The following is a 250,896-nucleotide window of genomic DNA, read 5'->3' as shown; positions in this document are numbered from 1 at the left end:
TTTTCAGTTAGGAAGTTATGATGTTTCCAAGGCTTCGCTCCTCTTACAATAAAATTGAGATTATTGTTATCAATCCCACATAATAACGCGTCTCATGTCCGCCAGCGTGAGTGAGGCGCGTGTAGTGGGGTGTGAGTGCTCGTTCAAACTGCGTGTGGTGAGCGTCGTACTCGAAGCTCAGATGAAACAGAGGCAAACATCATTAACGTGCTTAATATATATAAGCATATTTACGGTGTCATCCGCGAATGGCCCGCCAGAACATAAATTGGCAGTGCCTTAGCTCGGCTATGCCAGGATATACGTAGCGAAAGCGAGCGCAACGACGAGGTGCGTGGTGTGACGTCATACCAAACGGCGCCGGCTGCTCCGTGGCGAGGCGCGCGGTGTGACGTCATGCCAGATGGCGCGGCGAGCGCGCGGCGTCCGCCAGCTGCGGCGGTTGCTAGGCAACGGCTCAGGGCCGGTCTCTGTGCCTCCTCGGAGCACCGCCACAGCGAAATCGCAAGTTCGTGGCCAATCTAGCTTTCGCTACAAGACGTCTGTCGGTCCCAAAGACAGGCCTCTGGCGCCTTGCATTGTTTCTACACTACACCGACTGCAATACACCTGTTTCACGGCGGGCTGTTGTTAGCAACACAGAGCTGAAAATCTATCAAGGCTTGCTGCTCGACAGACACAGCACTGAAGATGCGGAAGCGTACATTGTCTCACCTTATTTTGCGGGCAGAGACTTAGTAAAAAGCTGCGGAAACTCCGCTGTATGCTGTTGTAGGAGTCGGGACTTGGTTCCTACAGGCTACAAGGCGTGCGCCTAGCGTTTGGTTACAAGTGCTTCTTAGTCTCAGCGAATTTAGCTCTGGAAAAAGGCACCATTGCGTGCCGCGAGCCACATCGCGAATGGTGTAGATGTGGCGCCACTGCAGTGTGACAATGGGGAATACTTGACAAGCACGTGAGCTGCCAAGCACAGATCTGAGGAAAGTGATGGATATCACTAGGCCATAGTATAGCCCACACGGCAACGCCCAGGCCAGCACGAATGGTTAAGGTCGCGTTATAGAACTAACTGGGATGAAATGAGATGATCTTAACTGGAGAGAAACGATCCACTTAGAAGCATGGCTCTGATCAATACCAGTCTCGACCACGTCACCTTCGTCATAATTGGTCGGCTTTCGCTGACGTGAAAGAAATGTCTGGGGCTAAGGTCTTCTTTTCTGTGTCAAATTATTGTCATTTCACTCTTCTGTCATTAGGTGTGCTATACCGTTTTACATCGCTCACGAGCAATTCCTGTTAGTTAATCAAGGATGCTTACGGTACCTCTTTAATTGGCTTGCCTTACATGCTTAGCGTCATGTCTACTTGTGAATGTCAATGTCTCTGGAAAACCTTCGCATGCGGATATACGTGAATAAATTTTTTTAGAAACAAAAATGAATTCTTTGTGGTCTCACTCAGTTGACTGCGCTACACTCAGTCTGAATGCAGGGGAACTGCTGAGTATGGATGCCGCTACTTTTGCACTGGGTATCATTAGGGCATCCTGGGGGCTACGTATGCCGCGATACATGACCTAGATAAGAGAGATGACCAAGGGTCTTCTTCTATATAAGGAATGACGAGACAGTGCAACAGCCTTATCGCACTTAAACACCTAGTACGACGCCCTACACTTTCGTGTGCAACGTTGTAGTTGGGATCTTCAGTGAACTCTCAAACGGGGGCCGCGGAATATCAGTCGAAAAAAATTCACCGACGATTACGATATTCTCTAATGTTAGATTTGAGCGCAGCTGTTGAGATACATTTGAACCCCAGACGGCTTGGCGCCGCCGCCACTGAGCCTTCTCGGGCAGCCCAGAGCTTTTTTCCCGTGCAAACGAGGTTATATCAAGCTAAGCTATATCAAGAAGCCGCAGGAAGTGAAATCATGGCGAGAACTGTCTTCTTTCTAGGATATCGGCCTAGAGAGAGGTCAGTTGTAACGCTACAAATTATCACAGATAAAGGCATTCGTGAGAGCTTGTAGCGTGCTACTTTCCAGAGTACTACCACGGGTAGGTTCCGATCTAGGCTTCGAAAAACCTATTCGCTCGCACAGCAAAGAAACAAGCCGCATTGAACAAGCTGAAGAAGCCGCTAACTTCCGGGCCCGCGCCTAGGGCTCCGTACCTCAAGAAGCAATTCGGGCACGAAGAAGGATGCTCTCAACATCATCATAGGCGCAGTCCTACTGCAGGAGCAGAATGGTGTTCTTCACCCTGTGTCATACGTCAATAAATAGGTTCTACCTTGCAAACCGCTACACTAAGGCATTAAGCACGAGCACAGTGCTCGAGTATGGCAGAAGGAACTTCCATACTTTCTCTTACGGACTGTCCTTCGTGGTTCAAACAAACCACAAGCCTTTGCAATACATAACAGAAGACAAACACCTTCAGAGTGTAGTGCAGCGCTGGATCTTCGCCTTCCAATAACGCCGTTTTAGGTTCCGGGGCTCGGATGTTCGGAAAGTGCAGGTGTAGGTTATATGACGCACTTATATATGCTGAGTGTTCTGCTGCTCACAGTGTGTGACGAATTCTTTGGAGCCGTTCGGTGTTTTTGGTTTGGAAAGCGTGAGCCTTGCATTTTCTTTAGCTTTCATTGCACTTCCTTAGTTTTGATTGTGGCTTTGATTTTGACACGCTGGGAGTGTTAACTATGAGAGCAAGATTACTGGCACCTATCACTTATCTTATGTTCATTATTTCGAGGGGTTTCTTCAAATTAAGGGCCTTGTGTGAATGTTGGTGGCCCGTAGTTCCTTATCGTTTGTTGTCGTTCAAATGCATTGCTGTTATTGTTCAGTTTGCTGTTATTCCAGCAAGTCGAGCATACCTCCATCTATTTCTCCGATCACAAAGCTTCCTTCATGACAATTAAGAACTGTATTGGAGTGTATCTTGAAGAAGGAATACGTGTGAACAATAACAAGTTGCCTGTAATTGTACATACATGTCTTGCTCGAATTTTTTGCCTCAGTCCATAGAAAAGCTGAAACAGCTGGTGAGCTGCGCTCAAATTTCGCATGAGGAAGCACCGCAATCGTCGGCAATTTTTTCACAAGCAGAAGCAATGAAGCAAGGATATGATAGGACAGCACGAAGAGGTAACAACGCGGCCAGTCTAGAGCCGCCGAAGAATAAATAAAAGAAATCAAGCTATCGATCTTTTCACTGTTTACGCCTTGTTTGAGCGCATGTGACCATTGGACTGTAGTGCGCATGCGCAGTAGATGCCTATATAAAATCCACAAGTCAGAACGCTGCTGGCATAGCTCAGAGGAAATATGACTGCGCTCAAGAAGGCAAATCTTTAAAAGGCTTTTACTGTCTCGCCGTTTGAATGCATTATGCACAACTGTCTCCTATTGTCGCTGAAGGTGCTTCGTTCACTGTGCCGAAATTATAACTCATTAGTTTATTTAGTTAAGGAGAAAGAATGCGAAAATTCGCCCTATCCTTTGAGTCCGTTTGTTTAAAGTGCAGGTGATAAGAGGAACACGGAAAACGCTGCTCATGCAGTATAGCACGCGAATGCACGGTGAAATTTGCGCGACTAAGGCAGTCCTGACATCACTTCATCTATACGAAACTAAAACAAAAATAAAAATATATCTCCGCAAGAAACCTGGTGACGCGCAGTCTGCCCATGAAAGCAGCGGCGCGACGAAGTGCACATGCCACTGTTCCCTGCATCAGCACGCAGGGGAAATTTTTTTAGCTGATAAGTGCGACAATGCAGATCGCCAAATCACCTTTTAAGAGTCCCGTACAGGCGGTAACGCGCATGCGCAAGCAGCTTACTTGCGGGTGAATATTGCGACCGTCAGACCGGTGTTCTTTCTTCGCTGGTGCTAACCACGGCACTTATTTTCGCCGCTGTATAAGCGGCAGTGCTCCTTGACATGGTTTTGTGCCCGTTGCCGTTGGATTGCTGTCGTCTTCACCTTCCATTGGAGACTCGTGGAAGCCGTTACACTACAGGAATACACCTCCGAGCCAGGCCTTCGGCATCGAAGGTGAGTGCGAGGCAAAGCCTCGCGGCGACGGTGATGAGTCCTTGAAACCTGCTCTGGGCTGTTAGAGTAAATTTATGGTAGTACACTCGCAATGTTTCCGCGAGCACTGGATAATAAGCAGCAAGCAGCTCGGAGCATATAAAAGGAAGGTTTCATGGGCCATCGCCACCGGGTTTCTGGTCAGTGACGGAAGCGCGGTGAGCTAGGATTCGCGATGCAAACAGCTTTAGGCTTAGCTCATTATAGGCAGGTCAGCTGTAGGTATTGAGCCAGCGAGGAAACTTTTTATATGCCCCGCTTTGCTCGCTGCCTCAAAGGGGTTTAGATATGCGAGCTCTCTGCCGTTTGCGTCACTGAACAAAAACCCGTTCCGAACGGCGTTGCGACCCAGCCACCATGTCGTGGCCATCGAACGCCCGGGGGCGGACAGGCTCTTGAGCGACATGAGGTTTGTGGCCGTACACGGCGCTCGGAAATTCTCGCCAGCCTCGTCCAGCAACTCCGAAGAACGGACGCTGCCTACGGTCTGCGGCACATCTTGTTTCCGCTGCAGCCAAGGTCGGTAGTTCGCTATTCCTACTTGTTTCAGCTCCACGGCGTAAGGCTTCAGTCGCGCCCACTTTGCTCCCACGGTGAGTATGTGCAACTGCGGCATGATTGCGTGTCTCACTCTTTTTTGTTCTTTGCAGATGTGCTAACGCCAGCATTCTCATACTTGATCCAACGGCACTGGTGCATTCGGCCTGCGATGACATCTGGCCCGATATGGCAGAGTCGGGTCGTGCAAGTCCCTTTCGTGCAACCGCTGCCCACCACCGAAGAAACTGTACTGTCGGAAGCTTCGGCCACTGCATCGCAGCGTCCAGTTTTCTGCGTTTGCGATAAGCTGGACAGTGACTTATCGAAACGAGAAAACTGACATGGCTGCAGACGACAGCGGTACTTCGTATTGACACCAGGCTCCGCAGAAGGGGGCGGAAGATGCAGCTCAGGCGAAGATCGTGTGGTATAAGTCACGGTTGTTCCCGACAGTACAGCCAGTGTACAGCTTACCTTCGGACGCCTTCGGGAAGAGATAAAATCCCCCTGTCTTGTTTTTAGAAGGTGGTAAGCGCAATTGAATCGGAGCTCACGTGACATGCGCCGCTTCTGCTCCCTTCAGTACAAGACTTGTGCAGCGTGTCATGCGCACTGAAGAGAAGTTTATTTGGACCCAGGAGCATAAAAGGGAGAGCCGTCCCTCTACAAAACAGAAAAACACATTACGGCGACAGATGTCGCCCGATGCGCGCACACACAATCACAAGCAACGTAAGTGTCCAAAACTCAGTGTCCAAAGTACAAGAGTTCAAGAGGGTCCATACGCACGGGGAAGCACGCGGGAGGAAGACCGCGCACCAATTCCGCGCACCAATTCCGCGCACCAATTTCGCGCACCAATTTCGCGCACCAATTTCGCGCACCAATTTCGCGCACAAACATCGCGCACAAACATCGCGCACAAACATCGCGCACAAACATCGCGCACAAACATCGCGCACAAACATCGCGCACAAACATCGCGCACTACACTGACGCGCGACACTCGAAAGGACAGGAGCCGCACCGTCACACGGCCCCTGCTTGCGACGATGAAGCGGGTGCTCCACCGTAGCAGGAACTCTTCTTCCGGTAGGGTCACCCTGTCTAAGCACGCCTGCTGAAACAGGCATGCTCGCACTCGCTGCAACATCGGAAACATGGCCCGCTGGGGTCGGCACTTTAAGGAAGCGGCGCCTCTCTGGCGCCACTAAACAAAGGCGCCTACACACAGTAATAGCCGCACAAGCGTATCGCGCGGTCCGGTGCGGGCGTCGAGAAAACAAAAAACATACGCGACATAAGTCGCCAAAACGTTCTTGCCACTACACACTCAAACATGGCGTGCTCGAGTGTCTCGGTCTCGCCGCACTGCGGACACCGCGAAGAGGGTGCGATGCCCCACGCTGCGACGCGGACTCCCGTAGGCAAGACTCTACAGCCTCGCAGCCCGCATGCGCACGACATCCATTCTTTCCGCTTGTCTTTGCAGATACGCCGGCTTGGGTTCTCAAAGCCACCTCAGCAAGTGCGAGCTCGCATCCCTCGCCGGGTCCGGCATCCACGCACCATGCAAGGTATTCCATTCCTGCCGCACGTATGACGCCTCCTCCCTCTACAAGAGCTTTACTACTGACAGCACAAGTTGGTGTTATGAGTCTGCAACAGTTGATGGCCCACATAACACACGGTCTATTTAGCCTGCATTCAGTATAAATTCGTCTTTCCACGCTCAGTCGGGTTGCTACCACTCACCCTCGTTGCACTAATTTCGCCCAGTCCAGCTGCAGCTAGTGTGCTCCAAAGTATACACTTCGCCCATTCGTACTTGCCTTACACGTAATGCACCTACAGGAATTATATAAGTTATGGACAGATAACTCAGACAGCAAGCTTTATATTTGTGTGCGTAATATCTGTGATATCAGTACACACTTTTTCTGCCAGCAAATCTTTCGGTAACGCCATTACGGGTTAAAGGTGTTTTCATTTTTTATTTTCATAGATTTCGCCTTTCATCGTTATTCTTGCAAGTGTCGTCGAATTCCCAGACGTTTGGGATTACACTGCAAACTGCCCACAGTTTCATCCAAATCGCTCATTCTGCCATTTCTTGGAAATTGTAATTTATTCGTGCCTGTGCAATTCAAAATGAATCAAGCCTTCTTATCAGCGCAGTCATTCCTGATAATCTGCATGTTCTAATTAGCTGCCTTTGCATACTTTCAAGGGGGCCTCTTGACCAGGTGAGGTGGACATCAGTGCGGCTCTTTTGCGGGTGGAAGGCTGCTTTCTTCTTTGAAATACTGTCCGCTGTATTTGTCTACATGTCTTCGTTTCCTTACGTATTTGATCTGCATGTTTGTATCTGCGCCTTCCAGCTTTTCCATTTGAGTGTAGTAAAGATGTTCAGTGTGCTTCATTCTGTCATGAGTTAGTGCACAAGATTGGATAAAAGACTAGAAAGAGAAACCAAGGAGGCTTGTGCGACGTGCTCAGAAGGGGACTGCGAAGCAAAGATTGTAAAAGTAAAAACCCGACGTAGCATAGCGACGCGCCGCACATGTTCTTATTATGCAGAGAATTATGTTCTAATCGCCGGCTGTGCAACGCAGCAAGCGGGCTTCGTCGTCTCTTTCCCGAGGTCTACCGACTGGGCGCGGACACCGACGCTGTCCACGCTGCTGCTTCCTGTCAACGCAACGAGGGCCTCGACGCGGTGACCTGCTGCTCCCAGACTGTTGTCACCGCCTCGAGGGCCCCAGTGTGCCAGCTCGGAGCTGCTGCCGACGGGGCGTATCGAGCTGGCTCGGTGCTCTGTCCTTGATCCTCGGCTACCAACAACTCGAAGCGACGCGTCGAGGCCTTGAGCGTCTACCTCAGGTGAGCAAACGCCTTTCGGACTTTGTATTCTGTGTTAAGCTAAGCTGACTGGCTATTGATAGGACTCAGCCTATTTTGTTTGCCATACATGTGCACTAAAAACACGAATACGCTTATACGGGAGTAAAAAGAGGGTTAAGCTGTCCTCCAGAGCACCCCCTTTTAAAAATAAAGCCACAAAACCCCACACCCACACAATCCCCCCCACTCGTACCTGTTGACTGCTTACTACACCACTCACATTACATACTACTACACTCCTGAGCGATCATGCGTCACGCATGCTTACTGTATCTCCACGAAACAGCCCTACCCACTGCCACAGGGTAAGCGTCCGGTCACTCGTCGACCACACATGCCAGCTATACATTAAATTCGCCTTGCCACAAGGGCAAACGTCAGGGGACTTCAAAATTTTTTGCTGCAGAATAAACCTGCTGGTCCAAGCAGCGTTTGTTGGATGCTGTCAGTGCGCGCGCGAATTTCCTGTTCGAGCCATTTTGTTCACATCGCCTTTTGTTCGTACAGGTGCTCTGGCTTTCCTGTGTACTACCCACACCAACTGGACGCTCTTTCGTGTATCGCGCTTGGTGTCTTCTGACTTCGCAGCTCAGTGACAGCCGCGCTTCGCTTCTCCCTTTTCCCCACGTGCACTGTGTGACATGCCAGAAGCATCTCGCCTTACTGCTCAATTTAAAGCGTGCATCGTTACTGCATCAGCGCCCTCTTGCCATGAACGGCATTTACGCATAGTCTTCGCTGCGGCGTTCAGCGCGTTCGTCGAGCAATGTGCTCCATCGTCCATCTACCATCACGGTACCTGACTCTGTAAACAAACGAAAAAATCTCGTCTGCCTTCTAGAGCGACCTCTTTCGCAGGAACAGGTAATAAATCCCGTGCACAGCATCGTCATATACAAGCTTCTTATCGCAACTTGAGTGCTCGCCGGTGCCAGCCGATTTCGGCGCATTGTGGTTGACGCGCTGATGGCGTTTCTCAGTACTTCCTGGCGCTGCAGCAAAACTAGTAAGGTGCCCTCTTCGTAGAAAATCTACTCCACAATCCAGGCTTCTTTGAGATGTATGTCCAAAAAAGATTTTTTCTAAAGTGGATTCTGCGGCTTTCGATTTCGCATTGTTCCCCCCCCCCTTAAAAAAAAGTTAAAATGGATTAGTAATTTTATTTCATCATCTTTCAGTTGTTCTTTGTCGCTACGTTTGGCTTGTCGTACAGTCAATATGCATACCTCAGGAACGTATCTTTAGCAGTTCAAAAGGAAAATCTGGGAAGAAGAAGACCTGGAAAAATAACCGAAACGATTCGCATCGCGTACGGTTTAGTAACTTCTTCAAATAATCGCATCGTGGTATCCGAAACCTGCAATAGGCTTGTTCTATTCCATCCTATGCATCATGCGAAACTTACTGTTTAGGAAAGAAGGCACTTGGGCGTTATTAATTGGAGCTTGACGATGAGCGCCGAGCACTTATAAAATAATTCTCTATTAAATTTTTTTCAATTTGTAATGACTTTAATACTTCCTGTTGATACGTGATGAATAACAAAGTAGTCGTGTATACTAGTAAACACCTTACACCGTTCCTGCTAGTTGATATTTTTTACCTCCCATGTTGCTACTGGTGTTGGTAGTGGTTGATCAGAATACGTAACTAAAGGCAAGGCAAATGTGTTTGTCGGCTGCAGAAACTAGGGATTCGGGTGGTTATTTTTGTACCAAGTTTACATATTAATGATCGCTGAACGCTTTACTTAGGCGGTATGTTTGTGACCGAAGATGTTCCCGCTGAACCAAGTGGCGCCAGCACAGGCACATGAACGCGCACTCACGCACACATTCACACACGCACGCGCACACACGCACATGGCAAGATAGGGTATGTATAGGATGCAACTTTCCTATCCTCCGTTTCCCCGTGTTCAGTACACTGGCAAGTTTCAATGCACTATTACAACGCGTTTAATTCATCATTTCAAGGAAAATTCTACCAGACTATTTCGGTGAATCCAAGAAAAAAATTACGTAATAACCAACACCTGAAAGGAGATCGGTTAGTCCGGCTAACCACGAAAATTAAACAAGGAATGCCTTTCGTGGTTAATGCATTCTGTTTACGGCAGCTTTGCTAGAAGTTTACCGCTGCCCGTACTGGCGCCAGGAGAAAGATTGAAGATGCATACCGTTATGCTGCCAACGTGAGGGTTCTTGTGACTCATCGGGTTTCTATCTGAAAGGTTTTTTCTATCCACCGACGAAGGGCTTGTCTGCTTCACCGAGCTAAGCACTTCGATTGCGGCGACCACTGATTGTGGGATGGCAACGTGTCCACATGCTTTCACTTTCACGTGATTTCAAGACAGTCCTCGTGAAATTACGATAGGCGTTGCAACGGCAGAAAGAGATCGAGAATGAAAGTGTTTGTGGGCAAAGCAGAAGGAGATCGACATAGAATGTGCCAAAACTTTTCTGTGATTGAGTGAAGTAAAAGTTGGAAAGAAGTCAGAGCAAACAAAAAAAAAATATTGCCTTTGTCTTGCAGTGCTTCCAACGTTTAATTTGCCTATGATACCTTGAGCATAGATGTGCTGGAGTTATCATAAGCATTCACCGCGGTTGACATAAAACAGGGCCAAGGTAGATTGGTCATCAAGAAAAATGTTGAATGCATCACTTCAATCTTGGCTTTTACATCAGAGCAGTACTCACGTGTGGTTGCATTCTGGAATTTTTGATATTTTTTTCTGTAATGCTTTTTACTTGAACTCTGCAGGTATTACCGCGCCATCATTGAACTGCCCATTCTTCTAGCTTCTCTATATTCCACCCTTTATTCCTTAATTATCGTGCTATTTCCTGTGTTTCCTGTCTATTAGGTAGTGAGCACTGGATCAGTTTAGAGTATAAATTTCTCCTGGCATGATCAAGGCACCCAAATACAAACATTGTCATACACTCCTGGAATGATAAGGGCTCCAAAGTAACATTAGCCCCGAAATTGCGCCTGTGCCATCTGGAAGAAAGTTACTTGAATCAGAACCAAGATGAAAACGCGCTGCAAGAACAAAAACACTGACGCAAATATAGACACGCGTATTGACTAGACAAGAGAATGAGTGCTAGTGAGCAGGTGCCTCTTAACTCCGCCATCCTGTTGCTAAGGCTGTACCAACCCCCCCAACAAGACGTTAGAGCGTTGCATAACTTTTGGCGCTGAGTCTCCCCGCTGTATGAGTCATCCTGCTCGAGAGCAATATCGATAAGATATATCTGCGTCGTTGCAACGCCAGCGAAACGAAGTCTTTTTTCTATTTTTTTTTTAGTCGTGAGATGCCTATCGGACAAAGTATAGAAAGCAACGTAGTGAGGACTGACGTTTTGATTCGACGCTTTGAAATTGTTAACTAGTCACTCTTTTTCGGCCCCAGTGCTCCTGTTTCAAAAACCAATGCACAAAATTTCAAGAAACCCATATATTTTTTCAAGAATGGCGGCCTGGCAATCTGTAGGGAGTGTACACAGGTCAGAGATAAGGAAAGCATGAATGAGAAGCTACAATAATATGTGCAAGAGCTCTAGTTGACGTGGCCGTCTTGGGAGGGGGATTGATAATCTCTACGGCAACCATATCTTCTTGCCCACTCTCCCCTGACGTTTGTCGGGCATTCAACAGATACAGGTCTCTTTCTTTCGTAGCCGCTGGCTTAGTTTGTCTGCGCTCGTCGATGAGCAAGAATCGCTGGAAATTGCCGAAGGAGAGAGGATCGCAAAATGTACTCTGGCGTAACTGTCAGCCTTGTTCTCGCCTGCCAGTATCTCGCCGTGAGCGGTAAGTACAGGCTTTTGTTAAGTTAGGTTAGGATAGTCTGGTTCACTTGTTGCTGTCTCCAGCAAGCAATGTCGAAGAAGTGTGTTGCCATCTCTTGCCGATTTGTCATGGTTTCTGAACGAACTATGAACGCCGGGTACCGGTGGAATTGCCAAGCCTGCCGCGGTGGCACAGTGACTGTGACTTTCGTGTGTAAAGCATAAAGTCGCAGGAACTATCCCAGCCGCGGCGGCCGCTACGCGACGGAGTATGAATGCTAAGAAGTCAGTGCACTGAGATTTTGTACATGCTGAATTAGTGCAGCACCTTTTGACATTAATCGGGATACCCCCGCTCTCGTGATGTCCCATAGCCCGCGGCATTGCTTGGGCACGTAAAATTCCATACCTGGCGCTCTTCGAAGCGTGTTTCCAGCGCTATTGAATGAACAGTATTCGCGTTTGCGATGGTTTGGAGATTAACAACGAAAGCGCACCGAAAAGAGCTTGTGGTTTGACTGGTTCGCTCATATTTAAGGGACCAACACTGCAGTGACATGAGCAGATGCGCTCATTAAACAGTACAGAAGGCAAGAGCCTTCGTGCTGATTGTGTTCGTCTCCTATGCTGTCTGTACTGTATCGCTCAGAAACTATGCTTATTTTCTTACGCACCTGGAAGTAACTGCAGTGCACAACACTCCGAACATCAGTGCAGTTTGGAGTAGTTCGAGTACGGCCATAGTTCTACACTCGAAACCAACGTTGAAGCAGTCCAAGCGCATTGGGTAAGCGAAGTTGCCTCACCGCAGCTGTGAGTCTGGGCGAGAAGAATGCCGCGCAACGACCTGAGTCGCTTTGGGACGTTAAATCCTATAAACCAAATTAAACCAAATCAAGCTCGTGCGCGTTTTCAAATCGCGGATAGCACGTTCTACGTGTGACACAGAAGTTTGATATATACGGAAGTCTGTCATAGCCGGATGCGCATTCATTCTCTCGGTAAACACGGAGGCGAACTGCCTTTTTTCGATTGAAATCTCGAAATTAATAAGAGGGGACACCGTTGCATAGAAGAAAAAAAATTAGTAGTGAGTGCCCAATTCATTCATCAATGAGGCTATATGCGCACAACACAAAAGTTGGACCCACCAGTGTTCCCCTGTCAGCAATCATCGTCTTTTATCGATTTGAGCAAGTGAACAAGGTGCAGCTGAAATCTTGAACCACGGGTTGAGAAATATATTTCCTGTGAGGGTGATGCGTTATTGCCTTTGCCCTCAAAGCGCAGGCAAAGAAATTTTTTATTACTTGCTACTATCCGAAATGAACTATAACCAACTACATGACGAAAAGTTTAACGAACAAAAGTGGGCGGCGTTGATATGCAGTGGTGTGCCTTAAAAAAAAAAAAAGCTCACGATATAGGAAATTGTTGTTGCGACGCGCGTGTGCTCTTTTAACTCTATCTGCACGTGGCAGCGGTTGTGGCTCAGCTCGAGCCAGTCGGCAGGCCCGTGCAGTTTCCTTTTCATCCTTCTTTCAGCTAGTCACAACAACATTCACAGATTAGGGGGTGAGGATTGGGGTATGTTCTTAAAACCGGCATGTAGCTTAGCTGTCACGTCGTCTGACATTACATCGTTGTCACGGGACTAGAATGACGTCATATTACATGGTTGTCACGTGCCTGGTGCGACGTTTACTCATGACGTCAGATGATGCCGTTTTTTGCAAACACGTTTGGTGGACAAATGGCCTTGAACTAAGCCATATAACGATGTCGCATTAATAAATTTTACGCTACTCCGTGCAAATGACAATCACCGGCGGAAGTGTCGAAAAAGCGGGTATTTCCCACACCGTAAGTACCATACCAATACGCTTATCGTATCGGCAATTCCCATTTGTTGGCACAACTTTCTCACTGTTGTCGTGAGTGCATTGTGTGTTTCCATTGTTCCCCGTATTGCGGCGCATTTCTGCTGCTCCCATGCCGTTTATTTTTGGTACATTTATAGAGGGCGTGGGAACAAAAAAAATAGACTGAGAACTAATCGTAAAAGAAGACAAACGTCTGCTTTTTATTTTTGTTTTATTTATTTCAGAGGTGCTGCCAGCCTTCGCAGAAGGCCTTCGGCACGAGTGAGCATACATTGTGAAGAAAAAAAAAGCGCGACAAGACATGATAATGACAACAGTGGTGTCATCCGCCTGCTTGAGCAGATTAACACCGAGAAGAAAAGAAAAAAAGAAAAAAAGAAAGAAAAATGCTTTGTACAAGCTCGCTCTGTTCAGGCATATAGAAGCAACACTGGCACATAACACAAGAACACTGGCATCAATAGCACGCTTTAGGAGGTAAACACTAACGGTAGACATACGCTGATCCATCAGCAATCACAAGCATGCCAACCACAAATTAATATCAATAGCTGGAACCAAAAACGCTTAGATTGAGTTAACTTATGCTCTTCAATTTTGATAAGAAAGATTCGACAGTCGGGCATTCCACAGCGTCAGAAGGCAAAGCGTTCCACTGACGGACGGTTCTCGGAAAAAAGGAATTGTTGCTTAACGCACAACAACAATTTTGCTTAACGCACAACAACGGCAACCGGAATAGCATTCCAGGAGCCAGCATATTGTTCAGTTGTTGAATTTGTAGACTATTAAGGCGAAAGCCTTTAATTTTCCCTGGTGGGGTCGGAGTGAGGGGGGATAACAGGGTTGGAGGGGCAGGCCCGCACCATGTGGTAGATGTCCGAGGACTTCTCCGCACAGTGCGGACAGCTGCCCGAGAAAGAAGGGTCGAACTGTTTGAGAGCTGCCGGGCTCAGAAAAGTATTATGAAACGTGCAGTTCAAAGCACCAGTTGAAAAAGCGGCCTGGCTCTGTTTCCAAAGACGTTCATGCTTTTTGCTCAGAACGCCCCACAGTGGTACTGTCTGCCTCACGTGATGCATGCCACTCTATGCCCTTGATTATCGGATTTGTTCACATAACGAATTAAACGCTGAAGCGTACAGCAGCGCTGAAACATGGCAATGTAAAACCTTAACGAATTTTCCTGCTGCCCCTTCCCCTTTCTTTCAAATCCTCGCATGCTTACTTCAACTTTTGTTATCGTATCCCCTACAGCGCAAGACGTGATTACCATGCGCTTCGTATATGAGGCATCTTGATCTTTCCCACTACTCCGCTTCTCCACATCTGCTACCAGAACCCGCAGAAGGCGGTTCACATGATCAACGCTTGGCTAGCACATGCTTGTTTTTCGCTTCCGCCTTACCAGTACTTGTACACCTTCGCAGCTGCTTGAATGAAAGCTCCATGGTTGCCAGGTTAGACCACAGACAAAACTTAGAATAGTATTTAAACGCGGCCCTAACCAACTAACCCTGGCACAAAGCTTGCTGGCAGTAAAAAGCAGCGCGTAGGTATTTCATGGGGATGTGGCATCGTTCCTTTCGAGCGTTACGACTGCAGTGTTGCTATTCTTCCAAACAAACGAAAAATTTATGGCGCTTTAAGACTGGCTTGCTCACTAAATGTCGCATAGCAGCCGAGTGTGAATAGCTTCTTTAGTTGCGTGTTAGAGCAGTACGTTCAATGATAAGCACACTGTCGTTTTCCGAATTAATTACCACATGATGATGAGCTGAAGGAAAGGATAATGAGTTAGTGCCACTATAAATAATCTGTAGGGTGAATTATATTCCATAGCCCTTCAAATTACCTCTACTACCCTATTTATCAATACGTCTCAATTCAAATACTGTAAAAAAAAAACTGAAAACGGAAAGCCCCTCCTTCTTTTCGGAACAACGACTTCTTTGCAGGCATCGTATACTGCTGTGAGAAGCCCACGTCTTCGATATTCTCTGGCACTTTTCACAACCTCAATGCGTGCGCTCTGGTCCGTGAGCCGAGTTACTAAGGTGTGCACAAAAACTGCGAGCAGCCCTGGAGGTTGCGCCCACAGCTGAAAAGGTATACTTTGTTTCTGAGACAGAATCGGTCAATTAGCCCCAAGGACTTATTAAAAGCAAGATTCATGAGTTTCACAATAGCCATACAACAGCCAACAGCCCCTTGACTTCATTATCTTCAGAAGCAGCAAATTCAGCTGTACCCTCAGTGACATGACGTGTATCTTTTGCGCAGGTCTGGTTGCACCGACTACGCCGTCTCTGAGTTCCTACTTCAGGATGAATGTGATGTACAAGCCGTGGTTTGACGAGGGTCTTAGCTCATGCACGGTGGCGTACGCCAGCGAGGGACATGGTCCGGGCAACCACCTGTACGTGTCCTGTCGGTTGCATGGCGTCAACACCACAAAACTGTACGACTTTGGCAGAGACGTCCTTCACGTGTCACAAGGTGAGCTATGAACCGACCGGTTAACCGACCAGTTTTATAGACGCGGAGCTCATGGCAAAGGCGGAGCTGTGGAAAAACATAGTCAAACGGCACACCCTTGAATAGGCAAAGAAGAGCAAGCGACTGCCCCCCGTTACTGCATATGGCATACTCTTCGGAGCGCTCATTTTCTTTCCGCTGTGGTTACTCCTAGTATCTTCCTGTGCGGTCCTCTGTGCCGTGTATGGACTATCTGGATGCCATCGTCCCACTAGGGAGATCTGATTAGAAGAACTTAGATGAATTAGGAGCATTCGTGTGAAGTTTGCTGCAGAAAAAAACTGGTGCTGTATTTGAGATAACATATTTTCCTTGTTCTCTGAAATTCACTAGCATTCACCTGCATTAGTGGATGCAGTTTTGTCTGCTCACTCATCAGCGAGAATTTGCAAGAGTATTCAATATGTTTGTTTATGGTTTATCGAGGTTTGACGTCCCAAAGCGACTCAGGCCATGAGGGTCGCCGTAGTGAAGGGCTCCGGAAATTTTGACCACCTGGGTTCGTGCATTGACATCGCACAGCGCACGGGCTTCTAGAATTTCTCCTCCAATGAAATTAGACCGCCGCTGCAGGAATCGAACTCGCATCTTTCGGGTCAGGAGCCGGGCGCCATAATCACTGAGCCACCGCGGCGGCCCTGTACTCAATATGTGGCGGTGCACCAAATAGAATTAAAGAAATAAGGGCCCCTATACAGGGTTCAATTCGAACTTTAGCTTCTCATTCACTCTTGTTTCTCCAACAAAAGACGAATTGAGCAGTGGTGGGCACTTTGTTGTATGCTTCTCAACAAATGATTCCAGCGCCTAGGCAGTAATCGTATCATGTTACTTCTATATTTTATCGCAATGATGCAAGTTCGGGGCTCTCTTGGCTGTTCACAGGAGGGACCGTGCGGACGGAAGTTACCGGTGGAATACCGGACACTGAGAAGGACGACCCATATTTCCCGGTGACGTTTCGCACAGCTGGCGGGCGCAAGGTGTTCGACCAGCCTGATTCGCTGATCCGATTCGCTGGAGACAATAAGGTGCACTTAACTTTCTTTGCCTTGCCCTGCGTTCCGTGATGCTTAGATAGAACATTCATGGTAGCCTCCTGAAGTCCTCCCCTAGAATTGTTCTCGCCGAGAAACTAAATTTGCTGATTTTATGAAGAAAATGATAAATTGTATACAAATCCCCTTCTGCATTACTTGAATGCAGAACAAAAGACGTGTAGACGGAAGAGGGAAGAAATAGGGCCCTGGAGCCATTCAAGTTCTACTAAACAGGGCTGGGCAATATACTTCAGAATAGTATCTTCGATACGATACTCGATACCTTTGAAAATTGTATCTCCGATACCGATACAAGATACAGAACCGAAATCGATTTTCGATACAGATACTCGATACTGTATCGTCTCTTGAAATGTTGTTGTTTTGGTTGTTGTTTTTTTAACCTTCTTTGTACACTTCGAAACTTTGCAGCTCCAGGGGATGTACACGCTGAAATGAAACGATACCTCTTATTACTTGCTTGCTCGCAAAGGGGCATCTATCTGCCTCTAGATAGAAAGCAGATATGAGATAATGGTGGTTGGTCAGCAGGGACGTATAAGATATTGGAGCAGTACCCCAAAACTCACAGTTGTGCCTTATCCAACAGACACCGTCGTATTATGCCCTGGGCGTCCTTGCTTAGTTAATCTGGAACTTTGATCCCGCGCCAAGCTTATTTACGTGATACATGTAGTTAGTTTTGACTAGAGTGCGACTGGTACTTAACTGCCAGAAAGTTGTAACTGCATGAAAAGAATAGCGACCTCATCAGGCTAAAACAAAATTTCAAACAACGTAATTCGACGTAATTTTATCCTTTCTTTTTTTCGCTTAGCCGAAATGTGCAGCGCCTAGTTTCATCCCGTAAGTGACAGTTAAAATCTAAAATATTAAGGCGTTAAAAACAGTAAACCTATGAAAGTTTACGTACAGTCTTTGCCAAAAGTAACCCGGCACAGGTGGTTTGTTTCTTAGCCGCGCAGCGAAGCACTGATGGCAGCCCTTAAGCCCTGATTCTGTGCAAAGTATGATGAGCCCTTGCCCTCATGTTCTGACACCTTTCAGTCTTTAGGGGTGCCTTGAAGGCTCCGTTATGCGGTTGAGAAGCGAAAGCCTGTTGCTCGGTAACTTTTGTCAAAGACTGTACCTTAAGGTGTTAAAGGGAAGCTGAAACGGTTTTTTGAGAATTCGAGGTTATTCAAGAATTCGAATCTATGAAGCCTCTAGATAAAGCATGCAAAGTATTTTTGCACTGGCATTCGAAATGGTGTCATAATCGTCGATTAAAACCACGACGATGTTCAGGCTTCTCCTCACTACGTTGGAGGAGTGCGAGGAAACTCGGCGGTGAGGTCATTATCGCCGAAACTTCAGATGTCCACTGCTTACGCCTACATGCTACTGTGCGTCGTCAGATGGCGCCAAACAATGCATTGTGAGCTTCACCTTCGATGGCGTCGGTTTTCTTCCATGGAATAACCCTTTCTTCGCTGGAAACGTAGTGCCGTCATATGTGACGTCATTATCGGGGCCTCTGCGCGTCGCTGTACACTTCAGAGAAGCCTGAACGCCGATGACGACTTTATTCGGCGATTACGCCATCATTTCAAATGCTAGAGCAAAACGATTTCGCAGGCTTTACCAGCACATTTCGCACATTCGGCAACCTTAAACTCATGGAATTCTAAAACCGCTTCAGTTGCCCTTTAAGGTGAAGCTTGAAATTCGAAGTCGAAGAGTAGGCACCACTGATTGTTGTTTTACAAAATAAGCACATGGCCTTGACTTTGTCCTCATCAGACGACGTGACACGTGACAGTGAAATATTTTCCATCCAAGATGCCACACCGAAGTTCGTCAGCCATAGCTGCTGCTTATCCGCGCGTAGGCAAGGGCTGCTGGCGTACACCGCAAACTAGGAACACGTGCGAGCAGTCGCACTGAAATGGGACGGCGGACAGTCGGACGGCGCAGAAACGCCGATCCAGATATGGTAGCTTGGGAGTTGGCTAAAAAGCAGCGAAGGTGCTGCCGCCCGTCTTGTACTACCGCCTGAGCGAGGGCTTTTACAGTTTTTTTTTTTTTATCGAGTATCGTAAGATACACGATACACCAAAAATGTATTTTCGATACCGATACTCCGATACTCTAGTTTTCAGCACGCGATACCTAATACCGATACACAAAATGTATCGAAAGATAGTATCGAAGATACATGTATCTTCGATACTGCCCATGACTGCTACTAAATAAGACAGACGACGGCAAAAGAAAAAGTTCTTCGAAACCTTTTTTTTTTCGTCTTTTGCCTTGTTTAGGTGGAAATAAAATTCAGTTGCACGCTATGCCTACACCAACCCCACTATGGTATGTTGCGGAGTTGATGAGCATGGCTGTCACGTAGCTGCAAGCAGATGGGGCTCGTGGCAAAATCGTTCACAACTATACAGCTTTGGGGCAGTAGGGAATCACCGCTTGTTACCATGAGAAAAAAAATACACTGCGAAAAGGCGGGAAGCTTCGGAGAGAAGGGCATTCTGTGCACTGTCTAGTCAGTCGTTGCTATGCGGAAAGAGTTTGCGTATGCATTGCTTGCACTTTTTTCGTAACGTTCATATATTTTCTTTAAAGATGTGGTGATGAGTAAATTAGCCAAAAGCAGGAAAATAAGTCTGGCTCTTTTAAGTGACGCAATGTTACATAACTACCTGACGCACGAATAACTGAAGGACCATATCCGGCTAGTGTATTCCTCACAGATTTGAGATCCTCAATGCTTTTTTTTTTTCGAATAGAGGCTGACACAGAGAACCGGCAACGGAGAGGAATGGGAGACAGACGTAACCGTCGTAGCCAACGGAGAGACTTACCAGTGCACCAACAGCATCACCTGGAGCAGTGAGTACAAACGCGGCAAGTTCTTTGACGTCGGAATTGTCGGCCATCAAAATTGTTCTCCCTTTTTCTGCAGACTGGCAGGGCTAGTTAGGTAGCGAGAATTAGAATAAAATGTAAAACACACCTTCTTCTGTCTCCATATGTACTTCATGTGAGAACTGATTTACCTATCCGGTAGCATGCGTGGTAGTACGTTAGGAACGTTAAGAAAAAGAGTGACGTCGATACTGAATAATGTTAAGAGGTTGCGTTCATACTGATGCTGTTGTGTGTCGGTTTGGGCCTTTGTTATATTGCACAGAACTATTTAAAAGTAAGCAAACGTGAAGTTTTGCTTTGTGGCTTTATTCTCTCCATAAAACAAGTGGCTTTCCAATTTCATTTTTCATAAAACCCTGCGTTTTAACACGTGGTATCGTACTTGGCCTGCAGGTTGGAAATAGTTTTTTCGCTGTGGTAATCTGGAAAGTAACTGTACTGAAAAATGCTGTTTTCTGTTCTTTGTTATGCACAATGAACATTAATGTACTCTGTGGAGTATTCAGTACTTCAGTGATTAATAGCTCGTGAATTTACCGGTTACTCTGGATGCATTCAAGCACTGAAGCTTTTAAGCAGCCCAAGCGCATGCGTACTAAAAGTGCTTTGATAAACAGATACAACAACCTGATAGAGATACGGCCGTGCAGGAAACAGTGCCGTCTCTCCGTACTGTGACGACCAGCCTGCAAGCCGCATTCCTTGTCCGCTCGTCCCTCTAGTCGGCCTGGTGTCGTGTGGGGAAGAAAAGTTAATTCGCTACTCAGTTATCGACTACGTGGAGGAGTACGACCCCGCCATCTTCGAGGTATGTGTTAGGTACCCGTTGCTGTCAACTAGGACGTAAAGACCGTGGATAGGCAGACGTAGAAATTCGCACGAATATTTTCATATAAGTTGATGTGGTGTGCCTGATCTTTTAATTTATTCTTGTTCTAGTATGGGCAACCAAGCGACACGCAGAACGCAACCGGAGGTGTCTCAGCAAGGTAAGAGATTTTGAATACCTGCAGGTTGGCTAAAAAATGAAATTAATATATAGATATGTGCTCGGTGTGTGCCTACTCCAATGATCCTTATTATGGTCTTTACATTTGCGGCTTATCTTTAAGAAAAGACCATGCGGAGAACTCGAGCTCTTTCCTTTCAATTTCTGGGCTTAGCCTAGGCATACATAGAAATGTACGCCACGCACATTCCTTTTGGAAAACATATCTTTTAATCACAGCGGTGGTCTAGCGGTTTCAGCATCCGACTCGCATGCAGTAGGTGCGGAGTTCAATCCCCACTGCCGCCGGATAGCCACCGGTGATACAATGGATACAAGCTTTCTCTCTGTCTAATGATTTGCTTCTCTTCGGTAAAATGCTAAGAAATTGGGTCTACGACCTCGTCTTACGCAGTCAAAAAAATACGCTCGGTCATGATGCTGTTTTGCCAAAGCTGCCCTTAAGCAGAAAAAAAAAATCATAGCATCAAACTTACCTTGCAGCCTTTATAGGCGGGTATTTGATATGTCACTAATTGGTTTGTTTCATCTTTCACAGAAACCTCTCATGAAGCGTCACACCTGTGGCACTCTACACGTGAGTAAGACAGCTGCAATATTCTAAAACTACAATGAAAAGGTATTCCATGCAAGTAAGACAGATATCTCTTCGAGCACACTTCCCGGATTTCTTTTGTACGAAAAGATGACTTCGTTGCTAAAAATTTGAAAAGAAACTTGGGCACTTTTCCTCGATTTATAGCGTCAAGAAACAACGCAACGTTTCCGTGATTTTTATGAAGTTATCCCCTTGGTAGACCGCACGGAACTGCGGAAGTCTCGACCAAGCAAAGAAGCTAAATGAAAACAATGCCAATCTTCCCGCCTCCCATTCGGTCGTTTGTTATATTATCAACCAGTGCATGGCGCCAGCACGCCAGCATACGATCAACCATCAAGCGTAGTTTCTAAGCTTTAGTGCTCACTGCGAGTTCCCAGTCCTCAAAAGAGCACAAACTGCTCTGAGAGCCTGCACTTTCTGAATTTACTGGACATGGCAGATTCCGCATGCAGGCGCAGTTACGGGAATTCCAATTGTGTCGCAACACTTCCTAGCTTTTGCGTAACTTTCTGGCTTATCTAATTTTGATTGTCGATGAAAAGGACATATTTACAATCTCGGAACACTGCTCTCAAAATAGCGGGCATCGTAGCCAAGTTCAGCATTCCTTTATCCTACTAACCAGCAAACAGAATACCCCGTGCGAATGTCTGAGCATTGTAGCAGTAAAAAGAAGAAAAAAACGATATTGTCCTTCTAGACAGACCAAAGCGGTGCCGAGGGCAGGTAAGAATTAGCAGTTTAACTTAATTTGTTCCACCTGCCAGACACTTTCATGTCAGTGACAATATTTTAATTATTTGAACAGAAAATGTTTCCCTCACTCCGTCAACGCTAGGGAATTTTTTAACCAATGACAGCCCAAAGCTTGTGAGTTGTTGTCAACACGAGACTTCATGTTTTATACGAACGTTATTGATATAAAAGAAGAGTGAAAGTCGTTTAATTGTTTACCAGAACCACAAAACTCCTGCCGGAGTAAGAATTAAAGGGAAACTGCGTAGGTTTTAGAAATTAACGAGCTTAAGAGGGTCGAATGTGCGAAACTTGCAGGTAAAGCGTTCGAAGTCTTTTTGGGCTAGCACTTGAAATAGTGAAGTAATCGCCGATTAAAATCCGAACGCCCTTCAAGCTTCTCCGCAGCGCACAACGCCAAGTGGGGGGCGCATGATGACGTCATCGAAGGTATCGGTGCATTTCAAAGGCACAAATGCCTGCTTTGAAGGAAAAAAAAACCAATGCCACCAAAGGCAAACCCTGCCGAGAGTTGTTTGGCAGCGTCTAACGAGTCAGGACAGGGTGTGGCTGACGACAGCGATGATTTGAAATCATACCTTCCGTGACGTCACGCTGAGTTTCCTTGCACTCCTCTGGTGCATTGAGGAGAAGCGCAAAATTCAATCGTCGATTATGTAACTATTTTAAATGCTAGCGCAAAAACACTTGGCATGCTTTACCTACAGCCAATATGGATTTGAATCCTTGAATATCGTGCAATTCTCAAAAAAGTGCTGCAGTTGCCCTTTAGGACAAAGTGTCCCTCCTCTCACCGGGAGCTTTATAGCATTCATGAAATGCTTTTGCTCTAAATACCACTGTTCACTGTTGCGAGCACTTTCCACATTGCACCATGCTGTTCCTTATCATAGATGTCCTCGGGTGACGAGTAAGTTGCCAAGAACTCCTGTGAACCTCCGCTACATGGTGGGCTCTGCACGTGCAGGCATGGTGACAGCGTTGGTGTACCGTGCTGGTGCCTCGGACTCTCATCCTAATGCTGGGCCGGGCCTTCGTACAAAAGTGGCGCTGCAAGCGGAGCACGATTCAAGCTTTATTTCGGGTTGGGGCGAAGACGTCGGCGGCTACGAGCTCCACCGAACCAGATTTTATGTTCGACGCCCCTACTAGTAATACGAATGCCATGCGCATCAGACAAAAAGGAAGGCATGCAGGCCTCGTCTCTTTATTCTTGCTGTATCGCTGCGCATTTATCACAAATACTCTTTCTTAGTTCATTTCTTGCAGTTTCAGGCTCAAGATATTTTGTATAGTTTCTATTCACTTCATATTTTGTCGCGCGTTATTTTGTCTCGGATATTTTGTCACATTCCAGAAATGCAAACCCGCAGCCATATCTCGCCGGCAGCAATTTGTAAACAACATTTTCCCGATTTACTGTATTGCATTTTTGTTATTGGTGAATGCTGTATTTCATACTGCATTGTGCCACACGGCGCCGTTGCTTACGAGGTATGCAGAATAAATTTGTTGAAATTATGCGTTTCTTTTTGTATCCTCGCTGTACCTCATGTAAATAAGTGTTTCGTGTTCGGTTAGGTATCGAATTTACAGACTACGTTTCGTAGTTTCGCCCGAAAAAAAAAAAAGAAAGCCACATTTCGGCAGTCGGGTACATGTTTCACAGCGGTAGCCGCAATTGTCGAGAAAACCCAGCTGTTCACACTTTTGTTCTCTTGATTCACAGTCGAAACTTGGAAAGCCAAAATGTGTGAACGCGCACAGAGAAGGAGGAAAGGGAACTCGGACCGAAGAGAAAAAACGTAATAAACCAGCGAAAACACAGTTTTAGTGGGGAAGGCATTGAGTAGAGTTCATGATGAAGAGAAAGAGAGAGCAAATTATGAGCACAAAAGAGTGCCACAGAAACAGCAAGGGAGCAGATACAAGTGCTGAAGCGGAGTTAAGTTTAGCCTGTGAACTTCCATGTTTCTGTGACCAGCTTTAAGAGACAAGCTTTATTTTTGTGTCAAACGTCATGCGTAACTATTTCGAAATCAAACGACCTAACTGCGGCTTCCATGGCCGCTGATATCAAGGAACAAAAACTGGCAGTCGTCCGGCGTGTGCCGTAGAGTGTCGTATTAATTTTTGCGCTATTTTATTAACATGCGGTTTCAGTGGTAAGGAAGCTGACAATACAAATTCGACCTGCGGTAAAAAGCTTGAACCAAGAAATTGGGAATATGCCACTTTCTTGGCACAGTTCAAGTTTTCCTGCTAACGAAGTGAAAGAAACAGTCATTAAAAACAGCGGCGAGCGATGAAAATAATGCAAATCCTCCGAAGAGTGCTCTAACTTCGCGGAGGCATGCATTTGATTTCAACTGACCGATGTTGCTCTTTGATGTTCCCGGTGGTTCCTCTGACTGATCGACACTGACTAGCGGAGAGAAAAGGCTTTCTGCAGCCTGTTGGTGTTTATTTTAGAATTATTTACAGTTTTTTATTAAGGGGTGATCAGTGAAACATACACTCATACCCACTAAGAGTTTACAGATAAAACCGCGTAATCTGCGGTATCTCTAATTACCGCTCTTAAATAGTCCGGAGTCCGCACCAGCCGGGATCTCTGTCAGCCTCAGCTCCCGAACCGAATGTCTCGTCCATCTGCCACCGAACCAATTTCCCGAGCTCTATCTCGGACTCGCATGACATCATTAAACCGAGAAATTGGCTCGCTTTCCTCCATTTCTTTTTTATTTATTTATTTCAAAATACTGTTGGCCGTGGGGCCGTTACAGTGGTGGGGCGTGAGACTTGAAAAGCAAAAAGGTTTCGTCGATTATACAAAAATACAAAGTGAATCTTCATCTATACACTCATTTCTTACCGCGTAATGTTTCACTTTTTATACAGAAGCAGTGTTAGTAAATATTCACTTGAAAAACAGTTATTTCACACAGAAAAGGAAAAATTAACAAAAAAAATTCCACATTCCCGGCCTTCACGTTAGGCGAGTTGATTAGGCGTATGACACAAAAAAAAACTTTTTTAGTGCGAAATGGATATAGCTTTTTCGAAAGTTGTTAATGTACTGGACTGTAAGAGAGATGCTGGTAAATTATTCCATTCTGCTATCGTCCTCGCAAAATAAGAATTAGCATACGCATTAATGCGTGGGTTCGGGGTTTGGTAACAGTATTCATTGCTTGCTCTGAGATGTGTAAGTTGTTTTCGGACCAAGTAATGGGAGCTATTGATATTGAAAGAATTTCTTGAGAGCTGAAATAAAAATTTTAGTCTGGTTACTCGGCGACGTTCGGCTAGAGGTGGCAAATTGAGAGCCAATTTATCGGTTTTATCCAACCAGTGGTCTTCCCGCTTATTTTTTTTCCCAACACAGATCAAGTATTGCAAGAACAATACACAGGGAATCAATAGCAAACCAAACACATGCTCCACTTTCAACGTTCGTGGCTCAAAGTACAGACGCCATAGCACGAGGGCAGCCCAAGATTCGCCGGTCCGAAACGGATGATAGTTCAATAACAGCCTTCGAGCCCAATATTAACACTGGCTCGTGCTCCCAGCGGACGATCCGCGAAGTAGGATTCCATGAGAGCTTCGCTGCACAGGCATTCACAATGCGCTGATAAGGTTCACACCCCTGACCTCACACCGTGGCGTGCGACGGTCACGAACTGTACACGGATCAGGACCTATTCGGGCTCCTTTCACTGTCTTGACAAGTTTTACTTCACCGGCAGGCACTTGGCAGTGTGGCACAGGCTTCTCAACCTAGTCTTACTTACCAGCTGGCACCAACGTTTCCGTCTCGACTGCAGAACTAAACTGTGCCGTTTACAGGGCCAATTGAAAGTGAGCGTTAGCCCGAGAGGAACTCAGCAACTCAGTCACAGAGTCTAACAAGAAGTGCGTGCACTCATGCACCTTTATTGCTTGAAAGCAGAAGTAGCCGTACAGGAACATTGCTACAAAAGTGCAGGTATAGTCTGTTTGCGAAAGCATAACAATACGAGCTGCGTTCAGCTCGATGGCCCAAACACGTAGTTTCGATGCTCACAAAAGTTTTCAGAGCACGGAAATTACAAAAAAAGGCTTGATTTCCGCTTTTACAGGAGATGTGACCTTAATTTCAGGTGCGCACCGTTAGAGTAGCTCTGGGCTTACAGCCTTCACACTTTCTTTTGTCAATCCATGATTAGGCTGCTTTGATGAGATGTTTTTTGTGTTTACTGCTCTGGAAACTACTGTGGGCACCAGTATAAGCTTAACAATAAAGTGACGTATGTAATCTGATGCACATAAAAAGAAGTAAAATTATGCGCATCACAGAACTCAATGCAGAAAAGAAGTGACTGCAAAAGGAAACATAAAACAGTACAAATGTACGATGAGAAAATGAAACAATAATTTTCAAAACAATCTCGGTTCCTTGAAATAACAACCCTTTTAGATTTGGCATGACACACAGGCAGAACTTTTTTACGTACTTAAATGAGTACACAGTCCTTCGGTGCTTTAGAAAACCGAAAACAGAATTTTTCTTAGACCTCACCTTTCTTCAGACGCTGCAGTGCACAAAATGGACAGCGAAAAGCTGTTCTAAAGTTTCTAGCAGTCACAGCAGTATCATCGAGATTCTACAGTACATTCGCGCGGTGATTATCCCTTTCACGGCTGGCCCACGCGAATAATTTGGAGATTTTTCTTCCAGTATAAATGAGAACAGAAGTAAAATATGCAAGGGAAATTTTTGCGCGGCAAAGTTTTCGTTTTAACCGGCGTATTAATAGTCGCGGTCAATATTTTTTCCTTAGATTTTCTTTTCTTTGCGGCCAGAATTACATGTGGATAATTTCAGATGAGTTTCTAAGCGGCACACACTTCCGCTCTCCAAATTAAATGCTAACATTCCCCATGAAGAATAAAGATTTCGCTTTTGTCCCTGTTTAGTCCTTCACCTTACTGCCGTATTTTCCAAATTGATTGGTTCCGCGTGCATATCGCGTGCCTGCGGGCGACAAAATGGCCCGTCTTGCAAGCTCTGAGGCTTTGCAGACACCGCTACGAAGAACGTGACATGAAATTACTAATCGCCTCCGGACCATAGCAAAGGACGTTCATAAAGATTATGAAATTAGCAAAGATCAATAAATGTGAAGTGGCTTTGGTACGTCAGAACGGAAAGCACTTTAATACTGCTCAGTGCTAAATATTAGAGAATAGGGCTAACTTCACATGACATGGAAGTACGGCAGGTAAGTACATGACTATGGGGGATTATTTTGAATCACGCAAACTTGTCTTCCGCATGGCCGACATGATCGTTATGTTCCTGCTGCCAAGCAGAGGTTAAATGCGTGATCCATTGTCCTCAATGTCTGTGCCCGGCGTTGAGGAATTATCGTATTCATATCGAAAAAAAATCTCCCTGGTGAAAGTATCACAAACTCTGTTGGGACTGCACATGCTTTCGGAACTCAGGTTGCAGCCCTCAGAGGAAATTGAAAAGAGCGGTGTAGAAACCAGTTTGACCGACATACTGTCGTCCACGATGCGGACGACAGTATGTCGGTCAAACTGGTCGCTGCCTGAATGACCGCCTCCGTGAGCATAATCGCAATGTAAATAATAAAAATGAAAACAATGGAGAACTCGTGAAATATTGCAACGAATGTGTAAAGTGCAAACCGTTACTTGACAAATGTTTTTTAATTGGGAAAAGTAATGACAAGCGCACTCGTGAAATTATCGAAGCAGAAAAGATAGGCAGGTTAGGAAGTGCCTGTGTAAGCACCCCTTCTGTCAGACTCTCAAAAAAAGAAGTAGATTACCTACGCTCACCGTGAATTTGCGCCTGCTTTCGGATGATACAGTAAAAATGCATGTATAAATTCTTGTGCTTTGGTTTCTGTTAAAGTTGTTGGAAGTTAGCGCTGTGTGTTTCTACTCGTTCTTTTGTCCCGTGCCCTTTTTGCGCTATTGCTCCGAAGTATGAACCAACAAGCCCGAATTTCAACGTTGTCAACTACTTGAATTACCGCGTTGTGCTCGCGCCTTCAGCCACCTGCTTGCATCGAAAACACTAACAGGTTCTAGTTCCACTGGTTGGTAACGTTTAGTGAGTACTGAAACCAACAATAAAATTTATTATGCTCTAGCAGCAGCTAATTAGGCGAGCGCGACCATTATGACGTGAAGGATGACAGCCGTAACGTTGTTGAGCAAAGTCATATGTGCACAACGATGTGCATACACGGCATGTGGACAAGGTACATAAAAACGAAGGCAACATACAGTAAAACCAAGGAAAACATACAGGAGCCAACGCAGGTAAAAAACAGTTCCCACATCGCACTGAAGAGTGAAGGAAACCAAACCTAGGGACAACGTTAACAGGAAATTTAATAAGTTAACTCTGCAGTTAATGAAAAAGCAGCACAGGTGTCAGAAGACTTACTGCCGGGTTTAGGTCTGCGATCACAGCGTCAAAAAAGTACCGCATGACCAAATTATTAAAACAAAATTCTGGTACGTAGTCTCCTCCTGCCCCGTATTTAGGTGTAAAGCGACAAACAATAACATCCCACTACTTCCTCAGCAAACGATGTGAAAAGTACTCGCGTTTGAACGGGTGATTCAAAACTGGACGCAACACAGACATATTTTCGCAAAAGATTTTAAAGATGAGAAAGCCTCATTGCGATGAGAAAGAATGACTGCGAGCATCATTCTTTTGCTAAGGAGCCGTGGTTGAACATTGTGCTTTCTTGACACTTCTTATAGAGCTTTCATTAAAGTGTCCGAGATGACATAAACAACAAGGCATAGCTTTTATGGCGGTTCATAAAGGCTGGCTTTTTTAACAGTTGGCAGATTGTCTCTCGAGCACCGACGCTGGCTCGCACTTTTACCGTAAGCCGTATTAAAAACACCGGAGGTTAAATGCAATGCTTCTAAAAAATGCAGACAAAAAATTGATGCTTTTGTATAGGATGAATAACGGGCCGGTCAGTAACTTTGAAAACGGTGCTTCACTGTCGCGGTATGTTCTTTCATTCCACCTTTACTTCATTCTGAAGTGTTTGGACTGGAAACATATTAAGTTCAATGCGAGCTGCCCTTCACGAATGTCAAGAGCAGTACTCAGTCGTACAAAATGTAAAATTCTTCTATTGCCGTATTTCCGACTTCTCTTATGCTGTAAGCAGAAAAAAAGTGTTTATGCATCCTCTGGCCTCCTTTCTCTTTTAACGACCATCAGGTTTCGCCCCTATGCCTGTATAATATTGAAGGGGACCTGCGATTACATTTAGCAATGTATGTTACTAGTTCAGTCAGTGCACCGTGAACTAATAGTCACGTCCGTGCTGCCCTTGTGTCAGATAATGCTGCCTTAGTTTTGTCCGGCACATTTCTACAGAGCGGTCGCGTCGGTTAAATAGAAAAATGCACCTATTGAAACACAGCCTGTTCGAGCCGCACATTCCAAGTTTCTCCGTCTAGGTGCAAGAGCGCTCAGTATCAAACCGGGGTACTGGACAGGCGTGGTAAAAACCGTCAAGTCGATAAAAAGTTGCTGGCTTTATGTTTTTCTTTCCAAATTCGATCTCATTTCAGTAGCAAAGCACGAAATATGACCCACAGGAAGCACTGTAAAGCATACAGTCCTCTTCAGGCAAAATGGCCAACAACATGAGATACAAAGATTGCGATGCTCGCAATCGAAATACGATTTATGGTTGGAAAAACTTTTTTTTTCATCAAATATTTGAAGCCTCATTCTCTTGAGACGCAATCTCTCTTAAGCCATCGTTGCATTTTTAATCTTAATACTGCAATGCGTCGCAGTTTGCAACAAGTGTTTAGCCAAACCACTGCGCTTTGAACCGAGCAGAATTGAATTTAATCACTCACACAAAGCATATGCCCACAGATGAAATGAAAGAATTCGTTTGCCGTTATTCAAATATCTGAAAATATCATACCCAGCAATCCTGGGTATACCCAGCAATTGCACTGAATAGTGTGTGATGTTCCTCGATTAAAAGGAATAAAACTACTGAAGTTTTTAAAGTAAGCAGTGGTTTGTAAAACAGGGCACAGCAGCCAAGAAATAATTTTGTAGCGCCACAAGCAAACAGAACTTCCGGCGATTTTTACGGAACAAAAATACCTGGCACTTTTGAGCAATTTGAAGACTACTGATGTTCAGGTAAAATTTCATTTAGGCGAAAATTCTTCAAAGAAAAAGCTACTCAAAATGGGGAGACGGACAATGAATTTTATGCGATTATATTTCTGGGACCAGACAGTACCCCGAGGGCCAGTGGAACAGAATTTGCCATAGTTCAGTGCAACTTAAGAAGGTCGTTAGAGAACCGACAAAAAATATTTTACTCAAGCAGCGTAAGCAATACTGTTCAAGATGGCGTTTCGTGAAGTGCGAACAGCACGCCCCATGTCGGAACAGAGGTGCTGAGTTGTGACTCCGGTGTGCTGAGCCGCTGTCGATGTTAGTGGCCTCGGTCCAGGAGGCTCTGCTGAGAGGGCGCTAGGTGGCGGTTTCGTTCCTTTGCCGCCGCAAGGTGGCGTCGCTGCTTGAAGAAGCAGACCACAGCAAGACCGATGGCTAAGACGAAGAGGAGGCCCATGCCGATGGAGAGCCCTATCACAGTACCTGCACACAGGAAGTTCATTAATTGAACGAGAGTAGAGACAACCTAGCCATCCACAGAGTAGTCGCGGTAGTTTTGTTAACCTCCATGGAGGGGGAAAAACTTGATGAAGCCCAAGAAGACTATTTCGAAATGTATACATAAAAATAGACACTAAGCCCCACATGATAGGCCGCGGTTCGTCTTATTGGCCAAAGCTAGGTCTCGGTTTTCACGTGGGGCCGACAGTAGCACTCCAGGAGAAAGAACAGCTTCATGAGAGGTTAGCTTGGGGAGTGGCGCCATCTGGCGTAACACTTAGGATGCAAAAAAAAAAAAAAAACACGCTGCAGGGCTCAGGAGGAAAACCCTTGGACTGCATGCCTTTTTGGCAAAGAGCATGAGGCTATATTAGTACCCTAGGAAACCTGCAGTACCTAGGCGGCTCTGAAATTGTTCTACCGGGCCCCTAAAAACTGCTGCCGCCAGCCGCTTGGGTCGCTGCAAACGCGAGACTACAGTCTGAACCATTACATGCACGTGTTGGGCTGAGGACATTCCTTACCTAGCTACGTGGCCCTTATGGCTCACGCACGCCTTATGATGCTTCGACAGAATGCGGAAGCTCATACCGACAAGCGCAGACAGGTGACATATGAGAACACTATAGATGAGCCAAGAACTGCTTGCTGCTCTCACTGTTTTGTGTTAAGGCGCTGCAGTCGACACAACAAACTACAGCCCAGGTTGTCTATAGCTATATAGCTTCATGGCACTAGACCCGACGACTTTATTTTGTTTGTGATCCGCTGCCTTGTTCGGTCACTTCATACTGTGCGCTAAACTCACCTTTAGGATTACGCGGGACTTGCCCGACTAGCACTCAAATTGGAAGTTAATGTTTATCATCTGCTGCCGCATCTGGCACCAGGTGGCACCACTTATTCATACATGTCACATTATTTAACTTTTTCCAGAGCGCTATCTAGAAATCGTATTTATGAAAACAGATATTCTTTGTGAGATTATCTCTGTTTCGCCATGAACCAGTTGCTATAAAATTACCTACTGAATGAAAGAAAAATTAAAAATTTAAATAAAATACTCCTCATCCTACATGCATATTTGAAGGGTTCGCAGGGAGATCCGTACAAATTTCTTCGAATAACAGCGAGAAACGTCATTGCTTCTTCCTGCCTTTGAAGCTGTAGCCGCAGCCGCATACGTTCGCAGGAATCTAGAACTTACAAATCTCTGGTTAATTTTGAGAATTTCCACCAGCGTGCGGTGCACTGAGCATTCATGCGTACGATGCATGAGCTGTGAACTTACTTTCGCTGTAGCAGGTGGCTCGGAAATCCTGGGCAGGTTCTGTAAGAGAGAGAAACACACCCTAATGAAATTGCAACGAACTTATCACGAAAGTACCGGAAGTGGAAACTGCATGAACGAGTCATTAAATGAGGCCTAATGAGACACTTCTATTAGCGGGGTTTTAACAAAAAGAACACAAAAAAATTGATCCAGGGTGTGGGCAACATCATATGAGAGCGCTTCATTCACAGCATATGATTGAAACAGCGCAATGCCGAAGGCCAAGAAAGAGAGCAGAGGAAAGGAGGAAAAGGACAACACAGCGCTGAACTAGCAACTGACATTTATTTGGCACGCTGCGCGTATAAATACATTCAGGCACCAAAATAGAAAACAACGCATAGAGCAATTCATGCACCAGGATCCCTGCAAGCAAACACAAACTAAGAAGTGCGATTCAGGAAGCGAAGTTCTTTTTGTGATAAAGACACTGATGCAGCACTTACACATGTATCACCATACTTCTTGATATTCGAAGCCTCGATAATTTCCCGGCAAAGCTGGTCTTTGTTCCTAGCAACAACTCGGCAAAAATTAAACTGTGGGGTGCAATCACATTCACGGCAATGCATGCTAAGGTTACGAGACTTTTTGTTATCTACATTGTTGCGGTGCTGCCTGAGCCTATCATTTAAGCACTGTCCAGTCTGGCCAATATAAAACCTATTACAAGTGAGAGGAATGGAATACACGACATTTTTTTGACACTTCACAAATTTGCATTCATGGTTTTTGGGGCAATCGGGGGAAGTTTTCCCTGGGTTGTTGACACGCGTACACAAGCTAGATAACTTAACGGGGGCCGAAAAAACATCCACTCCGACTCTTTTACCAACACTTTTCAAATTATGTGATATCTTGTGGATATAGGGAATGGCTGCTACTCGCTTACTTGTTTGACGTTCAGAACTGGCGGAGCATTTCAGTTTCTTCAACAAAACTTCGGCCACAGAAGAAAGCACGTGAAGCGGATAGCCACTAGCAGTAAGCCTCTCTACCTGGTTACTAAAGCTGCGTTCGGTTAGATGTAGACAGGATTTTGTAAGTGCACTCCTGAAGCTTGACATGACAATTCCTCTTTTAACAAGCTTCGAGTGCGCGGAACTGTAAGGTAGCAACGGTTTATTGGCCCTAGGCTCGAAGGACCAGCACACACTGCAAGGTGAAAACTTCAGGCTCAAGTCTAGAAATCTAATTGTGTGCTCTACAGGAACTTCATGAGTTACGTCCAAAGGGGCAAGAACAGCGGAAAATACACCACAAACTTTGGACACTTCCCTACTAAAAGCTTCGCGGTCACAAGTCAGTAAAACAAGATAGTCATCCACAAATCGACGAACTGCCGCAACAGCTGTGCCATTTAAGCGGTTACTTAATTCTCTGTCATGCATTGCTAAAAAGAAATCACTCAAAATTGGAGCAATGCAGGAACCTATGCAAATGCCCTTCTTCTGGATAAAAATTCGACCTTCCCACTCTGTAAACGTGGATTCAAGGTAGGCTAATAACATTTCTATAAAGCTCTCGACCGACATGCCGGCGGCGTTTTGAAAGCGAATGGCACCATAATTTTCAATTACGTCCCTAATGCACAGAAGGAGACTGTCATGCGACTTCGGCCTTGCGCTGTTTCAATCATATCATGTACAACCAACTCGCCCATCAGCTCGTGCTTTCATTCACAGCGTTCGCCAGACGCAAACGTGTATTTTGGGGAAATCGTACCCCCTATAAACTACCACACTTCCACACGTGGCAGGCTATCGTAAGATATTTCAGGGCGCCTGCGCCCACATTCACGACACTCACGAAAAAATTTTTATGTTACGTGAAGCTTAGTGACTCTGTTAAGAATGCCTCTTAGGTTTTTATTACAGTTAAACAATAAATGATGATCTAGATTAATGCTTTGGCTGGTTTACAGGCGTAATAAAACACCTTTCAGGGAATGGGCAGCCGTTTGTCTTAAGTGGTACCCTACTCTAAAGGGTTTCATATATTATTGTGTTTTATATTTTATTGGGGTTAATACGCGTGAGTGTACATGTGTGCGTGCGACTACTAACAGGGCCACATGGAACATAATATATTTTACGATGCACTGGACCTCAGAAGTCTTGGAGCTGAGTTGAAGATTAGAACCCTGGAACCCTAGAGAGAGGTTATAACTGGACCTTGAGGCTACAGAGTGGCAAGCCAGACTGGCAGGACTGAGGTCACCTAAATCACAGCTTTCGTATCAAACCAACTACACCCACGCCAAAGGTTCCTTACTGCAATGAGAACGCTCACTCATTCGGCCTTCACAAAAAATCTTCCGAATTATGACATGACCCGCCACTGAACGAAGACCTGAAGGCAGAAAGAATTTCATGTAGTGAAAGATTTAGGTCATCCGAGTTTCTCTTACGGAAATAGAATTGCGAAATCTTCCGTGTGATGCCATGTCGACTACTCAAAAAAGCACCGCAGATGCTCGGTATTGCCGCTGCAGGAAATCGAGGTGATCATAAAACAGTACACAAGAACAAATGCGCAGTACTAAAGCGCTGTCAGCCCTTTGCGCCATGGGCCACGAAATGACACCCATGGGACGCGGACGATGAAAAAAAAAAAAAAAAACTCGCGATAACATGTGACTGTGACACTTCAGTTAATCGGAGGATCGAACCTCAAACTGGGGAAGGGAAAATCGTCAAATTTCGAAGGATATCTTTACTTCTGTTTCATTTAGCAGTATTAGAAATAAACGCTGCAGGGCGCCGCATCTGACTCACTGCTGGGCTGATTGGAAACACCTCAATCTGCAAACTCTGCGAAAAAATTCAGGGGGGCACTTTGTTGATCTAAAGTGCGGTGAGGCGAAAGCCTTAAGCGCGTTGCTGTTTGTGTCACTGATGCGTTGTTAAGATGTTAGGCTTCGCCTCTAAGAGTGAAACGTGACAGCGTCTTGCAACGCTGCCAGGGAGTCCACAGAACGCCATCGCCCGTTCGGTTCTACGCCTTGCTAGTCTTTGGTTTTTGAGAAAAGGAAATGTATCTGTCTCTCATATCTCGGTGGACACCTAAACCTCGCCGTAGCGGGAAGGGAGGCAGATGGGAGTGAACGAAGACACCGTATTCACTAGACGTGCCTTTGTTCATTCCAAACCATCGAGCTGGCATGGCGGAGTGATTAGCATGCTCGTCTCGAACCCGGGAGACCGGGATTCGATTCCCGAACTCGACCAATTTCCTACTAGGTTTTACTGGCCTGACTAGAAAGGTTTATTAGGCTAATTGTTTAATTAGGCAATTAACTAAACTAATTCCCACTTACTTGGAGCATCACTATACGAGCCCTTTAAGGTTGCATGGTTACTAGCCAAAGTACAATTGGTCCCGTTTGAAATTCGCGCACTGTGGCGTCACGACCGTTTCGACCAATTGAAAAGCGTGACAATTCTGTCGACAGCTCCTGCTTACAACGATGAGGCATTAAAGGCTTTCGCCTTAAAAACTGGCAGCGACTGTAATGCTGACTATGATCTGTTCATTTATAAAAAAATAAAGCCCACACATGATTTTCTCCTCAGATTAGTTTTAGTGTACGAATGTGAGGAGAAATTTAATAATAATTTATTCCGTACAGAAGCTAGATATGCACTCTATTTATAACTAGTCTAATATAAAACACAATAAACTCTGTACCAGATTTAGGGCCAAATAGCCCATCACTACGTATAAGTGTACTTTCTCCATATCCAGCTAATAACCCTTGAGTGGCAGAAAGGATTGGATTAGAGGGAACATTTCTAATGCAGTATGGCATAGTCTATGATGAATGGACGAAAAATGAATAGTAAGGATGTAATAACTGTCCCTTCACAAAGTGAGTATGAAATGGTTAGAAGAACTTACTTTGGATTTCTTGTGGGTCCGTAGTGGTGGCGTCTTCACGTTTCTGCGGGAGCTGAAGCGTCGGAAAGGGAAAGAGTACATTTGAAGAGGGTGTAAAAGGCTCGTAACTGAATCGTGTGAGCTGTCATCAAATTCAATGCCGGTAATTTGAGCACTCTCCCAGGAAAGAAGACTGGAAGTAGGGGCACTTAAAGTTGCGCTCGGTATATCTGGCATTGCCCTTTTTGGACTGTTGCTCATAATCCGCATAGATGAAAAATAGCCTCTTCTTGAGATGCTTACCTTCCGTTCTCTCGCTACGGACTCTAACAAGTGACAGAAGCTGTGCCGATTTCCATTAATATTCCTTTTATCGCCATTTCCTGGGTGCTGGCTACTAAATCAGATCTAAACAATGTTAACCGCTGCATTTTAGTTCGTGGCTTCTCACTTTCTCACGGGACTGGACTTCACCTTGTAGAGGGGACCGCGGGATGTGGTCAAGCTGTCTTGCAGATTCTACCGATGGTTACTTCCATCGTATTGATAGCAAAATAAAAGCTTATTATTACTACTACTACTACTAATAAAATACACCCGTTGCGTTTTGTGCCTCATAAAGGCGCAAAATAGTGATGCGGAAGACGCTACTATGCATGAATCGCCATGTTGTATTCGCCTATGACCGCTAAATAATTTATAATCAAACTTTTATGTCATGCAGTTTCGGTTTCAACAGCCGAACGGTGACTGTGACGTCGAATAGAGGTTAAAGGTCACGTGAGGCATAGAAAAACTGCAATAAAATCATTGCTTCATCGTTTTAATTCACTACAGTGCTGAAGCCAGCCTTCCTGAAGAGACGTAATGACAACGTATGTAGAAGCACCGATTATAATGCAGTTTTTCATGCCTCACGTGACCTATAGCCTCTCTTTGACGTTACAGCCATCGTTCTGCTGTTGAAACCGAAACCGAAGCAGCACGAGAAAGAAATTCGATTATAGATTCTTTAGCGGTCGTAGGAGGATACCACGTGTTGATCCGTGCATAATAATGCCTTACGCCTCATTACAAAAAAGAAAACGCGCACCTAAAAGTTAGATGTCTATACTGCTTTAAATTTCGGGGCACTAGAGGGATATGAGTGCTTTCTAAAGAATATACAGAAACCATGTTACATGAAGCCGCGTTTTCATTTAGTCTTTGGATAAGAGCTTTAGTCCACTCTACTTAAGAGAGTTTTTCATGGGCGTTTCATTAGCCACTGTTTAAGACCTCACATCACGCGTACCTGGAAGGCGCTCTGGTTGAACTTCTTTGTGTAATTTCCGAAGGAGTATCGGATGAATCTGCTTCCACACATTATCCAGGCCGTGTGGGGAACGGGCGGGCAGTCCAGCCTCTGAGTGTCGTCCTCACAGTACGGAGACAAGGTGGTCCTTCCTGCGTGGTTTTTGTGGGCATTGAAAGCGTCGTCGAAAAACTACAGAACACAATGACCAAGCCTGCTGAAACTTAAAGGGCAACTGCACCGCTTTCAGGTTTTCGCGATATTCAAGGATTCAAATCTATGTAGGCTGTAGGTAAAGCATGCCAAGTGTTTTTGCACTAGCATTTGAAATGGTGACGTAATCGACGGTTGAATTTTGCGCTTCTCCTCAATGCACCGGAGGAGTGCATGGAAGGTATACATCATGGATGGTATGATTTCAATTTACCGCTGTCGTCAGCCACACCCTGCCGCGCCTCGTTGGACGCTTCCAAACAACACTCGGCGGGAACGGCCTACTGTGGCGTTACTGTGGCGTTGGTTTTTTTTCTTCAGAGTAGGCGTTTATGCGTTGGAATGTACCGATGCAGTCGATGACGTCATCATGCGCCTCCCATTTCGCGTTGTGCGCTGCGGAGAAGCTTAAAGCGCGTCGCAATTTTATTTGGCGATTACGTCACTATTTCAAATGCTTGCGTAAGAGGACTTCGCATGCTTTACCTGCAAGTTTCACACATTCGATCCTTTTAAGCTTGTTGATTTTTAAAAGCTATGCAGTTTTCCTTTAAAGCACGCATTGTGAATGGAAACATCCCATGCTCTCCCACTGTAGTTGCTTAGATCGATATTTGCTCTAAAGCTTCTTCACAAAACTTGTTTTCAAACTGCGTGCTTCCAGTCGCTTTTCTTTTCTTAACCAGCGGAACAATTCATTCTGACGCAGTTCTGGGGGTTTCTAAATAATTTAAAGGGTGATTTCCAACTCAGTAACATTTATTCATTTGATTTCAAACATAATTCAAGGATTTGTCAATATTTGACCTCCCATTGTTCTTTTTAACACTTTCGAAAACTTTGAATTTGGTCAGCATCATCGCCGACCGGATAGCTGAGGTGTATGGTTCGCTGCACAGGCCTTTAAAAAGCCTCTATTGTTGTGTTCATCTTGTGAAGTTTTAGCTTTAAAACGCCAATATTTTCGAGCATTCCACTTCACCAGATTATTATCCTGATAAGAGAGATGTCTACTTCAGCATATGGATAATGTTGATGACCTTTGCACAACGTGACTGCTGGCACATTCATGGAACGTCTGAATGGTATACGTGCTCGAGACGATATTAGCTTGCGGTGGGCATTAGTTTGCTCTGCATTTCCTGTCTCTATTGAAAGGACAGTGAAGCTAAAACTCCTCAATAAATTTTTTCGGTAAAAGTTTATTCTTCTGCGCTTGACACACATGGTGACGTTTGTCACACTGCAAAACACAAATGTATAGTGGTGAAAATCAGATTTAAAATTCTTCCCTTCCCTTGATTAAAACATGTGACGTTGCCAAAAGGTTAAGACCTTTTTGTGAAGGCTGTCGCACACTTAGCGCTGCTCGGAGAACTCTGCCTCGTTCAGACCTTGTTAAACTAAACCGCTTTACGTAAGCGTAAAGAATTTGGGAAAGCTATCGTACCTACGCTAGCCAAGACCAGGATAGAAGCTGCTGGGGTTTGCAGAGAAGCTGCCATGAGACTCGGTTGACGGCGCGGGAACTAATTTTTGAGATGCTGGTGCCTTTTTGAGGGTTGTAAAGGTGGGGTAGTCTTCTGTTGTTCACATCGGTTAATGTTCAATACTCGTCCGGTATTTTGACAGTTATGTGCTCGTCCTGAGGGCTCCATTCGAACACCTGCTTTGGGAACCACCCAATAACCTCCCTGCTTTGGGAAGATGTGAAGAGAATGCATGTGCCTAGCAAAACACAGAGACTCCAGAAAGAAATTAAAACGGGGAGGTTACCTGAGCTTAATGCTCTTTTGGCTACTCAACGCTGACAGGGGACAGAAGGTAAATAAATTAAGAAAGTACTGAGAGAGGAAGTGCTTAGCCGCTTGTGTCACGTCGTCACCTATAAGCTATAAGGTAACTCTCACATAAGTAACTCTATATGAGCGGTAACTGCTCCCTACTTGATTTGAAATATCGCGGTAGCGATCTGGTGCCTTCGCTCGACTGCGAACTCATGAATGCGAAATACTTTAGCCCGAAGCGTACCCAGTGGTTAAAACAAGTCGACATAATAGTTCGCATCGCATTGTAATGCGTATTCTGTACATAACTCTATTCAGGGACGTTTATTTGTGTCCAAAACACTGGAGCAATTGAAAGAGAAGCGCAATCCACTGAAGCCACTTACTGGTCAATGTTGTGGTCATGGTGCACCGGTAATCGTGTCCTTCCAGGGAGACAGTGACGTCTGTGTGCCATTCTTTTCCTTCAACGTTTAGGACCTGCAGTGTTCGCAAATGACGCACGATGTGAATATAGCTATAGATCAGACTGTGTACTGTCACACATGCTCAGTGTAGCACTTCATGCGTATGAAGAGAGCCTGGTACGCGCACTTTTACGCCCCTTGTTTTATTTGAGTCGAGCGCGGAATATCCGTATACATTTTAATGCGTATTCGATATTTTAACCGGAGGCTGAGAGAAAACGTACACAAAACAAGACAAAGAAAGTTCCTGCATGATACACTGCACACTGCGCTACGTTTTTAAGGTGAAAGCCTTGTTAGGCTCATGACTTGTCAGCGTGTCCGTCCGTGTGCGCGAGCTTGTCAATCAAACCTAGTTCCCCTATACATATGTATATACTCCAGTGTATATATACTGTAGTGGGACTAATGGGTGGTATCCTTTTTACACAGATTGTGCACCACCTAATTGGCGTAGAGTTTTCGGAGTGTATCAAACGATTCGGCGCATTGCGGAGCGTAAGATTACAAGTCGAATCAAAGAGTAGCGTATCACAGGGGTTCGCACCGACGACCTTTGGTTGCCCAAACAGTGACATTTTGAAACTTCAATCGTCCATTATGGTCAAACTAATTGGCGTAGGACATTCGAAGTGGTGTCAAACGATTTCTCTTCTTGCGCTGTATACGTTGGCAAACAAGGTGTAGTATGTCCTAACTCGAATCAGTTATAACGAACACACTGGGTATAACGTAGGTGTAGTATGTCGTAGCTCTAAATCAGTTATAACGAGCATAACACCAAAAAATGCGCACAATGAAGAATCAGAAGCGTTCCAGAGAGGTCAGCAGTATGGCATAAAGGCTTTCGCCATGCTGCACGTAAGGTGACAAGTGTTCCCCCTAATTTTTTTATGTGTGCTCGATATTTTAACCGGAGGCTGAGAGAAAACGTACACGTAACAAGACGAAGACAGTTCCTGCATCATGCACTGCAAAGTGCGCCTACGTTTTTGCATTTCGGCTCCATCTGCATGTGGCCGCCGTGGCCAACATTCTATGCCGCGACCACGGATTCCGCAGCCAAACTCAGTAGCCACTGAATTTGCAGGGCGGGCGCTACAAAATCAAGAACTAGTTGATTACGGACCTTCGTGTGAGGAGTGAATTGGAGCGTTCTGCCCATCTTCGTGAATGTGTGCTCCATTGCGATGAGTACATCCTCAGCAGTGTATCGACACTGTTCCTGGCTCCACGTATGAAGCAGCCACTCCTGTCGTGTGTTCTTCTCTGTCAGCGGCTGTACAATTATGGTGAGGCATGATTACTCTGAAAGGGTTTTAATTTTGTAGCGAGAGCTACACTACACTACCCAGTCGAGCATTTCGACGTGAGCCTGGGAGGCCGATAGTGCGCGTGCGTGGAGCCAGAGGGGAGCAGCAGGTGCGCGGCGCGTGACGTCAGAGTTCGCCGCCGCGCGAGGAGCCGCGCCGGCCCGACTACACCCGCCGACGCCGCGCGTGAATGAGCGGCGGAGACGGTTAAGCTAAAAGAACGTCTTGCCAAGCAGAGACGCCCAAGGTAGCTCTCGCTACGTATAGCCTGGCATAGTTAAGCTAAGCCACTGCCAATTTTTATTTTACTACCTCGTCTTTGAAGAGGTAAAATTGACTGATATGGGCTAGCTAATGATAATTTTCTCTGTCCGATGTCTGCTCAGACAGAGCTCAGACGCAGGGTCATGGAAAGAAAATTTGCACATATATCCATGTGTTCATTACCTTGTTTGCTTCCAAAGAGGAGATCCAAGACTCGAGCTCGGAGATCTTGTGGTCCCCTTCCACGCAGAATGCAGCTAAGAAGACAGGTTCGCCCTTTTGGGCCTTTGGAATTGGCTTCTTGACATTCCACATGCCTTTATCGCCTGCACGAAGCCCCCAGGCATCGGTATGAAAACGGCTGAACGCGACTGTAACAAAACAGCCTATATAAAAATAACTGGTATAACGAAGTTCAGGTGTTAAAACTAAAAGGTGATTTCGCCGAGCGTGATATCAAGCCGCTTTTAGGCGGATAAGATTTCGCAACAAATAATTATGAAAACTATAATACCAAAAAAAAAACCACTGTGCACCCATTTTGGAGCTCTGCGTTTTCACGCAAATATTCGACAACTCAAGCTCTCATTTTATAAAGTTCTGCAGCAAACCGGACATTGCACATTAACTTGAGAACGCGTGCTGCACAACGCTAGACAACTGAATCAGTACTTTGAGGGATATAAATCAGCGGAAGAGGTTTTAAAAGCCAGCCGCTGCTGAAAGGGGAATGCTGCCGTTCAGAAATAATTAGCAAACATCTTATCAGCACTTTCAAAGCTAGAATGCAATGAATGGCCCACGCGTAACAAATTCATTGGATCGAAGGGCTAGCATTATCTCTCTTTTGCAATGCCATAAGCGCTGATACTCTTTTGAGAATATGAAGGGTTCTAGCCTTGAGGGAGTGGGAGGAGAGTTCATCATTGTACGCTCCCTTCGTCGAGTGTAGGGAAATGCTCCCCTGCCCGCTCCATTTTTGTCGTATTTTGCGCAGCTACCCTGACAGACATATCGGTGAAAATAATCTCTGTTAATTTCTCTAAATTATATGTTGAAATCTCACATGCTTGTCAGGTATGTTAGAAATAACAATTCATACAGGAATAATGTTAGGTAAATGATTAGAGCAAGAACAAATAGAAGATAAGGGCAAAATGACTTCTTTAACAATACTAAAACAGAATTAATTGCATCCGTGTTACCACAAACTAATTTTCGAGATTTTTTTCCGGGCTGGGCAAAGAAAGGCGAAGTGACGAAGTACAAACAAAACAAACCAGTTAAAGAAGAAATTACAAGTACATAGCGCTGGTAAGTAAATATTTGCTTATGCACACAACTGCTCGGAGTTTTAATGGCCCAAGCTTGGGGGGAAACTAAATAAGTGGAAAGGTTGAAGAGAAAGGGACGCACAACAAAAGCAATATACTAATATCCTACTTTCAAAAGAAAAACAGTTCCATTCTCCTATAGTGCACAGAAAATGAACATTATAAAAAATGTATTTGCCCAAAGCAAGGTGTCAGAGTGGTGGTACTGAGTGTGACCCGTAAGAGATTGAGGTAGGCTAGTTGTGAAATATTCATATTCGTTGTGGGTATTCGCGGTACGAAGTCTAGACGTGAGCGGGATCTGGAGATTTCGTCACTTTAGTGGTACAAATTCATTACCTTTCATCACTTCAGTGGGAAATCAGATAACGAGTATTTCGTAGAAATAGCTGTTGCTTTCTTCCTGTATAGTTAACAGTGGTGAATAATTGTTCTCAATGCAGGTTTCAGGCAACACAGGGATAATCCAGCTCTGGCTGTAGTATTATAAGTTAAGCCTGTTGTCTAGTACTGATCGGTTGTTTCTAGAGTTCAGGCTTGAGAAATCTTAGGTTATGAAAACCGAAGGAACATATTTATTATCAATTCCCCTAATGCCCCAGGAATGTGGTATTATATGAGGGATGGGCTGAATGTTCCAGTAATGAGAGATTGGATGACAGCCTTGAAGTGCAGTGGATCGGAGTGGTGCACGGAGTCGATTGGCAGGCTGTTCCAGTCTCGAGCAGTTTGCACGAAGAATGAGCGAAGTTGAGCTGTAGTCTGTGCTGGGGGAGGGTAGACTACATTGGAATGGTTGGTACGGCTTGATAAGCGATGAGCTGGCAAGATAGTTGAAACATCAAGTGGGCTGTGATAAAATTTATGAAAATTTTGTTTTAATATGAAGCTCCAGCTTCTATTACAAGTGTTATTGCTAAATATTAGCAGTCTTAGACTTTTGCCAAGTGTAACAGCTCGCAGTGATATCTGGAAAAGTACACTTTTGGACGTGTATTTCAAGGAAAGTTAAGCTCTTCGAAGTTAATAACCATTACTCAGTTCCTGATCTTACAAAAATCTATAGACTTCTTATAGACTCTATTGTCTTCTTGTAGATATTTATTTTTTATCTATTCATATTCTATAAAAGTCTACTAAAATGTATGGCCATAAATCTATAGATTGTCTACAGACTGTCTATAGCATTTGTATTGCCTATAGACTTCTCTAGGATTTGTGTATAGAGAGTCTATAGATTTTATAGACAGCACTCTATGGGTAGTCTATAGATTGCCTAAAAAGTTTTGACAAGGATGGATCATCCGTCTATGTTTTTCTTCAATTTGTTTGAGGTCACACTGATTTTGAGGACGGTAATTCTTGAACAAATATTTTTCTTTGCTAATAGCCTCGTTTGTACACCCTCACAGACCTCGTAAGTGTAAGGAAGAAACCTAACGAAACAAGAAAGTCCTCCTGCGGCAGGAAGCGACAGGAAGGCAGTCCTGCGGCTGATGATCTAGGGCAACAAACTACTTTTGATTAGTTTATTACCTCTACAAGTAGCACATCTGGACTCCCGCTCAATTTCATTACAAATATTTTGAGGTTTCTTTCTCCCGATTTCGCGAAATGGCAGAAAAAATATTGTCACAATCTGAAGTATTGGACACAGTATAAAGGCATGCCACGTTACTATGTGGTAGGGAGAGTTCTTGAAACGGCAGAATAAATGCACATTGGAGTGTTTCCCGCGTGTTACGGTGCAGTCTGATGACTCATTTGGTGCTGTGTTTAATCACAGTAACTTACAATGAAAGGTTAGAACATTCTAGAGAAAACCACCACATCACCGTGGTGCCAACTATATCTCCTCAGCACGAATGAAAAGAATTGTTCTTTTCCAGTGAAATAAAACGATTTGATTTCTCAAAGAGCCTAATCACCGTCTAATACCTGTTCAATGTGAACTCAAAATTGAAAACGAACATTCCATTAATGCGAGGACATTATACAGGGTGTTCCGTATTTATCTGTCTGGGTTGAAAAAAATTATCCTGCCCAAACCACACGTCTATTTCCGCTCAAACACAGCTGATGATAGTCTGCGTTTTTCGATGAATAATTTAACATCGGAACTTGCCTGGACTGCCCGGAATCAGTGAAAAACTGGAGTCGTCTGCCCATAAAGTTTTCATCAAGGCAAGCGGGATAGACCGGCCCTGCTCAGAGCTGGGGTAGGTCTCACAGTAACCCAGATGGCGCAGACTGTCAAAGCTGCTGCTCCGCTCGCCGTGACGAAAATTCTCCGCGCAGACGACTGAAGTTTTTTGCCGATTCCGGACAATTTAGGCATGTTCCGATGTTAAAATTCTTATCTGAAACGCAGACTATCATAAGGTGCCCTGTGGGTTGTGCTTGAGCCGAAATAGACCAGTAGTTTGCGCAAGATAATTTTTTACAACCCGGACAGATGAATACGGAACACCCTGTAGTATGGCTCTCTCGAGAGTCAAAAAGTGTCCGCAAATGTGTCCGCAAATTTTGTCGACACGATTACGTCGTTCTCTTAAGATAAATGTGTGAAAGGGTGATTGCGACAGATAGTGTGCGATAAAATGTTGTGGAAAAAATTTGGTTGATGAAGTGTAACTAGTCAATTAATTAAACGCGAAAAAACGCGAAAAAATAGACTAAGACGCCAAAATAGCCATGGACGACGATAAAGTACGAGGACATTAGAACTGCCGCAGACATCAATATAGTTTGTTGGCGTTTTGCTTTCGCATTGCTGCAATGCGGGTCGCCGCCGTGATCTCAAAGTTTTTCATTTCGAACTAAGAAGTGGTCTGTTTTATACTCTTCGCACTTGTCCATTGTTCTGGGGTAAACTGGACGTGCCATTTTCTTATATCTTCTAGCTTTCTACGGGGACAGAACCCAGCGAAAGCCGGCCATCTAAAAGTATACCAAACGAAGCTGCCTAGCTCACCGTTGAGCATGTAAACGGTGTTGCTGTCGAAGTCGTAGATGATGGTGGTCACCGCGTCACGTGATCGACAGGACGTGTAGAGCCGGTGGCCAAGCTCGTGGCCCCTGCCAGTGCAAGCTCGAGTGCAGGAGACGTAGTTCATGTCAAGCCACGACTTGTATTTTATGTCCATTGACGAGGCCGCTGAGAAGAACTGCTCGCCTGCACACACACAACAGGAAACGAAGCATGCAGACAACTTCAAAGCGATGATGACCACATTTACACCAACGAGCAGTGGAGATCCCTATGCCTCCTTTTTCGCTTGTAACTGCCTTTTAAGCCTCAAATCACAGATTTGTTGAACCACTCATCGAATATCTATGGAAGAAGTTATCCCGTGTCTGATTCACACTGTTAAAATGTCAACAGTATTTTGATACAGTCACTTTAAGAACAAAATACTTCACTTTATTTCACACTCACCTGCCATATGAACCTTTGGGCCATACCTATCCGACATATTTAGAACCACTTTTCAAAATAAAAAAAAAGACCAAGTAGATTCATATCGTCTGCTAGTTACCATGCTCATACGTCGACTCTATTCAAATCCTTAGATATACTTTTCCCTCATCTAATAATTCAACATAAAACTGCGATAATGGTGCACCGTTCGATCACCAGCAACCATCCTTTAGCCTCATCACACTTTGTCTCCTCACAATATAGATCCCGAAGATTGCGTAAATAACTTTCTCACTGCAGTTAGCAAAAATGTGTACGGCGAAAGAACTCTTCTGTTTGTGGGGACTAGAATCTGGAATGAAATCCCAATAGAGATAAAGCAAAATACTCACTTCTCTGCACGGCTAAAGTCGTACTATTGCAACATGTTGTGACTTTTTTTTTTTGCTCATTTGGAAGTGTGTCCCGTGTCTATGCTGTCTGTTGATTTAGTTTTATGAGCATTATATGCATCGATCCCAACTAGCCTCTGAAATAGAGGTCCAGATGCTTGTAGCAATGCTGCTTGTGTTGATTTTGGTTGTGATTGAATAACGAATGAAATGAAAATGAAAAAAATCAGTTGCCTGTGCTGCAAGACATCGCAGAGATACCCTACTTTTCGGGAAGGCTGCAGCCGGATAAGCGCCTTTCGCGATTATCTAGCAACGCGCGCCACTCAAGGACACCTCACCCTGGAGCTGGGTGCGCGCGCAAGTTTTCTGGCTTTCCATGGAAACCTTGACCAACGATCCGCAGGAGTAATCAAGGGGTCTCTCGCTATACACACTCGCTGACGAGCGAGAATAAAGCGGTGAAATAGCCATTACAAGGTGGTCGCGCAACAAAGAAGGCCTTTCACGCCGTAGTGAAGTGGCGTACATATCCGCTACCAAATTACCATCCGGCTTCATCAATATGTACAAACCACAAGGAATACTTCAGCGCCGCTGTGCAAACACATCGTGCGCCAAACCCTGGATGTAATGACACCCAACTAGCGCCTAGTGCTGCGGCTAGGTTTTGTGGAACATACGATACCTTTGGCTACTGCGTCAAGTGCAATCAGTTAGCAGCTGTGCTTAAATGGAACGGCGACACGTCCAATACACCCATAATGATGATGTCGCCAGAATAACCTTACTACTCCTATTTTCTTCGTGTGAGTGCTTGTACTAAATACCTGTGTAACGGTCCGCAGCGATGCAGTTCAATATGGTGCAATGAGATGATGGTGTAACTTTGCGTGGAGCGATAGAATGTACGAAGGGGTACCCAAAAGAAACCGGACTTATTTTTGTTTGAACTTATTTGTTCACATTTTAAGCACAGACCTTCAATATCCTTCAAAGTATTCCCCACTGGCAATGATACGCTTGTCGAATCTTTCATTCCATTTTTCAAAACAGTGTTTAAATTCATCTTTTGTGATGCTTGACAGTGCCTCCGTCGTTTTTTTCTTCACCTCAGCAACATCAGCGAAACGCTTTCCATTCACCTATTTTTTCATTCTAGGAAACAAAGAAAGTAGCACGGGGCAAGGCCGGGAGAGTATGAGGGTTGAGGAATAGGGGTCATGCCATTTCTGGCCCAAAATTGTCGTAGAGACAGGGCTGTGTGAGCAGGGGCATTGCCATGATGGAAAAACCAGTCACCCGACCGCCACAAATCAGGCCGCTTCCACCGCACACTGTTGCCCAATCTTTACAAAACATCCAAGTAGAAAGCCTGGCTAACTGTCTGACCCTGCGTAACAAATTCTCAATAGACAACTTCTCTCACGTCGAAAAAACAAATCAGCATTGTTTCGAGGTTTGGTTTCACTTGACGAGCTTTCTTGAGGCGAGGTGAATTTGAAGTTTTCCATTGGCATGATTGTTGCTTTGATTCAGGATTCGATTCAGGAACACTTGAGTTGTCCCCATAGCACCGTCCTTGTACGTCTTTCTTAATATTTCAAGAGTTTCCATTCAACTTTTTCCGAGAAAAAATCAGAATTTCACCGGCGCACGCTGTTCACGAAAATCAGCCATTGCAAAAACGACATTCACACAAAATAGTCGTCACTCAAAAACTCTGCCTAAACTAGTCTGACCTCCTTCAACGACGGCACTGGGCTTACTGACTCTGGAATGTTCGTTCTATGCGCTCCTAGTGCCAAAATGCGGTACCACAGAAGCTTTGCCGACCAAAAAATTTAGTCCGGTTTCTTTTGCTCGTATTGTGGCATGCGCGCGAGACGATCGCGCTCCTAGAAGTTTTTCAGTGACGGCGTTGTCGACAGCGGAGTATCCCGGGGCTTAGCAGCATTTCGATGCGACGCGTAGAAACCTGTATGTCTCTCGGTACTATGTTCTTCGAAACGGTACAAAGCATCTGAATACACGCTTTGGTAAGCACTAGCGGGTACTATTTATTCACCCATCGATCCACATTTTTTTTTCAGAACGCTGCGAAGACAAAAACATACAAAACAGGTTCCCAGTTATAAAAACATTTCTTGCTTTTATACTATTTACTGTTTTGTAGACCATTCTTGTGTCGTCATGTGACTGTTTGTAAATATGCGTTCTTTCAGACATTAGTTGTGCTCATTAATTTGTTAGGTTTTGCGATGTTTTTAGCTTGCTAGAGCAGTTATCGTTGAAAAGTGTTCGATTAGCTTGGCTAAGCCATTTTTTTACTTCTGACTCTCACGTTTGCGAGGAGGCTCACTCGAAGTCAGACCTCTGCCACTTAGTCCGCCTCCGGGGCAAAAGTTGTTGTCCGGATAAAAACGAATTCATCAGTGCATGGGCCGGTTCAAAAATCTCTTGCACTTGCTTCAATCGGTTTCTGTGGCGCGCTTGGTTCGTTGTAAAAGCACATTCGGCTCTTATGATATACTACGTTAGGCATATGCTCACTGTGAAAAAAATTCGCAATATTTGCGCGCTTTGAAAAGTTGTCCGTACTTACATGCTGCAACTTCGAGGCACCCGGAGAAGATAAGCAGCCAGACGAAGGCGATCCAGACCTGCGCTCTAGCTTTCATCTTGCAGAATTTAATTGAATTAATCCTCAAGCTGTGAGGAGTCCGGGAGTCAAGGAGCAACGGTGACGACACTAGGCGCACTTTTTTGTACGGCACAGGAGGCTTCATCCGCTAGCTGGACCGTGGAGAGACAACTGCGTAGTTGGCCCTTGCGGCCGCTCCTTATAAGGGCTTCTGCGAGGACTGAGCGACGGCAGTACAGGTACTCCGATATGGAGCAGGTGTCGCCACCGGCGACGCATGGCACTGGTGAGCTTATCTTCCTCCGCGGTGCCGCCAACACGAAGCTAGATTCAAACTGAAATTGTTTGTTTATATTTCAAATCACAGAAAGATGTGTCCAATACTCTCTGGACCCGAAGCCATGGGCTAGTCGCGGGTCCAAAAAATTAAACGCAATCAACAGACACTCCAATACAATACAATTTGAACTTGTAACAGCGGGGAGAGATACACACCGTATTGTGCGTTTTTATTGTAAAGACTTTCAAAATTTTTCTTACCTAAACCGCTGGCTCGTTCGCGGTGAAACTGCACACAGAGCTTGCGTATTATGGTAACTTTTGTATCGTAGCAAGTTTTACAACGGTACTTACTTAGTTCAGCCGTGCATGATGCAAAAGCGCAATCGTGTGCGTCGAGATCGGCGTACCGAAGCTCAAAACACCGTTTTTTTGCTGAAGGGCGGCAGTAGCGCCATCTGTCGTCTGCAGTGAAAAGCGTCACAAGGCGAGCGTTGCAAGGAGCGCGGGGGCCTTTTCGTCTGCTTCAACTGAAGCGCTTCGAACATTTTCGGCCAACTGAGCGGAAAAAATGCCAGAATCAACTATTTTAACGGTGCTTTGCCATTAAAAGAATATTGTTTGACGTCTTTTTTTCGTCCAATGATTTTATTCAATTCAGCTTATATCGTCTGCTTTCGTGGCTCTCCTAAAGCGTCGGAGGACGACGTCGCGTAGTCCTGAGCTGCGTTCTCCTTGTTTAATTTCGTTGTGGAAGACAGATGGCGCTACTGCCGCCCTTCAACAAAAACTCGGTGTTTTGGGCTTCGGTACGCCGATCTCGACGCACACGATTGCGCTTTTGCATCATGCTCGGCTCAACTAAGTTGTAAAACTTCCTACGATACAAAAGTTACCATAATACGCAAGCTCTGTGTGCAGTTTCACCGCAAAGGAGCCAGCGGTTGAGGTAAGAAAAAGTTTGAAAGTCTTTACGATAAAAACGCACAATACGGTATACATGAATACAAGCGCAGAAATGGAAATAAGGCATCACAAAGGACAGCTGCATAATACGAAAAAAACATCGTAGATGTCCAAAAAAAGAAATAACAAAAAATTGAATGCGCACAGCAGGCTTAGTAAGAGTTAACTTACACTATGTATATGCCGAAAGAATTTCTTTCGCTGTAGGAGTGAAATTTTGAGCGCATTTTACTGCGCATTCTGGAGCATTCTGGAGCATTAAGAGCATTCTGGACCAAGAAAAGCGAACTGTCGTTCTCCGTATACGTTGTGAGTGAGTGGTAGATTAAAGTTTTCTAGCGTTGCATTCCTGGTGGGACGTGATGACTGTAATAAATAAATCTGTATTGGCCTATTTATTTGAATCTAGGCTGATAGCTTTTAAAATATACGAGGTGCGAAACTTTTAGGTCGGCTTAAATCCGAGGACTATGTCGTTGTATTCATAAATTACGACAAGAAAGTATTAAAACGAGAAAAAAAAAAGCAGCACGTAGGTGGCGACCCCATGAAGCGCCAATTAAAGGAAGCACTGTAGCCGTTACTATCCGTATCCGATGCCGATAAAAGCACACTCGAGCTTTGGCTTTCTTTTTGACCTCGTTTTCTCTTCGTGTGGTGGCGTGGGATCGTTTCACAATAGTGCAAGTTTTTCACTCGTGGTTTTTCACCGACATCATGGCACCGAGAAGACGATGTCATTGTAGTGCCGCCTTCAAGCGAAAAGTTTGCGCTTGCTACAGAACAGCCTTTAAATCTGCAAGCCGGCCGGGTCTTCGGCGTGGACGAAAAGAATGTTCGCCGTTGGAGGGATGCACGTGTGTTTGTACTGTGCTACAAGTCCTTCACGCGCGCGTGACCTTATGTTAATTGTTTAATATTATGTTAATATGTAAATAGTTTTAATACCAGTGTACCTATCTCCCTGTCCTTTCTACTATCCCCTCACCTCTTTCATTTCACTTCTACGCAGACGATAATCCAGACGCCGCGTTAATTCCGTGAGAGGCGCTGCGCTCGCTTTCGCAACCTACCAGGCTTAACCAAAGCGATGCCCCCGCCAATTTTTCCTTCCATTTAACATGTATAATTAAAAAACACTTACTTACTACTAATTGGAGGGGGCAACGTGAAATTTTGGCTTACGCCGCAACGAGAAGGGCCTTCACGTGTCTGAAAAAAGGAAACCGTCCCGAAGTAGAATCATAACTGGCAGAGTTCATGAACTCGCGGAGGGGAGCGGCACTTCCAGTGACCGCAGAAGTGCTACAGGCCAAAGCGAGAGAGCTGGCAAGACAGCGAGGCATTCCATGGGACCAGTGAAACGCGCGATCTGACTCCGCAGGCTGCATCGAGTTCGCGTCGCTAGGAGCTGTGGCTAGGTGTATCGCTGCATACTGGGCCGGCATCCCGGAAAGCTGGGTTGTGCGCTCGTTCTGAAAGTGCCGCATTTACAATGCAATTGATGGCACAGAAGATTGTGAATTGTACGAAGAGGACAGCGATCAGGGGGTCACCGGTGACAAGGATTAGCGAGCGGGAGCAGGTTCGTGGAAATAAATGCCTTTTGCATGCTCTCCCTGCTGTCGTTATCGTCTTTTCGCGACTTACATTCTAGGTAAGTTTTTTTTTATTTGCCGTTCAAATTTCGGGTGTCGGCTTAGAATGGAGAGCACCCTAGATTCGAGTAAATGCGGTACTAGCGCGGTCGTTTTGAAAGTTATTGGTGTCGCATTTGAACTTTGAATAAATAAATTTAGGCGGTGGTGTTCTTCGAAGCAGTTGCAGGGAACTAGGTAGACAGTGCAGCCGTGCAGTGGCCGCGGCTTCCCGCATGACCCCAGCTGCGTCTCCTGTAGTTGCCCGCTTTACAAACCTTTCGTTCGCAGAGCAGCCTGGAACAGGTGCTTGTGAGATTGAAAACTGGTTTTTGTGTAAAGGAAATGGCGCAGTAAATGTTTTACATCTTCACGTGGCTATAATGACTAAATATATCTTTCTAGTAGCCGAATTAGCATAACATGTTAATGTGAATTCTCGCGAACATCAGTCGGTCTTCCAGTGGGGGAGGGGGGGGGGGGGGGCAGAATTGAGCGCTACAGCAAAATATAGATTTTTCTTGTTCAAGGAAGCATTGAATTTATTTCTAGTCTTGTGACTGCTTCTTATGCTGTGTACTCAGCAACCTTATCAAACTGGAACGGAGTGCTCCGTTTTAGTGCACATTCAACTGATTGTTGCCTTCCTTGTTTTGTTGCGAAAGAAGTGACTATAAGTTTGTACCTTGAATCGTTTTCTTATGCAGTTCTGTTGCTGCTGTATTTCGCCGCATTAAGCAGGAGGCTCCCTGTTGATGCCGGTGATACCTGCGGCTACTGGTGATGCAGACAAAGAGGCTACCTACAAGTAGTTACAGGATGGTGCACCAAATAGCGCGCCAACCAGGTCACTTTAGTATCCGTGTACTAATGAATGTTTATTTAAATCAGCTGAAACCTTGATATCTACATCGTTCTGGACTTATACGTTTAGCAACCTGGAAGCCTTTTAATTTGCTAGTCTTTGTACCCTTTATAGTTGGTCTTAAGACATTTAGCGTAAACATTGTTTCACTGTCAGAGATATTTCGGTCATTCTAGAGCCAAACAATGGCGTCATTAGAAGCGTTGAGTCTCAGTATGCATCTTATAGTGCTGTCACATGCTACCAAAAAGCATGCAGTTTGATGCCTGTCAAAGGCGAAAGTCCACGTCAAGGTACCTTGAGCATATCACATATCGGAGCTTCTTAGCTGCTACTCTTCAAGCTTGTTTCAAGGTGCTTCACATCTTTCATTCCATCATTGAGTTATTTGGCTGCTTGGACTGTTCTAGATTAACTGTCATGGTGTGTGCGTGTGTATATGTGTGTATGCGTGTGTATATATGTGTGTGTACATACGTAGTTTATTTCAGAGGTTTTGTATGTGACTCATGGAACCTTCATGTTACAACAGACATTATTTCAGTTGTGTGTTGCACAGGAAGATGAGCAGATTTAATATTCGTACGAAAAAAGCCAATTATGTCGTAATGCCTACTGACAATGACATTTAGCCTTAACATTCAGTCTTAGCCATAGGTATCATAAGAAGGTTCTCGCACAGCTTCCGCCCTCACGGTTACGATCCCGTTCCTACGTGGCACTCGCGGTAATACAGGACGCACCACTTCCGCCGCTGTGGACGAGGGTGGCGCTGGTGAACACTCTCAATCTGCGATTACACTACACATAAATACCCCCGAAAGCAGCAGATTGGACAACCGTCGCCGTAGCTCAGTTAGTAGAGCATGGGACGCGAAATTCGGGGATCGTGGGTTCAGATATCACCGGCAGCATGTGGTTGTTTTTATTCAGCTTTTATTAACATCTCGTTGATGAAAAGCTACAAATTTAAAAAAAAGACATCCTCTATTCTCCTTGGTTTTGGTGGCTGTTGGCTTCCGTCATGTATGCCATAACGAGCAACTCTTTTCCCTTCACGTGTATGCTATTTAGTCTTGAAGGTACATGAGGGCTTTTAATAAGCGATATAAAATCGCTGGAAAATAAGTGCGTAACCAAATATTATTTTCTTCCAGGGTGCACAATTATAAATTTTGGAGTGCTTTACACTTCAAAAACACCTTGTCATCACTGGTAGCAAGAGGGAACTGAGGGAGCTTGGACTTCTGGGCCGAAGACAATATTCTTTTCCTCTGTTCTTCACCGTCAAGTATTTTGATATGAGTGGCTTGCACGTCCTGCAGCGCTTCTGTACCTTAGTGTTTGTGAGCAATAAATTATGTATTAACTCGCATTTTGCTATCATTATTTAAACACTCTACGATACAGTGTTCACAAAGTGATTTTGAAGTAATAAAACAATGTTGATGAAATGTCATACAGTGTTGTTACACATCCTTTTGCAAATGTTCATAAGTTGGTGTAGAATTACAAAAAAGTTTTTTCGTACTTGATTGTTTAGAATATTGATGGCCAATTGTCGGAACACCATTGATAGGTTGTTGATAGACTGTTAGTAAGTCGTTGATAGGAAGTACATAGAAAGTGTCGATAAGGTGATGATAACAAGTGCAGAGACTTTTTGCGTACTTGAGCCTTTTTAATAGAAAGATTTAATATACCAATGACCTACTAGCGGAAACGTATAACGGTTTTATGTACGAGGGCTGCGCATACGCCGTGGCAAGCATGCAGCCAGGTAGGGTCAGTGCGTGTGCAACGGGCGCACTTAAAACCGTTGTATGCCCATCAGTTCGGGCTTTCAAACTTAAAACCGGTATACGTCTCCACCAGTATGTCGTCGCTATGCTAAATCGCTCTAATATCGGTGGCCAATTTACGGAAGACGGTTTGTAGGTTGTTGATAGACACTGTTGATAGTCGTTGATAGGAAGTATAGAGAAACTGGCGATAAGTTAATCATAAGGAGCATTGAGGCTTTCCGAACTTGAGTCTTTTGGATAACGGTGGTCAGTTGTCGGAAGACGATTTATAGGTTGTTACTAAAAAGTATAAAGACAATGAAGAGGCTTTCAATTCAGCTTTAATAGGTTCTATTAAGTTTCGTTTAAATGTTTTCTAAAGAATGTTACTAAAACTTTTTGTGTAGGTGTGCAGTCCTACGATGTTTCAGAAAACAAAAGCCAGCATTTTTCTTTAGCTCTCACATCTTGAGATGCTGTAGTGCATAAAACAGACTGCGGAAGGGTGTTCTGAGATTTCTATCAATCACAGTCGTATAACTGAGATTCTACGTCACGGTCATATCCCCTTTCCTCCACAGAAAAAGCTATCGCGCTTACTAGAAAGGTTATCACGGCTGGCCTGCACAAAAATTTAGATATTTTCTTCTGGGATAAATGAGAACCCAAGCCAAATATGCCAAACATTTTTAGGGGGCAATGTCCTCACCTTGACCTTGTGGGAATCCTGGCTTTCCGCCGTTGCCGTTGCGCGGCTGTGCCGGCTTCCCGCGTTGTTTCTCCTCTTTCCCTTGCTCCCGCCTCAGGCGGTGGAGAGGCGGCTGGGTGACTAATCGCTGTCATTTAGCCACAGCTCCGCCCCGGCTCCTCAAGGGCCTTTGCCATTGGCGCCTTTTGGCGGGAATTCGGGACCCGCTTTTGGCGGCCGCGGACCGCGCGACCGTCCGAGCGGGGCCGGGAGAGAGATCCCTCCGAGACAGCGTAAGGTGCGTACGTTACTGTTTGTCCGTGCTGGCCTTTGCCGTTCGGACCAGTGCTTACTCGAGCTCGCCCGCACGTGTCCTCTGACCTGCAGCGGGTCGAGCCTGTCCAGCGGGGTCCAGCGACCTCCGACAGGCGTACCTTGCGTTGATTGCCCACTCTCTCTCGCAACCGGCCCAACGGTCGACACGAGAGAGATCACAGCACTGCCGCGGGGACATTCTCCTGCAGCGGCGTGTTAGCGGCGCGCATTGCTCTAGTCGCTTCGTGCGCGCAGCGGAGCCTTGCTCCTCGCGCGCCCCCGGGACGGGGTGACTATTGAGTGTTTGTGTATCTGCTAGAGGACGACGTGAATAAACGTCTCCTTTGTGAACTTGGGGGCCTATTTCTTTGCGGCGAATCGCTCTCCTCCCAGCGGAGGTTGAGTGCGCCGCATCGGTGTCCCAGTGGTGTGTGGTGACGGCTGATCGGGGCCCTTGGCTCGCGCGAAGCTCGAACCCGCGGTGGTTGGTGGCCTGTGTCCACTTAGAAACCCACAACCTGCACATTACTTCTCGCTGTGATTATTTTTTCGTCGGTTTTTTCTATTGTGGCCAGAACCATATGCTACTGATTTCGGTATCTTTCCTTAGCAGCCATTACGACATGCAGCTTATTTCGGAAGAAGCTGTAACGCTGCGTACATTTTCGTACTCTTGAGTAACAGCTTAACATACCCTAGGTGAATATATATTTCTCTTGTATCGCCCCTTCAATTACACACCTCACTACAGTATTTTCCAAATTGATTGTTTTCGTGAACATACTGGGTGCCTGTGGGCGATGGAATAGCCCATTTTGTTGCTTATAATGCGTTCCCGACAGCGCTAGGAGGTACTAGACGTGGATTTAGTAGTTATATCTACAAAATATGCAACAGCCCTTTATAAAAATTGACCAAATTAATATCGATCAGTAAATGTGACGGATTTTCGATACCGAACAAGAGAAAGCACACTGTAAAAAATAAAACACCTCTAAAGGAGTTTCCAGGTGTCTATAACTCGCACCCTTGCACCCGGCCCAGAAGGGTGTTTTGTGATTTCAATACACCTTTAACGTGGGGTGTTTCATGAAAGAACCAACCCGAAAATGATACAACTTGACTCAAAGGTGTTGAGGTGTATCACACGCTATTACCACCGAGCCACAGGAGTTTTATGCTTCTTACACCCCTACACCCTTGAGGAAAAAGCATGCAATGGGTTCATAATTTGTTCCCACTTTAATTACTTTTCTTAAGCGTTCTTTAAATTTACCATTATAATGCCTACGTATTGCAATATACCTGTATTACTGGAGCTCTTCATAGCAGTAAACAGGCTGTATGCACCTAAGAAAAACGTTTATTGACAAAACTCACAAAACTGCAGAAATGTTGAATGTTTTTTATTAGAACAAAACACAACCATAAAACAATGCACAAGAAGCTTCTCCAATGAATTCCTCACTGCCATCCAAAGAACTTAAAATTTTAAGGTACAACAGCACCATACCTGCTGTTATTGCGTTTATGGTGCTGCAAGAATAAGGTTCCATTGCACTTACTCTAGCTCCTAATTTTTCAGAGCAAACAGAATGAAAAATTAATGCCTGTGCAGCCTTCTATACCAGCCTGAAGAAGGCTTGGACTGTGACGCTAACTCCCAGGAAAAAGCAAAAAAGCAAACTTAAGGCAGCTTATGCTGAACACCCATATTCCTGACATTATGGCAGTTGTGGAGTGAGCCGCAGTGGTAAGCCTGCTGAGTAGTCATCCTCCCTCGACGAACAGGTTCTCAGCCACCTCAGGATTGTCTTCGGTGAACAGCATACATGGTGTGAGTCTGCATTTCAGACAAAAACAGTAAAATATTTCATATCAGTTTACACTGCTCAACGGTCTTATAAATGCCAACATATTGCTCATTAACAATGTGTTTTATAATGCATGCTAACGCTAACAGAAAGAAGAAAATCTGTCCAAGTTGCAAGCAGGCGCCAGTTGTTATTTTTTTAACCATTCCAAAGAGGTCACTGCGGTTTAGAAAAAATAGCTCTAAACGGCATTATATAAACAATATTTTAGCTAAAAAGCTAGATGTTATGAAATGGAATGAAGGTGGTCAGGCCATGCAATTAATTCTGCACGAACTGCTACAAGCTAGTGCAAACCACTGGCCTGCCTGGCGGGTAAACTGATTATAAAAGGCAGAAAACACCATGACAACAAAGGCGAAAATAGAGCACTTCAAAATGCTTTACAATAAACTGAACAAGTAATGTGCAACATTCACTGTAACAGAAAGCACAGTATCTGATCAAAGTCAGCAATACGACCCCTTCTATGAGAGTGGTCGGCTGCAACTAACGCAAAGCATGCATTCATTATTACACCAAGCAAGTGACATCTTGAAAGGCAGGCAACAGTGCTAAGTTAACATATCTCCCATGTCCGCAGCCAGTAAACTCAAAAATCCATTAAGAAAAATTTGCACAAGGCCACTAAACTACTACAAGAAAAGGAGCTCGGCCAGTTGGTGCATGAATCTTTGCAAAACCACGCAGGATAACAGGACACAGACAAGACAGGTGCAGCGATAACAACTTCGGAATTCCTTGTTTAGTTTGCAATGAATACAGGAAGCATCATCCAAAACACAAAGAAGGAAAGTCATGGAATCGTCATTTTCTCAAATCTGTCGTGATTATTTATCCAGGTAGTTGATTTCTTTTTCGTTAGAGTTAGTGATGATGTGCTTAAACAGGTTGAACAATTCTTATGTACTATGCACGTCTCTTACATTTCCTCAGAATTTTACATTGTCGAAAGTGTGATATACACTCACAGTCCGATACGTGTCTTGGTAGCTTGCTACCATATTCTTTCTCAGTATTCCGACATGTTGCATTAGATAAATGTTAACACGCTGGCCTTATTTCCCAACACAGGACGCTCCGCGTGACGGAGGGATCTTGTAAACTAAGCCACTGTCGCATGCCATGAATTTGTCTCTGTGCTTCGTCTTATGCTGGGCTGTTTTTGAAGCACCTTTGCTAGGAGCATTGCATACTACGTTCAGCTACTTTCTGTGAAAAAGCAAATGAAGCCACTGCAAAGAACTTCCACAAGCTGCAAACAAACGTCAAGCCAACAACTTGACCAAACTAGGGCTGGTTGTGAAAAAGAGTTAGGGCCTATGCCTGAATGCCTTCTTTATGGCAACAACGCAATGATAACTGGCCTTTCAGAGTAATTGTCTCTGAACAAGGATCGTGGCAGCAACCCTTAGGGCAGTATCTGCAAGAATTGCTCTCCTTGCTCACCGTGGAAGACCTTTTCCTGGTAAAGAAGCCAGAAGTGTCCGCATTCCTCTTGAACAGCCGTCTAGAAGGAGTGTCTTCTCATTGTCATCAAGGACTAACATTACACGCTGCCACATACAACCTTGTTTGAGACGGTAAGAGAAGGCATTGATTCAATGGGAGCAGCACGATTCCAGAACCAATGCAGAATTAATGCTGATAGATTCCTCGAGCTGCTAACCATCTATTATTTTAGTTTAATGACCTGCACACACAGTGGCAAGGAGTATGCACCAGTTCCTGTGTTGCACTAATTCTCATTGTCCTGCTAGCCTGTCAAGATAGCCAACTATTAAAAAGCTTTGCATGACACCAATTTGATAATGACCTTCGAATTCTTGGACGACTTCCAAGCAATCCACAAGCTTCATAAACAAGGGCAACACAACGGCATTGTTCACATATTCAAGACCTCCTCCGAAGTCCTTGCTGGAGGTACAGCTTCTCGATCTATGGCTGCACATCAGAGAGGCCCATATGTGCTGGTGTTATGTTCCACAGTCGAAAAAAAGACTGTTGCTACTGGCACACTAAAAAATGTCTCAAACAGATTGTGTATTGACTGTCGGCAGGAAAGCGTTGAGGCCCAACTAACATAGTTACCTGAAGCTAGTTTCCCGGATGACCTCGTCTGCAGCCTTCGCTTGAAGATAATGAAAGAAATTTGCTGATCCACCCCAACGAGGCTTCAGAAAGAAGAATGGAAGTTAGCTGTGACAGCATATGTGCATGGTATCAGCCACGCCCATGAGAAAGTGGTCAGGCGAGCTGGTGTGAACTTACTAAACAAGGTGCCTAAGTCACTGTCGCATGCTGCGGATTTGACAGCCTTCTTTTATACCAGGCTGTCTTTGAAGCACCCTAGCTGGGCGTGTTGCATACTAAGTTCACATCAGCCTGCCTGACCACTTTCTTTAGTGCGTGGCTGATACCATGCACCTATGACCTTAATCACCGTGTTGCCCACTACCCTACTGGTTTCCACGTACTCCTCTGGCTCCCTGCACACCATGTGGGCCTGGGTGAGAAGCTGCTGCCTCGTTGCGTGGTTCCTTACCGCGTCTTCTCTTCAGGCAACTGAGCAACGTGACCTATGAAATCACGTCCCTGCACTGTTCTCCCGGCCCCCTCCACAAACTCGTGCACGTCACCTGTCTTAAGCCCTACCATTCACACCACCTTAGGGTGCCCAGGGGCTGTGCTTCCTTCCGCGAGGCGGAGGGGGTAGTGCTACAGTGCAAGTTGCAAGGCGAAGAGGACGTTGTTTTGACACTGGGCAGTTGACGACAACAGAGACGCTGCAGCTAGCGCTCGGGGTGACTTGGCTTGGGGTGCCTTCTGAGTGCAACCTGTCGCGCCTGCTGCTGAGCTAAACCCCATAATAATATGCTATGGCAGCTATGTTCCATTCTTTCTGAAGCCTTTTAGAGGTAGATAGGCAAATTTCTTTAAACTGAAGCCAAGGCTGCAGATGAGGTCATCTGGGAAATCAGCTTCAGGTAGCCATGTCAGGTGGGCCTCAAGGCATTCTTGCTGACGGTCAATACACGAGCTATTTAGGATATTTTTCAGTGCGCCAGTAGCAACAGCCTTTTTTTCGACCCTGGGAAGTAACGCCAGCACATATGGGTCTCTACAAAGTACAGCCATAGATCGGGAAGCTGTACCTCCAGTGGCATTTCTTTGGTCAGCTCAAAGTTAGCAAGAACTTTGGAGAAGGTCTTGAAGATGTCAACAATGACTTTGTGTTACCCTTGGTAATGAAGCTTGTGGATTACTAAGAAGTCGTCCACAAATCGGAAGGTCGTTATCAAACTGGTGCCATGCACAGCTTTTTAATAGTTGGCTATTTTGACAGGCTAGCAGCACAATGAGAATTAGTGCAACGCTGGAACTGGTGCATACTCCCTGCTACTGTATGCACACATCATTAAGCTTTACATAGGTAGAACGGAAGTAAATGGTTAGCAACTCGAGGAATCTATCCGCATTAATTCTGCACAGGCTCTGGAATTGTACTGCTCCCATTGAATTAATGCCTTCTCTTATCGTCTCAAACAAGGCAGCATTTAGCAGCGTGCAATGTAAGCCCTTGATCAGAATGAGATGACAATTCTTCTGTACAGCTGTTCGAGAGGAATGGGGACACTTCTGGCTTCTTTACCAGGAAGAGGTCTCCCACGGTGAACAAGGAGAGCAATTCTTACTGCCCTAAGGGTTGCTGCCTTGATCCTTGTTCAGCGACAATTACTCCGAAAGGTCGGTTATTGTTGCGTGTTTTTGCAATAGCGAAGGCATTCAGGCATAGGCCATCACTTTTCTTCATAGCCAGCACTAATTTGGACAAGTTGTTGGCTTGACACAAGTTTTTAGGTTTCGTTCTTCACTGTTTGGCGCTTGACCTTCTTTTGCAGCTTGCGGAAGTTCTTTGCGATGGATTCATTTGCTTTTTTGCAGAAAGTAGCTGAACGTAGTATGCAACGCGCCCAGCAAAGGTGCTTCAAAAACAGCCCAACACAAGATGAAGCACCGAAACAAATTCACAGCATGCGACTGTGGCTTAGTTTACGAGATCCCTCTCTCATGCGGAGCGTCGTATGTTGGGAAATAAGGTCAGCGTGTCAACATTTGCCTAATAGAACAAGTCGGCAATACTGAGACAGGATATAGTAGCAAACTAGCAAGACATGTGCCAAACTGTGAGTGCACTCCACACTTTCGATGATGTAAAATTCTTAGGAAATATAATTAACAGCTCATGCCGAGATATAAGAGACGTGCATGACACATAAGAATTGTTTAACCTATGGAAGCACATCATCACTAACACCAACGAAAAAAGAAATTGACTATCTGGATAAATAATCCCGACAGATGTGACCAAATCATGATTCCATGACTTTTCTTCTTTTGTATTTTGGATAATATTTCCTGTATTTATAGTGAGCAAAGCAATAAATTCCTCAATTGTTAGTCAGCGCAGTACCTGTGTCTTCCTGTTAGTGCCCTGTTACCCTGCACGCTGCTTTGCCTAGACTAATATACTATCACACATTAAGAGATGAAGTCTACATCTGGAAAAAGACCACAAGGGGTTCCAAGCTGTTTCCTTTCTGGTTCGCGTTCCCTTTCTTGGAGGCATACATGCACTACGTAGTGAACAAAAGTACAAAGTAGATAAATAGAATTGATCATCTTGCAAATATCACTACTGTAAAATGGTGTTAACAAATGGCCACCTTCATCCTTAGGACAGATCTGCATTTCATCTGTCATTACATATGAAACTACCAAGCAGCCAGGTGAATGAATACATTTTTCCCAGAAATTTACCAAAGGTACACACAGTGATACCATTCCAGTGGATCAGTTGAGTATGCTGCTCAGGAGCAGCAATATTCATATGGGGTGAACGCTAGCAGCATAAAATATTGGCAACGCAATACAAGTTTGCATACAAGATGCGAAATAAATGGCATGATATGGAACCATTCCAATTATGCAAGCAGAAAAAATTGCATTCAACCTACACTGCAATATTAATCGAGCTACAAAAATAATATAAAGGCTCCTTTAAATCAGCGCACAGTTGGCATTTATATGCCATTGGGTCATTCCATGCCAACTGTTCCAGGCTTAGCACTGAATCTTCGATTTCTTTAAAAAAATTCATGGCTTATTGCATTACTTAGGCAAGCATTATCCCAGCTTGTTTTAGGCGGAGTAATTTTTTCCCGTCGTGGCCGCCATCTCATGTTTGAAAGTGATAGCCGAACGTAACCTTGCAAAAAAATTTGTAAAAAGAAACATTCTTACGCAGGACTATGAAGTTTCTGTTATATAAATTAAAGGTATTACATATCCAATGCAGTAAATTGAACTTATTTTGTTTTAAATAAAACATGTAATAAGTACAAAATATAAAAATTTGAAATCTTTTATCAAATTTTATGTTCTCACAGTAGTTATTCTATTTTCTAAGCTGTCGAGAAGGCAAAGGCGATAAAAATGTTTGAGAGAGCAAAACACGTAAGGCAAGCCAGCGAAAGCATTCTAAAGTCGAGAAAATTTGCTTTTTGTGACATATTCAGTAGTCTACTACATAATGAGGTGATCTTAATTAAATTATGAAAGATAGAAAGTTAAACAGTACTATTTAATGGCATTTATTTTTAGTTTATTTGGAGCTCTTTTTTTGTTTTAAGCGAGAAAACAATCTTAAAAGTTGAGTCCCTGCGTTCAACATCGACACTGCTCAGTGCTTCCTTTTCACTCCAGCACACTTTGCCACCAGCTGTAAATTACACAAAACCAGCACTCCGCTGCCCGAATACAATGGTGTGCTGGTCTTCGATGCCACCAGCTTCAGCAATAAAGAAACCTACTGAAGGATAGATTTACAAAAAGTAAAAATGATGTGACCACACGGCAGGACGGCTCTCGTTCTTCGACACAAAGAGTACTCAGCCGGGAAGCACTTTAACGGCATTGGTGGAAGTGTGAGGCCCCCTGCAGCAACAGAAAGCATTCAGAGGCCATAGAAAGCTCCAATACTGATCCTCTATAAGCTGTTTACATGGGCGGAGAAAACCATTAAGAGTGTCGTAGCCCTCTGGGTGTTCCAACAAATGATTCAAGAAAATAAAGGTGAACTGACTAGGCGGTTTACAAAAATGCTACCATTAAAAGGAATACGCATTTTTCACCACATCAAGCCTTTATCTTTCTCTCAATGGTGCATGCTGGACCTAAGTCATGCTCGAGTTTAAACTCACAAAATTTGAGCGAATATGCCAGCAGACTTCTCAAAACCAAAATATGAGGAGCATCCACATGGAGCACCGTGCAGCAAAGCTTTGTGTCTTCTTGATGCCGGCTCTAGCATGCACCGCAGTGTCGAGCAAGCAGCCAGCAATGCTGGGGTTGAAGGTAGAGACTCAAATTGCGAAATTATTTTCTCGCCTAAAACGAAAATTGCTCCAATTAAAATTTTAGAAATGTCACAGCCATTAGAAAGTAAATGAGGCCAACCTCACTGTGCAACTGGTGGCTGAATATGCCTCAAAAATAGAATTTTTTTTAGCTGACTGACATGCCTCGCGTTTTTTTCATCTCTGAAACACTTTTATTCCATCCTTTGCCTTTTGGATAACCCAGAAAAATGGTTTAAATGACTGTTATGAGAACATAAATTGGATAAAAAATATCAATTTCCAATATTTTTGTACCTTCTTTCATGTTTTATACATGAGTCCAATTTATTGGATATGAAAGCACATCCTTTATTTACATGAAAAAGTTTCAGTCATGCGTAAAGCGTTTATTTTTAACATGTTTTTTTGCAAGACTTAGCTTTGCTATTGCTTGTAAACATAGGACGGTGGCCACGACATGAAACTTCTTTTTCTCCGCCAAGAACATGCTGGAAAAATCTTCGTCATGGTAATAAAATAAGCCATGATTTTTTTGTTTCTTTAAGAAATCAAGTGCAGTCGAGTGCAAAAGTCTGGATAAGGTGGCGTGGAATCACCTTATTAAGTATTGCACAGCAGCAAAATACACAGCCTACTTATCACCAGGCATATAGCAGCTTCCATATAGGTCAATATATTGGCTGGACTTTAAGAGGCTTCTGTAACACTAGAAAAATTACAATTGCAAGTTACAAAGAGGACACCAATCTGAACAGATGTATAACCCTGACACTGAGAACTCCCACTCCCCTACTTGGATGGTGGCATTGTTCCTGCCAGTCTACCTAATATAGTCCCCGCAATATCATAATGAGTCGAGCATTTTGCCTTCTGTAGACGTGAGCAGCAAAGGAGACTTAATGCTGCTAATAACAAACATAAGCATCCTAAGAGTTTGGTAAGCTTGCAAAATTTAAGCTTGTTCGGTTCCAAAAAGATGCAATAGCAATCTGAATGGTCATTCATTCAAACCATGCGAATGCAATTGGTAAAATGGCTTCACAATGTAAAAAGTTACTTTCTTGAACTAGTCGGTACATGTTCGTCAGCATGAAGGGCACAGAATGACAGTAATGGGATGAAAGAACTAGACAGACTCGGCGCTGACTGACGATCTAAAGATCGCCACAAAATAAACAAGTGAAAAAAGGGCACAACCAACATTTTTTTGCAACAGTTTGCCTGCTTGCAAAACATGTGGCACTGCATTAAAGATTGTCTGCAAAGGGCAAAAATGCTGGCGAATAAAAACAAATAAAAAGTGTTTAAAAATGTAGAAAAACCATTACTCTGCCGTCTAAACTGCTGAGGTAGCCTAGTTCTTTGCATGTGAGCACAACAGTAGGTTTCCTGATGCATTTGTCTTGCTCCTGACGGATCAAACGCATCAACAACAATCTCCCGCGTGTGCTGGTCCTTATGTAAGTGTACAGTATGGTTGGCTGAAAGCAGAGGCGCAGTTTTCACACGACAGCCAATATATGACCATATTGCTTTCGGGAGGTGGTTTTAAGGAGCTCTTGTGTTCGCTCAGACAGTCGTTTAGGCATCTCCTGTTTGACTGATACAACCCGTTCCGCGGGATAGCTCACTTCTGTGCGCCACATTTTTGGGGCACTTGTACATAAGAGAATTCTTGGTTCTTTTCGCATTCTGCAGGTGACATCCCTTCACAGTTGACACTCTTGCAGAGACGTTGCAATTTGCTTGGAGCTGAGAATACTACTCGCACACCGGCCCTAGCTCCTATTCTTTTCAAGTTGTGAGACGAGATTGTTGTTGATGCCTTTGATCCATCAGGAGCAAGACAAGTGTGTCAGCAAACATTCTGTTGTGCTCACACGAAAAGAACAATACTTGGGGACAGCTTTCTGTGGCTATGCAGTGGAAGCTATGAGGGCAAGGCTTTTACAAGCGTGCCTCTTACCACATCGTCACGAGGGACAGAGATAGGTGTTTAAGCTGGCGGTGCGTGCTCGTACCTTCCACTGCATAGCCACAGAAAGCTGTCCCAGACTATAGGCTACCTTAGCAGCTTAGAAGGCAGAATAGTGATTTTTTCAACATTTTTTATTCTTTTGTTTTTATTCGCCAATGTTTGTTTTGCTTTATGTAGTCAATCTTTGATGCAGTGCCACGTGTCGGTAGTGCTCGTTTTTCATCTATTTATTGCCCATGCTCTGCGCAGTTGAAATAATTGTGATGCCAGCTACTGCTACCTCAAAAAAAAAAAGAACAGTGGGGTTATGAGCCACACAGTTAGCTATTCTGCTTTAACATAGACCGGACTGACATAAGTGACTGTACAGGAAATAGAAGATGTATTAAATCCAAAAAGCCATTCAGCTTGCTCTTGCCTATATCTGTAAGTGTGCTCTTGGTGCGAGATGTCCCACAAACTAACCCTCTAGGCTTTCTAGCCACCGTTATCAATGGCTTTTAGTTGATTCTAGCTGCAGCTAACTAACTTGAATGCTGATGGTACAGTAAGGGTCTAGGCTTTTTTTTTAATTATCACTCTTGATTGTCTAAGTATTCATACCTGCTTCTGCATTGGGCTTCTGACTGGCTTATTTAAATGAGTGTACCTGCATTATATTTGTCATACTGAGACCCTTACATATGCCCACATATATTTAGTTACAAAAGCAGGTCTTAAAGTGAGCACCCAGTGAGTAGGGGTTATGTTTTAGCACAGGATTTTATTTTGCAGCACTTTTTGTAACAACCCATTTTCCATTATCAACAACTGATAACGACAATGTTTAGAAATTCCCAACTTCATGACACACAAATAAAGATGCACCAAGAAGCTCTAGTTTTTGTCCTAATCCCATTCACATCATACAAAACAAACCCATCCACACATTTGGCACTTCATTTGCCGTCTCTTGGAATCCACTCCGTTGGTCCTCAAGTGTAACGGAGAGGATTCCAAGAGAAGGCAAACGTAGCAGTGGGCGGCAGGAAGTTAGGTGGGTGGATGAGGTGAAGACATTATGCGGTAGCACACTTTTTATCACCAAATGCTAGTACCAAGTTCGCAGGGATATGGTAGCCGCAGCTGGCAAAGGCAGTCCTTTGCCCTGCAGTGGGTGTAATCAGGATGATGATGATGACGAGAAAACTACGTTCAACAACACTCAAACTGGTTTGCAATAACCCTATGCTGACAACGAACTAGCAAGGATGTACAAGTAAATGAGGGCATGGTTAGGCTATGTACCCTGTTTCATGAAGCAGCTTGATGAAGGAAAGAAGGGAAAATGGCCCAAAAGAGAACCAAGCATACAACATAAAAAGAAGCTTGCAGCAAGAACTAAAACGCACCTTTGCTTCCATACTGCTCATGAATATTGCCCAGTGGCAACAAGGTGCAAGCTGTGGCTGTGGACTCCCATGTGGATGTAGATGTTTCCCCCTGCAGACATCCATTTAATACCATCACGATTACAGACCGCCAAAATTCAGAAATTAGGTCACTATGGCCAAACAATGAAGCTTTTAAAAACTTGAAAACGCAAGCTAAATATACCTAGCTGGCACAGCACAGGATTCTTTTATCTGGATGACGTTGTAAAAACAATTGAAAACCAAAATAGATAGCAGCATCAACAAATTTATGCAAAAACCTGGCCTGATGCAAAAACGACCAGTGGTCAGCGCCTGCAGCACACAAAATTGAAAGCTTATCTCAGACGTCCCGTTGACGCAACGCATTTTACGCAGAGATACAGAATAGACCTTACGCACCGGCGGAAAAATTACGACGTGCAGATAAACCGTAGGACAATGAATTTGACGAAATAGCGTTAAACGGCTTTAAATTTGACAGAACACACATACTAGAGCTCTTAAGTAGCATGAGGCAGTACTCTGCAACATTCGTTTCGTCAAAACAAAAACAGCTCTGAGTAGAATGATTCTCGGCGAACTCTGTTCAGTGCTGCTTCTCTCCCTGGATACACGGAAAGAGCTGCCTGTCTGCAGATCTCGGCACTTTGGTAATAGAAGCGGCAAGCCTTGAGGCCGCTCTTCCGTAAAATATGCTTTGAATAATGCAAACCAGCATGCATGAAGACATAGGATTGCTTACCATTCGAGGCAGGTGCGTAGCCGTGCCGAGCTGAAGTAAGTACAGCCTTTGTCAAAAGTTTGGAGCCCAGGGGGTTTGCTTCTGAGCCTCACTGTGTGGTTCGTGATGCATCTCCAGCGCTACAAATTACCTCTGGGTAAGAAGATTTCTGGTTCTGCCTTCTTCAATGGGTAGGACTTTCCAGAATGTTTCAGGAGTCCCACTGCAAGGCTAAGAAGTAAACCCCCTGGGCTCTAAACTTTTGACAAAGACTGTACGTCTCCAAACCACCGCAACGCTCGTGTTTTTCATTAACGCCGACTTCAGGACAACGTTTCTACATTACAAATGCATTGCGGTGCATAAACAGGCTCACATTATAACTTCGCCCTTGCTTCCTGATATCAAACCTTTACAACGTGAGCGAGCGTCGGCCTTTCTGCCAATCTACAACAAAGAAACGCATTCGGCAGAGCCTCCAAAGGCTGCTTCTGTTCCGATACGTGAGATACGAGTACATGGACAGCAGTGAACGAACCTACGCACTACTCCAGTTATATATGCACAATAAACACTTCAGTTCAATGCGGTACCTCGGAAAATGCGGTCGAAAACGCAGTTCACGTCAACCACTGAAGCCCGCGCACCACGACGCCGCGGCCACACCACGTGACACACAACAGGCGAGAACATGGAGGAAGGAAAGAAGGGCGGGAATAAATCAACAAAGGCCCGAAGGTACCGATGGCCGCCTAGCGGCGGAAATGCAGTTTCAGTTTCAGTTTTGAATTCAGTTTATTGGGCTTTTTACAGTGCGTACGTAAGCTAGAATGTATTTGCAGCACCGGAACAGCGTACGCAACGATTGCCAACAGTTACCAGCTACGGAAAATGCGAAGTGATTAAATTAGATATATTTCTTCGGATTCAAAAGTTACCATGAATTGGCCCCCTCGCCGTTTTTTTTTCTTTTACGTTCACTCCAGCGGCTGCAATTCGGTGGTGGAAAAATATATATTAAAAAAAGTGTAGCCTATATCGTCGTCGAAAGTGGAGGGAGCATGAAATGTATGGCAGGCAGGTCGTAGCACATTTTAGGACGGCGGCCTCACCGTCAAGCGACACCTTCGAAGCGCCGCACAGGGACGGTGCCAGGGCATTCGTGGTGAGGTAGCTCAGAGAGGTAGAAGATGGGCGGGAGGGCGCTAGGTTATGATGGATAGGCATAATGCCCCTAGGCCTGTGGCATTGCTCTTCATAAAATTAAATTAATCAACAAAACGCAGCGGTGATTGAGAGGAACACAGAAGTCCGAATGCGTACTGCAAGGTCTGATCGCGACAGATGTTTCTGCGGTCAAGTAGACCTTCGTCTCCCTTGGCGCTCTCATGGGCCCGCACAGCGTGCTTCCACTCGCGGCGCGCCTGTTACAAGATCAGCGGGAGGATGGAAATGTTCGCTTAAGGTTCTAAATGTTCTAGCTCATGTTCTATGTCCTGTGCGCTGCTGTGCGTAGACGATGTTCGCTAGTTTGTACAGAACGGAAACCGGAAGCACTAAATGCCTAAATTGTCCGTGTGTTGTGCGAATGTCAGTGCTCGTTAAAGGACCCACGATTGCCGAAAATAGTATGTAGTCCTCCACTACGGTGTCTCCGATAGCTCAGGTTTAGCTTTAAGACATTAAACGCCGTATACCACAGCATTTTTTTGTAATGGGTTTGCACAGGTACCTTCTGCTACTCGTTCAGTTTTTGTTCTCCTTTCTTTGATCTTTGAGCTTCTCAAGCTCTTCTGGGAACCTAATTAACTTCAGATCTCCATAGTTACCTTTCTTCCAGTTGACACAGAGGTTGCTTCAAGAAATTGCTAATCTGGGTCTTGTTGTTTGTGCGTAGTTTCGTGTGTAAAGTAGAATGATTTCGCGTAGACAGTACTCCGTTTGAAACATATACAGGGTGTTTCACGTAACTTGAACCAAGGATTTTAAAAAAGCGGTACACCGCAGCCAGCTGAAACCAACGATGCACTGTTCGCCATTATGTGGCGCTCCTCAGAATATTTTTTTATTGCGCTTAATTTGTTAATTAACTAAGATGAATTATGCAAATTTTCAAATATTCACTTTAGTGCCAAGACCGTTACGTTAGGTTGTAGAGCAGATTGATAAACAACCAATCCAGTTCATTGTAGCATCGTATCTCATACGGGGTCCTTTTTTCCGGCATCTAAAAAAGGCCCGCGCGTCAGCACTTTCTGCAGCGGCGCGGCGGCCGTTCACTTCGCCACGGTCAGCGGGCACGCTGCGTTTGCTCGAAACGCCGTTGAGAGCGCTGCAATTTGGTAGCGCACGAGCGTAGTCACATGGTATTTTTTCATATTTCGCGGGCTTTCTTTAGATGCCGGAAAAAAGGACCCCGTATGAGATACCATGCTACAATAAACTGGATTGGTTTTTTATAGACCTGCTCTACAACCTAACGTAACGGTCTTGGCACTAAAATGAATATTTCAAAATTTGCATAATTAATCTTAGTTAATTAACTAATTAAGCGCAATAAAAAATATTTCGAGGAGTGCCACATGATGGCGAACAATGTATCGTTGGTTTTAGCGGGCTGCAGTTAACCACTTTTTTTAAATACTTCATTCAAGTTACGTGGAACACCCTGTATTATCGCAAGACATTAACGTAATGATTTTTCTATTCACTGCGATGCAGTCGTAACAGCTTCACCTTGATATGGATTCAGTACAGGAGCACGTTATTATCAAAACAAGCAATGAGCACCCACATTCGTGGCATAGATATTATTCCAGCAATTTTTATTGGCATTTGTAATAAAATCAATAACTTTTTTTTTCAGCTGCGAGTGAACCAATATTTTTCTCGCCACTGCATGCATGTTGCGAGTATGTTTTTGCAGGCTAGTTGGTGCCTAAGCATTCTGGGTTTTTTTGCGCAAAAGACACGACACAAAAGAAACGAGGTAGACAGGACAAGCGCTTACTAACAACGAGTTGTTAGTAAGCGCTTGTCCTGTCTACCTCGTTTCTTTTCTGTCGTGTCTTTTGCGCAAGAAAACCCAGAATGCATGTATGTTCTCGCCTGCGAAAGATGTAAACCATGCCTCAAACTGCAATCCTCAAAAGCGCATACTATCGCCCCCGTCAGAGTGTTTGTACTCCCTTCATAATTAGTTAAGTTGGGATCGCCATGTGGAATGTTGCCTTAAGAATCGCGTCGATGCATCAGTGAAACGTGGATAAAATGCCGAAAACGCATGTTACTGCTTCACACGTGCACGTGTTGTTGTCACAGGAACCACGCCAACATATTTTGTCCCATAAAACACACGAGCTACAGCTATATTTTGTTTTTTACATTTCCCTTCCCCAATTAGTCCGGCATGCATAACTGAGGTGAAGCCAGCTTTACATTTTTTAAAGGAACACCCTTGCTTGCACTGGGGGGTTTTTTGGCCATATGCACCCGCCCCTAAAATGCTAGGTTGCAGGACGGGTGCAGGACGGGTGCACGAGTAACAGAAACTCCTATTTTTTCGGGTGCGAGGGTGTGTTAGTCAGTTTGTTCCCTTTAAAGGTGTGAAATTTTTTACAGTGCAGTAATACTTCCTTTCGGTCCAAACTGTTGTTCGGTCCAAAACTTTCGGTCCAAAACGCCGCGTCGGCTTGCCACTTTTTTCACATGATGGGCAACTTTTTGAAAATACGGTACCACTACTGGTTTAACCGAGTTCCTTTCCAATACTTTCGCTTTGGCGAACATGACCTGCTTGGTTTTTCGAAGTAGGGCCTCGGCCAATGACAATGACCGCGGCTGAAGGAAATAAAGATACTTGGCAGAGGCGGTGATAAGACGGCACGTGAACTATTAGAAGCCTTTCACATCAGGAAGAGGGGGCATGACTGTATGAGTGACACGTCGGTTAATCTTTTGCAGGAAGAGTTACAGGTATTTGAGCACGTATTGTGAACTGACGATATGTTTCTTTTACTGCGCATGTCTTTTTGCTCTCTTACCTGCGAATAAATCAGATGAAGTTAGCGCCTGTCCTGTGTGTTTCCTTTTCTTGTGTGCGTGTTCTTGAGTGATTAAATTCATTTCAGAATAAGCTATGCACCATCTAGCCCAAACAGAAGTTTTGTTAAAGTGAAACGAGAGTATCTAAAATTTCTTACATGGCTGGAAAAGAACGTACAATGTCATCGGTAGTATTGCAATAAGAACAACCACAAACATGACTTCGCGCATGTTTAGCTGTGTTCATCGCTCAACTACAATGGTGCCCCTTGAAGCGCTCTTTGACTGGCATGCAAATTCCTTTCTTGCGCTCTTCAATTTCTTCCTATTTCCTATCGCACACATAGTACCAGAATATTACATATGTACGATGCCTTTATCCGATAAATAAACTGTGCTCCTGCCTTCATGCGCCTATTCACCTCGAAAAGGCTCGCAGGTTCAAGTTCCACAGTTTTGTGAGGTGTAGTAAGTACTAAAATCTAGAGCCAAACAAATGAATAAAAAAGAATTTTATTGAATACATGCAGGATATGTATATACAAGTAAGTATGCTGGTGAGGTTACGGAGCCAGGAGACAGGACTGTAGCGGGTCCCTCGATGGATAAATACTGAGGTCAATTAGAAACAAACAAGTGGCAACACTATACACCAGTAACTATGCTAACATATACAGAGAAATGTTACACGCGATTCTGACGAAAACCGTAGCTGAATAACAAAATAACCATCGTTATACATTGTACAAAATACACAAACATGAAATAAATTGCACAATGCAAACAATTATATATTCATTAATTACAGGCATAGAGAAACGCACAACTGAAGCAAAAATCCAAGGGTAGCGCTGTTAAAGCATCCATTCCAGGAAATATTCCAGTTTCCAGGAAAAATTCAAGATTTGGAAGTTCAGACAGAATTGGAAAAAAAAGCTGTTGTCCTCTAGTTTTTTTTCCAAAGAAAAATTTTCAAACTTGACATTAACATAGACAAATACATGAGTGATGATAAACTCCGGTGTCGTTTGTTCTACCGGGAAATGCAAGTAAAGTGAAAACTATGTTTTTCATAATTAGTTAAAAGGCCCATGCTGAAATACTGCAGTTAATGCATATATGACTAAATGCAAACTAATAAGGCGACAACAGTGGCGGTGAAGAACGGAAGAACGAGCTTTAATTAGTGCAAAGATCCAAAGATAGTTTTTCGTTAAGTCATGAATATGATGATGACATTTTAGGTGAAAACCAGTTTGAATACCAAGGAACCTTACTGTACTAGTTTAAATATAAGACCAATCAATTACAAAGGCATACTTTTTATGGGCTTATGACTTGACCAAAAAATCGTAAACTATATTTTTGCGAGGTTGATTATTAGGTGGTAGTTACGACGCTATGTCATAACGTTACGTGGTGTCGCTTTTATTTTAGCAGTTAGAGATTATACACTTATCACGGGAAGAAACTGTAGTGTCATATGCATATTATATACATTCATTACGTCATTAGAATTGCAAAAATGAAAGGGCTGAGAATCGATGCCTGGGGGACAGCTATGTTAGGGATTTTAAATTCAGAAAAATGTACCCGCCACGCACAGATTTCTGCCTGTCAAGCAAATAACTTGAAAAAGGTTAGTGGGGTTGCAGTTATGCAATTGTTAAGTAAATTGCATTAGTAAATTTCATCATGTTCAAAGACAAGATACTCATGTGAAAGGGAACATTATGACGTAAACGATGACTGGCATGACATTGACGAACAGATTCGGGTGTTCATAACGACGTGTATACCCGGCACGTAGACAATATAAATAACTACGATGGCAACTAAAAAAAAAACAGGATTCAACACCGGTGCAAAATAGTTCTCGCATCACTCTGGACAGTTCTCACATCATGTCATGGTTAATTTTGCTTTCTGGACACTTAAAGAGTCTTCATTAGATCATCCAAGCTGACAGAACAGCGAGGCATTAGTAGCATACAATAACAGACTCTGCAAAGGTTTTGCATAATTAGCCTTTATGAAGTGCGGCCGCACTATTTAATCAGCCAGAAATCACAGATCTCTGAGTATCATGCAAATGGGAATGGCCTGAGTAGGGTACGCCCTATCGCCACCAGCTGCGTCTCTTCCTATCACAGTGGGCTGCCATATTCTGCATTAATGAGCTAAAATGTACACATTAGTAGCTATTATGCCAAAACTGGTGGTTCCGTTGCTGTCATTATTTAAAGGACTGACGATGCGGATAGTTTGTTCCTTGTGCGAAATCACAATAACAAGTTCACGGACTGCGAGAGAATGATCATTGAGGGCATAATGTAAACGCGAATAATGAGACAACTAATGAAGCTTGATAGCATTCGATTGCTTTTTGTGCATTAAGGAAAGACGCACCGTCCACAGTCCCACTAGTCGAATCACAAATCGAGTTGGTCATCATCTGGTTTACAACCTTGTTCTGGTGTGTCAGCTAGAAACCGTGTATTTAATCTGTATGCTTTCCCCGAAGTCTGGTCGATTCCCAAAGGTTCCAAGCGCTGCCGTAAACGATGCTTCGTCTTCAAATCTCCTAAAGGACCTAAGGCCTTGCTACCGCACTTCCGGCCACTTGCGAAGATGTAGAATTCGATTGTGACTTCCGTTTATTCCGTGCCAAACGTCCTCAACGCGACGAGCGACCACTCAAACGGCCAGATGCATCTTGAACGTAAACGCGTGGAGTTTGAGGGCCACATCAATTAATCAAACATCCACTTATGAGTATTGAACACCTCTTCATCAGATCTTTCCTTAAGTTCGGAATGCTTATTCGGTTAAACAACGTTCGGAGAGATAAGATGGCAACCGGCGTCAACGTAGACATTTGCGAGTGCGTAAAAATGCGATAGGAGTTTGTCTTGTCTCCATACAGATGCTGAAGTCAAGCTTTTTTGACACTTGCTTCATGCTCTCTCAAACACCAACGTTCGTGTTTTTCCTGTGAGCCGTAGCAAGAACACTACAGTTGAAGTGCGATGTTTCTCGTAAAAGAGACGCAAATATTATTTTAGTTTTGTCGAATGTTTATAAGGGGCCAATCAGCAACAAACGATACGGTGCTTCATTGTGGAGAATTCTCATTTGCAATCGGACTTCACTGAAAAGCATTTGGACGACGAATGTATTAAGGTAAATATTAGCGACCGTAAGGAATACGAGGAACGTACTCTAACCTACAGAACATAAAATTTTTGTCTTGTCACATTTCAGACTCCAGTAATCCTCTAAGCCAAAAATGTGTTTATTCAGCCTTTGTCCTATTTTCGCATTGAAAGGACATCAGGTTCAGCTTGCACGCTTGTTTGATTACGGAAGGGTAGCTGAGATTTCATTTTGCAGGGCATGTAACGAGTGCTGTTTATTAACTCTTATTTACATTAGCCACGTTCAGGTTGCCCTCATTACTGAAAATGCAGATCAAATCAAATACAGCCTATTTCTGGGCACGATGTGACGCCTGTTTTATAGAAATATGCAGCACAAAGAATAAAAAGTGTTGACATGACGGTGCAAGTCCACTCGGTTTTTAAACGGAGTATCGGACACGCGTGGTCGCAACTACCAATGGCATGGACAGTTTTTTGGTTAATTCGTATTTCGTTCCAGATACACTTTTATTTTAGTGCGGAACAGTGCCGCATTAAAATCCTTCGAATAAAATCGGCGATGATCCCCATCGAAAAAGGTGTTCTCGTTGGAAATGAAAAACAGTTTCATCAAATATATGAAAGCTCAACCTCTTGAGAGACAGTCTTTTGAGCCATCGGCTGTATTTTAGTCGCAACAGAAGAATATGCAGTTAGCTACCATTGTTCAGTCAATCCACTGTGTTTTGCAGCCTAGTGGATTTATTGTTAATCAGTAATGCATGCCAAACACCTACAGATCAAAGGAAGAGATTCGCTTGCAATTTTTCAGTTATCAGTACGAATGAATAAACTGAATTTTGGATGCGTCACATTCTATGCACAGCTGCTCAGTTAAAAACAGTATAACAAGTGATATTCAGTAAGTAAGGAATGGTTCGTAGGAGACAGCAAAAAAGCGGTAAAATGGTTTCCTAGTGCGGACTAGCAACCAACAGCTTGACCGTTTTTTAAGCAACAAAAATGCCTCCAGCCTTTCGGCAATTAAAAATAAATATCGGTGTTTTGGTACAATTTGCTTAGTCATAAATATTTTCCGAAAAACTAATATGTCAAAAACTGAGAATGGCGTTAGGTTTAGAATTATCCATCAGCTAGCGCGACTTGAGTACGTCATATTAGAAACTAAATAAAAAAATATACGGAGGCGGTTCAGTCACGTTGACAGTGGAATGCGTTAGTATTAAAGTACACATTTGTCGCAGCTTTTATTGTAACTTCTGTATGATGTGGTTTGTGCACCTGATTTTCAAAGTGCTGTTGAAATGATAATCTGCTGTATTTCTTCCAGGTCTCGTGCGTTTACCAGCGCTGTGCCGAGGTGTTATCACTCATACTACTTGTAAACTCATTTAGTCTTCTTTTAGTGTGTTGTGTTATCCTTGCTGACATATTTACCAATATTTTCTTTGCATGTGTTATTGCATGTAGTAATATCCCCTCTACAATAATCCCCCATGGGCGCTGTAGGCACTTTCAATAAATAAAAAAAATAAATAGATGTGTTTGCGTACGGTTCTTTGATATTTCCTATCGATCAAGCATCCCACATTCAAACTGCTGCCTGCAGTAACAGGCACCAGATTGCTCACAACTTGGTGGGCAGGTTGGGAGGACATCACAAGTCCACGTAACCTCTGTCGACCAATCAGCGAACTGCGTCTCGAACATCGGCGACATTTTGTTGCCCCGACAACTGTAATGCTGTCGCATTACACAGTACTTCACTCAAGTCTAGGCAACAACAGTGTTTGAGGCGGCGTTCGCTGAAGTGTGGACCTCACATCGGGGGCCGGGACAAATGTGCTGTGTTGCGGCACTGCTGTGCACAGTCGCTGTCGATGTCACTGGCCTCACGGCAGGAGTCTTTGCAGCTGGGCCGCTGGGCGGCGCTCCTGTTCCTTTACGGCCGCAAGATGGCGCCACTGCTTGTAGCAGACCACAGCTAACGCCATGACTACGATGAAGAGTAGCGCACACACGATGGAGAGGCCGAGAACAGTACCTGCGTATGCGAAATTCAGTAGCTCAGTGTGATCAGGGATAACCGAGCATCCGCAAAGCAGTCAATGAATTTGTTAACCTCCATGGATGAGGAAAAACTCAAGAGGAAGCGTCACACGACTATACCGAAATGCAGTTAAAAAAATAGACAGTCAGCCACACGTGAGAGCCTGTGGAGTGTCTTATTGGGCCGGGCTAGGTAACAATTTTCACATGGGGATGATTTTTACGGGCACACGAAAAGGGAAGTATTGCAGGTTGAGCAGAGATTTGCCTGTGGCGGGTAGCCATACGACGTAACCCTTACTCCTAAGTTTTCTTTCCTGTATATGGACATCTACGATTTGCTCTGCTTGAGAAAGAAAACTTGGCATGGTCCGCTGGAATAATACAGTAGAGTGAGGCTATTCTATTTAGAGTAAGGTCATGAGTTCAAGTCCTGGCCGCCACCAGTGCACAACTAATCCCGCATTTAATAGAAGTGGCTACGCGCCAATTTTAATGCTTTGTACTCAACTAGAACGTGCAAATACTGCTATTACTTGGAACACAAATTGATTGTCACCCACTCCTTTCGATGTCTTCGGCTGTGAAGTGCCATTACAATAGCGAAAAGCTAGATACCGGTTAAGCAGAAAGTTGAACATTTAAGCAAATTTGTGGAGAAACTGTTGACTCTCCTTGCGAGCATTATTCATGACTACACTCCTCAAAATAAACATGTTAAATTTTAGCAGTTTATATACCATACCTGCGTAGTCTTGCTGTGGTTATACAACAGTTTGAAAATGTGGAGCTTGCAAGCTTGAGCTGAGTAATACCCCTGTCACACTAGCAAATTTAATGTAATTCGAATCGAATGACATTAGCACCTAATGTCATTAATCGACTGCTACACGGGAACATGTAATGTCATTAGGTTCGAATGACATTCGCCATCGAATGAGTTAGGGGAACCGCGGTGGCTCAGTGGTTACGGTGCTCGGCTGCCGACCCGAAAGACGCGGGTTCGATCCCGGCCGCGGCGGTTGAATTTCTTTGGAGGAGAAATTCGAGGCCCGTGTACTGTGCGATGTCAATGCACGTTAAAGAACCCCAGGTGGTCGAAATTTCCGGAACCCTCCACTACGGCGTCTCTCATAGCCTTAGTCGCTTTGGGACGTTAAACCCCATAAACCAACCAATCATTCGCATTCGATCTCGAACCGAATGCCTACTCTGGACACCAGATACGCAGCAGGAACAAGCGACGCGAAAAAATAATGTGCACACTGCCAAACTTAGCAAGTGCATTTATTTAGTTCTGATAAAAAAAAAGATAATGTTGGTGTGAATCTGTTCACACTAGAGGCTGTCGTGGATAGCTATTACTCTCGGTCTCAGCAGCCTACAGCAGCGGCCGAGCGTGAAGCAGCGTCTTTCCGCGACCGTCGGTCATTTTGGGATGCGTGATTCTTGCTGGTTGGCGTGCCATGTTCGTTAAAGGGAGACTGAAGCACTTTTTTTGAAAATCCGGCTGGCAGCGGCGTCCTATAGTTTTTCATGCTGTATGCTCGAATATCGCATCCAAATAAGGCAAAAAAAAACGCGAATTGCCTTTTTTAGCAGAAATATGCGGCCTGTGCCGCGGGGCACGCCGCGCGGCGCGCCGCCGCCTGTGATTGGTCAAGAGAGGTCGTGACGTCACTTTGAGGACTGGAGAAGCTGCCGATGCGGATCCGGCGCTGCGCTGAGTGCAGATCGCAGCTTTCCGTGGCGTTGTAAAAGCGAATATGGCGACTATTTTTTTACTGACCTCCAAAGAAAAGGATACTACAGTTTGTTCATTCCACGTATCACCTGAAAGCAAAAAAGACACGAGCAAAAAATTCTACGCCTAGCACAAGCATACGCTAGCGTGAAAGACACGTATGCAGACCATGCGTAAAAGGTGCCAGCACAACCTCGGCTGGTATTCTTGGAAAGGAAGGGGTGCGAACAATACTCAAGTCAATTACCACCACCGGACGCCTCCTGACTCGCCCGAAAGAGCGTCATCCTAAAGAAAGGCCCAAAGCGCTGTGTACAAAAAATCCTATTCTCACTACCCGGCGTAAGTTGGGGCAAGAAAGTATTTCAAGGAAACGATGAAGCAGCACAAAGCTGATGTCAAAATTAGCGAAGCGCAGTGGCCAAGCACTGCGAGGCATGTGACCACAGGATATTGAAGGAATCATTGTGCGCTGGAAACCAAGCTAAATACGCACACAAGGCTGCTGCTTCACTCGTGGCGCGTTCAGCAGATGCCAGAAAATATTAATCGCTGCCTCGGAAACGTTCGCCCTTCCTAGATTTGCAGTTTAGGTTCAGTGAGTAGTGACCAACTATATGTGTGTTTAAAAGCCAAGCTAGCTGCAACTCGTTCGCTGCCACAAATTGATGAAGAAACCGACTAAGGTTGCGAGCCATGGTGTTTTCTTGCAAAAACTTGGTTGGCATTCATTTCTCTGTTAAATTTGCATCCGAAATCAGAACGTCGAACGCTTTCATTTTAATCGCTTAGATACTATTAAACGAGATGCCACATATGAAGAGCTTCAATGCTTGCTTGCACTGCTTTATTGTGTTTTGCTTTGCTTGCTTGCTTGGACACGTCGAACCGAGTATAAAATCACTAACCGAGCCTTGCTGAGCACACCTCAGGTGGTCTGGCCGCACCTAAGCTGAGAAGAGCAACACATGCTTGAGCCTCTATTGGGTTTCTGCAGGGGCATGTTTCTAGTGAGCATGTTTCTGCTTTTAGAAGAGGCGCTTCTTCAAAATGGTGACACACCTCTCATGCGCGAGGAAATGAAAGGAACTGCGTCATGGTTAAGCCGCGACAGAAATCTCCAGAGATCACCTTAGGGACGAGCTCTGCATGTAGCCGGTCTCACGAAAGTGCTTCGAGCAGAGTACGATTGCTATGGTAGGCTTGAATTCTTCGTCAAAGCAGCGAACGCTTGCTCTGCGAGCGTATGATCTTGCGGAAAACAGTGGAAGACGACACAGCCGCGGGCGTAGTTGTTCGTGGACACGAAAGCAGAGTAGTACCTCGCGTTGAATCCGATTCTCAAGGTCGGCTGACACGCTTTGTACATCACAACGCACGCAGTACGAGGAACAACGCATGCAGCACGAGAAACAACGCGCGCTGAAAGCTCTCTCGGGTGCGCCGAAGTATCCCCGGCTCCTCAACGTGACGTCACGTTGGCCGACACGGACGAGGTTTCCCTCTCCGCTGTTCTCCTCTCCTGCGGTCGTGCGGGGCGCGGGAGATTTAAACATCGCTTTTTTAATTGGTGATTGCGCCACTGTTTTGGCCAAAATCGAAAAAATAATTTTGCAGACGTGATCAGCAATGACACTACTTCAAAACCCTAAAAAATTAGCTGATTAGAAAACCGCCTCAGTATCCCTTTAAGCTCGAAGTTACTTAAAGACGTAACTGAGCAGTTCACCTTTTGGAAGTCATTTCCAAGCTCCGCGCGTGTCCGCGGGCCGCCATGTCAGTCATTTTGTTTGTTTACATTGATCGGATTTGTGGTTGACTTTGTACTTGGCTTGGCTTTTGATGGCTAAAGTGGTGCAGAATGGCCGCAAATAATATTTTAAGCCTATAATACGGCACACAAATGTTCTCACCCGCTTTTGAAACACTGCACAACAATTTCAAACATCTTTTATGCGCGCTGATGTCGTTCAGTTGGCCTGTTTTTTTTTTACTGTTCGTCGACGCCATCATTTTCGAATTACATCATTTTTTTCCGTGTAGCACCGAAAGAGACCAAATGACATTCGATGCATCGAATGCCATTAGGTTCGAATGACATTAAATTTGCTAGTGTGTCAGGGGTATAACTCGAATGACTTGCTCTTAGCCTTAGTATGTAATGAGAAAAAAAAGCTTTTTTTGAATTAACTTCGTTTTGTAAAACTTCAATTAGTGAACGTCCCCATCTCCTCAGAACAAAATGAATGGCATTCGCTTTTGAATCAGACCTACTATTGATAGATATCAATAGATGTGAGGCCCGGCAAGCGGTGTATCATTTACTGCTTTTTCCTCACCATCCCCAGTTTGCATGTACAAACTCAAATAAAGATTGATTGATTGATTGATTGATTGATTAGGGTTAAAACCATCGGTGAGAACACACGACACTACCAACATTATGTTAATCCGTGAAAGCTTTGCATGCGCAGTTCACTTATTTACACACCGAAGTAGCTGTCCAAAGAAATTTTTAGCGTAATGCTTAATGCAATCAAAGTGACTGCTTAATTTTGATTCTGCACAAGCGATGCACCCTGGACTCCCACTTGTGACGTCGCCACAGCAGTGAAGAGGCCTAAAAGATCAAGGCGGCATTGTTGGGCTTCAAAAGCCGAAAGTTTTGTATCACTGCCATCTGAGCAATGTGCCGTAGGCGCCTCGTAAGAGTGCCGAACTCCCTCTCTAAGTCTGTAAATGTTATGACTGGTAAATACCCTTAGGACATTATAATAGATAACCGAGCGCAAATAGCGACGCAATGCCCGGCTTGATCACTGCAGTCTGTGCGCTGAACTCTACCATTGCTTCACGAGGTACGTACATTCACTGCTAGTATGAAGGTAAAACATTATTCTAGTTCTACCACTACAACCTGTTGCCAGCGTGGCTTCGTTGTTTTTTTACCTACTGTTAATATGTAGTTTAACTTCTGCCATATAACGACTTCTTCGAAATCTTCCCTTACAAAAAAATTTTAAACAGTCTACGGAGTGTTTGTAGACTTCTGTCTATAAAATCTATAGACTGTCTATAGACAAATCCTAGAGAACAGTCTATAGGCAATGCAAATGCCATAGACAGTCTATAGACAATGTATAGATTTATGGCCATACATTTTTAGTAGACTTTTGTCTATAGACAGTCTACAGACTACGAATAAACAAAAACAATATCTATAGGAAGTCAATAGAGTCAATAAGAAGCCTATAGACTGTCTATACACCATTTTTATAAGCGTTATTCTTAAAAATATCTTCCTTATATTATCCTCTTGTTATCATGGCTTCACATTTGAAATTATTTTGCTGTAACGGCATAATTTTTATTAACTCCATCCTCCTCACCTTTTTTTTCATGCAGAGTGCATTACTTGAAGGCCTAGAGTGTCATCTATGCCACCCTCAAGCAGCGACAGTGAATGACGGGTATTTCCCTTTGTGAACTTTAAGCCGTAGCTCATGCAGTATATTGTGCACACGATTAGCTAGCGTTTAGTGACCCACCTTGAGTGAGCTTCTTCTACAGCTATATCCTAGGCTTCCAAGCGTCCGTGGAAAGCGGCCCGGCCACTGGTTGGTTGGCCACCGGACCATACCATTGGCTGAAAATGGATGCAATATACACCCAATGGTGAGGTGCATCGCAGCGCTCTGCCAACAGCAGGCGAGCGGACCTGAACACTGGCTCCCATTGGTTGCGATATTCAGCCAATAGTGAGGCGTGGTCGCCAATCACCAAATGGCCGGGCCGCTTGCCACAGACGCTTGAAGGCCGCGGGTATATCTGAGTGACTAATGACACAGCATCAAGTGGCCGCGAAATGGACAACGGAACATGGACAGCTGATGCAATACGGTCTCAGAGCATTTCGAGAGCTGTAAATTCACCTTCAGAGTAGCTGGGAGGCAGCACGTCTTCGACAGGCTCTGCAAAAACAAAAGAAAATTGTTTGTAAAATGTACGAATGCGAAGCAGTCTCAAAGAGAGTGCAAAGTTAGCTTAACAGGGCATTTTCATGAGGCCAGTCTTGGCGAGGACAAGAATAAAAAAATTGGCTTAGAATGTGAAAACATGAATTAACAGGGGTTCATTCACAGTATCTGGCAGAAATAAACTGTAATGTCTAGAATCGCAAGCGAATGAATAACAGGGCCTACAACAACATAACTATATTCTACAAGAGGACTATATATGCTTTCATGCGATAAAACCAACTGCGCATCGTTCCCTACGTGGAGCGTTATTGCAATGACGCTTGAATAAACACAGAAATTGCATTGTCTTGATGTCACTCGCACTTTGATGGAGTCCCTAGTTTTAGATCACTGTTTAAATGTATAATTTTAACAATGGTGTCCCATAAAAGCACCGAGCATTCAAATTCTAGCTCATATGTCGACCATGAAGCCAACGGAATTATTTTCTGCGGATGTTACAAGACTAACACGTGTTCCGCGGGGTCACTGCAGCTCTTGTGACGTAAGGTTGGTGTTCGGCTGGCCAGCTCTGATCTGGAAGTACAAATCCGGGCCACAGCAAGAGGTTGCCTTCAGCACTGACTGCGGGCCCATTACAGAACCCATTACTCCCAGTATTGTTAATAAAGTTTTATGACGAACTGACTCTTTGCAGCATTAACCGCGTTGAACTTAAATATCCTTCAGTAGCTTCGAATGAGCGCGCACAAAGCAAGCTTGGCCCGGGTCATTTTAGAAAATTTGGGATACCCTCAAAATTTGGCCCGGGCTATTGCCAGAATTTGACCTTGGCGATCTGGGAATGATTTCGCTTTGTAATAATGCTAACGCCACTGAACGGCCGCGGTGGATGACACCTTTAAATGCATTATCATAAAAAGGCCTCATGCCTCGTTAATTGGACGGGAACAAGAACAGGGAAGACGCAGCTACCATGTCTATACGAAAAGAGTACAACTCACCTTGTGCTTCATTTGGGTCCGTAGCTGTCGCGTTGCCAAGATTCTTGGGGTCCTGATGGTGAAAAAAAATAATGACTGCATTTCGATTACCTCACAAATTGCCTATAAAGTGAGCCGTTGAGTCCCTATATAACGTACCGCTGCCTGTTTAAGCACTAGCACATCAAGACACTATTATGGGTCTCCACATGGAGCCCCCATAGAACTTTCTCTCTTACACAGTTCTCTCTCAGGGCCAGTCATCAGAGTTCGCCAGCGTGAGCAGCTTTGGCTAGTAACTAAGTGCAGCATTTGGGCTCGCACTTTCAACTGTATTAAAATGGTCACCAGCTCTCCCACATGCGTCATTTTGCTTCCCAATTTTCACGGGGTTGGTAAACAAACAAGACAGAACTATTTCTAACACATGTCATTACGTTTGTTACTTCCCTATTTCCGTCAATACAAAGCGCCTCTTGAGTGAAAGCTCCGGAATATATGTTTGTATTTTTATGAAAGAGGCACTTTTGTATTTAAATACAAAGGCAATAATACTTGTAATAAGGAAGTAGAGCGGTAGAGCGGGAGTAGTAAGGTAGAGCGACTGCTCCGGTGAAGCGGTGGTCCCGGGTTCGAACCCAAGACCAGGACGAATTTTTTTTTAACTGTCGTAGCCGTATGGCTGCGCTTGGGTGGTTGTCAATGAGTAATTATTCCTTATTACAAATCTACTCCATCTTGGGGGATTTCCCTAAATATTTGACCAGACATACTACTTGAGTAAAACTGGCACTACTATTTAGTAATGTTGTGTCACCCTTGCTTTCTGCGCTGGTGAAGTAAAGTAGAGTTTCAATAAAACATGGTGCTGGGCTAGTTGGTAATTCATACTTGGTGGGAAGACACCGCAAAAAACGACAACCACAGGGGAGGACAAGAGTGTCTTGTCCTCCCCTGTGGTTGTCGTTTTTTGGCGCTGTCTTCCCACCAAGTATAAAGTAGAGTGATTCGACGCTGCGCCTAATACATCACCAGGCTCCTCAAACTTACTTACGATGGCTCTATTGTTTCAAAATAAAATCATGGGCAAGCTGCATACAGTACACTGGTAAAGCAAGAAAATTCAAGACACTATACCAGAAGTCTTCGCCAAGATTACAAGCTTAAAAACCAGGCACACTGTAGATGGATGATATCCCCTAGAATGAGGTACACTCTTTCGTTTTTTTTTGTTTGCTCATCTCTTGAATCGTATAGCACGGATCAATACTTTCTTGATTCAATATACGAAAGAAAGCTTCAGACACGTCTAAACCTCTAGATAGGTTTGATATGACCGCGTCGTAAATATTTCGTAGCCGGTGCATGGCACGTACCTGGAACACACTTTGGTTAACATCCCCTGTGTAGTTGTCGAAGAAGGCGTTCACGAGCGTGGCATTTCCGCACGACAGCCGCGCCGTCAGGGGCACCCATAGGCAGTAAGCACACTTTGAAGCCGGGTCATCGCAGTGCACCGACGCGCCACTCATTCCTGCAGAATTGTGTGTCTATTTACTTTTCCTCCACGGGGGAAAAAAAAACAGAATAGTATTACCGAATAGTATCACAGAATAGTATCTACCGAAAAGGGTTCAGCTTAAGTTAAGGACAACGCAGAGAGGTGTGGAAAGGAAAATAATGGGTGTAACGCTAAGAGACCGGAAGCGGGCGGATTGGGTGAGGGACCAAACGTGGGTTAATGACATCTCAGTCGAAATCAAGAGGAAGAAATGGATTTGAGCAGGCCATGTAATGCGAAGGCACGATAACCGCTGGTCCTTAAGGGTAACGGAGTGGATTCCAAGAGAGGCAAACGTAGCAGGGGGCGGCAGAAAATTAGGTGGGCGGATGAGATTAAGAAGTTTGCTGCGATACGTTGGCCGCAGCTAGCAAAGTACAGGCTTAATTGGAGAGACAGGGGAGAGGCCTTCGCCCTGCAGTGGGCGTAGTCAGGTTGATTATTATTACTATTATCATTAGTGTCAAAAGCAACTTCAGTTGGTGAATGTTAATGTCAGTTAGTGTTGAGCTCTACAGTTGGACAGGTTTTTACCGCCTGATCTTGTCTTGTTCTGCTCTTGAACGTAACACCGTTTATTCTGATGTTGAGAATGAATTTGTTTATGGCGCAAGGATGCTGGTCAATGAGCGTCATGGGACGAGGTATTTGAGTCTACACAATATTGGGTCAAAGACTCAATTCTCAAGCATTTCACTCCTGATAAGCCTAACATCGGGGCAGGCTAAAGCTTGTAGCCATTTTATAGGCTGTCGGTACGTGGCGGCACTGGGGATCGAACCCTAAACCTCCCGCATGCGACGCAGATGCTCAGGCTGCTAAACCACCACTGCTGTCAAAACCGCGCTGCTGGGTGAATATATGGTTCACGTGGGCGAAAAGCCTTCTAACCAAATATGGACAGTGAAAAAAGGAAGAAAAGACAACGAGGTAAATAAGGATAATGCTTGATTGACTACCCAACATATCTGGGGGGTGCAAAACATAAAAAGAGCCTCAGAAGAAACGCTGAGTAGTTCTTGTCCATGGGTCTCGAAAGGAAAAGTATGCGCTGCTCCCAAATTCAGTGATTTTGAAATGAAGTAGTTGCGTATGTGTAGCGTTCCGAACAATTAGAGCATCCGCTGACATTCTGGGTATAGCGCAAGATACCTGTCTGCTGGGAACACTTCAACCCAGTAATCAAAGCAGCAAGGCAACAACTTTGAAAATCATTTGAATGCCTATCATGTACATCACAGCGACTTTCCTTGTTGTTGTGCAAGCGGGAAATAGTTTAGAAAAGTGAATGGCTGTGTGCTGAAGCCACTTACTGGTCACTGTTGTTGTCTTGACGCAGGAGTGGATTCGTTCTTCCAGAGAGATGTTGACGCGAGTTTCCAGTTCTTTCCCGTGCGCGTCTAAGACCTGTGGTCAACAGAGATGACAAGAGAGGCCACCACAGAGTTTAACGTTGAATATAACACTTTCCGTGCAGAACTTCATGGATTTGAAATAAAAGCAGGTGCGCATTGTTTCGCAATAATTACTGAGCTTTAGCTACATTTCAGATGCACCGAGAGAAAGCGCGATTGCATTAATACAAAGAAGTTGATACTGATGATATGGTTTTAAATGGGCTAAAGAGTGGCTTGACACAAAGTATATTGGTCTACACAAGGCTGGGTCAGAGACCCGGTTTCCAAGCATTTCACCCCTTGTGTCAAACCTCCACGATTGAAAGTAGCAACAAAAATAAAGGTGGGAGAAAGCCCGCGCCTAACACAGGATTATAGCAGGCCTAAACCAATTTAAAGCAAGAGAATAAGAGAGACACGCCTAAAAAAATTTCTATATAAAAGCTAAATAAAAAGCAATGCTGGTGGTGTAGCAATACAAACCAGGAAATATTGTGTGAAAGCAGGATTTCGCAGGTGGACACCAACACCATGCACCTAAAAGCGCGATTGAAAGCGCATTTCCTTTTCTTTCGTGACTTGCGCACAGATGGAAGTTCATGAGAATGACGACGTGCAATGCACAGGGCGAGAGTGTGTTGCAGTTTAAGGCGAGGCGTGATGGGCAAGAGAATGCTCTTGCGAAGGAAATATTGGAAATTCAGTATGGTGATTGCACCTACAGCGATGCGCCTGGTATTCTTGCTGTTTTCTTTGACTATTATCGGAAGTTGTTTGGCAGTTGCGAAGATCCAAATCAGGGTTTCGATTACAGTTCCTTACTCGGAAACTTCCCTCGACTTGACGATGAGAAGTGTGCTATAGTGAAGGGACCTATCACTTTGGATGAAATTCAATCAGCCATTTCTGCCCTGCAGAGCCAGAAATCTCCTGGGCCAGATGGTATTACTAGCGAATTATATAAAACATTTTCGCCTTGCGTAGTGCCTGTTTTGATGGAAGTTTTCCAAGCATCTTATGATGCGGGTGTCCTGCCTCCCACTTTCTATTCTGGGCACACAATATTAATTCCCAAAAGCAAAGATACTAATCGGTTGAAAACTGTTGAGTGATATCGTCCAATTTCCCTCTGCAATGTTGATTACAAAATTTTTTCCAAGGTTCTTTGCAGTCGTCTGCAGCTCGACATTATGGACTTGATAGGTTCGCATCAGGTCTGGGGTATTAGAGGCCGCAGTATTCAAACACATATCCATATTGCACGTTCAGTATTAGAGACAGTATCAGATGAGACGGGCCAAGTAGCTCTGATTCAAATTGACTTGGCGAAGGCGTTTCATAAAGTTCGGCACGATTTCTTGTTCGCGGTCTTGGAGTATGCAAATATTGGTGATGTCTTGCTCAAAGGCATAAGGCTGAGCTATAAGAACTCCTATACAAGGGTAATTGTTAATCAGGAGCTAACGAAACCAATACCACTAGAAGCATCTGTTCGTCAAGGATGTCCACTGTCTCCATTGTTGTTTGCCCTATATCTGGAACCCCTCTGTCTCAGTATAATTAACAGCGCAGCTATCCGCGGTTTCTCTCTGGCTCAATGTGAAGTTAAAGTTTTAGCCTACGCTGATGATGTCGCCCTCTTTTGTTCTGACAAAAAGAGTGTACTTGAGGCTTTACACTTGACTAAACAGTTCTGCGATGTATCAGGCGCGGCTCTTAATTTAGAGAAATCCAAAGGCTTTTGGTTGGGTCATTGGGGAACTAGGCCAAGCCAGTTCGGTGGCATATGCTGGGACTGTAGCCCTCTTGAGTACCTAGGCGTTCCGCTGCACCAAGTTCGCAACAGTACAGCCTACTGGGATTCACAAATTGTAACTCTACGGCGGCAAACACAGGTTTGGATGGGTAGGGAACTCTCAGTGTTTGCGAGGGCACAGGTCTGTAACATATTTTTGTTTGCAAAGCTCGCGTATCTCCTTCAAGTCCTGCATTGTGCGAGGAGGACGGTGCAAGCAATACAAAGAATATTTGCAACATTCGTGTGGCGCTCTCACTGGGAGCCCATGAGGCGTGACAACTTGTTCCTTCTCTTAGAGGGTGGTGGAGTGGGCCTTGTTCACCTGTTCGTGCATCAACTTGCATCAACCTGTTCGTGCATCAAATCGGCAAACCACCCGTTTCTGGTAGCTATGCTCATTAGGCGGCTTAGTTTTCATTTGCCTTACTTATTCGCACCGACTGTGCAGGCTCGTGAGGGGACTTTATGGGGATTCCTTAAGGAGGTTGCTGACACTTTCAGTTTCCTCACTGTGCGCTTCTCTTTAGATCACCTCTATAGCCTCTCGAGAAAACAGATGACCCAGGGTCTCACTGAGTCTTTGTTCCCTACACCATTGTATCGGCAGCCTTATCTGGGGTCTTTGGACAACAGTGTTCTAAAGCGTGTTAGGCGGATGTGCATTCAGGCAGCCGCTAAAACGCTCTTTTTCAAACTACACACAACGACGCTGCCTGTCAAGACATTTCATAATGAGAAGGAGATGTTTGTACCGTGGAATGTGAATTGCCGTCTGTGTAACGCGCCTGAGACAACTGATCATTGCTTCATCCTGTGCCGTGATGCCATGTTCTTTTGGGACATACTACAACAAACTCTTAAGAAGGACATTGAAATTACACTATACACTATTAGATTTCTGCCTGTTGGCAAAAACTCTGTTGTGCCTTATGATCTGTTTGTGTTGATGGGACTATTCAATCTTTGGAAAAGCCGTATGATGGACAGACACGCCAAGCCACCAAGATCGTCCAAATCTGTGTTTCGTGAACAATGTGCTTTGGTGAGGAGTGCATATGCTGCACGCGAAGAACCTCCAAGCTGGCTGCCGTGCCTAGATGCATGTGTGTGCCTCCCTGAATGTTGATGTTTTGATGGGGATGCAGTGTTGAGTTAGGGCTATGGCGGGCTCGTATTAAGCAGCCCGGTAACTTGAGACGCGAACCAGTTTGATTGAAGTTCCCCCCCCCCCCCCCCCCTTTTACGGAAGTTCTTCCATGGATAAAGAAAGAACTGCGGCGATAGCCTAGTGTTCTTGCGCAGTGGCCGGTGAAGCTGATTTGGTCGCGCCGCCGGGGGTTCGAAACCCAGTCACGATGAAACATATTTTATTTCTCCTGGTTTTCCAAGGTCGCCCTAACTAAAAATGTCGTTTATTTCTCGCATCACGTAACTAACTTCAGACGCTTGACCACACACCACAATTTTCTAGGTTACGTGGGCAATACTGGTTCGGTTCTAAAACTAGCAATTAGATTTAGCCAATTCGATTTAGTCTCCTTACACACTATATAAAAATATTCAAGGTAAAATGTTTTCAGAAATGGTCGTTATTGTAATCAGATTCTTTCCTTATTTCAACGATGCTCGACGAATAAGCTGATACACGATTCTTCAAAACGCTGGTTTTTCTCATTTACTCGCACAACGCCCAGCCTTCTGTACTATATACTACGTACTAAACATAAGGTTGTACCCGCGATCGTGAAATAAAGATTAACTGATTATTTTGCTCTATGTCGTGGTGCTTTTAAATAGAGTTTTTGGAGTGGGGTCATTCGCTGTGGGAGGCAAATAACTAAAATTAAAATGCCCTAACGCATGCAACTAAATAATGTATCGTTTCATACATCGCGAGCTACGCCTAAATATGAGCGAAGAGAAGGCAGTTTTCCACTTTTGACCAGTGAACCATCATAATTACATTTATGTTCGCTATAGTCAGTGAACTATAAAGGAAGAATTAGGAAGTAAAGCAACATGCTAAACACATCTTCATCATTCAAAATTGGGGATGGATTTCCTGGCGGCCGCGATTAGATGGAGGAAAAATGCAAAAGGCGCCTGTATGTTGTGCGATGTCAGTGCACGTTAAAGATCCCAAGGTGGCCAGAATTATTCTGGAGCCCCCCACTACGACACCTCTTTCTCTGCTTTCACTCCCACTTTCTTTCCTTCCCTTACGGCGCGGTTCAGGTGTCCTCCGTGTTGTGAGACAGACTCGGCGTCATTTCCTTTCTCCAAAAACAAATTTTCAATTTCCTTTAAATTTTTGGATTGCTTTATTGCAACATCCCCGGGACAAATAATGGTGTGTACTTTAGCTTACTGCGCAAAAGCCCCTGTTTCGTCAGTCGGTCGTAGCGCCTAGGAACGCAGGGTCTCAACTATTTTTTTGTTTGATAGTGCCGGCTGAAAGCCAGTTGAAAAAGTAATAGCTGCTTTCGCTTCTTTTATTCCGCCCGAGGCTGTAAAAATATGTTGTGTTAAGATCATGGCATAAGGTGTAATGGTTTCCTGCTAAACAAGTACTGTTTTCTTTTTCAACCTTCTCCTTGAAAAAGCAAAAATAGACTGATGCGCCAGAAAATACGCAATGGTTATCCCTTACCGAATCCAATTCATAGCTTAAATGCATGTTTTATGTAGGAAACGGCTTACATGGCCGTCCACGTGTATGTTACCTGTGTTTCTTCCAAAGACTGCATCCGCAGCTCGAGCTCAGAAATCTCGCTCTTGCCATCCACGCAGAAAGCCATCAAGAAGAGTTGGTTGTTCTTCTCTGAAAGTGGAATGGGCGTCGTCTTCTTCCACCTTCCGGTGTCGCCTGTAAGATACCGCCGGAGCGCCGCACCGATGTGAAAAAATTGGCAGTGGTTTAGATCTCGTTAAACCTCGGGGATTGCGAAAGCAACGAGGAGAGAAAGAGAGAGGCGATGGAGAGCGCGCGGCAGCGGCGGCGGCCCCGGCACGCTAGCTATGGGCCGCTACTGCGCATGCGCAACTGGCGAGCGCGGCGGCGGCACCTCTGAGCCACCCGCGCAGTGACGGCGGCGGCGGCGCGCCAGCTGTGCTCCGTGTGACGTCACTGCTCCTCGCGCATGCGCAGTATGGCCTTTCTTCAGCTCCGCGAAATGGCTCGGCGACTCGCGTAGTGTTGCTTTCGCAACAAAAAAAAAACAACAAAAAGGCGCTGAACATCGCAAAAATTACGGAGGGCACCTAAGACTGCTTACGTTCTTTCAATGGAAAAACATTGTCTTATCGTGAGCTCCGTTGCGAGGTTCATTAAAGATTTCTTTGTTTCTAATGAAACACCTACTCATACAGTCGTAAGGAAACGCATACACTAGGTCCACCCTTAATCACCAAGAAGTAACGCCTCTTGATTCGTTTTCTTTTCTGATTAGTCTACACAGCTTATGGAAAACTAGAATGGTGGCCCGGCACTGTGAATCTGTTGTATCGACGAAATCTCATTTCTGATAAATGATTGTTCACCTAAGGGTAGTGTATGAACAGACAGACTGAACAGGAGTGGAACTCTCTCTTGGTGAAGTGGCCAGCCTAACACCCTCCCCCCTCCGTCTTCCGTTCAATTTCCTAAAACCTTTGTAAAATTGTTTAGTTGCGAAAAAGCGCTCGTGTTGTGTCTTCTCTCCTACTTTAGTCCTCGTTTTTGGCGCTAACTTCATCATGAACAAGATTCAACTCGCCCAACTTTCCACCTTACTACTTTGTAAATAGTTCATGTAGATATAACACATTATCAGAGCGATACATACCTCGTTTAAAAAAAACAGTTTTATTTCTTATGGGTTCTATGGCCTCGCGAACTGAAGGTCCTTGGTTAAATTCTCCGCACCTTTTCTTTTTTGCTGTAGACGTCACTATCTCATGGTCTACTGCTGACGTCATGCGAGAGTATGTTGACGCCACTGGAATTTTGTGCAATGGACGGAGACGCCGGCTTTTGTGCTAACGGGGCATATAATGTTTTCGCATTAACAGGAATTGGGTCATTCAAAACTGTTCGGTATAAAAAATAAACGCATATCATTCTGAAAGCAATTTTTGGGTACATGCTTGCTGGCGGCTTTCAGGAAAATAAAATTGGGCAGGGCCTCAGTATCCCTTTAAGCTCGAAGTTACTTAAAGACGTAACTGAGCAGTTCACCTTTTGGAAGTCATTTCCAAGCTCCGCGCGTGTCCGCGGGCCGCCATGTCAGTCATTTTGTTTGTTTACATTGATCGGATTTGTGGTTGACTTTGTACTTGGCTTGGCTTTTGATGGCTAAAGTGGTGCAGAATGGCCGCAAATAATATTTTAAGCCTATAATACGGCACACAAATGTTCTCACCCGCTTTTGAAACACTGCACAACAATTTCAAACATCTTTTATGCGCGCTGATGTCGTTCAGTTGGCCTGTTTTTTTTTTACTGTTCGTCGACGCCATCATTTTCGAATTACATCATTTTTTTCCGTGTAGCACCGAAAGAGACCAAATGACATTCGATGCATCGAATGCCATTAGGTTCGAATGACATTAAATTTGCTAGTGTGTCAGGGGTATAACTCGAATGACTTGCTCTTAGCCTTAGTATGTAATGAGAAAAAAAAGCTTTTTTTGAATTAACTTCGTTTTGTAAAACTTCAATTAGTGAACGTCCCCATCTCCTCAGAACAAAATGAATGGCATTCGCTTTTGAATCAGACCTACTATTGATAGATATCAATAGATGTGAGGCCCGGCAAGCGGTGTATCATTTACTGCTTTTTCCTCACCATCCCCAGTTTGCATGTACAAACTCAAATAAAGATTGATTGATTGATTGATTGATTAGGGTTAAAACCATCGGTGAGAACACACGACACTACCAACATTATGTTAATCCGTGAAAGCTTTGCATGCGCAGTTCACTTATTTACACACCGAAGTAGCTGTCCAAAGAAATTTTTAGCGTAATGCTTAATGCAATCAAAGTGACTGCTTAATTTTGATTCTGCACAAGCGATGCACCCTGGACTCCCACTTGTGACGTCGCCACAGCAGTGAAGAGGCCTAAAAGATCAAGGCGGCATTGTTGGGCTTCAAAAGCCGAAAGTTTTGTATCACTGCCATCTGAGCAATGTGCCGTAGGCGCCTCGTAAGAGTGCCGAACTCCCTCTCTAAGTCTGTAAATGTTATGACTGGTAAATACCCTTAGGACATTATAATAGATAACCGAGCGCAAATAGCGACGCAATGCCCGGCTTGATCACTGCAGTCTGTGCGCTGAACTCTACCATTGCTTCACGAGGTACGTACATTCACTGCTAGTATGAAGGTAAAACATTATTCTAGTTCTACCACTACAACCTGTTGCCAGCGTGGCTTCGTTGTTTTTTTACCTACTGTTAATATGTAGTTTAACTTCTGCCATATAACGACTTCTTCGAAATCTTCCCTTACAAAAAAATTTTAAACAGTCTACGGAGTGTTTGTAGACTTCTGTCTATAAAATCTATAGACTGTCTATAGACAAATCCTAGAGAACAGTCTATAGGCAATGCAAATGCCATAGACAGTCTATAGACAATGTATAGATTTATGGCCATACATTTTTAGTAGACTTTTGTCTATAGACAGTCTACAGACTACGAATAAACAAAAACAATATCTATAGGAAGTCAATAGAGTCAATAAGAAGCCTATAGACTGTCTATACACCATTTTTATAAGCGTTATTCTTAAAAATATCTTCCTTATATTATCCTCTTGTTATCATGGCTTCACATTTGAAATTATTTTGCTGTAACGGCATAATTTTTATTAACTCCATCCTCCTCACCTTTTTTTTCATGCAGAGTGCATTACTTGAAGGCCTAGAGTGTCATCTATGCCACCCTCAAGCAGCGACAGTGAATGACGGGTATTTCCCTTTGTGAACTTTAAGCCGTAGCTCATGCAGTATATTGTGCACACGATTAGCTAGCGTTTAGTGACCCACCTTGAGTGAGCTTCTTCTACAGCTATATCCTAGGCTTCCAAGCGTCCGTGGAAAGCGGCCCGGCCACTGGTTGGTTGGCCACCGGACCATACCATTGGCTGAAAATGGATGCAATATACACCCAATGGTGAGGTGCATCGCAGCGCTCTGCCAACAGCAGGCGAGCGGACCTGAACACTGGCTCCCATTGGTTGCGATATTCAGCCAATAGTGAGGCGTGGTCGCCAATCACCAAATGGCCGGGCCGCTTGCCACAGACGCTTGAAGGCCGCGGGTATATCTGAGTGACTAATGACACAGCATCAAGTGGCCGCGAAATGGACAACGGAACATGGACAGCTGATGCAATACGGTCTCAGAGCATTTCGAGAGCTGTAAATTCACCTTCAGAGTAGCTGGGAGGCAGCACGTCTTCGACAGGCTCTGCAAAAACAAAAGAAAATTGTTTGTAAAATGTACGAATGCGAAGCAGTCTCAAAGAGAGTGCAAAGTTAGCTTAACAGGGCATTTTCATGAGGCCAGTCTTGGCGAGGACAAGAATAAAAAAATTGGCTTAGAATGTGAAAACATGAATTAACAGGGGTTCATTCACAGTATCTGGCAGAAATAAACTGTAATGTCTAGAATCGCAAGCGAATGAATAACAGGGCCTACAACAACATAACTATATTCTACAAGAGGACTATATATGCTTTCATGCGATAAAACCAACTGCGCATCGTTCCCTACGTGGAGCGTTATTGCAATGACGCTTGAATAAACACAGAAATTGCATTGTCTTGATGTCACTCGCACTTTGATGGAGTCCCTAGTTTTAGATCACTGTTTAAATGTATAATTTTAACAATGGTGTCCCATAAAAGCACCGAGCATTCAAATTCTAGCTCATATGTCGACCATGAAGCCAACGGAATTATTTTCTGCGGATGTTACAAGACTAACACGTGTTCCGCGGGGTCACTGCAGCTCTTGTGACGTAAGGTTGGTGTTCGGCTGGCCAGCTCTGATCTGGAAGTACAAATCCGGGCCACAGCAAGAGGTTGCCTTCAGCACTGACTGCGGGCCCATTACAGAACCCATTACTCCCAGTATTGTTAATAAAGTTTTATGACGAACTGACTCTTTGCAGCATTAACCGCGTTGAACTTAAATATCCTTCAGTAGCTTCGAATGAGCGCGCACAAAGCAAGCTTGGCCCGGGTCATTTTAGAAAATTTGGGATACCCTCAAAATTTGGCCCGGGCTATTGCCAGAATTTGACCTTGGCGATCTGGGAATGATTTCGCACTGTAATCATGCTAAAGCCACTGAACGGCCGCGGTGGATGACACCTTTCAATGCATTATCATAAAAAGGCCTCATCCCTCGTTAATTGGACGGGAACAAGAACAGGGAAGACGCAGCTAGCATGTCTATACGAAAAGAGTACAACTCACCTTGTGCTTCATTTGGGTCCGTAGCTGTCGCGTTGCCAAGATTCTTGGGGTTCTGATGGTGAAAAAAAAATAATGACTGCATTTCGATTACGTCACATATTGCCTATAAAGTGAGCCGTTGAGTCCCTATATAATATACTGCTGCCTGTTTAAGCGCAAGCACGTCAACACAGTTTTATGGGTCGCCACATGGAGCCCCCATAGAACTTTCTCTCTTACACACTTCTCTTTCAGGGCCAGTCATCAGAGTTTGCCAGCGTGAGCAGCTTTGGCTAGTAAGTGCAGCATTTGGGCTCACACTGTCAACGGTATTAAAATGGTCACCAGCTCTCCCACATGCGTCCTTTTGCTCCCCAATTTTCACGGGGTTGGTAAACAAACAAGACAGAACTATTTCTAACACATGTCATTACGTTTGTTACTTCGTTATTTCCGTCAATACAAAGCGCCTCTTGAGTGAAAGCTCCGGAATATATGTTTGTATTTTTATGAAAGAGGCACTTTTGTATTTAAATACAAAGGCAATAATACTTGTAATAAGGAAGTAGAGCGGTAGAGCGGGAGTAGTAAGGTAGAGCGACTGCTCCGGTGAAGCGGTGGTCCCGGGTTCGAACCCAAGACCAGGACGAATTTTTTTTTAACTGTCGTAGCCGTATGGCTGCGCTTGGGTGGTTGTCAATGAGTAATTATTCCTTATTACAAATCTACTCCATCTTGGGGGATTTCCCTAAATATTTGACCAGGCATACTACTTGAGTAAAACTGGCACTACTATTTAGTAATGTTGTGTCACCCTTGCTTTCTGCGCTGGTGAAGTAAAGTAGAGTTTCAATAAAACATGGTGCTGGGCTAGTTGGTAATTCATACTTGGTGGGAAGACACCGCAAAAAACGACAACCACAGGGGAGGACAAGAGTGTCTTGTCCTCCCCTGTGGTTGTCGTTTTTTGGCGCTGTCTTCCCACCAAGTATAAAGTAGAGTGATTCGACGCTGCGCCTAATACATCACCAGGCTCCTCAAACTTACTTACGATGGCTCTATTGTTTCAAAATAAAATCATGGGCAAGCTGCATACAGTACACTGGTAAAGCAAGAAAATTCAAGACACTATACCAGAAGTCTTCGCCAAGATTACAAGCTTAAAAACCAGGCACACTGTAGATGGATGATATCCCCTAGAATGAGGTACACTCTTTCGTTTTTTTTTGTTTGCTCATCTCTTGAATCGTATAGCACGGATCAATACTTTCTTGATTCAATATACGAAAGAAAGCTTCAGACACGTCTAAACCTCTAGATAGGTTTGATATGACCGCGTCGTAAATATTTCGTAGCCGGTGCATGGCACGTACCTGGAACACACTTTGGTTAACATCCCCTGTGTAGTTGTCGAAGAAGGCGTTCACGAGCGTGGCATTTCCGCACGACAGCCGCGCCGTCAGGGGCACCCATAGGCAGTAAGCACACTTTGAAGCCGGGTCATCGCAGTGCACCGACGCGCCACTCATTCCTGCAGAATTGTGTGTCTATTTACTTTTCCTCCACGGGGGAAAAAAAAACAGAATAGTATTACCGAATAGTATCACAGAATAGTATCTACCGAAAAGGGTTCAGCTTAAGTTAAGGACAACGCAGAGAGGTGTGGAAAGGAAAATAATGGGTGTAACGCTAAGAGACCGGAAGCGGGCGGATTGGGTGAGGGACCAAACGTGGGTTAATGACATCTCAGTCGAAATCAAGAGGAAGAAATGGATTTGAGCAGGCCATGTAATGCGAAGGCACGATAACCGCTGGTCCTTAAGGGTAACGGAGTGGATTCCAAGAGAGGCAAACGTAGCAGGGGGCGGCAGAAAATTAGGTGGGCGGATGAGATTAAGAAGTTTGCTGCGATACGTTGGCCGCAGCTAGCAAAGTACAGGCTTAATTGGAGAGACAGGGGAGAGGCCTTCGCCCTGCAGTGGGCGTAGTCAGGTTGATTATTATTACTATTATCATTAGTGTCAAAAGCAACTTCAGTTGGTGAATGTTAATGTCAGTTAGTGTTGAGCTCTACAGTTGGACAGGTTTTTACCGCCTGATCTTGTCTTGTTCTGCTCTTGAACGTAACACCGTTTATTCTGATGTTGAGAATGAATTTGTTTATGGCGCAAGGATGCTGGTCAATGAGCGTCATGGGACGAGGTATTTGAGTCTACACAATATTGGGTCAAAGACTCAATTCTCAAGCATTTCACTCCTGATAAGCCTAACATCGGGGCAGGCTAAAGCTTGTAGCCATTTTATAGGCTGTCGGTACGTGGCGGCACTGGGGATCGAACCCTAAACCTCCCGCATGCGACGCAGATGCTCAGGCTGCTAAACCACCACTGCTGTCAAAACCGCGCTGCTGGGTGAATATATGGTTCACGTGGGCGAAAAGCCTTCTAACCAAATATGAACAGTGAAAAAAGGAAGAAAAGACAACGAGGTAAATAAGGATAATGCTTGATTGACTACCCAACATATCTGGGGGGTGCAAAACATAAAAAGAGCCTCAGAAGAAACGCTGAGTAGTTCTTGTCCATGGGTCTCGAAAGGAAAAGTATGCGCTGCTCCCAAATTCAGTGATTTTGAAATGAAGTAGTTGCGTATGTGTAGCGTTCCGAACAATTAGAGCATCCGCTGACATTCTGGGTATAGCGCAAGATACCTGTCTGCTGGGAACACTTCAACCCAGTAATCAAAGCAGCAAGGCAACAACTTTGAAAATCATTTGAATGCCTATCATGTACATCACAGCGACTTTCCTTGTTGTTGTGCAAGCGGGAAATAGTTTAGAAAAGTGAATGGCTGTGTGCTGAAGCCACTTACTGGTCACTGTTGTTGTCTTGACGCAGGAGTGGATTCGTTCTTCCAGAGAGATGTTGACGCGAGTTTCCAGTTCTTTCCCGTGCGCGTCTAAGACCTGTGGTCAACAGAGATGACAAGAGAGGCCACCACAGAGTTTAACGTTGAATATAACACTTTCCGTGCAGAACTTCATGGATTTGAAATAAAAGCAGGTGCGCATTGTTTCGCAATAATTACTGAGCTTTAGCTACATTTCAGATGCACCGAGAGAAAGCGCGATTGCATTAATACAAAGAAGTTGATACTGATGATATGGTTTTAAATGGGCTAAAGAGTGGCTTGACACAAAGTATATTGGTCTACACAAGGCTGGGTCAGAGACCCGGTTTCCAAGCATTTCACCCCTTGTGTCAAACCTCCACGATTGAAAGTAGCAACAAAAATAAAGGTGGGAGAAAGCCCGCGCCTAACACAGGATTATAGCAGGCCTAAACAAATTTAAAGCAAGAGAATAAGAGAGACACGCCTAAAAAAATTTCTATATAAAAGACAAATAGAAAAAATTGGTGGTGGTTTATCAATGATAACCAGGAAATATTGTGTGAAAGCAAGATTTCGCAGGTGTACACCAACGTCATGCACCTGAAAGCGTGATTGAAAGAGCGTTTCTTTTCGTGACTTGCGCACAGATGGAAGTTGAGGAAAATGGCGACGTGCAATGCACAGCGTGAGCATGTGTTGACTACGCACCATAATTTTCCAGGTTACGTCGCAGTAAAAACTAGCAAGACGATTTGGCCAATTCAATTTAGTCAATCTCCGTGTTCCACAACTCCTCGTTTCTCCTTACACGGAAGATATAAAAATATTCAAGGCAAAACATTTTTCAAGAATGGTGGTTATTGTAATCAGATTATTTGCCTTATTTCATCGGTACTCGACGAATAACATTATTCGCAATTCTCCAAAACGCAGGTATGTCTCATTTACTCGTACAACGCCCAGCCTTGTGTACTGTACTACGTACTAAAACATAAGGTTGTTCCCGCGATCGTGAAATAAAGATTAACTGATTATTTTGCTCTGTATAGTGATGTTTTTAAATGGAGTTTTCCGAGTAGGGTCATTCGCTATCGTGAGGCGAACTAAAATGAAAATATCCTATCGTACACAACTAAGCAATGTATTGTTTAAGATATTGCGAGCTACGCGCAATGAGCGACGAGAAGGCAGTTTGCTACTTTTGACCAGTGTGGACCATCATAGTCACATTTATGGGCGCTATACTCACTGGACGATAAAGTAAGAATTAGGATGTAAAGCAACATGCTAGACCCATCATCATCGTTCAAAATTGGGGATGGATTTCCTGGCGGCCACGTTTCGACAGAGGCGAAACGCAAAAGGCGCCCGTGTGCTGTGCGATTTCAGTGCACGTTAAAGATCCCCAGGCGGTCGAAATTATTCCGGACACCTCCACTACGGCACCTCTTTCTCTCTTCCTTCACTCCTATACCTTCCTCCCTTCCCTTACGGCGCGGTTCAGGTGTCCTACGAGTTGTGATAGATACTGCGCATTTCCTTTCTCCAAAAACCAATTTTCAATTGTCTTTAAATTTTTGGATTGCTTTTTGCAACATATATACCGCATGACAAATCACGGTGTGTACATTAGTTTACTATACACAGGCCCCTGTTTCGTCAGTCGGTCGTAGCGCCCAAGGAAGCAGGGTCTTAACTATTTTTTTTGTTTGATAGTGCCGGCTGAAAGACAGTTGAAAAAGTAATAGCTGCTTTCGCTTTTTTTATACCGCCCGTGGCTGTAAAAATATGTTGTGGTATGATCATGGCAAAAGGTGTAATGGTTTCCTTCAAAACAAGTACTGTTTTCTTTTGCAACCTTATCCTTGCAAAAGCAAAAATAGACTGATGCGCCAGAAAATACGCAATGATTATCTCTTACTGAAGCCAATTCATAGCTTAAATGCATGTTTTACGAAGGAAACGGCTCACATGCCTGTCCACGTGTGTGTTACCTGTGTTTGGCCTTCCAAAGACCGCATCCACAGCTCGAGCTCAGAAATCTCGCTCTTGCCATCCACGCAGAAAGCCATCAAGAAGAGCGGGTTGTTCTTCTCTGAAAGTGGAATGGGCGTCGTCTTCTTCCACCTTCCGGTGTCGCCTGTAAGATACCACCGGAGCGCCGCACCGATGTGAAAAAATTGGCAGTGGTTTAGCTCTGGTTAAACCTCGGGGATTGCGAAAGCAACAAGGAGAGAAAGAGAGAGGCGATGGAGAGCGCGCGGCAGCGGCGGAAGCCCCGGCACGCTAGCTATGCGCCGCTACTGCGCATGCGCAAATGGCGAGCGTGGCGGCGGCACCTCTGAGTCACCCGCGCAGCGTCGGCAGTGGCGCCCCAGCTGTGCACCGTGTGACGTCACTGCTCCTCACGCATGCGCAGTATGGCCTTGGCTCAGCTCCGCGAAATGGCTCGGCGACACGCGTAGTGTTGCTTTCGCAACAAAATTGCGATGTCTCTCAACATCGCAAAAATTGCGTAGGGCATTTAAGACTGCTTACGTGCTTTGAACGCAAAAAACATTGCCTTATCGTGAGCTTTGTTCGAGGTTCATTACGATTTCTTAGTTCTTAATAACACATCTACTCATACAGTCCTAAGGAAACGCATACACTAGGTTCAGCCTTATTCATCAAGAAGTAATGCCTCTTTACTTGTTTTCTTTTTTTGATTAGACTACACAGCTTATGGAAAACTAGAATGATGGACCGGCACTGTGAATTTGTTGTTTAGACGAAATCTCATTTCTGATAAATGATTGTTCAACTAAGGCAAGTGTATGAGCAGACCGAACTTGAACAGGAGTGATACTCTCTCTTGGTGAAGTGCCCAGCTTTGTCCCCCGTCTTTCGTTGAATTTTCTAAAAGCTTTGTAAATAGTTCATGTAAATGTAAGGCATTTTCCGAGCAATAAATACCTCGTTTAAAATAACAGTTTTATTTCCTATGGGTTTTATGTCCTGGCAAACTGAAGGACCTTTATAAAATTCCCCGCACCTCCGCAAGAAACTTTTTTCTTCTTTGCTATAGACGTCACTATCTCACGTTATCATGACGTCATGCGGGAGCATGTTGACGTCTCTGGAATTTCGTGCAATGGATGGGGACAGACGCCGGCTTTTGTGCCAACGGGGCATATAATGTTTTCGCATTAACAGGAATTGGCTCATTCAAAACTATTCGGTATAAAAATAAACGCATATCATTCTGAAAGCAATTTTTGAGTGCATGCTAGCTGGCGGCTTTCAGAAAAATAAAATTAGGCCGTTTTCGAGTTTTCAAACCGCGCGCTCTCGCCTCAGTGCTTTTCGGTGTTCAAACGTAGAAAACCCGTTCTTTGCAAACGTGATAGAGAAAAAAAGCTAGTGTACCATGGCTGTTCAAAGTCCTTCAGAGCGCAAGAGAACTATTGCAGCACTTAGACTCGCACAAAGCGCTAAGATCGTTCTTTAGAGAGCTGCTAGCTACCACTGTCCATTGCAGCACTGGCCTGATTAGTGATAGGTGAGTTTTATTTTGACACTGCTGGATGTTTTTGTTGTTCATGATCGGGAAAGCGTAGTTTACGAAAAGCGGGTGACACAGGCTTTCAATGCGAGGATTCCAACTGAAGTTATTTCTGAGTGTTGCTCCTTATTAAAGCCGAACTGAGAGACATGGTGTTAAAGTCTTTATTGAGAGAAATGCGTAGGAAGTTAACCTGTCCCTAAGTTTCTGGATTACTCCAATGTGATATTTACCATTAGTTTTGGGTTACATTTATTATTAGGGTGTTTAATTTGTCCAAAGATGGATAAGCGCCGGCCATTAGCAAAAATTCTTAGAGCGTAAAACATCGCCAAGCAACGAAAAAAAAGGCAGAACACTCGCTTGTAATTCACCGGCAGTGACAAGAAGACAAACGAATTCTAGATGAACATCAGAAAGACCTGCTTTTACATAGCTAATTACCAAAATACGGATTAAATTTGGCACCCAAAATATTTTATTATAACAACATTGACGTTTGTTCTCCCCGATGTCGTTAAGTCCTACGAAATGTGATTTTGCACCTCCCGTAAAACGTACCATATAGACATTTAACGCTAAATAAGTAGTCAGCACTACCGCATTGCTCCGCCATCTCTAGTAAAAGCTGAATCAATGTCCACTGAAATGCTTCCCACATGTGCAGCCGCATTATTAGAACTGATTTTCTCCTATGTTCCCCATAAATGCTGACACTCAAAGGTTAACCCAATATAAAAGAGAATGTTACATAACCTTCCCTTACAACAAAAGTTTTAGACAGTCTATAGACTTCTGTCTATAAAGTCTGTAGACTGTCTATAGACAAAAGTCTATAGGCAATACAAATGCCATAGACAGTCTATAGACTATCTATAGATTTATGGCCATACACTTTTAGTAGACTTTTGTCTATAGAGAGTCTATAGACTATGAACAGACAAAAAGCAATATCTATAGGAAGTCAATAGAGTCAATAAGAAGTGTACAGACTGTCTATAGACCATTTTTATAAGGGTTGATAAGAAAAATCTCTTCCAGCATGAATAAAAAGACGCTTTGGAGTCTATTAGCTGCAGGTGCTTTCCCTCCAATAGCACGGTAACACGCTGAAGCGAAAATTAGTCTGGTTATTCAGTGGTACGTAACCACAAGCCTTTGTCGAGTTTCTTATTGTTGGTACCTGTTTGCGGCCTTGGACCACATCGTATGTCATTTTTATTTCTTTCAGGTCCTTTCACACGCCATAGAGTGCAAGTATCGTCTCTACAAGTTTGCGAAACCAGGATGCAAAGCTCACCGCTGTACTCGTAGAGGACGTCGTTGTCAAAGCCGAAGAGCTTGTTGCTCTCTACATCACGTGACCTGCAAACCATGTGCAGCCGATGGCCAAGCTTGTGACCCCTACCGGTACAGGACCGAGTGCAGGAGGTGTAGTCCTTGTCAAGCCACGTCTTGTACTTCATGTCCATCGTAGAGGCCTCATTAAAGAACGGCGCACCTGACTGAGGAGAGCCTGCGCAGAAAGATTCAGCACGGCTCAGCTCGGGGCCAGTCGGTGCGACATGTTCAAGGGTCAAAAGAGCCGCGACAGGAACAGGACGTAAGAAAAGAAGAGGACAGGACCAGAGCCACTGGGGTTTATTGGAAACAAAGTGCCCCAGCAAAAGTGATCGCCTGAGGAAACCGAGCCACAATAGAGTAAGATGAACATCAGCGGCAGGATTAAGGCAAAATGACTTTGAAAACAAGCGAAAAACAAAGGCAAAAGGCACAAAGAAGAAAGCGGGCCCAAGATTGCCAAGCCAGTGATTTAGTTCTAGAAAGGTACCGAGAAAACATGTGTATTTCGCAGGCTGCCGGCACCGCAGACAAGCACAACAGTGCTTAAGCGGTGCGGGAATATACGCTTTGTAAACAGTTGGACAAAATAAAACATTATTATTATTATTATTATTATTATTATTATTATTATTATTATTATTATTATTATTATTATTATTATTATTGGTTTGGTTTGGTTTATGGGGTTTAACGTCCCAAAGCGACTAAGGCTATGAGAGACGCCGTAGTGGAGGGCTCCGGAAATTTCGACCACCTGGGGTTCTTTAACGTGCACTGACATCGCACAGTACACGGGCCTCTAGAATTTCTCCTCCAAAGAAATTCCAGCCGCCGCGGCCGGGATCGAACCCGCGTCTTTCGGGCCAGCAGCCGAGCACCATAGCCACTGAGCCACCGCGGCGGCTATTATTATTATTATTATTATTATTATTATTATTATTATTATTATTATTATTATTATTATTATTATTATTATTATTATTATTATTATTATTATTAGTATTATTATTATTATTATTATTATTATTATTATTATTATTATTATTATTATTATTATTATCTCATCCTGAACCGAGCCTCCTTATTTAGAAGAGCCACAGAAAGTTCGCTAACACATGTGTCTAGACCAAGTTTGCGCATGCACGCCGCTTCTAAAAAATTTTCCTTTCTAGCCTAGACCTTCCCCTCAAGATGAGAGTAGCTCATTTTTGCTCGGAGTAGCGTCCTTGGTATTCTCTTGCAATGTTTTGGAAGATTGGTGTCATTGTGTGGTTTTAAATAAAGCGAAAGAAAGGGAATCGAATGATAATCTTTTAGTCTTGTAGTGGCGTGTTATTGTTTACTCTTGCTTCCACTCGCCGATAGAGGTGAGGCATTTCGCGCACCATACACGTACACACGGGAAGAGACATCAGAGACAGCGCGAAGAACCCTTTCAGTCTATACGGCTGCTCATTTGAATGACCTGTCAGACACAGGCGTAGCCAGGAAAGTTTTCGAACGAATAATAATTAGCACACTTAACATTTTTTTTTCTCTTGCATTCGATTTTCTTAGTGCCCAAGCTGCACCCGGGCACACTACTCTGTATGCTCAGGTTCAGTGAATCAAAATTAGCAATGAGGCACAAAAAATGCCATTTTACAACTTCTAAAAGTGGCGCTCATAAGACGACAAAATTTATCGCGCTCGCAGCCAACGACAGGCACCTCGACAAGAGTGTAAGTACTTCGCTCTGCGCCCGAACGGCGAGAGATAGCTCTAACACGTGAACGCGAGCTGCCCCGTAGGAACCTTTATCAGCGGAGGGCTCACATAGGTGTGCCTCCCATGATAACAGCACAACGGTCACATGCTTGAAAACGACATGTTGGCGGAGTCCTGCCACTCATCACTGTTCTGTCGGCTCTGTTCCTCGTCGTACTTCGCTGAAGGTAAGTCATGTTTCCATTATTAGTTAATAATTTCACCTTAAGCCACTTTATCAGTCAGACAATGCCTTTAACCTGGTGCGGACCTTCTTAGATACTACTCAGTTGAGGCGAGATTGCTGAATTTTACGGTAACTATCTAGAGAAGAGCATATATAAACGACGGACGGTAGAATAAGTTACTATTAATGCGTCACTCTGATGCAAAGTGTTGCGCGTGCCCAGTATTTTTACGCTGCTTTAGGAGTCGCAGCTGTTCCCAAGGGCAAGCAGAGGATACAAAGGAATGTGGGAGAGGTGGCAGTTAGACAGTTTTAAAGCGGGGGGACCCTGGTGTGCTGGTGGATTTCTTGAAATCAGCGCTACGATTTTTTAAAACAATTTATATCCAGTCATTCATTTTGACCTTCCCGTCTCCAAAAACTCATGTTGGAATCGACGTCCAGAAAACCAGCGGTATACTGAGAACGTGTAAGATTTGAGCGGGCATCTACCGTACTTCGTTAGAAACACCTCTCGGTGAGCATTCGCCATTTGCAGACGGAGTGATATGCGTAGACGCAAAGTTTCGGTAGCTGTGCTCTGCTGGCTCCAAGAATAGGAGAGCTATAGGCAACGGCGGTCTTGCTCGCGATAACGAGATAACCTGCTTGTCCTCTACATGACGCCATTGTTGCGCGTGAAAGCCCGCTTTTTTTCCCCGCCAAGGCAATGGCAGCCGCCCTGACTGCCTGTGAAAGCTTCGTCGGTCGCCTGAATTTTGGAAGTTTTCGTTCCCTAGTGGTTGTGTAGTATAGTTATAGGTTAGATGCTCGGATGCTTGTGACCCTGCAGTGGCCAGCTCTGACGTCACCTGGCTTACCGCGTGCATCTGCGTGCCTGCTCTGGTGGCTGCATGTGGCGCCCCCTGCGTTTCGCAGGAAGCGCGAAAGCTGCCTGCACGCAACGACAGATGTCGCTAGAGTCATGTCGCGCGCATATAACTTCCGGTTGGACAGCACGAGTTCGCGCGCATAGCTTCACAATTTTTGAGTTCGAGCTAACTTCATTAAAGGGAAACTGTATAGCTTTTAGAAATCGGCAAGCTTAATGGGGTCGGATGTGTGAAACTTGCAGGTAAAGCTGCGAACTCCTTTTGGGCTCGCATTAGAAATGGTGACGTCATAGTCCACTGAAATGGAGACGACCTTCAAGCTTCTCCGCAGCGCACTGTACCAAGTGGGGGGGGGGGGGGGGGGGGGGGGGGTGCATGATGATGGCGTCGACAGTTCCGGTATATTTCCAATGCATAAGCGTTTGCTTTGAAGAATATTTAAGGTTATTGCGTACAAAGAATGTATGCATGATAACAAGTGTATATACGAGGGGGTACCCAAAAGAAACCGGACTTATTTTTGTTTGAACTTATTTGTTCACATTTTAATCACAGACCTTGAATCTCCTTCAAAGTATTCCCCACTTGCAATGATACGCTTGTCGAATCTTTCATTCCATTTTTCAAAACATTGTTTAAATTCATCTTTTGTGATGCTTGGCAGTGCCTCCGTCGTTTTTTCTTCACCTCAGCAACATCAGCGAAACGCTTTCCATTCGCCTATTTTTTCATTCTAGGAAACAAAGAAAGTAGCACGGGGCAAGGTCGGGAGAGTATGAGGGTTGAGGAATAGGGGTCATGCCATTTTTGGTCCAAAATTGTCGTAGAGACAGGGCTGTGTGAGCAGGGGCATTGCCATGATGGAAAAGCCATTCACCCGACCGCCACAAATCTGGCCGCTTCCACCGCACACTGTTGCCCAATCTTTTCAAAACATCCAAGTAGAAAGCCTGGCTAACTGTCTGACCCTGCGGAACAAATTCTCAATGGACGACTCCTCTCACGTCGAAGAAAAACAAATCAGCATTGTTTTGAGGTTTGGTTTCACCTGACGAGCTTTCTTGAGGCGAGGTGAATTTGAAGTTTTCCACTGGCATGATTGCTGCTTTGATTCAGGATTCGATTCAGGAACACTTCAGTTGTCCCCATAGCATCGTCCTTGTACGTCTTTCTTAATATTTCAAAAGTTTCCATTCAACTTTTTCCGAGCAAAAATCAAAATTTCACCGGCGCACGCTGTTCACGAAAATCAGCCATTGCAAAAACGACATTCACACAAAACAGTCGTCACTCTAAAACTCTGCCTAAACTAGTCTGACCTCCTTCAACGACGGTACTCGGCTTACTGACTCTGTAATGTTCGTTCTATGCGCTCCTAGTGGCAAAACGCGGTACCACAGAAGCTTTGCCGACCAAAAAATTTAGTCCGGTTTCTTTTGGGTACCCCCTCGTATTAGCTATGTATGTTGTGATTTTAATATTTTGAAATTATTTATGTGAGAAGTATTCTCTCCACCTGCTGCATTTTGCAATTTATCATTGTGTTGGACTCGACACTAGCCTTGGCTATGGGTCCAGTACCATTGTACATAGTTTGCTTGTATTCATTTCTGTTTTCAAAAAAAAAAAAAAAATCTACGCCACCGAAGGGAAAGTCCATCGATTTCTGTTTGGCAGCATCCAACCAGGCTACCACAGGGTGTGGTTGACGGCAACGACAATTTGGAATATTACTTTCCGCGACGTAACACCGAGCTCCTCCGTATTCCTCCGCTGCTCTGAGAAGCCTAAAATTTAAGTTTCGATTATGCCACTTTTTATACGGTAGTGCAAAAACACTTGGCATACATTACCTGCAGCCTGTATAGATCTGAATCCTTGAATATCGCGGAATTCTCAGAAAGTGATGCAGTTTCCTTTTAAAAGGGAACGCCGTTGCGTTGAGTGAGCATCTTTTATTATTACAGCATTATTACAGGCAAAGTTTTGATCTGTAGTACTATTCCATTTAGGTTGCAGTACCGACAGGAAAATTAAGTTGGCTATGAGAGTGGCCATGCGGACGCGATGGTATGACACTTTGAGGCCCGGCGCCTATTGCCGACAATTGATGCTTCGCACATATGCCTTCATCTTTTGTTCGCAGCCTCTCGCAGCGCCTTTTGAGTCACATAAGGCCGGCGGTATACGAGTAGTCGATGTCGCGAGTTTAGACCTTAGTGTTGATCCCTATCCGTTTATTGTTTTGACAATGCTTTTTTTATGGAACAATTTCCAATTGAGCGCTCTCGTCAATAGATAGGCACAAATGACCCAAAATGACTCGGATATCGCGCTTAAGCGATACAGCCAACACGGAACATGTATAGAACGGCTGAGAGACGAAGAGTGCATTTTCAACTAATTTTATCGCATATCTTGGCCGTTCTGACTGAGGGCTTAAAGTCTGGCTCCATCGCAGGGGGGTCTGTAGTGATTTGAGCACAGATGGAGAGGGTAATATAGGGAGAGAGAGAGAGAGAAAGAAAGCAGCTGGCAGCCTGTTTTACGCGCAGTTTTATAAAAAGGTGAGAAATAAATTGAAGGCTTTTTTTTTTGCTCAGCTTATAACAATTTTATACAAAGTGCATAGGGAAATCATCAGTTTATGGCACAAACCTTAAACAAGCGATCTCCACGCTCTGCGAGTGTGCTCGATAATATCTGAAGTAAAACATTTTGCAAAAACGCTTGCAAAAAAAAACAAGATCGCTGTGTGCAGATCGATTTGCCAATACCCAAAGGCAATGGCAATGAGTACCTTCGATGTTGTCTAAGCGCGATAAGTTCGGCGCGATATCCGAACCATGAAGCACTAAATAGCCCCCGCTTCAGCCTTGATCCAAAATGCTGATTGGTGTTTGGTTAATGAGCGTCAAAGAAGAAAAAAATTAGATTAAAAAATACTGGCCGTCGTTATGGAAATCTGCATTCCCTTGATAAAATAGTCAAATGAATACCTTAAGGACTAAAAAATGCCATCAGACTTGGACCGTTTCTATAGCGGCGCCTAAAGAACTGTGATAATCGAAATCAAGCGCCACAGCATGTTTCTATCAAGCGAATCACGGTCTCTGACCAAGTCTGATGATGGATCTACGTTTCGGACCCGAGTACGGTTTTTTTTTTCACTCAACAAGGAATGCGTGAATAAGTGAGCAGAGTGAAGAATGAATCAGTGCCAGGTTCCGAAACGTAGATCCATCACCAGCCTTGGGCAATGTCTATGAGTGACCTCCTCCCATTCCTGACAAGACGGACTATCTTCGAAGCCTACATTGTTTTAAAATGCACCTACGTGCGCCTAAGCGTAAAAAAAAAGCAGCAAGAAACAGCGAATCCCGAAAGCCTAGAAGCGGGACAGGTATTTCTGGAAACACCGTGAAAAATCAAACTCCAGCTGTGGGCCCCACGGCCAATGTTTCGACGGCGGTATGCGTTCCGACTACGGCATGCAGTAAAACGTTCGAGCTGGGAAACAGCGGCCTTAAAATCGCGGATAATAGAAGGGTGCAGTCGACCGGCACTTATTCGGCAGTAGCACCAGCGGCAGTAGCGGCAGTGCGGCAGTAGCACCAGCAAGGGAACACTTACTTGTTTCGACCTTCAGGAGCGATATTACAAGTTCGACGATCACGATGCCACGGTCCATCGTGCGAAAGCGCTGCATTGTCTAGAGGCCAACAGGAAAGGTTGCCGTCGAACAACACTCTGCGTCTCTTATTTGTACCGCCACTTTTAAGCATGCCGATTCAAGCGCACGTTGAGTGGGCGGAGCAATCGACCTGGGAGGCGACCGCAGTTGCACCTCCCACTTTGCCTGTTACCCCCGCCCTCTTACCGCCTCCGCTCGCTCGTTGTCCCTCCCCCATTCTTCTTGTTATGCAACGCTCCAACGGAAGCGTGCACTTGTGTTGCCTCGGGAGGCAGTGAAGCTCCGCCCGCATTCAGCCTCCGCGCGTAGAATTCCTCCACGACTAAAAAGTAGTTCGCTGCTCAAATGTTTCTTGTTAAGTAAACAAGAAGCTTATCAGAAGAAAAAAATCATAAGCTCTAGGATTTTGACACGTGGATTGTTTCATATAGTCAAGCATTAAAAAGTTGATTTCGTTAACAGTTCCGATTGGTCAGCGGAGCAATACAGGACGCCGCTGACCACGGCCCAGTGTTAGCAACTGCTGTTTTTTTAGTTTGGTTTATTGGGGTTTAACGTCCCGAAGCGACTCAGGCTATGAGAGACGCCGTAGTGAAAGGCTCCGGAAATTTCGACCACCTGGGGTTCTTTAACGTGCACTGACATCGCACAGTACACGGGCCTCTAGGGCTGTTTTTTTTTTTTCAAGTTATATCCTACTATAGTGCCTCACAACACTCTAAAACCATGCTGTGTCGGAAGCAAAGTGTTTCGCGGTTATTGTGACGTGACTGTCAATTTCTGCGTGAACAAGCACTGAGCTAGGCCTTAACATCAACATGAAAAAGACAAAAGTAATGTTCAACAGTCTCGCAAGATGTTGTTGATGATGATGATGGATTTTTATGGCGTAAAGGCATCTCTGGTCAAAGAGTGCCATGGCACAAGTATATTTTGGTCTTCTCAAGGGGGGCTCGAAGACCCATTTCCCAGGAATTTCCCCCTAAAGAAGCCGAGCCCCAGGCAGGGGAGCGCTCGCACTCATTGTATCACCGCTGGGTGCCCGGCGGCACTGGGGAACTCTCTCGCAAGAGGACAGCAGTTCACAATTGGTAGCGAGGTTCTGGAAGTGGTAAGAGAATATGTGTACGTAGGGCATGTAGTGGCTGCCGATCCGGATCATGAGAGGGAAATAACTAGAAGAATAAGAATGGGGTGGAGCGCATATGGCAGGCTCTCTCAGATCATGAATGGCAGTTTACCAATATCCCTCAAGAGAAAAGTATATAACAGATGTATCCTACCGGTACTCACCTACCGAGCAGAAAAGTGGAGGCTAACGAAAAGGGTTCAGCTTAAAGGACAACTCAGCGAGCTATGGAAAGAAAAATGGTAGCTGTACCATTAAGCGACCGGAATCGGGCAAAGTAGGCGAGAGAAAAAACGCGGATTAATGACATCCTAGTTGAAATCAAGAGGAAGAAATGGGCTTGTGCAGGGCGCGTAATGCGAAGGCAAGATAACCGCTGGTCCTTAAAGGGACTCTGAAAGGGGTTCTCATTAATATTGCGGTATGGCTGGGGTGTTAAAGGACGCCGCTTCACAACTATCTTCGAGCAAGAATTTTTTTATGCGTTTTGTGGAAGCTGAGTTATCTGTAGTGAAATTTTGAATTTCCGCGTTTTCGCGCCATTCTCTCAACTCTCGTCAGTTTTGCATACTTAAAGGTGCACTGAAGAGGAATCTGAACTCGTCTTTTTGCCGCGGGAACTCAATCTGCACGTTCCGAGCATTCTTAGAAACTTCGATTTATTGCCCTGTGTGGCTGATTTTCCTACTTAAATCGAATTAACGTCCGGCTCCCGCCTTTTTTTTTGAATTCTCCCTCGTACGGTGGGCGGAGTCGACCAACGCGTGGAGTGCCTTTCAGCCAGTTCCGCGGCGGCTTGCCGCTCTGCCATCGGCGGAGTAATACGTAGTAGTCCGTAGAAGCACATAGTGCGCGCGTATTTTTATTTCTGCGGGCTTATTTTGCGGATATATTATCTGCGAATGAAACTATTTATTCACGGAAACCTAAAAAACAAAATAAAGCGAAAGCAAAGCCTCCACGGAGCTGACTGCAAGGCACTCCACGCGTTGGTCGACTCCGCCCACCGTACGACGGAGAATTCAAAAAGAAAGGCGGGAGCCGGACGTTAATTCGATTTAATTAGGAAAATCAGCCACAGAGGGCAATAAATCGAAGTTTCTAAGAATGCTCAGAGCGTGTAGATCGAGTTCCCGCGGCAAAAAGACGAGTTGAGATTCCTCTTCAGTGCACCTTTAAATCTCGGCGCTCCTCCGCCGGCCCCACCCACGCGGCCCCTGAGCCCACTGCCGACGCGAGCGGGAGTTCCCCGTGGGGGCGGAGCTTCCGGCCGCGGCCATGGCAGCTGCGTGGCGTCGGAAAGAGTTGCCGTGGCGAACCAATGATATCCCCTCCGCTGCTGACGTAACGTGCGCTGCATGACGCGTTGCGCGCGGATTTGGGTGAAAGCCCGACACCGCTGGGTCCCCCGAGGCGTAGAAGAGCGAATTTTTAAAAATGGCATTGTAAATGATCGGCTCGCCATTGAGGTCTTGTACGCGGTATGAACGCTCGATGGCCTGCACTCTACAAAATGCAAGCGTGTTATAGCCAACCCCAAACTCCCTTTTCAGGTACCCTTTGAGGGCAGCGAAGTGTATTCGAAGAGATAGAAGACAAGCGTAGCAGGGGGCGCCAGAAGGCTAGGTGGGCGAATGAGATTAACAAGTTTGCGGGGATACGGTGGCTGCAGCTATCAAAGGACTGGGTTAATTGGAGAGTCATGGGAGAGGCCTTTGCCCTATCCCGTTCCCATCTGCTGAGCTACGCGGTAGCCCGATGCCTCAACATTAAGGAATAAGTGTAGGTTCACTCCTTGTGGGAAGTCGTCTGCGCAACCTTTCGCTTATGCTTGCAGAGGAGTTGAATCTGTGCTAAACTGAGCAACATGCACCCACAAATGAAAGCTGAAGCTTAATTGGCGACTGCGCCCGTGGCAACGCACATGATCAGTCTTGTGTGTTTGCTATTGCCGCATTCGCTTTCAATGCGGCTGCCACGCATGAGTGTGCGGCGGTTGTAACCCTGTTGCCGCAGGCTTGCAACGAGCGCTTATATAGTGCGAGAATAGTGTTGGCGGGCACCTGAGCATCTGATCGTGCTGTGTTTAAATCATTTCGCTCCGCCGCAGCTGCATCCACGACTACAACCATACGCCACCGGTAGGATTACAATCTGTGACCTCGGAATTTCGTGTATGGTGCTCGTCGCTGCTTTGGTCGGCGGCAGCGCAAACATGGGACCCCAGCCTGAAGTATGTTGCGCAGTATGTCCAGTTCAAGATCACCATGTGTGCATCGAAAAGCTTTTCAGTGGTCACTCGATCTAACGTACACCCCACAAGCTAAACTGAAATTGATCCAAATCTTTGCAGATTTATCTCAGAAATAACGTGGTGCAAGCTCGAGTTGAGGGATGGCAGTAAGAAAAAGAGAATGGTAGAGTAGTGATGGTGTTACAAACGTAATTTGTCATGTACAGGTTGATAAATCAGTTAACAAAGAATACTAATATCTTCTAAGAGCAATAACGCCTGTATTAGCAGAAAAGATGCATTACTGCTGGTAGATGAGAGTTTGCACGAGTGATCATTACCAACCTTCATATGTGTTACTTCGCAGTTAACACGCAGCTTTATTAGGAAACGCGTACGTATGGGGTTAGAATTCAAGATCGTGCTCCATTCACTTCTTACTCTATAACTTTACTATCTTTGGACTCCCAAGGTAATTATAATCTAAGATCCTGAAGAAGATTTCATTTTTGCTTGGGCTCATTTTTATTTTCTTTTATTTAGAAATATTGCCAATACAGATAAAGACCATTACAGGAAGGGCCCAACTTTTTCAGAGCTCATCAAAGAAAGTATATAACATATAGCAGTGCAGAAAAACGTGGACAGAGGTAGCGCAGTTAATATAAATAATAATAACGGGTTACTAATAATGCGGGGGTGGATCCAAGAAATGTATAAAAACAAAGCGTGATGAATGATACACTTGAAAGCAACACTTGTAATGGTTTAAGAGAGGGCACTGGATGAGTCCAAACAGTGTTTGTAATTCACAGTGTAGAGCACGTATGGGAGCTTTCTATGACTAACAAAGGTTCCGAAGATGAGCTATTTACAACGTATGGTAGGATATGCAATTCCTAATTGCTAAGTGAAAAACTGAATGTCTAAAACAATCTGTTTTGAATCGATATACTTCCAGTGATTGTTAATGTTTATGTCGCGTTACTCTTGTTTCTGATTTTTAAATATATATGGAACTATCTATGTTTACTATGTTATGCATTATGTGACAAAGTATTTTGCTGTCATGCGAGCCTGGCGCTGTTTCGTAACGTGCGCATTCCAGTTTTGTTTATTAGCTTTGTGAGAAGGTGTGTTAGATTCTATGTACTTTTACAGGTAATTGCTAAAATTTTCTGCGAAATGCCTCTTGTTTTTCTATTAGTTCATGTGTAAACGGGAACCAGCCATTACTGGCCCATTCGATTGAGGGTTCGACAAAAGTATTATGGCAAAGCAATTTAATGTCTGGTGGCACGTCTTGAAGGCGTCTCTTCAGAAAAAAAAAACGTTTTAAGTCCTGATGACGTAATGACCTACAAGTAAGAGTCCTCTTTAAGATTAGTTAATACTCGTATAATTAAACCAAGCTGCTTATGCTGTGTCACTGCTGGAAGCTGGTTATTCACTGTCTATGAAAAGTCGGATAGGTTGTTTTCTAGTAATTGGTAACAAGGCTGATTTTTCAGCCTTAATCTCATTTGTCATTTTGCGCACCACCACACAGATATCGATTTTAATGCATTGTGAAGTGTTACATGATCATCACCTGAATTAATGGCATGGTACGGTATACAACCATTCAAAAAAGTCTGACATTAACATGAACGCTAGCAGGTAAATCGTTAATGATGATTGTAAACAAAACTGAAGCTATAATGTTCCCAAGATGTACACCAAGCGTGACTTCAGTCATTGCGGATTTTAATGGTTATGTCCTAGAAACTGCGCTGGATTATTAAGTAGCTTTTGATGGAGCTAATTAATGGCATTCGCGTGGTGTCGATTATATTTTCAAATTAGTTTGTTATATGTGACACACAATCGAGTGCTATGAGAAGTCTAGCAAAAAGGAGGTGTAGTTGCTTTTGAGGGTCGACGTTTAGTGAAACGTCATGTATTATTTTGACTGCTTCAGTGACTACAAATAATGTTTTTGCAGAATTGGTGCTGAACCAGTAATATAATTTGTTGCACTTCGAGGAAAGTTGTGTGTGTTCAGTATTATGTGCTCCAGCACTTCACCTGCGGCGCTTGTTAGTGAAATGTGCTTGAAGGGAAGATGAATATAAATATTTGGTAAAAAAGGCATAAGTATTTCGTGACATGTTCTGCATATCTTGTTACAAAATTTGTTTGATATACTGTCTACTCATGGTTCCTTTTTATTATCCAGTTTTATTTCTTTATTTATTTTATTTATACGAAATACCTACAGCGCCCCCCCCCCCCCCCCGATGCATTGTTGTAGGGGGGAAACATCATAAAAGCAGCAGACGAAATACAGTAATTAAGGCAAATGCAGAAATATACTGAGAAAACCTAAGGACTATATGGGGAAAAATGATAAGAACGTTACAGAAAGAAAAACACGCCCGCGACAGACGCGGAGAAAATGACATTCAAAATACAGCACTGTTTTAGCAACACAAAACTAGAACACAATGCACCAGGATAAGAGCTATTGCTACATTGATATCATCAGTGATACTAACAGTCATTTTAACTTAATGCAATCATATTAACAAGTGGTTTTGCAAAGCGTTGTAAGAAGATGTAGTAGGGGAAACAGCAATTTGTGCAAGCAGACTGTTCCAATCATGTATTGTTCGTGGGAAAAAAACTGTATTTGAATGTGCTAATTCGGGAATTCCACTCGCGTAGAAGAAATGTAACTTGGCTCATGTATGTATTTCTCTTTTGGAATACAATTTTTTCCTTCATTAACATTATAAAAGAAAGAGAGCCTCAAATATTTTCTCCTTTTTTCAAGTAACGGCCACCCCAACTTGTCGCGGAAACCAGAGGAGCGTTTTTCGAATTACAACCGCCAGAGACAAACCTAGCAGCCCTATCTTGGACACGCTCCAGGTCCTCAATATTCTATTTTGTATGCGGGTCCCAAGCGATACAAGCGTATTCAAGTGCGGGACGTACGTTGGACATGGCTAACGTCTCCTTAAATAGAATTGGCGCATCCCTAAAGTTCCGTCGAAGGAAGTTTAATGTACGGCTGGCTTTAGCCTTAATATAATAGAAGGCGGAACTAGTGGCAACAGCAAACGCAACAGTTCTTATTGCCCAATGTAATTTTCATAGGTACGATCTATAGTCACATTGGCTGTCATCCCTCTCATTTCTTGCTGATGTTCTTCGCCATTTACCTCCGCCAGAGTAGAAAGTGCAGGACTGACTAAACATGCTGCGTGTCCGCCATTAAAAACATTGCTGTGAAGAACACTTGTGAATCTAGTGTCCGCTGCTAACTTGTGCACTGGAAGACACTCTCAGCGTGAAAAATAGAGCGGCTAAATTGGCCGTCACGCCGTTAATATATAAGGTTGAAAACGCGTGTCTGGCCGATATGCTGTCTCTTGCTGAAGAAATATATGTGCTGCTGTCTTAGAGCTTGTGTTGGGGCTTTTCTTTTTTAATGTATCGTTTTGGACTGTTATACATTTAGATTCAGCTAACATTACAGTAATAGTAAGTACAGTACATTATAGTAATAGTTTTAGATGCCTTCGCTAAAACGACATTTTCTTCCACAGGTGCCGTTACTGCCATCGAAGGAGTGGCCTGGAAAAGCCGAAGTACACAAACCATCGAGGGTTCATGATCAAAGTGGTGACTTCGGATATTGTACCATCCCATAACATGGACACTTTGCCGTCAAATTTCTGGCTGTTTTAAGTGGACGGAACATTCCTTTACTACCGCACGCAAGGACTAGTGCACCTAAGGGGGGAGTACACATTACTCTTGTTTGGAGACCATATTTTCTTCCTCAACGGAAATTTCTTGTCCACACTGATAAGGCCACAAATCATTATTCAGGTTGACATGCGTAAATGCGTATCTTTTTTTCCTAAAAATGAAAGTGTCGACAGTGTAGAGATCTCCTCACTCACTTGAAAAAATAAACACTGTACAACAATAAAGCACACATCCTACTTCCTTGCACAGCCACGTATCCAGATGTGTGCAATTCGCTGTGAATGAAAACTGATCTTATCTGCGGTAGTCTTGTCGCAGAAAGATGGCTATGGGATTGACGCTGCTAGGCCCAACATGGAGAGCCCATCTGAGCGAATGTGTGTTCTCAAACTCAGAAGAGCAACGACCCAATGTTGCGAACTGCTCCATAGCTCCTCTGCTGCAACGACATAGGCGGCTCACGACGAAGGATGTCGGCTTTACTACTCTCGTATCCCTTCAATATCGACATGGGACCGTGATTGGTTCAATGAGGGCAACCCAAATTTTGTCTCGCTAAGACGCTCCAAACAGGTGTCAGGTAGTTATCGAGGGGTTGGCGCAGCCCGGGAGGAACTGCCCAGCAGGAACCCGCAGAGGCCCAAGGCATTAGAAAAAATACCTGGGGGGGTGGGGGGAGGCTATTAAGCTCTGCGTTAAGGGTATGACTGATTGCGTTAATAGGTCTGTTGAGAGGCTTGGGGTCCTCTTTGCGTATTACTTCGCCGACAAGGACACTGATCTATCTTTCGTCATCACATAATTCTTTATTACTTACCCTACCTAAATCAACTCTTTTCATGTCTTTTGGTTGGCGTTTTTGTAATCAAAGCGCACCCTTTCATACTTTCTGCTTCAAATCCTTCACACATCATTTCACAGTTGTACTCGCCACTGTCGTCACCACGCATATAGATGGGGAATTCAGCCCCGAGAACCACAGTATTGTCGCCAACGCCTTCACATTCTACGTAGCACTGCCGTCAACGCGCACATCACACTGCTGTTCCATGTCCATGTCGCCGTCGCCGCTGTCGACAGGTTTCTTCTCCCCCCAGCGCCTTGAGCATTGCATTATGGTCCGTGAATTGACAGCTGAAGTACGTCATGTTACTAATGGTGCCTAAACTCAGATCGCCATACACAGTGGGCTTCCATTTAACGAACGTGTCTCGGTGGCTAGTTAGCGTGCTTGACTCGATATTCAAGGGCCACGGGTTCCGTTTCCATTGTATGCCTTCCCTTTCGCATTGGTTATGCCTGCATGCCGATATATGCAGAATTAAACATTCTCTAGTTTACATTCATGTATCAAGGGTAGCCCTCACGCCACTGTTCCAAGCATATATTCATATGCATACAGTCAATAATCATCATCACGACATTCCCTCTGTGGTGACGGCAGAAATATTGGACATTGCAGGACCTATCACTCACCATGAACACCACTCCCCGACAATCACAGTCAGCACAGACTCACAAGCAGCTTTGCGGGCCTTCGTTCGCAGTCAACTCCCTCTCAGCACACTGAACATAGTTGCCTATGGACAGCGCCGTCAGCCACATCGGTCCGACTCGACTGGAGCCCAGGTCATTATTCCCCTGGGGGCAACGCCCGAGTCAACTCTGCGCCCTCCATCTCCAGGTGCACACATGCTTTCCAGTCTTGGCCAGAACCACACTTACCGGTGATGGACAAGGCTGAACGCTATAAAGAGCGAGGAGCCTGCCTTAAAGCCCTCCGCATAACCGGACTAAAACTACCTAGGGCGCCCAACTTTCTCCCTCGAAAGCACGCGGCGCTGCTCAGACAAGCCCAAACGAATTCACTGCCCAATGGATTCACCTTACACAGAACACAACAGGGCACCAATACATCACACTGCCAAGTGTGTGGTTCCAGAGCCACATTTGCCCACATATATTGCAACTGCCCAGGAGCAAACACCAGGCAGCGTTGCTCACTATCGAGTAATTACCCAAGCAGCACAGCTAAACAGCCCAGTACTGAAAGTATATTGGCACAGGCCGGTGCTGTATATGACCAGAGTAAAACCATTCATTGCCAATATTGGGCCATTTATCTGTGCTGCTCGGGAATTAACATACATATGTGGGAGGCCTAGATTGCCCTCCTCGGCAAAACGACCTCTTCATGCAGCACTTAATTGTTCACCATCTTGGGCGAGCAACTTGAACTTCCTCTCTCCCATGAACACGGACCTGGACGTGGGTAGTTTAAATAAATGTATCTCTCTCTCTCACTTATACCACTACTGGCGCAGTGTTGCAGCCGTTAGGCGATGCACCACTGCCCCGACATTTGGCGGTTTCAAACAAACCCACCGGTGGGGCTCCTGAGACCCTGACTGCTCTTCCCGAGCCCCCGCAAAGCTCATGCGCAGTGCCATGGTGGCCAGAGCATTGAATTTAATTGTATTAATTTTAATTACCACCTGACACGGAGGGTGGGTTGCTCGCAACCAGGTGGCCAGATTGCCACTTTCAGCCTCATTACAAGACCAACCTGGCTTTCTTTAGAAGAACTGCAGATTGGGATAGTTGGTGTAGATTCATAGAGATGGTTCAACAGCGCAAACACACACCGACCAAGAAGGAGACAAGACACACACATTTCAGCGCTGTGTGTGTGTGTGTCTTGTCTCCTTCTTGGTATGTGTGTGTTTGCGCTGTTGAACCATCACTCGCTTCCTTGACACGCCGACGCCCCGTTCTCCGCTGTACTGGACCCTTAACACTCTGCCTTTAAAGGCAGGTAACTCACGCCCATTAATCGGGCCCGTGTTCGTGCAATACAGGCAAGCCATGTCTGATCTGCTAATCGCTCCCGTGTTGGAGCGATGTGGGCAGTCCACCTTAAAATTTTTTGCATATCCTTCGTTAGCGAAATGTGGGCTGCGCATGCCTGACCTTCGACAGGCCTTGTGTGGGCAGCCTATGTGTTGTGCCTAGTATATCCGAAGCTTTGGACGAGCCCACACGTTCTACGGTGTATTCAAATCGGGGAGTATAGTTACTCTCACGTGGGTCGTGACCTCTCCTGTATTCATTAAAGTCTCTCTCCTCCTTACGTGCGTTGCGGTTATCGTGGCTAATTTACGGGACTGCGAGAGGAAATAAAAGTTCTAGTTTTTTTGCGGAAGTAAAGTCGAAATTATTAATCATATGTATTTATAGCAATCGCTTAGACACATACGTAATGCAGCTTAGCCAACGAAACGAAACCCTACACAATCGGGAGCAGGATGCCGGCTTCTTGAGCGCCGCTACTGCCGATGTTGTACCGACTGCCTCATTGCTTCGGCAGCCGCATTTGAGCTTGCCCTGTTTTTAACCCCATGGAACCCACGTTTACGCTCATTGCGCCATCACGAAGTCAGCGACCCACCTGTGCTGGCTAGATAGGAGCATACCAGCCTCTCTGAGCAATACTAGTATTGAAATTCGATTGCTGCCCCAACTTTAAACACTGAAGCGAGACTCGTCATGGAGGGCTCGCTAATTCTGGTATTGCATGCGGAACGGTCAATCTGCGCCAAGTTCGCGCAGCGAGTGATACAAGCCGGGTTGCGGCTGTGTCGCGCCCGTCAGCAGGTTCGGCAGGAACTCGCGTCGATCCAGCAAAAAATTCTGTAGCTGCGTACGCAAGCCACACGATTTATAATTTCGCGAGTAAACACGCAAAAATAAATGAGAACTAGCCCAACGGCAACGTAGAAACAGCGAGAACAGGATCGGAGCAACCAACGGTCAAACCAATCAAGCCGACTTAAGCCTACCTCACGGCCCGTTACAGAAAAGGACCGTGAGCCGCAGCGGAGTTTCAAATCTGACAAAAGTAATCTCTCTCAAAGTTGATGTCAACGATGGTGCCCAACATTCAGAAAAAAGCGAACCGGTCAAAGCATCCGTCGGGTTGAACAAACCCCCGGACACAAAGGAATAGTCTTGTCGTGGAGAAACGACTTTTGAAAGAGCATCAACCGTTGAGAATTGGCCAATCGGACCTCACTACGCTGGAGACGTACACTGCGTATCCGACGCATAAAGCCCGGGATACATGTGACGTTTTTTTCGACGATGTTTGCGCGGCAGAAAACGTCGCTGCGACGCGACGCCCGACTGGAGAGACACGGAGCATAGAAACAGCACCGCGCCGCCGCGTATCCCTCGACGCGAAAGCAAATGGGATCAACGAGTGGCAAACACCACTGAGCAAGGAGGTCTGTGAGAGCAGCGACGCTGACCCTTCTGTTAAAATCGCGAAAGTGTTCAATTCGACACCATTGTACGAATTTTAGCACGCGTGCATACGTATCTATAAGAATTAGCCTGCCCGAATGCATGCCGTCCCGTACCTCCCGACGCCCGCTCATCCGCGGATACCATCGGCTGCTGTTTTCTGCGGCACATTCGCTTCACGAAGGAAACGCAGGCATTACGATCCAAGATTCGGTCGTGTTCTCTAAAAAAAGTTAACATTTCATATCTGATGATGCGTTTATTTTCACGACAATAACATTTCCGTGCCAAAATCACTGCGTAGCTCGTCGGCCTTGGCGGCCATGTTGGCGGCGGCTGGCAGAGGAGGCCAGACAGGAAGCGCGGGCTTTCTGCGCTGCTATAGGCTCAGAAGGGTCAGGGTTCGGGCTGGTGGGTAGTCAAAATGAGGATCCATAGCGCACAAAATTGAAGGGACACAACATTAGCGCTCGTGTTGTGTCCCTTCAGTATTGTGCGCTATGGACCCTCATGCTATTAGCTCGCTTCAGCCGCCGCTTCCGGTCTCACCGGACGCCGCGAGCCAATATCTGGCGGGTCCAGATCGGCAGTGACGGGAGTTTTTCTCGACTCCGGGCGAAAATCGCCGACTTGCCGCGGTAAAAACGCTCCATGTATCCCGGCCTTAACCTACTCGTAACTCGGTACTCACACGTCAGAGTTTGAAGAACGCCGATGAAGGCGAAGAAAGCCAAGAAAGTGAAGAGACGGCTGCTCGCGGCGAATTTCATGCTGCAGAATTTTTCGCAGGAATGCGAAGCGTGCGGGCACACTAGAAGGAACGAAACGGCGATAAATCGAGATGAAGGATGCGGGTCGTGCGCTGCCAACTAATGCACTCACATGAAGCGGCTGGACGTACAGAGAGTGATGAATCTGCAGTGTCGGCAGCGATGTTATGTCCGCCAGCAAGAGACCTACACTTCTGCGATCGCTCCCTAGGAGAGAAGAGTGAACGCGCCTAGATAAGAGGGCAGCGAGCAGGGCCAATAAGAGGCGCTGAAAAAAGGATGGCGGCGCTGATAATCGCAAAATCGGTGCCATATTGGACAGACGTGCTCCTCTCTCTTTCTTGTCGAATGTTCGAGAACAATGTGGTTCTAGAACATTCCAGAAGAAAGAGAGCGGAGCACGCCTGCCTTGTAGTGGCAAGAGCGAAGCGCGTTTCGACGGGAGGAGCTGAAGCAAAAAAAGCGGTCGGCCGCCCGCGGCGCTGCGATCGAATACTGGTGGAGAAAACCTAGCCGTCTGCTTCGTCGCTTTGCTGCATTGAGCGCGTTTGAGCGCTGCCGCTGGGAAAAAAGCGGCGATTTTGTCTGCTTGGAGTTGTGGGGATAAGAACAGCAGATAAGAATATTCCTTGGAGGGACGCAAAAATGTTCGCCACGACAACAAAACGCGGAAAGCACCCCTCACACATGTGGCCTCGCTCCATAAAAAGCCGCCTGCGAACCCTCGCGCTGAACGGGACATCCTGAGGAAGCACTGCTGGCCAGTTGGTCCAATATTTAGGGGAAACCCCCAAGGTGGAGTAGATTTGTTCCACCACTGCAAAAAATCAGTCTCAGCACGCCTGTGAACTTACATTGGACAGAAACAAAGGAAGAATATAGATTAATTGAGATGTGTTATCATAACGAGTGCCGTGAAGTGAAACTGTCGAGGTCACCTCCGCACCCATATACATCTAATCACTATCCCATTTCGTTGGGAAGGCATTCAGCCTGACCTTCCTGAAAAGAAAAAAAAATGAAACCTCGGAAGTAGCGAGGTAAGCAGTTGGCCCTTTTTCCCCAAATGAAACGCACTTGCAACTCCCTGATTTCCTTCTAAAAGGCTCAATCATTTGCTTTATGCCTTTACTATACTTTACATCGGCAGCCAAGTGGTGATGTAAAAAAAAAGGGGGAGACTTATGCGATAATGCCACAACAAACAGTGCGACTCTCCGATCCCCCCCCCCCCCCCCCCCCCCCCCCCCGTAGTCGCGCAGCGCTCGCACCGGCAGCGCGCTCGCTTCTGCTCCAGGAGTAACTCCAGGAGTAACTCCAGGAGTAACTCCAGGAGTAACTCCAGGAGTCTACGCTGTAGTGCCTTGCTTGCGGTTTTGCCGTGTGCGCCTAGTGCTAATCCGGCAGCTCTCTGATTTACTTCTAATATCGACTGAACTTGAGCACTAAAGCGACGGCCTAAGGCGACACCAGCGTGAGGGTCGCTTGGTTTCTGCCCGGTGTTCATGCACGGGCAACTATAATAACTCGGAAGTATTCGTGCCTGACATTCGACTGTTTCGAGCTATTGCTTTGTTGTTGCCGCCGCGGTGGCTCAGCGGCTATGGTGCTCGGCTGCTGACCCAAAAGACGCGGGTTCGATCCCGGCCGCATCGGCTAGAATTTCTTTGGAGGAGAAATTCTAGAGGCCCGTGTACTGTGCGATGTCAGTGCACGTTAAAGAACCCCAGGTGGTCGAAATTTCCGGAGCCCTCCACTACGGCGTCTCTCATAGCCTTAGTCGCTTTGGGACGTTAAACCCCATAAACCAACCAACCTATTGCTTTGTTGGGCTGCGTCGTCTCTGTGTCATCACCGCTCTCTTGTTTGAGCGAAACAGCCCCGTCTTCGCATGTGCAGCATTCTCGAACAAAAATTATGAAAATAAAAAAATGATGAAACACTTTTGCGGAAATATTGAAGACAGTGGTCTATTCTTCTGATGTGTAGCAAAATCTTTCCTTTAAAGCGTTTCCATCGATCAAATGGAACAGTTAAGACCACCGTAGAAAACCGAAGGGGGACGGTTTTGACGATAGCGCTAATAGAAGAAAAAATATACTACTACCATCGGGTTGGCTGTCATAGTGCAATCTTACATTATATGAAAAAATTGCGCTCATGAGCGGTTTCCCGCTCAAAAATGCGTTTGTCCAGAATTATTGGGTATGATAATGAAGTAGTATTCGGCGAGTGCTAATCGCAAATATACGGTAAGCGCAGTAAGGAACCTTCACTTTCAGTTACTGCGGCGGACCACCAGGGTATGCAGTGTCTGTCGCTGCTTTTGCCTGCGTCGTTTTGCGACGGTAGAGATATGCGTCCTATAGGGGCTCCTTGCAGGCCGCATTTGGCGAAATATGCTGGTATATTTACGCCCTGTTAATAGTAGTCTCGCGTTTATCGAAGGGCTAGAAAATTACCTTGGATACATGACGTGAATGGCACAGGGTTTGCTTTTAAACCCCGTAGTGGAACATTCAAGGCACCCATAAACACGTAAACTTCTGCAAGGCGAGAACCATTCTGCCAGCTTTTAAGGTGCACAAATCCTACTGTTCCTTGAACGTGTACGGACATCCCTTTTGTTCGGCTGCGTTTCGTTATGCCAGCCCGTTTCCCAAGATCTGTTGACACAAAACGTCACAATGTCACGAAGCCTGCTAGCTGCGTCCTTGCTGACTGTACAGGGGAGGACAAAAGTTTGCGGGACGCGAGTTCTTAGAAAAACGTTTATTGTAGCTCCACCTCACTACCCAGTCGCCTGATATTGTATGAAGGTATTAAAAGCCTAAATGCTCCTTCCTCTGGTAACAATATCAGGCGACTGGGTACCGAGGTGGAGCTACAATAAATGTTTTTCCAAGAACTCGCGTCCCGCAAACTCTTGTCCCCCCCCCCCTGTACGTCCCAATTTATTGCTCCAAGACGATCTTTGCTGTGTCGGGATGAGGTGGCGACGGCCCCCACTACGCGGAGGACAATTAGCAAACTGTGGTACCCAACCGGCATCTCATGCGCAGCCGCATTGTTCCCGCAGGCGGGACCTTGACGTTCCTCCATCCTACCCTGTAGCTCTGTCGCTGCCTTGGCAGGCCAATGTCGGCCTGCCTCGTCTTGTGCGCTTTTTGCCACACACACAACGGGGGTTGCGAGGAGATCGCCGCTTCGGGGCACCGGAGCAGCAACAAAAGGACGGTTGCGCTTCGTCAACCCGTTAGTTTGAGGACGGTAAGGAGTCGATTGTCGGAAAAGGGATGAGCACGAACGGAGAAGTTCCTCGACGACTTCGCCAGCGAACTGGCGGCCCCTGCCGCTTATCACAATTCGTGGGGTCCATGTCGCAAGATGACAGAATGCAGCATGATAAGAGACGCGCGATACGCTGTAGCCGCGGGAAGGGCGGCCGTTTCACAGTAACGAGTGAGGTAATCCACGCAGACGATGATCCACCGGTTGCCATCGTGCGCCTTGGGAAAAGGGCTCAACAGGTCGATTCCGACTTTCTCAAAAGGAGTTTTTGGAGGCTCTACAGGGTGAAGCATACCAGGAGTAGCTCCGGACGGACGCTTGTGGCTCTGACACTGTGCACAACTGGCTAAACACTTGCCAATCGTTTCGCGCGTCCGGGGCCAGTAGAAACGCTTCTGAGTGCGGTGGAGGGTCCTCGCAGATCCCAGGTGTCCAGCAGATGGGTCAACATGCATAACGCGTAAAACGGAGGAGCGGAGACTCTCGGCGACAACGAGGAAGCGACGGCCGGTGGCCAAGTAGGCCTGCCTCTATAAAAGGCCATCACGTAGACAAAAAGCTGGCAGTGGTAGAGTCCTGCGCAGCGTTAAGAAATTGTTCGAAGCGATGGTCTTTGTGTTGCTCAGTACGGAAGGTGCGAACATCAGAAAACTCCGGTGATAGAGAAGTGATCAATGGTCCCAATCATCGGCATCACAGCGTGTCGTAACAAGAGGCAACCGGGAGAGGCAGTCGGCGTCAGCGTGCCGCCGACCAGACTTATACGAGATGATGTAGCCGTATTCCTGCAGGCGGAGAGCCCAACGAGCAAGAGGTCCTGACCGATCATGAATACTGAGCAACCGACATAGGGCATCGTGGTCGGTTATGACTTTGAAAGGCCGTCCGTACAGGCAACAGCGAAACCTCTGCAAGGCAAAAATAACCGCGAGGCATTCTTGCTCGATAATTGTGTAGTTGCGTCCAGCCTTCTTTACAGATCTACTGGCGTAAGCGTAAGAGCGTTGGACGAGAACTGCGCCGATGCCAACGACACTTGCGTCAGTATGGACCTCCGTCGGAGCAGACGGGTTGAAGTGCCGGAGAATAGGACGCGACGTTAAGAGGAACTGGAGTTGACGGAATGACGAGTCGCACTCCGAAGTCCCCTCGTAGGCAGTCTTTTTCGGGAGTAGGCACGTGGGCAGGTGGGCGACGTCAGCGAAACAAGGGAAAAGCGACGAAAATAGGAACACAGTCTAAGAAATGGCGAAGCTCCATCACATTCCGGGGTTCTGGAAACGCTGTAACGGCCGCATTCTTCTGAGGATCAGGCCGGATGCCTTCTCGGTCGACGAGATGACCGAGCACCAGTGCTTGACGCTCTCCAAAACAGCATTTCTTGGAATTTAGAATAAGGCCAGCTTGGTGCAAGTAGTCCAGGATCAGCGCCAAGCGGCCGTTGTGCTCTTGGAATTTCCGGCCAAAGATAACGACATCACTTGAATAACATATACAGATGTGTCAGTTGAAGCTGCGTAATATCTCATCCGTGAATCTCAAACTTTGCGGGCGCATTTCAAAGACCGAATGGCGCAACATTAAATTCAAACAAGTAGTCGGGTGTAATGAAGGCAGTCTTTTTTTTGTCCGCTGGGTGCATCGGTGTCTTCCCGTGGCCCGAGCGCGGATCAACAGATGTAAAGTACGAGGCGAGGACCAAGCAGTCGATGGCGTCATTGAAGAGGGGAAGCAGGTAGACGACTTTTGTGGTGACTGCATTGAGGCGGTGGTAATCCACGCAAAGATCGCGATGTCCCATCTGTCTAATTAACAAGAGCCACAGGAGCCGCCCAAGGGCTTGAAAATTCCTGAATAACCCCTTTTTGTTACATTTCGTATACTTGCTCATTTATGACTTTTCACTCGGACGGCGCCACTATGCATGGCTTCTGGCCAACCGGGTGTGCATATCCAGTGTGAATGCGATGACTGGTGAGGGACACGGGAATGGGGTTTGCACCGTCGGGTAGCGAGAAGTGAAAGGCGGATTAATACGACGACATCAAGTCCACCAAAGCATCACGCTCCGCGGTGCTGAGCTATTTTCTAACCATCATACGCAGTTGGGATCCGACCGAGGACGGAGCGACATGTTCGTCCTGAGCACTGATGCTGGGACGTCTTCACTAAATGTGGCAAGCTACATACCAGTTCACAAAAGCATGGCTGCAATCAGCAATTAATAGCCCACAACTGCGTGCATGGTCATCCACACCACGCAATGGGGAGGGAATCAAAGCGATTTCTTAGCGCATTTCCAGTATTGAGGCGTGAAGGTAACGTCAGAAGGCTCATGCACTCGGCGGGAGCACGAACACGGGCTGCAAAGCACAGATAATGGAAATTATCACGGTATCAGCGGAGACACAAAACATGTCGGCACAAATTGGGGATGCCTCGACGAAGCACTGCGGAAGGCAACCTTCAACACTTATCTCGCCCGTGCGGCAGTCGATAGTGACGCCATACATGCGGAGAAAATCGATGCCTAGAATAGCATCATGCGTTGAGTGAGGCAGCACTACTTCGCACTACACACTCCTACAGGACACATCAGGACGGCGTTCACTCCATAAGAAGTCGCACTTCGGTCCCACATAAATATCACTTTGGGGCTGTTGAAGACGGACGGCCCTTGGGTTGTCTGACTCGTTCACCCACGCAGGCCCCTGCTCCGAAGGAAGGTGTCGTACTCCGTTAAGGAGGAAGCTGTACTGTAGGTTTATTTGTACATATTTACAGGCTAGATAGGAGTGTCTCATTAACATAACTATAATCCGTTAAATACACTTTGCATTTCCTAGATTCTTGGCTGGGAAAAGAAGTTCGGGGAATGATGTCCAATCAGGTGGGCAGTCGTGGACACTGGTGGTACCACAAACGGCAGGTGGCGGTGCTGATGCTCCCTCGCAGCTCGTTCGATGGAAAGGGGAAAAACCAGTCATCGAAGAGTGTCGTGTCAATTTCACCATGGCGACAAGTTTGGTGCCTCCGTGGGAGCTGAATTGCACGCAGTTTCCCAGCAGGTGAATGAATGACCTTGTACTCCCCCGCCAGACGTGCGAAACCCGGGACCTCTGTCGAGGTCGCAGCCGTCTTTCAATCAACAGCAGCAGTTTGACCTTTCACCGCATCACTCCGTCCGGTGACCCGAGGGTATAGACTTGGTCCGTCGCCAGTCCTCGCCGTATCTTTTGCTTCATAATGACTTATGTATGCTAGGAATTCCTCTCAAGTCCGTGTTCGCCGATCTCAACAGCTCCTCCGAGGCTCGGAAAATCTAGAATGGCCAGCGATGACGACCGCTGGGCAGGAAGAGATGAGGCTGGAACAGGGTTGAAGGGCTGGGTCCCAGAGATATCATCCAAGCTCGAACATTCAACGAAGGAAGGGGTTCCCCGTGACAGAGCACTTCCGCTCAAGTAAGCGCTGGGAATTCGCCAAAGATTCACCGCGCTTCCCACAATGACAACAAAACAGTGGTCTGAAATCTGATCTTATTTCGGCTTAATTATGTGCCGACAAAGCGCGAAATATCCCCATTGAAAACGCCACAGTCGGACAGCTCGAAAAAGAAACACAGGAGGTGATCTTCTAAGTTCTCTCGCTTACAGCAACCAGTTTTCCCCTTTTTTGCAACGCACCGAGAAACAGTACTCTTGGAGGGCTAGACTCCGTCTAAGCAAGCGATCATTTTTTGGGGGCAATTGTTATAACCACGGTGGAAAAAACAGCGCAAACTTAGACAGAAAACACAGAAAAGAGGGGAGACACTACAAGCGCTTGTAGTGTCTCCCCTCTTTTCTGTGTTTTCTGTCTAAGTTTGCGCTGTTTTTTCCACCATGAATTCACACCAACTAGCCCAAATGTCTGCTTTGCTACTGTTATAACCACGTTTGAGACGGTGGTCAGTATCAAAGACGAACTATGCCCCGTACAAGTAGCCCGACAGCTCCTGTGCCAAAATTCAGAGACAAAAAACATGTCTTCCGCAAACAACGCCACTTGGGGGTGAACGCTCCGTCTACGCGAGTCTTGGCTGCACTCCTGTGAGTGCCTTATCACTTTTTTAGCATGGAAATTTGATACCTGGGATTTATTATTCAAAGACACTATAACCTTTGTCTAAGTTATGAAAGTACAATAAAATACTATAAACTCTAAATCTTTAGATTGAAACAAAGTAGCCTCTCCCTCCCCGCTTTCACCCCCCCCCCCCCCCGGCCTCCTCCCAGCCCACTTAAAAAAAAAGGGGACCCCCCAAAAAAACAGCTGCTTCGAATGGACACGCGTTTTGTGGTCCGTTTTGGGATCTACTGTACATATGCGTGCGTGCACTTGGTTTTTGTGTGTATTTTGGTTTGTACTTTCCTTGTTAGGATATTATTTTTATTCTTTCTCCTGGGTTCGCTAGCCGCACTGAAGGGAGCTCGTTCCGGCAATATTTCTTGCTGGTGCGTTCTGAGAAGCAACTCGTTCCCTTTACACTCGTCCCATCCCATCTATCGTTATAGCTCTGTTACCTAAGTCTCTGCCGCTGTAGTCCTATTTTTCTTTGATTTTTATTTCTGAGTTCTTTATTTTTTTTGCCCCCTGGTCTTCGCAACCCTCCTCCTCTTCCCCCTAAATGGATTGGAGCACTCTTGGGCCTTACACTGGCTATGGGTCTCCTTCTTCTAATGAGAGAGAGAGACCGACTTCATCTCTCCCTCTGTGTACGGTTCCTTGAATATGCGAACTTGTAGCCCCAAACTCTGAAAGCTTCTTTACCTCAGTAATGAAGCCTTCATTGCAGTGAGGCCCCCTCATGTCAATCTGAAAGCTTCCTTACTGAGGAGCCTTAAGTAAGGTCGTCCTTGGTGCCTCCTTACAGTTAAGGCAGGTGCCAGCTGCCTTCATGCGTCCTTACGTCGATCCTGGCCCTATAGGAGCGCTTCACCTCACTGCTGCCACAAGTGACTCTGCACACCCACGCGGGCGGCGAGACGCGGCGCAAGGACGCGAGCACGGCGAGAGCGCAGTTGAGCAGGCGGGAGAAAATGGCAGCGGCCGGGGACTGACCGCTACGCGGGCGACTACACGCAATTTTTTAACCGTTCTTGTGATGTGAATATGCATTCGGTGAAGTGTACCTGTATCCTCGAACAGCTAGGTCGCTTCGCGACGCGGTGAATTTGTGTGCGTGCGCGCGCGCGCGCGCGTGTGTGTGTGTGCGTGCGTGCGTGTGTGTGTGTGTGTGTGTGTGTGTGCGTGCGCGTGCGTGTGCGTGTGTGTGTGTGTGTGTGTGTGCGCGCGTGTGTGTTTGTGTGTGTGTTTGTGTGTGTGTGTGTGTGTGTGTTGGTTTATGGGGTTCAACGTCCCAAAGCGACTAAGGCTATGAGAGACGCCGTAGTGGAAGGCTCCGGAAATTTCGACCACCTGGGGTTCTTTAACGTGCACTGACATCGCACAGTACAAGGGCCTCTGGAATTTCTTCTCCAAAGAAATTCAACCGCCGCGGCCGGGATCGAACCCGCGTCTTTCGGGTCAGCAGCCGAGCACCATAACCACTGAGCCACCCCGCGGCGGCTGTGTGTGTGTGTGTGTGTGTGTGTGTGCGTGCGTGCGTGCGTGCGTGCGTTTGTGTGTGTGTGTGTGTGCGCGCGCGTGTGTTTGTGTGTGTGTGCGCGCGCGCGTGTGCGTATCAGAAACGAAAACTGATTGATTTCCAACGTCGGGAATAAATCACTGTTTTCGTTCGTGCGAGCCTCTTTAGTATATAGTGATAAGAAAATCCCTTCCATGATTCGACAAGCTTTCCACGAGAGCGGGCAAACCTATATCTTCTCACGCTCTCTGTGTGTTGCCGGCGGCAGAAAACTCACGATCAAGACGCTTTGTGGCTCTTCCACCTTTTCACTGCTCAAGCATCTTCGTAAAAGCGGCCTTAATACATAATTCTACATAAAATTCCGACTACGACGTCTTCATACGCAGGCGTAGCACTCCGGCACAGCAGCAAACGACACGGTTCCGAGCGCGCTGATCCTTGACTAGTGCGCGGGACTGCCGCCGAGTGAGGTCCCTTTCTTCAGAAACCGCCAATACCTAAATATGGAGTTCTTTCCGCCTTGCGTCTCTGGCTTATCGGCACCGACGCGCCAGGAGCCCTATTTTTTGTTGGCAGGCTCCACACATAACGCGCTACAGATACGAGTGGCTGGCTGCGAGGAGTGTACTACCTTATCTAGGCGTCGGGTCACGCGCGTAGTTCGGAGGTGTCGCACGGAAACACGCTGTAGAGGAGAGAGTTATCATTCCGTGCTTTTCTCGCGCTGGATTTTCCTCCTGTCCAACTAGTCCACTTCAGCTTGTGACAGAGATAATGCTGCTCTCACGCTACGGTCGGCACAAGCTCCCCGCCACCTGTATTGGGAGGGGAACGGTCCAACAGTGTCCTACCCTAATCACCTCTCTGTATTTATTTAATCGTTGATATGTGTTTTCCACCACCGCCGCCACCAAGAAGTGCCTGTGTTGCCTGCCAATGCAGACCACTGCTATTACGATAAGATCGTCTTAGAGTTGGATAATGAGCCTGAAGAAGATACCAAGTATGAGACATAAATTGTTGGGGTGCAAATATGTGCGAATTCGAATTGTTTTCGAATGGTGTTTGCTATGCTATCCCCAGCGGCTTCGTGCTATTAAGAGCAGTAGAAAGAAAACTCCACACTTTTATGCTATGCATAAGACCGCATTAACCAGATAAATGACTAATGAACTTTCGTTTTTTGTCGTGCAGTCGATTGCCAACACGGATAAAAAGAACACGAGATATTGCGGCAGTACATCCCTAAAAAAAAATAATCTGCACAGGACGATCATTTTGAACATTCGCCAATCAATTGCTATCGTATCGGGCTCTTAAGGTTAGATTATCTACACGTCAGTAAAGCCTTGTTATGTTTTTAAGTGTGTGCCACTCTAATTATAGTAGACAGGTGGATAAGGGAAGGGGGCTTGAGGGGCTCCTTATACATATGAGAGAAGCCAACAGCCACAGAAACCAAGGAACTCATGGGATTTCATTTATATTTATTTATTTTGTGGTGTTGATCAATGGAGAATATTACTGAATAAGTTATCGCTTAAAGATCACTGATAAGAAAGCAGAAAAAAAACAACTAGATGCCACTGGTGGGAACCGAACCCACGGCCTCCGAATTGCGCGTCCGGTGCTCTACCATCTGAGCTACGGCGACGACTGTCAGATCTGCTTTCGGGGGTATTTATGTTTACAAGTGACCTAACCTTGAGTGTGTTCATCAGCGCCACCCACGTTCATAAGTGGAGAACGTAGTACGTCCTGGTGTCACGGTCAACCGTGGAAACCGTTGGATAAATAAACCGAGATCATCGTACTAGTTCTCAGTTTCTCTATCTGCGTCTTCCCTGGCCCAATGAGCAACGCAGACTGCTTCTATTTCTACTGCAATGGCTTCCAGCATCCACTCAACTGAACTGTTCCGTATTAACTTTCAAACGTCATATCAGGACTGCATTAATTAGTTATGATCTCTTTTCAAGCACATGTTCCAATACTTCGATCCAGCGCAGCGTCCACCCCTGGCTTCATCATACCGTCGGGAATCTTTGTACTGTTAATTTGTGCTGTTTGCTTGTTCAACGTTGAAGCCGCTGGCACTGGGCTTTATCATTTGCTTGTGACGCCAGATATGCGACCAGACCTATCTCTAATGCTTCCCTCAAGCGCCACCCTCGACCACAGAACCTCAGGCCATTACTTACGCCGCCGCTACACGCAGCCAAAGACATCCTGGCAGCCCACTCCTGACCGCTATGGCTGCCCCAACGACTACTGTCGCCGTCCGAGCAATTTTCAGCAAGTTCCGCTAAGAAAGGAATACCTCTGAAGCACCCCTTATGAACACCATTCACTCTGCTTTCACTGCGGTGAGGCGGTCACAATCTCCGGCACTGCCAATACAGAAGAATAGGCCTACGGGTTTCACCTACCACGCACCACGACCACAACCCTTCAGATTGGCGCCATCGCCCAGTTAAATCAACCTACCTCAGTCACGATCACAGCACCCGAAAAGCCGAGTCTGGACACTAAGACCAACTTACAATGTGAGGACACGAACCAACGGGCTTGACGTGGCTGTCGACGGTGGCACGGTAACTGCGTCAGTGGACACAAGAGCGGACTATTCTCTCATCAGTGTACCGTTTGCAGCTCAGCTCAAGAAAGTGACGAGCCCTTGGAACAGCCCACAAATGCGCAATGCAGGAAGCCTCCTAGTTTAACCATCAGGGAATGCCCCGCACGAATGACGGCCAGCGGACATACCTACCCTGCGAAATTCATAGTCCTGCAGCAATGTTACCGGGACGGGACCTTAGAGCATCGAGATGTTTTGACTGAGCGTCGAGCGGTCATTGAACTTCAATCCAAGTCCCTCACGTTTTCGACGGGGACAGCCCTACCTTGGAAGGGAACACTGCAGCATCCCGTCGCCATGTGTGTTCTCGAAGAGAAGTGAGCGCTCCACTCTTGTCAAGCGTCATCGTCACGGTGGGTGCTAGCATCAGTGAGAACATCGAGGGCATCATGAAGGGGAACACGCAGTTGATCTTAAGAGATCGAGGACTGGTCATCGCTAGAGGCATCACCTGTTTACAAAAGAAAACAAAAGTCCTGTGAAGTCGAATCGTCGCCTCATACGCTGTTTTTCATCAAGAGTAGACACGTCCTGTCCCGATACGTCTGGCCAAAAAAACAACAACAAAAAAACAGGCCGCCGTGGTGGCTCATGGTGCTCGGCTGCTGAATCCAAAGACGAGGGTTCGATCCCAGCCAGGGCGGTTGCTTTTCTATGGAGGCGAAATTATAGATGCCCATGTACTGTGCGGTGTCAGTGTATGTTAAATAACCCCAGGTGGTCGGAATTATCCGGAACCCTCCACTACGGCGTACTTCATAGCCAGAATCGCTTTGGAAAGTTAAACCCCGCAAACCAAACTTTGGAAAATAACCGCTATGATGTAGAGCACGTGCGCGACTAAGATGTTCAACTGAAACTAGCGTTCCTTCTGTGTTTTGCGCAGAAGCCCGCGCATGATAAACAAGATTGGAATGAAAGAAAAAAAGCGATAGCACGCACCGAAAATTGCCTAGAATGTGAAATATTGTAATTGCCGAAGCCCGCTGCAAGAGGGAACACATATTCAAGAGGATGTGAACCAAGTCATCAATGTTTCAACTCCTGGGAGGTAAATATAAGTAACGCATTATTTATTGCGTCTCAGTGGTGGAGCGGATGCCGGGTGATTAAGGTAAGGCTAACCGACCTGTGCCCAACAAAAACGTCCCACTCTAACTTAGTGCTGCTAAAAGACCGCAGGGGTGCCTTTTTTTACAGAGAACACTTGTCCAGGTGCAGCTGACAAAAAGACAGAGCGTCATGGCAATGGCATTGTGCTACCACTTTGCAGCGACGTATACGGCAGTTAAAACGTTCACTATCCATGCAATGCTTCACGCGTGCTCGTGTAATTCCTTTCTTGTATTTTTCAAAGGGTAACACTGTCTCACATTCGATGACTCCACAGAAACGACAGGAAAAGTACACGTGACACGTCAGGATCACCTCTTCTTAGTCGTGTGCGTGCTCTACTTCGCACCGGTTTATCGCCAAACAGATAGTGTTGCAAGGCCTATGGGCTCGAGAAGGACGCGGTGCAATAGACAATTCACGCTCTAGAAAGGACGTTGTCCGCAAGCGCCAAAGCCGATTGTCCTGTTTATCGCCGTTAAAAGGCGCTGACACGCCGCGCGTTCGAGGGTCCCACGATATTACTAAAAATCTTGAAGGCTCTACATATCACCTTCAACCTTGCCTAACACTTGCATTGGGCGCCCTAACACGCATTAGTGAATCTGTGTGCCCTTTTAGCGCCTTTGCACGCCGCCTAAACGGAAGGATTGTTAACAATACAGCGCTCCCTGTGTAGCTCGCTCCGACAGCACAGTGCGCGAGGTTATACTAGCATGCCGGGCGTGTTTTATTCGTAGCGTTTCCACTATGACCAAGCTGCAATTCCAAGCTTCGCAGAAGTTAGCCTCAAACAAATAGAAAAAAAATGCTGTAAACATAACCCGCAGGAGAACCGAAAACTGAGCGAGTTGGTGCATATTGAAGAACTAAAAAACAGCGCATCGACGAGGGACAAGACTGAAGAACGAAGGACAAGCGCTTCCTTCTTCTGTCTTGTCCCTCGTCACCGCGCTGTTTTTTACTTCTTCAATAAACATAGCCCGATTTGATGCGCCTGTGACATCGCGACAATCCTTTTTTGGTAATGTATGCCGATTAGCTTGGGGATTCTCCGAAGCCTATCTAATCTGCATCTAAAAACGACACTCGAGTGTTAGCCAGCCGTAACGACTGAGGCGGTCAGACCGAGACAAGCTATCTGCTGTCTTGGTGGGAGCCTTATCTCATGCGGCTCATGGCAGGGTGGCGTTTGGTGGGCGGTGTCTGTGCAAAATGTTGTAATCGGAAGCACATGGCAACCGTAGTAGCGCCAGAGTGGCTGTCCTCAGGCGGCGACGCTGCGACTGCCGAGCGGACGAACAGCAGGATAGCAGCACATATTTTTTTAAAGCGAAAGCTTTACTAGCCTGGTGGTAGTGGTGGTTGTGAAAGGCATTTATTATATATACACAGAGGTCATTTTTTTGGGTGGTGACCCCTGGTGGGCCACTCCCTTCACAATACTAGACGGAGTCCCTATTCCGAGACCCCATTTGGCTCTACCGTAGCTCGGGTACGCCGGACCATGGGCTGTTGGGCCGGGAGGTCGTGGCAGCGGAGCAGGGCCGCCTCCCAGTCCTCACGGGTTGGGATGGGGTGGGGGGTTAGGGAAGGGTTGTTCTGGCATGCGCACACCATATGGTAGGTGTCAGCCACCTCCGTACAGTGTGAGCAGAGGCCAGAAAAAGAGGGGTCGAAATGTGTCAGTACCGCCGGGCACAGCAGTGCACTATAGTGAAGAGTCTTAGCAGAAGAAGCTCACCTGCTTTCCCCAGCCCTTTGATACGGGTCGGGTGCTTGCGGTGGGAGTCTTGGTAGATATTGAAGACGTCTTTAAATTTTAGATAGGGTTCGTTGTCCACATCCGAATCGGTAAGGTCGTCGCCAAGGGCCCCGAAAGTGAGTGCGCGGGCGGCTGCGTCTGCAGCCTCGTTTCCGGGTAGGCCTTGGTGGCCCGGGGTCCAGACTGAGTAGCGGAACTTAAGGTCTCGGTCCAGTGCCACGTTGCGAAGTATTCAATAAACTGTGAGGGCGAGCGCACCCAGCTCATAGGCGGCGCCGATTTAATGACCTTGGGGCGCAGGAAGGGGCACTGGGGTATCTGTTACAGCCAGCATTGTCGATCGCTTCGGCGGACGTGGTTGTTGCCACGCGCGTCTTTTTAGAGCGCAGCGAAAAATTGGTAAATTGGTTTTTGAGGAAAGGAAATGGCGCAGTATCTGTCTCGCATATATCGGCGGACACCTGGGGTGGTATTCTCCCGGTGTCGCCTTTTCCGACATGTCGCATTAGGGCGGGGCCTAAAAAAGTGCGTACAGTTGCTCGAAGAAACGGAGAACGCCGCGGGCACTTTCGTCGGCGATGCTTTCATTCACTCCGAGAAGCGACAATTTACCACTGCTGATTCACTAGCAGCAGTAGTTTCGTATCTTTGATTAGTAGTTGTTAATTATAGCAGATATGCTTATTTTTTATTTCAAGCAGCATAATGTGCTGTACATACTACAGTCAATAAGTACTTATAATGCCATCTCGTCGCTGCGGGCAACATCTGCTTCGTCGTCTGTTTACGGCGGTGCAAAGTAAGTTCGCATGGCGAGCGGCAGCTCGGCTCAGCCGACGGTAATTTGGCCACGCAGCAAGAATACCTGCTGCACTGCTGCTCGCTCCGATGGAGTGCGAGGAAAGGAGACCCAGTGTTGTCGTGTGCCGACTCGCACGATAGCCGTGGCGACGTCGAGAAGCTTCGTCGGTCAAAGCAAACGGGTCGCGCTGTCCGCGGACACTGCACTCATCTTCGCGGCTCAAAAACCAGGCAAGGAGAGTGAGATCCATGGCGTCTAGTATCAATTTCCTAGCCCGTCGCCTGCACGAATCGCTTCAGCGCATTCCGTTGTTCGACTAAGCGTAGTAAATTGGGGCGACGTCACGATGACGTAGCAGGAAGGCATATCCGTGTCGTCACGCCCTCGTCACCGCGGCTCGAGCCAATGAGCGAAGAGCAAAGGCGACATATTGCAAAAGGCGACACCGGGAGAATACCACCCCTGAACCGCGCGTAGGAGTGAAAGAAGAAAGAAAGAGGTGCCGTAGTGGAGGTCTCCGGAATAATTTCGACCACCTGGGGATCTTTAACGTGCACTGACATCGCACAGCACACGGGCGCCTCTTGCGTTTCGCCTCCATCGAAACGCGGCCGCCGCGGTCGGGTTCGAACCCGGGTACTCCGGCTCGGTAGGTGAGCGCCTTACCACTGAGCTACCGCGGCGGGTAGAGCGCAGCTCTTTGGCGCCCGTTTCTGAGTTTCGCGGCGTCGCCGTCGCCGTTGTCGGTTGTAACCAGCAGTGGACACCTTAGTCGCGCTTTAAGCTGCGAAACCAATGGAGCGGGAGCTTGGAAAGCAAAGGAAAGGCGCATCACTGCCCTCTTAGAACAGTGGACTTAAGATACGTGGCGGTAGTGACAGATGTGCGCTGCTTGCGTTGGCATTGACAACGTTGTGTCATTTTAAGGAAAGGAAGTGCGCATAACTGGCTCCCTGGGTCAGTAGACGCCTGAATCGCGCTTATAGGCAGGTGGGGTGATGATAGAGAGATGTGGGCTGCATATGTTAGCGCTGACAACGATAAGCGAGCTCTCACTATCAACCATTAACTGCCACCTGCCAGGGTGGCAGGGTGGGTGGGGACTTCAATGTAGATATAAAGGCAAACAGGAATTTGCTACCACTTATGCAGGTGAACATCCTGTTCCTCTCGCTCGTAACGGCTCCTACAGCTGTGACAACCTCGAGAAATGCTTGTGCAGACCTCGTCTTTGAGAACCAGGCATTGGTGCAGCAAGTCGTGCATATATGCATCTATATTTCTCCGACCGCGAAGCTTCCTTCATGACAATCAAGAACTGTTAGCGGAGTGTTTCTTGAGAAAGGAATATGTGTGAAAAATAGCAAGCTGTCTGTATTTGTACATAGATGTCTTGCTCGAATTCTTTGCCTCAATCTATCCAAAAGCTGAAACAGCTGATGAGCTGAGCTCATATTTCGCATTAGGAAGTAACGTAGTCGTCGGCAATTTTTTTTTCTCCTTTGAATGAGCTGGGCGAAGCCAAACGGCTGCGTTGAATTTTTTTGCTTTTATCGCTACTTCACTAGCAAAGCTCAAAAACCTGAAGCAAGTGTGAAGCCTCAACCTTTGCGCGTTTGATGGCGCGCCAGCAGAGGAGGCTCAAATTTATTCCTATTGGCACAAAATGGAATAAAGAGGGTAGTTTTTCAACGTAGTTAAACCGAGCAGACGTGCGAAAGCATGTGCTCAGCCTGACTGGCCCATGGTTTGGCTTTTCCGGGTCGTCGGCCCGTCTGGCGACGATATCAGACTCAGACTAAGCTGTCATCGAGGTTAAGCTGATCTGATCAGAATGTTTACACCGCAGATAGAAGTTGATGAAGAAGATGATGTGAGAGTGTGTTGCCACTTAACTCGAAGGGATTTGCCGCCTGTGTCTTGGCCAATCCCCCGCAGTGGGTATGCGCCATTTTCTAGAGGACAACAACAACAACAACAACGAAGCGTTTGTGTTAGCCCCTCGCATCGCATGTTGACTGTACCCCTTTAAGCACTCTTTTATCGCTGCTTCCTTCGCATTTGAGCCTTGTTCATTTAATATGGGCACCCGGTCACAGCAGCGTGACTGTAAAGGAGAGGTATAACCTCGCAAAGGCTTCCCTAGGCGGCCGCGTGTTGCCCATCATCTCGGCTTCAGCGTATGTATCACAGCATCTAGGTTTCGGCGACGAGCGTTATTAAGCGCGCAAGACACAGCACTGGCGGAATATCAACACCTGCGACATTCCTGGAGCAGGAAAGTTTCTCGATCTCGCCAGCTTGTAGTATCTCTGACGAAGTTGCGCTGCCGTATCCCTCCTCTAAATTGCTATCTGTTCAGGGCTGGTTTGGCGCTATCTCCCCTCTGTGCATTTTGCCGTGGGCGTGAATCTACCGATCATTTTTGGCTGCATGTCGCCGTTCCACCTCTTTGAGAGGAAGATTGATGGAGGTGCCCTTACAGCATCTTGGCCTTAGTTTGAGCAGCCCACTCTTGCTATCATTTGGCGCCACCATCCTTGAGTTCAGCCACAGGTCTGTTTGTGACGCTGTTGAAAATTTCTTACTGGAATCTCATCGACTGCCTTGCTAAAGCTTGCAGTATTTTCTTTCCTATGCTTTATTATATTTCGAATTAATCTCTTTTTTTCTCTTTCTCTCTCTATCTCTCTCTCTACAATATAAAACTCCTACCTTTTTTCACTCCCTGCCCTCCTTGTGGTAGACTCCCTGTGTGTTGCTCTCCCGTGTGCTTTTCTTTTGCCTTTACTATGTACAGGTGAATAGCAACCTTCACCTCCCGATCCTTGGCCGATCCCCCAGTGTGGGTATGTGCCATTCTGTAAAAGGCTAAAAACAACAACAACAACAACAACTCGAAGCGTGATTGGCTACGGCGCTAGCATAGTGCTCCAGTGCAGTGGCCAGCGAAGCTGATCTGTTAGCGCCGCCGCTGATTCTAAACCCACTCGCTGCAATATTTATTTTATTTATTTACTCGAGGCCCAGGCTCCTAGCGATGACCCGACTTTTGCAGCTTTTGCCGTGAAGTAGGAAGATGTGGGCAAGATAACCGCTGGTCCTTAAGGGTAACAGAGTGGATTCCAAGAGAAGGTTGGTTGGTTTATGCATGGGGTTTAACGTCCCAAAGCGACTAAGGCTATGAGAGACGCCGTAGTGGAGGGCTCCGGAAATTTCGACCACCTGGGGTTCTTTAACGTGCACTGACATCGCACAGTACACGGGCCTCGAATTTCTCCTCCAAATAAATTCAGCCGCCGCGTCCAAGAGAAGGCAAGCGTAGCAGGGGCGGCAGAAAGTTACGTGGGCGGATGAGATTAAGAAGTTGGCGGAGATACGGTGGCCGAAGCTGGCGAAGGAGAGGGTTAATTGGAGAGACATGGAAGAGGCCTTCGCTCTGCAGTGGGTATCAGGCTGCTGCTGCAGCTGCTGATAGCTTTCGCTCTAAAAAAGCAGCGCTTCGTCCAACGCTTTGTGTCACGCGGAAGAGAATGTAGCTTTCAAAGCACTGCGCCTAGCTAGTCTCCCTAAGGACACACGGCTTCCGCCGGTCTGTGTTATCTAATCTCGTGCACAGAAGGACGATAACGTGAAGCTTGTTGCGCTTTTAAGGAGCGCTAGCGGCCGCCTTTCAAGGCATGTTTTTGAAACGGCCTCATCTGTAAAACGTTTCGAGGACATTCCATAGGACACAATTTTTTTTTCTTTTTAAGGTGTTGCGTTTCTTTATGAAAGGGAGGGGGTGTCACAGAGGCTCGGAGGCGTTCGTCGCCTTCCGCTTCTGCAAGAAACGAGGATTTTCGATACCGGGCCGAGTTCACAGAGTATCCTCGTTCGTTGTAACCGAGTTGTGCGGCCAGACTTGTTCGTTGTATACCTGAGGTCCAATGCTGGTTAGTAGCACTGCCCTCGTTCGTAATAAGGGAGCGTTCATTATAACCACAGCCGTTATAAGTAGGCTCGACTACCTAGATATAACGGCATTTCATGTTTTACCCTCAGATACGGTAAACCTTACTATTCCACCACGGGTATAACGAAACTTCAGCGTTTGAATTTAAGTGTAAGTCTAGTGGTAAACAAACACCCTACTCCTCTCCCGGAGACCTGCGTGCCGTGCCGGAGAGGGTAGGTAGGGGGGCCGGTTGAAACTACAAAGTTATTCTGAACTGAATTGAACTGTGTTAACATCGGATAAAACAAACATTTGTGTGTTACCGCGGATACAACGAACCTAAATATGCCGCATCGGATATAACGAACTTTGGATATAACTAACGCATTCAAAAGACCTGAGGATCACCTAGGAGTTTTTATTCAGCACAGAGACAATACAGAGTAATTGCATCCCTGCATATGCAACGAGTTGCAGCTGAGAGCGTTTACAGTGTATACAAGCGTCGAGTCTCCCAGGGGGCGACCAACACTGGAGTGGCGCGCCCGGTTTTGAATCGTTGCCAGCTCTCCTTCGTCGAAGCTTAAAAAAAAAAAAAAAACCAGCGTAATCTCTCTTCTCCGAAGAGTAGGCGCTGGCTAGGCGCTTGCCTTACTTGCGTGCAATGCATGTGCAAGCGTTCCAGTGGACCGCAGAATAGACGTGCGGAGAGCACCTGTCCTCCGTGATGCGTGGAGGCTTCGCATTGCAATCTTGTAAATTCTGATTACCATCATCGTCATCACCAGCCGAATTATACGCCCATTGAAGGACGAAATCATCTCCCATATCTGCAATTAAGTCTGCCCTGTGCCAGATATTGTCGACTTATTCCCGCCAACTTCATGATCTCGTCCATACACCTGCCTTTCTGCCGCCCTCTGATACGCGTGCCGCCCATTGGAAACCAGTCTGTCACTCTTAACGACTATCGCTTATCTTTGCTTCGCATCGCATGCATTGCCCATGCCCATTTCTCTTTGGTTTGAACTGGAATGTCGTTGAATCATGATTGTTCCCTGACCCACTGTGCTGTCTTTCTCTCTCTAAACGTTACATCTATCGTTTTCTTTTCTGCAGCTCGCAGCGTTGTGCTCAGCTTTGCCTCCACTTTCTGCACCTTACATGAGTACCGGTACGACACAGGTGTTATATACTTTTTCCTTGAGGGATGCCGTTAAACTGTATTTTATGTTATGATGATGTACCTCCCAGATTTCCTCCACTCATCTATTCTTATTCTCCTAATTATTAATTTTCCTTGCACACATCTCCGGCCCCTACTCACCCTGGGTACAACTTCCAATGCTACCTTACCTATCTTTAACTGCCACTCCCTAACGGTGCAGTTGAACATTAATAAAACTTTCTTTATATTATTTTAGACCCTCCGTTCTGCTTTGCATGTAAAGCTCATTTGTCAGTTCGTCGACTTAGTTACTTAGCAAGGCAATGTCATCACCGAATCTCAGGATACTAAGGTATTCTCCATTAACTCCTGCGGCGAACTCTTCCCCATCCAGATCTCTGAATTCCTCCTATAAACGTGCTGTGAATACTACTGGAGAAATTTATATCCCTCCCTAATACCCATCCATATTGGGATTTTATTACTTGATCTCTTAAGGGCTATGGTGGCTTTGCAGCCGTATCTGTATTTTACAGTGTACTTGCGTGTGCCTGTTGTACACCCTTGTTGCATGATGCCTGCATGACTGCTTAATCTTCAACTCAGTCAAAAGCTTAAATTTTTAAGGCTGTATAGAGAACTTGGTTATATTCAACGCTTTTTCTTTCACCTCTTTTTAAATCACCTGGTCTCTCGTGGAGTTCTACTGACTTTACGAACCAGCCTGATCCTTTCGTTGGTAGAAGTATAAGGATCCTCTAATTCTACAAGACTTAATGAATATTTTGTAAGCAGGCACAATACGTTGATCGGTCTGTAATTTTTTGCAAGTCCTTGGCATGTCCTTTATTATCGATTCAGATTATGTTACCGTTCTTCCAGGAGTCTGGAACATTCAATGTTATGAGGCGTTGTGTGTACCGGGTGAACAAAATTTTCTAGCGCAATCTACCCTCCATCCTTCAACAAATCTGCTGTTACCCGATCCTCCCCAGCTGCTTTCCCCCTTTCCATCGCTCCTAAGACGTTCTTTACTTCCTCTTTTGTTAGTGACGTCATTTCCTTTGTGCCGCTGCCTCGTCATTATCGTCTTGATTATTCCCCGCTAAGAAAAATTGAGGTTCAATAATTTTTTTCTTTTTCAATGCTTAAAAGCTGTAGTATTGTGAAAGTGACTTTTTGTAGATTATAGCTTGACACGGTTCTTTTTTTTTTGGAAAACTAGAGCGTTTCTTGTAAAACTAAGTTTCCGACCTTTGGGTCGAAGCATTTTTCAGTTACATGTGACGCTTCATTGAACAACTGGTCATTACGCATAAATGGCGTTTTATCAGACTACTGCAATATTTGAAAATAGATTTATTAAGATAAAACAGCCTTTCTTTGAGTATAGTTTACTCACCAATTATGGCCACTAGAAAACAGATTAGACGTGTCAATTGCCCAGGCAAACAAAGAAAATTCAATGGCTAGGCTTTTAACTATTACAGTTACGCTCCTCAGTTACTTGAAGATTTGTAGCGCGCCATTACTTATATAGTGTTGAACTTCGTTGTAAAGATAAAGGGGCCCGGAGATAACTTCATTATAGCCGTAGCTTCGTTATAGCCCCTGCTGATTGAGCTTCCAGGGATAATCGGCATTCCTTCGTTATGTCCATTATTTCGTTATAAACTGTTTCGTTATAACGACGATCGACTGATAGCAGTTTTTAGGTTTTGAAAACGTGATCATCGCAGCTACGGTACACAAATATGTTGGTTGTTTTCGCGACCTGAACCGAATCCGAGGAGTAGAGCAGCAGATTAAAGCCACGCCTACTAGCGTACGTCACTACGCGGCGAGCGTGTCACGAGCTCCTATTGGCTGAACGCGCCGACGCTGCATCTTGTCCGGCCTTAAATCGTCAGTGTGTGAGGTGATCGTCTTTTCCTACCACATTATGACCAAACGGCAATATCCTATGAAAGAAAGATGCCGCCATTACTGCCGCAGAATGTGCAAACGTGCGGTATCAGCCTTATCTGGCGGAGGACGCGCCCTCCGTGCAGGAGATGTCAATAGAGCTCACGTATCAACCACCACGGTGTTTTCTTCTAAAAACGTGTGCATACGCTGACCGCCTATCCGTCTTGTACTAAACGCGAATGTTCTGCAGGAAAATAAAGGTCTCGAACCCACATTCTGATAGTGTCGAGCGTGGCCTAAAGCTTTCTTAAGACAAAGAGCGCAAACGCCGGTGTCATGCTAAAGATGGCGTAGTGGCGTAGACGTTTCCATCGCTTCGCAGTGAAACACATACTCCTATTTCTGCCTTCTAGTGGTTTATTCTGTGTCTGAAGTGTTTTCAGCGCAAGTTTTGCAAAACTCACTTTTCTAGTGCGATTTACTGAAATAGCGGTAGGGTTTCGGGCAGGACGACTTCAAAAGGAAAGACGGCTTAGCTGTCGTCAGGCTGCAGTCATCGCTTCATCTGGGGCATCAACCGGTGGGCACATGCCCAAGTGGACACGGCTAGTTAGTAGTCACTGCCAGAATACGGGCCCCAGAGGTGCCGTTGGGCTGCCCGAGCCCGCCCAGCCTGCAAAAATAAAAAATAAACAAACGTGTCCCAGAAACGGCCGAAAGGGTGCAGATCGGTGACTGACCGACACCCTGAGAAAAACAACGGCTGACCGTGAGTTGTACTTGTCGGCAATCGTGGAGGTCTACTATCTAACGTCACGCTCGTCCAACAATAGCGTGACACTGCGATAGAGCGGCACACTTTTGTTATCAGATAGGCGAGAGAAGCCGGGCACTTTTACTACAGGATGGGCCAGGACATCTGTATATTGTCTGTGCAATATTTGGATGCTCTTTCTCTCATTGCCTGCCTCCCTCGCCAATGGCACCATACAGCGATTCGGAAAGCAGTGATAGTCAGCACCAGCGAAACCAGACTCAGTCGAGTGGCCTTTTGTCTCATCCCGTCCTTAACAAAGCTGTTGAGGTATACGCTCTTATAGAGAGATCTATTGTTCACGTGATTTCTTTCACCGTAAGTTTTCTCATGGTCGAAATTTCCGGAGCCCTCCACTACGGCGTCCCTCATAGCCTGGGTCGCTTTGGGACGTTAAACCCCAATAAACCAAACCAAACGAATCACTATTTCACCTTTTCTGTCTTTCCATTTCTCAAGACAAGTCTTGCGGGTGACAGTACCAACAGCAAAATAAGAAAGAGCAATGTCCAGGCAAGTTGCCTTCCATGAATGTAGTCCTTATCACTGCTGGCAGATAGGGGCAGGATGAAGGAAGGAAAGTAAAAATATGTGAAAGCGCAAGACGAGTGCCGCCGTGAACAATATAATCAGCTACCTCACAGGCCGCCCACGGAGGGCGCTGTCTGTCCAGTTGGAGGAAGGGAAGACACCTTTCCTTCCATCCTACCGCCTCTCTCTCATTCTGCTGTCAGGTGTTTTTGCGAGAGGTTGCTCATACGTTCGACCGACACCGAGCAGCATGGACGGATACATTCTGCTTGCCTGCTTCGTGCTCTCGGAGCTTTTGAAGTTCACCTCAGGTGAGTATCGACAGCGGCTTCTTCTCGCCTTCGGTTCGATGTGTTCATTGCGAGCACCCTAACACCAGACACTAGACAAGGGACGTTTGAGGCGCCGCCCGTCGAAGAAGGTCCGCTTTTATGCATCTTTGAAAGAACCCAATCAGTGGAATGCGGCGCTGGCTTTTTCCTAACAGCCATTCGTTGTTTCAGAAACTATTAACGCTGTAAACAAATAGCCTTGGTAAATTTCTTCGTACTAATGGCAGCGTAATCAGTAAGGCCCTCTACTTGAGAAAGAAAGTCTCCAGGCAGACTTTTCATCAAGTCGGCACTGAAGAGGCTTCTCTAACCCTTTAATACTGAGCTGCCACGGTGGCTCAGTGGTTTCTGCAATGCTCCAGAGAAAATGTCCGTTTCTCGGGTAACGTTAAGGCACCCTCCTACTTAAGCCTAAGCACTTCGAGGACCACCAAGCCTCAGCACTTTTCTTTTTTATGTACGCCTTTCCGGGCAAAGTTGACCGATGTACCAATAGAGAGATAGTAAAATAATGTGTGTGTGGGGCTTCACCTCAGTGGTGGCGGCCTTTCTGCTTGAGACCGCTTCCAGTGCCCGCGCTCGTCGGTGACGACGAATGACCAAAACCTTGCTCTGTTTGTGCCACTGAAGGCTTACCATGCAGGCTGCCTTTTCAATGCTCAAATACTTTAGACAAATAAGAGCGATGCAGCAAGTTTTCTTTTTTTTACTTGCGTGAGCGCTGCTTATGTTCAAACACCGCCTTGACATTGCCTCGCTACCGGAAACTAGCGTTTGCGCCTCCTGCTCTAAGATAGTATCACAGCTGGGGCCGAAAATCGCACCATGGTACATGAACGCCCATTCAAGTTTCCTTATTTCTTTTTTTTTACATCTTTCAGACTCAAGGTCAAACGTGCGTTTTCCAAGCAGGCGCCACTCAGCGCGGAGTTTACTACATTCACTGTATTGCGATTAGAGACTTGTCGCATATCGTTACCGTGTTCACTTACCGTTTTACCGGGCTCGGCTATCGATAATTGCGAATGCGCGGCCGTTATCGGGGCGCGAACACTTCAGGCGATCTCTTTTAGCGTTGCGGAGAGTTCGCTCCTAAACAAACATGGCGGTGTGCTGCACGTCCGCTTCGGACCAAATGCAGTATCGCCGCTGCATTCTTCGGCGCGATTTCTAGCTGTAATTAATGGTATTCGCTTTTATTTCGCGTGTTCTCAATCATAAGTCGATGTATAAGTTGCAACTAGGCAATGTGTTTCAGAAAATTTGTCGATTTTCGGGCTGTTAAGCCTAACATGCTGTGTACATAGCCAAAATAGAACGACGACTTACGGCGGGGTTCAAATGTCCGCCGAGATGTGCAAGACAGCTATTGCGTTATTTCCTTTCCTCAAAAACCAATTTACCAATTTAAGACACAGCTTTGTGCCAGCTTTAACATTTTCCTCTAGTGCCGCAGTTTTCTTCCTTGAAGGAAGGAAGGAAAAACTTTATTTTACTCTAGTCCTTTTTCCTGCGGTTTGGGAGCATCTTCAGAGACGTTTTCTCCTTGATTTTACCCCCAGGAGTCTTCTCTGTCGAAGTCGTCCGCCTCTAATCAGTGGTCGGTTGCCCTCAGTCCAGGGCTCCGCTGGCCACTGCCGCCCGTTGAGCTCGCTGTACCAGACCTTCTTGGTCTTCACAGCGGTCGCTGGACAGCAGAGTCTCCCACTGCTCCGCACTCGGGTTTTGTATTTTGGGGACCACGTCTATCTCTTGAAAAAACATCAGCTGGTGTTGCGAAAAAAAGTTTCTTAAGCCCAGAGTTGAAGCACTTTGACTTACTGTCACTTGATGGCGCCACTGTGTTTACATTCAAAAAACATTTAAGTCTTTAAGCCATGCATCCAAACAAGCGACGCTGCGGTACGGCAAACTAAAATTGATTATTTAAAACAGCGCAAAAGACAGGGACACAGATAGAAAAGACACACACAGCGCTGTGTGTCTTTGTCGTAGTTGCGATGTTTACAGCGTTCTTAACGCGATGAGCGCTGCGTACGCAAGCTTACGTTCTGCGTACTAAAACAGGGCAGACAAGGTAGGGTGGTCAGCGTCGCCGGCGCATTTGAAACGGCCCTGAGCCGGCTTTTAGAAGAAAGTAGTGTGGGAGTCTTTATATCCAGAGGAAAAAAGATTGTTAAAGTGCATTTGACATCTCACTGCATAGAAATGCTTTGAGCTTCGTTCGTATTTATGCCTTCAGTAGTGGGGAATCCGCCATCATCAGCACTCGTTTACGGTTTACGGTAACTTGCAACGTCCTCTGGAGTGTTGCAGCGCTAAGCCGTAAATCTAGCGTCCGGTAACGCATTAAACCATAACCTAAACAGGCACCGGTATGCTATAACACTCTGATATTGTTGGTCAAACTCACGGGATGTTTCCGGGAGTTACGCGATTTGTCGGCCCTCAAACGTACAGGCTTCTTGACCCGCACATTTTTATTTTTAGCGAAGCCATCCAAATTGGTTTTCTTCGTGAGCCGCCGCCTTTTGAAAGCTGCCGTAGCAAATCTGTTCAGTGCGCCTTCAGTTATCGCGATGCCGTCACGTGCTAAGCTGCCGGCGTTCGCCTCAGCATCAACAGCTATCCTATCCTTTCTCGAAGGCTGGTCGCGTTCGCCCCTTTTTCTGCTGTAGCGATAGGACCTGCGCTCGGGTCTCGGTACTAGGCGACGGCTCACCTGACCAACCCCTTCGCTGATATTCCTTCCGAGCACGATCTCGTTTGCCTGTTCTCTGTCACTAGCCGCTATGATTTGGCCTTCATGCCCTTATAAGATGTTCTAGAGACAGTCGGTGGGCTTCTTATAGACTCTATTTCATTCCTGTAGAAATTTCTTTTTGGCTCTTCATAGTCGATAGGCAAAAGTCTACTAAAAGTGTATAGGCATACATCTATAGATTGTCTAGAGACTGTCTATAGCATTTGTATTTTTTTTTGTGCTCTGTCACTAACCGCTATGATTTGGCCTTCACCGCCCTTATAAATGGTCTATATACAGTCTGTTGGCTTCTTATAGACTCTATTAGCTTCCTATAGAAATTTCTTTTTGACTATTCATAGTCTAAAAACTGTCTGTAGACAAATGTATACTAAAACTGTATGGCCATACATCTATAGATTTTCTATAGACTGTCTGTAGCATTTGTATTGCCAATAGACTGTCCTCTAGGAGTTGTCTATAGAGAGTCTATAGACTTTATAGACAGAAGTATATGGACAGTTTGCAGTAAAGAAGATAAAAAATGCAAAATTGTAAACTAAAAAAAAAATTATCTAAGGCAAGCTGATCTTTGTTTCGATGCAGCGCTGGAGCGCATCTCTCGTTTACAGCAGAACTTGCAGCTATCGCTTTCGGTGCGTCACCGCCCGTCGGAACCTGCCTCGATTTCTGCAAAGCATAACAGTTCGCTGTCCTGAATATTGAATTTTGGAGCAGCATTATTACATTTCCGAGTTACGGCAACCATATCGTCTGTGTGGCACTTTTCGGCGAACGCTTCGCCCTTAGACCTTACACATTCGCTCCCTGCTCCTGTCTAACTGGCAGTTCTTTCCGGGCTTTAAGCTGACGCCTCACTGCTCTTCTCAGCAACTGTTTTTTTTTTCCTAGTTGACCAAGCGGGGTTCTTTGGCTAGCCGCTGACTCTCTGATGGGAGCGCTGCCCGTTGCCATCATTTCGAACTTTGCCGTCGACCTCTACACGAATGCCGAAGAAGCGAAAGAGGGCACTTTTCGCTCTTGCATAGTTGTCCTCCTCCTCATCTGACAGGCACGCTAATGCGCCGCCGGCGTCACCAGAGAGGATGGTCACCAACTTCATTGACCACTCGGCCTGGTCTAGCTCCTCCTCTTCGCAAATGTGTTCTAAATTTGCGCGAAAAGCTTTGAAATTTTCTCCTCTTCTAAAAAATCTCAAACGAGCTCTCGCTCTTTGCTATTTGAGAAACTGAAACTTACGCATGAGCTCGTGCTGCTCTCGTCCACGTAGTTCCTCTACCACAGCCAGTCTCTTACGACACTGCTCCTGCCATTGTCATTCTTGCTCCTCTCGGAGCCTTCCTCTTTCCTGCTGCTGCAGTAGTTCTCTCTTCTCGTTTTCCTCACGAAGTTTTCGCTTCTCCTCCTCTTCTCGCTTCTCTTTCTCCTGACGAAGCCTTCCCGTTTCATGCTCCGCTTTTCGTTCTACAATCGCCTCCCACGTCTCCTATGCCTCGTCGATTGTCGCCACCTACGCCCGTATAAAATGCATGATCGCTTCTCCTGTTCTGGTCGAGTCTACCGAAATACCCAATTCTTCGAAAATTTCGAGGAGGCCCTCTACCTTGAACTTCTTCATTGGGGATCACCCCTCGTGCCGCTAATCCCCGGTAAAACTGAAGCCTCAGCTTGAAGCGAACAAAACGCAAAGCTTGAGTGCGTACGTCCTAGTGTTACGCACGGCCGTTCTATAGAAGGCCGAGAAGTATTTCCGCGCTTCCCTCGAGACAGGCTTGCTTGACGCAGCAGAAAGATTCGAATGGAGTAGCAGCTTCTCCTCGTTCAAACGTCCACCTGCCTGCTTCTGCGCATGCCGAGGGAGGGCGGGCACGTTTGTGCTTGCGTAAAGACCCTCTACACACTTGGGCAGGAACCACAGTCCCTTCTTGTTCGCCCTCACAGTGCATTTTTGTGACCAGCAGACTTTAGCTGGACCAAGAATTTCTTTGCGTACGAAGCAGCGCCACTGAAAGAAACGTTCAGCGGCGAGTAAAAAAGATTAGCACTATTGAAGAGCCACCGGAGCGGCAGAGAGGAACGCTCGGCGCTGCGGTTACGAACAGGACGATAACAAAAGTACAAGGTGCGCTCGCAAAGCACGGCGTCGCGCCAGCAGCGCGATGAGATTTTCGCCGTTAGGTGACGTCATTGTGCTAGTTCTTTTCTTTTATGCCTGGGTAAAAGCGATCACGCAATGTCAGCTCTGCCGTAGTGGTTACGGCGCTCGACTGATAAGCCCGCAGAGGCTGGTTCCATAATAGCCCTGACGGCCGCGTTTTGAGAGACGAAAAGCAAGGCATCCGTGTAGTGTCCAAGGTAAATGGATGTTAGATAACCCCACGTAGTCGAAATTACTCCGGAGTCATTATGGAGTCGGTATGTAGCATATGGAGTCGGCATGGACTTATAGAAGCAAGTATGGAAACTTACGGACTCCATACGACATCGCGTACACTGTATTGAAATCGTATGGAAAGTATTTGGAATGCTATGGACCCTGTCCGAACGAGATATAGATTTCTATTAATTTTTTCGGATGTTATGAACTATATCTTCCCATAACCAGATACGAGCGGCTCATTGGAACGTCTCAGTAGGGCTTTGGAACGTTATTTAAAATGCCATACCTCCCTGTATCACTATGCGATACACCAAGTTTTCTGCTGCTGAATTTTTACTTCTGACTACAGTTGGTGCGGAAGACACTGCCACCCCGCTCGCCGTGCCCGCCGGGCTACCACCATTACTTCCACATTATCTTGAGCAGGAGCAGTCGACAAGTGAGCCATGGGCACTTTTCGGGGCGCGTCCTGCACGCTTTGGCGCCCACGCGCCGGCCAGAGGAAGTCTGCGCATGCGCGACGCGTCGGCCGCCGCCGTGTGTGTCTATGACGCTCAGATACAAGTGCCAGATAATAAGTGCGTGCTCGACTCGCGGCAGCGCGCGCGCTATTTCCGACGCGCCAGCATCGACTAATCAGTGGGCGTTCTCTTCTTTTTTTTTTCCGGAGCGGAGCAGGTTGCGCGCGACAGGCCGCGTACTGGTGCCACACGCTTGCAGCTGTGTGCCGCTTTTTGCAGCTAGGCATCACTACGCGGGTTGGAATAGAGTCACTGGAAAAATTTCAGAGTACCGCATTTCTTTTCCCCGCGCCGCCGACGCGGTCATTGGCCCAACCGTACCACGTGATCTTGGGGTGCCATATACCTTCCAAGCGCCGGTCGGGCCGGCTGAGAAGAGCGCAGGTTTCCGACGTTTCTCGTGTTGCAACTGTCGCTCTCGTGTTTGATACCGAAGAAATCATGCCTGGCTGCTGCGCCTTCGGATTTAGCAACCGCACCGAGTCCGGAAAGACTTTTTTCTCTATTCCGACCGGGAAAAATGACCGAGAGCGCCGTTCTGCGTGGTTGCACAGAATCGACCGGGAGAACTTCAAGCCTTCAAAAAACACAAAAAACACACGCTGCTAAGTGAACCTTCCTTGTGCTTTTTGGTGCTGTTTTAGAAGGTATGTACGCGCAGTGCACGCGGTGTTAGCGATAGGATGCTAAGAGAATAGGAGTTCACAGCAAGACCGTCGCGCATGTCGCGCAGGGATCGTTCGCGGCTTGCCCACTTGACGCGGGTACAGGTGTACGCGCTTGTTACTCAACACACGCGGCTCTTCGGACTATTCCGTGCTTGTGGCACGCGAAGGCACAAACTTGTCGCGCGAGAATTCCGCGCCTCGAGTCATTCGACCCATGGCACTTGTTTTTCGCGGACCGTGACGATCGCAGTCAATAAAAGCATGGACGGGCATGTCTTACGTTCACATAACGGCCGCTTTCTGTTCAGTTGTGTTGGGACTGGTAGAAAAATAGAAATGGGTGAAATGTTAGCAATCCTTGAAGTTGCGTGTTTGCGGCGACATGCGTGTTTACATCCCAAATGAGCTATTTTAAGTGTCACTGCGTAAACTTAGAAACCTTTATAACGTATTGTTTTTCTTCGCCTTTTTATTTCGGTGTTTCAGCTTATTATTACAGCTATCTTCCATGTTTTTCTTGTTCCACATATTTGAAACAGGGCTTCACTCGAAAAAGCCCTGGGAGCCTCCTTGGGCAGCCCAGCATTTGGGTGACCAGCATCACTCTTCTAACCGTACAACAAACATTTGCAGGACCACTTTTGTGCTGAAGACTTCGAGAAGCCTAGAGTGGATGGGAAGAAGATTTCGTCCTGCTTGAACGAGACGGTAGTCCCGTGGCGGTCCACGATGCTCACTGCCCAAAAGCACGCGCTTGTCTCTTTGCTGCTCGGAGTGGCGAAATGTTTCCTTCGTAGCTTGCTCCGCGGAAGGGGAAAAAAGGCGTGCACAAGCTCCCGATAGCAGCGCTAAGATCCTGCTCACAATCATAGCACAGTTCCTGCAGTAAACGCAACCGCGGAGCAAAACAAACCGCCGGCTGCATTACTTCGCACAAAATAACATTATTTTTTCTCTTCTGAGTAACCATTGTCTCCGAGCACGAAGTATTTGCGCTTCAGTGAACACTCAACCCGATATGTCACCGAATATCAAGCTCTTCCAACACGGCGACCTTCCTGCGACGCAGTCGGCTTGGAAGGTAAATGGCAGTGGCCGCTCAGTGTTGCCAGTCAAATTCCGACCTTTGCGGTACTCTGAAATTTTTTCCAGTGACTCTAGGTTGGAAGAGCTTCGCGTGCTCTCTGCGCCGACCACGCTGCGCATGCGCGGCAGCCGCGTGACGTCACGAGAGTAGCAGCTGCATCGCCCTTGCCGCCGTCGACAACGGCGCGCGCGCTCCTTTCCGATGCTTTCCCGGTCGGCGCATTCCAGAGGCCTGACGTCGCAGTCTCGGCAGACGCGCCGGATCCGCGTGCGCCCGCCGCTGTATTTACGACTGCCGCACCGCGCACTACTGCGCATGCGCGAGGAGAGCGCACCATGTGTATATAATGCTAGGGACATGTTTTTTGGTCGTCTTGGGCGCCGCGCACAACGCGCAGGCGGGCACGGCGCGTAAGACGTAGAAGTTTCTATGGAGTCCGGCCTTAACACGTACGAGAGCAAAGCGAACGCGTCTGCAGCACTTGGGAGGGCACCTTGGGAGGGCGCACGCACACACACGCGCGCGCGCACAAACACACAAACACACAGCGCAATCTCGGTGTTCGGAAGAGCACGCGATTACCCGACTTGCCCCGCAGTGCACCTGGAAGCGTTCCAGCGGACCGCAGATTAGACCTGTGGAGACATCTGCCCTCTGTGATGCGTGGGAAGGGCCAGGGGGTGTGTGTGTTTCAGTCTCCCCCCCCCCCCCCCTCCCCGATGGACGATTTTACTGTCGTCAAGGTGTTGAACAGACGATTTTATGTAATGCTCAGCTTGTAAAGGAACTCACAGGAGTTTGTTCATTGCCGTGACGATATATTAATAGCGTTCTTTTTCCTAGCCCGACAGTTCCGTGTTGAATTTCAAATAGTGGCCATTGTTTTATTTCTGGTAATTATTCAGGAATGTTCCGATGTGTTTGCGTTTTCTATTTGTGCTCGAAAGTGTTGATGAACGGAGTCGCGGCTCTCTAACAGGAAGCGGAAGTTACTACAGAAAAGAGTCATTGCACTCGTTTTAAATATGGGCACTGTTCACCAAATTAAACATGAATTTTCACGTCAGCTTACTTTTTCGTCCTTTCATTGTCCTCAAATTATCACAGACTACCTCGAAAAAGTGCTTTTTTTTAAAGCGACTCTGAAGCCGGGCGCAGGTTCACATGCATGAGGTAGAAGCTTTGACAAATGCCATTCGTTCACAGATGCTGACTTAGCTGTAGAGCAGAAGCTAAAGTGCTGTTGTATTCTGCGTAAAAAAAATATTGTACATAGACGCAATTTTTCGTGCTAGTGTTTTATTTTGTTAAAGTATAAATGCTTTCTTACGAATCAAGTCTTCAGAGTCTGGTGTGCACTAGTATTTGTATTTAGATGTTAAAGCGAAAGAATTACAGAAAACAATGACTAAGATACTGTTTGGGCGCGGGCTCTCTTTCTTTTTATTTTTTAACGGCGGCATATAACGACCCACGAAAAATATATCTGGCTACGCCACTGTGCGCGGGAGCTTTGCCGCCGTCATTTCCGGCGGGCTGGTTCCGGTGCTCGCTAGCCCATGTGACCATGGCGTGCCTTCCTGTTAGGGGCAAATTTTCTGACAGCCAGCGGGCTGCACAAGCGCGGCAAATCGATGAGGCCCGGGGTCATTTCGCTGCGCTTAAAGGGTCAGTCTACTCACCGAGATGAGTGTATAAATAATGGCATATTCTGGTAGTTGGCACCCTATAACATCAATAACGAGGGGTCTGCGCCCGGTTTAGGCAGGAATTTATATTTTATTTCGGCGTTAAAAGTCGCGTAAAAAAGCATGGTGGCGACCCCAAACGTTCATTTTGTTCAAGAAAGTGGTAGTCTTTTTTTGTAGAAGCATAAGTGAATATACTACGTACCATTTGTATGCCGCAATGTCAGAGAAACACACGTTTTGTTCTAGTAAACTGCAGAAGGCGTACCGATCGCTTTTTCTGTAAATCACATGAATATTTTTAGTTACACGTACGCAAAACGCAGGCACATTCCCACTTTTAGTTCAGCGTATGCTAGCCGAGACGCAAAAATAAACTCAGCCTATAGTGGCGCCATCTGGTCATCAGGACGGGAACCATTGCTGTAAACAAACCGACTCTGCACTTAAGCCTAGGAGCGGCAGAATCGTCACTCTAATTATTAAAATAAAGCAAATTTATCCCTTATATGTTTTCTTAGAGGCGAGATGAGACGAAGCGAAAGACAGGCGCCCCATTTATGGCCAGTGAACGCACTGAAAAAGGCAGCAACAACGAGAATTCAGTCCGAAGCGAGAGGTCCGGCTTCGACGGGCGCCGCCATGTTTGTCGCCGCGCGGCGGAAATCCAGATGGTTGCCAGATGAGACTACCATCTCATACAGATGTGTTCTCACATTAATAAAATCTGTTTTAAAATGTTCTACCGCACTCCTTGGCACCACAGCTGGCTAAACGGTAATTTGAGTAAAGAGCTATCGGTTGCCGCAAAGAAAATATGGTCGATAAAATTCAGTAGACTCACCCTTTAACCGCGTGCAAAGTCCAAAGCGGCGCCAAGTCTTATCATGCACTGAAGAAGCTATCGCCTACATAAAGAGCGTTCGTCCCCCACTGCCGGCACAGCGATTCATCGCTAGCTTGGCGCAGCAGAGGCTCTCGCTATCCGAGCTGCACGCCAGAAGAGTGCCGGAAGTTGCGCGCTTTCGCAAGGACTGATGGGAGTCTTCGGCCGACGGCGCAGCGGCGTCGTCTGCTACATTTTCTGCTGCGCATGCGCAAGCGCGCCGAGACGGCGGCCAAGTAGGGGGGGGGGGGGGGAGGGGGAGCGGCTTCAAAAAATGTGACGTAACCGTCTCTCCTGAGTTCTTTCCTTCCTCCATGCTAGCCTAGAACAAAAAGCTATCCCCCTCGCTTACAGCTCCACATTATTGCCAGGCGGGGCGCCATACTAAACAGCTGCGTCATACAATGCAGGAGCCTCATGCTGAGTGCCGCTGTCTAACATGCTTGATTACACGGGTTGGGCTCAAGTTTTAGACGTGCTGTCTCAGCACACCGACGCGTTACTAAAACTGCGCAAAATAGAATAGTCTCGGAATGCCATGGACTGTCTCTAAGTTTTCAGTTTAAACAAGCACGCTAGCTGCACTGAATAAAAAGTCAAAGGTTACTTAATAAATTTTAGTCAATTCTCAGGTGCCCGTGACAATTTTACTCGCTGTTTGTGTCTGCCTGGCTGCGTAACCCAGTTACAATAATCACTTTTGTGTACTGCTCTTGGTATGTTTTTTTTTAATCCATAAGCCTTATTTTCAACACCCTGCACATGCAAGATGGTGTAAGCACACCTATTGGTTTACCTGTGGGTTAAAAGGTAGGTTAAAAATGCGTCCGGACAAGCAGGTCAGCTAGGCTTTACCTAAGCCAGCTTCAGTCAGCTAGCGGGAAGGCAAATAAGGGGCTCGGTATGACATGCGTATGAATTATTCACAGGTGGCGTTTGCTTATTTCTGTCCGACTTTTTAACCAGTTACCTTTCAGTAGTACAAAGATTACATATTTCAAGAAATGCTTCGGTGCGGCAGACAAGGACAAACGTAGAAAACACCCCACATGGCGCTCTGTGGTGTGTTTTCTACGTTTGTCCTTGTCTGCCGGGCCGAAGCATTTCTTGAAATATGTATCACCAACTGGCCTACAAAACAACCCTTCTAAGCAAAGATTACACCTCTAATTTCCCATTTATGAACACAACGAATAAAAAGATTAATAAAAACAATTTCCACACTCTTTCCGAAAGTTCATTGTATCCGATGTTAACGCACGGAATTTCTCACCTGCCCACCTGCCACTTACTTTCTTCTGGCAGACGGCGGTCGCCATTTCCGTTTGTTCGGGTCCCAATAATGCTCGGACCCCCATAATAAGAACGAGGAGAATTTCGGCACGAAGGATCGAGCACAGACTGTGGAGAAAGAGACAAGCAGCAGTAAGCAGAATATTGGCTTCGATTGCTCACAGATGGGCCTCGAAACTCTCGTGCTCATGACGCCCTTCGTGTGCCGTTCACTTAGTTGAACTTCTGAACTTGCAGTGATAGGTGCGTATTGCGACGGCAAGGTTAAGGTTTTTTTCTCTGCTAGATTTGAAATTAGATAGTTCTTACTCCACCATGAAGGTAGCAATAACATGTCCACCAGGAAAGCATTGCAGTCCGGTATATAGTCTTTATCCCATAACTGCAATTAAGTCTGCCCTGTGCCAGCTATTGTCGGCTTATTCCCATCAGCTTCATAATCTCATCCATCTACATGCATTTCGGCTCCCTCTGCTACGCTTGCCGTCTCTTGGAAGCCAGTCTGTCACCCTTAACGCCTATCGCTTACCTTTGCTTCGCATCACATGCGTTGCCCACGCTCATTTCTCCTTGGTCTGAACTGGGATGTCGTTGAATCAATGTTGCTCCCTGACCCACTCTGCTGTATTCCTGTCTCCAAACGTTACATCTATCGTTTTCTTTTCTACAGCTCGCAGCGCTGTCCTCAGTTTAAGTTGAACCCTCCTCATTAGCCTCCACTTTTCTGCACCTTGAATGAGTACTGGTACGACACGGCTGTTATGTACTTTTCTTTTGAGGGATGCCGGTAAACTGCCTTCCATGCTCTGGGATTACCTGCAAAATTCACTTCACTCATCTACTCTTACTCTCTTTATTCTCGCCGCGCAGGAGATGTCAGTAGAGGTTGTGTATCAGCCACTCGGTGTTTTCTTCTAAAAACGTCTTCATTCGCTGACCACCTATCCGTCGTCTACTAAATGCGAGTGTTCTGCCACACAATACATTCCTCGGACCCACGTTCTGATGGCGTTTGGCGTGGGTTTCTTGCGCTAAGAACTGCAGACGCCGGTTTGCATACGGCGGTTGCAAAACGCGCAAGTTTTGTAAAGCTCGCTTTTGTATTGCACTTTTTTTTTTAAATAGTGATAACGTTTCGGGCAGGATGACCTCAAAGGAAAGACAGGTTAGCTGCCGTCAGGCTGCAGTCATCGCCTCATCGGGGGCATCAACCAGTGGACACATGTCGAGAAGTATTTTTTTCAGCAAAAACCCATAAAACCGAGATTCCATTGCGCTGTATCGTTACCGAATGAGGCACGTGGCAACATGTTGTCTCAAATTTCTTACAAAGCAGTTAATCTTCACATGCCAAAGTGGACACGGCTAGTTGGTAGTCACTGCCAGAATACGGGCCCCAGAGGGGCCGTTGGTATAGTGCCTAGAATATATTCTAGGCACTATACCGTAGGGCTGCCGAGCCCGCCCTGCCTGCAAAAAAAAACAAACAAACAAACGTGTCCCAGAAACGGCCGGAAGGGTTGTGGATTTCTAAGTGGACACAGGCCACCACCCACCGCGGGTTCGAGCTTCGCGCGAGCCAAGGGCCCCGATCAGCCGTCACCACACACTGTTAAGAGTGGACAACATGGTCCTGAGAGCCGGGTGTGACTCATCGCAAAGCAAGGGATATGACGAGGCCTGGCGCCGGCGGCAGAAGCATAGACGACGACGGACGGGGTTGTTGCTCTCCAAATCACCGAACATCCGAACCGATCGAAGGACGCTGTCTCCCACGGGCCTGGGAGAAATTACTGTCAGACGAGTGTCGTCGTTAGGCAAAGATGCGGCGAGAACTTGCGACAGCAGCAGCAACGCTGGAAGCAGAGATGCACAGGAAGCACGGCGAAAGCAGCGGTATACGTTGGCCGAGTCGGCCTTCGGGTCACCGGACTGGATGATGCTACGCAGGGTCACGCTGAGCGAGGCTGCTAATTGAAAGACGCTGTGTCGAATGGGTCTCGTGCTTCGGCCATCCGGCGGGGGAGTTCGAGAAGGTTCAACCACCTGCGAGGAGACTGCGGGATTCTGCTTTCCCACGGAGGCAACGCACAGAAAACTTGCAGCAGTGGTCAAGGTGACGCATCTGTGTTTGATGACTGTCTTCCCCTTCTCATCCCCCGAGCTGTGAGAGAGCTTCAGCACCGCCCCGTGCCGTGGGTGGTACCGCCAGCGTCATGAATGGCCCATCCGATTGGACAACGTTATTCGAACCAAGTTCCCCAGTCAGGGATCTGGGGAACGCGAACCGTATTTAACGGGATGTTGTTGTGTGATCGGAGCAATTGCATTCGATTCGATTCGATTCTCATCTGTAAATATGTAGAATAAACCCTTTTGTACAGTTTCCTCGATAGCGCAGTCCGACAACGTCATTCGGAGCCGGTACCTGTGGGGCTAAACGAGTTAGTCATCTCCAGGACCCCTCCGTCTTCAACTCTGGTTCCAGCGGTGGGATAGAAGCCCCATCTTTAACACTGGTTCCAACAAGGGGATTGTGGCCCGTTCCTAACACGGGTTCCAGCGGTGGGATTGTGGCTGTGGCCCCGTCTCTAACAACACACACTGGGACACCGATGCGGCGCACTCAACCTCCGCTGGGAGGAGAGTGATTCGCCGCAAAGAAATAGGCCTCCAAGCTCACAAAGGAGACGTTTATTCACGTCGTCCTTCAGCAGTACACACACACTCAATAGTCACCCCGTCCCGGGGGCGCGCGAGGAGCAAGGCTCCGCTGCGCGCACGAAGCGACTCGAGCAATGCGCGCCGCTAGCACGCCGCTGCAGGAGAATGTCCCCGCGGCAGTGCTGTGATCTCTCTCTCGTGACGACCGTTGGGCCGGTTGCGAGAGAGAGTGGGCAAACAACGCAATGTACGCCTGTCGGAGGTCGCTGGACCCCGCTGGACAGGCTCGAGCCGCTGCAGGTCAGAGGACACGTGCGGGCGAGCTCGAGTATGCACTGGTCCGAACGGCAAAGGCCGGCACGGACAAAACAGTTGCGTACGCACCTTACGCTGTCTCGGAGGGATCTCTCTCTCTGGGCCCCGCTCGGACGGTCGCGCAGCGCGCGGCCGCCCAAAGCGGGTCCCAAATTCCCGCCAAAAGGCGCCAATGGCAAAGGCCCTTGGGGAGCCGGGGCGGAGCTGTGGCTAAATGACAGTGATTAGTCACCCAGCCGCCTCTCCACCGCCTGAGGCGGGAGCAAGGGAAAGAGGAGAAACAACGCGGTAGGCCGGCAGAGCCGCGCAAAGGCGACGGCGGAAAGCCAGGATTCCCACAGGGTGCAGGTCGGTGACTGACCGACACCCTGAGAAAAACAACGGCTGACCGTGAGTTGTACTTGTCGGCAATCGTGGAGGTCCGCTATATCTAACGTCATGCTCGTCCAACAATAGCGTGACACTGCGATAGAGCGGCACGCATTTGTTATCAGATAGGCGAGAAAAGCCGGGCACTTTTACTACAGCTATGGGCCAGGACATCTGCGTATGGGCTGTGCAATGTTTGTCTGCTCTCCCTCTCACTGCCTGCCTCCCTCGCCAATGGAACCATACAGCGATTCGGAAAGCAGTGATGGTCAGCACCAACGAAACCAGACTCAGTCGAGTGGCCTTTTGTGTCGTCCCGTCCTTAACAAAGCTGTTGAGGTACGCTCCTATAGAGATATATATTGCTCACAGAGATATATTGATTTCTTTCAACGTGAGTTTCTCATGATCGAAATTTCCGAAGCCCTCCACTACGGCGTCCCTCATATGTCGCTTTGGGACGTTAAACCCCAATAAACCAAACCAAACCAATCACTATTTCACCTTTCCTTTCGTTCCATTTCTCCAGACAACTCTTATGGGAGACAGTGCCAAGAGCAAAATAAGAAAGAGAAATGTCCAGGCAAGTTGCCTTTCATGAATGTAGTCCTTATCACCACTGCGGGCGAGTAGGGGAAGGAAGAAGGGAAAGTAAAAAGATATGAAAGCGCTAGACGAGCATCGCCGGCAACAATATAATCAACTACCTCGCAGGCCGTCCTACTGAGGGCGCTGTCTGTCCAATTGGAGGAAGGCAAGACACCTTTACTTGCTCCCTACCGCCTCTCTCTCATTCTGCTGTCAGGTGTTTTTGCGAGAGGTTGCTCGTATACGTTCGACCGACACTGAGCAGCATGGACGGATGCATCCTGCTTGCCTGCTTCGTGCTCTCGGAGCTTTTGAAGTTCACCTCAGGTGAGTATTGTTGTGTTTCTACCCCCCCCCCCCCCCTTAACTCTCTTTGTGTGTTCCCGTCACACCTGTGTCCACTCGGACCACGTGGGCCCGATCATGCAGCTACCGTGAACATTCATCGAGGTCGACAACCTCGGGACGACCATGGGAAGTTGGATGCTTGGAATGCCCCTCCGAGCCTCAGCGGATTAGTGTAGCAGGAATGCCAGGGGCCATTGTCAGCCAAAACCCCAGCGAAATTCCTTGAACGGAGTGCAGCGGCGACGAAGGCAGGCGAGGCCCAGGAGCTATTGTCCGAGCAACCACCGTGAATGCGGAGGCGACCTGGCGGCGCCGTCACGCTGGCGGATAATTGAAGAATTCTGTGTCCCCGACTCGCGTTCTGGGCAATCGGCGGGGAGGCAAGTTCATTCCCCTGCTGAAAGACTTCAGGAGATTCCTTTCCCGCGGGGCTGGATGAGTCAGCAATCTCCCCCTCTCTTCGACCCAGCTGCGACAGAGTGGACAAGCTCGCACCTGCCCAGCCGTGGGCGGTAACAAGAAGGTCCCCTTCGGTCCATCCGATTGGACCGTGCTCGTCGACCATTTTTCCCCAGCCAGGGATCTGGGGAAACCGGACGATATTTAACTCGGCCGTGAGTGTGGCCGAGAGAAGCCTGCTAGCTCCAGTCGACTACGGTTGACGAAGACGTTGCCCTTCCACTGAGAGCCATTCTCAGTCCCGCTCTATGTAAATAATGTAATTATGTGAATACAGTTTTTTCCTTCACTTCCCCTACTCCCCGTCTCCGGCCCACGTTCCTTCCTCCTTCGGCATTGCGGCGGTGCTCCTGGACCCGATGCCTGGTGGGACGCGCTTCTAGCATCGGCAAAATATATCAACTGGTTGGCAGCGGCGGGATCTTCCACGCTTGGTCCTGGCTTCAGCAGTGGTGAGCGCTTGACTTTCTTTAAGAATCTGCCAGGCTTGATAACTCTGGAAATTTATCACTTCCTGTAGATTGTTTTTCTGCACGTGCTCGCTTATGCATTTCACGTAGCAGCTTGTATTGAAAGTCCTCGTTCGGAAGTTGCCATGGATTTGAGCAAGCTAAAGAAGCCAGAGTTGATGTTGCTGTGTGAAAAGCTGGGTATTGAGGCCAGGAAGAGTCACAGAAAGCCGCAGCTGATTGAGGCTATTAAGGAATGTGGTGCTAAGGAGGGTGACAAAATTTGGGAGACCTGGGAAGTCATTCAGGAGGGAATCAAGAACGCTAAGGAGGAGGCCGACAGGGTTGAAAGGGAACGCAAGGAGAAGGCCGTTAGGGTTGAAAAAGAACGCAAGGAGGAGGCCGACAGGGTTGAAAAAGAGCGCCTTTGCCGCAAGGAAGCCGCTAAGAAGGAGGCTGACAGGATAGAAAAAGAACGCCTTTACCGCAGGGAAGCCGCTAAAAAGGAGGCTGACAGGATAGAAAAAGAACGCCTTTACCGCAAGGAAGCCGCTAAGGAAGAGGCTGACAGGATAGAAAAAGAACGCCTTCGTCTCAAGGAAGCCGATGAAAGGCAACTTGCTTTAATGCGTTTGTAGTTGCAAAATTTACTGGCGAAGCGCGCCGAGAGGAATTCGACATTAAATCAGGAGGTTTCGGCGCGAAGTGAAATTAAAATCGTGAATGAAAACTGCGTGTCTTTGCCCATTGCCCGCGTCGCAAACGAGAGCCCGCTCGGGGTGCGTCTGACCGAGGCAGCCATCTCCCAAAACCTGCCTAAGCAGCATCACTCGATTTCCTCAAATCGCTCGGATATGCTGCCCAAAGAAAAGGGCCTTTGTTTTAGAGATAACGCTGCGCAGGTCCTTACCACTTCGAAGGCTCGTGAATTCGCAGCGCCCGCAGAGCACGTAGTTGAAGAGGGCAAACCTGACAGCGACTGTGGAGCTCCAAGCCAGAGCGCGGCGTTAGCTGAAAAGCGCGATGCCGCACAGATTGTCCTTGCAACCCAGATAGGCGTAGGCGCAGCGCAAAAAGGTAGTCCTCCAGAAAGCAGTCGCGCGCTGAAAGCGGCAACTGCAAGTTCTATTCTAAGCGAGGAATGCGCCTCAGCGCTGCCTCGAAAGAATGATCAGTTTAACTATCAGGGAACGACAGCCGCTCGCGACCAAACACCCGAAAATGAGTTATGCTCCACTGAAACCAGCGTGTCTTTGCCCATTGCCAGCGTCGCGATCGAGAGCCCGCTCGAGGTGCGTCTGACCGGTGCAGCCGTCTCCCAAAACCTGCCTAAGCAGCATCCCTCGATTTTCTCAAATCGCTTGGATATGCTGCCCCAAGAAAAAGGCCTTTGTTTTGGAGATAACGCTGCGAAGGTCCTTACCATTTCGAAGGCTCGTGAGGTCGCGGCGCCAGCAGAGCACGTGGTTGAAGAGGGCAAACCTGAACCTGTAGGCCCGAAGCCTGTAAATTCTCACGGTGATGAGCTAGAGCAGGCTTTATTGCAAACTGTGGGTGAGACGAACGCCGGCGACTTAAGCCGTGACGGCTCCGCGCTACCTAATGACGAGCCAGCCCAGGACTTACTCACTACTAGCACAGGGGTAAAGAGTACCGACAGTAGTGCAGGCTATAGTGAGTCTTCCGAAGCAGGCGCAAGTGATGAGCTGGGGCTAGGTGAGGAACTGAAAAAGAATCTAGCATTGCCCCACTCAGATGGCTTTCTCGAACTCCTTCGTGTGGACAGAGAAACGTTCACCGCTGAGCAAGAGAAAGACCAGACTCTACGAAACTTGAGTCACCAAAGTGACATAGGTGTGTCACGGAAGAACATACCTTTCCAGCTCCATTCTGGCCTGCTGTACCGCCAGTATAAGGATAGGAAAGGTATCCAACACGACCAACTTACTGCCCGCGTCGCGATCGAGAGCCCGCTCGAGCTGCGTCTGACCAAGGCAGCCGTCTCCCAAAACCTGCCTTTGCAGTATCCCTCGATTTTCTCAAATCGCTTGGATATGCTGCCCAAAGAAAAAGGCCTTTGTTTTGGAGATAATGCTGCGCAGGTCCTCACCAGTTCGAAGGCTCCAGAATTCGCCGCGCCAGCAGAGCACGCGGTTGAAGAGGGCAGACATGACCCAGTAAACCTGATAAACTCTCACAGTGGTGAGCCAGAGCAGGCTGGATCACAAACTGATAATGAGGCGGACGCCAACGACTTAACCTGTGACGGTTCCGCGATGGCTAGTGACGCGCCACGCAAACCAACAGCGAGGGTTTCCGCGGAGCGGCAGCGTATAGAGGTGGCCAGACGGGAAGAGGTAATTAAGGGGAAAGTGCGGCTCTTGTTGACTGCTCGACTGAAATCCGAACCGCGTAGCCGCCCCAATTTGGCACCTCGGTGCTCAAGAGTTCGCACCCGCCCCGTGGGAACACAAGCAGCCAAGAGAACGCAACGCGCGAACCCGATCCGAGAGAGACGGATACGCTGGCACGGCATTCGCACTCGTCCGTTCCCTTCTCGCATTCTGCTTTCTGAGCGTCAGCCAAACTTCAGAACCGCGAGACTTGGACGAGGAAGAGTTAAGGGTCCCAAGCTGAAATTCCTAGCCTTGTGTCCTGTTGCACCTGCTAGAGCAGCTATCGGACCGCGGCCGCGTAGGGGGCGGCTGAAAAATAGGAAGCAGTAAATTCCTCTGATCGCAACGCTGTTTGCAGACGGATTCGAGGAATAATCCCGTCTTGAGTTGAATGCTTGTCTCTTTTGTTCATTTAACTCTCCTGTACAGAAATGCAAGCTGTAATTCTTAGCATTATGCAATGTCTCATCTGCTAAAGCAGCTGTCGGACCGCAGCCGCGCAAGGGGCGGATATGACGCATAATCTCATATTGAGTTTAATGCTTGTTTTTTTTTGTTCTTTTGTTCATTACACTCTCCTATGCGAAATGAGAGCGAAATTTCGGAGCTTGGCATTGCCGGACTCAGTTTACATGCGTTGCACTAAAGTGCGAGGTAATGGAAACGCTGATGGCCTCAGCCGAAGCTTTCCCGTGTAATGCCCTTTCCTGACTCCACGGACGTTAATCCGCTATGCAAATTTATATTTTGTTTTTTGCTTTAGCGGGAATCATTTTGTCTGTTTTGTATGTGTGTTCAGCAGCTCCACCTTCCCTTTGTGTTCTCACGGGCGGTGGCTTTCTGTGACATAAACCGTGCTACGGCACCCCCCCAAAATTTTAGGAAATTTTCCTCCCTTTTGGCTAAACAAGCTCTGTGTATTCTGGTTTGGTCAAACATGTCAACTTTCGGAGGAGGACGTAAATTTCACGCTACAGCTCATTTTCTCTAAAGAGATTTTGTTGACCGAAAACAGCTTGGCGGTTCTTGAAGTCAGTTTGGCGCTTTCTGCTTGTTGGGCTTTGGACTTTGCTGGTTGAGCTCGTTACAGCTGTCAACGAAGCAAGAAGAACCTTTGGGCCCAGCTGTGACCAAAGGCCGAACGGACACAACTCCAGGTCTCTGCGCGCAGCAGCGTTGGCTGCAACCACTACGAGACCTCTTCGGGCGGCGGACGTGCTGTTGTGTTTCTACCCCCCCCCCCCCCCCCTTAACTCTCTTTGTGTGTTCCCGTCACACCTGTGTCCACTCGGACCACGTGGGCCCGATCATGCAGCTACCGTGAACATTCATCGAGGTCGACAACCTCGGGACGACCATGGGAAGTTGGATGCTTGGAATGCCCCTCCGAGCCTCAGCGGATTAGTGTAGCAGGAATGCCAGGGGCCATTGTCAGCCAAAACCCCAGCGAAATTCCTTGAACGGAGTGCAGCGGCGACGAAGGCAGGCGAGGCCCAGGAGCTATTGTCCGAGCAACCACCGTGAATGCGGAGGCGACCTGGCGGCGCCGTCACGCTGGCGGATAATTGAAGAATTCTGTGTCCCCGACTCGCGTTCTGGGCAATCGGCGGGGAGGCAAGTTCATTCCCCTGCTGAAAGACTTCAGGAGATTCCTTTCCCGCGGGGCTGGATGAGTCAGCAATCTCCCCCTCTCTTCGACCCAGCTGCGACAGAGTGGACAAGCTCGCACCTGCCCAGCCGTGGGCGGTAACAAGAAGGTCCCCTTCGGTCCATCCGATTGGACCGTGCTCGTCGACCATTTTTCCCCAGCCAGGGATCTGGGGAAACCGGACGATATTTAACTCGGCCGTGAGTGTGGCCGAGAGAAGCCTGCTAGCTCCAGTCGACTACGGTTGACGAAGACGTTGCCCTTCCACTGAGAGCCATTCTCAGTCCCGCTCTATGTAAATAATGTAAATATGTGAATACAGTTTTTCCTCCACTTCCCCTACTCCCCGTCTCCGGCCCACGTTCCTTCCTCCTTCGGCACTGCGGCGGTGATCCTGTACCCGATGCCTGGTGGGACACGCTTCTAGCATCGACAAATATAACAGTATCGACAGCGGCTTCTCGCCTTCGGTTCGACGTGTTCATTGTGAGCACCCTAACACCAGACAAGAGACGTTTGAGGCGCCGCCTGTCGAAGGAGGTCCGCTTTTATGCGTCTATGAGAGAAGCCAACCAGTGGAATGCGGCGCCTGGCTTTTTACTAACAGCCATTCGTTGTTTCCGGAACTATTAACGATGTAAACAAATAGCCTTGGTAAATTTCTTCGTACTAATGGGAGCGTAATCACTAAGGCCCTCTACTTGAAAAAGAAAGTCTCCAGGTAGACTTCTCATCAAGTCGGCACTGAAGAGGCTCCTCTAACCCTTTAATATTGAGCCGCCACGGTGGCTCAGTGGTTTCTGCTATGCTCCAGAGAAAATGTCCGTATCTCCGGTAACGTACAGGCACCCTCCTACCTAAGCCTAAGCACTTCGAGGACCACCAAGCCTCAGCACTTTTCTTTTTTATGTACGCCTTTCCGGACAAAGTTGGCCGATGTACCAATAGAGAGATAGTAAAATAATGTGCGTGCGGGGCTTCACCTCAGTGGTGGCGGCCTTTCTGCCTGAGACCGCTTCCAGTGGCCGCGCTCGTCGGTGACGACGAGTGACCGAAACCTTGCTCTGTTTGTGCCACTTACCGTGCAGGCCGCCTTTTCAGCGCTCAAATACCTTAGACAAATAAGAACGATGCAGCAATTTTTTTTTTACTTGCGTGTCTATTGAGAGCGCTGCTTATGTTCAAACACCGCCTTGACATTGCCTCGCTACCGGAAACTAGCGTTTGCGCCTCCTGCCCTGGGATAGTAGTATCGCTAGGCGCCTTTATTGCTCCGCTTTTCTCTATAGAATAGTCTCCCACGTCTCCTATGCAACGTCGATTGTCGCCTCATCCGCCCGTATAAAATCCATGATCGCTTCTCTTGTTCTGGTCGGGTCTACCGAAATACCCAATTCTTCGAAAATTTCAGAGAGGCCCTCTACCTTGAACTTTTCCTTTGCGGAACTCCCCGCTAAAACACAAGCCTGCTCTTGAAGCGAACAAAACACAAAGCTTGAGTGCATACGTCCTAGTGTTCTTCACGCAGCGCGCTTCCCTCGAGACAGGCTTGCTTGGCGCAGCAGGAAGATTCGAATGGAGTAGCAGCTTCTCCTCGTTGAACCGTCCACCTGCCTGCTTCTGCGCACGTCGAGGGAGGGCGGGCACGTTTGTGCTTGCGTAAAGACCCTCTATACACTTGTGCAGGAACCACTGTCCTTTCTTGTTCGCCCTCACAATGCATTTTTGTGACCTGCAGACTTTAGCTGGCCCAAGAATTTCTTTGCGTACGAAGCAGCGCCACTGAAAGAGACGTTCAGTGGCGAGTGAAAAAGATTAGCACTATTGACAAGCCACCGGAGCGGCAGAGAGGAACGCTCGGCGCTGCGGTTACGAACACGACGATAACAAAAGTACAAGGTGCGCTCGCAAAGAACGGCGCCGCGTCAGCCGCGCGTTGAGATTGTCGCCGTTTCGGTGACGTCATTGTGCTAGTTCTTTTTTTTTCTCTTGAACTGTACATGCCTGGGTAAAAGAGATCACGCAGTGTCAGCTCTGGCGTAGTGGTTAAGGCGCTCGACTGATGAGCCCGCAGAAGCTGGTTCCATAAGATCCCCGACGGCCGCGTTTCCAGAGACGAAGAGCAAGGCATCCGTGTAGTGTCCAAGGTAAATGCATGTTAGAAAACTCCAGGTAGTCGAATTTAATCCGGAGTCATCGTTTACTACGTACTTCCCTACTGAAAATTCTAATATCACGAGTTTCTTAATTCCATACGTTTCCATAAAAAATTTTATGCAGTCGGTATGGACTATATGGAAGCAGGTATGGAAACATACGGACTCCATATGACGTCGCGCACACTGTATGGAAATCGTATGGAAAGTATGTGGAAAGCTTATGGACCCCATCCGAACGAGATATAGATTTCTATTAATTTTTTCGTATCTTATGAACTCTATATTCCCATAACGAGATACGAGCGGCACATTGGAATGTTTCAGTAGGGCTTTGGAACGTCCAATTACTTCCATTACTTCCACATTATCTTGAGCAGGAGCAGTCGACAAGTGAGCGCGCTTAAAGGGATACTGAGGCGGTTTTCGAATCAGCTAACCTTCTAGGGTTTTGAAGTACTGTCATTGCTGATCACGTCTGTGAAATTATTTTTTCGATTTTGGCTAAAACAGTGGCGCAATCACCAATTAAAAATGCGATGTTTAAATTTCCCGCGCCCCGCGCGAGCGCAGGAGAGGGGAACAGCGGAGAGGGAAACCTCGTCCATGTCGGCCAGCGTGACGTCATGTTGAGGAGCCGGGGATGCTTCGGCGCACCCGAGCGCGCTTTCAGCGCGCGTTGTTTCTCGTGCTGCATGCGTTGTTCCTCGTACTGCGTGCGTTGTGACGTACAAAGCGTGTCAGCTGACCTTCAAAATCAGATTCAACAGGCACTACTCTGCGTTCGTGTCCACGAATAACTACGGCCGCGACTGTGTCGTCTTCCACTGTTTTCCGCAAGATCATAAGCTCGCAGCGCAACCGCTCGCTTCTGTGACGAAGAATTCAAGCCGACTAAAGCAAGCTTACTCTGCTCGAAACACTTTCGTAAGAGCGGCTACAGGCAGAGCTTGTCCTAGTGTGATCTCTGGAGATTTCTGTCGAAAAGCCGCGGCTGAACCATGACACAGTTCCATTGATTTCCTCGCGCATAAGAGGCGTGTCACCATTCCGAAGAAGCGCCTCTTTTAAAAGTAGAAACATGCTCACTTAGCCCCTGAAGAAACCTTATAGAGGCCTTATATGTGTCGCTCTCCTCAGCTTAGGTGCGGCCAGACCACCTGAGACGTGCTCAGCAAGGCTCGGTTAGTGATTTTATACTCGGTTCGACGTGTCCAAGCAAGTAAGCAAGCAAGCAGAGCAAAGCACAATAAAGCAAAGCAAGCAAGCATCGAAGCTCTTCATATGCGGCATCTCGTTTAATCCTAGCTAAGCAATTAAAATGAAAGCGTTCGACGTTGATTTCGGATGCAAATTTATGAGAGAAATGAATGCCAACCGAGTTTTTGCAAAAAAACGCCGCAACCTTACTCGGTTTCTTCATCAAGTTGTGGCAGCAGGAGAGTTGCAGCTAGCTTGGCTTTTAAACACACATATATTTGGCAACTACTTCACTGAACCTAAACTGCAAATCTAGGAAGGGCGAACGTTTCCGAGGCAGCGATTAATATTTTCTGGCATCTGCTGAACGCGCCAGGAGTGAAGCGTATTTGTGCGCGTATTTGGCTTGGTTTCCAGCACACCATGATTGCGTCACTATCTTGTGGTCACATGCCTCGCAGTGCTTGGCCACTGCGCTTCGCTAATTTTGACACCAACTTTGTGCTCCTTCATCGTTTCCTTGAAATACTTTCTTGCCCCAACCTGCAACGCCGGGTACTGAGAACAGGATTTTTTGTACACAGTGCTTTGGGCCTTTTCTTTAGGATGACGCTCTTCCGGGCGAGCCAGGAGGCGTCCGGTGGTGGTAATTGACTTGAGTATTGTTCGCACCCCTTCCTTTCCGAGAATACGAGCCGAGGTTGTGCTGGCACCTTTTACGCATGGTCTGCATCGCGTCTTTGACGCTGGCGTATGCTTGTGCTAGGCATAGAATTTTTTGCTTGTGTCTTTTTTGGTTTCAGGCGATACGTGGAATGAGCAATCTGTAGTATCCTTTTCTTCGGTGGTCAGTAAAAAAAAAAATACTCGCCGTATTCGCTTTTACAACGACACGGAAAGCTGCGATCTGCCCTCAACGCAGCGCCGGCTCCGCATCGGCAGCTTCTCCAGTCCTCAAAGTGACGTCACGACCTCTCTTGACCAATCACGGGCGGCGGCGCGCCGCGCGGCGTGCCCCGCGGCACAGGCCGCATATTTCGGCTAAAAACGGCAATTCGCGCTTGTTTTTGCCTTATTTGGATGCGATATTCCAGTATACAGCATGAAAAACTATAGGATGCCGCTGCCAGCCCGATTTTCAGAAAAAGTGCTTCAGTCTCCCTTTAAAGGACCACTCCATGGGCACTTTTCGGGGCGCGTCCTACACGCTTTGGCGCCCACGCGCCGGCCAGAGGAAGTCAGCGCATGCGCGACGCGTCGGCCGCCGCCGAGTGTGTCTACTCGAGGGAGCGCGCGCGCTATTTGCGACGCGCCAGCATCGGCTAATCAGTGGGCGTTCTGCTTGTTTTTTTTTTTCCGGAGCGGAGCAGGTTGCGCGCGCGACAGGCCGCGTACTGGTGCCATACGCTTGCAGCTGTGTATCGCTTTTTGCAGCTAGGCGTCACTACGCGGGTTGGAAGAGCTTAGCTAAGTTTCCAGCCACTGTAGCTAAGCTTCGCGTGCTCTCTGCGCCGACCATGCTGCTCATGCGCGGCAGCCGCGTGACGTCACGAGAGGAGCAGCTGCGTCGCCCTTGCCGCCGTCGACGCCGGCGCGCGCGCTCCTTTCCGATGCTTTCCCGGTCGGCGCATTCCAGAGGCCTGACGTCGCAGTCTCGGCAGACGCGCCGGATCCGCGTGCGCCCGCCGCTGTGTGTACGCCGCACCGCGCACTACTGCGCATGCGCGAGGAGGGCGCACCATGCGTATATTCAATTCAATTCAATTCATTCATTTTCAACTCGAGGTTGAAGGCCCCCAGGCGTAAAAGCTGTTCTACGACAGCTTGAAAGGTGCCTGGGGGCCCATACAAGGCAGCAGTGGTTGCAAACTAAATTACAGTGTAAGTACACATCTTCAAACAATCATTCGAACAACTATACAGTACAATTATTAACAAAACAATCGTTGTTAAAGAAAATTTCAGGTGATCGGCGTTCGGCCTCAATTCTTCCTGAATATCAGAAAACATAGCGGAATTGAGATACAATACAAAGTTAGCATGATTATTGTACACAGGTTGTTTAGTGGGTTACAAAATACTGTCGCAGTTGTTTTTTACTGTAGGTCTCGAAATATAGATCCTTCTTTTCATAATCGTTCAGAAGAAATGGAAGCAGGTATTCTAGGGACTGACAGAGATAATCCGTACGGCGGTGTGGTACAAACTATCTGTCACAACTAATACTAGGGTCATGTTTTTTGGTCGTCGGGGCGCCGCGCACAACGGGCAGGCGCGCACGGCGCGTAGGACGCAGAAGTGTCTATGGAGTCCGGCCTTAACATGTACGAGAACTCAGCGAACTCGTCTGCAGCAGTTGGGAGGCCACCTGTCAGCGGTGCCTCCGCCTATCTCTATCGCACGGGAAGTGTAATGACAAAACGTTTAGAGCTTGCAAACGAGGACGAACAGGAAGAAGAAAACACTTGCTAACGGCTATCTTTGACCCAAGTGCTAAGACGTCGTTTATGTCCTTCGGCGAGGCGACTTGTTCCGGAACGTAGATAGTACCCTTTCGTTCCGTAGGTCTGGCGGGCAGAAGAGAACGAAGGTGTTTCAGTTGTTGCTGCCACACGAATTCGGTCGTCTGGTTCTCACCTTCGTTCTCATCTACGTTCCGTAACAGGTCGTTTTGCTCAAGGACATAAAGGACGTCCTAGAGCTTGGGCCAGAGATCGCCGTTAGCGCACGAGTTGTCTTCATGTTCGGTCTCGTTTGGAAGCGCTAAAGGTTTTGCATGCCAACTCGGCTGAACAGCCACCCCGAGGAAGTGTTAAGGCGTGTGCTGTTAACGTAGGCCTTGCGTACCGCCTTGTGTGATAGTTTGATCCTAATCATTTACGTTTTATTTTTTTTTTACTCTGTTCCCTACTATTACAGTCAACTATATGCTTGCTACGGTTGAGAATACGCTGGCCGAAAATTGGACTATGACCAAACGTGAGCGTTCACGCTACCTCCAACAGCAGTCAGAGCAACTTGATAAGCGTTATCGAGAGTTTGACTAGCTTGACTAATCGCTTCGCGTGTAGCGGGTAGCCGTGCGGGGCTTCAGAGATAGCACTATCGTACATTGTAGCCCGTCGGAGCAGGGAGATTGAAACGCTAGCAGACAAGTCTTTGGTTGATGCCCAGGTTGTGATGACGTTGCAAGGCCACGTGACCAAGATGTGGCTAGATGAGCGATTGATGTTCCACTGTCTCATCGTAAAGCTAGTAAATTCTGAAACAGAAATCCTTGAAAGTTATCTTTACCACTCAAACATTTGGAGTGTGCAGTGTACGCTTGTACGAAAAGCACACTCAACATTTTTTTTTAATGAATAAACAGACCAGAAACGCTTTAAAAACGCATTTTAAAAGCCAAACCAAAACTATACTTCAGTGTCTCTATCTGCTATCTAGTGAATGTGGTCTAAGTCGCATCATATTTAGGTAACATTCTCGCTCTTCCAGAGTGGTACTATACCTTATAAACAAGGGAAGGGGTATGAGGGGCTCGTTATAAATATGAAAGAAGCCAACAGCCACAGAAACCAAGGGACAGAGGGGATTTTTAATTTATTTATTTATTTTTGTTGGTGTTCGATTTAGAACAAGTGAACTTGAATTCAATCTCAGATTCCCTTTTACGAACCCCAGGAGATCAAAATTAGTCCGGAGCCATCCACTAGGGTACCTACATCTCTCTTTTCCTCCTTTCACCCCCTTCTTCACCCCTTTCCTTACGGCGAGGTTAAGTCACCCACTGAGAAGTGAGACAGTCACTGCGTCTTGTCGAATACGTGCGTCAGTGGCTGCTTCGGTTTGATTCAGGCTTGAGGCACACATGAAAGTTTGATCGCGGGTAGGCCAGTGCGGTGGCCCAGAGCCCTAAAGGGCTGAAAACCTTTGCTTGAATAAATATTTCGCGACCCCAACTTCGTCTTTCCTTTCCTCCAAATTAAAATCCATTGTACGTTCATGGCTCGCAAGAAGTTTTGATCCCCTCATAGCTTGGGGTCAATGTCAGGTGCGCGTTTTCGGCGGCGGAACGCCTGCCCACCTGGGACCCTGGAAACTTTTGATGAGCTTCGCGTTGGTTCTTGGCGGATGCTCGCGGTGAAATCGATAGGGCGACAGATGCAATGTGCAGCACGCATGACGGAAGACCCCTTGGAGGATACACCCAATTTAGAGAGAACAGAACCGCACTTGCGATGGCGTAGAGTTGGCTGGGGACTTGAGGGTTCCGAGTTTTCCGCGGTGGTGTGAATGCTACTGTCGCAGGACATAGTTGGTTATGAATGAGGTAGGCGTTCCTCGGTTGTCGAAGTCAGGAGTGATGCTGACGGTGACGACGATGATATATGATCTTGGAGTCAGCCTCGGCTATATTCATACTGAAAACTGCGCAAAAAACGAAGACACAGAACGAGAAGGCACAACACGGGCGCAGACTATCAACTGAATTTTTATTCACATGAAGAGGCCTATATACGTATCTTCTACCCACAGTGAGACAAGCACAAAAAACACAACAATCGCGAAAATCAACCCGAAACACAATCACACACTATCCCTTCGCGTGCACCGTGATGCAGCCGTCAATAACACTTCCAAAAAACCGCGCACAAACAAAATCACGACAACTTTAACGGTCACGCTGATATCACGCCAAAGACCCATATCGCCTGCTCGTCTTAAGAAAATTGGCCAAAAAGGTTATCTCCCTGTCAAGCAAGGCCACAGATGGTGATGCCACACAGGAATCCGAGTCTTTCTTGATTAGGTAAGCCTCCACCATCTCCCTGCATACCTGATCGCTATGTTTGAACAAGACGCTGGTCCTGTTCAAATGAGGGTAGCACTTTTCGCAACCCTTGCAATGCATGGCGAGATTGGAGGAAGCCGCTCCCTTCAACGACCTACGATGCTCCGCCATCCGCTCGTTTACACAACGACCCGTCTGGCCGATGTACTTTTTTCCGCACGAGAGCGGCACTTCGTAGACCACTCCAGTGTTACACTCTGTGAACCTAGTTTCCTTCCTGTGCGCTACCAAGTTTTCGGCTATATTGCATACGTGCTCAGGGCAACACTCCCTTCCGTTTGTTCTTCGGCCTTAGAGACGCGTTCATCACCTTGTTACCCTCGCGTGTTGACGTATAATGATGCTGTTGGCAATGAGTCCATCGTCGTCCACTGTCATGCCTGCGTTACGCTGCAGGTTTTGAACACGTTTACCGGCTTTCGAATCATTCAGCTAAATCAACAGGCTGCAGCCCCTCTGGGTCACTGCACATTAACTTTCATGATTTAGGTGGTTTGTGTCGGTCTGGCAACCATGGTCAGCTGTGCTTTAGCGCATTCACTACCGTTTCTTTTAAAGCACCACCAGCTGTTACCCCTGCACCAGTATAGCCTACAACAATCTGCGTTGTACCACCTGACATCCGTGTGGGCTCCTCAACTGTATCAAGTGCTGAAGAGACACACACTACAAATACAAATATGTGTTTTAAATGCTGAACGCTACTTTGTGGCTCTTAGCCTGCGTCGTGTGTGGAGGAGCAGAATGATCGTGAGTTACGCGAATTGTGACGCATGCATTGCTTAAGGATATTTGGAAGATGTACTTTTACAAGATATGCAGAAATAACCTAGAAAAACGTCACAAGTACGACTTCTTTGTACTTGATTCCATAACGGCTATAGTGACTTACAGTGCTATTGTACATATTGTACAGTGCTCCAAGGTATCTCAAGCGTAGCTGGGTCTGTTTACTCCGGAGATTGTTCGAATCCCGCTCGACGCTGGAGATTTTTTTTCGACAGGATACTATTCGGGCGGAAACGTTTCAAGATTTTCGATTAAGTTCGGCTTTACGATCAGCCTTCTGTTGGTTCTGATGTTCGGTTTAAGGTACGGCTTACTGATGGCTTCAGTTCCTCCGCAGCTACCGGATCCTTAATTTGCTCAGAATCTAAGCAAAAAGCATTTAATCATCAAAAGAGACAATTTAGAGTGGCCCGAAGCATTAGGAACTCGTGTTACTGTGTTCGCCCCACAACGGGTTTGAATCCAACTTGATACAACCAGGGATGTGATGTATCTTTTGCATATGGAAAAACTTCCGTCGTGAATTTGCGTACTGCTTAGCTGAGCTGCGTCTTAAATTTCAAGTTTGAAGTTTATTCAAACTTTCAATACAGGGGAAAGGCGACAAAGGATATCTGATTAGGCATTATAATCACCTTTCTTTTTTCCTATAAGGTGCAGTCCGGGGCTAGATATTTCTGTGGTCTGTATAACCACCTCCAGCTGTAAAGCTAAAGTTTTTTTTTCATTTTTGCTTGGACAGTTACCGTTTGACATCAGTACTACAGACGGTGTGGGCAGCCTGAACGCCTGTTTGTTCCTAAAATGTCTTCAAAAAGAAAACCTTCGTTTCTGAAGTCGCTGTGTTGCCAAGTGATCCTGCGTCCATTTTAAAATCATCACGCATCACGGGTATTTCACGTTACTGATGCTCTCGTTTTTTGATATTATTGGGTTTACTATAAGTGCGTGACGTATACGTACCTACATGTTTCTACAAAAGCCCTCATCATCTAAGCACACCCCGTGATTTGCTGCTTTCCGTTTTCTCCTTGCAGGCCATACCATTCCGACCCCAATACCTCTACCCGCTGGTTTCAAGATGGACGTCAAGTACCAGTCTTTCTTGATAAAAGATTTGTGGTCGTGCACCCTAACTGGCAGCCTTGGAAGCCATGGCCAAGAAAATCAGCTGTATATAAATTGCCATTCTGCTGACATCAACAGCACCAAGTTCTACGACTTCGTCAAGGATGTCCTCCTCGAGGAGAATGGTGAGCAGTGAAATTTTTTCGCCTGTCTATATCGTGAGACACATCAGTTCTATACTTCGCTTGTTCACAGCCTAAAAAACCTCTCAGTATTTTGCAAAGCTGCTGGTGCCGCTGTATCTTATGTCGGGAACAGACGCGATTCCCCAAAAGAAAGTAAAACTTAAAATATATTAGGTGTGGCTGGCAATAACTAAACACAATTTAAACGAAATTCTCGTTTTACAAAAAGAGCCTCTTTGTGACATATAATGTCCGGAATATTTATCTCCCGCCCTATATTTATTTCAGGTGCACAAAATTGTACGAAACACCGCATATATCAATACAGAATTTTACGCTTATATTACCATTAACCTGCCAGTTTTCACTCACTTATAGCAATCACTGGTTCATTACAGCGCGATACTATCATCTTGAACACCCGAAAAAGGATACATGGTTTAAACCTCATTTCCGGCCAATGTCAAGCTCTAATCCTTGCGCCATAATCTTCCGTCTATTTTCAGCAAGTACGAAATGTCAACACTTGAACGTGTGTTCAGCTCCTGCAGTTTTTTTCTCATTTGTAATCCAAATTTTTACTCCCGACTGTGGTTCTTGTTGTTCTTTTTCGTTTATTTGCTCATGGAGATGTGTTTGCATTGTTTCAAGCAATTTGTGTCGTCTCAAAACGTTGCAATGATTATGCGGACCTTTGTTCATGTTATATTGCGATTTTGAATTTTTTATATCAGTGTTGTAAAAGAGCACATCCTCGTGTACACTTTTTATTCGGAGGTCTCTTCTACGCTTGTTTTTAAGGGTTGCTTGGGCATCTTCAAGTTGTTTAACTACAACTTTTAGCCCAAGTGACCCAGCAGAACTTCTGGTTAATAAAGGTCGTTGTTGAAATGTTCAAACTGCTCCACAAACGCTACTGTAAGTATAGTCGACGTCGCTGAACATCACAGTGCATGACGACTGTCGATTGCAGTTTGTGGACGCCGAGTTGCATCTAGATGAGTTTTTGAGGCCTTCTGACGAGTGTGTGCATCCTGATCTGAAGCATCTTGCAATGACACCACAACTAAGCCAATGTATTTTCCATATTTGTTGCGCGCAGTTCTTACAGGCGTAATTAGCGTTTCCTCCATTCGAAAGCGACCAATGTTTTACACGATATTGAGGTCGCCAGTCGAATTACTGCCGAACCCTTTATACCTAATGGCTTAGACGGTACATATATGATGTCTCATTTTTCAAGTCCTACCCCAGGACTGGTAAGCACAATATATTCGACGTCTGCTTTGTCAGTCGACTACTGTCGGCTTTGATCGCTTAGTTTTATTATCAGAGCTGCCGTGTTTTTCAGAGGCACGGTTGAAATGGTGTGGGATCGTCGCTGATTTCGAGGCGCACCTTTTTTTGATGCATGACTAATAGCGTCGTCTGCGTCTGATAAAAACACTCACCTATTGCCAAGCCGTGCTCCTCCGGTGTGCCGATTCTGCCGATAGGACATAGGTGCTTAACCGGGGTAGAGTGTAGAGAGCGGTTGATGCGGTTTGCAGCGTCTACTCTGCAAAGTGAAGGCAGAAGGCCGCACAACCTGTGTAAACCGGCTGCTTTGTCTCTCCAGAAAGCACTTCAAATCTTTATAGCAGGTGTTCCATCAGCCTGAATCGCAAGCGGAGTTGAATGCCTTACTCAGAGTTGCTTCGGCAAGATAAAGAACAGCCTCCGTACTTCCGTTCTAGCTAAACGGAGTAGGAAGATGGTTGTACTCCGTCCGCCAGTGTAATGCGCCTGAGTTACGGGCTCGTCACCGACACCCCTCAGAACAACAGCGGAGGTTATTGACAGTCACTATCTACCCCAATGCTTTTAGGACCCAAAATAAGGGAACGCACCTCAGCAACCGACGTGAATCCGTACCATTCGCCCTTGCGTGCTTGAGTTTGAACAGACTGCTTGCCAGTTGCAACACTTTTTGTTCTGCAATTATAGCTACATAACTAAGTCGGGCGATGTGTGTTAGTCACCACGCTCTTCAGAAGTTTTATTTAGGTTTTCATGCATCAGCAAGAAAACAACAAGCTCACGAGGGGAAAATTGAATCTTGGACGACACCTAACATATCCTTAAGAGTACAATGCGATATCGTTAAAGGTCTCTCCTGCGCAAGCACTCGTTTTCTTTCATACATTTATAGATCGGGGCGAGTCCTCAGACCACTACTAAGGTATTGATAAGGTATCGTTAAGTGATCGATAACGGATCAATAAGTGATCGATAAGGGATCGACTTCAGATTTAGTCTCGTCTTCCGCTCATGATTCTCAGTTTACGTGAAAAGTGTGGAAGTGTTACGTCGACGTCTTGGTGTGACGTCTTAAGGTGTGACGACGTAAAGTGTGACGACGTGCTTACGCATTTCTCAACTGCGGGTGCCGCAGTGATCTCTAAGGTTTTTCCAATTAATTTTATTGTTATCATCCTTGGTAGACACGGTGAGCAGTTGGCCCACCTGCGTTTTCATGACACAGACGGGCGGACGCCGGTAATTCTCATGAACGAGGCCCCTAACGCAATCGCATTAGATGCGCTGCATAATAGACTAACAGCAATACTTTGATTTGAGCTAGTTGGTTGTAGCATGACATGTTTACGCAAAAGGCGTACTGGCGCTAAAAAACGATGGCTCCAGTCCTGTCCTGTTGTGTGTGTTGTTTTCGTTTTTTAACGCCAGTACGCCTTTTGCGTAAACATGTCATGTAATAGACTAACGCACCATCCAAATGCCCGCATAGCTTCACTTTTTCTACGAAGCACAAAAAAAAATCGCATCGCAGAAAAATCGCAACCTGAATGGCACGGTTAACGAAAGCGCGTTGCGTTTTTGATGGAATAAATTTTGCATGCAAGCAAATCCATAATAAGTTCACGTTCACGAACGGAAACCCCGCTGCAGACAGCATAAAGTCGCGTCGGATAGAATGTTTTTTTAGTGCACCACTTTTGTCTCAATTAATATTCATTTATTAAAGGATTCGAGCTTTAATGTGGCTCCGATATCTATATGCAGCCGAACGGGGTACTAGATTTTAGAAAATCATTGCAGTGAAATCCTCACCGCGAATGTACACAACTAGCAAACATACCTATTTGAAAGCGACAGCGACTGTTGCATTTGCGTGAAAACAGCTTCATTTTAATTACTCTGATAGTTTGTGTTTATGGTTATCTCGAGAAGTGATAAGAAAACATCAATAGTAACAGGTAATGTGTTCAACTTTTAAAAAGTTTTTGGGGTTTGGACTCTGTTCTTACCCATTGCTTCTTTTTCTCGTGCTTGTACTAGGAAAATTTTTCTGCACTAGAGGCATATACTCAGCCCGGCTTGGCGGTACTGGCTTTAGCAGCAGTAAATATGCATTGCGGCAGTTTAAAAAGGAATGTGTTGAAATATTGAAAAAAACGTTTCTACCCTAAAAACTTCCTCCCTTCAAACCACAATGCACACCATGCGCTGATCAAGCTCCATTACCATCACCATGAATTCCAGCTGCTTACAATTTGTCCAGCTTGTCTTACCACCACCATTAGCTCCAGCTGTCTCTACTGTGTCGATCCTGTCCTGACCAAACTCACTATAAAATCCATTATCCCATTGTCACCAGCATGTTTCCAGCACGCACATCATATTCACTATGTCCATCAAAAATCCCAACACGGCTCATTACAGAGTTCTTCTAATGGGACTTTTTCTCACGCAGGAAAAACTGGAGAGTTGAAGTTTCTAAAGGGCATTCCGGAAGCCGAGAAGGAAGATCCGCATTTCCCGGTGGCATTCACCACGGAAGGCAGCAACAAAGTCTTTGAGAAGCCCTTCTCTCTTCTACGGCTGGAAGATAACGCAAAAGTGAGATGTGCCGGTACTAAAGAATAACGTGCGGCGCCTTGTGGCACGGTACAGGCGTCCTGGGCGATGCTTCTCTCAGATAATGAATGGACGCTTACCAACATCCCTCAAGAGAAAAGTGTACAAGAGATGTATCTTACCGGTACTCACGTAGGGGGCAGAAACGTGGAGGCTAACAAAGAGGGTTCAGCTTAAGTTAAGGACAGCGCAGCGAGCTATGCGAAGAAAAATGACAGGTGTAACGTTAAGAGATCGGAAGCTGGCTGAGTGGGTGAGAGAACAAACGTGGGTTCATGGCATCGTAGTCGAAATCAAGAGGAATAAGTGGGCTTGGTCAGAGGATGTAATGCGAAGGCAAGATAACCGCTGGTCCTTCAGGGTAACGGAGTGGATTCCAAGAGAAGGCAAGCGTAGTACGCGGCGGCAGAAATTTAGGTGGGCGGATGAGATTAAGAAGTTTACGGGGATACGGTGGCCACAACTGGCAAATTTCGGGGTTAATTGCCGTACATGGGAGAGGCCTTTGCTCTGCAGTGGACGTAGGCAGGCTGATGATAGTGAGCCCCCACGACGGCTGTGTTTACGATGTTCGGCTGCTGACTCAAAAGACTCAAGTTCGACCCCACCCCGGTGGTCGCACTTCGATGGAGGCGGAATCCTAGAGTCTCGTGTGCTGTGCGATATCTGTGCACGTTAAAGAACTCCAAGATCGAAATTGTCTGCAGTCCTCCACTACGGCGTCCCTCGCACCCTGAGTCGCTTCAGAAAGTTAAACCCCATCAAGCAGTAAACCAGAGATATGTAACAAGCTTTCTTCACATGTATAAAAACACTCCGTAATGTGAGCGTTAGACTGGAGTTGCATTTAGAGCTTGCTCTGAAATGGAAAATCCCCCGTAGTCTAAGAATGAAATGGGGAAAGTAAGTGGGAAGGAACGGAATTCAGTGTCACTGCTCATTGCATTCGAACCCGACGCACGAACTTCGGACAGCCCATCAATTTTTAGCCAGACCTATCACTTCACTTCTTAATTTCGTTTGTGCAGGCACTATGTCACCCGTGATGGTCGCTTCAGGCATCATCATTGCCCGGAGCTTGACCTACTTAGGCTTAGACGTCTTTAGGAGCCGTAATGTTGATGAGAACAGCGCTGGTGACTAGTGAAGCTTTATATGATAAAGTGTTGAGTTCACTGTTCAATTGAAATGTGCATCTGTGTGTTGTATAACGCAAGACGGAGATGGCATAGCAAAGAGTTTTGAAGGCCTTCCAGTACACTTTCAGGATTATTCGTACTTCATCATACATCGTTGAGTGGTGTGCGCAGTTAGATAGCAAAAAAGAAACCCTCTCCTTGACTTGCCTGTAGTCATATCAGGAGGCAAGAAGACATCCACCGGCGTGTTTTCATAGCAGTGGACAAAATAACGTCAGAACAGATCACCCTCGATGAGGCCAATGAGAAGGTTAGCAACGTCAGCGAGCAAATGGGTGCTCTTGGGGACATTTTTTTCTCTAGTGATGTAATTCAAGAATGGAGTCTGCTGAAAACCAGGGATTGAAAATATTCGTCAAAGGGATGGAGACACTAAATTTGTAGTTGGCGCGTTCTTTGTTTCAAACGTTTATTATTGCTCCAGGAAGCATGATACACAATCGAAGATTCATATATTCAGGGTGAATAATTTATTATCGCATTTTTAGGTGAACGATTTTCGGTTTAGGTTTCTGAACGCCGAGTTGGACAGTGACGTCACTATCTAGGATGCTCAACTACTTTGCCTGTGGGCCCAGAAAATTGTGACGCACCTACGGTTGCATAGTGTGCTTTGTCACATGCGTGCTGACCAGCGCATGAAACCAAACAACGGCATGACTAGTCCCAGAAGCTCGGTATTTGACGAATCTGATTCCAATGCGGCCATCTACTTTTGTTTTTGATCGCACGATCACACGCTAATATCGCCTTCGCGGGTTCACGTGAGGATGCGAAGCACTTTGCAAGATGCCAGTAAGCATGGCTAGTTCGGCAACACGTTGACAAAAACTATCCGAGCGAGTGGCGGTTCCCAGCAAATGCGGCTCGCTGGTGCGTCAACTTCGCTTACGTGGCTCGTCACTCGTGCATCATGGCTGCGGCTTTGGTTGTGCCCCGCTCATCGTACGTCGCTGTATTTTGGTATGATGCCCCTAAAACGTTGATTACTCTACCAGCGTAGTGACGTCAGCGTTGATTGCGCTAGCGATGGGTCTAGATCGTGAGAGTGAGTATTTAGGTAATCTTTGGAACCGAATTAAAATAATTTTTAAACGTTTATTGTGTCCAACACCTGGCTGTGAGTGCCCTTGCGTACAGAGGAATCCAATAGCAGGCTTTTTACAGCCTCAAAATTTGGTGTCTTCGTCCCTTTAAGGCGAGGAGAGGAGAGGTGCGAAGGAGGGCCTTAAAACTACCCTCGTTACTTCTTTGCCCTGAAGGATGGCAGAACCTAAAGAGCGTTTGGCCTCGTTCTTCACAGGAACCAGCGAAAGAGGCTTCCGTGGGAGTGACCAATCATGAAGGTGCGATAACCGTTAATATGCAAGGAGAGAGCTACCAATGCTCAAAACAAGTCATATACACCAGTGAGTATTTACATAACGTCTATTCATACTGGCGCAGTTTATTTCTTCCAGACGTATACAAAAATCAGTAATGCTATTTGGTAAAATCCTGTTTCACTGCAGCTTCACTAGGTTTAGGCACCATAGTTAAAGCAGCAGTTTTTAAGTCCAGTTCTGAAAGCATGAAAATAAATGAAGGTAACAAAAAATACCACGTCAAAGGAGGAATAAGCAAAGCGTGAAGTGCAAAACGAACAAAAAATTTTAATTCTAAAGCTAAGCCTCCTGGCTTACCGCACGAATCACCGAAAGCTGTTATAGCTTTGGTTTAGCCATATAGCCTTGAATTCTAATATGGAGACACGCTGAGGTTTCACATTCCTATGTCCTGGTGATAGCCGCCTCCTTCCACGGTAGCCACCCTCTTGGTTGTTACTGTGTCAGAACCCTCTGTCAAGACAAAGTAAGAATCCAAAGCACTCTTACTGCGTCTGGATTCTTACTGTTTTTTGTCGATGAAATGTGGTTTCTTATTATAGGACTTGTTTGCAATGACCGGGACACGTCATGTCAGTACTTGGTTAGCCGGTACTGAACTAAGATAACACACTTCGTCAATGTTCATCACCATCAGCTACGTGCACATCGCCCTTGCCAGCCATTCTCATCGACCATGCAGGGCGTGATGCATAACTCCTGTGTTTCTCGCTTCTTATTATGCATAGTTGGCAGGTCTACTTCTAGAGTCTTTCTGGTGTTTCATTATTCTGGTGTTTCATTATTCGTAAACGAATTTCGATTGCTATCTACCCCTAAAGTAGACTACAGCAACGAATACCTCGGAAGTCAACCTGTGCGCTGTCTTCATTTCGTTTATTATACAGACAAGAGCTCAGTATCTCCCTACTGCGACGGGCGAACGCAGACCCGGGTTCGTTGTCCGGTTATCCCTGAGCACGTCAGGTGGGACTGTGGACCTAAGAAGACCATCCACTACTCTGTTACGCACTACGAGGAGCAATACCACCACAGTATTATCGAGGTATGTGAAAGTCTTTGGTGAAAAATGATGGAGCAGGTGCTTTCAATGTTGACAGCGTTTTCTTTATTATGAAATGTCAAGAGTAATCATCGATTGTAGATTTCAGTGCAAAACCCTATAAAAGCAGGCGGTAGTTTTTTCGCGTTACAATATTTCCTCTCATTTGGAAACTATCGAGCGCATTGTTTTTCTTGGGTTCCATATGTGGACCATTTGATGACGAACGCTGGCGACGTGTGCACATTCGTGGGCCATGTCGGCCACAGATGTGGTCGCACGGAAAGCTGAACATAATTACAGTCCTGGTAACAATCATTCCACAAGCCTTTATGGCCAGTGACCGCCATTTTCATTGCTTTTCTACCATCTAAATGCATCGGGTTTGATATCATTGTTACTCTGTCGGCAGCAGCTTTTAAGAGAAACAGCAGAAATTATGCTCGGCGAATTACGTAGTTGTCGTGTCCGGTCGCTGTGTTGAATGCAGCGAAAGACGCACACGGTACTTTAAGACTTTGTTTATTTAAAGCTGATGAGGGTGCGACCAGCGTCGACCGAGGCAGGAGCCGAACTGGCCGCCCGAAGAAAGGAGGGAGTGGAGAAGCGTCCACGGAAGGGAGTGGCTTCCCAGAATAGGAGGAGGGTGCGGGGGCGCACCGTGGGGGGGCATACGGCGACAGCGTGCGACGAGGGGCAAGCGGTCGTTAGGAGGAGGATTGAGTGGTCGTTAGGAGGAGGATTGAGTGGTCGTTAGGAGGAGGATGCGAACTGTCGTTAGGAGGGGAATGCGAGTGGTCGTTAGGAGGGGGCGCACACACACAAAAGCGATAAGGGGACACAACACTTCCTTCCCCCTTAGAAAGTTGCCTGGTATCGTGCAGGGGGTCGGCGCTCACGCGTGGAGGCGCGCTGGCTTTGTGCGCTCGGGGGAGAAACACTTGTAGGCTGGCTGTTGTTCGCTGTGTCTCCTAGGTCTGTCCTGGGCGAAGTCTCTTCTTCCGGGAAGAGGTGCCAGGCTATGTGGGAAAATGGTGCACGTGTTCTCTCCGCTGGCGGACAGCTCTCAGACGGCGTCGTAAATCTACGCAGCTGGTTGAGATGTCGGCGTGCTACTGTGCCATGTATGTTGACGAGCCAAGAGCGCAGGCCTATGCGTCTGACAATTGTAGCTTCCTCCCAGCGTGGCTTTTTCAGAAACTGTCGGGCGAGGACGCGCTGCCCCTCATTAAGCGTGCCGCAGCGCGGAATTGCTTTTTCTTCCCGGAACGTCTCTGCCTTTGGCTCGGGGAGGATGGCTGTGAGCTGGGTTCGCATTTCACGCTCGAACATCATTTTCGAGGGGGTCTCGCCTGTTGTGCTCTGAACCGTCGTGTGCTGCTTGAAGAGAAAGCGCGCAAGGCGGCGCTGCAGCGAGCCTGTCTGATCTCTTTCAAGGGCGCGTTTTAGCTCGGCTGCGTAGCGCTCGGCTTGTCCGTTTGTCGCTGGGTGGTAGGGGGCCGATGTAACTGATGAGATCCCGTTGTCGCGATAAAACATGAGGATCTCCGCAGACACAAACGGTGTTCCGTTGTCCGACACTACCTTGCGCGGCAGGCCGAACGTTGCAAATAGTGATCGGAGGTTGTCAATGACTGCTGCCGAAGTCGTCTGTCCCATTTGCCTTATCTCAAGCCACTTTGTGTAGGCATCTACGACCACAAGGAAAGTGCAGCCCTCAATTGGTCCTGCAAAATCAATGTGCAGTGTGTGCCATGGTGTGTCTGGCTTTTCCCATTCTGGGACAGGAGCTTTCGGCGGGGCGCTCCGGCTGCTCTGGCAAGGCTTGCATTCTCGCACCACTGTTTCGATGTCGTTGTCAATGCCAGGCCACCACATGTAGCTTCTGGCACACTTTTTCATTGCAACGATGCCCCGATGTCCGGCGTGGATGAGAGACATAGCTTGTGCGCGTAGTTCTCTCGGCATCACAACTCGGGACCCAAATATGATGCAGCCGCGATGGGTGCTCAACTCTGTAGCTCGCCTGCGGTAAGCGTCGAAGTTGTCCCCTTTGAGTTTATGCACGTTGCCTTGTTGAACAGCTGTGTAAACTAGCCGGAGAGCTGCGCACTTCTGCGTAGATGCTGCAACTGTGCCTGCTGTAAGCGGAGGTTCTGGCAGTGCTTCGAACATCAGAACGTCTCCTGGTGGAAATGGTTCGTCAACAGTTGCGTCTAGTGGCAGACGGCTTAGCGCATCGGCGTTTTGATGTTTGCCGCATATCATCACGCCTAGTGGAGAAAACCAGTTTCTCCCTAGAAGGCTTGATCCTGTGCCCTTCACAACAAGCAGAGGTAGCGTATGGGTCTGGCCGTTGTAGTTAACCTGCACGTTGGCAGAGCCCAATAGTGGCAGATTCTGTCCTGACCACGTTCGCAGGTGCGTGTCGTCTTGTTGCAGGGCTGGTGCGTCAGATGGCCATGAAGTTCGGAACGTGTCCTCACTGATCAGAGTACAGGCTGCGCCGGAGTCCACCTCGAACTTAATCAGCTGGTGATGTACGCTTACTTCTGTAAAAATCTTCGGTCGCGTGCCGAGATTCATGGTGTTCAGGTCGTACAACACAGATGGTGTTGCTGATGTTGTTCCATGGAGATCAGATAGCGGCGTATTCTCTGAGGCGTTGACGCTGTGATTAGGCTGGGAAGGTGACTTTATCTTGGCAAGTCTCCGTTTCGTAATGCATGCTCTTTCGATATGCCCTCGCTTGTGGCAAAAATTACACGTGGCTGACTGGAATCGACATCCCTGGGGGTTGTGTTGGTCGTCACACCGCCAGCAGCGTTGTGCCTTTTTGACCGATTTTACAACAACAGAAGGCTTGCGCACCTGGTTGCTTGTCTGGTGTACCGGCTCGGTGTTCCGGCGAATCCCTCTCTGCTGGTGACCGGCGCTCTCCGCTCGAACGGCGATGTCGTAAGCTTTGCTGAATGTGAGGTCCTTCTCAGCGAACAGGCGCTGCTGCAGTGACTCGTCACTCAGTCCGCACACAAATCTGTCGCGTAACATCACGTCCAAGGGAAGCATGGTGGTGTTAGCAGAAGAAGCTGCGTCTCCCTCCTGCCCGGTAGCTGTTGTCGACAGCGTTCCAAAATTGCAGTCGGCAGCGAGCTTCTTGAGCGCGGCTACGTAGGCGCTCACAGTTTCTCCTCCCAGTTGATCTCGTCGTTGGAAGCGAGCCCGGCTGTAGACCTCTGATGGCCTCGGGTCGTAGTGCTTTTGCAGTGCTGATACGATGTCGTCGTAAGACACTGCCGCTGGTGTGCTTGGCTGAATAAGGGCGCAGACAGTATCGTAGGTCTGCTCCCCGCACAGCGTCAGCAGGTTGGCCCTCTTCAAGGCTGGGTCTGTGATGTTGTTAGCTTCAAAGTAGAACTGAAGGCGTCCAACCCACGATGACCACGATGAGCCGTTGAATTCTGGTATCTGATTGGGAAACCCTCGCGTAGCCATGGCTTGTCAATAGCGTTGCGTAGCGCGGGTCGAATCCACTTTCTCGTCGCCACTGTCGTGTCCGGTCGCTGTGTTGAATGCAGCGAAAGACGCACACGGTACTTTAAGACTTTGTTTATTTAAAGCTGATGAGGGTGCGACCAGCGTCGACCGAGGCAGGAGCCGAACTGGCCGCCCGAAGAAAGGAGGGAGTGGAGAAGCGTCCACGGAAGGGAGTGGCTTCCCAGAATAGGAGGAGGGTGCGGGGGCGCACCGTGGGGGGGCATCCGGCGACAGCGTGCGACGAGGGGCAAGCGGTCGTTAGGAGGAGGATTGAGTGGTCGTTAGGAGGAGGATTGAGTGGTCGTTAGGAGGAGGATGTGAACTGTCGTTAGGAGGGGAATGCGAGTGGTCGTTAGGAGGGGGCGCACACACACAAAAGCGATAAGGGGACACAACAGTAGTTGAAAGCAGTCTGCCTCAACACACGACTATTATGTCGCTTGTCAGTCGTCGTATGTGTTTCTTCTCGGTCCTTGTTTAAGTTTTGCTCCCACTTCGTTTATATCATGCAAAGCCAACTTGCACGACAGCACGCTGTTCCGATCTGAAGAGAGATTTTGTTGCGTGGCCCACCTGTGTACGCATTACGGGAAAGAAATGGGAAACAGCTCGAAATTTTTATGCCTCTTCTACCGGTGATTTTTTTTTTTATTTTTGATTGATGACATAGAACAGCGTGAGCGGCAAATCATGAAACTAGCGTGGGTATAGTGTAGGGGTAATTCGCATCAGTATTCGAAAAGATTGACCATGGTGGTGGTGGTGGAAAACGTTTATTTGCTCTATCTTACAATATTTTTTTTTTGCGGCTTCAGATGGACTCTTCCATCTTATCATCAGGGTCGGTTCCCCTAGTCCAGGGCTCCGCTGAGGGTAGCTGCCCTGCCTGCACGCCTTACTGGTCTTTGTTGAACTTTCACGATGTCGCTGGATAGCATCCTCTCCCTGTTCCGCACTCGAGTTTTCAATGATGGATAGCTTGTCTATTTTCTGGCAAGCCCATGTGGTATGGTATAGGGTTGGTTTGTCTCCACACCACGGGCACTCGCTCTTGTACTCTGTGGGGTAGATCTTACTTAAGACGTTAAGGCACGGGAATGTTCCCGTTTGTAACTGTCGCCATGCTACGGCGCCTTCTCTATTGAGTTGTTTGTGTGGGGGCGGGTATTTTCGTCTGATCCCTCTGTAGTAGTTAAGAATGTCTGTATAGCTTTGGGCTAACTTTCTTTTCCTTACAGCCTTACCTGGAAAAGCTGAAAATGAAGAACATCACGTTGGAGGCTATTCCCACATTGGGTCAGTGGTTTAAGTCTCTACAATTCGCCGTAACCAACCAGATGCTCAATCTTCAGGCCTATTAAGCTTTCGCTTAATGCCCTAGCACAATGAATGGCTCTAGATTTCATATGTTTTTTTAGATTTTCATATATAGGAGGAGAGGTGTTGCAGCTGTACAAGTAGGCGGCTCGGCGGAGCTCTCGCTTCACCCCAGAATTAACCAGAGCTAAACCACAGCCAATTTTTTTTTTGTTGCCTAACTTCATATGGCATCGTCGTCTGTTGCTTCGCACTCCCTTTTCGAACTAAACGCCAGGCTGCGCAAAATTAAAAAAGTAATTAGTAAAAATTGGTTATCAGTTTCTTAACTACAACAATTTCTGTTGCAAGTGACGTCCGGCGCGGCTCAGCTGACGATTTGCTGCTAAAAAGATTTTGTTTTGATTTAGAATTTAAAAAATAATTTTTTTTGAAAGTGTTCACTCGCCAGATATGCGACACGCAAGCGTGTGTACGCTGTCGAAACAAACTAATGCTGCAAGTTTTCAGGGACAAAATTTACGCCCTGCCATCACTGATGCTACGAGAGTCAGCGGTAGGCGTTATACGCCCGTTCCTGGGGATGATTGTGATATACATTATATAATCACCGACAAGGCAGTTACTAGTCATGACTTAGGTATTTCAGGAGCCAAAATTTGCCTCAAACGGGTCATAAAAAGCCAGACGCGTCGTTGTTAAACGTCACTGTAAGAGTCGTGCAGCACCATCATGACTTGCTTGTTGTCTTTGTTCGAGAGGTTCTCCTTCTCGAGCGAGAAACTCGGAATCCTGTAGCTGTTTGCGTTTTATCTTTGTTTCTCTAGCACAAACTCCAAGGCCTCGCTGTCGTTGCTGCTGAGCTTAACGGATGCGCACTATAGTATAGCACGAAGTTGACTCTGATCCTATTGATCGTTATTGAGGATGTTATTTTGGTTTCGTAGGTGGTATAAAATACCACGTGTTCTCTGGCAGATTTTTCTTTAACTCAACAACTTCACAGTTTCTTTGTAGACGTGAGAATACCTCAAGGTTCTTTGTTTGCTCAGTGAGAAGGACAGAAAGAGTTTTTTTTTCTGTCCGTAGGTTTCTTTTTCTGAAGCATGCCGCTACCCGGCGCGGTATGCTCATGACCTTGCGGACGCTTCGACGCGAGGTGTCCCAGACCCACTGCGCGCACCGCGCGGTTGGTTCGAAAGCTTTTTCTCAAAAATTGGTGCCTTTACAGGGCTATAGGCGTTCCCTACTGCCTACGCATTGCTTCTAGCGTCGTTATACTGGAGAGAAAGACCATGTACAAAGTAAATGATTGTATGTTGATTAGCAGACCGATGTAGCGTGGTTCTAAAAGCTAGCGAAGTGTGTTTCTGAGTTCTTTTTTGGTCAGGGTTAGTATGGCGAGCTCTGCCGGCGCCTCCTATATTGTTGCTGTGTGCATAAAAAGCGTAGTGACAGGCCCGTGGTCTCTACGTCGATTGGCTTTTCTTCGCTATGCTCGTTTTGTCTGCACATTTTCTCTCGTCCACACCAACTGCTTGTCACCCATGCCTGATTTTGGGTCAGCAAGCGTTTTGCTACTCTGTCCACTGATAAATTACACAGGAAGTACTAAAGAGAAGAGAAAACGTGTTTCACTTCCCTTGATATCAAGAACACAAACACTGATGCTCAAATGCATTTGGAGACGCATGGATTGGAATGCGGCTATTTTGTTTTCGTAAGAGTGCAGTATCAGTGTTAATACTCACAACAGCCTCGATAACGCTTCTTGCCCGCCTTGTACCCGGGTGTTTGATTGCCATGCCAGAGCATTTCACGATGTGCTTACCTGTTCACAGCAGCCGCTGTCATGGCAAGTAGAGTAACAGCGGCAGCGATGACAATCTTGCAATATATCTAGCAGGTTACTGAATTGCTCCTTCTAATTTTTCAGCACCCAGCCCCGTCTCACCAAGTGCAGGTTTATCTCCAGGTGAGTTGCTGAAGGAAACATGTGCATGTCGCGCTTCGCACCTATGACCAGCATCGCACTCGAAAAAAAAAGAAAAAAAGTTGGTGATCGAAAAAAAGAGTAACGGCAGGTTGTTGCAATGATGCAGCTGGTGAGACAACGCTACGAGCGTTCACCGAATACAGACGATTTCTGTGAACTGGAGACTGCCGCACTTAGCGCCGGTAACGTGGATGCTAACGAAAAGGGTTCAGCTTCAGTTAAGGACAACGCCGCGAGCTATGGAAAGAAAAATGATAGGTGTAACGTTAAGAGATCGGAAGCGGGCGGAGTGGGTGAGGGAACAAACGCGGATGAATGACATCGTAGTAAAAATCAAGAGGAAGAAATGGGCTTGGGCAGGGCATGTAATGCGAAGGCAAGATAACCGCTGGTCCTTAAGGGTAACGGAGTGGATTCCAAGAGAAGGCAAGCGTAGCAAGGGGGCGGCAGAAAGTTAGGTGGGCGGATGAGATTAAGAAGTTTGCGGGGATACGGTGGACGCAACTGGCAAAGGGCAGGGTGAATTAGAGAGACATAGGAGAGGCCTTTGCCCTGCAATGGGCTGATGATGATGAGTCAAGCTGATGATGATGAGGCTACTGCCACACCCAGAGAACAGTACCTTCTACCTAGACGCGTGCATGGGCTGCACCGTGGCTTTAACTATTCACTGACGTCTGCTTACGCTGGACGCTAACTTTATAGATCATGCAGCCTGATTCACCTTCGCGTGTTCTCGTGGGGTACCTTGTAATCTAGTGCAACCATCAGTACGTCTCCAAGGCTGTGATATTTCAGCAGCGGTCAGATGCCTGATAAAATTCTGCAGCTAGCAACCCATGCTATGCCACAGATGCCTGGAAGACTATCTATGAGAAGCAAAGTTTCATCGCGGAATGAGGAATGGTGAGAGGGCAAGGAAAAGACACAGCGAGCTGGACCGACTTGAAAAAGCTTTTTTTTGTCTTCAAGGACTAACCCCTAAGTTCGTGCAGTAGGTTGAAGTAGTCGCCATGTCGTGTTATTCGGATTGATGTTCCCCGTATCCACTCTCGCGCTGTTTGGTTTGTTTTCTTTGGCTAGTGCGCGTAATTGGGGAAGACGAAGGTTAGCATAGCTTTCTTTTATGGAAAACACCTAAGCAAAAACAAAAAAGACACAAGTTTTTTCATGCATTATTGCTCCCTTTTTTTTTGTCCCCAGACTAGGGTGACTTTTGTCCTTTGCGATATTTCACCTCTCCTTTTTTTTTTCTCAATATCTTTCCCTCTCCGCGAGATAGAACGGGGTCAGAAACCAACCTCTGTGGTTCAGTGGCTTTGACGTTCACTACAACATCCCTGATAGAATAAGTGTCGCTTAGGGACCTCAGACTCCAGAATTCACAATTTTATACGGCGCCTATAAGCTCACAGGTAAATTAAGCTAATAGGAATTTCGAAAACAACCTGACAATTGTACGGGGATATAAACTGAGCAGGACGCCCTCTGAGAATAGCTGTTTACGACAGTACCTGATAACTGCATGCAGAAAAATTACCTCGCGGAGCAACAGACAGCAACGATATCTCTAGGACTAGAAAGCGACAGACAAAGCTTAGTTTGTAAGCTTATGCTTAGGCAACGCAGAGATGTAGCTCGGCCAGCACTGGCGAGGTCCATGAACACTTCTGACGAACTGTACACATAGCAAGTTCTTATCCTCTTTGAGCTTCCACTGCTCACTGGATTGTCTTTTTCTCTATTTTACCATTATAACTGGGCTTCATACTGAGGTGTTCCTGTATTCTCGGCGGCAAAATAAGAATTGCTTCTTTGGGCCCAGGAGGAAAGAATTCTGCCAGCCTCAATCACTAGCACTAAGGATAATCTGCTGCTTCTACGTTAAGGACAGCAGCTGCTGCTAAGGTGCTCATTTAAGTGCAGTCATATGGCAAACACCAAACTATTCAGAATACCGGAAGACTGACAGGGGAAATTGAAGCAGATATCATCGACAGTTTAGATTCACTCGTTGAATCTGTGCAGCCCTCTATCATTCTTTCATTCTGAACGTGAAGGGGCAAACAGCCGCTGGGGTTGTGTCATGCTAGTCGGAAAAGCTACTGTAGACGACTCTCGCGCGGGGGGGGGGGGGGGGATCTTGTGTGCAGGAGTTTATCCTCGTTGCCTCTACCACTTGAGCCGTACGCTAACATGCGTGAGCTGCTCGATGCTTGCGCAGTGCTCCAAAGGTTTAGCTTGTCGTATACCTAATAGAAACCAATGGGCACCTAGTCGCACTGCGAATCGAACTACGCAACTTACGCATACTAAGCATACGCTCGCGCCCTGAGACCAGCGCTGCGGTAACTCCCCGCTGCGATCGTCTACTGCCAAATTGTTAAACTGGTTAAAGAATTTAAGTTCTGGTCACATGGCTTGTACTATTGAGATAGCCGGGGTGCGAAATCCAGCAGTTAGCTCGCTGCCATTAATGGCAGGCTGACCCCGGGTTTCCGGTATGCAGCAGAAGAGGGCTGTACACTATATTTTCATCAAATGCAACGAACAGCCTCTACGATGGCTGTTTTTACAGTGTTCGGCTGCTGACCCATAAGGCTCGGGTTTGACCCCGTCCCGGGGGTCGTATTTTGATGGAGGTGGAATGCGAGAGTCCCGTGTGCTGTGCGATATTCCGAAGTCCTCCACTACGGCGTCCCTCAGCCTGAGTCGTTTCGGAACGTTAAATCCCATAAAGCAGTAAACCACTGTAATGTAACAAGTTTTCTTCGCATGTACAAACTCTGTGATGTGAGCGTTGGACTGGGGTCCCATTTAGAGCTTGTGCTCTAATAGAAAATCATCCACATCGTCCAACTACTAAATAGGGAAAGTAAGTGGGAAGGATTGGAATTCAATGTCACAGCTCATTGTAATTGAACCCGAAACACGAACTTCGGGTAGCCCATCAACTTTTACCCAGACCCATCTTTTCACTTTTTAATTCCGTTTGTGCAGGCACTATGGCACCCGTGATGATCGCCTCGGCCGTCATCATTGCCGTGTGCTTGACCTATTTCGTGAAGCGGTGGCAGTCAAGAAATACTAAGGAAGTATCTCCAAGCAACCCTGGTGCAAGCGAAGCAGAACGCCCAGTGTCACCGCCACCAACGTCTAACTTCTCGGACGCTTCAGACCGCAATTCCTTCGGGGCTGTCCAGATGTACCCTGCAGAGAATGGCGGCATTGCAGTGAGATTCCATCCTCAGTCGATGCACTGCCATCGAGACGACGTCGACAGCTCAGGTGATGACACTGAGAGCCGAAAAGACAGCCAACCGGAAGAATCTTTTCTCATCCCTGGGAATTGTGAGGAAAGGCAGGGACTTGATGGCCAAACATCCGATGCCTCCTCCGGTCGCCACCCACCCCGCGTACTACATGCAGAATACCGCGACATTAAGGAAATTGAGCACATGGATCTCACCAAGGAATTTCCAGACAGCACTAGTCGCATTCACAGCCAACGAGGGCCACAGAGTGGGCAAACTCTACTAGTCTCCATCCCGACGGAAAGAGCAAATTACTCAAAGCTCCGTAAGGGCCACGGCACAGAACGATCCTTTGGAGAGAAAGGAAGTGGAGAAACGCCTAAGAAGCGTGCAAAGAGTTACAAGGAACAAGACTCCTCCCCACCCGATGGTGCTAGCGCCCAGGTGCCACTGTTGGGCAAGGGTCACGTGGTAACGCCATGTCACAGTGTAGCAAGGACCGGCCAAGTGGGTCAGCCATAGCACGAACCTGCGCAGAAAAGACACGGACAGAAGGCGGCAGGAACACAGCGTTAAACTTCCTGCAAAACATCTTTCGACTGAAGCACACTTCTACAAAACATATCCAACATTCTTGGACCAAAATTTTGAAAATTGTAAAATTGTAAGATACTGTTAAGGAAATATTGAAGGTAATGGTCCATGTTTGTGATATGTAGCAAAAACTTACTTTAAAGTGTTTCCATCGATCGCATTGAACAGTTGAGACTGCCATATAGAAAACCATTGATGATCGCTTTGATGATAGCAAAAATGTAAATAGAAAAAAAATTTAAGACTACCGTAGGGAGGTATGCGGATGTATTGAATGTTATAGAAAAACCTTACATGATATGAAAAAAAAAATGCGTTCATAAAAAGTTTCCCGCTCAAAAGTGCTCTTGTCCGGGATTGTTGGGTATGCAACGAAACAAAGCACTAAGCATTCTGCTGAAGTGGATTGTTCTGTAAAAGCCTATAGGAACAGAAATTACAAGTGTTTAAAGGTTGACCTGGTATAGATGACGCCTTTCTGTCGGTGCTTTTCGTGCGCTGAGAACTGATTGACTCTTTCATGTGAAAAAACAAAAAAACCTGTACCGTGAAAAAGTGGGGCCATCTGACGCCCGATTTCACTGAACGACAATAGCGGTTTTTGTAGACGGAAAATACACGGCTGCACTCCATCATGTTAGGGAGGTGATAGCATTAGTGTGGAAAGAACGAGAGCAGAAGTGAATACTTACCAAAACATGGTCGACTATTTGTGCAGCCTATGCCAATCAATATAAAACTCAAGCGTTTGCTTATAATCCATTTGCTGCGGCTCTCTAGCTGTCCTTAATGTGTGCAAGCCTCGGAGTAGTGACGACGAAACTCCCTTTCATTCGAGTGGTTCCTATTGCTGACGGTGCAAAGTAAGCCAGGTGTGCGTGACTTAGAACCGATCCCCACAGGATGTTTATTTTTGTAATGTGTTCGTCTCCACCATGTTAGGGCTACGCGGCACCGAAAAATGTGTTACCCCGTAAGAAATAGTTCAGTTCACACTACTGGCTGACACCGGTCAACGAACTACTTGCATTCGAGAACGCTATAGCCTAGTTTCACGGTATGGCAGTGAATTCGGTTGTTACACTCCAATACTCACGCGGAACTGCAACTTAAGTGGCTAGGGCAATGGTGGTTGTAGAGATTGTGGTGTTGATGGTGATTTTAATGTTAATGACACTTGTATTGTTTGTTATTTGCTCAGGAAGGGCTGGCTGCCCCTTGAATGTCGAGTTAATAGCTGGCGCCTGAAATGCAGTGGTACTAGAGGGAGGTATGAGAGGCGTAAGAATATGGAGGGAATAAGAAAAGCAGAGAGAGAAGCCTGCACGAAATGAAGTCATTCACCGGGATATTGACAATGTCCCCAGGTGTTGTCAAGAAGCCGACATATGATGTTCGACTTTTCGAAGAAAGTAGTGTGGGCGCTCAACGCATTATCGTAAACGCGAGTGATGCCTTGCTCGTAGCGTGGTTGTCAGCTTTTCTTCAGGATGAGCATGAGGGCGTATGTTTTAAAGCAATAATAAGGGACTCTACTGTGTCGCGTAAAGGCAGACGCCCGCAAGAGACGAACAACAGCTTCTCTTACTGTTAGTGCTACTTTTGTTATCTTTAATGAGTTTGCTTCCTTTGTTACTTCATTGTTTTGGGATAATTAGCTATGTGGCTTGCGTGCCTGTAAACTTTGCCCTCCCTTTGCATATCTTGCCTATTTGTGTAACTTGCTTTATTTCGCAGTTTTTCCTTATGTATTCTTAACAAGACACTGTCATTATATCCTTGAATACTATTATTCACTATATTATGTATTATTGTATTTAGAGTGTTTCCATTTGTATCAATTTTCATCTACAGCTATTTATTCTGGGGTTCCATATGGAAGTTGGAAACTATTAAAATAAGTTACCGCTGTTTGATAAAAATATAGCACCTTCAACAATATTATGGAATAGTGGATTCTGGATTATGTTGTGAGCATAAATACCGGCTGTTCAATATAATGGTAAAACTGGAGAAAATTGAACCAGCGAAACTAAACAGACAATGCGAACAATAATCAACCTTAGCAGTTCGTACCGCCTGAATTACCATCTACTGGCACGTGAAATTAGTATATGTCCTTCTACGTTGCCTTGCCAAGTTGCTTACCATACGCTGCTTACGTTGGCTTAACACGGTTACATTATTTCATCTTCTCACTGGTTTGGCCTTTAGGTGTTTTATTTATTGCTTGCCTGTAGTTTTGTGTCCACACATGGATATTTTGACAAATAGTGTTATTTTGAGGTGTTTGAGCGGTGTTGTGTTTAGTTATTTTTGTAAATATGGATATTACTTTTTCTGCGAAGGATTCCCTTATGCTCAAGTGCAATTATTATGTAGTATTCTACAGTGTATATTTGGAGAGTATTCATACTCTTGCTGCTTTCATGAAGTTGTTATCCTACTTTTTCACTGGACATTACGACTCTTCGTGTTGGCTGTTCCAATGCGTTTAATTCTTTACTCTTATTAACTTCAACTAATATTTTGTATGTCAAAAAATTAATTTTTCTTTTCAAAATTTACTTCGTTCCTTGTCGCGTTCTTTTTGTAAAACATGTACAAATTTCTTAGTTCCCTGTCTTTTTATTGTATACCTTGTTACTAGCCTTGATTCTCTGCTGCACCTTGGTGTATGTGAAGTTTTTTTTTCTTAATATTGTTGTACATGAGTTTTCACGTACTGAATTGTTAAAGATTCTCCAGCCCCTTCTACCTGTGAAAAAGAGCTTTTCTGCCTGAAAACCCGTCAAATTTTGCCAAGGAAATCAATTGACGGAACTGGAAAAGAAATAATTTTGTGGCTTAGTGTGAATAAAAATCGTGTCCCTCACTGCAGAGAATAACACAGCATGCAGAGAATAACATCGAAGCGACTGCGTCCTTCCTTATGACCCTTTCCAGTTACTGTTGTCTATATGCTCCAGTGCCGCCTATGGTCGAGGCACATTTATTGCAGGTGTCATTTATATTGCCACGCGCCTAACGCGCCGCGCGGCCTCCGCGCTGAGTCGAAGACGACGACGAAGCGGCGGTGGGCTCTCGAGGCGCGCTTGTTCTGTTCGGTGTCCTGGAACCTGGCGCTGTAATTAAAAGAAGGCTCCCAGTCTTGGCTTCTTCCCGACGCCTATCTCCACGGCCTCTCTGGTCGTGACACTGGTGGAGGTGCGGCCGATGCTCCCTACTCCTGAGGACGACTCGACACGCCCGCCTCTTGTGACCACCCCTGTCCATCGTGCCAGCCGGAGGATACGAGGCTTCTCCCCCGAGGCCCTCCCTTTTGTCGGTGAGCCCTCGACTACCCCTACACTCATGGCGACGCCAATACCCGCCCTGCCTCCGACTGTCCCTGCAGCCAGCCCCACCTATCTCACTCTTCAGACCCCACGAACGCCTAAGCCCTTTCACGGTGACCTGTTTGAAGATGCCGAAGATTGGTTGGCGCACTACGAACGGGTTGCGACCTTCAACTGCTGGGACGCCGCTACAAAGCTGCGTAACGTGTACTTTAGCCTTGAGGACTCTGCACGCACGTGGTTCGAGAACCGTGAGGCTACTTTCTCGACGTGGCAGGACTTTCGACGTCAGCTCCTGAGTACGTACGCCAACAGCGACCGCCGGGAGAGCGCGGAGCGTACCTTGTCCTCTAGAATTCAGCTCCCCAATGAGGGTGTTGCCATGTACGTCGAGGATGTGACGCGTCTTTGTCATCGCGCCGATCCGGCAATGCCTGAAGAAAAAAAGCTGAGGCACCTCATGCGCGGCGTGAAAGACCAGCTCTTTTCCGGCCTCGTGCGGAACCCGCCCAACACCGTCGCGGAGTTTCTGGCCGAGGCCGTCCACATGGAGAAATTGCTGCAGCAGAGATCCCAACAGTACGCCCGGCAACTGTGTCCGTCGTCGACACTGTCAACGTTGGACCGATTCGACCATGATCCCAGGACGAATCCGGACTCCCTTCGTGAACTCATCCGTTCAGTGGTCCGCGAGGAGCTGCAGCACCTTCAAGGAACCTTTGCCCCTCGCGTCGATTCCGTCACCAGCGTCATCCGCGAGGAAGTCCGGCAGGCCCTCAGAGCACCAGACGCTGCAGTTGTGCCGGCGCCGCCACCGACTCCATACGATCCCGCCCCGTACCCGACTCCGGTCCAGCCAGTCACGTACGCGGACGTCGTGCGCCGCGCGGCCCCATCTCCTGGGCCTTTGCCTTACACCGCACCATTGGCCGCGGTGCACTCTGTTCAGCCTACTCCTTACTGGGCGGATCGGCGCCAGGCACCGCGGAAGACTGACCTCTTGCGCACCCCGGATCAACAACCGCTCTGCTATCACTGTGGTGAGGCCGGCCATCTCTACCGGCGGTGCCCCTATCGCGAAATGGGACTACGCGGATTTTCTATCGACAGCCCCCGTCCACGGCCTGGAGAGCACCCTCAAGACATCGCCGAGTATGTCACCCGCCAGCGCAGTTCGCCGTCTCCTCCGCGCCGCGAGTCGCGATCGCCTTCTCCACGCCGGTATTCCCCCTCTGGGCTCCGTTTCGCCTCAGGACAACGCGGTTCCTCGAGCCCTCGTCGGGAAAACTAGCTCCGGCGGCCTTTGGAGGCGAGGCTGCCGAACGCCGATCCGCCGCAAAGCTTCCACCGCCGCAGCAACCGAACAGCCCCGACGTCGGATGCCGCAACGCTGCGCAGTTTTCCCCGACGCGCCTTTCGACTCGCCGCGATGCCCTAACCCCAATCGCCGACCCGCTTCCGCCGCCGCACCGACCCAATCGCCCCGACGCCGAACGCCGCATCGCCGAAGAGTTTCCCTCTACCCGCCGCTTGAATCGCCCCGACGACGCAACCCCAGTCGCCGACCAGTTTCCGCCGCCGCACCGACTGAGTCATCCACAACAGCCATCGACGGGCCGCGCTGAACGAAGGGTCTCTTTGGATATCCCTGTTCTCGTCGACACAAAGGAGGTTAGCGCGTTGGTCGATACGGGCGCAGATTACTCTATCCTTAGCGGACGGATTGCGACGGCCCTGAAAAAAGTGACGACACCCTGGGACGGCCCCGACATACGTACGGCCGGCGGACATCTTGTCGCACCACTCGGTATGTGTGCGGCCCGGGTTACGGTCCGAGGCTGCACATTCGTTGCCACTTTTCTCGTTCTGCGCGAATGTTCTCGCGATGTCATCCTTGGCATCGACTTTCTTCGCGAGCACGGTGCTATCATAGACCTCCCGAATCGCTTGGTGACATTTTCGACCGCAATGGCCACAGAAGAACCTGCGCACCAGGGTTCTCGATCCGCCCTGCGAGTTGCCGACGATACCGTTACGGTGCCACCACGTGCCAGCATTCTCGCAAGAGCTACCTGTGACGAGCCACATAGGGGACTACGGGTTGTCGAGCCTAATGTCTCCCTCGTACTCACTAAGGGAGTTGCGGTGGCACGAGGCCTTGGATCCCTTCATGACGGTTGTACAGAGGTCCTTGTCACCAACTTCTGCAATGAGCATCGACATCTTTTTCGTGGCACAGCCATCGCTTACGTCGACTATGTTCAGGAAGTGGCCGAATACTTTGCTTGCGAGGAGGGCACACCTGGAGCTGACACCGAAGCGGTCACCAACGTAGACATCAATCCAGGCCTTCCACCCGCTGAAAAGAGGCAACTCCAGGACCTCTTGCGGGAGTTTGGTGCGTGTTTCAACACCTGGAGCTGACACCGAAGCGGTCACCAACGTAGACATCAATCCAGGCCTTCCACCCGCTGAAACGAGGCAACTCCAGGACCTCTTGCAGGAGTTTGGTGCGTGTTTCACGTCGTCGTCTTAAGTGCGAGAAACGTCGATAGTTAAACACCGCATTATCACGCATGAAGGAGCACGACCCATCCATCAGCAGCCCTATCGCGTGTCCCCTCGTGAGCGAGATGCTATCTAAACACAGGTAGAAGAGATGCTCACAGACGGCGTCATCCAACCGTCAAGCAGTCCGTGGTCGTCTCCTGTCGTGCTCGTGAAAAAGAAGGACGGCACACTACGATTCTGTGTCGACTACAGGAAGCTGAACAGTGTGACCAAGAAAGACGTGTATCCGCTCCCGCGTATCGACGACTCCCTCGACCGACTTCGTCAAGCCAAGTACTTCTCTTCGGTCGACCTCAGAAGTGGTTATTGGCAGATAGAAGTTGATGAGAGGGACCGTGAGAAAACCGCCTTCATCACACCGGACGGGCTGTATGAATTTCGCGTCCTCCCATTCGGGCTCTGCTGTGCTCCTGCCACGTTCCAAAGAATGATGGACACCGTGCTAACAGGTTTGAAGTGGCAGACCTTCCTTGTTTATCTTGATGATGTCATCATTTTTTCCGCAACGTTCACGGAACATCTGCACCGTCTCAGGACTGTCCTCGAAGCCGTTCGATCCGCCAACCTCTCCCTCAAACCAGAAAAATGCCACTTTGGGTTCACCGAGTTGAAGTTCCTCGGGCACGTCATTAGTGCTGACGGAATCCGAGCTGACCCAGAGAAGCTTGCTGCCGTTGCTGCCTTTCCGGTCCCCGCCCACAAAAAAGCAGTCCGACGCTTTCTGGGCCTGTGCTCCTATTATCGCCGCTTCATTAGAAATTTCGCCCAGCTCGCCAGCCCTCTGACGCTCCTAACCCGTGATGACACGTCATTTTCCTGGGGCAACGAACAGCAGGCTGCCTTCGACGAGTTACGACGCCGACTCCAATCACCGCCCATCTTGGCACATTTCGACGAAGATGCCGACACAGAGGTGCACACGGATGCGAGCAACGTCGGACTTGGCGCTGTTCTAGTTCAGCGGCAAAGCGGTGTCGACAAAGTAATTGCCTACGCCAGCCGCGCACTGTCGCAACAGTTCGTAACATTTTCGTAACAAGTTCAAGAATGCAGGCTCTGATACTAGAAAAACGTGGTCTTTGATTAACAATCTACGAGGTGTCAAAAGGCGTGGCAATGATGGCAAAGATTTTGTGTCGTATTTCGGCACTGATGAAGAAAAAATAGCTAATGAATTCAACAGGTTCTTCTCGCAAGTTTCTGGCAGTGCGCAACAGAATCCCTTATTTTGTACTCTGAAGAACAGCACAGTTGAATCTGCACACCTACCTTTGCTAAGTGAGGATGACCTCTGTTCAATTATTTTTGGTCTTAAACGCAATAGATCTGTGGGAATAGATGGCATTTCAGTTGATGATTTGCGAACCTTGTTCGACATACTTAAAGGCGTGTTGCTGTCGCTGTTCAACAGCATTATCTCAAGCGGCATGATCCCGGTGAACATGAAAGCGGCTATAGTTACCCCAATTCACAAAGGTGGTGCACGTAATAGGTATGAGAATTATCGTCCTATTTCAGTCTTGCCCTGTTTGACTCAAATATTAGAAAAACATCTGCTGTTTACAATGACAAGTTTTTTAGATAAGCACAAAATCCTGTCACCGTGTCAATATGGTTTTGTACAAGGTAAAGGGACGGAAATGCTTTTGGAGGATTTTTCTGACATGTTAAATCGATCTTTTGAACGTAACAAAGTGGTGTGTGCACTGTTTCTGGATGTCAGCAAGGCTTTTGACAGCGTGTGTCACAGTGTGTTATTGTGTAAACTGTCTAAGGTAGGCTTCCGTGGAGCGTTTCTTTCGCTTTTGGAAAATTTTTTACTGCAGAGAACGCAATATATCTCCATTGGCCGGGCAAAGAGCGCTTCTTTGTTAATTAAAGCTGGCGTCCCGCAAGGTTCTATAATTAGTCCCCTGTTATTTAACGTCTACGTGAATGACCTTTCAAACTTTGTTCCTGTAGGCCTGTACCAGTACGCTGACGATACTGTACTTGTAACCCAGTCACCGAACTACTCTGACTCAATTTCTTCTCTTCAAGCTGCAGCAATAATTTCTATGGACTGGTTCTCAAACAACCTAATTAAAGTTAACAGCTCTAAGACTCAGCTTATATGCTTTCACAGCCCGATGAAGAAGGTAGATTTAAACCATCACCTTTTCTTGCACGGATCTGATTGTTCCCAATGTCAATGTATACCCTTGAGCTATACAAATACAGTGAAATACCTAGGATTATACTTTGACAGTGCTCTTTCATGGAATGATCACTTGTCCCACGTTTGTAAAAAGCTCCGAACCGTCTCCTGTGTGCTTTACAACATCAGGTACTACATGCCGCTTTCAATACGCAAAGTTATCGTAAACGCCCTTGGTTATAGCATACTGCGCTATGGCATAACGATTTATGGTCACTGTGCAGTTCGCTGGAAGTGCAGGATTAATTCTCTCCTACGATCTTTATTAAAAAATATCGGCTATGATTTAGGCCTTCCCTCCAAATCTGATCTCTTTAAGGTATTTTCTCTACCTGATTTTGATCGCCTTTTGATGGAAACGATCGTCCTCAAACATTTTTGGCTTACTGACTATAAGATTCCGTATGTTCCCACACGGTCTCTTCGACCGAAGGAACCTTTTTGTATTCCCCGACGGTCTACAAGATATGGAAGGCGTTTAAGAGATTATTACGTTCCCTTTCACTTTAACAGGTTACCTCCAAGTGTTCGCCGGGCAAAAACTAAATACAAAATAAAAAAGATGCTGCGATACATTAATTAGAGGGTTTACGACATCATGCATGTGCTTTACCACCTGTCAAGTAAATCTTGTGATGTCATTGGTTACTGCTGTATTTATTGCACTGATCTGAGGTATTGTTATGCCACTTTGGTTTTTCTTCCTTGCGATTTAATCTGATGAGGATTTTTTTTTTCCTTCATGTAACATGAGTCTTGTGTCTATTTTGTTCTCACCGTCATACTAATTTGATGTCCGTTATTTTGAATGTGTTTTTTTTTTTGCCTGTGTGTATGTCTGCGCGGTTCCGCTGCCTGTCGGGCTCTGCCGCTCAAGCCCTATGAGGCTTTGGCAGGCCGGATTTCTGTACATTTTTTTAAATATTTGGCGCAATAAAGAATTATTATTATTATTATTATTATTAAATTACTGCTTCCGTCAGCCAAACCCTGCCGTGCCTCGTTGGATGCTGCCAAACAACGTTCGGCGGACTGTGCCTTCGATTGCGTCGGTTTTTGCTTCAAAGCAGGCGTTTGTGCGTTGTAAATGTAGTGATACCTTCGATGACGTCATCATGCCCCCCCCCCCCCCTTTCCCCTCCCCCATTTGGCGTTGTGCGCTGCGGAGAAGCTTTAAGGCTGTCGCTGTTTGAATCGTCGATGACGAAACCACTTCAACTGCTACCCCCAAAAGGACTTCGCATGCTTCACCTGCAAGTTTCGCACATTCGACCCTCTTAATCTCGTCGATTTCCAAAACCTCTGTAGTTGCCCTTTAAGGACCAGCGGTTATCTCGCCTACGTGGACGACGCCCACGAGCACACCGAATCTCGGCTCCTTACTGCTGCTGAGACAATTTGTCTCGCATCTGCCATGGCGAAGGAGCTTCACGCCACCCACCGCGCAACCTCTGCTCTGAACCGCAAAGACGAAGCAGCCACGTACTCGTGAGGAGTGTATCGTCCTTGAGTGGGACAAGAATGAACAGCCAGGTTGCCAAAAAACAGTGAACCCCCTCATTTATTCTTCGGTGTTATTTATACCCGAAGGTGGAAGGCGGTTAGTGCACGCAGAGGGCGAGGAAAACACGCGGCACTGCACAGTACTGTAATGATCGGAGGCCCAGCCAGCGGAGAATGGCGAGCCAGTCAGGCGCCGTCAGGTAAACGGCCGAAAGCGCTGCTGTTCGGAGGAGACGAAAGAGACACTGCCTGGGGGCGGCTTCTGGCGACGGTGTTGGCGTGGACAAAGGCTCTAATCCCCTTCGCCGGCGATGCTGAATGCGGCTCTGGTGCCGGACTGCGCTCCTGGGGACTGGCAGAGGAAACAGGCGAGCCAATCGGGCGCCATCAGGCCACTTTGGCCGAAGCGCTGCTGCTCGGGGAAGACAAAAGAGACACTGCGTGGGGCAGCTACTGGCAACGGCGTCGGCGTACACAAAGGCGTCTAATCCCCTTCGCCGGGGAGGCTGAGTGCGGCGCTTCTCCCGGACTGCCGTGGACCGACGGACGAGACCCAGTGGAGACGACGGCGGGGCGACGGCGCCGCCAACTCAGTGCCCGCGTGCGCCCTGAGGAGCCGACAAAGCGGAGAGGCGACACGGCTGATTTGTCCCTCCCACCGAACTGAAGAGGTCACCGGTGAGCGGTCAGCGCTCGCGTCCCCATCAATAAAGGTCATCACACAGCAGCAACGACCTTTGGGCCTGGTCGGCCCGCGGAAAACCAACAGTTCGCGACTGAGAGACGCCAAGTTCCTCCTTGCCTGTGTGTGTGTGTGTGTCTGTGCGGTGTGCGCGGCCACGTGAGGAGGGCGGAGCCTAGGAAGACGCTGGCGGCCCATTGGACGCTCAACCAGACATCAGATTCCCTAGCCGGGTGCCTGGGGAATGTGAACTGCATTTAAGTAGCAATCTGTGGGGTGCCAGGGATCCTCCCCCATTTTCTGACTTTGGTCTCCTTGCTACTGTACATGATGTAAAATAAACCTTCAAGCTTGCTATTCCTCCCGAAGGCTTCTCTCCGTAGTCTGCTTGCTTCGCCCTAATGCGGTGAAGACCCTGGTCCCGATCCCCGAGCACATCAGTACCCAGATAACTTGCAGACCACGATCTGGTATGATACATCCTCCGGCTCAACTGTTCAGCATCAAACTCGACATCGTTGGCTTGTCTGCCGGAATCGCTGGTAGTAACGCAGACGCTCCGGTGGCCGCATTTGTTGTGTCGTCCTTCGCGGTGGTTGGACCGATGGCCGCTGAGTTATTTAAGCCGGATTGCCCGTTGCCAATGCCTCTTTATGCTGCAACGAGAGCGTCGGTGTTGTCGGTGTAGGCGCAGTGACTGTTGTCTCCAGCCCTTGTGACGAACTGATATTACACCGTTCCCTCGTTGCCAAAAGGTGCCGCCGGTTGCGCCGAAGAGCAGCACCGTTTTCAGTGCGCACATAAAAGGCTCGTGGCCGGACCGGTCCAATCACGTTTTCTTTCCGTGCCCAGGACTTTCCATTCAAACGCACCAAGTCGTTGCTGAGGCGAGGTGCAGCGCACTCCTTGCGACTTATCCGGCTGCGTGTCTTCACCTGTATCACCGGCATGGGATTGAAGTCCGGCACTGGTGTGCGCAGCCGCCTCCCTTGCAGCAGCTCGCCTGGAGACCGGCCATCTTCGGTGGGACTGGCCCTGTAATTCAACATGTCCATCCAGAAACACTCATTTGCCGCTTTCGATTTCATCAGAATCCGCTTCACGATTTGCACACCCTTTTCTGCAAGCCCGTTAGGTTGGGAATATTCCTGGCTAAATTTAACATGCTTGCAATCATAAAGCCGTGCAAAAAGAAAAAACTCGTCAATGCTGAACTGTGGGAAAAATTAACATGCAGAAAACGAAAGTAATGTTCAACAGTCTAGCAAGAGAGCAGCAGTTCGCATTGGGTGGCGTGGTGCTAGAAGTAGTAAGGGATTATGCCTATGTAGGGCAGGTAGTGACAGCTGCTCTGGATCATGAGAGGGAAATAATTAGAAAAATAAGAATGGGGCGGAGAGCATATGGCAGGTTCTCTCAGATCATGGATGGCAGTTTACCCATATCCCCCAAGAGAAAAGTTTACAACCGCTGTATCTTACCGGTATTCACCTATGGGGCGGAAACGGGGACGCTAACAAAGAGGGTTCAGCTTAAGCTAAGGGCAACGCAGCGAGCTAATAAAGGAAAATGATTGGTGTAACGTTAAGAGATCGGAAGCGGGCGGAGTGGATGAGGGAACAAACGCGGGTTAATGACATCCTATATGAAATCAAGAGGAAGAAGTGGGCTTGGGCAAGGCATGTAATGCGAAGGGAAGATAACCGCTGGTAGCTAATATATCTGTGGCATTCGGTTTGCAGCCTTCGGGCTGCGGCCGTGTATCTGTATTTTTCAGCCAGCGTCCGTTCCGGCGGACGCGGTTGTTGCGACGCGCGTCTTTGCTCTGTCCTCTTATCTTTCAACTCTCTTCTATCTGCACGTGGCAGCGGTGGTGGCTCGGCTTGAGCCAGTTGGCAGGCCCGTGCACTTTCCTTTTCATCCTTCTCTCAGTCGCAACCAACTAACCAACCCTAAGGGTAACTGAGTGGATACCAAGAGAAGGCAAGCATAGCAGGGGGCGGCAGAAAGTTAGGTGGGCGGATAAGATCAAGAAGGTGCCGGGGATACGGTGGCCGCAACTGGCGAAGGGCAGGGTTAATTGGAGAGGCCTTTGCCCTGCAGTGGGCGTAGTCAGGCTGATGATGAATCTCTCGATCACCGAACTGGCTGTCATGTCGGGCAGCAACTCAACACTTCTAACTTTGAAATCACGGTAGCGCAGTCTTCCTCGCTTTCTTCTCGTGTGAACACGAAGTTGTTGAAAACGTCCAAGCCTTCCTCACCCGCAACGCTGAGCAGCAGGACCGTCTTTGACGCCTCTGATCTTGGTTTGTCATCGCATGCCATGGCTCGAAGAAAAAATTCGTACTTCCGACGAAATAGCTTCCAATTCCGTCCTCCGTCCGTTGTCAAACGCAGGGGTTCCGACTGCCTTACTTGCTCCATTGCATCCCACTTCTGGCGCCATGTATCGTCCTTGAGTGGAACGACAAAAGTGAACAGCCAGGTTGTCAAGAAACAGTGAACGCCCTGATCTATTGATCGGAGTTATTTATACCCGAAGGTGGAAAGGGGTCAGTGCACGCAGATGGCATGAGAAAAGCACGTGGCAATGCATAGCACCCAGATGATTTGCAGGCCACGATTTACGATCTGATATGATACAAGGAGTGCTCCAGCTGGTGCTGTGACGGTAAGCTAAATTAAGTCCATAGCGGGTAATCTCAATGTAACGGCTTTTCGTGTAATGTGATCTTTCTGACGGTGTCAGTCCGACTATATCAAGTCGACGAGGGCTGCGTCACCGCCGGAAGCGGTCTTGCTGGAGCCAGGGTGAAAAAAAAAATGCCCGTGGACCTATTTACCTATTACATTTACCTATTATTATTAACCAATTTACATGGTTAGCAATGCGATAGCATTAAAAGCTGGTGGCGTGTTTACTGAAAGTGACGTAACTTCTGGCTGGGGACGTCACTTCTGTCCAGTGGAAATGTTCCCGTCTTGTGAAGTCAGTTTCCTCCAGCCAATAGGAATGCTGCTGTAGAAGCAGCACTGGTCTCGCGCAGCACCGGTGGCAGCGGCCGTCCATGAAGACAACACCTAGCAGCATCCTGCCTGGGCTCCCTCCTCGCGCTGGACCCTCGCGTATGTTCCTGCTGGCTCAAGGCAGCGCATTGAACCGCGACACTACTGCCACTAAATCAGTCCATGTTTTCCTCATCACGGCCTCATACTTGTTGACGCGACTCTCCCCTATGGTGACGTCAGTTCCTTCCAGCCAATTGGAATGCTGCCGTCTTGTGAAGTCGGTTCCCTCCAGCCAATGGGAATGCTCCCGTCTGGTGACGCCACTTCCCTCCAGCCAATGGAAACGCTATAGTCTTGTGAAGTCACTTCTCTGCAGCCAGTGAGAATCTTCATCATCATCAACCTTAATACGCCTACTGCAGGGCAAAGGCCTCTCCAATGTCAGTGGAAATGCTCCCGTCTTGTCACGTCGGTTCCCTGTAGCCAATGGAAATGCTCCCTTCTGACGACTTCACTTACCTCCAGCCAATGGGCATGATCCCGTCTTGTGACGTAACCTCCTTCCAGCCAATAGCAATGTTCCGGTCAGGTGATTTCAGTTCGATCTCAAAATAGGAGAATTTTTTTACCAGCGAAGCATTTTAAAACTCGCGGGCGATCATACGATGTGACGCTGAAAATGGGCGTTCGCAGTATTGTTTGTACATTTCATTTTTACATTGCCGCCTTCACATTGCGTCTTTGAACTTGACTTCGCCTCCGTTTTCGTTCCGCTTCTGCGTGAGCTTCTGGTGGGTGAAGGTTTTTCTGACCGCTCACCCACCGGCGGATGTTGGTGAGCTCCATTTACTTTTAACGCTAACGCTCCTGTTTTGTAGAAAATCCGGCTTCGTCGTTGGTGTCCTCTTCGGCACCACTTTTTCGCCCAGGCCCACGCCGTTGGGTGGGTGGGTGGCGCTTCTGGAAGGGGGCGATTTCTCACCCCGAGGCGTCAGCCCACCACCGTTTCGCAGGGAATGTCGCAAAGCAGTGGCGTCCCTTCCGGCCGAAGAGTTCTTCATAAACGTCTTCATGGACAACATACATACAGTATTTCTAAAAAATATGCAGCCCATCACCGCGAAGCGGCTGCTTGAGCCGATGGTGGCGCCCGTCTCCCACGCGCACTTGGCACCTGGGTATGGAGCGTGAGGGTGAAAGACTTCCGCGCTCTTGGGCGGGCGAGGAAGTCTGAGTCGCGCTGGCTGGACGACAGTAAGTGCGGCGTTCGCGTTATTACTTCGTTCGCAGCGCCTGTGCGGGGGCGCTTGCATTGGTGCACAGTGGAGACTGACCTTCGGGCCGCGCTTCCAAGCGGGCGCGCGCGGTGCGAGTGGCGAATCTGTTCCGGGCGCTCAAAGATAAGCCGTGGCTTCGACCTCGTGCTAGTGCCGACTATGCCTGAAGAGACTACGAAGATCGAGAATATTCCACGCGTGCTTCGCCAGCGAAAAAAACGAACCAGGGTTCAAGCCCACTTAGCAAATGTCAGTCGTCCATGCGCTGCACTCGATTTCTTTTAGGCTCCTTTTCTGTGGTTTGCGTCAGTTGTCGTGAACTTTTCATATCTTAGCTTCCCGCAGTAATCCTTTCCAACTTACTCTGGTGCATGCCCATGTGCACTGCACGCAATACAATCAGTTACTGCCGGCAGCCCGCTGAAACCAATGAGTGCGAAACTCCTTATTTTCACATATCGAATAAACAGTGGCCACACTCCGTTAACCTAGTTGGGAACTCTCGTGCCATTTTTGCCGCGAAGATGAATGAGAACCTTGGAAGGAAAAGCGTGGGCGTAAGGCACAAGCGGAGACTGGTTGCCACGGGAACCGCCTGGAAGGCAGTTACTCCGGAAGAAGGGGGAGAAGGATGGTTACCGTAGAAGGAGAGAGGGTAGTGTGGCGAGAGGGGATGAATGTAGCACGATCCTGCTGCTAAACCAACACCCTCTTGTCAAAATTCTTCAGAGGGTGTTGGCTAAACGCGCCGCCTGAGGAGAAGGTCACTGGTGACGCCGAGCGCCTATATAGCGGCGGACTGGACAGGACCGCTAGTCGAACAGGGAGTATGCGTAATAAACATAAAAGAGCGCTCTGGAGCAATACAGATATATGAAGTCACTCTCGTATTCTCTACCTCAACATATCGTAAAATATACCATCGTGCGAGTTTTCTTCTCCGTCTCTCTCCTAATGTAGTTTTTGCATTTGGAGGCTGCTTATACTTAGAATCTCGGGGCGCGTAATTCACGCTAATGAGATATTTGCGAATACAGGGCCTATCTGCCCAACGAACGTTGTGGAAAGCGGGAATGCGCTTAGAGTGCACACGCAGTATTCTCGCCTCTGCATGCAGAACAGCGCCGATAACAAGAGACGATGATTATAAGTTTACAGCTTCGTGACTATTGCGCAGAATACGGTATACAGCCGCGTTTGGGCCGTGCGTGTAAATGCTGTTCCCCTCAAAATGGCACCCGGGCAACTGAAAGAAAGCAGGCATACAGCGCTGACATTGTGTATGATTTTCCTCGTCAAGCACATTCCGCATGGAGCAACAAACAACGCACTCTTCATAATATGATGAAGATGCCATATTTCCTGAGTTCCTTCATCAGCGAGCGCAAAACAGGGCCAGATCAGAGCCTCCTCTCACCTACGGCCGTGGGTCCCACGAGCGAAGCACCGATTCGAACCGTCAGCCAAACCGTGATTATGGTCCAACGACAAATCCCACCACTATACGCATATGCCTTCGCTTTAATTCTAAGTGAGAACAACTTGAGGTGACGCGACCTTCGGCAATAAAGGGATCTACCAGTCTGGTAAATTTATTGGAAGCAGTTCTGGCTGGACGTCGCACATAATCCATAATTTCAATGGGCTCTCTCCGTAAAGGGTCCCCCAGACCCACGCTGAATCGTTTTAAAACAAGGGTGGCCGCACAAACAGTATACACATGCATAATCTCGCCTACACTGTAATCGCTAAAAATGAGTAGAAAAATTACGCTTTCTTGCAAGAACAGCACCCCGTCAAAACCCCGAAAAAAAAAATGCGGCCTCCACGCACGTGTCTACACACGCTTTACTCAAGGTTTGGTGCTGCTGGCAGTAATGTTCTTTCTCTTTTTTTGGGGGGGGTTAACATATTCAAATGCTCTGCCGCAATTCATTTCCGCAAGAAGAGCGGAAAAATATATGCGCATAGCTGGCCCCTAACCTTCTTTGCACTGTTTAAGGAAAGTGATCTTCACTCTAGAAAATAGTAGTTCGACCGCTAGAGGTCTGCCAAAGGTCGAAATGGATATTTTTCAACCTTCCTGCCACTGTTCTCGTGATAGTATGGTAACGCTACGGAATCCCCAGTCAAGCGGACTAGCAGTTTCGGCGACAGCCAAGCATGCTCTGTTGCCGTCTTTCCAATCGCGGCGGAAAGGTTACGTGGCACTGGTATGCTCCCGTCTGCTAAAAAGCAAAGCAGTCGAGCGCGACTGAACGTGAGCTTCAAACGGAGATAAAACAGTGCAGTCTGAAAACTAAAAAACACGAAAACAAAAGAGTCGCTGCGGCCTCAGCTGCAGCACGCGCTATCAACTCTGCTATCAGGCCTCCCGCTTGTTCCCGCCCGGCGGACGAGAATTAGCGAGACTAGGCCTAAGCCTACCTGGCCGAGACAAGGCGGCGGTTCGCCGTTACAGCGGTGTTCGGATGTCATTTCGTTAATTACTTGTGACGTAGTTCGAAACTGGCATTAATTATTGGACTAATGCGCCCTTTATGCATCTCGTCGTAATGTGACCCCAGCCCCTGTTTGTCATTTCTGTCAAGTTATGGCTTGACAAATTCTGAAGCTCCAGCTACCACCGGCGCCTGACAACGTCGTGTTCGTGTGAGCTGTTCGCCTGACCGTCGCCATTCACGGTGGATATTCTGTTCTGCGGCGGAAGAAAGAACTCTTGCCAACGTGCCAGTGCCAGCTTGTCTTCGAAGTGCGGTGTTGTTGGCGTGATATCTTCAATGTGTGAACACGATCGGTTTGCGTGAACTAAGCCTTCCCCAAAGCTTCAACCTCAGCAGCAAGAGTGGTAAGTGCGATGGCATCTGGTCAGTTCTGTAATTGGCATTGCTGAATACGCGAGTCTTGCAACAATCGAGAATTTTATTAGCGTAGAAAGTGCTTTTAGTGCTCACGCGAAGAACCCGTAACGACCTATATTTACTCCGTGAGATTTGTTGCCCAAATCGCAGAAGCACTGGTGAAAGAAAGTGACAGATACAGTCATATGCCGCTGAGGGTGGTCGCGTGGCTGTGGCCGATGTAGAAGTGAAACTCAGGCCTTGACGCGATCACGGCTCGCCTCTTCTAGAAAGCACGGATGGAAGTAAGCGCCGTAGTTCTTCACTCAGCGAGTACTGCAGGTTTTCAATTTAGAAGCACTGTTCTTGCCGGTGTTAACACCGGGAAGGTTAAGGATGTTTCAAGCGAATGAGTGGTGCGACGCCGCGAAAACTTTCGTCCTTCTCGGAACATCGTCACATTGGCCCCTGTAGCTGTCGCGGCCGCTCGAAACACGTTTTTCTGCTTCGGGGACAGAAATCGCAAGCGTTTTCGCTTGCATGCATGTGAAACAGGCTTTAACTGTGTGAAGAAGTCATTTTGTTATCCGGTACTGAGGGAGAAAAGATTGTGTTTTCGAAAGCCATTTTCATCCACATCGAAGAAGCCTTCAATTTTAAGTTCAGCCACCGGCGCTCGCTTGAGTCGCATCTGCATGCGTTCTGTTACTCACTATTGCATATCGCTCGCAATAGCGCGCATATGTTGAGAAGCAGGGTCTTTGTTTCGCCGAGACTTGAGCGTACTGATGTTACTGCTGACTACCTGCCTAAATCTGATGTTTCATTCTAAGTGCACGCCACTGAGCACGCATCGCAATTATCATCCAATAATTAGTATGCGCACGCAGAGAGCCTTCGCGACGTTGTCCCAGTTAAGTCCTTGTGGTGAAATTTCCAAGAGTTTGGCGATTGCACACATGACCGTATGCTATGTCGCGCAAGGCGGCATTGAATCGTCGCGTTAGAAAAGATTTTTGGACTCGTAATTTTTTTTTATTCCTTTTGAGTTCGGTCGCCTCAAGAAGCAGAACTGCATTCATGCATGTTATCGTAGATGCGATGGACTGCCAACGCTGTTGGGAATCATAAGATTACAGAGAAGCTTAGTGGCGTTTATCTTCACCCTCGGCATTCCTATTCATCGCTGCCAACGTGCGGCCTTTGCGTTGTCATTCTGCCACGCCTTTCATGCACCCGCCAGAAGAAACCAGGAGGCCGGCAAGGTATCGCAGTTCTTCGCAGGTGATTTCGCTTTTTTCGGGACTGTTCGCGAAGGTGTAGACCCTTTGTCAAAAATGCACACCCCAACGGGTTTGCTTCCTTGCCACGCAGTATGGATCGCTCGTGCAATCCAAATCTTTCTTGGGCAAGGAGGAATCTCGCCTTCGTCTACCCGAATTTCTGGTTTTCCTGGAATGCCAGGGGGTCCACTACTCGGCTTAGAAGCGCACCTTTCCTGCTGGATATTCATCGGCGTCGGCTGTACAGTATAACGAAACATGAGGGTTCGCTGTCGTTTAGGCCAAACTGCACCAAATTTTCTCTGCTTTCATGTTCACTTAAGCTCTTCAGTAAAAATGGCGCTGCAGGATAGTGCGGACCGTGGGGTGATGGTCCAGCGTCTAGCTAAGCTCCCGCGTATTGGTCAGTCTTCCTGCGATATTGAACCGCGTTAGAGTACTTTAGATTAGGCCTCGAGCAATCATCTTCGGACTGTGTACAACATTGTGTTCGGCGCGTGCATTCGGCGTCGCGACCATGCAGTGGCATGCGCTTGGTTGGTTCGCTTTTCGGGAAAGGAAATGGCGCAGTGCTTTTCTCACATCTCGGTGGACACCCGAACCGTGCCGTAAGGTATGCGGGTCGTATGCAGTCCAAGTGAACAGACTTAAGGATGTTTCAGGCCGCTCTGAATGGGCCACAAGCAGCTCCGGCGGATACTGCCGCTCGCTTGCGCCGAGGATAGAGGGCGAGAAATCGATGCCGCTCGCCCTCGGGTGGTCAGCGGTAACCAGTGAACACCAGTGTCGTCGGTAACGCGTTACAAGTAACGGCGTTACCGGTAACGCGTTACTTTTTTCGGTAACTTAGTAACGCACTCGTTGCCATTTCGGACCTGTAACGGGCAACGTACTTACGTTAACATTTTTCGGTAACGTGACGTGTCACGTTACTAGTTACTTTTTATTTCAATTGTTCCCCTCCGCCTCTTTTTCAAAAAAAAAAAACGCCGAAAATGATGGTGCAAATAAACAAAATCTACCGGTGCTCTCGACGACCCTTGTTGCGGCTCGCATGCATGCCAGAAAACACCTGCCCTTGACGACGCACTCAACTAAAAAAGAAAGCACGAACACGCAGTCACCCACTTGTATTCACCCCCAAACCACCCACACACACAACTCTCTAAAGAGTGGACGCATGCCAAGCCACCAATGAACCATTTGGAGAAATCTTTAAGTGAGTTTCTGCGTAAGCTTGTTTTTCAACCAAAATGTATCGTTCCCAGGCGACACTCTCGCATTCTTGGTGGAAGCAGTTCCCTCTTGTGAGCAAACTCATGAATGTCGCCAGTTCACTTCAAGTTGGCCCCAAGAGAGCCATAGAAAGAGTACAATGATACAGCACAGAAAAGGGGATTGCAGTCAACCATTTGTTTCTATCTGCAACTGCAGCTAAGTTTTGCGAGCGAAGCTGACCTTGAACACCTTGACGCAAACACTCAGCATTTTTGCAATAATTATGCAGGTTCAAGTAAAAAAAAATTGTTTATGTGCGCAAATATATTTTTCTGAACTATGACATTTAAGCATTTCGTTATTGCTACACAATTTCCGCGTAATTTCGTAAGCAGAAGCACACCAGAATTACTGTAAATTTGTTCAGTTCAGCTATGTTTTCTTTGTGAAGTTGGAATTATATGAAGTATGAGCTTTATAAAATTGTTATCTTGAGTTCTTACAGCGAGGAACCACTGATTAAAATTTATGGCCATGGAGTAACGGCAAAGTAACGTGCGATCCTTTTTTCGGTAACGGTAACGGAAATGCGTTACCTTTTTTTGTAGGTAACGTAGGGCGGTAACGCGTTCTTTTTTTGTTAGTGTAACGAGTAACGCATTTAGTTACTTTTTTTCGGTAACGCCTACAACACTGGTGAACACCTAGTGCGGCGGTCGCTTTGCCCGCTGCGTCCATGTCTTGCGGCCGCCGCGCTACGGCGCTTTGCGCGAGTGAACACAGTGGCCAGGGCGATGCTGCCCGGCGCTGTAATGATTTCTAGCGGCCGTGAACATCCACGTAGCCGCTGCAGCACAGATCATCGGAGCGCTATTTCATTACCTTCTCATTTTTGCATTCCGGGCTCATTCACATGGCTCGTCTACTTTTATACACTTTTTTGTTTTTCAAAAGAACGGAAAGGAAAAATTTAACGTCCATTACCTCGCTAACAGGGACGCGTTCATCACCTCGCATCTCGTGGCCGTGGCCTTACGCGATTCCGACTTAGCGGCTAATGTTAAGGGTGATAACTTTCACGTTACCGTGGACCCTAATGAGGACAGTATCCACTTGTGCCTCGACAGTGTGTACATTGAAGTTGGCACTAACGGGCATGAGACAGCATTGTCGACGTCATCAAAAGAGGCCGATGCTGTGGCGCCATATGCTCTGTGTCGCTCCGCTCCCGCGTAACATGGACATGACTTCACATAAAGGCAGACTACAAGCCCGGGTTCGCACGCTTGAGAGGCAATATGGATCTAAACAGGGCGTCTACTACGCAGACATCACAGGACCGTCGGCCGCGGGATTCTGCACGGCTGTCGTAGTCCCCCGGGGAGTGAATGTCGATGGCCTATCGTTTAGGGCCCCGAATTCAACGCGAGCGGAGGAAATAGCAATAGCTCTCGCTGCCACCGATCCAAAATCGAGAACGGTTAGCACAGACATTCGCCGGGCCTGTGAACGCTACCTTGCAGTGGAAATATCACCTCTTGCCTCCCAAATTGTAAGACGGGCTCTCGCCGATCCAACTCGTTCAAATGTAATCTGGGCTCCTGGCCACCAGGGTCTACGAGGCATTGAGGCCGCTGATGCGGCCGCCCGAGCGATCACACACCGGGCTTCTCATTCTAGCTCTCCTGGCTGAGTAGCTCATAAACCGCTTCTGCGGTCCCGCGAAATCTTAATTCATTACTGCGACAGCCACCGTCTCTACCCAACACCTGCCAAGGGGCTGAGCAAAGCGGAGGAGCGAACTCCACGGCACCTGCAGTGCAGACAGGAACTCTTCTCTGTTCTGCCATCGCCAAACACTTTGATCCGTACATAGATGGGCGCTGCCCGCACTGTGGGGAGATATACGATAGCTTTGACATGGTGTGGCCATGTGCTCAGAATCCTCACCTTCCCCCACACCCACCTGAGAGGCATGGGAGACTGCCCTGCGTTTAAACGTGTCAAACTGCTCAGAGTGGAAAGCCTAACACACTACGCTATGGCGTCGTACACTTTTTTGCTAAGGATCCGTCGGATAAGGTGTGTGAGATCTCGGCAGTCTTTTATAACAAAAGCTTAACGGCGCCGGAGCCTCGAGAGGAGTAGCAGGCGGTTAGCAACGGCGTGCCTAGACAACGGATATGCGTCTGGAAACAGGTGGTCGCAGCGCCGAGCTCCGCGCTTGGCCGCGGAGTAGCGCCGCAGGATCGCTAGTCTTATTGCATCTAGGCGTGTACTAGTTACTGTGGTTGACCATGATGACGTCATAGTATAGTAATGACAATACATTGGGGTAAACAATGTCCACATGTAATGCATCATTCTAAAGATGAAGTTTTGCCTAATTAACATTAATTATACAATTTAATTGCAACAATTAATGAGTTGATATGTTTCTATAGCAGTGGATAACTACAAGTGCTAAACACGATGTGACCTTCTGTTTGACTTTGAAAAATTTAGCAAAATGTAAGAATAACAATGGGTGAATGGATGACGTCATATACCCTATAACAGAGTGCAAGTCACGTGACCTAGCATAACGTCACTCTGCGCGTTGAAAAGGTGCCTACCGGGACTGATCTCGCCGCAGACGGCGCTGACGTGGAAGGGAACGAAGACGCAGCCTCCTCGACGAGCTCCCGTGCTGGTAGTTGTCCGGAACGTTCTCAGCGTTACTGACACCAAGCCGCTTCTAGTTACTCGATACACTAGAGCTTTCACTCTCTAGCTAGGTTGAGCAGTAGTTAAACCACAGCTAATTTACTTTTTTCACTCCCACCTTCCCCTACGGCGTGGTTGAGGTGTCCATCGAGGCGTGAGACAATGACCGCGGCTTTCACTTCCTGATAACCAGTCATTAGCCTGGAGCTGCATAGGCATGATGCCACTCGCGGTCACTGAATTTCCGTTCGCAGCGCAGTAGCCCTGGCTTCAACTGTCTTGCGTTCTCATCCTGTGAAGTTCATTGCTCGAGTATCGTTTCATAAGAAGTAGTTCGAAGAAGTGCGTTTGGGCGCTGCATCAACCACACCGTATGGTTTGTTTTCCGTGACCCCAGGTGGTCGAAATTTCCGGAGCCCTCCACTACGGCGTCTCTCATAGCCTTAGTCGCTTTGGGACCTCAAACCCCATAAACCGTTGTTGTTAATGTTTCGTACGTGCTCCTTCAGTCATGTGGCTCACGCACTGTGCGGTACGAATAGGAAAACTTTTTTGAAATTGTACATGGTTGCAGTTTGTATTGTCGTAATCGTGTATTAGGAGTCCGAGTATTCTACCTTTGGTACCTGTCTGCCGAGTAGGGTGAGTTGTAACAGGGCGGTGGTTTTGTTTTGGTATTGCATTCGATTCATCGGGAGGAATTCCGACTATTCTGCTGACGGTTTGAATCTGGTTACGTGGAATTGATCCACTATGGTGTGTATGCTTTCCTGGAGGGTCGTTTCAACGTCCCCTGGACATCCGGATTCGTTCCACAAGGTAACGGCGTAGAATGTGGGATGACGGTTTCAGATCGTGGATAGAGCTCTCAGGCATATATTAATGAGGGTTGGAGATATAATGGATCCTTGAGGTGGTCCACGGGTAATGTTGACTGGGGAGGAGAGAGAGACGGCGCTGCCTTGAAAAGGGCTACCCTACCTTTGAGAAAACTGCGTATGTAATTGTACATGTTGGGGCCGCATCGTGTGTCTTGAACGGACTTGAGTATGAGATCATGTGTAACATTATCGAGGGTCTTTTTTATGTCTGTTGCGAAAAGTGCCTGTGTCTGTGCTGTCTTTGGCTGCAGAAGCGTGCTTTGTAGTATGAGAAATACGTCCTGCGTGCCAGCATTACAGCGGTATGAGCTTGTGCGGAAAATGTTTCGTGTTTCCTAGGTGTTCTCCTTGCCTCTTTTGCGACTGAGAAATGTACGCCATGTTTTCGCAGCTAAAGTTTTCATTTGGGAGAAGGCGTTCAAGCATGCTCTGGCGTGTTTCGTTGCGTTCGTTGGCTGAGTCAAGTTTCTTTGCAGTGTCAGTCAGGCGGTGAAGTCTGTTCAGTCTTTTCAAAGCACGTTAACGGGATCTCTGTTTTGTTCATATCAGATTCTAGCATTGACGGTATGTGTTGGATATGTTGTTGATATTGTGGAGCTGCGTAAATGGTAGTAGTAGTGTGTGGTTGTAACATCGAAGAAGGAGTGCTTGGCTTACCAGTCGGCGTAGCTGTGTCAGTTTTTCTAGATGCTAGGCTGCGCACAGGGCCTTTACTCGAGGCACATCGTTGCAGGATGTCAGCAGCATTTGCCGATGCCATTGGCTACGACAGTGGTGCGTTAGGCTGCTTGTCCTGTGCTTCTGAGACTGCGGCGTCTTCGCTGTTTGCGATGGCTATTCTAGATGGTAATCGGGTGGCGTTGCGTTGCTGGGTGTGCTGCAATAAAGTGGAGTCTGGTGCTGGTTGCGCATTTTGATGCGTTGTATATAGATTCATTCAGTCTGCTTATGGTTTTTATGGATCGTTGGCTCTATGATCTCCGGGGCAGTGCAGGCAGAGGAGAAAGTACTGGGTCTTCAGAGTGGCCGAGTTAGATAAGTGAGACGTCACGAGAAAGAATATCGTTCAGGCGTGCTACCGGCATCATCATCATCATCAGCCTGACTACGCCCACTTCAGGACAAATGCCTCTGCTATGTCTCTACAGTTAACCCTGTCCTTTGCCAGCTGCGGCCACCGTATCCCCGCTAACTTATTTATCTGATCCGCCCACCTAACTTACTGCGTCCACTGCTACGCTTGCCGTCTCTTAGAATCCGCTCCGTTACTTTTAAGGACCAGCGATTATCTTCCATTTGCGTAACATGCCCTGCCCAAGCCCATTTCTTCCTCTCGATTTAGACTAGGATGTTATTAACCCGCATTTATCCCCTCACCCTCTCTGCCCACTTCCGGCCTCTTAACGTTACACTATAATTATTCTTTCCGTAGCTCACTGCGTTGTCATTAACTTGAACTGAACCCTTTTCGCTAGCCTCCGCGTTTCTGCCCCGTAGGTGAGTGCCGGTAAGATACAAGTGTTGTATACTTTTCTTTTGAGGGATATTTGTAAACTGCCATTCATGACCACAGAGAACCTGCCATATGCGCTCTGTCCCATTCTTATTCTTCTAGTTATTTCCCTCTCACGATCCCGATCTGCGGTTACTACCTGCACTAAGTAGACGTATTCCCTTACTACTTCCAGCACCTCGCCACCAATTTCAAACCGCTGTTCCCTTGCTAGAGTGTTGAACATTCCTTTGGCTTTCTCGTTGTAATTTTTAGACCCAATTCGGGATACCGGCATGGATGTGGAAAAAACAGAGGTGCCCAAATCTATATCTTCCCAATCGGAAGTTGAGGATAGCTTTGAATAGTTCGTACAAAGCAGGTTTTGAGACAGAAATGAGCTAGGCGAGCAGTCAGGAAGATGCGCCAACGGCAGAGGACAATCATCCAGCTTATATAATCGACATAAGCTAACATAATCAAGTTAATAAGGGAGTAATTACTCATTGACTTCCACCCGAGCGCAGCCGTACGGCTACAAAGGAAAGCTATACAGCTTTCTCAGAAACTTCGTAGTTAAAGAAAAATTCGTCCTGGTCCGGGGTACGAACCCAGGACCACCGCTACACCGGAGCAGTCGCTCTACCAATTGAGCTAACCAGGACGGCAAGCTTGGACCTCAATGAGTAATTACTCCCTTATTACAAATCTACTCCACCTTGGGGGATTCTCCGAAACATTTGGTCATAATCAAGTTAAATTTGAGTAACTTCGTTCTGTTTCATTACCCTCACAAATTACTTCCTCGGTATTTTATGCTGCCGCTTCCAATCGCTTTTACGAGTGAAAGTTCCCATCTAGTCAAGTCATCTTTATTTTCAACATCACAAGGATGCTAGGGGCGCAGCCAAAAAGCCTATTAAAGGCTTGACGAGGGGCTGCGCCCCGTACAAAAACTTGGTAACTTCGGCGTAAGAGTGGACTATGCAATGAAAAATATTTTTAACACAAACAACAGGGCGAAATGGCACTTTCACATAATGTTTAACTAAAGACTGTAGAAAAGGTGACATAGGATTGCGGCAAAGAAGAAAAAACATACACGCAGTGTGGAAAACATAATTACAGAAATGCACACTTTCAGTGAGGTAATAAAAATAATAATAGTGTTATCTGCACACTATAACTATTGGATTGTGTTTAGAAGAAGAGGCAAGGTGTAACTAATGCTCTGCCGTCCGTAATTTGTTCGGGTTTGTGGAATGACGAAATGATTTTTTGTACGAGTGCTGTAATTGTGAGACTTGCGTTCAAGTCTGTAGAGTTCCTTGAAGAAGATAGCTGTGTTTATGGCTGTAGTCCTGTAGCGCCTTAATAAGGTTTGTTTATATTGCTGCGGGATAGGAATTATATTCAATTTACGAAAAATCGCTTCTGTTGGTGCGTCTCGAGAAACGTTGACGATGATTCTAAGGGCTCGTTTTTGTAATCTGTGAAGCTTGCTAACATTCGAAAAGGTGGTGGTCCCCCAAGCCAAAAAGCAGTATCCTATAACAGAAGAAAATAGGGACTGAAAGATAATTTTTTTGACACATTGCGGTAAACAATACCGAAGCCTGGAAAGAATACCCACTACCTTCGCTATTTTGTTAATCGTAGTATCTATATGTTTATTCCATGATAAATGTTCATTGAAATACACTCCAAGACTTTTAAATTCCGAGACAAGCTCAATTTTTACCAAACCTAGCCACAGCGAATATCCCAGGAAATCAATGATCCTATTTCTGGGACGGAAAAGCATTGCTTTTGTTTTTTTGGTATTCATTTCCAAGGAGTTAATGGCTGTCCATTCATGGAGGGAAAGCAAACACTGATTCGCCTGCCCAAAGAGATCATGTACATTAGTTGATTTAAAAAATAGGCTGGTGTCATCAGCATACATTATAAATGTGCATTGGTTATCTAGACTAGTAACATCATTTATGTAAATATTAAATAGCAGTGGACCCAATATGCTGCCTTGAGGAACACCAGCTCGTAGAGGCTGTATATCGGAAAGCTGATTGTCAATCTTGACCTGCTGACAACGGAAGGTTAAGTAAGATCGGATTAACTGAAGAAAGACGCCCCGAAAACCGTATATGTCTAGCTTGGCTATTAAAGTCTCATAGTTGATCCGGTCGAACGCTTTTGAAAAATCAACGAAAATGCCCAGAACAAGCTCCCTCTTTTCAAATGATTCCAGTATTAATTCTTTCTGCACAAGAAGGGCGCTCTCTGTCGACCTGCCTTCTCTGAAACCATGCTGACATGTAGTTATTAGGTTGTGTTTTTTACTAAAGCTAGCAATACGTTTAAACATCACCTTTTCTAGAGATTTTGAGAAGACGGGAAGTATCGATATTGGACGATAGTTAGAGAGGTCGTTTCTGTCACCGCTTTTATAGATAACAGAAACCCTAGCCATTTGCATCCGCTTTGGAAATACTCCTTTTTCTAGGCAGATATTGAATATGTACTCTAATACTTGGCTGATAATATCTGATAGTTGTTCATCTTGCCTCATTCATACATTATTTTGTTTGTTTGTTGTTCTTTAACGTGCACGGGGCTTTAGCATCTCGCTCCCATCACCGCAACGGCACCTTGAGTCTCAAGGTGACGGTGCTTGGTGCCACCACGGACCCTTGGCCCCCTTATACGGAAGCTGTCATCCGCACCGTGGCGATAGTTTTTAAGGTGAATGTTAGAAACCATGAACGGCGGCGGTTGGAGCCATGGTCAAGTTCCGGCCGACGGGCTCCCCGTCTGTTTACGAGTCAGGGGCTCCGGGACCTTTCTGTAAATAAGAATGGGCAACACAGGCGACATTTCAGGAACCGTCAGCATACCTATATCGCATGAGTTCCTCTTCCTCCAAAAAGCCTGATGAATTCCTGAAAAGGAACTGCACCGTAGAAGGCTCCACTAGAAATCGACCGCACTCTGACTACTTTCCTCGTTTCCTGATATTTTTTAATTATTTATTGCAAGTACCTACAGCGCCCATGAGGCATTATTTATTTATTTTATTTTTTATTTATCAAATACTGCCAACTGCCTCTCGGCAGTCAAAGCAGGAGTGGATACATTGTTCTTGAGCAATTGCTAAAGTGAGTTTAACAGCGGCAAAGAAAGAAAACATGCTATTGACAATCAGCCACGAAGGAATGTGCACAATCAAAAAACACCAAAAAAGAAAGAAGGAATACACTTTGAAAGGCGGACGGCAAAGCAAGAAGCGTTGCAAAGAAATACTTGCTGCATCATAGATAAGGTGACACGGCCGTAACAAAAGATTCAACTGAGGGCATGTCAGCTACTTCATAGGGTAAGGCGTTCCACTCGGCTGTGGTTCGAGGAAAGAATGATGAACGGTAGGCGTTAGTTTTAACCTGCGGCATTACAATTGTTTTGCTGTGCTTGCCTCTCGTTTTCCTGGATTCGTTGAAGTGCATGTAAGTATGAAAATTTATTTTGACATATTACTACATACAATAACACATGCACAGAAGATATTGGGAAACATGTCAGCAAGGATAACACAGCATACTAAGAGAAGACTAAAGGAGTTCACAAGTAGTATGAATGGTAACACATCGGCAAAGCGCTGGTAAACGCATGAGACCTGGAAGAAATACATCAGGTTATCATTTCAACAGCACTTTGGAAACCAGGTGAACAAACCACATCAATCGGAAGCTTATTCCAGTCCAGAATTGGGGTAGGAAAAACGAATACTTAAATACATTAATGCGGCATTGATAACTCTTCATCTTTTTCGTGTTGTCTAGTCTCTCCGAAATGTAATACGGCTGCTTTAGATAAGTGTTTTTATCAATGCCGGTGCAATCATTGTAAATGCGGTTATTCTCACTCCCTAGTAGATAACGACAAAGTTCCTGCAGTGTCTGTTTTTGTTATTGCTAGAACCCTTGAGAGAATGATAGGAAAAAATTACAAAGCAAAAACACTTTCATCCGATGACCTTCTGGTTGAAGTTTCGCAGGAAGATCACTCTGACATCCTCTCAAGCAAAAGCTCACCATCTGGTGACCCCTCAAACGGAATCTAAACACTGTACAAGGTGGTATATCAGAATGCGGTCTGATCTCCTGAAATGCTTCCGAGATCAAGGTGCGATTGCCCTTCGCCGCATCACTATGAGGCGAAACGAGGAAGAGGCGTCCGATATCGCCTTAACATTTGAACGGTGCCGTCTACCAGATACTGTGAAATCGGAATCATCCACTGTAAAATCTGTCCCTATATCCCAAACCCGAGAAGATTTTTCAACTACGAAGAGTACGGACACGGATCCAAAACATGCCGTGGAAATCTCATCAATGCGAAGAGCGGTGCCCATGAGCGCCTGACTGATAACTGCAGTGCTTCAAGCAGAATGTCCCAACTGTCACAGGACACACGCTGCGCATTTACGAACACGTCAGGCGTTCCAGAAAGAGAAAAAAAAAAGTAATTCAGATAAAGGTTACAGAAAAGAACGTTTTCTGAAGCCCGGACGAAGCTCTAGCTTCTCTCCGGAAGATCCTACGCTGACGCAGCGTGCAGAGGCGGGCGCCGTCTGGGCACGCAATGTACCATCGCCAACATTCCCTGTCCCAGAGGTCAACTTTTCACAGAGCTCTGAGAAAATACAGGCACGCGAGAGAGAGTCTCTCCCTCTTGACGAATCCACATCTGCTTCCGCGTCTCCAGTGGAGGTAATACCAGGCTTCTCAGCGTCGGAGACGCTGAAGGAGTCCCCCAAATAGAGGCGGATTTTCCAAGACCGTCTCAAACCGAAGACATCTGTCAATTTAGCAGGATAATAAGTGCGGCTATATGTGAATAACTCCGGCTAGTTTTTGCGTCCTCGCTTACAACTATGGCTGTCGAAAGCATTATGCACTGGAACTGCCGAGGGCTACAAAGAAGCTGGTTGGCATCGAAATACTCGCGCAGTATCAACCAAACATAGTTTGCCTACGGTAAACTCAACGAAACTTTCTGGAGAAATATGTAGTGTACCGGAAGGACTGGCAAGGAAGTACCTCGTCATCAGGTGTCGTTGCTGTTGTTTTTCAGAATTCAATTGCCTCTCAGATTTAGAGGCAGTGGCAATACGAGCACTAACATGTAGTAGAGAAATAACCGTATGTTGCCTATACATACCACCATATCATCAACTTTCCATTGACTAACTTGAAAAACTCATTTACCAGCTTCCGGAGCCGTTCCTGTTGGTCGGCGATATTCACGCACACCACCCATTGTGGGGAGGTATTAGAACCGATTCTCGAGTTGCGCTAGTCGAAAAATTCATATTGTTATCTGGGTCATGCATATTCTATAGAAGAGAACCAACATGCTTTAATGCAGCACACAGCTAACGCGCTGCGATAGACCTTGCTATTGGCAGCTACTGTGAGGGCTGTTGTAGATAATCTCTATAGAAGTGACTTCTTTCCCATATCTCTAAAATGCACATAAAATATAAACCCGAAGGTAAATAATCCTAGTAAGTTTAAAGAACGGATTGCTGATCGAAAGATGCTCCATTGTCATCTTCATCAATTTCATAACTAGGTATAGATGAATTTCAATTCTTGGTCGCACTGCGTATTATAGGCGCTGCACAGATATCCATCTCAAAGACACCAGTTGAAATACAAAGCAAACGTAGAGCAGGGCAGGATGCACACTGCAGAAGAGCTCGTGAGAACGAAAATAATTCGTTGTAAATGTTTCGCTATAATTCTACGGTTGGCAACTTGAACTTTAAGCGAGCTAAAGCAAATGTAAGCGTACTCGATGTATCCAAGCGGGAAAGTTAGCAGTCGTTTCTCTCCTGTGTAAATTCTTACGCAGATACGCATAAAGTGTACTGTACACTAAAAGCACTTCGAGGGCATAGTGCACGTACATTACCTCTTGTTATCACTGCTGGCGGTACATTTCGGCACCAAGCAGATGCACTAGGCAAACACTTCTAGCTCAGTGCATTATGCAGAAAAAATCAGGGGGCACTTTGGCTCACTAAAGTGCTGCAAGGCGAAAGCGTTTCCTGGCCACTGTTTCTTTTTATTTACTTTTTATTTTTCATATCTTGTTTTTTATTTATTTTTGCTCCTATTCTTAATTTTATTGTTTTTTATTTTTATTTTCACATCTTATTTTTAGTTTTTATTTTCCTTTCCTTGACTTTACTCCTTTTATTTTATTTATAAAGCCCATGCATTCACTAGATGCGCCTTTATTAATGCTGGAACCTTGAGCCTATTAAGCAGTGACGCCGAAAGGCGGACGAATCTGCCGACGCGTCTGTCGACATTCCTGCCGACACGTCTGTCGACACGGCTGCCGACGCGTCTGCTAACAACAGTATGGGGCATTAAAGGCTTTCGCCTTAATAGCCGAGCGTTCGTTATATCTGTCGCAGTTATACGTGTAAATCAAACGTGTGTTGAATCGGTAAAAATGAAAGTGCTCGTAGGTTGGACAAGTCCAGATCTTGCAGAGATCGTCCTTCGATTAATATTTTCGCTTCCTACGCTGAAAAGCAGATTTTAAGGATTGCTAATTAACAAAAAGAAAGCAAAGTTAGCATTTAAGAGGATTTTTGGGAAGGGGTACGCAAGGAAAAATAAAGTGTAGGGAGTTTCGCGAAAATCAGTGTCGAAGAAGTCAATCTCACGCACGATGCTTCATAAACGGCAAGAAATACGTGTACCACGGTAATAAAAGCCAGGTCGCACCGGTCATGTGAAAGTCAGCATAATGAAGCGGTGATTTCTTTTCTCAAAATTAATTTCCGATGCATTAAAAAAAAAGGTTTATGAAATTGGTGTATTCGTTGATATGGTTAGGCCGTCCGTTAATCTGGTCACGGGATAATGGTTAGGTAGTGAAGTTGCTGATTAAGTATAGTCAGATCGCTTTCAATGTTACAGAAAGCATAGAAACTTGTATGGCAGAGGTGCGTTCAAGATGTGTTGTGGGTTACATGAAATAATGCTTTCTTGTCACTCTTGTGAAGCTGCACTCTTTTTTTTTGTTTCCTGTAGCCCCACTATAATGCCTTTGGCGCTATGGGTTTCTGGAAAAAAAAACCCTAGATGCCCTACAGGTGCGTCAACGTAGACGTGCTGGACCAAAACTGCTGAAGCGAGCATAACGCATTAAAAGGACTTACCGAGCGCTAAAACTTGTATTGGGAAATTGAAAGCAAGTTCCGGCATTGGCGTCGTGGCATTCGTTGGTCGCTCCGTTCGCACAGAGAACAACCGTGGATGTTTAAATCGCGACGAAAAGGAATATAAATAGACACCCTACGTCACGTAGAAAGCACAAACAACGTATACTAGTGCACGGAGTCAGAAACTAGCCAGCTGATGTCCACGGACGTAATGCAAAATATGCTACGTTTTATGCGCAACAGGAGCTCTGTTATTGGTAAGCGCAACATGCGTTGATGAGGAATTCTATGAATGGCATCTTCTATTAATTTCCTGAACATGGTCGTCTTAGTAAATTACAAACGCTACTGAAGTTTCTTTCTCAGTCTCCAGCCAGCAGTAGGAAGTTCTTTTCTCATTTTTCAATTTCTGTTGTTTGCAGTCTATTAACCAATGAGTTTTATTTCATCATCAGGTGTCAGTGTGGTGCTAGGTTCGGAGACATTCTCGCAGAAAAAGACGTTGCCTGCTACAAAGAGTAACTGAAAGTACAAAGCGTCACTACGAGCAATGCGTGCTTAACAAAGCACCCTCCGTTACAGCTGTACTGTCTGAATCGGGAAATAGTGGAACTTGAATACTTACAGTTGACGTATTACTGCCCTGCAGCCTTGGGCAGCGGGAAATGCTTTGGTATACTAATCAAGACAACGACAATATGCAGCGCATACTTCTATTTATTTGTGCACATGCCAAGAGGGAAACACTATTACACGAATGCAGGCACTGTTGCTTCTTCCGTTGCTGGGTTCATAGGGTCTTCCAGCAGCTGCTCGAGGGCTTGCATACCAAAAAGAATGGACCGCCAGATTGCGCGCAAAGAGGGAAACTATAAACATTTGAAAAAGTCCTAATTTGTAAAGAAAAAACTTTATTCCGTTATTCCAAACCCCAAACCTAACTCTGACACTGAAATGAAAGTATAGGTTGCAGCAAGACAAAGCACGTTTCATTTATTGCCCCTTCAGTCCTTCGAACACTTTGCCTCAGACAGGATCCCCATGAGAAAATCGACAAAAGAGAAGAAAAGCAGCTCGGAATGTTGCAACGGTAGCCGTGTGCACCGCGCTGGAAACTGCGGTTTCACCCTGCTGAAAAAAACCTATGATGCAATAACCTCATAGAGGCTTCCTCATAAAATATTACACAATTCGTATAATATTCTGTGACATCTTTTTGATGATTGCACGACTTTACAGAAATGTATGACATTTGTATGATAATTTTCTATGATTTGTATGATAATTCTATGATATTTGTGTGACGAACTCTATGAGCTTATTGCATCGTACAACTTTTTTCAGCAGGGCAAATCATCAGTGGCCAACGCTTCCATAACTGGCGAAATGCTGGACACCAATCAAAGTTTGTGTTTAGATGTGGTGACAGGCCAACCATTGGCCATTCTAAGGAAGGCCAAGCATGGGCAACAATTGGAAATGCCTTGACCATCATAAGGCCTTCACTCTAACACCACGTTAAATCCAAGCAGTTTCTTTGATTGTAGGCCAATCATCTTGGTCAATTAGTATTTTAGCTTTTTCCTAGAACCATTTTTTTCACTAACTGCAGCTGCTTCTAGATCCCTGGACCCTTCTGTGAGATTTATTAACTGTACACATTAATTTTGGGGCCACCACTTGCCAAACACCTCAAATATATACAATCCCTTCTAGAAGATCTCAGTCTCAAAAAACACCAATATCACCACATGACCGGATGGTGTGAAATGCAGCAGTAAGCAGCTGACAGCATTGCTGCAAAAAGACTTCTGTAAAGAAAGGTGCAAAGTACTATTTGAGCCAAGCACCTAAAGAATTACACATATTTGTAAATTTGCCAAAGGCTACACGCATGTCTTTTTTTTTTGCTTCGCATTTACAGCACATTTCAATTATTGTGAGGCAGCGTAAATTCAAGGACTGTTAGATCACTTAGTTAAATCACTTAATTTCACAAAAGCCACGATGACGGTAACGCTACCAAGGCATTCAAAAATCTTGCCCGAGTATAAACACTGCTAATGAGTTATCTCGGAAATGTCGTTCAAATGCAATATAAATATTATTTTACGGAAAATACCGCTTCTCTTGCTTGACAAACCGAAAAAGTAGCCGTAAACTCGCGTGTCAGCATACAAGCCGAGAGTATCTGTCAGAAGTGCTGGTAAAAATTTTTTTACTTATTTTACAGGCCTAAGATACAGGACTTAGGCAGGAGTGGACAATACAAATCAACAAATTCAGAAACAGCAAACAATTAGATACAGGACGTTGAATGATAAATCAGAACAAAGACACAAGATACTGTTTACAACATGAATGCATTTTGATGGGGGGAGGCACAAGGGCGCAGAGGAATCACGAAACCGTTGTACAGTTGACCGTATCGGCGGATAACAATTCCAATCGCAAATAGTGCGCAAGGAAAGGAATTTTTAAATGCGTTAGTCCTGCACGAAAAATCTAGGACTCTTTTGGTGTGATAGAGCGCGTAGAGCGGCGGCGCAGGCTGCCGAGATTTCGGCTTCTACCCGACGCGCTGCCACAGCTAGCTCGTTCAAGTCGCCGCAGTGACTTCTTCCGCAAATAGAGAGCAAACGTGGGGTGGCTCTGTCGGACAATCCTTTCCACTCGCTCCGCATTCGAAGCTCCGGGATCGGCGTAGACGTATTGCTCCTGCATCGCCCTGACGTTCTGGATCAGTTCCAACTCCCTCTGCATCCGCAGCATCCGCACACGAGCGGACGCGTCAGCGCTGTCCGCGTGCCACGTAACGTGAACGTCCCTGCTCTGAGCGACCTTGAGCCGGCGGCGTGCACTTTTCTGGGCCCGGACTGCGGACCGAATGAAAAAGGCCAGAGCCTTTTTCAGTCCGAGGGCTTGTCGGCGCACCGGGATTGTTTTTGCTTCTAGGTGCGCTCGTCTGGCTAGCTATCCTGAATGAAGTCGGCTTTGCTCCGTGCTGGCGCCTTTCGTTTTGGCGCGCTTTTCGCCGCATTTGCAGCTCGAGTGCAGCATTGTGTGTCCTCCTTTTCGTATTTCTCTCACTGCGTCGTACTGTGTATTTGAGCGTGTGCGTAAATACCCGCTTAGCTTTGTTGTTTCTGCTTATTTGAGTGAATATGGAGAGAAGGAGCTCTGTGAGCCAGTATCTGGTAAAACTGCTCTGGACTAAGCCGCAGCAAGCGTTTGTACTCTCCGGGTCGCATTGAAGTAGGTCCTCGTACAGCAGGTCCTGCATGGCCAAACACTGTTTTTCCAACCTTGACTTTGTCCAACATAACCGTTTTAGACGCGAAAGCTTCCTTCTCGCCCTCAGACGCTTTAATGGCGACAACCAGTGCGGCGAGACGACGTTTTCGTTCGGCGTTCATGTTTAAACTCTCGGCAGCTGAGTTTTCGAAGCCACGCTAACAGCGCAAGCCCGCTGTGGGCGAGAGTATGCGCGGATTGTCCGCTGCGTTCGTGTGAATGCCCGACGTTCAGACCGACTCCCGGATGCACGTGTCACGATAACCGCGCTGACGCGCGCGTACCATCCGCGATTCGGTCCGCACGTCTGGACCCACCTTCATGGAGATACGATCACGTGGTGGGTACACCAGTAATGGCAAGGCTTTGGGTTCGGTTCAGCTACGGTTTCGGGTGAAAATTCGGGTTCTGTTCCTGTTTCGGGTTCAGGTTCGGTTCCGGTTCGACACTATGCTTTAGACAGTCAAAGTGCCCCTGAATTATTTGCTGTCCTTTTCGCCTAAGGCAGCTTCATATTCGCTACTGAGAGCATAATTAGCATTCGACTCGGAGAATTTTTTCTACTGCTAATTGCAACGAAAAATTTAGCGGCAACAACGCGGCACATAAGAGAGCGCGAAGAGTGAAAGAACATCTGGCGAGCGCGGCGCCTTGGCTTTCATGCTCATTAATGGCAAAATCACCGAGGTCCTTATCTGTGGGAATGAATGAACACCGTCCTGACGTACTTCCATCTCTTGGGGACACAGCTGGAACACCTTGGTTACTCTACTGTTGACTCCGTAAATGCATCTCTCAGTCAGACCGCTATCTCATATGCGGATCTGTCACGCAAATAATGTCACAACTTCGGCTTCAGTGCCCATGGGGATTCTAGAGCACGTCAGAATTAAGCGCTCACCGTCAAAAACGTGACCGCTTTCCACAAACCAGCGCGAATTTCATCGCAAGCCGGAACAGCAATACATTTTCAAAGCGACCAGTTATATGCATGGACACATCCACAGACCACGTACGGACCTTTGCAAATACATCATCTTGCCCAGTGTAGCAATATATTTATGATGACGATGATCACGTCCACGTTCACACCCCTTTTCAACGGGCTGTCACGTTGTTGTGAGCCGCCAGACATCACAGTGCCCCCTTACGCTGAGTTTGCTCGCGAATAGAGGGCAGCGCGAGATGAGCGAAGAGGACAGCAGTTCCTAGAATTTTCCTTCCCTCGGTGTGTTGTCGCACTCGGCACATCACTCACGTGACCTTTTCTCCCGTGCTCCGGTCCGTCGTGTGGACACTGACGTTCTAGAAGACCGTGGTTACCGCTCCAAACAGTGCACATCTCGGAGATACGGTCACGTGGTGGGTACACCAATAATGGAAAGGCTTCATCGCTCTTAGGCGTTTTTCAATGCCAAATTAAAATTATATATTTTTGTTTCCTCCGATATGGCACTGCTCCACTCTTACATCATGGTACTTTTTTTTCGAATATAATCTCATGACACGTGTTTCAATCAGTAATTAATATACTGTCTCTTTAATGAGCACAGACCTCGATGTTTCATAAATGCTGCACTTACCTCCCAGTATCCAGCGACCTAGTACCAAGCACCCATTGCCAGTAACCCTGCGTTATTCCCAACACTGCTTCGTTATCAGATATGGCAGCTGGTGACTGAGTTCCAGTTGCTCTGGGAATGGGTATTCTAGCCAATATCGACGAGCAGTGCCAGAAAGGAGACAAATGCAAAACAAACCTGTTCATTTTGGCGAAAATGGTGGAGCGAGAGCTGACACGCTGCATGAGACACATTCACTCAAGGCGCAACGCTGACACAGTGCAAATGGTGAGAATTTTGTAGCCCTCCAATCTCCGAGATTAGACATGAAGGCATGCGGATGTCCTGCTGCATCCCAGTCTCCATGGGTCACACATGAAGTATTGCTGATGTCCTGCTCCATAAGGTCGGTGGTCATGTCTTCATGCAGATGATGTTAAACTAGTCGCGAAACCTATGCCGGGTTTTCTATCAGTGACCTCACCACATTGCATACCTTGAGAGCCATCCCTAAGCTCATACCCATGACATTTGTTAGGTAGTCCTCAGTAAACATAAACAAACCTTCCCTTTCAGTTAGCTGTGCAGTGAATTCTTCGACGCATCCTGTGCAGCTTGGAATTTCCGCGATGTAGGGAATAGCCTCCGGAACCGTCCAGCCACGAGGGCTTTCAGACCACCAACGCCAGATGCTCCAGCAGGTTTTCCACTTTCTCTTCGTCAACCATGTTCCACTGAGGATCATAGTCAGCAGTCGTGTTGTCCGGGATCCAGGCAGCAGGCGGGGTAGGGGTCCTGAAGCCAGTGTACTCCTGCGTAGAGTAAATATGCCGACTCTAGATCGAGAGCTCCACATTCTTGGAACTGCTGTCGCAGCCTTTATGGCAACACATCTTAGCCAAATTATAGTGGCAATGTATTCTAGACACAATGAACAAATATTACTATGCAGACCAAATACAGCGCGTACTCAGTAGTGTTCTCCAAATTATAGTACCAGTATAATGTAAGCACTTTGAACAAATTTTACTGCACACAAAATGCTGAGCGTACTCAGCAGCGTCCTGCCCCACCGCGGTGGCTCAGTGGTTACGGCGCTCAGCTGCTGGCCCGAATGACGCGGGTTCGATCCCGGCCGCGGCGGCTGAATTTCGATGAAGGCGAAATTCTAGAGGCCTGTGTGCTGTGCGATGTCAGTGCACGCTAAAGAACCCCAGGTGGTCGCAATTTCCGGAGCCCTTCACTACGGCATCCCCCATAGCCTGAGTCGTTTTGGGACGTTGAACCCCATAAAACCAAGTCATAAACCAATCAGCAGCGTCCTGCTCCGTTGATGTGATCACGTTATCTAACTATTTCCGTGATAGCAGGACTGCGACGCTTTTCAGTCCTCAAATAGGTAAAAAATATTCTCCTTAATATTACTTAACTGGGAACGCGGGCAGAAAATTTTTTACTGGGGAGGAGCGGAGAATTAATTTTTACGTAGGCATGGTGCCTGCGTGACTGTTTTTGCCGCTGCCCGTCGCGTACCCTTGACGCCGTCACTGATTTTCAACGCTTGTTGAGCCTCGTTTTGAGCAAGCATCGCAGGAGTTAACTAACACGACTTCCCTTCAGCGCTTTGCCATCCTTCTTCCTGGAGCACAGCCAGTAATTTTTTCTAGGGCTATCTGTTGTTTTTTTTTTCAATACATAATGACATGACCATCGACCCGCAAGCGCTAGATTGATTTGTGACTTGTGATTTTTTTTTCCTTTCAAGAACGCTTGCAACATCGAATGGCGATTCATTCCCGCCACCTGCATAGAGGCGATTACAAACCCCGCCAGCCCAGGAGAAATAAGCCGGGTGCCGCTTCCAAACCTGTCTTCCAGCTTAAAATAAATAGAATTTGCACATGGCATGCTTACACGGAGAAAAATTTGGGATTTACCTTTCTCAGCTCGAGCAGAATACGCCAACGCTTTTTCGAGGTGGTGACCCTGCTAAAAACAATCGCCGCGAGAGGCGTCAATCGTCGAAAGCACGTTGTGGGCATTTAAAGCACTGCATCCAACGCAAAACTGTCGCAAAAGTAGGCCCTCACAGCATACATGTATAGCCGGGGTATGTTGCGTATTTAGCGAATGGAACATATGTGATCGTGCACGGTGGCCAAAGAGTTGCGAAGTCATCTGACCAATGGTCGTCCTATTTAGTTTCATTAGCATGGTATGCAAACCATTTCCTATCAAGGAAGTAGGCTGCTAGCCAAGTGTGATGGACATTGAGAGGATTCCGAGACGTGTCCAATTTATTTATTTATTTATTACAGTACCCACAGCGCCGTGAGGCATTACAGTGGGGGGAAGACGACTCAAACACAGTCGAAAAAGCAGGAAATGCAGATAAAAAGAAGATAGGCAAGCAACTGAATTTACAATCAAACAAGCAGACAGGTAACACTTTCACAATCATTGAAGAAACAATGGCTCAATTACAATGCATATTTCGCAGTGAGGAAAAAAAAACATCAGTGGAGGTAATGGTAGCAATATCATGGGGGAGTTTATTCCATTCTCGAATTGTTTGGGGGAAGAAGGACATCTTAAAGAAGTTCGTTTTACACCTGATCTCTTTAATTTTAAAGGCATGATCAAGACGCGGTGAGACATAATCGGGATGTCGCAAATAATGCTCCCTGTTAATACCAGTCTTATTGTGAAAGACACTGTGGAGAAATTTTAGTCTAAGAAGTTTCCTTCGCTGCTGGAGTGATTCCCATCCAAGGTCATTCTTTGCAGCGGAGACGCTAAAATTTCTGGAGTAGTTGGCATTAACAAATCGCACGGCCAAGTTCTGGATCCTTTCAATCTTGTGAATATCTACCAGCAGCCAAGGGTCCCAGACACAACAAGCATATTCAAGTACTGGTCTAATGTTAGTTTTATACAGGAGCTCTTTGGCTTTAGGCGGTAAATTCTTCGCATTTCTGCGAAGAAAACCCAGCAGTTTGGAAGCCTTGCTAGTAATGTAATCTATATGGTCACGCCAGGATAAATTTGCAGTAAAGAAAATACCAAGATATTTATGTTTGAACACTTTTGACAATGTTTCCGCGTTAATACTATATGAAAAGTCATGACATTTTTTTTTCCTAGTAAAACACATGTAAACAGATTTTTTCACGTTAATATCCATGCGCCAAGTATTGCACCAGTTAGTAATCAAGGACAAATCATTCTGTAGGGCACTGCAATCGTTGGAAGTATGGATGACCCTGTATAGAACGCAGTCGTCTGCAAACAGACGCATTTTTGAAGAAATACCACAACATATGTCATTCATATAGATTAAAAAGAGGAGTGGTCCCAGAACCGACCCCTGAGGTACACCAGACGATACGTCTGCCTGATCAGACTGCGCTCCATTTAACACTACTATCTGACGTCTCAAATGTAAATATTCTTGAATCCAGGCAATAACTGAACAATTTATGTTGTACCACGATAGTTTCTCAAGCAGTAAAGAATGGGGGACTAAGTCGAAGGCTTTTCTGAAATCCAAATATAAACAGTCAATAGTGAATCCGTCGTCCAAGGCACCAGCCAGATCATATGTAAATTCGCTCAATTGCGTGACACAAGAAAATCCACTACGGAAACCATGTTGCTGGGGGGATAGTAACGAAAAAGCGTTCAAATGATTTATTATGCTAGTAAAGAAGATATGTTCAAGCACCTTACAGCTAATACTCGTCAGCGAGATTGGACGGTAATTTGAAACGATACTGCGGGGCCCCGACTTGTGCACGGGCACGACGTGAGCAAATTTCCAGTCATCTGGCAAAGCACTTTCTTGAAGCGATTTCGTGAAAATAACAAACAAGTATTTTGATACCGGGCCTGCGCACGAAGAAAGTAATGCAGCCGGTAAGCCGTCTGGCCCCGTGGCTTTTGAAGCATTCAATTTTTCTAACAATGTTTGAATTCCTCGCAAATCAAAATCAATGTCTTCCATGTGTTCTGCGCCCACATCGGTTGTCTGCGCGTTATAGTCATGGCTGCTAAGGCGTCCAGCAAACACAGAGCTAAAGTATTCGTTGAAAAGTTTTGCTTTTACATGGTCGATATGGATCAAATTGCCGTTATCTTCGAGCGGCGGAACTGATACTGCATCTTTGGCGTTCAATTTGATAAGTTGCCAAAGTTGCTTTGGGCGCCTCTGCATCCTTGAAGGAAAAGACTAAAAGAACTTATCTTTTTCTATTTTCAAGACACGTTTCATGTCCTTAGTTATTTGCTTCAGTTTTTGGCCCAAGCTGAACGAAGGCGATTTCTTATACGCAGCATAAGTAGTCGCCCTTTTTCTGGCGATCCTGCGCACCTCCCGATTACACCAAGGCTTTGATCTACTGCGTCGAGGCGTCATTATCCATGATGGCACATATTGATCGCGCAACTCCAGAAGTTTATTTTTGAATATGTTCCACAACGTTTGCACATTTTCGGTTTCCGCTAAAGTTTCGAAGACGTCGTAATACGCATCTAAGGAAAGTGCTATATCATTTGTACGGGCTTTCTGATAGCTGTAAATGCGTCGCCGAGGACAATTAGCAACTTTTGCGTAGTGCAGATTTATCTCACAGTAAACAACATCATGGTCACTAATATCAGGGAGTATAACTGGAGGTCTTGCAGCCGTGGGAACGTTCGTGAATATCAGATCTAAAATATTAGCTCCACGCGTAGGCTGATGGACCAACTGAGTCAGAGCATAAGAGCAGCAAATTTCAATGATTGCGTTAGTTGACGCGCTCTGTACTCTCGAAGTAGGCCCTTGATCCCCCCAGACAACTTCTGGGAGATTGAAGTCACCTCCTATTACCATGTAGTCCGTTTGCACAGCCTCAATTGCATCATTCAGCTCATGCAAAGCATTTCCCGGATCACTCGGCGGGCGGTAAAATGAACACAAAGAAACAGTTTTGCTATTTTCAAGTCTAAGAATAGCCCAGATGGCCTCACTTCGGCCAACTTCTATTTCAAGTACCCTAGAGCTAATCGCTTCATCAATTAGTATGAAGACACCTCCTCCACGACAGTTTCGGTCCTTCCGGTAGCAAACATAATTTCCGGGGAAAAATTCTGTATCGCTAACAGTTTCATCAAGCCAGGATTCGGATCCGAGCACCACAGAGGACCGAGTCATGTCAAGGAGGGCAGCGAATTCATCTGTTTTATTCTTAATGCTCCTACAGTTCACAATCAAGACCGAAAGAAGAGACCGATTTGCCGACTTTTGTCAATGAACAGGAACTACCTGGTCAAGCGATTCATCAAATATATACTTGACACCGTTTAGGTACATGGTATCGTACTTTAAATGCATTTTGTCACTTTCTTTTTTAACCTCCTTGCTATATTCTAACAACCGCTTCCTTTTCATTCTAACGGTCGCAGAAAAATCTTCCGATATGCTTATCTTGGATCCTTTAAGCTCCTTCGCGTTTGACAAAACCGCTTGCTTATCTTTGTACGATAAATGATAAATGATCGGCCACTGCAGTGTCCCCTGCGGGAGAGGAATCAACGCTGGTTCACGGGGCTTTCGCTTGTACCCCACTAATGGATGAAATAGCATGCACTTCTTCCCATCTATTCTTCCGAAGCGTACAACTAGTCGAATATTCTTGAGAAATTGGAAGGCCCAGCATCAGGTTTGAAGTGCTCTCGTTTCAATGATGTTTTCCGAGGGCCCTCAACAGTGTGAGACTTGTCCTGCAGCCGACGTTGACGAAATGGTCCGAGCAAAGAAAGTCGTTTTCGGAAAGTGTCTTATGTCGATCGAGATAGCTGTGCCGCACTGACCCATGCCCTCTAGAGATTGCTATCCTTTCGAAAGGGTATCACAGCTCGTCAGCGCCACACACGATGTGTTACACGGTGGAGGCACACTCTAATTAACTTTTGCAACCATTTTTATCCGAGCAAATACCCCCTGCGTCCTGTTTCGCCGGTCACAAAACTACATATTGCAATGCAGCAGATTGAAGTGGCCAGCTACCATATAGTACACCAGGTGACTGTGCTATTCGTGCTTCCGCTACTTCAAGGACGCATCGATGCAGCTGCAGCAGGGGCGCGCCGTAGGTGACACCGGGCTAACCGCGTGCTGTGAAAAAGTGTGACGTCATGGCTGCCAAGAGGCTGCTGTGTCAAGCCCCCCTAATGAACTTGCGCAGGTCACGACTGTACGCAAAAGCGGCGTTGGATGACTGAAGGTGACGCGTTCTCCAAGTGCGGCTTCGGACGGCACAGAGCTCACCGTCGCCGAGGACAGGCACGCGGTGAGCAGCTCACTCATTTCAGCCCGCGCGAGAATGCCGCACCCACAGCTATACGGTCTGTAGACGAAGCACGAGCACGTACAGTCGGACGAGTAAAAGCAGGACAGCGTAGAGTGAAATTTTAGTGCGAAACACCGACTAAAAAATTTGGCTGTGGCTTAGCTAAGGTTAAGCCTGGATATCTCAAAGCGAAAAGCTCTCGCTGCTTTTCAGCCAACTCCCAAGCTACCACTTCTGGATCGGTGTTGATGATGACGATGTCCTCAGGCTTAATGGCACATACCCATGGCGGGGGATTGGCCAGGGTGTTTCTGCGCCGTCCGACTGTTGCTTTTTCTTCTCCTTCTATGGCGAGTGTCTGCGCCTGTTCTATGGGGAAGCGCGCCTTATGTACCCCTCCTTACAAATGCGCACTGCGCACGGATGTGGCGAAAGGTCAAACGCTAAACAGAGCGTATTTCTCTTTGACCAAAAATGCCCTACATGAGGCACACACCCTGCCCACGGTTTCACTCAACTTTGTACCAAAATCTATGTCCAACCATAATTGACCAAGCCAAACACGATGGCGACCTCCAAATTTGAATTGAGGCATTTCCAAAGTATGACCCGGGCCACACCCGAAATTTGACCTTAGCCTATTGGGACCAAAGAATACTTGGTATAGGCAAAAACTAGAGCTTTAGCACTAGTAGGTTTAACCAAGTTAAAACCCTGACATCTTTTCTTGGATGCGTTTAGTATGCGCTCCCCGTACTGTCACACTTGTGTTGTAACCATATGTTTATGAACTTTCCCAAGGCAACCATTTTTGGTGTATTAATGATGGACCAATCAAGCTCTTCAGTGTGATTTTTGCAATGGAATGACTAATTTTCACAAAACTACCTGGGGCAGAGAGACGACGACAGAACGAGCGTTTTCTCTCAAGTGCTACTTATAGTATACAAGCCACGAAGCTATCCAAACTTGCATTACTGGAAAGACGCGCCGACGCAGTTGCAGTAGGGGCTCGCCGTTGCTCGCACCGCGCTAACCATGTGCTCTGGAAAAGTGTGACATCGGGGCTGCTGTTTGAAGCCCCCGTAACGAATTTGCGCAGGACACGACTGTTTATGAGCGCGGCGTTGGATGCCTGGAGGTGCTGGACGTGTTCTCCACGTAGCTCCAAGTGCAGCTTCGGATGGCAGAGCTCACCGAAGACAAGCACACGGTGAGCACATCATTCATTTCAGGCCGCGCAAGAATGCAGCACAGTTTACTGAATGGTCTGTAGACGAAGCACAAACTCTGACAGTGGGGCGAGTAGCAACAGGACTGCGGAAAGCGCAGTTTTTTTATATGTCTATAGTATGTGCTCCTCATGCATACAGCGACAGCGGTGTTGCAGCCGTGATATTTATGAAGTATCACAAGGAAACCTGTTTTTGGTATACTGAGAGAGCAATCATGCTTGTGTGTGATTCTTGAAGTGAAGCGATAACCTTGACAGGAAGGCCTTAAGCAGAGAGACGACAAACAGAACGAGCGATTACTTTCAACCGTTTTATTTTTGTGGCGGGAAAAGCTTTTCTAGGAATGGCGGAGGGTGGGCACACACAGTTATGCCTGTGCTGTCTTGGTGAGCTTGACGGATAGGCTGCTCACATAGTCATCCGTCAGTGCATGTCAGTAGGACACGCACAAAGGTATACGTCGTCCAGAAAGCGTAACCCCCCCCCAAGAGGCCATTCACAACCAACAGGCTCATCTCCACCGTCACGTACACCATATACCACTCACCAAGGAGTCGAACAATACATTCAGACAGAAGAATTCCACACCAAACGCAGTTACGCAGGAACAAGCAACCTGTACATTAAAGGGGTCATTTATGATCTCCCAACAAATCGTGGCGTTCTAGCCACGACCGTTGTTATGCATACTTAAAAAAAGAAGCAGGGCTCTACGTGGGCATTTTAGCTAAAAATTGCAATTTGAAGTTGACTCTAAGTCCCTCCCCCGACAGCGCCGCCGTCTGGTGGAAAACCGATGCAAAATCACCTTGACACATTACAGTTAAGCCGCCGAGATCGGCAGTAGACAGAAAAGGGAAGGACACGGACCTCTGTTGCCTTTGTCCCCCTGCCGTCACTCCCACCCCCCCCCCCCTTTACCCTCAGCACTCCTATCCCGAACAGCGAGCCACCCACTCCCCTACGCTCGTTACGAGGAGTGCGCAGTTCACTCGTTCAGTTGAGAGAAAGCACGTGAGCGTTGGTTCACGGCGTCATGAATCGCGAGCGCGTTAGTCTTACCTGACTACCACACGGTACAGCACAAGTTTTAAAAATTCAATTACAAATTACTCGTTGCACCAAATGACCTCATTCCCAGTTGTTCCGAGAGTCATAGCGAACAAAATGAGTCTGAAAAACGCAGTCATAACCCATTTAAATGTTATTCGGTGACAGCACCCACACATCACACAGCCATCCTCACTCCTTAAACCTTACCAGTTATCAACAGTACACCGACACAAACCTAAACACACCCGCAAGAATCGGCACGTGTTACATGCGGGCCCTCGGTGACCTTGCTTACATATGCAAGCCAGCACGTCTTGGTTAAGCCACAGGGTGTCTTAGCAGATTATCTCGGCAGCAACCTCCCCATCTTTATCACTACCCATACATTCAAAACCAAAATATTTCTTCCCCACTCTTCTCTTCCGTGATATGTCAGTGCACATTAAAGAACCCCAGGTGGTCGAAATTTCCGGAGCCCTTCACTACGGCGTCCCTCATAGCCTGAGTCGCTTTGGCACGTTAAACTCCAATAACCCAAAGCACTCAACTCCTCTGAGAGCGAGACAAACTTGGCTCTCATCTTGCGCCAGAACCAGCTCCCTGGGCGAGTAGGATTGACCAAGCTTTACACACCCCCAGCAAACGAGTCAAGAAGATTATTCAATTTGATCTACAAAAGACACAAAGTGAACAAGGAAGGGGAAGGGGGCTTCTGTTCACCTGGGCCATACGAAGTCTTCTTGCCGAAACGCTGGCAAGCACCCTGAGGCTTTCCTCTTCCTTGTTCTCTTTGTGATTGCGAGAACCGTCTCGCTACCTTGATCTACAAAAAGGGCACTGACATAAACCGAACTCTACAAGACATATGCACTGCGAAAAAAATTCTATCGATTGGGACGGAATCACTTGTCCTGGGCCCCCTCGGCCTAATCCGAACCTCGACAAGGACAACACCCTTGATGAAGTCGAACGATCACTGATTACCATACGCCGCCCAACAGCCCCCGGACCAGACCACCTGACACACAAGGTCCTCCGCAACCTTGACGACACCTCACTTTAGGAACTGATGGAGCGCTGCCCTCCACCTGTAAAAATGCACACATCACTTTTATTCGCAAACCCAGCAAGGCAGTCATCCTCCGAAACCTTTGCCCTGTCTCCCTCATCAGTTGCGTGAAAAAACTGTTTGAACATGTTTTCCAGCCAGCACTATACCATCCGTCCCCATCCAGGTCAGGTATGTTGGTGAGTTGTTTAGGAACTGCACCTTGTGGAGTGTTCTGGATTGGGAGGGTTAATAAAGGTGACACTCCACAAGGTGCAGTTCTCTGCTCCCTCGTACTGAAAATAGCGTTAGCCCACTATCATACCTGACCTCCGAGCGGCACTATACACCTACGACACCACTTCATGGACGACAAAAGGCTCCATATTAGAGGCATAAAATACTTTACAATATACAATTGATATTATCACTTCGAAACTGACCTTTATGGGCCTTAAGTGTTTTCCATTCAAATGATCACTCCACGTGATCAGACAACTTCCTCGGGTTCTACGCATATACTGCGACACACCCCTGGCCAACAGACTCGGAATCCTTGGCCTCTATATATACAAGACACTTTGGGTGCCACCCTCATATAGAACTCCTAGACAAGGAAACCGAAATTAACGGCAGGCTTAATTCGCAGATTTGCTATATGCAATCACGGCCTGTCGAAGAGGGGAACCCTTAACATGACATACGCCCGAATCACCAGCCGATTGAGTTATCACCTTTCCTACCACTTTCTCATCAAAACACAACAAGATAAAGCTGATGTCCTTATCATAAATGCGACCGCCTGAGCACTCCGCCTGCAACTGTCAGTTTGGTACGTTCCTTATTAGATTATGGGTTCACTGTACGTTTGGGCAGGTCTGTCATGCCGTAAAAATTGGATCGAGTACAAAACTGAGGCCTAGCGCTCTCATGTGGCGCATACAGAACAACTCCCATAGTCAACCTCTGTGCAGAAATAAATGAAACCTCCCTTGAATACAGAAGAATCGCTACCAAAACATATATACTATCCAGTTGTGGCGAAATGTCGTTGTTGAATATTATTTACCCACAAACCGCAAGCTACCTGGCCACTGGTATTGCGATTCGAAGAGATATGCCAGAATCTCAATATACAGGACACATTACCTGACAAATAGATTCACAACAGCGCTACGGAACGAGGACAGAAGGAACACGAAAAACACAGGACGGGCGCTGTCCTGACATTTGTGCAGCTGCAGGAAAAATAGTAAACGAGAATCTCACGAACAGTATTATTTACACAGGCCCCCTAATGGTACTGACATCTCTTCACTCTAGAAGTGCAATCACTCCGTCACTGGGTGACACCGTTCACAACATAGCAAAAGACAAAATTATGCTGGGTCCCCAGTCATGTCAGAATGAAAGGCAACGACAGAGCAGATTTATGCGCTGCTGAAGCTTGTGGGAAGATAAAATAAACAATGTATGCCATTTAAGGATTGCACGAATTTAGTACAACGTAAATTAAGAAAAAAAAGGGTATTCGCCTTGGAAAAACGAAGTAAATAGCAAACTGCGCTTGGTAAAGATAGCTTTAGGGTGAATGGAAGTCATGTGTGCAGCAGGAACGTTTCAAGCAAGTGGTTCTCTGTCATCTCCGAATAGGCCACACACACCTTACGGACCAATTCCTGCTAACAAAACAAGACAACAAGGATAGCTGCTGAGGTGTCCAACCCCCTTTAAAGGTTTTAATATTAGCCATTTCTAGAAATTCTTTCCTATGTGATCACTAGGTCGCACTAACGTTTTAGGCCCCCTACACCACCGATGATTCTTCACTTTTCTATAAAATTCAGCGAAAAAATTTTCGTAACACCGTATGCTTGGCGCATGATGGCCTTAGTTGCCTGTGCGCCATAAAACACTACACACACACCAACCGCCCGATGCATCCCGAGGTCTGATGGCAACATCAGACAAACCGTTGCATCTCCCCCTCCGTCCCAAAGCAGAAGAAGCCCCAGCTTGTTCATCCTCAACACGTACAGCGCGCCAAATTACAAAAGTGCTAAACAACCGCGCGAAGAACCCGAGGAGATTTTAACGCAAGAAACGTAAGCTGGGGTTACAAGCAAAAGTGCAGAAAAGAATCGCAACACTGGACATTAATGCAAAATGAGGCCCTAACCCGTTAACGATACACAACAGCGCGCAGCTAAACACCAACTCAATCCCACGATCACCAAAAACATCGCACAGTGTTTGTGAACCAACACGCAGACCTCCCTAGGCAGCGACGACTACAACATTCAAACAACTTCCGCACTGAAGTCAATCTCTCCCTCTGTAAAAAGGACACTAAAAATCACAGACTGGGATAAATTCAGGAATCTCCGGAAGAAATCCACTACTGAGATAGAGAACCTTGCAAACTGGGTGAATGCACTCACATAGGACGTCGGAAGTGCCACATCCCGAGTAATCGGGAAACGAAAATCGTGGACAGCAGACTTGTCCACATGTGGGAAACACACTCCAGTGTGCAAAAAAGATGGCTGAAAAACAAACACGGCCTCTTAAACTAAGGATAGCAGCCTTAGGAAAAAGATTGAAGCACACGCAGTACACCTAACCCGTCAACAGTGGGACCAGATTTGCAACTGCATGGAAGCAAATCTGGATTTGCTTCCATGCGGTTGCAAATCTGGGACTGTAAAACACGTGGAAGCTTCTACGTTGCCTCTTAGAAGCATAAAACACTAAAGACTCCCAACAACGTAACGTAAATCGCAGCGCCAAGAAATTAAATGTGGAAGACAGCGCTTTGATCCAAAACTTAAAAGACGGGTATCTCACAACCACAGCTAGAAGCCTACCCCTCAAATACTCAAGCCCTCTGAACCCCGTGTTTGACGAAGACATATCGACAAGGGAAGTGAGAGTAGGTATGCACAAGCTGCGCACCATGTCGGCGCCGGGCGCGGATAAAATCACCAACAAAACATTACTGAACCTGGACGAAAATTTGGTTCAAGCCGTAACCAAGCTTTTCGATGAACACTGGAGAAGGGCACCCCCTCCCGGAATGGACCTACGCTAAGGTCACCTTTATTCTAAAACCAGGTAAACCAGTTCAATTGGCAAGCCTCCGTTCCATGTCGGTCACCTCGTGCCTAGGAAAACTGTACGAACACGCTATCCTCGGCCGTTTCCAAACCCACATGCAAAAACACGGCCTCTTCCCCCATGCGAGGCTGGGATTTAGAAGCAAACTGTACACGACGCAGGACGTGATGCTTCAAATCTCAGAAGTAGGGGTGTGCGAATATCAAATTTTTCGAATACGAATAATCAAGGACAGACACATTTAACCACTACAAAACATTTATTTGAGCACCCAAGAACATCACAGTTCAACTAGCAGTGATGAAATGAGCACGAAAGGTGCGTGTGGCTGCACAAAAAGTATCAGTCTCGAGCACTGTTCTTAGAAGAGTGAAAATATCAGAGAAGGTGGCTAGGACACAGCATTGATCAAGGCTAGCTTGCCATAAGCACAAAAGCGCGTTGCTGGGATGAACATAAAAGGTTGTCGGCTGCTCTACTTGGTCAGGCAGAAGTAGTTCCCTTCTAGCTGAAACAACTTCTCCAGCTACAGAAAATGCCCTCTCAATTGGCACTGAACTGGCTCGTATTGCGAGGTATTTCGTGCACTGCTCTGACTATACCAGCTTCGCAGGTATAGCCACAAAAAAGTTCACCAGTGCAGTCAGCTACTGCATGGCCCAACTGTAGTGCCTAGAACCCAACGTTACGCATTGCTCTGGGCGCCGCCATGTTGTTATGTCTCTGTCGATAGGACTTGCGGACCGAAATGAACGCCGGTGCTCGCAGTAGAATATTCGGCTAGATACGAATATTCGCGTCGTGTCGAATAATCGAAACAACACGAATATGTGGATTTCGAATCGAACACGATTAATAAAAAAATAATATTTGAATTATATTCGAAAATTTCGAATATTCGCACACCCCTACTCAGAAGAAATTCTACACCTGATACACGGCAGACGCACGAAACCAAACTAAACGCACTATCTTACTGAGGTGTAGGGGCTAGAACACACGCGTATTTAACCGCCTTTATGAGTACCAGGACGGCGGAGATATGGTTTGGGTCCACACAATCCCCCTCGTTAGCTCTATAAAGCAGGGGCACATCTCAAGGCTGAGTTTTATCTCCACTACTCTTCGACACCACTCCCATACCCATGGGCCGAAAATTAGAGCGGATCCCACTCCTACGCAGACGACCACGGCAAAATGCCGGCGAAATGGGGGAAAGCCTCCAAGCGGAAGCGGTACGGACTGCGTGGCCTGTATAGGCCTTGCACACTCGCTGACCGAATCCTGCTGCTCCACCCGACTGCGGGCCGTCACAAAAAGGGAAAACCCTCTATACAAGTGACGGTCGACGGCCTCCCAGTATCGGAGGTACAGAAACTCCGCATCTGGGAACGTTTGTCCAAACACACGGTCATGACACATCAAAGCATCAGGCTAATCAAAAAAATACCAAACAAGCATTCGTGATTAGCAGAATGGTATACTCACTGCCCTATATTCCACCTCACAAAGATAGAAGAGGAAAGAGTTGTGGGTTTCTAAGTGGACACAGGCCACCACCCACCGCGGGTTCGAGCTTCGCGCGAGCCAAGGGCCCCGATCAGCCGTCACCACACACACACTGGGACACCGATGCGGCGCACTCAACCTCCGCTGGGAGGAGAGCGATTCGCCGCAAAGAAATAGGCCTCCAAGATCACAAAGGAGACGTTTATTCACGTCGTCCTTCAGCAGGTACACAAACACTCAATAGACACCCCGTCCCGGGGGCGCGCGAGGAGCAAGGCTCCGCTGCGCGCACGAAGCGACTCGAGTAATGCGCGCCGCTAGCACGCCGCTGCAGGAGAATGTCCCCGCGGCAGTGCTGTGATCTCCCTCTCGTGTCGACCGTTGGGCCGGTTGCGAGAGAGAGTGGGCAATCAACGCAAGGTACGCCTGTCTGAGGTCGCTGGACCCCGCTGGACAGGCTCGAGCCGCTGCAGGTCAGAGAACACGTGCGGGCGAGCTCGAGTAAGCACTGGTCCGAGCGGCAAAGGCCGGCAGGGACAAACAGTAACGTACGCACCTTACGCTGTCTCGGAGGGATCTCTCTCTCTGGGCCCCGCTCGGACGGTCGCGGGGTGCGCGGCCGCCCAAAGCGGGTCCCAAATTCCCGCCAAAAGGCGCCAATGGCAAAGGCCCTTGGGGAGCCGGGGCGGAGCTGTGGCTAAATGACAGTGATTAGTCACCCAGCCGCCTCTCCACCGCCTGAGGCGGGAGCAAGGGAAAGAGGAGAAACAACGCGGGAGGCCGGCACAGCCGCGCAAAGGCGACGGCGGAAAGCCAGGATTCCCACATCGTAAACGTGCTAATAAGACAGGGAGAGACGATCTCGCCTATGCTATTAACCGCATGTTTACAGGAGGTATTCCGGGGCCCGGAATGTGAACAGATGGGGATAAGATTTAGCGGAGAATACCTTAGTAATCTGCGATTCGCTGATGATATTGCCTTGCTAAGTCGATCAGGGTATGAACTGCAAAGTATGATCAATGAGTTATACTCAACCGTCTAGGAAGAAAATATGGCTGTTTAGGGCAGGTAGTGACAGCTGATCATGATCATGAGAGGGAACTAACTAGAAGAAAAGTTCAGGGGGCACTTTGACTGTCTAAAGTGGGTAGAGGCGGAAGCGTTTTCCGCACCACCTTCGCTGTTTCTGTGGCACTGGTGGCGTCACATATATTTGAGTACTAATTACTAAGTGATGGCAAATCACTAATTAATTGTTAATTACTGATTAATGCCTGAATACTAATTAACCGCTAATTAATGACGCTTAAGCTTCGCCTTTAGGAGTGGAACGCGACAGCGCGTTGTAGCGCTGCCAGGGAGTCCACGGAACGCCACCACCCGTTCGGCGCGATGCCTTGCCCTTTGAACGCAACGCTTTTTGAGGAAAGGAAATGGCGCAGTAATTCTCTGTCATCTCGGTGGACACCTGAACCGCACCGCAGAGGAAGGGAGGTGGGAGTGAAAGAAGATAGATAAAGAGGAGCTGTAATGAAGAAAATGAGAATTGTATTTGAGGAAAGGAAATTACGCAGTAACTGTCTCACATATCTCGGTGGACACCCGTCAACATTCAGGGGGGCACTTTTTTGACCTAAAGTGTGGTCACTGATGTGTGGTTAAGATGTTAAGCTTCGCCCCTAAGAGTGGAACGCGACAGCGTCTTGCAACGCTGCCAAGGAGTCCATAGAACGCCATCGCCCATTCGGTTCTACGCCTCGCTCGTCGGTAAATTGGTTTTTGAGGAAAGGAAATGTATCTCTCTCATTTGTCGGTGGACACCTAAACCTCGCCGGAAGGGAATGGAGGAGGATGAGAGTGAGTGAAGACACCGTATTCACTAGACGCGCCTTTGTTCATTCCAAACCATCGTGCTGGCATGGTGGAGTGGATAGCGTGGTCGTCTCTCACGCCGAAGACCGGGGTTCGATTCCTGAGCTCGACCAATTTCCTAATCGCTTTTATTTATTTATATGGCCTGACTATTAAAGCTAATTAGGCTAATTGGGTAAGTAAGCAATTAACTAAGCTCAGTCCCACTTACTTGGAGTATCACTATACGATCCCTTCAATTGGTTGTATGGTTACTAGCCAAAGTGCCATTGGCCCCGTTTGAGATTCGCGCACTGTGACGTCACGACCGTTTCCACCAATTGAAAAGCGTGACATTTTCTGTCGACAACTGCTGCTTACAACGATGAGACATTAAAGGCTTCCGCCTTAATAAGAATGAGGTGAAGCGCATATGGCAGTTTACCAATACCCCTCAAGAGAGAAGTCTACAACCAATGTATCTTACCGGTACTCACCTATGGGGCAGAAGCGTGGAGGGTAACAAAGAGGGTTCAGCTTAAAGACAACGCAGCGAGCTATGCAAAGAAAAATAATAGGCGTGACGTTAACAAATCGGAAGCGGGCGAGGGAACAAACGCGGGTTAATGACATTCTAGTCGAAATCAAGAGGCAGAAATGGGCATGTAATGCGAAGGCAAGATCACCGCTGGCCCTGATGGGTAACGGAGTGGATTCTAAGAGAGGGCAAGCTCAGCAGGGGGTTGCAGAAAGTTAAGTGGGCGGATGGGATCAAGAAATGTGTAGTAATACGGTGGCCGCAGCTGGAAAAGGACAGGGTAAATTGGAGAGACATGGGAGCGGCCTTTGTCCTGCAGTGGGCGTAGTCAGGCTGATGCTGATGACAAATCGGGCCTAAATCCGCCTCAAGGGATTTCAACCAACAGGCTCCTCCGCATGTGGGTCCGTAACACTCTACAAGAACTGTCTGAAGCCCGTTGTACTGTTGGCTATCCTCCACAAACACAGGCAGATACATTCCAAGGCCCCCCCCCCCCCCCCACATCCCCTCTAGACAACACCCTCAGCAAATCACGGAAAACCTAATCGTCCACGCAACCAACAACCGGGAAAGAGCTGATTTCACTTCATTTTTTGCTTGAAAGTAAAGTTGTTACTAACACCATGCTACAAATGCTTTTCCCGCCGGAAGAATAAGTAATGGAAACCGAGTGCTCGTTCTGTCAAAGGTAACGTTTACATTTCGAAAATGCTATAGCAACTGGCCCGAATAATCGGGTGAGTGTAAGTGTCAGCTCCGAACTGAATTCTCGAAAACTGCACAAGTGTGCTTTCGGTGAAGAGTGAGTGTTATGAAAAGTACGAGAGACTGATGTTATATTCCGAGGGTTGCCTTGCGTGAGCAATTCGAAGTCGAAGGCAGGATGAACGTTATAATTGTAATAAAAAAAGAAAAAGAAATGAGCACAGTTTTTGCATTGACTGCTGCGCAGACATACAGGCCGGAATGTATTGCGAAACCTCCCCCGGTCTGGTTCCGGTTCTAGGCCCGAGCTAAATGATGCAAGTGCTCTCAGCAGGTGTGTGGACGACCGTACGCAGAAAATGTTTCAGAAGGCTAGGCCATTAGGGTGTGTCCCCGAAGACAGTACAGGATTTCTTAAAAATAAAAGTAATGAGTTAGAACACTTTTTTTCGGCTTAGAATTGTCAGCTGAGTATTACATCAGAATACAGCTAACACATTCTAAATAGCAGGCTGATTAACAAATACTCATTAGCTGTCTTTTTAACTATTACTAGTAGGCTGCTTAGTTATTGAGACCCCTGTAGCCTATCGTAATTTCTACATCAGTTTTTATAATTTCAAAGATACGCTTACCCTCGACGGTGTGGGCCAACAAATCTTGGCTATTTCGACGAGTTACGTGGCTACATCGAGGCAAAATGCACGCTCT

The 250,896-nt window shown here is 46.8% G+C and overlaps 4 protein-coding genes, 3 long non-coding RNA genes, 1 other non-coding gene and 1 pseudogene across 14 annotated transcripts; 4 read left to right on the top strand and 5 right to left on the bottom strand.

The window, feature by feature from the left end:
• Positions 1-11,213: 11,213 nt before the first annotated feature.
• LOC149335283 (uncharacterized) lies at positions 11,214-23,643 on the top strand. Of its 3 annotated transcripts, none has more exons than XR_016284031.1 (8): positions 11,214-11,377; positions 15,522-15,737; positions 16,662-16,807; positions 19,615-19,717; positions 20,407-20,564; positions 20,696-20,745; positions 21,304-21,397; positions 23,090-23,643. XR_016284031.1 is itself a non-coding variant. In XM_089551947.1 (8 exons), exons 1-7 carry the CDS (start codon positions 11,320-11,322, stop codon positions 21,314-21,316), a joined length of 744 nt encoding a protein of 247 aa, XP_089408073.1. In that variant the 5' UTR covers positions 11,214-11,319; the 3' UTR covers positions 21,317-21,342; positions 23,090-23,643. The 3 variants fall into 3 exon arrangements, 2 of the variants coding, with proteins under 2 accessions (XP_089408073.1, XP_089408075.1); XM_089551947.1 differs by having other exon boundaries at positions 21,304-21,342; XM_089551949.1 differs by having other exon boundaries at positions 21,304-21,342; positions 23,016-23,643.
• A 2,383-nt stretch (positions 23,644-26,026) lies between these two features.
• Positions 26,027-49,403, bottom strand: LOC149335282 (uncharacterized). Its single transcript, XM_089551946.1, has 8 exons — positions 49,132-49,403; positions 45,688-45,888; positions 41,563-41,705; positions 39,722-39,815; positions 37,336-37,487; positions 36,063-36,114; positions 32,121-32,159; positions 26,027-30,811 (listed from the first exon to the last, which is right to left on the bottom strand). The coding sequence occupies exons 1-8, from the start codon at positions 49,313-49,315 to the stop codon at positions 30,648-30,650; spliced, it is 1,029 nt and encodes a 342-aa protein (XP_089408072.1). The 5' UTR covers positions 49,316-49,403; the 3' UTR covers positions 26,027-30,647.
• Positions 49,404-50,997: 1,594 nt separating this feature from the next.
• Positions 50,998-54,292, top strand: LOC149335281 (uncharacterized). Its single transcript, XR_016284480.1, has 2 exons — positions 50,998-51,272; positions 54,075-54,292. It is a non-coding gene; the product is annotated as an uncharacterized LOC149335281 (long non-coding RNA).
• A 2,759-nt stretch (positions 54,293-57,051) lies between these two features.
• On the bottom strand, positions 57,052-68,161 carry LOC149335280 (uncharacterized). Of its 2 annotated transcripts, XR_016284479.1 has the most exons (3): positions 68,136-68,161; positions 67,370-67,460; positions 57,052-57,547 (listed from the first exon to the last, which is right to left on the bottom strand). It is a non-coding gene; the product is annotated as an uncharacterized LOC149335280 (long non-coding RNA). The 2 variants fall into 2 exon arrangements; XR_016284478.1 differs by lacking the exon at positions 68,136-68,161 and having other exon boundaries at positions 67,370-67,587.
• Positions 68,162-72,666: 4,505 nt separating this feature from the next.
• Positions 72,667-122,990, bottom strand: LOC149335278 (uncharacterized). 2 transcript variants are annotated; one of them, XM_089551944.1, is made up of 14 exons: positions 122,862-122,984; positions 122,671-122,790; positions 104,014-104,229; positions 101,164-101,309; positions 99,149-99,242; positions 97,651-97,808; positions 96,299-96,350; positions 95,247-95,285; positions 91,555-91,697; positions 86,950-87,043; positions 85,452-85,609; positions 84,097-84,148; positions 83,045-83,083; positions 72,667-77,363 (listed from the first exon to the last, which is right to left on the bottom strand). In XM_089551944.1, exons 2-14 carry the CDS (start codon positions 122,747-122,749, stop codon positions 77,212-77,214), a joined length of 1,422 nt encoding a protein of 473 aa, XP_089408070.1. In that variant the 5' UTR covers positions 122,750-122,790; positions 122,862-122,984; the 3' UTR covers positions 72,667-77,211. The 2 variants fall into 2 exon arrangements, with proteins under 2 accessions (XP_089408070.1, XP_089408071.1); XM_089551945.1 differs by lacking the exon at positions 122,671-122,790 and having other exon boundaries at positions 122,862-122,990.
• Positions 105,816-197,262, top strand: LOC149335276 (uncharacterized). 3 transcript variants are annotated; one of them, XM_089551941.1, is made up of 8 exons: positions 105,816-105,991; positions 177,238-177,453; positions 181,208-181,353; positions 183,874-183,979; positions 184,843-185,000; positions 189,773-189,830; positions 191,788-191,826; positions 194,848-197,262. In XM_089551941.1, exons 1-8 carry the CDS (start codon positions 105,910-105,912, stop codon positions 195,621-195,623), a joined length of 1,581 nt encoding a protein of 526 aa, XP_089408067.1. In that variant the 5' UTR covers positions 105,816-105,909; the 3' UTR covers positions 195,624-197,262. The 3 variants fall into 3 exon arrangements, with proteins under 3 accessions (XP_089408067.1, XP_089408069.1, XP_089408068.1); XM_089551943.1 differs by lacking the exon at positions 105,816-105,991 and adding an exon at positions 146,406-146,659 and having other exon boundaries at positions 194,848-197,260; XM_089551942.1 differs by lacking the exon at positions 105,816-105,991 and adding an exon at positions 161,783-162,230 and having other exon boundaries at positions 194,848-197,258.
• On the top strand, positions 113,090-117,852 carry LOC149335279 (uncharacterized). Its single transcript, XR_016284030.1, has 2 exons — positions 113,090-113,918; positions 117,512-117,852. It is a non-coding gene; the product is annotated as an uncharacterized LOC149335279 (long non-coding RNA).
• TRNAA-CGC (transfer RNA alanine (anticodon CGC)) lies at positions 133,254-133,326 on the bottom strand. The gene has a single exon. It is a non-coding gene; the product is annotated as a tRNA-Ala (tRNA).
• Positions 197,263-206,489: 9,227 nt separating the features above from the next.
• Positions 206,490-208,430, bottom strand: LOC149335275 (uncharacterized; annotated as a pseudogene).
• Positions 208,431-250,896: the final 42,466 nt, after the last annotated feature.

This window comes from Amblyomma mixtum, chromosome 7 (genome assembly GCF_055824585.1).
Source record: "Amblyomma mixtum isolate Tamu chromosome 7, ASM5582458v1, whole genome shotgun sequence".
Taxonomy (NCBI): Eukaryota; Metazoa; Arthropoda; class Arachnida; order Ixodida; family Ixodidae; genus Amblyomma; species Amblyomma mixtum.
The sequence above is the reverse complement of the archived record's forward strand: the minus strand, read 5'-3'. Positions and strand labels throughout refer to the sequence as shown.

Excerpts from the sequence above, each read along its gene's own strand:
- LOC149335282 (XM_089551946.1), bottom strand. The coding sequence starts at position 49,315 with ATGAAGCCTCCTGTGCCGTACAAAAAAGTGCGCCTAGTGTCGTCACCG. Across the intron at positions 37,488-39,721 it reads CATGACCACAACATTGACCA|GAAGGACCACCTTGTCTCCG; the intron begins GTAAGTGGCTTC and ends AAAACCACGCAG. Across the intron at positions 32,160-36,062 it reads GGACCCACAAGAAATCCAAA|AACCTGCCCAGGATTTCCGA; the intron begins GTAAGTTCTTCT and ends TCTCTCTTACAG.
- LOC149335276 (XM_089551941.1), top strand. The coding sequence starts at position 105,910 with ATGCTTGAAAACGACATGTTGGCGGAGTCCTGCCACTCATCACTGTTC. Across the intron at positions 181,354-183,873 it reads GGCTGGAAGATAACGCAAAA|GAACCAGCGAAAGAGGCTTC; the intron begins GTGAGATGTGCC and ends CGTTCTTCACAG. Across the intron at positions 191,827-194,847 it reads AAGTGCAGGTTTATCTCCAG|GCACTATGGCACCCGTGATG; the intron begins GTGAGTTGCTGA and ends CCGTTTGTGCAG.
- LOC149335278 (XM_089551944.1), bottom strand. The coding sequence starts at position 122,749 with ATGAAATTCGCCGCGAGCAGCCGTCTCTTCACTTTCTTGGCTTTCTTC. Across the intron at positions 85,610-86,949 it reads CAAGACAACAACAGTGACCA|GAATGAGTGGCGCGTCGGTG; the intron begins GTAAGTGGCTTC and ends ACAATTCTGCAG. Across the intron at positions 77,364-83,044 it reads GCCTCCCAGCTACTCTGAAG|GTACTGTTCTCGGCCTCTCC; the intron begins GTGAATTTACAG and ends TCGCATACGCAG.
- LOC149335283 (XM_089551947.1), top strand. The coding sequence starts at position 11,320 with ATGTACTCTGGCGTAACTGTCAGCCTTGTTCTCGCCTGCCAGTATCTC. Across the intron at positions 19,718-20,406 it reads CAACAGCATCACCTGGAGCA|GAAACAGTGCCGTCTCTCCG; the intron begins GTGAGTACAAAC and ends ACGGCCGTGCAG. Across the intron at positions 20,565-20,695 it reads ACGACCCCGCCATCTTCGAG|TATGGGCAACCAAGCGACAC; the intron begins GTATGTGTTAGG and ends TTCTTGTTCTAG.